This window comes from Euleptes europaea, chromosome 8 (assembly GCF_029931775.1).
Source record: "Euleptes europaea isolate rEulEur1 chromosome 8, rEulEur1.hap1, whole genome shotgun sequence".
In the NCBI taxonomy this organism is placed as follows: Eukaryota; Metazoa; Chordata; class Lepidosauria; order Squamata; family Sphaerodactylidae; genus Euleptes; species Euleptes europaea.
Window position 1 is genome coordinate 84,230,717 of NC_079319.1, and position 277,500 is coordinate 84,508,216.

The 277,500-nt window shown below is 45.0% G+C and overlaps 2 protein-coding genes across 3 annotated transcripts; both read right to left on the bottom strand.

Annotated features, from left to right (window-relative positions):
* Positions 1–7,740: 7,740 nt before the first annotated feature.
* On the bottom strand, positions 7,741–56,313 carry RETREG1 (reticulophagy regulator 1). Of its 2 annotated transcripts, XM_056854505.1 has the most exons (9): positions 56,289–56,313; positions 48,205–48,311; positions 47,862–47,892; positions 16,864–16,990; positions 13,559–13,643; positions 12,475–12,612; positions 11,190–11,254; positions 9,417–9,543; positions 7,741–8,287 (listed from the first exon to the last, which is right to left on the bottom strand). In XM_056854505.1, exons 2-9 carry the CDS (start codon positions 48,242–48,244, stop codon positions 7,791–7,793), a joined length of 1,110 nt encoding a protein of 369 aa, XP_056710483.1. In that variant the 5' UTR covers positions 48,245–48,311; positions 56,289–56,313; the 3' UTR covers positions 7,741–7,790. The 2 variants fall into 2 exon arrangements, with proteins under 2 accessions (XP_056710483.1, XP_056710484.1); XM_056854506.1 differs by lacking the exons at positions 47,862–47,892; positions 48,205–48,311; positions 56,289–56,313 and adding an exon at positions 38,136–38,167.
* Positions 56,314–59,869: 3,556 nt separating this feature from the next.
* Positions 59,870–185,033, bottom strand: MYO10 (myosin X). The gene is made up of 39 exons (XM_056854149.1): positions 184,908–185,033; positions 161,785–161,972; positions 155,440–155,574; positions 153,657–153,781; positions 149,483–149,496; positions 149,285–149,369; positions 147,844–147,947; positions 146,250–146,379; positions 144,786–144,904; positions 141,920–142,066; positions 141,695–141,795; positions 140,504–140,570; positions 137,460–137,552; positions 135,430–135,498; positions 135,136–135,218; positions 133,642–133,750; positions 133,156–133,236; positions 108,372–108,496; positions 108,141–108,255; positions 105,575–105,681; positions 103,359–103,577; positions 103,158–103,197; positions 100,377–101,279; positions 98,037–98,160; positions 94,921–95,164; positions 92,838–92,933; positions 87,866–87,959; positions 86,460–86,515; positions 84,433–84,575; positions 83,172–83,366; positions 81,385–81,542; positions 78,202–78,325; positions 76,818–77,115; positions 74,580–74,787; positions 72,793–72,929; positions 69,889–70,009; positions 66,175–66,630; positions 62,567–62,758; positions 59,870–60,007 (listed from the first exon to the last, which is right to left on the bottom strand). The coding sequence occupies exons 1-39, from the start codon at positions 185,016–185,018 to the stop codon at positions 59,897–59,899; spliced, it is 6,027 nt and encodes a 2,008-aa protein (XP_056710127.1). The 5' UTR covers positions 185,019–185,033; the 3' UTR covers positions 59,870–59,896.
* Positions 185,034–277,500: the final 92,467 nt, after the last annotated feature.

Genomic DNA, 277,500 nt, shown 5'->3' on the forward strand with positions numbered 1-277,500 from the left:
ACTTTCTCTACCTGTTAAGGCATCGGTTCCCAACCGGGGGTCCGTGGACCCCCAGGGGTCCGCGAGAACTAAATGAAGGTCCGCGAAACAAAGTTATAAACCCATCATAAATTAATATTTTCAATTAAAAGTTCTCTATTATAAAAATATATATATTCAAATATTATTCTAAGTTTAATGTTTGACTAACAGTTATGATTAAAGTTTATTTTCAAATTCTCGGAATTTTTATTTTGAACCTTGGGGTCCCGGCACCGAACCAAAAAGTCCTAGTGGTCCCTGGTCAAAAAAAGGTTGGGAACCACTGTGTTAAGGAGACTCAAAAGGGCTTACAATCACCGTCCCTTCCCCTCCCCACAACAGACACCATGTGGGGTAGGTGGGGCTGAGAAAGCTCTAAGAGAGCTGTGACTGGCCCAAGGTCACCCAGGTGGCTTCATGTGAAGGATTAATTTGATCAATTAATTCACTCAATTTGATTAATTCACTTTGATTAATTTCATGCTTACGCTACAGGGTTATAAAGCATAAACAAATAATTTTGCAATAGTTATATATATATATAAAATGTGCTGTCACTCTGGTGTACGGCCACTTCGCCCCCCCCCCCCCGCACTGTCCTAGTAGGAAACCGTGACAATGAAGAATCAGGACCGCTGGTTGTGACTCTACCCGGCGGGATAGACCCGTTTTCCAAAGAGACGTTCTTAATATTTAATAGATTACGACGAAGCTGCTCCAATCTGTCAGTGAGTTTCGTTTGCTCCTCGGGGGCGGGGGGTGGAAGTCGAAAAGGAGTTTATAAGGTCCTCTTCAATCGAACTTTCCAAATTCAGCTGTGGATAAACTGGCAAAAATGGATTTTACTACTTTAATTAGTGAGTTATAGAAACTAGTTTTAATATTTTTATATTTTACTGTTAATAGATATTTTTAAAACTTAAGACGCTTCTTCGGAAGTCGGGTGATAGGTCACTTTTTTAAGGTGGGTGGAGGGTCGAAGGGGTATCTTTTTGGATCTTATAATTTTGTAACCACAAATGTACCAACAAGTATATATAGATACTCTTTTGCGTTTTCTTTTTTAATTTTTTTATTACATTATTATTGTATTGTTAAAAAAAAAAAATTCAGCTGTGGAAGATTCTTGCCAGAGCTATCTGGAACCACACCCCAGTCCATCAGGTCTGCCAGATCTTGATGCAAAGTAGCGTTATACTTGATCTCGGAACTGGAGTCCATAGCTGCTGGCGGATGAGTTGAGGCAACCTTTTTGAACAAGGGCGCTATGGATGTGTTTTCAAACACTCGCACTGGATAGATGCCTTTGGTGTGTAAAAAGCCTTTCTGGCGTAGCAGGAATGCAGGGATTTTGGGGCTGCCCAGAGCGAGCATAATCCTTTGTCCCCTGGGAGAGCTGTTTAAGAGTTCAATCGATGTCAAATCGACTGGAGGTATCTGCTTGCCAAAAAGAGCTCTGAGATGATAGAACGCCAGCTGTTTTTTATTCCAGCAGGGGATCACACCTCTGTGCCTGCATATTATGAGGCATGCTTTGCAGGGCTGCAGTTTAAGTTGGTAGTTTACATTAGTTTGCCCACGCCGTAACTTTCCAGCTGCTGGTTTAGTCCCGGCCTCCACGGAATTCCAAAGATGCACCTGGGACTGGAATGCTCTGTCCCTTTGGAGCACTGGTTCCCAACCAGGGGTCCATGGACCCCCAGGGGTCCGTGAGAACTAAATTAAGGTCCGCGAAGCAAAGTTATAAACCCATAATAAATTAATATTTTCAATTAAAAGTTCTGTTATAAATATATATATATATTCAAATATTATTCTAAGTTTAATGTTTAACTAACAGTTATGATTAAAGTTTATTTTCAAATTCTCTGAATTTTTGTTTTGAACCTTGGGGTCCCTGCACCGAACAAAAAAGTCCTAGTGGTCCCTGGTCAAAAAAAGGTTGGGAACCACTGGGAGACAAAATTTGTAAGCTGAGCGAGTTTGGCTTCAATGTGTCTTAGACTTTCAAAGATAAGCTTGACTGTTTTTGCAAATCAAATGAAGATAGTCATTTAAGTTGTTTGTAAAATCAGCTGATTCCCCAGCTTTGCCCCCTTTCTTCGTACTGATTCCTTTATGTGCCTCCTGCTCTCAAGAGCTTTTCTCCCCTAGCTCGACATTGTCCAGAGAAAGGTTAGCTAATGGGGAGAATCGATTTGCAGTGGGGACGGCATACTCTACTTTGTTGCTTGGAGGGGAAAAAAATCATCAATTTTGCACTGTTTGCAAGCCGGAGTGGAGATATGCTCATCCAAATCGCGCGGCCGTTTGTTTGTTCCCATTGAGACCAGACAGAGTGGGCAGTAAGCTGCAATTACTACAGTTGCTACTGTTACTACAGATACTATCGGTTGCTAAAAATGCTGCTACAAATGTTACTGTCAACAGTTGCTGCTATCAGCAGCGTTACAAACGTAATTAGTAGCACAGGAGCCCAGTCTCAGCCATTTCCTCCTCCGCACTTTAGATTTATGACTCCTCTTCCACACTCCAATAGACCTGAGCCATCCTGTAGGTCAGTGGTTGGAGCACTCCCTAAACTAGCTTGAAAAAACAAAAACCTGGTTGCTCAAACGCTTAATGCTTCTGCCACATCGCCATCTTGAGCCTACTCTATAATGTGCTGTCAAGGAAAAAAGTTTAATATTTTTTTTAAAAGATGGGAGATTGGATGTGGGAAATTAGTGAAATAAGTAATGCTGTAGTTTATAAAACAGCATAAAGGGTCTGAAAAATCTTTTGTGTTGTATATTTTTATTACCTTAGTAGATACAGAAGATAGGTAATAGACGGCTCCTTTAGGAAGATTTGATATACTATATGTATGTTGTGTAAGTATGTTGTGTTTGATTTTGTAATTTCTTTTTTCTTTAATAAATTATTTTTAAAAAAGGAAGTCTGAATAACTACCCAAAGTGGGCAGTAGTAGTACATTTATTGCGGCATTGCGCCAATAAAGATTAAAAACATAACAGCAATGTTACCACGGGTACATTGATATTATTTAAGTTATGTCGTATTAAATTGAGAGTATATATAATTAAAATAATTTACAGTTAGGTAAAAAATAAACATTTTGACACATATTAAAAAAAGACTTTTTTCCCTCCTCTCTCTCTTCTTCGTTTTCCGTAATTTCTTTGGATTTTATCGTAAAAGACTTTGACGAAGTTTATAGATTGCTGCACAAAATTTGGCGACCTCACTAATTTGGTGGGGATTTTCCTCCGAGGAGCTTCCTAACCTGAAATTTATCAGAATATCCTGAAATTTTCTCAGACATGGATCGAGTCAGCTTAGAACGGGCAACCTCGTAGAATGGGCATCTAAGGAACATGTGATCCAGTGTTTCAACGTCTCCAGAATTGCATGGACAAAATCTCTCCGAGCTTGGGATCTTATTATACCTTCCCTGTAAGACCGCAAAAGGTAGGGCTGAACACCTGGCTAGAGTGAATGCCCTTCTATGGGTGTGGATTTCCAAAATGGAAAGGTAGGCAGCTGGGGCCGGAATGCATCTGGTCATAGGGGTGGACATAAATCTGGGTGCCCTCAGCAAGTCAGACTGCCTTTCAATATCAATAACTCTTTGGGTTATAATGTTCTTTTCTTGATCTCTACCCATCTTCAGCAAAGCCTGGGGGGAGAGACTCAGACTCTCCAACTTGCTTTTCATGGTCTTTTGCCATTTGGATTCAAAGTTGTCAATTAGAATCAGGGGAAGAAGACCATGGGGATTGAGTTTTATTTTTAACCATAGGAGGAAGGATGATATGCACACTCTTGCTTCTACTCTTAGCATCCCTGTTTCTAGGTGTGCCAAGGGGTTTGATACACATCTAGGGACCTGGAGAACCAGTCTAAGAAACCTAGACTGGACTCGTTCCAGTGGGGCAAAACAAGAAGAGGGGGGTCCGAGATGTGTTCTGTAGAGCAGTTGTGCCAGTGTTTTGGCCTGATATAGTTTGAGAGCTGCTGGGATGAAGTGCGCTCCCTTTGTGCGGAGGAATTTGGTTATACTGTAGACTGATCTATCCCCCAGGCTGGCCACATAGTTACTGTGGGACTTTTTTCTTTAATAAATTATTTTTTAAAAAGGAAGTGTGAATAACTACCCAAAGTGGGCATTTCTCACGAGTAGACGAATGTACTAGTAGTTCACACTACACTGCCTTACAAGCTATCGGGAATTCGCTCTGAGTATCACCTTTGGAAGTGGTAGATTTTCATCTACAGAACAGAACTGAAAGTCCAAGCAGTTTATTGCATGGTTACGGATACCCACAATTAATCTTTCTCTTCTTAAGGTAGAAGAAAGTAATTTCTGACATGGGAATACAGTTCTGAACCTACATTTGCAGAGAACTAGGGTGCTCACAGAATGAAGGCATCTTGGCCATCTTCTGGGCATGGAGCAGGGGTCACTGGGTGTGTGTGTGTGGGAGGTAGTTGTTAATTTACTGCATTACGCAGGGGGTTGGACTAGATGACCCTGGTGGTCCCTTCCAACTCTATGATTCTATGAACTTCCTGAAATTGAAACTGGTAAAGTAATCCATAATCGACCAATGCAAAGTGAAAGTCACTTTTCTATAGAACGTATGTAAAATTAAGGAAACAATTGCCATTTCTAATTGTTTGGAGTGAAAAAGCAGTCAATATGATTAACTACAACAGCAGGACTGGAAATCCCAATACATAACAATGAGAGACATCTGAAATGCAATTTTCAAAGACCTGACTGGGAATAAAACAGTCATAATTTTGTAGAAAACTGTCAAATAAGTGGGGAATCAATAACTATATTTATACTGCCCTGGAGGTTTTTAGGTAGAGGCTAGATGGCAATGCTGATTCTATGACTGTAGGCAGATGATGAGAGGGAGGGCACCTTGGCCATCTTCTGGGCATGGAGTAAGGGTCACTGGGGGTGTGGGGGGGAGGCAGTAGTGAATTTCCTGCATTGTGCAGGGGGTTGGACTAGATGACCATGCTGGTCCTTCCAACTCTATGATTCTATGACTTCTTGCCTATACTTTATGGCCAAGATCCAAAGAAACAAACAAACACCTGTGCATGTTTGAGAGGGATTTACACATTTGTGTTTCTCAAACAGCAATTCACCACTGAAGCTAAAGGGAAATTGAAAAGCAATTTGCAGTTTATTTCACAGGGAGGGTCACTGTTCAAAGGACGGAGGGTCAGAAATCCCTCCGATCTCATGCAGATCACAGTCCTTCGCTACGAGAGTGTGGGGAACAGAAAGCAGCGCAGCCACACAGACAAAATGTTTTCAGGATGGGGACTTTATTCTTCATCAGGATTGCACTTTTCTACCTTTACACCAGAAAGCAGATTGTCTACAAGAATCCTCAAGCAGCTGCTTTCAATGACAAACAGAACCCGAAATTCCTAGAAGAGTACCACAGTGTTTGCCCCCCCCATTTCTCCAGAACAAACAACACCCCCCCCAATAAATAAAGTGCACCTTTACAACACAACTGGAGAAACGCTCCACCAAGCACACCCTCTACCTGCTGTCTTCTGAAGTTGCCTCAGCTCCATACATTCATCACAAAAAGGATTATTTAGTAAGTGGCCCAGGTTCCCCCCCCCCCCCCAGCACACCACCTCAGCAGGGAATGAAAATTGCACTGATAAGGATTATAGGTTTTCCCCACATCCCCTTATTCGGTCATCAAGAACTTTAGAGAAAAAACAGTAACAAACCTATCAGGGAACTGCCCAATGTTATCAGAGCCAGAATCATAAAAAGTTGAGAGAACGAATTCTGTATTGTGGGGACATATCCAGTCAGCGATAACAGAAGCTTGAATAAGTACTGTTTTTCTGAATAAACATGCTTGGGATCAGGTTCTCTTCATCTGGGGAACTGAAACCCAATTCCAGCCATGTGATTCTAGGTTAAAGAACAGTGGCTTGATTGGCAGAAAAGAGTGGCAAAACTCCCAATTCCTTTTGTCCTCTGGGGCTTTTTATGCAAGGACGGTCACCCCCGCCGACTGCTTCGGGACTTCCTTTTGATTATGCATGCCTTTTCTGCCCGTCAGAGGTCACCCCGCGCGTTTTGCCTGTTTCCCAGGTGCTGTTTTAGCCAGAATCTGGAAAACGCATGCAAAATGGGTGGGGAGAGCAAGTTGACATCTGATGGGCGGAAAAGGCATAAATAATCAAAAGGAAGCCCCGAAGCAGTCAGTGGGGGGGTGACTGTGGGGAAATGTCCCTGCATAAAAGGCCTGGGTTGTTAACTCACAACGCATTTACTCCACTCCTGCATCTGATATATAGGAGCACTCTCTTTACTGTTTAAATAAGGAAGAGAAAGACCACTATACGACTGCAGCGAGAGAGCTGGTGTAATGAGGGAGAGAGACAAAATTGGTTTCCCTATGTAAGGTTTTGCTGAGGTTAGTGTGTGACAAAATGATATACTGTAGCTTTGGTGGAAGAGCAGATATCACTCTATAAACCGGGCTGTATTTTTGAGGGTCAAAAAACAACAAACGCACCATGTCTTCTTGTCAGAATGAAAGCAAAAACCTGCAAGAGTTAAGTCAAAAGAAATGATATGGTCCCTCCATTTGCTGGCTACAATACTACTAACTCTAGAAATTATTTCCCCCCCCCCCTCTAAACTTGGGTTTACCTTGATAAGGCACTGCCTCTTATGCTCAGTTTTCAAAGGTGAACCACAAAGCTTAGAAAAATTAAGTAAGTGACAGGGCTTACAAGGACCCAAATTCTGCCACAGACCACACAGGGTGTTCAAACTGTATGGCGCCATCTTTGATGTCAGGAATATTCTACATTTCTTCCACAGTAGCAGTCCTTGCATATCTAAATATAGCTGCAGTCTGTACGATCGTAATTTCTTGTATTCTAGGACAGAAAAATATGGAATCAATGGGGAAAAGCAGGCGAGGAGATTGCAAGGAGATGGCTAACCGTCCTCCACCCCACCCAAAGGTATATACACTTGCTATATACTGATATAGTTTTTACCTTGCGATCTAATACAAAATGATAGAAGGTACATGGCAGTCTGACGTCATGCTGCTTTGTCAGGCTACAGTGCATATAAGAATGGATGCAACGTGGAAATGTATCACCCTACCTAGGAGAACCTCTGGGAGTTCAAATGGGTAACACGAGCCAGGGGAACATCGTGGGGACGATGTGTGGATTCAGACACTGGAGGTGCTATTTGGTGCGTGAACCTAAGACACGTCTGTTGACTTTGGAGGGTTACTGCGGTCTGCTACGGCAGCCAGGCCTTGACGGCTTCTCCATTCCAGTTTGTAAAGTTTCTCTCACTGAAACACTGCTGTGTCAAGCTCGAAAAGTCAAGAGTAAACAGGCAGGAGGTGAAGAGGATTTGGTTAAAGCCTGAAGGGTGCTACATTTGGCAATTTTAATCTTTTTTTCTTTTTTTTACAAAAAAAAATCTTGTCTCTTAAATTCCTCTGAGACAAAATAACAGGATTCCCCCCCCCCTCATTTCTATGGCATCGCTATGAGAAACAAAACTATCAGCATCAACAGATCTGTAACAAGGTAGTGCACTCAGCAGCAAGGACGTTACAGCACATCAAAAATAATAATAGTTAAAGCTTACAGCTAGTCATTTTCCTTTTTTTTTTTGCATTTCACGTTGCCTATAGTATTTTGTTCTCACTATATATTGTTAAGCAGCTCCAGTTTCCGCATTAATGCCCCCCGAGCAAGTTAGACAAGAAGCCAGAGAACTTCTTCTCTTGCGGTTCTGCCTCCTGGCCTTTTGCAAGGCCCAGTTCGCTCTCGATCTGCTCCAGCTCTGACTGGTCCAGCAGTTCAAAGTCATCCCCTTCCTCCGAGTCCGTCTCTTCGCTGACGTTTGCATCTGCCCGCACGGACCGCAACTGGTCCCTGACAGCTGCTGACACTGCAGAGCTCACCACGTCGGTGGCCAAGGCCTGTACCAAGTTGAAGGCCTGGTTGTTGAGCAGAGGCAAGGAGAGGCCTACTGCAGAGAGCCCCTCCTCCTTCTCTTGACCAGGACGTTGGGAAGGCAGAGCGAGGAGACGGTCCTTCTTCCCGCCTCGATGCAGGGGCATGCCAATGCTGGAATCGTCCTCGTCGTTTGTCCCCATGCCATTTTCCACCGACGGGAATTCCGACAGCTCTTTTGCAAATGCTTCCTCGTGGTCGCTTGCCCTATCAAAATCTATTCAGGGAATCGACAGAAAAGGCTGTTACAGAGGAGGAAATCACCACCCCCCTTTTCGGTCCTACAGGATGACGTCGAACACTTAGGCAAATGGAGAAATACTGGACAGATGAATAGGGGAGGGGAGAAACTGCCCTCCCCCCCTCATTTTTAACACAGAAGGTAAGTGCATGTATGTAAGATGACATTTTATCTATTTATTTGTTTGTTTATTATTTCTTCTATTACTCTGCTTTCCCCCAGGCAGGGCCAGGCTCAGAGTGGCTTACAGAGGGGTATAACATCCCCTTAAATAGACAAAACCTTTAAAACCTTAAAAAACAACATTTAAAATAGCCCTATAAAACAATCATACCAAACAGAAATGTCTTAAGTTATCTGGCGCCTCTGAGGTGTAACATAGAGCTACAACCAGGCAAGCAGACGGATAAGATCCCAAGCTGGAATATAGGGGAAAAATATAATAGCAGTGGAGGTTAGAGGAGGCCAGCATTTATATATAAGGGAACCGTAGCTGGCCACAACCATAGGCCTGGCGGAATAGCTCCATTTTACAGGTACTGCAGAACTCTCCAAGATCCCGCAGGGCCTTGGTCTCACTGGAGAGGCTGTTCCACCAGGCAGGAGCCAGGGCTTTTGGTCGAGGCCAACCGGACACTCCTCGGGCCGGGGACCACCAAAAGGTTGGTATTGGATGAACAAAGAGTCCTCTGAGGACCCTTTTATAAAAGCATGAACACTGAAATGCAGATTATACAACACGCCCTCAAACGTATTTTAGGCAATGTGCTGTTACCATGCAGGAAGTTTGTATTAACAGAAGTGGGGGCGACTTTCGCCAGTTCCTTCCTCCCGCTGCAGACCTCTAACCCCCCCCCCCCATGCTGTTTTTGGGGTAGAGTCTCCTGCCCCCAGGAGCAGCATGGAATGGGATTCTGGGATTCAGCAAGAGAGGAGAGACAAGGAAATCCAGTTCCACTGATGGAAATCACTTCCGTCAGCAGAGATTTAATGGGGGAATCCAAGCCAAAGAGAATTGAGTTAGACTGCAGAAAACTTACGTGTGCAAATCCTCCCCCCCCCCCAATTTTTAAAAGGTGAAAGATTTGAAGGAAGCATTACGTACCGTCAGAGGTATCTGTCTGTGGAGTGTTTCCCTCAGACAGATTGAACGTTCCATTGTCGGTCCAAGATACCTCGGATATGTCCGTATCTGATACGGACATCTCTCTGGCCGCAACTGTAGCGCTAACCTGTATTTTGAAAAACCAAACTGTCAAATGTCGCCAGTGGCCTGCTAAGCTGAATGCCGACTCGCTGAATACCCAGGTTTCTACCTGAAATAAATGACTATGTGAAATTAAACATCCTGTAGTAATACCAAAACATGTTAAGGTTGGCATCACATAGCAGTACCGTTGCCATCTAAGAATATCAAGCATGCCACTGCTTACCAGTATTAATATTTACTTATTCACATTATATATAAAAATGAAGATATACCTAAATTCTATCCATTTTCCAGACAGGCCTGAAAAACACTGCGACCCCCACCCCCCCATTGAGACTGACTCTCAATAAATCTTCAATACAATTTCCTTTACACGTAACAGAGAGTGTGAATGTATGTGGAAATGTTCAAATGATTACATATTATCAGGATTTGAGACCTGTGTGGATATTCAAAGCTGTACATGTGAGGGGGGGATCAATCCGCTTCACCCCAATTGCATCCTGTTCCACACGCACAGGGCCTACCCCACACATGTGGAACCTAGAAGGCTATCAGCCCAAGCGGTACGCTACCACACTGAGATGCACAGATTGTGTGAACCAAAGTCAATGCACACTGGCTGCTAGCAAACATCAATGGGGAAGATGACTGCAGGAGGGAGCAACGTAAAATGGGGGTGGGCTGACCCCTTGCCATGAGCAGGGTTTGAACATCTGCACAGGATGCCCGACGCTAATATTTGAAGTGAATTCAGCACATGTACACCCTTATGGATGCAAGGGAAGCACATGAACACAGATGACATTCTGCTGGAAACTTTCCTGTTTCCAGGGAGCTGTCACCTCCAGCGGCACGGGACAGTGGGTGCTCCTGTGCAAAACACCTCTTGGGGAGGCTTTCATCTAAGCTCCCCCCCCACCGCATGCCTCATCTACAAGGGGACTTCTTCTGCCATGGCCTCTCCACCCTCCAGGCCTCTCTCTCCTCCTTGGCTCATTCCTCGCACCGGCTGGAAGGAAATGGCTGGCAGCCAATGAAAAGAAAAAGAAGAGTTGGTTTTTATACGACTTTCTCTCCCACTTAAGAAAGACTCAAACCAGCTTACAATCTCCTTCCCTTCCCCACAACAGACACCCTGTGAGGTAGGTGGAGTTGAGAGAGCTCTAAGAGAGCTGTGACTGGCCCAAGGTCACCCAGCTGGCTTCATGTGGGGGAGTGGGGAAACAAATCCAGTTCACCAGATTAGAGTCCACTGCTCATGAGAGCCAGCATGGTGTAGTGGTTAAGAGCAGTTGTTTGGGGCGGTGGACTCTAATCTGGAGAACTGGGTTTGATTCCCCACTCCTCCACATGAGCGGCGGAGGCATATAAAAACTAACTCGTCTTCTTCTTCTTGACATGCAAGGCGATTACAGAATTCACAGCCCTGACTCTAACTGTTGCTCAGTGAGCCAGAAACTCTGTCTTTAGTTTTCAGGGGCAGAAGCTAATTGTAGGAACAGCGGTAGCTTTCCCGAACCCAACTCCTCAGGCCAAGAGGCATGGAGCTCGAAAATCCAGCAACATTTCATGTTCTGACACACAATTAGAAAGGAAAAAAAAGGTCTCTTGTACGGCAAAGGAGTCAAGATGCTTATTTGTAACCTAATATGAAATGGAACCAACCTGAGGACACAAAGACGATATGTCTAGCTCATTGTCATCTTCGATCAGCTTTGCTTCTATCATTTCTGCAAAAGAAGATCACTATCAGCCTTTTCTGGCCACATTCACAGGCAGAACAGAAAATATTCCATAGTTCTTCCTTTCTCAATGTGACCCTAAATTTCCACTGGGAACACAGAAAAAGTGCTTTTTGGGGGGGGGGGTTGAAATTGACAAAAAGTACCACTGCTCCATCACCATCCTGATTTTTTTGCAATCCCCTTTGCAATCTGTAGCCCATTCTATCCACAGAAAGGAGAACAAATTAAAATTTAAAAAGGAGTACAAAATAAAATAGGAGCCCCGTGGCGCATCGTGGGAAGCTGCAGTACCGCAGTCAAAAGCTCTGCTCACAGGTCAATGTAGTTTTAACCAACCAATATTATGATGTGTAAGCATTTAATAGTTTTATATCAGTTCAGGTTAGAAGGATTAGAAACCCATTCCAGTTATTCACAAACAGTAAGTTGTCCTAGAGATGTATTGACAGGCAGAATTGTAATGTCATGTGGTTTGTATGTTTTTTGTTGTATGTTGTTGTATGTTTTATAATATGTTGGAAAAAAATTAATTAAAAAAAAAAAAAGCTCTGCTCACGACCTGAGTTTGATTACGACGGAAATTTGTTTCAGGTTGCCGCCTCAAGGTCGACTCAGCCTTCCAGTACCCAGCTCGCTGGGGGTCAAGTGTAGTACCCAGCTCGCTGGGGGTCAAGTGTAGATGACTGGGGAAGGCAATGGCAAACCACCCCGTAGACATAGTCTGCCTAGTAAACGTTGGGAAGTGACGTCACCCCAAGAGTCAGTAATGACCCAGTGCTTGCACAGGGGACTACCTTTACCTTTACAAATTAAAATACAAGTCTGAGATCAATTTTATGTATGAAGTTGTCCATGGGCCCATTTGTCAGGCACCCTGCACAGACAATATCAGCCTTTCCATATCTTGTTTGCCAAAAACAACAAACCTTTAATGACCCTGACACTCAACTGATGCCTTCCAAGTAGCATTTATGAAGTCAAGAAGCTTGTGTGTGGGCACGGAGGCTCCTTGTGTACATGCGTTGTAAAAACAAGCCCACCAAAATAGAATGCAATAAGGTTTGAAACCTCACTTCTATTCCTCGTGAAGTGTATTTTTCTGCTTGCACTGGGGGTAAGCAGACAGCTGCAGAAGGAGCACAGCTATTCTTTTATTTGAAACGCTCACCATGAATGGTGGGATAGGGACCCTGCAACTAACTTACCAGCTCTCTCTTTCAACTTCTGGTTGATATAGTCCCTGATACCAAAGTCCAGTCTCAGCAGAACTGACTTCATGTTGCTGTAGACTTTCTGTCCAAATTCATGGCATGTGAAGAGCGGACACAGAAAGGCACCTAATACTGTAACAGAAACGAGAAACACGCCATTGTATACCATGAGTGCGCAGAATAGTATCTCTCTGGGCCAGGCCCTTCTGGAACACACTAGAAGTGGGACCCAGACTAAACTGGCAATTTCCAGTCATTTCCTGGCCCTGCTGAAGACACCCCCCACGGCATTTCTTGAGGTCCCCTGTCCCCCGGAAGCACCATTTTGTGGAGATGAGTAGGGTGTGGGGAAGGGGGGATAGGAAAGTTCCATTCTGCTGAGGGAGAATTTAGTCTGGATCTAACCCAGGGAGGGGCTGTGGCTCAGCGGTAAAGCCTCTGCTTGGCATGCATGAGGCCCCAGGTTCAATCCCTGGCATCTCCCAACTACAAAGACCAGGTGGTAGGTGATGTGAAAGACCTCCGCCTGAGACCTTGGAGCGCAGCAGTCAGTTTGAGTAGCCAATGCCGACCTGGACAGACCAATGGTCTGATTCAGTATAAGACAACCTCACGCGTGTTCAAACCTCGATTTAGAAAGAATAACAATTTCTTCTGAAAATATCTAAAATGACTTCCGTATGAAAGAGTACCTTGTCAAAGCGTATGCAAGTTAGCCAACTCTGAGCACCTAAGGGCCTTTCTACGGGACCTAGTCGAGAGAAGCTACAGTAGCCTAGCAGTGAAGAGACTGAATCCCAAGTGGAAGTTATCTCCTGCATCACAAAACTTACTAGATAGCCTCAGGTAACCTATTTCTAGCTTTTGTTCCTTGTCATCAACACAGGGACGATCAGACCGATGTATTAGTGCTGCAAAATTCACAGGCAAAATGTGTGTAATCATCAGCTTTGCCAACCTCACATTTTTGTAGTGCTTTATCCATACGGGCTGAGGTTGTGCGGGTTATCCTGGCCCCATATAAGACTTTTTTAAAAAAGAAGACATCATGTTCAGGGGAAAAAAGGGAGAAACTTACATAGAAGGTAGGAGAGTACAACTCCAGGAATGTAACTTCCCAAGATTGTGAAGAATGTGCACACACTACAGACCAGAAGGCAGAACTGTTAAAAAACAAAACCAAAAAAAACAAATCAAGAGGTAATTTGATCACTGCTTGCTTTCAGTGCGGAGCAGGCAGAAGTGATGAGAGTTTTCTTTTTAAACTTGTATTTCTTATTATTTAAAAATAGAGAACAAACAAAACACAGAAAATACAGAACGGAAGACATAATGCAAACTGATTACATACACGTGCCACATATTGATAACCTAACTGGATTTACTACACAATACACTCTCAACCTGCATTATTGTAAATACTTTCGTGCATTCATTTACTCTGAACACCTGCATTTCTTAGCATCACTCCTTTTGCGTATTTCGTATATATTCTATCGTCTCGTGTTTTACTCTAATCCTACATGCCATTAATTCTAAATATTAAGCATTGTATAAGACATACAGATTTAATCATTCACACTATAACTAAAACAATTTAATCACCTCTTAACGTCTCTTAAATTCTACATGCCTAATTTTTAATTAAAATTCATTCAAGTTAGACCTGATATTTTGTCATAAAAGGAATCTTGTTCTCCCCATAACCATGCACCCCAGTGTGACAGGAGTTTTGGCCTCCCAGATACACGCTGGCTCTTTTCTGTTTGTGGCCGCAACACGCACAGAAGAGTGGCTTTAGCACATACCCATACACTCACACACACAGTTTGTGCATTTTTTAAACCTCTCCATGGGGCTGCTATTGGGTCCGTTGTAATGATTATGTTATGTGGCTACATGCAAGTTTCACATCAAAGCCAACAGTTGTCAAGAAACGTTCTCTACTCATTGCTTGGCTTTTCAAACTTTTGGGCCTAGTGAGTTACAGAAGGCCCCTCTCTGGGGTCTTTTATGCAACTGAGTTTTACCTAGCTCTCTTGACCCACACTTTTCTGTTCCGAATCCTAAAAATGCTATGCATGTTGCTGTTTGCCCTGGAGGAAGTCCTGGGGTTTCCAGAGTACTGCAGAATCACCAGCAGAAATCCGGAAGTGTCTGAGTCCCTGCCCCTTGAAAGCGCTGCTTTGTAATTGGCTGTGGTGCTTACTGTGAGAAAAACGTCAAACCTCCCCCCCGCAGCTCACCTCTCCCACGCTTTGGCTTATGCATGGAAACGGGGACGAATTGCGTTACAACAGGATTGGGAAGACAGGCATATTGCATGGCCTGGGCATGAGGTCATCTCTAAGGGACGAAAAACTCATGCATAAGACCCAATGTGTCGTGAGTCAGCCTGAACTCTTCTCGGAATAGGAGTAAGGGGTGGCAGAGCAGGGTGATGTACCGGTGGAAGTCTTAGCAGGGCGACTGGACCATAGGTCTGAACAAGCAAGGACAACAGATGCAGAAGAAGGTGGTGCATATTGGGAAAGAGCAGAGGAACAGAGAAGGTTATCACCTCCGGACCCGCCCAGCCAAGTTAGCCGGCAAAGATCAAAGGTTTGGCTCAGTTTGCAGGAGAGGCGTTGCAGCCCGAGATTGCAGGCAATTGGTCGTAGGTGTTTGCAGGAGCCAACACCAGCGAGTGATGCAGAACAGCTGGCCCAGGAAGGGAGTGAGGAGGAACAGCCATAAATCTTGGGCTGGCCAGTCAGTCAGTGTGGGAACAACTTTGCTAATTACTACAAGCACTGCTGCTCGTGCTGAGATCTCTGTGCACAGTATTGTCTTGCATAGGTGCCAGCTACCAGCTCCTGCCCTTCCGGCATCCCTGCAGAACCTGGGAGGACCGAGCCTAGACCTTGACGCAAAGGAACTCGTACTGGTGAGTGAACCTGTTCCTTGTTTAGAGTGCTGCCTTGGTTATGCACTCAGTCCACCCACACTACCAGGAAGGGTAAACCGCGACAGGCTCTGCTCCCCCCCCAGTACCCTCCATTGCTGGGAGTGGAGTCAGAGGCCAAGCACCTCAGCCTGGTCCCTGCCTGTATGCAACACAATGAAAAACCAAGTTGGACCGGCGGAGAAAGTAAGTCAAAGTGCCCGTGCATAAAAGACCTATGTGAGGTATTACAGGGCTAGACTGATTCAACACATATTTTTTCTCTCAAAAAACACATCTGGAAATAAACCTTATGAGATGGCCAATTGTAATGGCCGATTAGACTCATCACAGGTTGACGTACACAAATCTGGAAGCGCTGTTCATTCTGTATCAGATTGTGTGAGTGACTGTCCATGAGGGAAGACCCTCAATTTGGGTTAAAAGTTTACATCCAGCCACACAAAATATTAGATAAAAATACCTCATAAGGTTTATTTCCGGATGTGTTTTTTAACTTTCTGTATTTATGACCACTGAGGAAGGCCTATTCAGCCCGAAACACATCTGGTCTAGCACTGGTTATTTAGATTGATTGTATATCAACTGTGTATAAGAATTTTATAACTGACATTTTTATATGTAGCCTGTATTCTGGGTCCTGTGTTTTTAACAATTTTATAGGGTATGCCTTGCAATAAATGTAATTATTTTGTTGTAGCTCAACCTTTGAAGCTCTCCCTACATATTTGGTTGAGTCCCCCCCACCCACCCACTTTTTGTTGTTCTTTCGTTTTGCTTTTGGACCTATCCCTTCCGTTGACAACATTGACTCCACGGGCCAGTATGCAATCACAAAAACAAAACGGGGGGGGGGGGGGAGAGAGAGAGAAGGCTAAAGCTACTTCTCCCTGTATGTTGAAGTTGAAGTTGTAAACCGAAAAGAGTGTATGTGGACACAGGAGGCACAAAACATCTGTCACACGTGTGATACAAAGTCCTCCTGTAGTTCCCTAACAAACACAGAAGCTTTGGAATGGAGCCTCTGCCCTCTCCTGACTCCCAGATGAGCATCTGGGGGAAAGGAACTGGAGTCAGAGACCCCCTGCTGAGCGGTACACTGGTCTTCCATAACATTTAAGCACTTTCTTTTTTCCGTGGGATGTAGGGAGCTGGGCAGGCCAAAGGAGGGAGTTGCAGCCTAAAGAGTCCCGGGAACACAGGAAGTTTTACAAGTGCTCATTACAAAACAAACAGCTCCTCCGCTCCCTTGGGTTGCTGCATGCCCCCAGCACGGCAACACATCCTTTTTCCTGGTAATTCAGAGACAATATAGTGACTGTCACTGCCACTGCAGGACAGTTTCTGTTATTTCCTTGACACCAATTTTTACAGAGAGATGACAGGCGGTAGAAAGTTCATTCCCCAGAATGAGGTAGATTGCCGCCCTCTTCCTTTACCTTGCCAGGATTCTGTTCTTTGAAGTGGGCCATTTCATGGAGGAATAAGAAGAAACTCATCAGCCTCTCTTCCACACATTGGTTCAGCCTCAGCCTGTATTCAGATTTGGAATCCATGATTTCCCAGCTGGAAAAAGCAACACAAAAATTCGTTTTTTTAAAAAAGGCATTAGATATTCAACTACTCTTATCTACTCTGTCAATCACTAGTTTTCCGGCCTCAACTAATTAGGTAATAAAGAATTGTAAAATGCTACCTGTTCACCTCTTGTCCTAAATCTGGTTGCCCTGACCTGGATGGCCCAGGCTAGCCTGATCTTGATCTAAGAAGCTAAGGAGGGTCAGCCCTGGTTGGTATTTGGACGGGAGACCTCCAAGGAAACCCAGGGTCACTACACAATGGCAAACCACCTCTGAACATCTCTTGCATCGAAAACCCTATGGGGTTGCCATAAGTCGGGTATGACTTGACGGCGCTTTCCACCAAATCTGGTAATTTTTGAGAATAATTCTACGTTTTGCTAATCATAGAGAATACCGGTCCTGTTTTCCATCATTGGTCACTGCTATGTCAATGGTTAATCACAAGAAAATGAAAAGCAGGGATGAAACAGTTACCCGTCAGTCCTGAATTTCTTCCATGTCAAACTACAGAATCATCTATAGGTTGTAACTGGATGAGTTGTGCTGGCTATTGCTGTAAATTCATTCATTCATTCAACCACAGAATGACCAACTGCAGGAATACTGTGAGAAAAGCCTTTATGGACATCAGCTATTGACCACACTTTTGGCCTGTCTTTCTTCCAAGATGCCCAAGGCTGCATTCAGAGTTCTCTCCCCTCCATTTTATCTTTACAATGTTGTTGTGAGATAGTGCAGGACGAGAGAAAGTGACTGACGTCCAGTTATGCTGTGAGCTTCATGACTGAGTGCACATTTGAATCCAGATCTCCTTAACCCTACCTAGTCTGACACCCTAACTGCTACACCACGCTCTCTTAATTATGTCTCAGACTACTCAGTACTCACTACACGTAGCGCACTCTATGCCAGTTGCCTACTTGACAATCTAACAAATTTTCCTCTCGTCTCATCTGATTTTTCCATTGAAAAAAGGAACAGAATCCAGCTATATTCCAGAAGAGTTGGTTTTTATATGCTTATTTTTCTACCTTTTAAGGAGAATCAAACTGGCTTACAATCACCTTCCCTTCCTCTCCCCACAACAGACACCCTGTGAGGTAGGCGGGACTGAAAGAGCTCTAAGAGAACTGTGACTAGCCCAAGGTCACCCAGCTGGCTTCATATGGAGCAGCAGGGAAACAAACCCGGTTCACCAGATTAGAGTCCGCTGCTCATGTGGAAGAGTGGGGAATCAAACCTGGTTCTCCAAATTAGAGTCCTAAGTACTAACTTTACTTCTTATTTGTTATTCCTTCTTTTTTTAGAATCAGTTATGTCTCAAAGATTGGGAAGAAGAAGAAGAGTTGTTTTTTATATGCTGATTTTCCTACCTTTTAAGGAGATTCAAACCGGTTTACAATCTCCTTCCCTTCCTCTCCCCACAACAGACACCATGTGGGGTAGGTAGGGCTTAGAGGGATCAGAGAGATCTCTCTGGCCCAAGGTTACCCAGCCGGCTTCAAGTGGAGGAGTGGAGAAACCAACCCGGTTCTCCAGATTAGAGTTCTTCGCTCACGTGGACAAGTGAGGAATCAAACCCAGTTCTCCAGATTAGAGTCCACTGCTCTTAACCACTACAACATGTTGGCTCTCACACATTATTCTGTCCTTCCACCACAGCCCCATAATCTTCCCCTTCTTGTCTTTCAGTGCCTTTTATATGCCCTTAATTATTACTTTTTAAAAAATAAATAATTCCTTTGGTCCTACGACCTTGACGGTTGAATCTTTCAAATAAATCCTCTTTCCTTTTAATGGGATTCCCTTGGACATTTTCTCACTGTTCTTCAAGACCGACACACCTCAACGATAGTGTTGATTCTTCCATGATTCACGTCCATGGGCTTAGTTAGGTCCTCTAATTAAGAATGTGGCATAGCGGTTAAAGTTTGGGACTATTCTCCCCCTACCTCTGTCACGAAGCATGCGGCATGACCTTGGTTCAGTCTCTTTCCCTCTGCTTCCCCCACCTCACTGGATAAAACGAGGAAGATAGAAACATGTATACTTCTCCGAGCTTTCGGGAGGAAGGGCAGGATAAAACTGGAGTAGACAGACGGGCAGGAGAGCCATCCAAACTCTTTCCAGGACTGGCTCCAGGAAGTTTGTAGGTCAGACTGACACCGTGCACATTCTTGGCCTTGCACAGGAGTCAGCCTAAGCCAAGTCCCTCCCTTATAGCTGCAGCAACACATGTGCAATTAAAAAAAAAATGAAGTAGAAAAGTAAAGGTGTAAGTGGTTCCCTGTGGTGGTGGGACCTGGCCTGGCAAACCCCACCTCTCCCAGCCTCCAACGGTTCAATGAGTTCATCTATGGCTAACGTAGACAGAGAGTTAAAGAATGTAACAGATGCACACCAAAAACGTGCATTTTCAGCCACATGCCAGCTACCTGGCAAGGGCCAGAGTTCACCACCTAATGGACACCGAGTGGCAAAAGCTGGGTACCCAAGGTTGGGTGGAAAAGATACAATAATATAAGAGAAAAATATGCTTTTTATTTTAAGGTGCTATATCAGGCTTAAAAACATTAAAAACGATAAAACGTGGCACAACAGCATCTCTTAAGGTTGATAGACTTAAACCGCACATTGATAGACACAAGTCTATCAACCTTAAGAGATGCCGTTGTGCCACGTTTTATCATTTTTAATCCTGATATAGTGCCTTAAAATAAAAAAATATATTTCTCTATTACATTATTTTATCTTTTCCGCCCAAACTTGGGTACCCAGCTTTTGGTTTTTTAAGGTTGGGTTTCTTTCTCCTTCCCGCCCCCACCCCCGTTTTCACCGAGTGGCAAGCCCATATCTGTTGCCCCCCACCCCCCCGCCAGTAGGTGACGGAGCCCTCGATCGCCAATGCCATTTCTAGACACCAAACGCAACTGCGACTTCTTAAATTGTTCCTGACATTTCTGCACGAGAGCTTTCCGGGCTCCCAGAGCCAACTCAATATTTAGAAGAGCAGCTCCACCCGTCACACTTCTGTCAGCACGGAGCAGGGACCAAGCACGTTGCCACCTCAGATTTAAAGCCTCTATTTTTGTACAGGTCGCAGAAAAGCTCGCAAGCTCAGTGAGAACGAAAGACAACCGGTACTCAAAACGTGCGTCCAGGGAGCAGAAGAATTCCCTGCTGTCTCACACGGGATTATCAACAGATCTCTTCCACCCCCGTCTCCTCCAAAGAAGACCAGGAGTTTTGCACTGCAAAAGAAAACTGTCAGCCCAACCTAAATAAATGTTCTAAACAAATAAATAAAATTTAAGAAACTTGAAAGCACAAGGCATTTGGGAACATTTATTCCTGTTTTCTCTGATGATGACCAACACAATATCCTTCTCTTCCACCTTCGCATAAACATGCGTGCTAACCTTTCACTCCCCTTCTACGCATGTAGGATAAAAGTTTAATATTATGAAACCATTTTCTCCCTTTCAAAGAAAGAAACACATGGATACAGGAAGCTGACTTATACTGAATCAGATCCTCGGTCCATCAAGTTCAGTATTGTCTACTGAGACCAGAAGCAGCTCTCCGTGGTCTCAGGCTGAGGTCTTTCACATCACCTACTTGCCTAGTCCCTTTAACTGGAGATGCTGGGGGTTGAACCTGGGACCTTCTGCATGCCAAGCAGCTGCTCTACCACTGAGCTACGGCCCCTCCCCACATTTGTAATTTAAAATTTACTCAACCAGAGCTGGGCAGCCAAGCCAAATCTGCCACCAATTCCTCCTGGGTTTACCTCACATCCATTCCAGGTAATGGGTACCAAGAAGCCCAATAATGCATGACTGTTATCCCTCCACAATGGAGGGAGGCAAAGAAAGGGTATGAACGGTCCTACACGCATTCCCCATTGGAAGACCGATCCAAACAGCCTTTTGCAGATACACTTCAGCTGCCCCCTCCCCGCTTGCATGGATGGAAAACCATGCTGCAATTAGTGAGAACTATATGAGAAGGCAGCACGTGGCTGAAAATTAAAAAATTACAACATAAACTACCAATGGAGAATTGTAAGCATATATTATAAAGTCAAACACTAACAAAACAACAACAAAACCAAACGTTTTAGAGGCCTCGCAGGGCTTAAGGCTAATTAGCTTACAAATTCAACTCAAATGTAGCCAGCCAGCTCAGAGGTAACATATAATCACAACTCCAAAGTAGCCAACCGGCTTGAAATGTTTCTTTGGCTTACAAATTCAACTCAAATGTAGCCAGCCAGCTTAAAGGTAACATATAATCACAACTCAAAAGTAGCCAACCGGCTTGAAATGTTTCTGAGCCTCGCAGGGCTTAAGGCTGAGCGAAGTAGCTTCTATTCAACTCAAATTATAGCCAACAGGCTTAATAATGATCACAAAGAGTAGCGAAATAGTAATAATGAGAGCGGTCCATAATAGGGTCTGTCGCAAAGATAGGGTCTGTTGAAAGGACGCGTTTCGACCAAAGGTCTTCTTCAGCTTAACGACCCTGTGGAATTTAAGAGGACTATGATAACAACTGTAATGTACATGCAGTTCAGCCCATGGCAAATTGTATTTGTTTTAACAATATAAGCAAGTAAACTTATATTAATTAGCCTTAAGCCCTGCGAGGCCTCTAAAACGTTTGGTTTTGTTGTTGTTTTGTTAGTGTTTGACTTTATAATATATGCTTACAATTCTCCATTGGTGGTTTATGTTGTAATTTTTTAATTTTGAGCCACGTGCTGCCTTCTCATATAGTTACCACCTGGAGGTTGGCAACTCTAGTCCCGAGCTAGAAGTCGGTCGCAAAGCCTGTGAAACTGGGCTGCAGGCCTTTGCAAGCTGCGTTTTTTTAAAGTGAGTCACCATACCAAGCAAATTTGGACATGTGGGTCACCATACCAAAAAGGTTGAGAGCCACTGTTTTAGAGGACATGAAGGACTGAGATGAGAAAGGAGGAACGTGGAAAAGCAGAAAGTGTGACACATCATGCGCCATCCTTGGATCACAGCTGAAATACAGAGGCGTCAGTTACACCCCGATGCGCCGATGAAAGGGGAGAAGCGGGTACAATCCGGTTGCCCCGCAACATGCTGCCCATACCCACTTGGCTCTTCTTGTAAAGCACTGCCACATACTTTATATTTAAAGTTCCAGAGTAATCCAGCTGTAGTTTGGGGATGCATTAACAGAGGCTATTCTTGCTGACACCGATAGAAAATGTTTCACAAACTGAGCCAAAGGAGAATGCTTTGCTTGAAGAGTTTGGCTCTGCTCCCTGGCGAGAGAGATGCCTTTCTAAGACAGAGAGAGGAACAGGCGCGCGGCCCGAGCCGTCCCCTAGCAGCTATGACAAGCAGATGCTGCAACCCGTCACCGGCCGCACCGGCAGGCCAGGGGATTCGGTTCCATCAGGTTCTCTGAAAAGGACGGACAGTCTCCCACTGCCCAGTTTGTAACCAGACATCTGCTGCGGGCAAAACGAGCCCACCAGAGTTTTTCTTACAAAGGTCAGGTACAGCTCAAGTTACCCATTTTAAAAATAAATAAATAAATAAGAAAAAAAAAGGCACCTCCCTAAACCAGGCTGAAACATTCTAGTCATGTGAACAAGACAGTGTACACATGGACACTTTGCTCCCTTTGCTCCGAGTTAGGATGAAGTCATGGTAATGATGGGGTAAATGAGAGACCACAAAAGCACAAAATGCTAGCAATTACGCGGCATCCGGTACTCCCAGCGCCTCGAAACAACAGCCTTAGGACGGGAAGATGAATGATCAGCACCAAACGCAGCTCTTGAACTCATGAAGCTGCCTTACACTGAACCAGACCGCCCCCCCCCCCTTGGCCCAGCAAAGTCAGTATTGTCTACTCAGACTGGCAGCGGCTCTCCAGGGTCTCGGGCAGAGAGGTCTTTCACATCACCTACTTGCCTAATCCCGTCAATGGGAGATGATGCTGGGGATTGAACCTGGGACCTTCTGCATGCCAAGCAGAGGCTCTATCACTGAGCCACAGCCCCTCTTAATTGTTTTTTTAACACCAATAAACTAATTTTTTCCTCCCCTCTGTTTCTATCTCATTTTGTTCTGTGTAACCAAGGAGACCCAACACAATGTAAATGGAATTGTGTGTTTTAGGGTAACTTCAAGAAGGAACTCACAACTTGACAACTCACAATCGGATTCTAGACATTTGGCCCCATGCAGCGGCCTGAAAACTACCCAAATGTCTGTGTAATGCCATAATTCAGAGCATCGAGCTAGCACAGTGGGTACCAGTCATCTCCAAAGCCCTTATTTACCGGTGAAGTACAGGGCACTGGGAAATCAAGGATGTTCCCTCCTATGGACTGGGTGTCTATTCTAAAACCAAATCTGAGAGCACAAACCCAGCCTTGGGGAGAGCTTCTTTACTACACTTGGATACATGAAGCTGCTGCCTTCTACTGAATCAGACCCCCCCCCCTTGGTTCATCAGACCCCCCCCCCTTGGTTCATCAAAGTCAGCATTGCCTACTCAGACCGCCGGCAGCTCTCCAGGGTCCCAGGCAGGGGTCTTCCACATCACCTACTTGCCTGGTCCCTTTAACTGGAGATGCCTGGGATTGGACCTGTCTATTTCAGAATTATATGAGACACAGACACCCCTAGGATTATAAATGTCCCAGGGCTGGAGGATAAAAACCTACTTAAGCGGAGCACATTTGCAATTCAAACAGCCTGAGTAATATTTGGGTTATCTCCTTGCATAGAATCATAGAGCTGGAAGGGACCACCAGGGTCATCTAGTCCAACCCCCTGCACAATGCAGGAAATTCACAACTACCCCCCACACACCCCAGTGACCCCTACTCCATGCCCAGAAGATGGCCAAAAAAAAAAAAATCTTCCACGATCCCTGTCCAGTCTGCCCTGCAGGAAAATTGCTTCCTGACTCCAAAGAGGTAATTGGCATTTCTCTGAGCATGTAAGAAAGGGCCACAAGAGCCAAACACTGATGCAAACCTTCTTGCCCTCCCTCTCCTGATCTGCCTAAGTTCACAGAATCAGCCTTGCCGCCAGATGGCCATTGAGCCTCTGCTGAAAAACCTCCAAAGGAGAGCCCACCACCTCCCGAGGAAGCCTGTCCCACTGAGGAACTGATCCAACTGTCAGGAAGTTCTTCCTAACGTTTAGCCGGAAACTCCTTTGATTTAATTTCAACCCATTGGTTCTGGTCCTACCTTCTGGGGCAACAGAAAACAATTCCACACCATCCTCTGTATGAAAGCCCTTCAAGTACTTGAAGATGGTTATATCACCTCTCAGTCTTCTCCCTCTCCAAGCTAAACATACCCAGCTCCTTCAGCCTTTCCTCATAGGGTCTTGGTCTCCAGACCCCTCACCACCTTCGTTGCCTTCCTCCAGACATGTCAAAGGTCCCCGAATTATTTTCCAATTTGACTTTTCCAAATCACTCTATCCCCTCCACCCCAAATCTCTCACCACTCTTATTTATGTACCTCATAACCCCGATCTCTCCATAGCAGCGCACTAAGGCTTCCTCTAAGAGGTGGAACAAGGAAAAAGCCGTGTGGCTGAGTTCCAAGTGTACGGTCCTCACGTACGACCATCAAGCCCAGGAAAAGCACATGTGCATGCAAGCAAGCAGGAATGGTTTTATCCCAACTCTCCGGTTAGCCCAAGGGGGGGCTGTTACAAGACTCAAAAGCAACACAGGACACAAAACAATACAATAAAAACCAATATGCTTTAAATGGAGTAGCAGAATAGAGGCAACGTTACCCACAAAGTGGCCCGAAAAGAGCACCTCCTTGAAAGAGGACGGCTTTGTGTACCTTGAGGGACGCCTGACAATGACCGTGCCGTATGTGTGTGCTACCCCAGGAAGGACTTTCCTTCATTATAGAAAATATTTTTTTTATTCTATGGAGATATTTATACCCAGTTCCACTACTCGATGGGGACTCAGATGACCTTACCTTATTCTCCTCTCTTCCATTTTCTCCTCACAATAACCCTGTGAGGTATGTTGGGTTCAGAGAGTGTGATTGGTCCCCGCTGTCACCCAGCCAGCTTCCATAACAGACTGGGGATTCGAACCTGCCTCTCTCATACCCTATCTGTGACACACTAACCACTAGAAGGAGTTAATTTTTATATGCCGACTTTCTCTACCTTTTAAGGAGAATCCAACCAACTTACAATCTCCTTCCCTTCCTCTCCCCACAACAGGCACCTTGTGAGGTAGGTGGGGCTGAGAGAGTTGAAAGAGAGCTGTGACTGGCACAAGGTCACGCAGCTGGCTTCACGGGTAGGAGTGGGGAAACAAACCCAGTTCACCAGATTAGCATCTGCTGTTCATCTGGAGGAGTGGGGAATCAAACCCGGTTCTCCAGATCAGAGTCCACCACTCAGGTGAAGGAATGGAGAATCAAACCCGGTTCTCCAGATCAGAGTCCACCGCTCTTAACCACTACACCATGCTGATGAAACACTCCACAATTGCATGGGGAGGAGGGCTGGAGAAAGCAAACTGTTGGGAGGAACACAGTAGGACAACGAGTTTGTACAAGCAGAAACAGTTCATCAGGTTTGTGACTCCCAGGTCATGAAGGGCTTTTAAGAGGGGAGCCAGGCATAAGCCATCTCTGCCATCAGAATAACCCCAGTTATCAAACTCTTGAAAAAAACAGAGATAAAAACCTACACAAGCTGACAAAATCCTATTGATTTTTTTCAAGTTAAGTTTGTGATAACAGGTAAGCCCTGCGCTACCAACATTTCCAAATATTAACATTATTAGTGCCATCATTCAATAGCTTATTATGGACCAGCAGAATAAAACATATGATGGCGCTACCCAGCACTGTGCCTTTCCCTGCAGTCTCTGAAAGACTCCAAACGTCCCAAGAGTTTTATCTTTTTCCTGTGTACCCAAATGGGGGTGTAGTAATAGGAATCCTCTGGTGTGTGTGAGGTGTGGGATCTGTCCCCGTCACTTTGCCTGTTTTGCTGCTGGGCATCCTGTTGCTGGCCAAAAGCGGTTCTCTCCCTTTTTTCCATACCCCCCCCCCCCCGTGACATTTAAACCCCTCCTTCCTATTTTGCACATGAATGCTTACTCCTAGTGAGCTACTGGGGAGATAATATGAACGCCTTGTGTGAATGTGCTGTTCTGTGTTCTCATTCTTCCCCCATGGGACCAACCCAAGCACTCCCCTGGGCAAAGTCCTATGCTTTCTACAGGGGTTCCTTACATGCAAACATACATGATACGCCAGCGTGGACTCTAACCTGGAGAACCGGGTTTGATTCCCCACTCCTCCACATGAGCAGCGGACTCTAAACCGGTGAACTGGGTTCAGTTTCCCACTCCTCCACATGAAGCTGGGTGACCTTGGGCTAATCACATTCTCTTAGAGCTCTCTCAGCCCCACCTACCTCACAAGGTGTCTGTTGTGGGGAGGGGAAGGGAAGGTGATTGTAAGCCAGTTTGATTCTCCCTTAAGTGGTAGAGAAAGTCAACATATAAAAACCAACTCTTCTTCTTCTAAATATTGTCGATGGCTTTTACGGTCAGAGTTCATTGGTTCTTGTAGGTTATCCGGGCTGTGTGACCGTGGTCTTGGTATTTTCTTTCCTGACGTTTCGCCAGCTGCTGGCGAAAAGTCAGGAAAGAAAATACCAAGACCATGGTCACACAGCCCGGATAATCTTCTTCTTCTTCTTCTTACCCCAAGTCCAACCAGTGGTCTATCAGGTTCAGTCTTGTCTAGTGTGGCTGGCAGCAGCTCTCTGGGGTCCCATGTAGAGGTCTTTCACATCACCTTCCCCCTGATCCTCTTAACCGGAGACTGAACCTGGGACCTTCTTAGGGTTGCCAGCTCCAGGTTGGGAAATGCCTAAAGATTTTGGGGGTGGCGCCTGAGGAGGGTAGAGAGGAACTTCAATGGGGTGTAATGCCATAGAGTCTACCTTCCAAAGCAGCCATTTTCTCCAGGGGAACTGAACTCTGTTGCCTGGAGATCGGACATAATAGTGGAGGACAGGGTTGCTAGTTCCGGGTTGGGAAATTCCTGGAGATTTTGGAGGTGGCACCTGAGAAGGCAGCCACCACTAGGAGCTTGGCAACCCTGGGCCTTCTGTGTGCAAAGCAGATGCAAAAACAGACGGCTGTGCAACCTCTTCCCTCATGAATGCCAGTGTCTGGGTGATACACTGGAGTGGCCATTCTTCTTTCCCTCTGCCTCAACCTCTCAGATGGGGTTTGCAAGAGGGGAACCGCAATTACCACCTGCGTTTTCCTAGGGGTGTGGTGGTCACGGGGGAACTGATTTCTGTAGCCTGGAGATCAGCTGTAATAGCAGGAGATCTCCAGCCACCACCTGGAGGTTGGCAACCCTAATTCCACTGCATGACTGGTGGGGTTGGAGTACGTCACTATGGTCTCCAGTGAATTTTTTGCACTCTCAACTCCTTGGAGTTACGTCTTTATTGTCTTTTCTCCTTGGAAAGAACGTAGAGTAGCCACAGTGGCAACAAACCAGCATTCAGTGCTTGGCTCTGAGCTGACCATCTCCTCCAGAAGATCCGGTATCTTCAGGATAAGATACTGGGGGGACTTACTAGGGTGCCAAAGAACACCACTAATGATGCTTCCAATGTTGGGATTTGGGCCAAGCTCATCCAAACTGGGGAGGATGGAACTCGGCATCCAATACTGTATCTGAGTCGTAAGCTTTCGGATCGAGAACAGCACCTTTCTGTTAAAGAAAAGGAATACCTAGTGATAGTGTGGACATTGGGAAAATTAAAACCGTACATCTGGGAAAGGAAATCCACCTTATGTACTGACCGTTCCCCTTTGTGCTGGTTAAACCGGGTGAAAAACACAAACAGCAAATCAATACGGTGGAGTATTATGCTGCAAGATTTTAACTTTGACATCACCCATGTGAAAGGTAAAGACAATGTAGTGGCTGATGTACTATCCACACACACCTGAATGTGTTGATTACCATGCCAGTGAACCAAGTATATAAGTTGTATATAGTGGTACTCGATGTATAGTATGTGTAAGATGATTTACAATTGCATACTAAAATTTAAGGTTACAAATAAATAATGGAACTTTATTGCAAAGGAATTATTTTTGGTTTGCCTGTTTGCCTGGAGGTATAGACTGTTAGGCAGGGAGATCATAAGAAGCCAAGTTGAGAATTACTGACGGATTTATTTCAGCAGAATTACTACGCCATCATACCATTCCAATATAATAGCTGCTAACAATTTAAAATGGATTTGTGTAAGAATGAACATGCTTAATTTGTACTGTTGGTCCCTAAATACCACATCGGTATTGCAACAGAAAAATCAGCATAGCCATCTGTTCAGTGCACTACTATTTTTGCCTACCAACAGTTCAAATATTAGTATTTTAAAATAATTAGTTTATTCCAATCATAATTTTAATGGGACTGGGTTAGCAATTTTTGCTATCCAGATGGAAGCTGGATACCTAGAACTGAAACTCAAACAACTCCCCCCCCCATTTTATCTTCATGTACCATATAAAAGCAAAAACGAAGAGGCGGCACCCAAGTAACCAGAATACAAAGAGCAGATGAACAGGGACCAAAGGCAAATTTGATCACAAAGCCCAGCTTGTTTTGATGTAATCTTCATCATGGGCAACAACTGCAAGTACTTCTGTAGCAAAAAGGGCCTGCTAAAGTATCAGGATAGACTAGATGTAAAATTAGGTCTTATCAAACCTAAACTAACTTTCCTGCTTTAACGTAAAATGCATCATTTACAACTTACTTAGCATATAAAAGTGAAATATTTGAATTGACATCATCATATTGCCGATGACGAGGGAGACCTATGGGATTTGGGCAACAACTCTATAGGAGAAACTGTTTTTCCTATAGAGTTTTGCCCAAATACCGGAGCGCCTCCCCCATCGTCTGCAACATGATGATGTCACTTCCGGAAGTGACGTCATTGCATGGGCACCGTCAAGGCCTAGGCCTTATTTTAAGCCTGGTAAGGCCCCTGCTGTCCAGTTGGACATTGCTGGGGCAAGGGGCCCCAATGTGGGGGATCCCCCACCCCCTGGTGGGTGTCTGGCAACCCTACATTTAGTACCTGCAGGTTGTGCAACCCTACTCCTGGTATATAGCGTAGGGATCTCAAACCTTTTTGACCTTGCAGGGGAAACCGATCTCTATTGGCTGCCGCAGGAGGAGGAGCCAGCTACAAAATGATTGCCACAACTTAATTTTAGTCGCACAGTATAGATCCTTGTGCTGTGGTGGCAGCTGTTGCCAAAGCAGCATTTTTAAAAATCTGCAAAGCCAATCAAATCTCCAATAGTCAATGAGAAGCCCTGCTGGGCAAAGGTCTTACCTGGCCCCGCCCACTTCCTAAAAAACACTCGGAGGGCACCACAAAAGGTGGTGGGTGGCATGGCGTCAATGGGCACCATGTTGGGAACCCCTGATATAGCAAGTAGACTAGAGCCTATAAAATACGAGACTTCTAATGTTTGCATGTCCTTACTCTGCTTCTCCATCATCCCTTGGAAAGCATACCTGCAGCACTCTGAACAAACAATATGAGATGTATTTTGTTTTCATTTCTTGGCATGCATCGTTTCAAAAACTTTTTTAAAAAAACATCCTGACTGTAATGCAAAGCAACTTGAACTGTTTCAAAAAGTGTAATTAACTATTTCCAGAATGTTCTCCCCCATCATCTTGGTTTTGTTTACTGAAAGTCAAACATGCGAGATCAGATTACCTGATTTAGGCCACCGCGGTTTTTTTTTTTTTTAATCCCACGTTTTGTGGGAAATACGTGCCTTACTGAAAAATCTCCCCAGTCAGTCTGCTCATGCAAACAGATGTTTCCAGAAAACCCACACCAGCACATTGACACATCTCTTCAACGGAAACCTCACTGTGAGCATATTTTGAACCGCGCTGAAATTTTCTATATTTTTTAAGAATGGACTACATGCCTCCATATGCAAATCAGTAAAGTTCAATTTCCACTCCGCTGCAATCTAAAAACTATTCACGGATGGCTGAGGACAGAGACCTACTGGCCAGACTACTCATCTCTGATCCAGAATGCAAACGATGCTCATGGTTTAATACTAACAATTATGCAGCAACATTCCGACTCACAATCACTTCTACAACGGCTAGCAATTTGTCTTCAATATTTTTTTTAAGTAACACCTTTCCTGTTAGGCTTGTTCTCTGCAAACATTTGTTTTCCCCACAGTTAAAACGAGTTATCCTTGGTTTATTGCAAAACCAGGAGGAAGCTCGCAACGCCTATCACGCTTGACTGGCTTAAAACCAATCTGAAATTGCATTTGATGCAAATACTGACAATTCAAATGGCTTAGGAAGGCTGGCGTCCCGTAGTCCCTCACTCTGGTACTGGGAAACTTTTAAGATCTTCATTTCGTGGTAACTGAAGAAATCCTGCAGGCACTGAACAGGACAGGAAGGGAGCAGAAGTTCAGAGATCAGCCCTTCACCCATAAATTAAGAGCCTCCACATATTATCCTGTGTCTGGATACAGATTAATCCAAACATTCAAGGTTATAGTGAACCCCAAGTGGAATTACCTCAAGTTCCTACCAGTCACAATTTCCACCCAGCTAACAGTAGGGTTGCCAGCTCCAGGTTGGAAAATACCTGGAGATTTGGGGGATGGAGTCTGAGAAGGGCAGGATTTGGAGAGGGGAGGGACTTCGAAGCCATAGAGTCCAATTGCCAAAGCAGCCATTTTCTCCAGGTGAACTACCTGATCTCTATTGCCTGGATAACCGTTGTAATAGTGGGAGATCTCCAGCCACGACCTGGAGGTTGGTAACCCTAGCTACCAGAGATGAGGCAGAAAGGAAAAGGAAATACATCCATACGTGTGGCCAGCTGACCCAAAGAGTTGCCAAACACCAGCCAAAGTGTTTTTTTTTTTTAATGTACCTCTTTTATTTCATCATGCCATTCAAATATTAATTTCCACGCTGGCAAATCCACATGCCATGGAGCACATTCATCAAATTATAGCCAAGTAACCAGAACAAACATTCCATTTTTACCTTGCAATTCTCTCACGTGTGCACATGACTAAGGAGACTAATGCTTCCTAGCACATGAAATTACCAAAAGTCCAGCTAGTTGGTTCATTTTAAACTGTTCTCTGAATTGCACCACTGGTGCAACGCTGAATTATGCTGGGTTGCCTAAAGGGACAACACTCAAATCTCCTTAAGGCCGTTTCATTATGTTAGTTGCAATTTTGTGTTGTCTTTTTTTAAAAAAAGTATAAATTGAAGACACGCGCCTGCAAAAAATTGTTTCAGTGCTTATATCGTTTAAATTCAACAAGAACTTAAATTCGGACAGAAAAGAGTATGCTTCTCATGTTTTTTCTTTCTTTAATGGTACTGCTCATATAGCCAATTCGGCTCTGAACACCGTCACACTAAGATTAAAACTAAAAGAAAGGGGAAAAAATATTTATTTACCCATATATTTATATGGATAAACAATAGAGAATTAAGAATTTTTAATCTTAATCGACTGGAGAAAAAAAACGTGGCAACTGCCAATATACCGTATTTTTCCACGTTTAAGACTACGTTTTTTTCTTTAAAGTTTTGCCCCAAAATTGGGGGTTGTCTTATACATGAAGGACGACCCCTTTTTTTTCTTAATTTTGGGTTAAAAAAAAGGGGTCGTCTTATACATGGGGGTGTCTTATAGATGGAAAAATACGGTAACTATGCGTCTCATGTATTATTGCACACTGTCAGACAAACATTAAAGAAAACACCAGTTTGGTAAAATAGTAATTTAAATAAGGTTTATAACATATAGGATCAGGACACCCAACTTTAATACATTGGGGGAGGGGCAATTAAACTGATTGCTTCATGGGTATTAGTGCTACCTAGAATCCATGAGTATTAGTGTGACCTAGACTTAAGTAAATAAAATAAAAAGGGTATGATGGCTATGGGTTTGACAGCTATGGAGCACATGTGCTTTGGCCCTGACATACAAAATAAGGGAGGGGCCGTGGCTCAGTGGTAGAGCATCTGCTTGGCATGCAGAAGGTCCAGGTTCAATCCCCCAGCATCTTCAGTACAAGGGACCAGGCAAGTAGGTGATGTGAAAGACCTCTGTCTGAGACCCTGGAGAGCTGCTGCCGGTCTGAGTAGACAATACTGACTTCGCTGGACCAAGGGTCTGATTCAGTATAAGGCAGCTTCATGTGTGCAAAATCCAAATAAGCATCTCTCTCACATGACTTCTGTTAATTTTCTTTTCTCAATGAACGAAACAGCAGGAAAAAATAAAACCAAACTAATTAAAATAGGTTTACCAGACAGGGCCCAGAATACAGTGGACTTGCAGGCCGCATTCAGCCAAATAAATGTGTATAAGAAGAATGCAGACCAAGACGGCTGAAATATTAAATAATAAAAAGTTTAACACAGTTTAATTGTCTGGGGCTGTTAAAAATACAAATGCAATTCCCCCCCCCAATGCAATTGTTAAAAAGGGGTTAGCAGACACAACTTCTTATAAAATTAAGCTTATTAGACTCAGTTACAAGGTCGCCATAAGTCGGCTGCGACTTGACGGCACTTTACACACACACACAAGACTCCTGCTGTACTACTCATGTGTCTAGTCAACATGGAACTGTTATTCAGATACGCGTGGGTCACATTTAGCTGAAATCTACAAATATATTATATATATATATATATTCTAGTTCACAAATATATCACAATCCAGGACTGGGAAATATGTGTCTTAAATATTCTGATTCTGCTGGAAAGTTTTGGTATTCAAATAGTATTCATTCTGTATTATATTTTTAAAGTTATTGTTACGCAGTGGTCCAATTTATTACGTGTTTGTAAATGCTTACAATAGGCTTCAATAGATATGGGCCGTAGAAGAAGAAAACGAAACAGGAACTATCAGCAGGCATTCCTGTCTTGATGTTGTAATTTTGCTGTGTGACTTTGTTAAGAATTAAGACTTTAAGAATTATTACTTATTATGAACGCAGTTTTTGATATGTGACTTTGTAAATACACATCAGATACTATTGATGAATTGTCTGTCATATTGTGACACAAATTTAATTATTTTTTTATTTCACTTTTCTTAAGTTTTACACACAATTTTTGCAAAATTCTTTCTTTTTTGAATTCTTGTTGTTGACCTCTGGTACTGTGTACCTTTGCCTCTCTTAAATTCAACCTTGCCTTGTGGAATAACATTGGGAAAATACCAGTGCTGTCATCGATTAATGTCCATCATCCCCTTTTTTGCAGAGACTCCGAAGAGCTTTCAGTCAAAGCTGTTCCTTTTTTAGGTCTGTTCTAGGATTTCCCGTTCCCGCATGGAGGGGCTTTGAGCTGAAGAAACACATTGCAGGTATCAGCGACCTTGAGGTGTTATCCCGAATCCCGGGCCTGGCGGGCAGCTGGATGTTTTGCTGGAGCGCCCTAGATTATTTCTTCAAGAGCTTTGAAAAACAGTTAAAAGCACTTTTGAACTTCTGCGAGAAGAAGTCTGTGGGCAGATGGCCCTCTGCCCTGAGCTGGCACAAAGAGGAGCCCAGTTCTACTCTGCAAACTCGCTTCCTTCTTCCAGAGCTATTCCGTTCCTTTCTCCTGCCATCTGTGAAAGTATCTCACAGGTGGTACAGGTGATTTTCAGTCAAATTTTAAAGGTAAGGATAACACCAAAGCAGATAAGACAGTCTCAGAGTCAGCCCATACAACTGGTGGAAAGTATGGTCGAGTTGCAGCCAACTTATGGTGAATGACCCCCGTGGGATTTTCAAGGCAAGAGGCATTCAGAGGTGGTTGGCTGGCTGTTGCCTGCCTCTGCCTAATGACCCTGGACTTCCTTGGTGGTCTCACATCCAAGTACTAACCAGGGCCGACCTTGCTAATCTCCTGAGATCATCTGATGAGATTGGGCCATCCAGGTCAGGACAGGGCCCACTTGACTGATGGCTATTTAAAAATTTACTTCGCATGGTACCCAAACGACAACAGGGAGCCAGTGAAGAGTTCTAAAATAACCGGAAGCTTTATATGTTTCTTTTAAAAAATGTATAAACAAATTAAGTACGGTTGGAGATGATTTCATTTCAGAGAAGAAACCATGAGATGTTAATTTAAAAATAAGTTAGTGTTATTGTTAAAATGTAAATATAGAGAATGAGCTAGCAAGAAAAAAACTAAGAGGACCTATTATTAAGATGGTAGAAACTTGGCATAACAGTTTATACGTAGAACAGAAAAATTATGGCAACCTTATCGAATCTTTGAATGTCTTCCCAGAACCTTTTTCTTTTTTGTATTGTTTTCTATTTTTTTGAATTTTTTAAATTTTCTATTTCTCTTTCTATTTTTATTGAAATGAAATATAATTCTTTTTTAAAAAAAGAGAAAGGGAACCAGTGTTACGTGGCACATGTAGCAGCCTCCACAACCCACTTAGAATCATAGAGTTGGAAGGGACCACCAGGGTCATCTAGTCCAACCACCTGCACAAGGCAGGAAATTCACAACTACCTCCCCCACACCGCCCCAGTGACCCCTACTCCATGCCCAGAAGATGGCCAAGATGCCCTCTCTCTCATGAACTGCCTAAGGTCATAGAATCAGAATTGCTGACAGATGGCCATCTAGCCTCTGCTTAAAAACCTCCAGGGAAGGAGAGCTTACCACCTCCCGAGGAAGCCTGTTCCACTGAAGAACCGCTCTAACTGATAGAAAGTTCTTCCTAATGTCTAGACCAGGGGTGCCAAACATAAGGCCCAGGGGCTGAATCCGGCCCCTTGAGAGCTCTTATTCGACCCACGAGCCAGCCATGGCAGCCACCTCAACCCTTTGATTTGGGCAGGCAAGATTACTGTGGACTTGCCAGCTGAGGCAGCTACCCCCCCATCGCAATCTGGGCTGGCTTGTCAGCTGAGGCAACCACCCTCCTGCTCCCGACCTGGGCTGGCAAGGCATGACCCGGCCCGACCAAGTGGCATTTACATCATATCCAGCCCTCATAACCATTGAGTTCAACACCCCTGGTCTAGATGGAAATTCTTGATTTAATTTCAACCCATTGGTTCTGGTACGACCTTCTGGGGCAATAGAAAATAACTCGGCACCACCCTCCATATGACAGCCCTTCAAGTACTTGAAGATGGTTATCATATCCCCTCTCAGTCTTCTCCTCTTCAGCCTAAACATCCCCAGCTTCTTCAACCTTTCCTCATAGGACTTGGTCTCCAGACCCCTCACCATCTTTGTTGCCCTCCTTGGGTTGTCTACATCTTTCTGAAATTGTGGTGCCCCAAACTGAACACAATACTCTAGGTGAGGTCTAACCAGAGCAGAGTAAAGCGATACCATCACTTCATGTGATCTGGACACTATAACTTTGTTGATAACAGCCCAAGATCATATTTGCCTTTTTAGCTACGGCATCACACTGCTGACTCATGTTCAGTGTTTGGTCTATTAAGACCCCAAGACCCTTTTCGCACACACTACTGCTAAGACAAGTCTCCCCCATCCTAATTATGCATTTGATTTTTCCTACCTAAATACAGAACTTTACATTTTACCCCTGTCGAAATGCATTTTATTGGTTTTAGCCCAATTCTCCAGCCTGTCAAGATCACCCTATATCCTGGCTCTGTCTTCTACTGTATTTGCTACCCCTCCCAATTTAGTATTATCTGCAAATTTAATAAGCATCCCCTCTATTTCTTCATCCAAATCATTTATAAAGATATTGAACAACATAGAGCCCAGGACAGATCCCTGAGGCACTCCACTAGTCACTCAGCGGATGAGGAACCATTAACAAGCACTCTTAGGGTGCGATCTGTCAACCAATTACAGATCCACCTAACAGTAACAGGATCTAAATCACATTTTCCCAATTTGTCAACAAGAATATTATGGGGGACCTTATCAAAAGCCTTACTGAAATCTAGATAAACTATGTCTACAGCACTCCCCTGATCCAGCAAGGTAGTAACTTTCTCAAAAAAGGAGATAAGATTAGTCTGACATGACTTGTTCTTGAGAAACCCGTGCTGGCTCTTAGTAGTCAGATCCATCTTTTGTAAATGCTCAAGGACTGACTGTTTGATGATTTGTTCAAAACCTTTTCCCGGTATAGAAGTCAAGCTGATGGGTCGGTAGTTACCCGGATCCTCCTTTTTCCCCTTCTTGAAGATGGGGACAACATTTGCCCACCTCCAGTCTTCTGGCACCTCACCTGTTCTCCAAGAATTCTCCAAAATAATGGACAGAGGCTTAGAAATTACACCTGCAAGTTCTTTGAGTATCCTTGGATGCAATTCATGTGGCCCTGAGGACTTTGTTTGATTTAAAGAAACAAGGTGTTTGTGCACTACCCCAATGCCAATCCTTGGCTGCAAATCCCTTCCCTCATCATGTGTTCTGTTTATGCCATGTTGATCACCGCTTCCCTCACAAGAAAAGATTGAGGAAAAGTAGGAATTGATCAGTTCTGCCCTCTTTTCATCTCTTGTTACAATTTCACTTTCTGGTCCCTGCAGTGGGCTTACCTTGTCCTTGTCCTTATTCTTACTCCGTATATAGGAAAAGAACCCTTTTTAGTTGTGTTTAGCATCTCTCACTAGCCTAAGCTCATACTGAGCTTTAGCTTTCTTAACACTCTCCCTACAAGCACTAGTTATTTGTTTATATTCCTCTTTGGTTATAAAGCCCTCCTTCCACTTCCTAAAGGAGACTTTTTTATTTCTCAACTCACAGGAATCGGTTGTGATTGTGCCTTCATTTCATTTTTTTCATTTTTAAAAAACTCCCACCCTTCTTCAACTCCCTTCTCCTTAAGTATTTCTGACCATGGGATTCTACCCAGCATCAGTTTACGCTTGTTAAAATTTGCTTTTCTAAAAAGAAGCACCTCTTTGTTAAACCGTAATGGCAGGAAAACAAATAACATAGGCTGACCACAGTATATGGTCAACTATCGATGTGTAATAACGCCAACTATTTGTGCACATGGAGCATCTCAAATGCTCAGGTAAGTGTTCTCAAATCAGAACTCACAGGTAAGTACACAAATGTCAAGATGCAACAACCGCAGAGAGCTGTGAATAATGTAATAACATAAATGATATCCAATCTTCTTACAATAAACATGTCTTGTGAAGAGCCAGCAAAGGCGTGAAGTCACAGTTTCCTATGTCTCATAACATATATGCGCTAAATAGCATCTTGTAGCTCACAGCTTACATGCATCATATGTTCTATTACAGGTCCGTGACAATCTTCCAGAGCCGGGTACTCCTCATTGAAGACAGTCTATTCTCAACTTGTATTCCTTGAATTTCTGATTCTATTCTGACTCAAAAGAAAATTGGGGGGTGGGGGAGAGAAACAACAGTGTTCCCCGTACCTCTCAGCAGAATTACTGATTTAAAGAAAAAAGTTACTTCTAATAATATAATACATTTTAGATAAAGATAAAGCCTGGTGCTGCAGCCTCGTATTGATTCAAGATCCGATGGGGGGGGGGGGGAGAATTCCACGGGTATTTGTCCTATGAACATTGTGCCCTTTCTAGCAGCAATACATTATGTATCTGCCAATAACAAGGCCACACTCGAGTTATTTGTGTCTCTGACATTTCAAATCTCTTAGGTCGGCAGCTTCAAAGGAGGGGCCAGGGTGAGCGGAGGTTTTTCAGAAGTCCCAGAACTTAGCCCAGTTGTCTTCAATGGGGGCCACATTTCGATTTTCCTCTTTTCCAAACTCATTACTATTTACGCGGCTATTATCACAGCAAAAAACGCGTCAGATTCATTTTCACAGCCGAACAAAGCATCCATTTCGTCTACACGAAAGCCACAGCTAGACTCCAGCTTGAGTTCCTGTGCTAAAAAAACCCCCAAACAAACCAAAAATTCAAACCAAAGGAGGAAGACCGGGGGGGGGGGGGGGAGAGAGGACAAGACACCCCAAATTAAAATTATAGTACCTTTCTTTTTGCCCAAGGTCCTCCCCTTCTGACATGCTGAACTTTTAAAACAGGGTTAATCCAAGGGAAGTTTGCCAGTCTTCCTCTGTCTGAAGAAAAACCAGCCTCTGTGTCTCCTTTACAGGCTACTGTTAAGTCTCTCTGATGCAGGGTGTGTTTACACACACACACAACATTAAGTGTCTGCTTGTCTTGAATGAAGTTCACAGAGTACAATTTTTGATTGGCTCAGCCGACGGGCAAACAGGTCACACCTTATTCCAGAAGCCAACACTTTTAGGGTCACGTGAACTGGAGCCAACCCGTCATTAACCTTCTTGTGCCAGACCAGTTTGGATTCTTTCCTCCTCTTCCTCGGCTGGCTGTGGCTGGCGTATTGCTAGCCTGAGCACTGGTTTATATTCCATTAAAAAAATATACGAACCCTCCTCAAATTAGCTTGCAGTAACTGAGATTTTGCTGGCCGGCCCTCAAATCTTGCTGCTGGCACACCCTTGTTTTTCCCCCCTCTACCAGCTGCCGATGAGGCGACCAGATTAATAGGGAAAAATGAATGGAAGAGTTTACATATTTTCCAGGTAAAAGTGGTTTCCTTCTTGTAACAGCAGTGTGCGGTGGGTATTATTTCACTCTGCATGTTCTCACTGGCGCCTGCTAAGTGAGGAAACCCGTTTCCTAACTTGGTCACTTGTTCCCATGTGACAGGTGGGCCAGCTTTCAAGATTTGTGTTCAACAGCAGATGGTCAACACATGGTCTTACCACTGCAAAAGCAGGATAGTTAAAAAAAAAAAAAACAAGCATAGCATGCCTATGAAATTTATGTAAATAACTGCTGCTTAGTAAATCTAAAAAAAAAATCAACTCAGCAGCTTAAATTATTCCACTAGGGAAAATCAAATGGGAGTCCAGCAGCACTTTAAAGACTGATAACATTTATTCCAGCATACGGCTTTGTAAAGCAGAGCTCATAAGAACATAAGAAAGGCCATGCTGGATCAGATTCAGATTCTGAATCTGAACCTGGATCAGATCTAGGTCCATCAAGTCCAGCAGTCTGTTCACACAGTGGCCAACCAGATGCTTTTAGGAAGCCCACAAACAAGACGACTGCAGCAGCATTTATCCTGCCTGTGTTCCACAGCTCCCCAATATCAAAGGCATGTTCATAAGAACATAAGAAAAGACATGCAGGATCAGACCAAGGTGCACCTCATATAATAGGCATGGTCCTCTGATTCTGGAGAGAACAAGTATGCATCATGAAATAAAGGCCATGCTAGATCAGACCAAAGTCCATCAAGGTCCATCAGACACATACAGTGTCTGTTCACACAGTGGCCAACCAGTTGCCTCTAGGAAGCCCACAAGCAAGACGACTGCAGCAGCAATATACTGCCTGTGCTCCACAGCACCTCATACAATACGCGTGCTCCTCTGATTCTGGAGAGAACAGGTATGCATCAGAAAAGTCGAGCCGTCTGTTCACATAGTGGCCAACCAGGTGCCTCTAGGAAGCCCACAAGCAACACGACTGCAGCAGCATTATACTGCCTGTGCTCCACAGCACCTCATACAATAGGCCTGCTCCTCTGATCCTGGAGAGAATAGGTGTGCATCATGACTAGTAGCCATTCTGATTAGTAGCCATGGATAGCCTTCTCCTCCATGAACATGTCCACTCCTCTCTTAAAGTCTTCCAAGTTGACAGCCATCACCACACCCTGGGGCAGGGAGTTCCACAATTTAAGTATGCCACAATTTAGCTCCCTTCATCAGATGCCAGAAGCGTACATCCATAAAGGCTAGTACATTCATATTAAAGTCTGCAAGTGACCGAAAGGGGGCAGCGAGGGAGTAGGTATTACAAAGACAGGCTGGTTTAAAAAACAAGACCCAGTGCAAACAGTACTCAATCCTACTTTCCCAAACAATATCTGACCCAAGAAAGTACAGGATGAAAACACGAAAAGCAGTTCCGGTTAGAAAGTTAAGAGAGGTGTGGCTGAATTAATTAACACCTGGTAAGAGGGGGATACGCAAGAAACCAGCACAAACCGTGTCAGAGATTAAGCAAGAGTTCAGTTTGCAATGCTTCCGGCCTGTGGAATGCCATTCAGCTATCTGTGGTTTAAATAATCTAGGGTACAGTCAACCGTATCATTTTGAGATAATACAGTGTCAGGCAAATGAAATTTCAGTGGCCTTTCCTCCTCCAAATTACTCAACAAAAGGGACCCCCATCTTAGAAGGAACAGAGGTAGAGAAGGCATTTGGCCTTCCAACACTTTTAGGATTTAATACTATACGTGAAAAGAACCACCTCAGGGGTCAGAAGGCAAGACCTTTGGGAAAAACTTTCTGAAAAATGGCTCCCTTATTCTTCAAGATCTCCAAAAACCCTTTACAGGCAAACTGGGGAAAGCAGAATCCCAGGGGGAAATCAAGGTGAGGCAGGGATGTGTCTGAAGGTCAGGTGGAGCCAAAAAGCAGGATGGAACTGTTGATCAGTTGACCAACTTCCTCTTCCCGAGATACTAATTTTGAGGCCACATCAATCAACCGGCCAACACCCTTAGCCCATATAGCATTAAGCATGAGGATGCTATTGCCTCTCCCAATGCTACTAGCGTGGTGTAGTGGTTAAGAACGGTGCCAAAGCAATGACAGCCAGCGTGGTGTGGTGGTTTAAGAGTGGTGGTTTGGAGCGGTGGACTCTAATCTGGAGAACTGGGTTTGATTCCCCACTCCTCCACATGAATGGCGGAGGCTAATCTGGTGAACTGGACTTTTTCCATCGGTGCAAGACCAGGTTTTGAGCAACTGCTACAGGAAAAAAGTCACCTATCATTTCATGGCTTCCCTGCAGTCACATGTATCGTTACATCTAATGATTATTGGCAAGACTACTTGGCTCCCTGTTTAGTCTGAATCGTGTAAATCGGGAAGCCACATAAATTTAAGAGCGGGGAGAAAAACTGTGGCTCTTCTAGCAGCCCGGTGAATTAGTGCAACAGACAATCTTGGCTGTTTACGACCACTAAATCTTCCATAGAAACGGCACTCATGGTCTCGCTTTAAGGTGTCATTAGCCCCAGCAAGGTATAAAGCAGGGGTCCCTGACCATTTTGAGTCTAGAATGAGGAGTTTCTCAGACAATATATTATTCTGGACAAAAAAGACAAATGTCAAGTTCTGAAGAAGATCTTTACAAAAGGGCATTAGGAGCCAGTGACTCCACGTGTTTTTCTAATAGTACTGAGGAAGATGACTTATTGCTATTTTTCTACCAATACTGAAGAGATGATTTACAGCTTTATTTAATTACTGATCTACTGGTGTTGCATCGTTGAAGAAATGTCCACGACATATGGAAGAACAAACTTAAAGGATTGCAACAGGACTCTTGATTCTATGCCAGTAGAATTATTGTGGATTGTAACCTTGGATGTGTTTTAGTCATGGCATGCAGAACGTCCCAGGTTCAATCCCCAGTGGCATCTCCAGTTGAAGGGATTAGGCAAGTAGGTGATGTGAAAGACCTCTGCCTGAGACCCTGGAAAGCCGCTGCCAGTCGGAGTAGACAATACTGAGTTGGCCATCTTCTGGGCACTGTGGGTGTGTGAGGGAGGTTGTTGTAAATTTCCTGCGTTGTGCAGGGGGTTGGATTAGATGACCCTGGTGGTCCCTTCCAACTCTATGATTTTAAGCTGGAACGTGCCCAGAGGAGGGCAACAAAAATGGCAAGGGGTCTGGAGACCAAGTCTTATGAGGAAGGGTTGAAGGGTATGTTTAGCTTGGAGAGAAGAAGACTGAGAGGTGATATGATAACCATCTTCAAATACTTGAAGGGCTGTCTTATAGAGGATGATGCCGAGTTGTTTTCTGTTGCCCCAGAAGGTCGGACCAAAAAAATTAAATCAAAAGAGTTTCCATACAGACATTAGGAAGAACTTTCTAACAGTTAGAGCAGTTCCTCAGTGGAACAGGCTTCCTCAGGAGGTGGTAAGCTCTCCCCTGGAGGTTTTTAAGCTAGGCTAGATGGCCACCTGTCAGCAGTGCTGATTCTATGACCTCAGGCAGAGGGAGGGAAGGGCATCTTGGCCATGGAGTATTGAGTCACTGGGTGTGTGTGGGGGAGGTAGTTGTGAATTGCCTGCATTGTGCAGGGGATTGGACTAGATGACCCTGGTGGTCCCTTCCAACTCTATGATTCACTTACATGGTATTTACCTGCATTAATAACATATAGTTGGCACGTCAGATTGGGATCTGGGAGAGTCAAGTTTGAATCCCCACTGTGCCAGGGAAGCTCGCAGGGTGACCTTGGGCAAGTCAAGCACACTCACCTGAACTACCTTATGTGGATAAAATGGAGGCTAGGAGAACAATGTAAGCCACTCTGGGCTCATGCAGAGCCCATATACAAGGTACAATGGTATAGTGGTTAAGAGCGGCAGACTCTAATATGGTGAACCGGGTTCGATTCCCCACTCCTACACATGAAGCCAGCTGGGTGACCTTGGGCTAGTCACTCTCTCTCAGCCCCACCTACCTCACAGGGTGCCTGTTGTGGGGAGGGGAGGAGAAGGTGATTGTAAACTGGTTTGATTCTTCCTTAAGTGGTAGAGAAAGTCGGCATATAAAAACTAACTCTTCTTCTTCTTTATTATTAAGTGTATATTATTAACCATATAATAATACAGGACAGTCTTCCTCCCTCAGGATTATTTTATGTAAACTATTCTACACGTTCTCTAAACCAAAGCTGCTTCTTTGGAGAGATCCAGCGTGGTGTAGTGGTTAAGAGCAGTGGTTTGGAGAAGTGGACTCTGATCTGGAGAACTGGGTTTGATTCCCCATTCCTCCACATGAGCAGCGGATCCTAATCTGGTGAACTGGATTTGTTTTCCCACTTCTCCACATGAAGCCTGTTGGGTGACCTTGGGCTAGTCACAGTTCTTTCTGAACTCTCTCAGCCTCACCTACCACACAGGGTGTCTTTTATGGGTAGGGGAAGGGAAGGTGATTGTAAGCCGGTTTGATTCTTCCTTAAGCGGTAGAGAAAGTCGGCATATAAAATCCAACTCTTCTTAATTATTAAGTGCACATTATTGGTCACTTAATGAAGGGGGACAGTCTTCCTCCTTCAGGATTACTTTATGTAAACTATTCTATACATTCTCTAAATCAAAGCCATTTCTCATCGGTAGAGGGAGACAGGCCTTAAGTGTCCCAAGCATGCTTTCAAAAACAAGTACATGCGGGATCTTCTCACACAGCCATTTACATGGTGGCTATATGTTAAGTTGGACAGAGGATTCCTCAGGATGTGCCCATTTGTCCCATCTGTCTGTCTCTAAAAGTAATGAACAGGTCCTCTACATCTGGTGTTAAGAAGTGCTGGAAAACCATCCCAGGGGAGCTCCCATAAGGACTTAAGGAGGAACAGGAGCTGCGGTTTGTAGAGGATTACGGTACCTGACATGCGAGAAAGAGAAGCCCCACCCCGCCCTTTAGGGTGGCAGGGGATGTTCAGCCCGCAGAGGTCCCTCCTGTTTACTAGGCAGACCGACTCACGGAGAAATCTGTCGCAAGATTGTTTCCTAGGAGAGCCGAATAAAGCACAAAGCCGCATTTGGCCAAGGGTGTGTGTCGAAATGCCTGAAAACAAACAAACATGTTATTCCGATGAGGCACTCACATGCTATGAGGAAGCCGTGCCAGGACATTCTTGCCGGAGCTGGTGACTAATCGGAAGGGGCGAGGGGGAAAGCACACCCTCCCCGCTGGCGTCACAACCCGGATGTTGTGCACACGGCAGGCAGCTGCCGTCGCCGCTCCAAGCTCTCCTGGCTTCTGGAAATAATGCCCACAGAGAGGGTTCTGAATTGCAGCGCCGGCTCGCGTCCAGCCGACCAAGGCGCAAGCAAAGGTCCCTCTCGCCAGTAAAAACCGGGCCGGGTTGCACCTCCCCGGACTGCTCAACCTTCAGCTGCGCTCCGGCCCTAATACTTATCCCTGCTATTACTTACTGCCCGCCAAATGCTGAATGTCAGTTCAGTCGACCAAACGAAAAAGAAACCGCCCCTTTAAAGAGTACTGTGGATTCACAAGTTATAAACGGGAAGCAGCTGCAATGTTTGCAAACACCACCAGGTCATGAGAACGTAAGAAGAGCCCTGCTGGATCAGACCAAAGGTCCATCAAGTCCAGCAGTTTGTTCACACAGTGGCCAACCAGGGGCCTCCAGGAAGCCACAAACAAGACGACTGCAGCAGCATTTCATAGAATCAGAGTTGGAAGGGACCACAAGGGTCATCTAGTCCAACCCCCTGAACAATTTGGAAATTTCACAACTACCTCCCCCACACACCTCCAGTGACCCCTACTCCATGCCCAGAAGATGGCCAAGATGCCCTCCCTCTCTTGAACTGCCTAAGGTCATAGAATCAGCATTGCTGACAGATGGCCATCAAGCCTGTTTAAAAACCTCCAGGGAAGGAGCACTTACCACCTCCCGAGGAAGCCTGTTCCACTGAGGAACCGCTCTAACTGTTAGGAAATTCTTCCTAATGTCTAGATGGAAACTCTTTTGATTTAATTTTAACCCGTTGGTTCTGGTCCGACCATCTGGGGCAACAGAAAACAACTCGGCACCAGCCTCTCTATGACAGCCCTTCAAGTACTTGAAGATGGTTATCATATCCCCTCTCAGTCTTCCCCTCTTCAGGCTAAACATACCCAGCTCCTTCAACCTTTCCTCATAGGATTTGGTCTCCAGACCTCTCACCATCTTTGTTGCCCTCCTCTGGACACGTTCCAGCTTGTCTACATCTTTCTTAAATTGTGGTGCCCAAAACTGAACACAATACTCTATTTATCCTGCCTGTGTTCCACAGCACCTAGTATAATGGGCATGCTCCTCTGATCCTGGAGAGAATAGGTATGCATCATGACTAGTATCCATTTTGACTAGTAGCAATGGGTAGCCCTCTCCTCTATGAACATGTCCACGCCCCTCTTAAAGTCTTTCAAGTTGGCAGCTGTCACCACATCCTGGGGCAGGGAGTTCCACAATTTAACCAGGTCCTACAGGTAGACATGGTGGATTTCTTTTGTTACAGGGGCCAAAAAGGTTGCCCTCCATTGACTCATGAAGCGTGTAGTCAAATTTCAGATGGGCCCAACAAGGCGATCGAGTCAAATTTCCAGGGGTTACAGGGCAGTTCTTTGGATTACTAAAAGTGAACCCAAAAAAACCCGAAACAAAAACATGTAATGCTGTTTAACCTGCATCATGTATGCACACATCACAGAATTCCTGACTCGGAATTTGGAATACTAAATCAAAAAGTCAGGTTTTGTTGCTGAATACAATGTACAAGCTGCCTTACTCTCAGACCCCCACAATTCTGCATATTTTTGCTTCTCTTCCCTGTGAAGTACAAAACAAGATGTATAAACCGCTTCATTCCTTAAACATCAAATAGCCTACATATGGCAAAACAATTTGGAAGTTTTAATAGCCGCATCAGAACTTAATGCTGGGCTATGGAGGTTTTCCCTATAGCGTCAGCACAGGATTCACTATGTATTATGCAAACACTCTCTGCTGCCCTCTAGAGGACCACAGCGCCAATTGTCAAGAATCAGAGGAGAAGGGAACACGGGAGGAAGATGAAGATAGCTGAGCCACCAGTAAAAAGGTAAAGGTCCCCTGTGCAAGCACCAGGTCATTCCTGACCCATGGGGTGACGTCACATCCCAACGTTTACTAGGCAGACTTTGTTTACGGGGTGGTTCGCCAGCGCCTTCCCCAGTCATCTACCTTGGGTACTCATTTTACCGACCTCGGAAGGATGGAAGGCTGAGTCAACCTTGAGCTGGCTACCTGAAACAGACTTCCGTCGGGATCGAACTCAAGTCGTGAGTAGAGCTTGGACTGCAGTACTGCAGCTTACCACCCTGCACCACGGGGCTCAGTAGCCACCAGTACACTTTAACAAACCCTCAAAAGGCAAATAAAGGACCAGAGAAAGCAAATGACAAGGGGCGCAGAAGAGGCATGAAACCACCTCTGCGCCCAAAAGGTCTCGCAACGGTTCTAGCAAACTATCCACCAATTCAAAAAGAACAGAACAAAACTATCCCACCAATTCAAAAGAACAGAATGAGACGCGCCTGTTTCTCTCTTCCAGTTTCAAAATGACTGCTGTGTCTTCATGCAGCCTTGATGCTAATAACTGGTGGTACAATATTTAAAAATTGATCTGTAGATATGTTTGAGGGAGTTCTGGAAAGGCAAGGAGGAGGACTACTCTTCCTCCAATTACTCGGCTTGTTTCTTCAAATCGCAGCTAAATACGAGAAAGCTAACTGGATTTCTATGACATGTTGAAGTAGTCAACAGGCACATATGAAAGTTTATTCCTTCTACATTCGGCTAAAGTAACTAGAAGATCCTGATGCCACACATCTAGCATTTCTACCTCAATACTATAACTTAGCTTTGCGAGAAAGCCACACAATTATGGAATATAAAATTTTCCAAAATTCACCAGTGAACAGTACTTTACTGTGGAACAGACAACTGCAGCCCTTTGCAACTTGCTTATTAAAGTCAATACTAAAGTTATTACAGCTACTGGTATTAGAAAGCAAAAACTGAACAAGCATCGAAACAAAACCATTCAGAGAGCATAAGAGTCCAACAGAGATTCAATAAGGGACCGGGCACATAGTTTTCTATGCTATGGAAATGATAACAGCAGACATCTGAATAATAAAAGCAGCTAACCTTAAAAATTAAACTAAAAACGAACACAGGCTATCAAACAGAGAACTTTTTTAAAAACTAGAAAATAATACCACAAATATGGATTAATAATTTCAATATACGCGTTACTTTCCCCCCTCAATTTAATATGTACATGTGTAGGTTTTATGCTACGTCTGTTTTATATTTTGATAATAATTTAAAACATAACCTTGGACAAAGCAGGTTGTATGGAATTTCCTCCAGCCAAAGGGGCCTCCCTCCAACTTAAGTGGCTCTTCCGTCGTAGGGAGATCCACTTAAGCTGACGGAAGACTGCATACTTCACTCAGCGGAATGGTAGGACACAAGCCAGTATTTCACATCACTTAGCAAATAAAGATCAAAAAAGAGCATTCATCTACAGCAGCTTTTTGGCCTCAAACAATAAACTTTTATCGTATCAAAATACCATCTTACACATCACCAGAAATTCTCCTATTTTAAAATTAATGTTTTACATTTTCTATACTTCCGTTTCATTCCTGCTAGAGCCCGAGGTGGTGTATAATCACATAACGATTAACAACCATAACTATTGTAAATGTCTAAAGTATTTCTATAATCATGCAAAGTCTAATTTACCATAATATAACAACAGCATGTTAAAAAAACAGTAACTCTGTGTTATAACTTATAGCTTAAAAGCTCACAAATAAAATGTGGGGGGGGGGACTTGTGCTCCTGAGAAAATGATCAGGGAGCGCCTGAAAATGGGGTGATCAGTAATTGTGTGGCTGCTTCCCCACCACTAACTATCTTCTCCAACCCAAAATTGTGATGGAATGCTGGGCATGTTTTAGGCTGTACTCTCAATCCGAAAGAAGGCCCAAGTAGGCTGGCTACAGCAACACTCAGAAGTCACCGGCAGCATAAAGAGTTGCGCATGGGTGAGTCAACACCACTTACCTGTCAGTGAAGTTTCGCCATAACTGTGTGCCTGAAATCAAGATATGAATAATGAACATAGAGGATTTCCCCCCTACATGGTACTGTGTTTACAATAAACAGGTACTTTCTGCTTCTGCGATACCGAGGCTGCAGAAATGTGGCATAGGGTTATGTCATGCACACCCTAGCGGCACATGCAAGCCCTCAGGCATCCCTATAGCGGATTGTCTAGATATGGAGAGAGATGTCTGTATGCAACTTTAATCCCAAAAAGTCCCCCTCTCGCCTGCTTATGATTACCCACCCACTTAACAGAATGCCCAAGATTGTTCACCTCAGAATCTCTGCAGCAGCACCTTACCTCTCACTCTGGACAACACCAGATCCTTCATTATCTGCATGATGACGATCCCAAGGAGTATGAGCGAAACCAGGTGATACAGTCTCCAAGGAGTCAGTGCAAGGAACCTAGGAGGGAAGAAGGGGAAGGGCTGTGGCTCAGCTTGTAGAGCAACTCCTTGGCATGCAGAAGGTCCCAAGTTCAATCCTCAGCAACTCCAGCTAAAGGGACTAGGCAAGTAGGTAATGTAGGTGGCCTTTCTAAGTATGCATGGTATGTGAAAGACCCCTGCCTGAGACCCTGGAGAGCCGCTGCAGGTCTGAGTAGACAGTACCGACTTTGTTGGACCTAGGGTCTGATTCAGTATAAGGCAGCTTCATGTGTTCAAGTAGAAAAACCACTTAAATGTGCAGATGAAAGGAAGTTCCCCCTTGCCACACGAAATCCCCAGGTGCAGAACTGGGCAATTTAAAGGCCCCCGTTATGGTGATGAGGCTGCTACTGAAGAAACAAAGACTAATCTGGGGGCGAACGGGACTTTCGGAAATAACTGATACCAGCTTGTGGCAGGTAAGTAGCGACAGAGCTCCTGTAGCACAACGGTTAAGAGCCTGAGTAGGTAATTACTAGCTTGGCACATCAGTCATGAACTCGCTCAAGGCAAGTCACCTTCTCCCAGCTTCAAACCTCTTCCCAACCTGTAGTATGAAGATGATAACAATGACCTGCTTTAAATGGCTAATGCCAAGATACCGAGATAATGTGAAGCGCTCTGAGCAATTAACTCTGAGTATTATGGAAGTGTCTTGTTGGAGTCCTCGGTCTTATTTGCCCCCATGTGAAGTTGGACTATAATGTTTGTCTAATCTAATATGGCAAGAGGCTTAAATGTCCTATGAAAGAATTGAATACTTTGCACAGACTCTTCTGAGATCGAATGACTGATGAAGCCTGTGGCAGAAATGGACTTCTAATTTGTATCCGGAATGACCGTCTCCTTCCTTGATCTCTTCTGGACCCAGGCAGTCCAGATAAGGGATACTTAACCTGTAGTTGAAAAAGCCATCTCAGGCTACAAGGGCCTCTAAGGAATTCAGTAGCTCAAAAAAAGTCATTAAAGTTTCCACTCACATTACACACAAATGCTTTATATAAGATTGTGGGATTCTCACATGCTTCATTTAGATTTATATCTAGCATATTCACCTGAAAGGAAAACATTTTACATTGAGTAAAGTTTTGCTTTCAGGCGAATATGATACATATAAATCTAAATGAAGTATGAATCGAAGAGGGGGAGAAGCTTGAGCATTATGTAAGACTGCCCCACCAAAGTTATACATAAAAAAATTATATGCAAATTTAAACCCTCTATTTTTCCTGACAGCACTCCTAAAGAAAAACCTAGTCTTCCTTTAAGGAAAGTAAAGGCAAAGGGGGTCCCCTGATCAAGCACTGGATCATTGCTGACCCATGGGGTGACATCATATCACAATGTTTACTAGGCAGACTATGTTTATGGGGTGGTTTGCCATTGCCTTCCCCAATCGTCTACACTTTACCCCTTGCAAGCTGGGTACTCATTTTACCGACCTTGGTAGGATGGAAGGCTGAGACAACTTTGAGCCGGCTACTGGAAACTGACTTTCTTCAGGATTGAACTCAGGTTGTGTGCAGAGCTTTTGACTGCAGTATTGCAGCTTCTCACTCCGCGCCACGGGGCAGTGGGGTACACATTATGGCCGACCATAATATATAAATGACGGAAATCAGCTTACTAATGCTAGAGTGCCACAATATGGACTTCTAAATAATATTGCATAATTTCATAAATGAATGAATGAATGAAGCAAGTGCGTGCCAGATGACAGAACTGCCTGGCTGTTTAAATCCCTTGGGATTTCAAGGGGATGTATGAAGCCTGAATGCAAGGTGGCAGTCTTGTATTTTTTTTTTCTTGGTTATAAACTTGCTGGGCACATGTTTCGAAGAACTTGTCATTCAAAGTATAAAGACATTTGCTCACGAAGAGCTCAAAACCTGTACAGCTTGTTATTACCTTTACAAGAAAGACGATCTAAAAAGTTCACTGAATTAATGGCAAATGCAAATCCTTTTTGGCTGCTATTCTAAATTTAGCATATTAAGCTACAATAGCTTTGTGCCTAGTCCAATATACTTACTGCATTAGACAAGAATGCTACAAATGGTATCTCACAGGAACCCGTCCCTTTCTCTAAAACGAACAAAGGACTTACCCTACACTTGGGTTGGGGAAAAATATGAAGACAATTAAGAAGGAAAACCTGGTTATTTTAGCCCTCCACAAAGTGGCTTAACATCCATGCAGAACTGGTGCATTATCATAGACGTACGTTAGAGTTAACAACTAGCACACACACCCCATCTATGAGGGAATCAGATGAGAAGAGAGAGCCCTTAATCTTTACTTTGGCCTAGCAAACACACTGTTTTGAACAATGAGAGCAGGGCATTTGTGACAGAGAAACAGTGGCTGAGGGAAGGCTTAACTCCCAACATAGTGGGAGCCAGCGTGGCGTAGTGGGTAGTGCCAACTAGGATATGGGAGACCCAGCTTTGAATCCCCACTCTGTCAGGGAGGTTTGGGGTATAATTTTGGGCCAGTTACACACTCTTGACCTAATCCATTTCATAGGGTGGTTGTGAAGATAACATGGAGAACGATGTAAGATGCTTTGAAGAAGATAAAGAAGAGTTGGTTTTTAATATGCCGATCTTCTCTACCTTTCTAAAGGAGAATCAATCTGGCTTACGATCTCCTTCCCTTCCTCTCCCCGTAACAGACACCCTGTGAGGTAGATGGGGCCGAAAGAGCTAGCATGGCGTAGTGATTAAGAGGGGTGGTTTGGAGCGGTGGCCTCTAATCTGGTGAACCGGGCTTGAGTCCCCATTCCTCCCCATGATGGAAACAAGGGGAGGAGAATTCTCTGGAAGGAAGGTAAAATAAAAATCAAATAAGCAAATGCCCTTCCCAAACTGATTATTTAGTCTTTACGTTTTAGGCAGTAGGAAAAATGTTGCCCCACCAAGCATTGGTAAATAGGTATGTTTCTCCTTTCTCCTCCTGTGAGTAGACATTCTGCTCTGGTTCATCTGGTTGTTTTGCCCCTTACCAATTCTGCTGCATTTGTTGTAGATGTCCGGTTATCAGTGTTTATTTTTGATTGTTTCTGCTTTGCTATGAGTTGAGCTGCAAACGCAATTTATAATAGGTTTTTTTTTTTGTGGCGGATTTTACGGGCACGCATTTTTATATTGATATTGTTTTATGTTCTGTGGAAACCACCTTGAGAGGACATGCTGGATGGGGCAGAAAGATTTTCGCCAAGTACACCCAAGTATAGAGGCAGTCTGCCATTCATGACTTCTACAGCACAACATCCCATAAAAATCAAGACTTTCTGCAGAGCAGAAGTGCCAGGATTTCTTAGGCCTAAGCGCTCTGTTCATCCACTGCTTAAGGGCAAAACCTAGCATTTGACCTCCTCTCTCTAGTGTCTGATGTCCTTCCTTCATCCATACATTCTGGTTGTAAAACCATAGGACAGGGACTTTAAAAACCCACTTGCCTTGGGAAGTAAAAACAGCTTCCTTCCTGACAACCAGAGAAGGGCAAGCCTGAAGTTCAGCAAGTGTGGTAGTGGTCAGAAAGATGGTGAACAGCTTACAGAAAAGAAGAGTTGGTTTTTATATGCCGACTTTCTCTACCACTTAAGGAGGAATCAAACTGGCTTACGATCACCTTCCCCTCCCCACAACAGACACCCTGTGAGGAGGGTGAAGCTGAGAGAGTTCTGAGAGAGCTGTGACTAGCCCAAGATCACCCAGCTGGCTTCATGTGGAGGAGTGGGGAATCAAACCCGGTTTACCAGATTAGCATCCGTCGCTCACGTGGAGGAGTGGGGAATCAAACCCAGCTCTCCAGATTAGAGTCCATCACTCCAAACCACTACACCACGCTGCAAAGAGGACCAAAAATTAGTTGCCACTTAGGACTGGAGTTCAGTCTTGTAAACAGCCATGTGCTCGCGTCATTTGTGGCAAAATAAGGATCGCCTCCAGGGAACCAGGCACAGAAGCATTACAAATTGGAAGACAGCTGGGCTCTCTAATATGCATGCAAATAGATTAGAAAAGCTTTTGGGGGGCTTGTCCGCTAAGCTGGATGTAACACAGACAAAGTTATTAGGTTACCCGATCAAGAACCTAAACTACTGTTTTTTAGAAAAATTCTGAAGTCGACTTCTGTTACAAAAGAGATTGAGTTCAGCCTAAGTTACACTGACACAGAACTCCACTTACATGCCAAGGAGCGTCAAACTACGGACAAAGTTTAAATTGACATTTTACATAACAGCAGAGGCCTTGCCAAAAACTGAGGGCCTCAAGAAAGACACCATCAGCGTTTGAAAGAAACGTTCCCATCCGTCCTCCCTTTGTGTATGTAAAAATATGGAAAGTTTCCATCCTGCCTGGTATAAAGAACACACTTTAAAGAACACAGATCTGCAAATCACTCGGGAGAACAGACTGCTTGGTTCCAGACGAACCAGCTTGGTTATAAAGATCTTTCCTAGAGCCCCTGGGCATCTCCACCTTCAGAGGTAAGAAGATAGTTATCAGGAATTGAGCCTTTCCCTCTCTCACCTGCTGAATCTGTTTAACCAGATTCTCATATCTATTAGACTGGGGCTTACATTGGTGGCTTTTAGGTACTAAGTTACAGCTTGTTGTGTCATTTAAACGCCACCCTGCAACAGATGGCATACACAAATAAACCAAAAAAACAACAACTCCCACACAATAATTGTTCTTACGCTTGTAGAGAGCGGTGGGTAACACATTTTTAAGCCCCCCCAAAAGGCAGTCTCTTACTAAGCATACCACCAGCAGTTACAAATTGGAGGCTGAAATTAAGAAGAACTGAACTCAGTCCAAAGTAGGAATGCACTTACAGCTAGTTGGACGGGAAAGTTTGGAATCTGTTTCAAATATGCACCACACATGACTGGAGATCATAAAATCAGCCTGCAACCACTTGTAACCTCATAAACCCGCAGAACCGACCATTCATTTAGTAGAGGCCTGCTCGGTGCTTATGAGCTCTTTCCACAGTCCTGGGCAGGAAGGAAGAAAGGAAAAGTGGTAACCTGCCATACCTGGCTAGCAACCGCATTTGGCTCGGTGAGTTACAAGTTGCAGGAGCGTGAAGGAAATAAAGACACTATTAGCATATTCTACATCAGTAAAGGTCACCAGATAAAGAATATTTCCTTTCATTCATGACCCCTTCACCCCACCCCCATTTCTACTGAGAGCCTGCGTAGTGTAGTGGTGAAGAGCGGTGGACTCTGATCTGGAGACCCGGGTTTGCTTCCCCACTCCTCCACACGAGCGGCAGACGCTAATCTGGAGAACTAGATTTGTTTCCCCACTCCTACACATGAAGCCAGCTGGGTGACCTTGGGCTAGTCACAGCTCTCTCAGTCCCACCTAACTCACAGGGTGTCTGTTGTGGGGAAGGGAAGGTGATTGTAAGCCAGTTTGATTCTTCCTTAAGTGGTAGCGAAAGTTAGCATATAAAAGCCAACTCTTCTTCTTGATCGTATTCCTTCATTCGCATTCAGTGTGGACTTATTAGGAAGAAGGCAAGGGAGGGTACTCTCATTAAATAGTAGAAGTGGGCAAATTGTTTTTTTCTGAACTGCCCACAAGTCAGACATGCAGCCAAAAAACGCTGGAGAGTTAACGCAGAAACTAAAGATAAGGCTGGATAACCTAGCTCCTGCATAGGATATGACTTGGACAGAACTCTGCTGGGTTTGTCATCTACTCTGTAGCTGTATTTCAGTCTAGACTAGCCAGGAAGACTCACTTCCTGGCTGAAAATGAGATGAAATAAACAATTGGGAGATTTGGGCACAACAACATTATCCAGGTATTTCTGTGTTTACACCTTACCCCCTTTCCTATTTTTTTATGTAATGTGATCAATGCGGTTTGTCAATTCCTGTCTATTCTACAACATCAGGAGAATAGTTACACCAGGTTTAAATTGGCACAGCAGTCGAGCTGACGTCCCAAGGTGGGTAAGATGAAGAAAGACGGTAGCTATAAAGCGGGATCCAAGGAAATGAAAACATTAGCGAAACGATCCTTCGGGCAGCGAGAGCGCAGAAGAGAGGCCCGGCTAGTCCACTACAGAAGGGAGGCAGCGATCGAGTGTTGTGGGAAATTGGCGCTTCTACCACCTGCCAATTCTGCACAATCACCCTGATGTAATATGTGCCATATTACATGCAGCAATTGCAGCTACCTTTCTGCTACTGTCACACCTCTCCATGCAGGTTCTGCCTTGCCTTTTCTACTAAACATCCTCTAGGCCTCTTTTATGTTCTCTGCTGTCACTCGGTCACAAGCAATTAGTCTTGCCCTCCCGTAAACTCATAACACTTCCGGTTAGGATGCATCCTTGGGAAACATCGGGCAGAAGGGAAAGGAACGAAAGAGGAGATCTGGCGCAGATGGAAACACAGCCGCTGTGCAAAAGAGACCTGGGCACCTGTTAAACCACTGGTTCCCAACCAGGGGTCCACGAGAACTAAATTAAGGTCCGCAAAATAAAGTTATAAACCTATAATATATAATAATACAATATTTAATAAAAATAATATAATATAATAAAATAATATAAATTATAATATAAAAATATAATAAATATTTTCAATTAAAAGTTCTCTATTATAATATATATATTCAAATATTATTCTAAGTTTAATGTTTAACTAACAGTTATGATTAAAGTTTATTTTCAAATTCTCTGAATTTTTATTTTGAACCTTGGGGTCCCTGCACCGAACAAAAAAGTCCTAGTGGTCCTTGGTCAAAAAAAGGTTGGGAACCGCTGTGTTAAACAGAAGCACCAAGGAACTTAGTTTTGAAAGTGGGGGAAGGGTACCCAAAACCAGCTCTACCTGGGGGGGCTCCCTACCTTGGAAGACTACCATTGCAAGTCTGAAGAAGCAAGTTGTTGCTACCCAACACAGAGAGAGGGAGAGCACATCTTCCTATGAGCTCCACAGCTCTAAAATTCAAAAATAAGCCCCCCTTGCAGAGTTTTGAGAATTGGGATGGAGAAAAACGCGCATCTAGAGAGCGGAAGGACCCCCCAAGAGTAAATGGCAAATGTGGGGGTGGGGTGGGGGGCTCGCCAGGGCTTCCCCAGCCATCTACCCTTGATAGCTTAGAAAGGGCTTTGAAAACCGGATTGGGCACACGCGGGGGGGGGGGAGAGCCGGCACCTCCCGGGCCAAGGGGATTGCTGTTGCAGCCACAACAGCCTTGTGCAACCCGGGCCTGGGTTGAACATTAACACTGAATTGAAGCCCCAGGCCCAAGAGGCCACAGGAGCTTCCGCCGGACGGCAATTTCGCTGCCCCGGGAGGGTGCATGGAGCTCCTCTTGATTTGCACGCAGCAGCAGCCCTGCCCCGGTGCATGGAGCTCCTCTTTATTTGCACGCAGCTGCTGCAGCCCTGCCCCGGCGCGTGCATGCAGCCGCGGCCTCTGTCGAGTAGCTGCTGCTGCAGCTGCGTGCAAATAAAGAGGAGCTCCATGCACCGGGGCAGGGCTGTGGCTGCACGCATGCATGCATGCATGCCCCGCCCGACCCCGCCCACCCTCTGCACATGCTCGGAGGCGCCCCTGAACTGAACACTGAATTGAAGCCGCAGGCCCAAGAGGCCACAGGAGCTTCTGCCGGACGGGAATTTCAGTGCTCTGGGAGGTTGCATGGAGCTCCTCTTTATTGCACGCAGCAGCCCTGCCCCGGCGCGTGCATGCAGCCGCAGCCTCTGCCGGGTAGCAGCTGCTACCCGACAGAGGCTGCGGCTGCATGCACGCGCCGGGGCAGGGCTGCTGCTGCATGCAAATAAAGAGGAGCCCCATGCACCGGGGCAGGGCTGTGGCTGCACGCATGCATGCCCCGCCCGGCCCCGCCTACCCTCTGCACATGCTCAGAGGCGCCCCTCGCCCTCTGCTTCCTGGCCGGGACGGGCCGCTCACCAGAACAGCAGGTTGGCGCCGAGGAAGCCGCCCAGGGCGCGGAAGAGACCCTCGCGGGCCGCCGTCGCCATCGCGCCTCTCCCGGGGCCGCCGACATCCCCGGCGGCGGGGCGCGCGCGCACATCCGGGCACCCGCGCCACTGCCCCCCCCCTCCTGGCCCGCCGCGGCCAATAGGGGCCTCCGGAGGGACCGGGCGCGGCCGACGATTGGCTGACGCGGCAGCGCCGCGCCACGCCCCCTCCCAGGATTCGGAAAGGGTTACTGGGAGGAAGGGGGATTTGGATGGGCGGGGCTCCTCCTCCTGTTTTTGCATTGGGTGGGCGGGGCGTCCCGTGGACACGCCTCCAGCTGCCTGGTGCTGAACCAGTTCCCCCCCCCCACACACCTTTGGTCCATCCAGGAGCACCAAGGAAAGAGCATGTGCAAAGTGCAGAGTTGGAGAAGAGCAAGGCGCCCTCTCCTGCCCTGTAGGCCGCTTGGACACAAACCCATGAAGTTTTAATTTTTTTTAAAAAATAGCTGCCTTCTACTGAATCAGACCCCCCCCCCCCCTTGGTCCATCAAAGCCACACAGACCAGCAGGGGCTCTCCAGGGACTCAGGCAGAGGTCTTTCACATCACCTACCTGCCTAGTCTCTTTAACTGGAGGTGCCGGGGATTGAACCTGGGACCCTCTGCATGCCAAGCAGGTGCTCTACCACTGAGCCACGGCCTGTGGGAGGGGTAAAGCAGTGAGGGAAGCAGCATGAGGACATACATGCATAACTGGGCTTTAAAAAATTGTAATTTTTTTGCACAATCAAAAAATGTGCAAACTTTCCCCATACCGTCGAAGGCTCTCACGGTCAGAGTTCATTGGTTCTCGTAGGTTATCCGGGCTGTGTGACCGTGGTCTTGGTATTTTCTTTCCTGACGTTTCGCCAGCAGCTGTGGCAGGCATCTTCAGAGGAGTAACACTGAAGGACAGTGTCTCTCAGTGTCAAGTGTGTAGGAAGAGTAATATGTAGTCAGAAAGGGGGGGGGGTTGAGCTGAAGCCAAGATCAAAGGATGTTGCTCTGTTGGAGGACAGCAGATAAACGCATGGCCATTGTGCATGGCCTTTTATGTGTATTTGGTCGCTATGTCGGTCTCCAGGACAATGGAGCCCATTTTGCTGAGACTACAAAGGCACACAGCACCCCTCCCACCACCTTTCCACTGCTTCAGCCTGCTCTGGTTGGCCAGGTCTATTTTGGAGAGCAGGTTCTGTGCAGGAAGTTCTCCATCGGCTAATGAGCATGTGCTGAAGAACTGGTTCTCAGGTCAATGAGATTTTAAAATGGGGACTTGGAAACTTCTGAAGGCACTGTGGATTTTCACCTATGAAGGGCAAGGCACACAGAGATGTAATCAGCTGTGACCCGTTGGGGGGGGGATGAAATCTCATTGCCCGCAGGTAGAGTTGCCAACCTCCAGGTAGTAGCTGGAGATCTGCTATTACAACTGGTCTCCAGCCGATAGACATCAGTTCACCTGGAGAAAATGGCTGCTTTGGCAATTGGACTCTATGGCATTGAAGTCCCTCTCCCCCCCCCAAATCCTGCCCCCCTCAGGCTCTGCCCCCAAAATCTCCAGGTATTTCCCAACCCGGAGCTGGCAACCCTACCCACAGGTAAACAGAGGAAAATGCGTAGAGTTCGGTGGAATATGTTTCATTTACACTCTGCCAATGCTCACTGTGTGTGCTGCCAAGTCACAGCTGACTTATGGCGACCCCACAGGGTTTTAAAGGCAAGAGAGGTTCAGAGGTGGTTAGCCATTGCCTGCCTCCACGTGGGCTGAGAGGGTTCGGAGAGAATGGTGACTGGCCTAAGGTGACCCAGCAGGCTTCATGTGGAGGAGTGAGGAATCGAAAACAGTTCTCAAGATTAGAGTCCACCATCCTTAACCCCTACACCACGCTGGCTCTCGCTGATGCCCAGAGGTTGGCCTAAATTTGCCTGGCCAGGAAGAACAAAAACTGTAATCTCCCCCCAGCATGTTGTAGTTGTTAAGAACGGTGGCCTCTAATCTGGAGAACCGGGTTTGATTCCCCACTCCTCCACATGAGCGGCGGAGACTAATCTGGTGGACTGGGTTGGGTTCCCTGCTCTGCCACATGGAGCCAGCTGGGTGACCTTGGGCTAGTCACAGTTCTCTGAAAGGGACACTAGAGACTGCAAATTTTAAATTACTGAACAAGTTCAGGGCAACGGACCCCCGCCCCAGGTCTGAATGGGGACATGGAATTCTTATCTCATTACAGATGCTAACATTTCCCACCTCATGCATATCTTCTATCTCTAATCAAACTGATTATGTTTTGCATTTTATCTCTGTATCCTGACTTCTTTGTAATACCCCTCTGTATAAAGGCTGATGGATCTTCATGGTCATTTGTGTCGGATAAAGCAAGCTTCGATTCAGGAAAGCTTACCCCCCTGGAAAAAAGAATGTAGGTCTTTAAAGTGCTACTGGACTCAAATTGCCCCCACCCCCATGATTAGTTCATCTTTTGCGGCCTGTATTATAACAGGAGCAGAAATCTGTCGCCAATTTATGTGAGAGGAGTATTTGCTACTAAAACCCGACTGTTTTCTCTCCTAGTTTATTTCTTTTATAGTATGTTTAGCCTGTGGCGCATTCCAACCATAATAAAAGTTATTTGTTTTAAAAAGAAACGTTTAATACCTTTAAAAAATTATAAATGCAAGACAAATGATAGAATATTGTGCTGATAATAGCATTTCCATATTAAGGGCATTCTATAAATACAGTTTCTTTCAACTATATGTGTTATCTATAATACAGGAGGTAAAGAAATGCAGATGCGTTACATATGTAACGAAGGATGGAACATTTCTTTTTAGAAGATAATACCATTTAAAAAAATTGAAAATCCTGAAATTTCTTAATAAACTTGACTATTAAGGAAAGTCTACAACTGGTCTATCAACATGTACAGAAAGACTGTTTACACCATTGCACATAAATCTTCCATTTACTTTTCTCCTCGCTTCGCAACCTTTTCAAAGTTAGGCGCTGACCTGGGTCATATGCATGCACACATATGAAAGGAAGGGGGGGAACATAATGTTGTTAATAAAGTCTGTAAGGAAAGCTGCCTGCAGCATTCCAACTGAGACACTTCTTTTCTTCGTCACACATGAACCAGCCAGTCGGTTAATGCAAGACGGCTGAATTAGCTCTTCCTTAATATGCTAAGTGGTTAATTTTTTTAAAAAATCCCCTCTGATAATACAGCAACGGTCAATGCAAGTTGGTTTTAATCTATTTAAGGCACTTCTTCCTGCTTGTAGGGCAGTGTTAAGTTAAGGCATAACAGTATGTTGTCCAGAAGTAACAAAGCTTTGGAAAGCTTGACGTATGCTCATCAGTGAGTTTAGTAGAGGGCTATGCGAGCAGATATTAGATGAACTTGTGGAGCAATAAGTGTTGATTGATGGTACTGCTGGAAACTTGGTTGGGTGTGTTGCTTGAGCGATGCTTTCAGTCTCCACATCTGGAGAAGCTGGCAGGCTGGCAGTGATATGTCCCGATACGAAGGGGGGGGAATATTCTTGGGTTTCACCTGGAACTGCCTTGACTTCCATGGCTACTCACTGATCGAGAGATGCTGTAACGTTTCTTCACAATCATGCTGATATAGGCTTTCATAAGTTTGGCAATGTCGACCACCTGCCAAGACCAAATGCAAAATCAGTTTAATGCACATTTCAACTGACTGTATTTTCTGTGCGGGCACAGCTCCTCATCTGCGGCCTGGTAAGCTAACAACAGCCAAATTAAAGACAATCTATAAAGACTATTTGGGGTTTTTTTTGGTACTGAAGATCAATTAAGATCATGATGGATACCTATTCTCTCCACGATTAGAGAAGCATGCCTATTATATGAGGTGCTGTGGAACACAGGCAGGATAATGCTGCTAAATTTGTCTTGTTTGTGGGCTTCCCAGAGGCACCTGGTTGGCCACTGTGTGAACAGACTGTTGGACTTGATAGGCCTTGGTCTGATCCAGCAGGGCTTTACTTATGTTCTTAATTATGCACTTGCAGCCCTTTCACATGCATTTTTACTTGAGACTAAGGCTCACTAAGCTCCATGGAACTACTGACAACTAGGTAGGAAGTGTAAAGTTAGGCACAGAAACCTTACTTCACATATATGAACTTGCGGTGGACTAACTAGGAAATGGATCTGGCGCTGTGGTAGCCAGCTCAAGGAATATATTGACGGTACCTCAACAAAGACTCCTGAATAAGCGTAGAAGTCATGGGATAAGAGGACAGGTCCTCATATGGATTAAAAAGCTGTTCAACAACAGGAAGCAGAGAGTAGGAAATAAAAGGACAATCCTTATAATGGAAGGAAGTCAGTATTGGGAGTCCCACAAAGGTCAGTTTTGGGACAAGTACTATTCCATTTGTTCATAATGATTTGGAACTGGGGGTGGTGGTGAACAGCATACTGGCCAAGTTTGCAGATGACATCGAATTATTTAGGATTGTGAAAACCAAGGGGGGTTGTGAAGAGCTACTAGAGGATCTCTCAAAATCGGGTGAATGGGCAACAACAGGGCCAATGGTCAGTTTTGGAAAGTGTAAGGTAGTACTCACTGGCACAAAAAAAATCTGACTTTAGCTATATGCTGATGGGATCTGAACTGGCCGAGACTGAGATTGGAAGAGATCTGGGTATTGCAGTGGACAGCTCGATAAAAAATGTTGACTCAGTGTGCAGCAATGTTGAAAAGGCAAACTCCACTCCAAACTAAGAATTATATGGAAACGGACTGGAAACAGAACAGCCAATAACGTACTGCTTTGTATACAGCTATGGCACAGCTTCATCTAGAATACTGTATACAGTTCTGGTCACTGTTATCTCAAAATGGATATTGTGGAGCTGGAAAAAGTGCAGAAAAGGACAACTAAGATGACCAAGGCCTTGGGTCACCTTTCCGATGAAGCAAGGCTGGATAGTTGGGACTTTTCAGTTTAAAAGCCAGAGTGGTGTAGTGGTTAAGAATGGTGGTTTGGAGCAGTGGACTCTGATCTGGAGAACCAGGCTTGATTCCCCTCTCCTACACGAGTGGTGGATGCTAATCTGGTAAACCAGGTTGGTTTCCCCACTCCTACACATGAAGCCAGCTGGGTGACTTTGCGCTAGTCACAGCTCTCTCAGAGCTCTCTCAGCCCCACCTACCTCACAGGGTGTCTGTTGTGGGGAGGGAAAGGGAAGGTGATTGTAAGCTGGTTTGATTCTCCCTTAAGTGGTAGAGAAAGTCGGAATATAAAAACCAACTCTTCTTCTAAAAAATATGGCTAACAAGAGACATGATAGAAGGTTATAATCTTATGCATGAGGTAGAGAAAGTAGACAGAGGGAGATATTCTCCCTCTACCATAATACTAGAATGTGGGGACGCCCAATGAAGTTGTTGGAAAACAGGTTCAGGACAAACAAAAGGAAATACTTCTTTACTCAATGAGCAATTAAACTGTGGAATTCGCTGCCAGTGGAGGTAGTGATGGCCACAAGCATAGATGGCTTTAAAAGAGGTTAGACAGATTCACGGAGGAGAGGTCCCTCAGTAGCTACTAGCCGTGGTGAGCAGCAAACCTCTGAATACCAATGCTAGGACGCAGTGTCAGGAGAAGGCCTCTTCCTCTGTGTCCTATTTGTTTGGTCCTCCTGGGAAACTGGTTAGCTGCTGTGTACTCTGGACTAGATGGACCCACTGGTCTGATCCAACAGGCTCGACTTGTGTTGTTATAATTGCATAAGAGCCAGCGTGGAGTAGTGGTTAAGAGTGGTGGTTTGGAGCGGTGGACTCTGATCTGGAGAACCGGGTTTGATTCACCACTCCTCCAGATGAGCAGCAGACGCTAATCTGGTGAACCAGGTTGGTTTCCCCACTCCTACACACAAAGCCAGCTAGGTGACCTTGGACTAGCCACAGCTGTCTCAGCCCCACCTGCCTCACAGGGTGTCTGTTGTGGGGAGGGGAAGGGAAGGAGATTGTAGGCCGGTTTGATTCTCTTTAAAATGTAGAGGAAATTGGCAAATAAAAACAAACTCTTCTTCTTCTTATGCATTAAGTCAGTTCAAGTTGGCACGAATACTAAACCGCTACAAAATGTGAAGGCAACAGAATGGTGGAAGATCTTCTTCTGAAAAGGGGTCCTTCTAAAACAAACAGGACGGCAGCCAAAACCTGGCCCCCTTCCTTACCTCGCTGGTCCCAAACAGCAGCTCTCTCTCATCGACCACAATCTTGTAGGCATTGGCAAAGGGAGCCCCAAAGGAGAGGATATGCTCATACTGGAAGACTTCAAGCGGCCGGCCTTCGCCACGCTTGTAGACAGAAACCGCATCGGCGCTAACGCCCAACCAAAGCTCCTGTGGGAATCCCCCTTCTTTGCACTGGGGAAGGAAAAAACATAAAATCAAGGTGAAACAAATAAAAACAACTGACTGAATGCTCCTAGAGATGTGAAAGCCCGGAGGGTGTGGAAGCAGAAAATAAGCTGGGGAAAAGTCATCTTCCTTCTCTCCTGGACATTCCCCCCCCCCCCCCGCCCCCAATGTTTCTGATAGAAATTGAAGATTTTAGAAGGCACTGGGGGGGAAACACTTCAATGAAATATTTTCACTTTTGGAAGCAAGGGAGTGCTGTTTAGAACAGAGTTGTATTTGCTTAGAATATATGTTATGAAGATTTTTATGTAAGACAATCTCCAGCATTAGAGATATTTGTTTAAATGTGACTGATTTTGACCACAATTTGTATCCCATAATGTGTATAATAATACATTATTGAATAACTCAGTATTTTCAATGTTATAAAGTTTATTTTAATATCCACATATGCTTCAGGTCCTATTGTGACTGTATGAGAATATTTATGTCCTCAATTACTACAAAATTGGTATTTTCTATTTTGAACTGTCATTATTTCCTACCTCTTAGATGGCAAAAACGAATAGACTTGTGTGGGGCACAGCAATTTATCACTCTTTGCTTCTTGACTATTGGGCATGTTGTTGTTGTTATTTCTATCCAAAGATATCACAACCAAAGAGTGCAATATTAAACCATATAATAAAATGTAGAGGAAATTGGCAAATAAAAACCAACTCTTCTTCTTATGCATTAAGTCAGTTCAAGTTGGCACGAATACTAAACCGCTACAAAAAATCCATTTAAAATTCTAGAAATTTAGCTATTTTGCTTGTAGAAAACTGACATTAACTTCTAAGTGCCATAAACATGTCAAATGGTACAGTGTTATGTGCTAACTCAGTTATTAATTATGCATTTTAAGTTGTAGAGTTGTATAATAAGTTTAGGCTTGCTAAGGAAAGTAAGTCTTGCACCAATTTCCGTTTCCCCCCGATAAAAACTGGAAGAAGGAATAGATTTTTTTCCTCCCATGGCATCAAAATTTCCAGAAATTTTACATCTCTAAACCTGCCACAGTTCGCTACATACAACTACAATGACGATCATTTCTATAGCATTTTCCAGCACACAACATGTGTGACGGTACCCCTTCATATCTGGACTATTGGCACACCTGGCCAAGCTATCTGACCTAATGGGATGCAAAGAGACACACCGCACCGCACTCCATAGCATCGGAGCACCTCAGACACCTCACTGGACCTCGCTGTACGGAGCCAGCACGACCCTGCAGATGGCAAGCAGCACTTGGACCCAGAAGAAGGAAGTGGCCTGAACTCCATCTTGGTTGTGGTTGCACAGAACGACGACCTTTGGACTCTCCTCCTGCATCCTCCTGCACGTAACTCGCCCCTGGAAAGGTTGCCTTCCTGGACACTTTTGCATAACCAAGAAGGTGGCCAGCATATCAAGATCTGTCTAACGAGTTCAGACTTACAACAATGGCATTTCCCCTTCCACATCTTACATTCTTTCTCTGGGGTAGTCTGAGTGCAGGCTAATCCCATCTTCCCATACATTCTCCTTCCCCTTTCTCCTCCCAGTTCCTGCCAGCTGTCAATATCACAATTAATCGGTACTTGGCAGTCATCAATAATCCTCTCATATTCTGATCACCCTAGCTCCCACCTTTTCACACACACCCAATTTCCCCCCACTCTTGAAGCAATCTTACCTTTGTGCCCCACTGCGCACATGCCCAGTTAGTCAGCCTGCCCCAGGGCAGAATTCAGCTATAAAACTCAGCACCCTGGCACATGCCAGTTGCTTCTCATTTTGGATCCAGAAAGAATGCCCCATGACTTTTCACGGCTTCCTGGCTGTAACACGTTGGTTCGCGGAGCAGTCCTCCTTCTCCTCATAAGCAGCCTCTCTCGCTGAAGACTGCATCGGGTAGGTAGCTATTTTCTTTGTGCTATCCCTATAGGATTCTCGTGTGTGTGTGTGTGTTGCGTTTCATTGCATTTTGTGTGTGTTGTACCCCTTTTATATCCCCCAAATAAATTCCATTTATTTTACTTTAATTGGCTTCTCATAGCGTTTGTTCCTTGTTGGTTTGCTCATTCTTGTGTATACACAGGAAAAAGACCCCACCAAAGCTTCTCGTTAGTGCTCTAAATTTATCTCCAATTGACTAATTCCCCCATTAAATATTGGAGACCCCATTATTCCCTATACACATGCCTTATGATTATTTTCTCATTTAGATTCAAAACGCACAAATTGTGAGTTATGCTGGAAGCAATCTGACTGCGAAGCCCAATGAGTTTCTCCTGCAGAAGAGAGATGTGGAGTGTCTCAAAGGTCTACGACATTCAACCCTCTCACCCTTGTACTACACTAGGCCAAAGGAACATTTGGGATTACTTGGTACAGACACTCCGTTCTTCCTTCTACTTCTTTCTTCTTCATCCAGTCTGTACTTCCAAGGTGAGAAATGCTGACGTATAGCATTTAATGAGCGATTAATTCTTGATTATGAACTATTTATAAAATCCTAGCAATAAGTACTTCAGCTGGGCCAATTCCTTGCACCAGCAGGTGTCTTAAGTCTAGATCACTCTTGAAAGTCAGAGACCAACAATAATGTACAATCATTCCTGTATAGACAGCAAAATGTATGCCAAATGGTTAAATCCAGCCCAAGGAGTGTCCGGCTGGCCTCGACCAGGGTCAGGGCTTTCTCTGCTTTTTTTCTAGCTTTCTCTGCCCTGGCCCCTGCCTGGTGGAATAGCCTCCCAAGAGAGATCAGGGCCCTGCGTGATCTTCAAAATTTCCGCAGAGTTGTAAGACAGAGATATTCCGCCGGGCTTATGGTTGAGGCCAGCTACGGTTCTCCCTATAAATACTAGCCTTCTTAATCTTTCTCCCTTTCCCCCACTGCTGAGCTCTTTCCTCGTTTTTTTTTTTTTTTGGTGGGGGAGATTAGATCCAACCATCAAGCTGCAGACAGCTATTTCTGTGATTTTAGTGCCATGGGGGGGAGTATTATTTCCCCAATTTAGTGAATGGATTGGGTCATTTTTAAATGTATTTAAATGATATTTTAATGTTTTATTGGTTTTATTATTCTGGATTTTGTAAGCCTTGCACCAGCAGGTGTCCCAAGTCTAGATCACTCTTGAAAGTCAGATACCAACGATAACGTACAATCGTTCCTGTGTAGACAGCAAAATGTACGCCAAAAGGTTAAATCTGGCCTTTGGGCCTGGCCTTTGGGCTGGGGAGGGCGGAGAAAAAAATTCAATAAATGAATGAATGAATGAATGAACTGGGTCTAGAAATGTGGCTGTTGAGTGAAGTGCTGATTCTTGCTCATCTCTGTATGCATACAAGTATTTTTTTGGCAATTCATAGCAAGCGATGGACATGCTCACCTCTACATCAAAGAGGGTTGACCCGTAGCCCGGCCACTCCTTAATCAAGCTCATGTATTTGGCCATCGCTTGCGCTTGGCTCATTCCCTGAATTTTCTTCCACTTATCGATCACGCTAGCCCTGACGGCACAGACCTCCTCTTTGACCCACATGTCCAGCATCTGATCTGCTTCCACCTTCTGCTTGCCAACAGAGCTGCTGCGGAAGCTCCTCCGCAGGGTCCCATCCAGAAAGTTGGCCCGCTTTCTCTCCAGCCTCTCGGCTGGGGTAAATGTTTGGGTGGACTGGATAATACGCGATCTCAGCCTCTGCAGTGGGTAGACTTCTTCCACTTCTGGTACCGTGACGCTGGATGAAGTGCAATCGCCTTGCAGGTACTGGAGCCGTAGGGCAGCAAGGATCTGGAGGGTTTCTTCAGGAGCTGGGTAATGTCCTCGAATCACTGCTTCGTGCGCCTAACAGAAATAAAGGCAATATGGGATACCACACCCTGAATCCTGCTACTTCTAAAACAACAACGCCCTCCCCCCACCAACTCAAGAAATATACAGGAACCAGCTTTTTTCTAGCTACTCTTGTTCAACTGATGAGAGCCACCAGAGGGCACAAGAAGCTGCTTTACACTGAATCAGATCCTTGGTCCATCAAAGTCAGTCTTGTCTACTCAGACCGGCAGCGGATCTCCAGGGTCTCAGGTGGAGGTCTTTCACATCACCTACCTGCCTAGTCCCTTTAACTGGAGATGCCAGGGATTGAACCTGCAACCTTCTGCATGCCAAGCAGATGCTCTACCACTGAGCCACAGCCCCTCCCCATGGGCAGCTAGGCAGCCTTCTTTCTGTTACCATAAACAGGTCCAGGCCCTGGTGCTGTTCAGCCAATAAACCACACCAAAGGGGGTGAAAGGAAAAAAAGCTTATTCCTGTTATCACACAAATAAGGTTCCCCCACCAGCTCCAGGGGCTGTAAACGAGAGAAGCACACCGTAACTCACAATCACAGACAATATAAAGCATCTTCTCTCCTCCTTCCGCTATACATATTTGGAAATCAAGTTATTCATTGGTACCTGTACTCATTATTATTCGAGCATGTACATAATTTGTTGTATAATTAAACTCCTACTGTGATTGCGTGTCCATCCCTAAGCGTCTCAACTGCTCCTCATAGCGTAGTTGCTCTAGCCCCCTGGTCATTTTGGTTGCTCTTTTCTGTACCTTCTCAAGTCTGCAATATCCTTTTTGAGGTGTGGTGACCATACACTTTTACTGCTTCATGGTCTCTGTGCATCGCAGAGGGGCGTCGCACAAGTGCAGAACTATGCCCCCACAAACTTCTAGCGCCTAAAAGCTCTAGACAATCTAGGTGCAAGAACCGACAGCTCCTAGAGCTTCTGGATTTGTACAAGGGCAGTATGATATCCACTACCACCCCAAGATCCCTTTCTTGGTCTGTTGCTGCCAGTACAGATCCCATCAGTGTATATGTGAAGCTGGGATTTTTTGCCCCAATATGCATCACTTTACACTTGCTCACATTTAACTGCATTTGCCATTTTAATGCCCATTCCTCAAGTTTGAAGAGATCCTTTTGGAGCTCTTCACAGTCCATTTTTGTTTTAACCACCCTAAATAATTTGGTGTCATCTGCTACTTGCAGCAGCTTAGGGAGAAATACTAATGTGATAAGTGCCTGAAGTGCTGAATCCACCATCTGAAAGACTGGAAGAGCAGCCAAAGGGCATGGGGTCCGTTTATCTTCCAGGCCTAAAGAAGTCACTATCTGCAGAAGCTGTTCAGAGTAAAGTTTAAGATCTTCAGAAAGAAGATCAGAAAGGCAGAAGGCAGAAACTTCCTGAGATGGCAACGAGTCAAAAGCCTTTTCTGAAAGTAAGCAATCACATGAAGTATCCCTCCTTCAATCCCTCCCTCACGATCTTGGCAAATGTCTTTCTTTGTAGACCAGTGTGATCAAGATCGGAATCAATGCAAAGAGGAATGATGGACATCCTGAGAGGGAACCTCCAAATGTCCCTCAGAGATGGAGCCGAGGACCTTTGCATTCTGGCCAATCCAACAGCTGCAGCGGCGGGGGGAGTGTTCTTCATACACCACCTGCAGTTCTTGAAACTTTTCATCACAGACTCAAGAGATCTTCAGGTGTGCAGAAGGAGAAGCTCTAGGAGCTGTCTGTTCTTGCACCTAGATCGTCTAGTGCTTTTAGGCGCTAGAAGTTTGTGGGGGCATAATTCTGCACATGTGCCACGCCCCTCTGTGCAATGCACAGAGACTATGAAGCAGTAAAAGACAGTCTGCCCCAGAATCTGCCCCAGGATCCTTTGCCATGCACATGGATTCCATGGCAGACAAGTCCATGTGAAAAGGTATTAAGACAAGTTGTAACTCAACTTGAAAACAGCCTTTTCTCTGGCGCTGCTGTCAGCAAGATTAATGGGAACACAAGGAAAACATTTTGGTGGGCCGTGCATTTTGGTTTCTCAACTCCTCTATGGAATACCAGTATGGATTCATGCCTTAAATCAGGATGTTGAAAGAATACAATCTAAATTCTTACGTAAAATTCTTGGAACACCAAAATGTATTCCTTATGCAGCCTTGTGTCTAGAAACAATCAATTATAGACACTAGAGCTTGGCTGGTAACAATCAAATTTTGGCTTCAGTGGCATTTCAAGGCTGATCTAAATAGTTTTATCTCTCATATGCTAACTGAATCTCAATAATCCATATGGATAAGACATATTGAGAAAAAAATAGATCAGTATGGATTTCTTTAGGCTCCCTGTATTGGCTCACAGAAAAGTCAGCATTTGATGTGATCAGACGTAGACCTTTAGACATAGAAATGCAGGAACTTAGAAGCCATGCAAGTAGTAGAAGTTCCCCCTTGAGTTTGGAGCCTTGGCCAAATAGACAACATATAGCACTATACTATACGTATCTAACTGCACCGCAACAGCATAGAGCATATATGCTTGCCAGGCTAAATGCACTACCCTCCACCTTGCTATATGGAAGATTTAATAAAATCCCGTTTGCGGACAGAGTTTGCCCCTGCGGGAATGGTGAAATTGAATCCCTTGTGCATGTCCTTTTCAATTGCTGCTTTTGTGCTTATAGCCAATCCCAGTTCATTGACCCACTGTTCGTAAACAGGGAATGGCTCTGGTGAAATAAGGACATCCTATCTTAGGACCACACAAAACCCAAAAATAATTGAATCAGTGGCAAGGTTCTTACATCTCGCAATCAGGTATCGTGAATGGTGTGTAGCTTTCCTTAATGGCTGATTTGGGATGGTTTTATCCAATTTTATTTATTTGTACTCGGTTTTATCCAAATGTATGTTCTTCCTTTTTATATGCCAATAAAAGCTTGTGTTGTGTTGTGTGTGGTTTCGAAGGGCTTGTTCTCTACCCTGCCACAATCAATGGCAGCATTACTTTTTCACCTGAGGCAACCATCTCACCTTACTTCTAGGCAGGGCTGAACTTAAATGCAGGTGAACTTAGCTTAAAGTGAGGTAAACAGGTAAGGTTAAAAAATTAGGTATAATAGGCACTATTCACACACAGCTTCTCAGCAATTACGTTTCACCATTTTATTTCAGCAGGGTACGTAATCCCTTTGGAAATTCCCTTGATCTCTTCCTTCCCCCCGCCCCCCACATTCAAATGCAATGATCAAGTGTTACCTGCTCAAACATGAACGCAAACTCCACGCTGTCTTTTGGCACATGCTCGGTATCGAGGAAGCAGTAGAGCTTGAAGTAAAACTTCCAGGCCCCTTCACCTCCTTCTGAAGCAGCAGCCAGCCTGCAAGAACGGACGAGCGGAGCAGATTTTGAGTGGAAAGAAAAATTCTCTTAAATGACATTTTAGACCGAAACCAAAAAATTTCTTCTGGTGCAAGGAACAAATCCACACGATTTGAGCAATTAAATTGTGGGAGCCACTGACAGAGGACACAGCGATGGCTTTTGAAGGGCATGAGACAGGTTCGTGGAGGAGGCCCTTTGCCGGCAACGAGTCACTGTGACTGAAGGGAAATTCTGTAGCCAAATGTGAGGGACTTAAGAGAGGAGACTGAGCTGCTGGGGTGGGGGGGTTGACTCTGTGTTCTGGTGTGATGGGTTGTGCCTAATAGGACTGGGAGGAAAACCTGAAGGGTTTTCAGAGATTGGTTCCTGTAGGTTTTCCAGGCTGTGTGACCGTGGTCTTGGTATTTTCTTTCCTGATGTTTTGCCAGTAGCTGTGGCAGGCATCTTCAGATGCCTGCCACATCTGCTGGCGAAATGTCAGGAAAGAAAAAACCAAGACCATGGTCACACAGCCCGGATAACCTACAAGAACCAATGAACTCTGGCCGTGACAGCCTTCAACAAGGTTTTCAGAGTTTGGGAGGGGAAAAAAGGTCCCTACTCTAGTCACAGGGTGGAGGAATAGTCTCTGAGGAAAGGGGTATTCCTGGCCCAAGTATGATGAGAAAATTGCTTTAAGAGCTTTGAAGTAATTCCACGGAGAGAAAAAGGAAGGAATAAAGGAGAATCTTCATACTTCCTAGTTTTAGGCACCAGAGTATACACAGGAACCTCTGTGTGCAGGTTCTGGGACTAAGCTACCTTAAAGGGTTGGAAACCTGGGTTAAGTAAAATAACATCTGTGCTGTACTTGTTGAGCAACCCATTATTTATTTAGAAATTGTGTACCTTTCCTTTTTCCTCCAATACCTTTCCCTGTGAAGTATAATAAAATTATGTTATGTTATTGTTGAACTGAATAAATCCTCTGTGTGTGTTAAGTGCCGTCAAGTCGCTTCCAACTCATGGAGACCCTATGAATCAATGTCCTCCAAAATGTCCTATCTTTGACAGCCTTGCTCAGATCTTGCAAATTGAGGGCCCTGTCTTCCTTTATCGAGTCAACCCATCTTTTGTTGGGTCTTCCTCTTTTCCTGCTGCCTTCAACTTTTCCTAGCATGATTGTCTTTTCCAGTGACTCTTGTCTTCTCATAATGTGACCAAAATACGACAGCCTCAGTTTAGTCATTTTAGCTTCTAGGTAGGGTCAGATCAGGCTTGATTTGATCTAGAGGCCACTTATTTGTCTTTTTTGGGCGGTCCAGGGTATCCGTGACACTCTTCTCCAACACTACATTTCAAAGGAATCTACTTTCTTCCTATCAGCTTTCTTCAATGTCCAGCTTTCACACCCACACATAGTAATAGGGAATACGATGGCATGAATTAACTTGATCTTGGTGGCCAGTGACACGTCCTTACATTTCAGAATCTTTTCTAGCTCTTTCATGGCGTCTTCTCTGGCATCTCAATTATCTGAGGTAAAATGAAGTAGGAGACGAGGGAGAGATTCCCCCCCCCCCATTACACCAAACCTCTCTTAGCTGGCCCTCCAGGGCAATCAGCTGGCTGCTTGTGGGAAGCAGGACGCTGCACAAGAGGGTCAGATCAGGCAGGGCTTTTATATTCTTACCCCTTGGAGCAGTACAGCCTAGGGAAACCTTGGTAACTTGGATGTTGCAGAGTGTTTAAGCCAGCCCTCTCTCACCGTGAGCAAGCATTTGTGTGCGGCATCACTACCAACTCTGTGTGCCTTTGCAGGTGTGGTTGCTCTTCCAGATTAACGGCACCAAAACCTAGACCAGGATTGCTGAGGGAACGGGGAGAAGAAACAATTCTAGAAATCCTTTCTGAAAGGTCGGTCGCATTTGCTGTGACTGGCTGGCCCCAATGTCAGCGGCAAGGTTGGGAGAGAAGCAGAAGAGCTTTAAAGCAGCTGGAAAACTACTCCAGACTTTAACACTACGTTGTGACTGTGAGATGTTGACGTTTTATTTATGGCTGTAATTTTCATTTGTAAGGAAACCTTAATCAGAGGAAGAAGTTTTGCAGTTTTAAATATTGATTGTGATCCTGCAAACACAACGCCCATATAGTCACTAAGATTTTTAGAAATTTGATGTATATTTTGCAGTCTGGAGTGGTGATTGTTAAGACCACTGAAGAAGGCAGTATGGCCGAAACGTGTATGGTCGGAGTCTAATTGTGTCATTTTATGTGTAATTGTGTTATATGAGTATATTTATTTGGCAGGCTTTTGCAGGGCCGTGTATGAGTTATATGTGTAATTAGATTTTAACCTATAATAAATTTATATAGATATTGTGTGCTGACATAACCTTTTAATTGCTCTTCTTTCAATTGTATAACTTTTGGCCTTGTATGTTTCTTTTCTTGACCTTTTAAGAGCTTTAAAGCAGCCCCACAAAACTCCTGAAGTTGTTCTGCCTGCACTAGTGAAGATGTTCCAGTTGTGGGAAGCCGTAAATCAAGAAAAGGCTTTGAGTCGAAGGCACAGCCCAAACGGGGAGGGTTACTGATGGACCACACGAGAGAGGAGATGTCAGGACAGCAGAATACAAGAACCACAGTGAAGGGTGATGTAATCATTGCCAGGCATACAAGTTCTTCTTTCATTTTTTTTGGGTGGAGGGGGATGCTATTGATTCAAGAAAAGGATATTCAGAACGCTGCTGTGAGGGGATTTAATTGCTCACTTATTAGCCGAGGCAAACTCACTTTTCAAACTTTGCCAAGACGTCGGCCACGACGGTTCTGCTTTCAATGGCTTTATCTGTAGCCCCATTGTACTCAAACAAGGCAAACATATTTCGGCTGTCTTCCATGGCCAGGCCTCGAATTAACTTCTCAACGACCTATCAGGGCAACAGTATGAAACCAAAAATGAGACACGAGAAAACGAGTGAGACTTTAGAAAGTAGTAACTTCAATCGATAGAAAATGACGGCACAGTAGGAATCTGAATCTGAAAAGGCAGCAAGACCTAATTCCTTTTCTTTTCGATTCTCAACCGTAGAAATTTCAAATTAGTTTCGTCACCCGCCCTTTCTTGACAAAGAATTCTCAGATTTAATATTTTACATTATGCGGTCAGTCAGGCACAAGGGCAAACTGTTCCCAGTTACATAAATCAGTGCGGATTTCCCTTTCCTTCTGCAGAATTTCCTACTCCAAAGTACCAATAAGGAGAGCAGAAATACAGGAGGAAGAAGAAGAGCTGGTTTTTATATGCCGCCTTTCTCTATCACTGAAGGGAGAATCAAACCGGCTTACAATCACCTTCCTTCTCCCTCCCCACAACAGATACCCTGTGAGGTAGGTGGGGCTGAGAGAGTGTGACTTTCCCAAGCTGGCTTCGTGTGTAGGAGTGGGGAAACAAATCCACCAGATTAGCATCCACTGCTCATGTGGAGGAGCGGGGAACCAAACCCGGTTCTCCAGATTAGAGACCACTGCTCCAAACCACTGCTCTTAACCACTAAACCACACTGGAAACCACAGCCACAAATCTAGACTGCCATTCTCTCATTTGATTGTTCTGCAGTCTCCGTCTGGTCCTGTGATGTCCTGCAAGTCTACACGAGGTGCTTCCAGAAGACTTCTACCCTGCAACCCAAAATGGGCGGTGTTCACAAAAGTGGTATGATCCTGATTCTACTATTATGTATCGGTTTTATAACCCCCTGGTGCAAATTGAGGAGAAGAGCTCACTTTCCAAGATGCCCAAAAATGCCATGGCAGGAATGTTTCCAGTTCATATGGGCACACAGCAAATTGGAGCGGCTTTTGCCCTATTTTGAGGGGAGGTCAGTTCTATCTATCGGGCTGCAGACAACTATTCTGTGACTTTAGCGCCATTGGGGGGAGTTACAACTCCCCCATTTATTGTAATGATTTGGGTTATTTTCAAGTGCAATTAAATTATATTCTACGGTTTTAATGATTTTATTATTCTGGATTTTGTAAGCCGCCCTGAGCCCGGCCTTTGGGCTGGGGAGGGCGGGGTAAAAATGTAATAAAAAATAAATCTCCTCTCTGATGAGTGCTGATGCCACAATAATGCTATCGTCTTCAAGGTGCCGTCAGATCCTTCACGTTACATGCAAATGTAACAGACTCATAGGACTGCCCCCCTGGAAGTCTTCTGGAACAATGTGTTTGTCACATGTTACAGGATCCTGACACAGGCGCAAAGTGTACATGAGGCTAGCACAAGCGACTTGGGACATGGCCCTCCATGCCTTGATGTCACATGAACACATATGAAGCTGCCTTATACTGAATCAGATCCCCCTTGATCCATCAAAGTCCGTATTGTCTACTCAGACTGGCAGCAGCTCTCCAGGATCTCAGGTGGAGGTCTTTCACATCACCTTACTTGCCTCATCTCTTTTAACTGGAGATGCTGGGGATTGAACCTGGGACCTTCTGCATGCCAAGCAGATGCTCTACCACTGAGCCACAGCCCCTCCCCTAAAGGACTGTGATCCGTTGCAGCTCCTTACCTCACCGGCCGTTGTGTGGGAGTTGATAGTGATCTTACAGGATCCTCCGCCGTGACAGTAGACTGTCGATGTCATCTCTCGTCTGTGGATCAGGGCTTCAATTTCATCCCTGGATGGCACAAATTCTCTGCTTTTGGTCTTTTTAAGGGATTCGTATATGAAAAGGGCATATTTTTCCATTTCGGTGCCTGGGAACTGGTCATGAACCCTGTGAGGATAAACACAGTGTTGCAATTTCCTTTTTTCCTAAATCTGATGATTTGAAGACATTTGAAAAGCAATATTTAGAATCCCAAATATTCATGGAATTATCAACAGGGCTCAGAGATTGTTTGCATTTCCTCCCATTCCTACAGCTCTTTCCTTAGACTTTTTTTTGGGGGGTAGGGATACAGGCCGGGCTCTTGAAGATAAAACGAGAGAGAGCTCAGCATGAACACTGCCAATGCATGCCTCTCTCCAGAGGAAAGTTCATGCCAGCTACATGGCACGGAGTCACTGGCCAATCACTGGTGCCCATGGAAAAGAGTTCCCTTTCCCCTTCCGACTTTTCTGCCATGCAGAACTTCACTTTCATAGCTTGATTCTTCACAGACTATATGAATGCCCATTAACAATATTCTATGCAGAATCATAGAGCTGGAAGGGACCTCCAGGGTCATAAAGTCCAACCCCCTACACAATGCAGGAAATTCACAACTACCCTCCCCACGCCCCCAGTGACCCCTACTCCATGCCCAGAAAATGGCAACAAAATCCCTCCAGGATCCCCGGCCAATCTGCATGGAGGAAAATTGCTTCCTGATCCCAAAGTGGCAATCTGCATTTCTTTGGGCATGTAAGAAAGGGACATGAGAGCCAAACACTGACACAACCCTTCCTGCCCTCCTTCTCATGTTCACAAAGAAGAAGTCGGCCAAGGCACCTTCCTAAAACAGGATGATGCCCTAAAACACTGACCCTGTGCTGCCCTATTTTAACACTTTGATTAGCCAAATATAAATCTGGTTTGATTTCACTTCCTTTTCCTAGATTTGACAGCCCCTGGCTGCCCATCAACCACTTCACACTTTAAAAAGGGGAAATGAAATTTAATTTTTCCTTGACACTATGAAGAGAAAAGTTGCCACATCTTTCATGCAATTGACCGATCTATTTGACAGCAGATAACACAGTATCCGCTTCTCAGAAAGCGTCATTAGCTGTTTTATCCAGGGAGTGATTTATTTCATGCCGTATTATTTTGTGGACATGCTAAAACAATGTGGGCTAGGGAGTCTATCTGATCCAGATAAGGTTTGATTTCAGTGTAGCTGTTGGAATATTAGATCTAGTCAACAGATGCAGCTTCTCTCTCTCTTGAAAGCGATTTATTTCAGATTGAGGTAAGGGAGGTGGGGTGAGTGGGGAGGCCTCTTGCAATCCATCCATAAACAGAGGACAGAAGCAACACAAACATACGGCCTCCCTACCCAGCCTCACAACAAAAGGGCCGTTACGAACTGGCTCTCCTGGATTGTAAAGTGTTGCAGAAGCTTCATTTTCCTCCCCAAAAGAAGAAAAAAATAGTAATTGAAGAGAGCCATACTTAAAAACACAAGAAAAGCCATGCTGGATCAGACCAAGGACAATCAAGTCCAGCACTCTGTTAGCACAGTGGCCAACCAGGGGCCTCCATGAAGCCCACAAACAAGATGACTGCAGCAGCAGCATCCTGCCCGTGTTCCACAGCATCGAATATAATAGGCACGCTCCTCTGAGACTGCCGAGAATAGGGATACATCATGACTGGTAGCCATTTTGACTAGTAGCCATGAATAATCCTCTCCGCCATGAACATGTCCACTCCCCTCTTCAAGCCTGGCAAGTTGGCAGCCATCACCACATCCTGGGGCAGGGAGTTCCACAATTTAACTATGCCTTGTATGAAGAAATACTTCCTTTTATCAGTTTTGAATCTCTCACCCTCCAGCTTCAGCAAATGACCCTGTGTTCTGGCATTATGAGAGAGGGAGCAAAGCTTCTCCCTGTCCACTCTCTCCATACCATGCATAATTTTATAGACTATCATGTCTCCCCTTAACTGCCTTCTTTCCAAGGTAAACAGCCCTAAGCGTTTCAACCACTCCTCACAGGGCAGTTGCTCTTGTCCCCTGATCATTTTGGTTGCTCTTTCCTGTACCGCTGCATACTTTCTGTCTGCTGTATTGTACATAAGCATTTTGAAATTTCACTTACCTTTTCAGGTGGAACTTCAGGTACTTGAGGATACCACGGCTCGGCAGAAACATACAGCTCATGCAGGTGAGGATCTGCCAACTGTACAGATTGCCTGCACTCCCCGGATTGGGCACTTTGCTCGTCTGCTTGATGAGTTGGCAATAAAGCTCATCTCGCAGAGGCCGCAAATCGTGCCCCGTCTGAAGAATGCCCTGGATAATGGGGATCGGGTCTGACATGGACTCCAGCTGTTGCAGGGAATTAAATATCTTGATGGCTTCATCCTGGAGAGTGGTGTAGCCTTTGTCTTTCAGCACTAGAGTAGGGAAACACAACAGAGAATCTTAAAATTACTCAACAGGCCAAAATTTTATTGTATTTCACACTTGGCTAAACATCTGGAGAGTGATGCCCCGGCCCCATGGACACCTGAGCCACAAAATTGACAAAAACAGAACATATTTTTGTATGAACAAGAACCGAAGAACATATTTTTGTTTAATAAAGTGTACAATTAAATGTGTTTTGAATAATTTCCTACGCACTAACTTTTCGTCTTATTTGTTATTCCTTCTTTTTTTTTAGAATCATTTATTGTCTCAAAGTTTGGGGGGAAGAAGAAAGAGTTGGTTTTTATATGTCAACTTTCTCTCCCTTTTAAGCAGAATCAAGCCAGTTTACAATCTCCTTCTTTCCTCTCCCCGCAATTGACACCTTGTGAGGTAGGTGGGGCTGAGAGAGTTCGGAGAGAGCTGTGAGTAGCCCAAGGTCACCCAGCTGGTTTCATGAAGGGGAGGGGAAACAAACCCGGTTCTCCAGATTAGAGTCTGCCGCTCATGAGGGGGAGTGGGGAGTCAAACCTGGTTCTTCAGATTACAGTCCGCCATTCATGTGGAGGAGTGGGGAATCAAACCTGGTTCTCCAGATTGGAGTCTGCCGCTCTTAACCACTACACCACGCTGGAAAGGGGATATGACAATTTACATAGGGCTGGTGCATGCAGTGCTCAAGATTATTTGTCTGACTTCTCCCTTTCCCCACTGAAGTTTTTTTTTTTTTAATGGTCCCTTTCCTCCTGGGTGTTACTATAACCTTCCACAATGAAGTATCCCCCCAGCAGCTGACTGTCAAGTATATTCCTACTTAAGAGAGATGGACATCCCAATCCTGGAAGGTGGGTGGAGTATACAGGAAGATATATGGAAAATGCGCTGGAGCTGTTCTAAGCTGAACAGTAACACCCCCTGGCTGCTGTTTGACTACAGCAATGTGCTGTATTGTACAAGGGACTGAAATGATCATTGAGTAAGTCAAATCGTCTTATCTTTGTGAAAAGGAGAAGTGCTTGCGCGTGTGGTTTTGAACGATGAGGACGATGGACTTCCACAGCTTAAGGACTTACCATTCAAATTTATGTCCCCATATGGAAGAGGCAACAGTGGGGAATGTAGCGGATGTTGAGTGTAACGAAGAATAGGGTTCCTCTTGTAGATCTGTTCCACAACTTCAGGGTTTAGGCAGTTCTCCTGTATAAATAGGAAGAAAGCAGAGTGAGAAATAACCCACCAAAGAATCCCCGGAAAAGGTCAGCAGCAAAGCAAGCTATTTCAAACACGGATCTAAAGGGAAAGAAGCTTGCCAGAAATAAAATACTTGTGTTCAAATTTTGCTCTACAATATTTCAAAAGAAATCCCCACACACTGCAAACTTAATTCATGAAAGAGTTGTGATATTTTTTCAAAGAGGGTCTTCTCAAGATTTAGGGCATACAAAGAGTCTTAAGAGCCAGTGTGGTTGTAGTGGTTAGAATGTCAGAATAGGATCTGGGAGACCAATTCAAACCCTCAACTCTGCCATAGAAACTTGCTGGGTGACCTGGGGCCAGTCAAACATTCTCAGCCTAGCCTACCTCACTGGGTTGTTGCGAGGATAAAACGGAGGGGAGGAGAATGAAGTGAGCTGCTTTGGGGAGAAAGACGGTGTATAAATGAAGAAAATAAATTTTAAAAACAGGTGGAAGAGGCAGAGACACCATTGATAGTGTTTTTGATATTTCTGTATTTAACATAATATTCACAGAACATAACTATAGGCTAACTCTTAACATAGATTAACATAGCTCAAGACAATGCATATGCTCCTGGGATTCCTGTCTCATAGAGAGCTGGGATTCCTGTCTCATTTCCAATGCTAATTTATCCTCGCCTACTACCCTCTGCATATCACACCTAATCCAAACACGCCTGCTAGTGTCATTTACTTGCTTTTTGCATTTACATTGCCACTGTGTGACTAATTCACTCTTCTCAAGGATAGATGGACTCACATTCTAATTGTATCTGAGGAAGTGAGCTGTGGCTCATGAAAGCTCCTGCCCTGTCAGAAATGTTGTTAGTCTTCAAGGTGCTACTGGACTCCTGCTCTTTTCTATAACTCTTAACATGTCTAGTACTACAACACCAAACTAATAACATAACAGAGCTGCTTCCCTTTTCCTTCTCTTCTGCTTCACTTTCTCCTCAGACTCTCTTTTCTTTCCCTTGTCTCTCCCCAACAGTCATTGCTCTCCTCTCCCCGGCTTCTGTCTCAGCCCTCTTAGAATAATTCTGTTAATCACTACGCTAGAAGTCAGCGTGGTGTAGTGGTTAAGAGCAACGGTTAGGAGCGGTGGACTCTCTCTGGAGAACCGGGTTGGAGTCCCCACTCCTCCACATGGAGCCAGCTGGGTGACCTTGGGCTAGTTACAGCACTCTTCGAGCTCTCTCGGCCCCACCTACCTCCCAAGGGAGGTTGTGGGGAGAGGAAGGGAAGGAGATTGTAATCCAGTTTGATTCTTCCTTAAGTGGTAGAGAAAGTTGGCATATAAAAACCTACTCTTCTTCTGCTTCTTCTTCTAAATGTTGTACGCTGACACCAGGGGTTATTACAATGGTGACACTATTCCTCCTCCTCTCCGCCTCCTCCTCACCACCAACCAGGACAGCAATTACCGGTAGACCTTCTCTTGTTTTAAAAGTAAACTGCTGCCTGATATCATGGGCCTGATCCACAAATAAGCAGAGTTGCATGGTGGTGTCTCTCTGATAGCAGCATCCCACAACCCCTCTTGTCCTATCAGGGGGACGGAACGCTGTGGAGACAGGGAGGGGGGGAATACCAGAGATGCCCCTCTGCCCTTACCCACCAGGGCTATTAATGCAGGCCTGAGCTAAGGGTTAATGAAAATAATGAGAGCAGCTTTCTGAAGTAGATGAAAGGAATGGCGGATTCACGGACTTCTGATGCGGTTGTAGGAGACAAGAGATAAGAAGTGTGTCCAGTCTCCAACATGCCCTGCTCTAAACACCAATTGTTCTATTAGCCTGTTCATGAGGTAATTGCTTCGGCCAAGGACAGAGTAAGAGGCGTTACTTCATTTGTATAGTAAATTGCCCACCCTAAGGCAGAACCGCCTCCATTTTCTGATCATGGGTCGTATGGAAAGATGTGATGTGGGCTTAACATGACTTTGAATGTCTGAGGTTGGGAGACTATGATGTAAAGAGGAGGAGAACATGATGTTTGTAACGACTGACATCTTGACAAGTATATAATCTTGTGCTGGACTAAAAGTGGTTGCTTTTACTTTGGACTGGAGCCTGTTATTCAGCTGGATAATAAATCTTTAAATCTCCTTTGCAGCTACCGAGTAGGCTCCTCTCTGCCTGATTGCCTGGGGAAGGGAGGGGATCCACTTTTGTGGCTAACAAGGGTATTATCTTTGTGGTCCTGGCAACGCTGCCTTTATTTATTTAGCATATTTAGATGCTGCTTTTCTCCTGAAAAACAGGTCTCAAAGTGGCTTACAAGTGTTAAAGGCATAGAGAATCTGAGATGCGTGCAATCACTTAATTCTAATACACTGAAACATATCTTGCTTACACCCCTAGTACTGAAAAATTCAAAACTGGAAAAAAAATTGGAATAAGAACGCTATATCAGCAAGAAACCACCTACAGGGGAAAAAAACACATTGACCAGGCGACAATCGGCAGGTCAAAATAATAAGGCAGCCTCTCCTTTCCCCAGTTCCAGGTCTTCATATCAAACAGCACCCCAATTTCCATGGAGGAAGGTTGGGACACAAATGTGAATAATCATAATTTATGTTTGTTTGTTATCCTAGAGGAGCGGTTCCCAAACTTTTTGAGTCATGGAGCACTTTTCAGGAGAACACTAATTTTCACCTTGCACCTATATACTAAACTGAATGACAGTACTATTAATCTTTCCAATCTCTACAAGGAGCACCAAGTGCTCCGTGGAGCACAGTTTAGGAATCGCTGTCCTAGAGCAATGCTAGAATTCTTCATTCTGGTATCCCATCCTTCCTCCAATGAGTCCAGGGCAGGGGTCTGAAGGATGAAATCATGTGGGGACACTTGGGGGAAACAATAACCTCACTGCACCAACAACAGGGACCGGGCCTCAGAGACAGTTGCCGTTCACCTCACTTTGTGAACATTTAACAGTTTCTTTATTGAAGAAGATGTATAAGGTGGGCCCCCTCCCTCAGTCGAAATCTTTCACGAATGAAGCCTTAACCTTAATGTCTTGAATAAGCTGCTGAGTTGGAGTGTCGATGGGGGCTTTCGTATCCGTCACATTCTGAATGGCACTCGACCAGCGGCTGGCTTCGTTGAGCAGCTTGGTATAAAGACGGTAACAGTGCTTGCGTCCGTAGACAGTGATGTTCCAGTAACCTAAGGCAGATCAAAGAACATCTTGTGAATTCAAACTTACACTGACAAGTGACTTATCGTCACACAACGCATGGTTAAATTGTGGAACTCCCTGCCCCAGGATGTGGTGATGGCTGCCAACTTGGAAGGCTTTAAGAGGGTAGTGGACATGTTCATGGAGGAGAGGGCTATCCATGGCTACTACTCAAAATGTATACTAGTCATGATGCATACATATTTTCTCCAGGATCAGAGGAGCATGCCTATTATATGAAGTGCTGTGGAGCACAGCCAGGAGAATGCTGCTGCAGTCGTCTTGTTTGTGGGCTTGCTAGAGGTGCCTGGTTGGCCACTGTGTGAACAGACTGCTGGACTTGATGGGCCTTGGCCTGATTCAGCAGGGCTTTTCCTATGTTTTTATGTCAGCCTCCCATGAAGTCACACTATAGAATGTATTGAACTTGTGATCTGCTACATGATGTGTGTAGAAATACTACAGCGAATTAACCTGGAACTCCCTGCCCCAGGATGTGGTGATGGCTACCAGCTTGGAAGGCTTGAAGAGGGGAGTGGACATGTTCCTTGAGGAGAGGGCTATCCATGGCTACTCATCAGAATGTATACTAGTCATTATGCATAGCTATTATCTCCAGGATCAGAGAAGCATGCCAGTTACATTAGTTCCTGTGGAACACAGGCAGGAGAATGCTGCTGCAGTCGTCTTGTTTGTGGGCTTGCTAGAGGTGCCTGGTTGGCCACTGTGTGAACAGACTGCTAGACTTGATGGGCCTGGGTCTGATCCAGCAGGGCCTTTCTTATGTTCTTATCAACATGCCTATTATATTAGGTGCTGTGGAACACAGGCAGGACAATGCTGCTGCAGTGGTCTTGTTTGTGGGCTTCCTAGAGGAACCTAGTTGGCCACTGTGTGAACAGACTGCTGGACTTGATGGGCCTGGGTCTGATCCAGCAGGGCTTTTCTTATGTTCTAGCAAATCTGAATTTGTTGACTATATCAAACCACTCTGGTTGACTCAAAGGAGGAACCTGGTATGCTGTCGACTGCAGACCCCTGCCCTCCCACAGAAGTGCTTTGTAGGTAGGCCTTGTGGGTACCCTCTGGCATTAATCAATTACCTCCTGTTTCATCTTCCTATTGTGCAGATCAAAACAGTGAGAAGACCAGTGTCCTATGCAAATTAAAAGTCATTTGCTCATGACCTGAGTTCGAACCCGACGGAAGTTGGTTTCAGGTCACCGGCTCAAGGTTGACTCAGCCTTCCGTCCTTCCGAGGTTGGTAAAATGAGTACCCATCTTACTGGGCGTAAAGTGTAGATGACTGGAGAAGGCAATGGCAAACTGAGTTTTCTGCCTAGTAAACGTCGGGATGTGACATCACCCCATGGGTTAGTAATGACCCGGTGCTTGCACCTTTACCTTTTTAAAGGAGGTGTAGTTAATTATATAACCATCAGGATGTTAAAAAGGCATAATTCATTTCTTGTGTTCTGATTCAATAAGAACCTGAAATGAGTTTCCATCAGATATGAAATTCCAGAAGTATTTTCAAGACTATGAATGCTATTGGTGACAACCATGTGAATTGAATCTATGACAGGGAGGCAAAAAGCACCTACTAAGTCAGTTACCTGTCTCTTTAAAGATTTTCTCATCTGGGGGCACAACAGAGCAAAGGCTGTTTAACACCAGAGTACCCAATTTTAGGGCGTTCTTCTCTGAGCTCTTGTAATAATCCAAAGAGTTGTGTGTCAGGACAAACCACCGCTTCTTTAGCTTCAGTGACGTCATCTTGGGACTGTTCTTAACCTCCTTGTGCAACCATCCTGGGGAGGAGGGAAAGAAAAGGTATTACCCTGAATCAAAGATCTTCTTAGAAAGTGATGAATTCATCTCAGCTGTTGATAATTATGACTTTCTTTAGGTTAAGCCAGCAATTGACAGTATCATGAACATTAAAGCAATATCTACTAGTTTTCTGACATTTGGAAAAAAACACTTATCAGCCAGTAAAGAGGAAGTCGATACAAGATACTGCAAGAGCCAAATAACTACACGCCTCCAGAATCCAGCCTAAACACACCATCGCCTACAGCCAGCCTCTACACTACCGCCACATCTCTTCAGACCCCTCTGACAGAGATTCTCATCTGCAGGATCTTCAACAGATGTTTCTGGAATTACAATACCACCTGATGTAGTAAGGAAACAGAGCAACAAAGCCAGAATGATACCAAGGGACAACCTGCTACAAGATAAGCCCAAATGAAACAACAACAGTACACCACTGGTGGTCGCAGACAGCTCTCCGCTCAAACTGGTTCAACGTATCATGAACGACCTGCAACCTATGCTGGCCAATGATACCCCTCTCTCACAGGCATTGGGAGGCAAATTTTTTCTTGCCCACCGACAGTCTCCTGACCTTGAACAACTTCTCACCCACAATAACGCACTTCCTCACATGGACACGGACTCTGGGACCAAGGCCTGCAATACACCAAGAAGCCAACTCTTTCCCAAATTCACTCTGACGACACAATCCCTTGACCTAACAACACCACCCATAATGTCCCAGGTTCATTCACTTGTTCATCTTCCAACGTTATAAATGTCACCAAGTGTCAACAACGCTCTTTTACTGTTTGCATCGGACAAACTGGTCAGTCCCTACGCAAAAGAATAAACGGGCATAAATCGGACATTAAAAATCACAATACTCCAAAATTTCAAGGGGAGATTATAAAGTACAGCTACAATGAGATTTAGAAGCTGGAAAAGGGAGTGAACATTGGTCCTCTGCCTTTAATTTGCCATTCATTTATTAAAAGCCAGAATTTATAAGGAATCACGCATTCTGCCAGAGGAATTTCTCTTGTGAGGTGTCCTTACCCCTCACTATGAACTCCTGTCCCTCGACTCGGGTGTCGCCCTTAGATCTCTGCAGCAGAGTGATCCAGTGGTGCATCTCCTCAGGAGTGTCGGCGTTGCAGTGAAGAACGCGGTTAGCGGTGATTATCACGAAAGAATTGGGTCTACATGGGGAGAAAAAGAAGAAGGAAAAGCCTGTTTTGTAAATATGGATGCTGTTTGGGGCCAAAACAAGGTGAACTACTTATTCCGCTTACCGTCATGATAACTGCTTCCCCCTTGTTTGCACTGTATACGCAGACTATTCCTGAGTCACTTCCTTCACCATTTTATCTGAACTTCCTTTTAAAAAACGTTCAGCCACTTGGCACAATCTTACAGCACAGTTGCTTAGAAGCAAGTGCCACAAACATCTGATGAGGGAAGCTGTTCCCAGTACTTTTTTTTTGTTTTGCAGCTGAGGTCTTGGGGCAGGGAATTTGGTTTGCTATGTTCATTAGGAGGGCTGGAGAAGAGGCCCTCTGAATGGAGTGTGACCCACAAATCTCACACCTTGCTCTGTGTTGGTGAAGATTCTCAACAAATCAGGCTAGCCCACCTGGCAAATCATGCCCAGCTTTTAAAACCCAGGGTGTTGGATCATAGTCTCAGTGGAGTACTTGCTTGAAAAGAAGAAGAGTTGGTGTTTATATGCCAATTTTCTCTACCCTTTATGCCAATTTTTCTCACCCTTCCTCTCCCCACAACACACACCGTGGAGGTAGGTGGGGCTGAGAAAGTTCCGAGAGAACTGTGACTAGCCCAAGGTCACCCAGCTGGCTTCATGTGTGGGAGTAAGAAAACCAGCCTGGTTTGCTAGATTAGAGTTTGCTGCTCATATGAAGGAGTGGGGACTCAAACCCAGTTCTCCAGATTAGAGTCCACCGCTCTTAACCACCACACCATGCTGGCTCTCTGAACCATCTGGAAGTATGGTTCAGACAGGCATCTATACAACTTGAGGACAATAAGATGAAGCCCATGTAGCATAGCAGTTAGACTATCGGACTAGGAACTGGGAGGCCCAGGTCTGAATCACCGCTCTGCCGTGGAAGATCACCGGTTGGCCTTGGGCCAGTCACACACTTTCAGCCTAATCTACCTCACAGGGTGGTTGTTGTGAGAATAAAGTGGAGGACAACTCTGTAAACCATGTAGGGTCCCCTCTGGGGAGAAAGGCTAGTTATAAATGAAGTGTATAAATAAATAAATGAAGCAATGGTTTGCATGGATGAATGGGCAGATACATCTCAACTGAAGGGCAATGGCTTTGAAGAATGATGTGCAAATTGGTTCACACATTCTGGTCATAAAGTGAGGAGACATCAAATTATGTACGTATGAACAAACCCATATTTATAGTAGTTTAGAGCCAGGTTTGTATAAAGGAAAACCTAAGCCCTCAGACTCCTTACTATGGAGCAACACTTCTGAAAAGTGAAACTAATGGTTTCAGAACCACAGCCGAAGAGGTTTCTGCTTCTTCCAACATCCTCAGTGAAAGTAACCTTATTATATGAACATAGCCTTATTAGAACACAAGTCAGAAAATTTGAGAAATGCCTCTAGCTTCCCTTTCTTCTTCAATTTCTCCAGTTGGAAGAAGAAGAAGAAGAAGAGTTGGTTTTTATATGCCGACTTTCTCTATCAAGGGAGAATCAAACCGGCTTACAATCACCTTCTCTTCCCCACAACAGACACCTTGTGAGGTCGGTGGGGCTGAGACAGCTCTAAGAAAACTGTGACTAGCCCAAGGTCACCCAGCTGGCTTCATGTGGAGGAGTGGGGAAACCAATCCAGTTTACCAGATTAGCCTTCACTGCTCATCTGCAGGAGTGGGGAAACCAACCCGGTTCACCAGATCAGAGTCTGCTGCTCCAAGTCACTGCTCTTAACCACTACACCATGCTAGAAGGCCTCAGTAAATAAGGAAAGTTGCCAAAACAGGTCCTAACGAAACAAGAATTGTAACAAAAATTAAGATATCCACTAACGGCATTTGAACCTACCGATCTGGGTTGTCAGAGGCACAGACAGAATCAATCATCCCCACATCCAGCGTGCCCTAAAAAAAAGAAAGCGACAGCCAACATATGGGCATATGGGATACATTCAGGAATACAAACACAAGAGAAAAAAAATACTCGCACAATTCCGCGTGCGGGCTGCCCAAGAAAATGAGCCACAGGGTCTCTGTTGCACTGCCACACAGCAGTTTCTGATCAGGAAGAGGAAGAAAGTCTCTCTTGGTAAGAGCCTGTTGGCATTTCCAAGGGGTTTGATGCTCTTCCTCAAGAGCAGCTCCCAGTTCATCTTTTAGGAGTTATCGGGGAGACAATCTGGGCATTCATATGAGTATTTATAAGCCAGCATTGGGTCCCAGTAATCTGGGAGAAAGGTAGGCTTATAACTGTACTAAGTAAATACATATCAAAATATTGCAACTGCGGTCACATTATAAAGTCCCATGTACACAGTGGTGTAATGCCCTTGAATCTTGCAAAGTGGGCTGTGCCAGAGGTGGAGAACTTATCACATGTAATGGGGGCATTTGGGAGAAAGGAAGTACAAATTTCTTATATATACAACACACACATAAATGACAAAATAGAAACCAGTTCAACAAGGGCTTCTGCCAGGAGGATTTGGGAAGTGGGGACAGGCACGGAAGCATTGCTCCAACGCATGACATCCTTTCTGGCAAAAACTGCATGACTGCAGGAGGTAACACTCTAGGATTCACCCAAAACTCTATGGCATGCCTCACTCATTTCCCCCCATTTGAAGCTTTTTAAGTGCCAGGGGGAAGAAGGGAATTGGGAAAGACCTGGCCCCACCTAGGCTCAACACACCCCAAAACGTGGCCTCCTCTGCCCTGGAAAAAAGGAGCATTGAGATTCCTTTCTCCCTCAGAAGCTCCCTGGTTCATAAATTTCGAGCAGCGTAATTCTAAATCTATTGTTTAGATTGGGCAGAGCGCCATTTATGATTCAATTAGTTTGAATGATGGTTGGCTATTGTATTTTATTGTTTTAAGTGTTTTATGGATGTGCTGATTTTATTGTTGTTACCCGCCCTGAGCCTGGCTTTGGCCAAGGAGGGTGGGCTAGAAATTAAATAATAAACAAACAAATAAATAAGGACTGAGATCAGATTTGCCACTGCCAATGTAACCTTAGGATCACTGTCACTTAATAAATAGGGTATTAATTCAGACACATAGATACTAGACTGGTCTTTTAGAAGGAGAATAATATAACTTGATCTCAGATCCTCATAAAAATGACATTCCAGGAGCACCTTGTGCCAGAGAATCAATAGAACCAGCATTGAGATTCACCAATGAATCCAATTCTTCTGCTTCCTAAAACACACACTTCAGAAGTTAACAACATGCTGTTACATACTCACTTACCACTGCATTTTGTGGATTTGCCTGCTCATCATGCATCTCTCGAATTTCCTGTTCTGTGGAGGTGTGAACTTGACTCAGAACGCTGAACCACTGGCTGCGAGGTCAGAAAGGGGAGAAAGGGGGAAGATCTGCATGAAAAAGGCTCACGGAAGCGGACTGCAAGGACATTATCTTTTTTTATCATGATGGGTAGCCGTGTTAGTCTGTCAATAGCAGCAGAAAAGAGCAAGAGTTTTTCTACTTCATTTGAAGAAGTGAGCTGTGGCTCATGAAAGCTCCTACCCTGCCAGAAATTTTGTTAGTCTTTAAGGTGCTACTTAACTCTTGCTCTTTTCTATCTTTGAGTTACTCTATCCCTTTGGAACCATCCCTAACAATATTTTTACCTTTTGTTGTATACCTCTTCAAGCCTACATTATCAGGGAATGAAGATTAAAGACCCCCTATATAGAGACAGAAATTATTTTTCCCTTGGTGTTGAACACTTAATACTGAATTTCATCTGCTCCCGGGTGGAGATTTCTGAGAACCCGCTATTATTTTTAATGACATTCTATACTCAAAAATATTTCAAATAATTTGTTGCTTGGAAGCTTTGCTACCTCACTCCTAACAACTTTCGAATGATATAGTGACCAACTCTAGTTTTTATTCAGTAGTCACATTTACATTCAATTAGTTTTTCAAGGAATGCAACGGCAGCATTACAGCCTATTTTATCTCACATCAACTCTGTGTGGAAGGCTAGGTCAGGGGTCTGCAAACTGCGGCTCCCGAGTTGCATGCGACTCTTTGGCCCATTGAGTGCGGCTCTCCGAACTTGGTCTCGCGCCAGCAGCCAGGCTGTGGAGCCGGCGCGCCTGAGAGAGAGAGAGAGAGAGAGAGAGAGAGAGAGCGCAGGCGAGCGGGTGCGCTGTCTCTCCCTCCCTCCCCGCCGTGGAGAATGGCAGGGTCCCCCTTTCCCTTGCCCTCAATGGTTGGGAGGCTAAAGCCTCCCCTCCCCTCTAGCTGCGCGATTGCTGGGCGGGCGGCTCGGCGGTTCCTCCCCCCCGCCCGCCTATCAGCTGTTGGGCGGGGCGGGCTTCCTTTGGTAGACCTGGCCTCCGGCTGAGTCCCATTGGGAGGCCATGTCTACCCACTGGCTTTCTTGGTGGTAGACCTGGACTCCGAGGAGGGGAAAAAGTCCCCCTTCAGAGGCCAGGTCTACCAATTGGCTTCTATGGGCCTTCGGAGGCCAGGTCTACTGCCAAGAAAGCCAATGGGTAGACCTGGCCTCCCAATGGGACTCAGCCGGAGGCCAGGTCTACCAATAGGCTTTTATGGCGGTAGACCAGGCCTCCAGACGAGGACTCTGGATGGGGAGGGGGAAATGGCAGGGACTTACAATTTAATTTTTATCAATAAATAAGATCACTTTAAGTATGATATCAAGTTTTATTCAGTGTACCTATAGTTTAATTAAGACAAAACTTTAATTAAAGCTTATTAAGTTAATAAACAGTGTACCTACCTATATAGTTTAAGTTTAAGAAATTTGGCTCTCAAAAGAACTCTCAATCGTTGTACTGTTGATATTTGGCTCTTTTGACTAATGAGTTTGCCAACCCCTGGGCTAGGTGAATTTGTGAGAGGCTATCCCAATTTTCTCTATACCAAAAAATACATCTACTGTATTTTCTGGCGTATAAGACTACTTTTTAACCCAGGAAAATCTTCTCAAAAGTCGGGGGTCGTCTTATACGCCGGGGGTCGTCTTATACGCCAGATGCTGAATTCCGAGCCGGACTGGAGAATCTCCCTGGGGAGCCGCCTCCGCTCTGTCCATGTCCCCGGGGGTTGAGCCGCCCCAGGAGGACCGGTGGCTGGCCCCAGGCCGCGGACTCGGGTTGGGCCACTCCAGGAGGTCTGGGGGCGGCCGCGGGGTTGGGGCGCAGTCCTGAGGGCTGACCCTAGGCCGCGGACTCGGGACAATCCCAAACTCTAAATTTTAACTGTAAAAATGGGGGGGTCGTCTTATACGCCCAGTCGTCTTGTACGCCGGAAAATACGGTAATTTTTAGGAGAAGCAGCTCATTTGAAGCAAGTTTGGCCTGACAGCAGCTTTTGATTCACAAAGCAATTATGATTCAAGTCAAGTCAGTTAAACATTAACCCCCGCCACCCCTGTTCCTCTTCAGAGCACTTCATGTAATCCTTGGGCAAAGACATAAACCGATAATGACTAACTACTTAGTCATCTTTCTCACCTTTAGAGGAGACAAACAAAGCTGTATTTTGGCTCTTTTCTGTCCGGTACTCATGTGCTATCAGGGTGGGGTTGCCATTCCCCCACCAGGGGTGGGGGATTCCCCGCTCCGAGCCCCCTCCCCCGGCGACATTCAGCTGGCAGGCCGGGGACTTAACTAGCTCCAACAGAAGCCAGAATGAGGCTGGCGTCGATGTGATGATGTCACTTCTGTTTATATCTTTGTCACTTCCAGAAGTGTCATCATCACATCACCTATGACTGTGGGGATGCTCTGGTATTTGGGCAAACTCTATGGTGAAAAATGGTAAAAATTGTAAAAACAAAAACAAAACTACCATAGAGTTTTTGCCCAAATACCAGATCGTCCTCATGATTCACGGCGATGTGATGATGTCACTTCTGGAAGTGACGTCATTACATTGACTCTGGTCTCCCTCCGGCCTCCGTTTGCCACTGGTAAATCCTCCCCACCCCTCCGCTGGTGGCCAGGGGAGACCTGGCACTCTATATCAGGGACATCTAAAAAACCCTGAATGACAATATTTTAGGATGAGTAAAAAGTGGCATTGCTTCACATAACTCACAATTAATTTATGCAGGTCATAGCTGCTCTGTCAACAGTTATTTTTCTATTTAGTCTTCTTATACCAAAAAACCAAAACCAAAAATGAGTGAGGCAAACCTTACGTAGTTTTGGGTACTGTGGGACAACTTGGCTCTTAAGGTTAGCACATACACATTAAACAAGCATAACATTGTTCCCAAAAGGAAATCATTAGTACCAGATTCAACATTAACCAGAACGTTGAACAATTCTAGAGTCTAATTTCTAGCATACAGACCTCTTGAATTTAGAATTCAATACTTTTCGAAAGTAGTTATCTACTATTATAAATCAAGGTCTGTTGGTAGGACACAGTGCCTCATGGAAAGACAAATAAGGAAAAAGACCACAGGTCAACCAGAAGTATAGCTGTTTTGTATACTAAACACATTTTGAAACGTATGCAGTTGCCTTTGTGTTTTTTTTTGGGGGGGAAAGCAGGTATAAGTAACAGATGACACAAAATACTGAAAACTCTAATGAATGTTACTGGCACTTGAAAGGTCTATTTTTGGAGCGGAAGATAAGAGGGGAAACCCCCATCTGAATTGTATAGATCTAAACATTACCAAGTGCAATTAAAGCAACCTGAAAAACTGGGAATTTACAAAACAGAATCAGAGCCATTTTTAGGATGAAGGGGAAGGCACAACTAATATTTTTATTGGTTCATAGTTGACTACAGTCCATGAAAAAAAGTTTTTAATAGTATGAATAAAGCTGGGGTAGGACAGACAAGACTCCAAATTATGATCGCTTCAAAAGACTTTATTTCCCACTGGCACTATAAGCGAAATATTGACATTTACTCCTGTAAAGACGGCTTTGAAGGACCTCTGGCGAATCTGAAGTTTTTAGCAAGTGTTTAGGAAGCATCGGTATTCTGCTCTAATTGACAAATTTTGGGAATTACTTTTTATCTGAATTACAAACATTACATACTATGTACCCACTACAATTTTATTTAGGGCTGCATTTGGCTGATGGGCAGAGCAATCCTAAAGGGGGGAGGCAGACCTGCTCAGGAGTCAGTGTGACTCCAGCGCCATTAAAGTGGCATGAATGCCAACACAGGGCCACTTACACAGGCCTTTGGGGAGTCACGCGGCAGCGCGAGGCTCGGGCATCATATTTCTAGTGCAAAGCCTCACGCTGGCACTGAGAGGGAGAAATGAACTAATGGCAAGCCACTGATATCTTTTATTTAAAATCAACCCTCCAAACATCTATATATCTAATTCTCACAAGTCGTTGTCCCCCGCCTGCAGATATATCTGCAGATAGGGGGCACACTTCTCAACAGGTTTTTCTGCAGACTTGGGGGAGGGAGAAGAGTCTTGGGGGACCTCCCGGGTCCTATGTTCCTATGAAGGCCTCGGCCTCTATGCCCTGTTGTTGGACCTCCAGAGGAACTGGTTGGCCACTGTGTGAGACAGGATGCTGGACCAGGGGGACCTTCACTGGTCTGATCCAGCAGGGTTCTTCCGATGTTCTCATGACTATTGAGCACCTTTTAGAGTGTTCCCTTTTTCTTTCTTGGATACAGTGGTGGTGCCATCTGATTTAAATGATAGCTAAATTAGCGACAAAGCTAAATGCAGTCTCCTGGTTCAGAGGCAGTATGTCACTGGGTTCCAGCTTTGATATTCAATAAAACGATCTCTGAGTATTCTGTGTTATTCCAGCACCTGTTTTATTCCAAGTATGCTCTGAAGCCCTGTCACTTTGTCATAGATGTCCAAAACAGAATGTGGTGCTCTAACTCCAGATTTGGACACATTTTGACCCACCCAGGTTTTAAAACTTAAATCACCAGCTCCTTATTATATAGGACAAGAGGGATAGCAGAGGTTCTCTTTCCTATTTTTGGCTATTTTGTGAGAATCGGGGCCCATTTGGGGAAGTAGGCTTATTTATACGTGCCTCACATCCAACATACAGATTTCACACAGTAACACTTAAAGGTGGTCAACATCAATGCATCTGAAAGCCATTCCAAAAATCAGAAGACTCAACGGAAGGAATGCTCAGTATGTTTAAGGCTGGTCAGGTATTATTACAGTTCACATTTCAACAAGGGTAAACTATAGTTAGAGTACGAAAGAGAAGGAAGCTCTCACCTTGCATCTTCAGGTGATTCAGCAATCAAGTGATAGGTTCGGTCTGCCATGACTATGTCAATCCCGTTTTCCTTGCTGGTGTTATCAACTATGTCTCTGCAAAGGACCAGGGAAGGGAGAAATGAACTAATGGCAAGCCACTGATGTCTTTTATTTAAAATCAACCCTCCAAACATCTATATATCTAATTCTCACATGTCGTCGTCCCCTGCCTGCAGATATATCTGCAGATAGGGGGCACACTTCTCAACAGGTTTTTCTGCACTTGGGGGACCTCCCGTGTCTGTAGAAAAATACAGACAGTTTTTTTTAAAGGGGGTGAGTTTAATTCCCCCCAAAGCGTTCTCTGCACATGGGCCTCAGTGCGCCTGCTACCAAGAGAGAGACAAGAGGGAAAGAAAGAGAAAGGGGGAAAGGTGGGCCCAGCACGGCTTCCGGGCTAGTGCCGCTGCCAACAGCCTGTGTGTGTGGGGTGGGGTGGCGGCTCCCGGCAGAGGCCTCGGTGCGCCTGCCTGCTGAGATGCGGGTGTGTGTGTGGCTCCACTGTGGCATCCAGGAGATACCGACAGGCCCGTCCGGCTGCAGCAGGGCTGGAAGGTGAATGACGGGGAAGGTTAGATGGGATTCCCACCCCCCACAGTGAGTTTCACAGGCCCCCACTTGTAGAGTCTAATATTGTGCCTAAAAGTTATCTTTTACTCTGTTTGTTCCCATGAAGTTATCCATCCACTCTTAAAAGCCATGTAGACGTTTTAACATTGATATGCTTCACATTACATTTTCATTTTCTATAGCTACTGATCTGTGTCTGTGGCTGGTCACTGACATATTGGAGTAGACAATTTGAACCGTGAGCGGAAGGAAAACAGTGCGCTATTCCACCAACTCTTGCAAGCGCTACTGGAAGAGTTCAGGCAGAAATGTGTGCAGAGTGGAAGAACGCGTGCGGTTCGTTTCTTGCCTCCTGCACAACGGCTCTAGCGTGAAGGTATATGAACAACCCTTCAGTGAGTGGAAGATGTTACCAGCACCCAGAAGGGGACCTTTGGCTCCAACTAGGATTCAATTTTATACGAGTCTGCTGAGCAGTTTTTGCTGACACAGGATTTTCTGCTCAAGTGTGGATAAAAACAGTAAATAACTCCTATGGCCCCATCATGATTAGATATATGTGTCTGGGCATTACATGCGCAAAGAACATTTTGACTATGTCTGAGGAGGTTTGGACACAGTAATTGTTACATGGAGTCCTTTGATCCCAGTTTGGTGCCTCAATTACCAAACAGAGGAGTGGTTTTCCTGGGAAGGGGAACTAGACAACAGTCATTTAGGTCTGGCAGAAGAGAGTGCAGAATTGGGCCCTGAGGCCCTGATCCTCTATATCTGTTTCTCTTCTCAAAATGGCAGCTTGGCTTTATGACTCTTGGACTCGTAAAAACCTTCTGAAAATCAATCCATGCAAACGACTGACTAAACGCTGCAGCATTAATTGAATGGCCCGATGGGGTGAGATTGTTTTGAAAAAGAAGAAAAAAAGCAAGAAAAAGAAGGAAAAAAGAAGAAGAGTTGGTTTTTATATGCCAATTTTCTCTACCTTTTTAAGGAGAATCAACTCGGCTTACAATCTCCTTCCCTTCCTCTCTCCACAACAGACACCTTGTGAGGTAGGTGGGGCTGAGACAGTTCAGAGAGAATGGTGACTGGCCCACTGTCACCCAGCTGGCTTCATGCGTAGGAGTGGGGAAACCAACCCGGTTCACCAGATTAGTGTCTGCTGCTCATGTGGAGGAATGGGGAATCAAACCCGGTTCTCCATATTAAAGTCCACCACTCCTAACCACTACACCACGCTGGCTCTGTTAAGCCAGCTGATGAGTGTCCAATGTATTCCCTTGCACTGCTAATTTACTTTCTATATTTCTACACTGCTTTTCCTCGCTGCTCAAAAAGTGGCTCACAATAAAAGGAGTAAATGAAAGCCGACCAGAAACCATCTGGTTCGCTGTGCTGACAGTTTAGGCCTGGGAAATATGGTTTGAGTCTGGAGAATGGTGCCTGGGTGCGTTCAGCAGGCTGCTCTTACTTGGCTGTTCGGATTTCAAGTGTTCCTTTGAGTTTTTCTTCACTATCGTTTTCAAAGTACATCAACCGCGACTGCCGAAGAACAAACCAGCGTTTCTTCCAGTTCCTCCTGGACAGCGTAGATGACCCACCACCTTTCTTGTGCAGCCAGCCTTGCTTGAGAGCTTCCTGTTTTGAGCGGAACCACAAGAAGGTCTCATCTTTCAGGACACACCAACGGCGCTTCCATGTATTGATTAATCCGCCTGCCAGAAATGTGGGATGAAACAGAGACATTTCAAAAACGCTGCATGCTAAAGATAAACGGAGCTTCTCTACTACTGCAATTAAACGGCGCCTTAGGGAAAATCACCTACAACTGTGAAACCGTCATCTGCTCAAACACGACCATTTGAAGAGATCTAAGAAGTAATTTAATCAAGAGCAGGAAACAGAAATATGTTGAACCCCCATCAGCCCCTTCTCACCTCTCTGGGAACCTTTCCCAAATTGATTGATCTTTATCTTCAACAATGTAGAGGGTATGTTCTACGGCAGCAGTTCCCAAACTTTTTGAGTTATGGAGCACTTTTCAGGAGATTCATTGATTGATCTTTATCTTCAACAATGTAGAGGGTATGTTCTACGGCAGCAGTTCCCAAACTTTTTGAGTTATGGAGCACTTTTCAGGAGATTCATCATGGAGCACTAATTTTCACCTAGCACCTATATACTAAACTGAATGGCAGTAGTATTTTTCTTTCCAATCTCTTCATGGAGCACTAGGAGATGTTCCGCAGAGCACTACGTGCTCCACCAAGCACAGTTTGGGAACCGCTATTCTAGGGTATACACTTAAATGGAGCATGCTACAGAACACATCCCACACACTTCTGCAACTGTGTATTGTGAGGGAATGTAAGGAATGCTGAAAAAGCGGTCTTTCAAATTCGCTTGTAAACAAACCGTCACTCATTTTCTCAATCAGTAAGCTTTCCAGGAACCCTAATGTGCAAACCAATAGTCTAGGCAATATGCATTGTTAAAAAGCAATAAAAGAAAACCAGAGCTGCATACAGCAAAAAATAATAATAATTAATCAATCAATTAATTTTTAAAATCCTGCCAGTATATATTTAAAAGATGATTATCTCAAGGTTGAGTCTCTGGTTTCCAGCTGTCCTCTCTCTTTGTTAGGCCCTGAGAGAACTGCCAGATTTCAGCTTCCTTCGCCACCTGCTCTCTTCCCTCAAGTGCCTTTGCTCCTCAGCAATCCAACCCTTTTGTGGATGGCATCGCCTCAGTAACTGGGTCTTGTGCGTTCTAGAAGCCGACTGCCTCAATCACAATGCGTTTGCTCTGGCAGATCAAGTGAGGGTTACTCGACATTCTAGAAAGAAGAAATGTCATCCACCTGTGGCTTTTATGCACACACAAACATCACAGAACCCATGAAAATCCAACAGCACAATCCCTGTATAGTTACTTGTCCCTTGGGGAATGTTTTGTAAAAATCATCTGAAGAACATCCTGCTTTTAAGGGTTGGTTCTTCTACCACTGTTATAGCAGTTTCAGGCACTGACGAACACATGAACACATGAAGCTGCCTTATACTGAATTAAACCCCCCTCGGTCCAACAAAGTCAGTATTGTCTACTCAGACTGGCAGCAGCTCTCTAGGTTATCTGGTAGAGGTCTTTCACATCACCTACTTGCCTAGTCCCTTTAACTGGAGATGCCGGGGATTGAACCTGGGACCTTCTGCATGCCAAGCAGATGCTCTACCACTGAGCCATAGCCCCCCCCCCCCAAATCTTATAGCAGTTTCACGCACTGACAAACACCCTTCAGAAGAATACTTTTGTTTTTTAATGCAGTCAACTTGGCAGCCCATTTCCATAAATCGTACCCTTCATATTATCAAAATGCTTATTTATGCACCTGTACCAGTGCGACAGCACTCAAATGTTCATGAAGCAGCGGAGGGGGAGAGCTGAGCATGTGAGCAGCTTGATGCTGAGCATGCACGCTGTAGTGGCATGTTCGCAACACATTGTTTACGGAGGGCTTCCCCACCATTGGCCAAAATAACAAAGCGAGGGAGTAGGGCTTTTCTCAAGGTTAAATAATGAAGAAAACTCACTCCGCCACTCATCATAACATTCAATTAATTTCACAACTTGACGTAGGTGCCTTTCCCCGCCATTATTCAATTTTTTCTGTGTATCCCTAAATGTCCTGATTTGTACCCCTGGCTGCTTTATTCATTAGGAAAGATGCCTTGAGAAATTTAGATGGATGAGATAAACACAGTAAAGCTGAAGTAGACTGAACAAGACCTGGGGAGTACTACATGGTGAAAGGACATCACGCAAGGTTTGCCAACCTCCAGGTGGGGCCTGGAGATCTCCTGAAATGACAACTGATCTCCAGACAGCAGAATGGCTGCTTTGGAGGCTGGAATCTATGATATTATATCAGGCTGAGGTCCACCCCCATATCTCCAGGAATTCCCAACCTGGCGTTGGAAACTCTACGTCATATCATATCATCTCCCAAGACATTATAAATCATTAAAGAGCTGGAAGGTTTGTCTAGTGCTCCTTATTTAACATCCATTACATTTTCTAGTTTTCGATGGGCCTTTTCAAGAGTCCGATTTAATGCCTTTCCGTTAGTTATGCTCAGTGGGAGATTTCAGCATAAACCTCTAGAGGCCAGACTATGCCCCTGTAATTTTAATTCAGTTGAGTCAATTAAACATATTTTATTACCCTGTGAATTTTATTGGGAGGTTAGAAATAACCTGATTTTACTGACATTGAGTAGACATTTTTAGAAATGTTAGCCATTTGGATGATTTTATTGTTAATTTTTTATTAGAAGATAAAGATGCTTTTATCTCTTATTCAGTGGCAAAGTTCTGTTATGAAGCCAGTAAGATACATAACCTCAGTTGGGGTTTTAAAATTGTAATTTTGTACTGATACTTGCTGGTCAAATGACTGTACATAAACTGAACAGATATCATATCATCAGCTTAGTGTCCATCAATTCACAAAACATTGGCAAAGCACCGACACCCGAAAAAAATAGCCCGCCTGCTTTTGACTCTCTTACCCCGGAGCGTTCCTTACCTTTCATGTACAAAAAGCTGTGGAAATAGGGCAGGCTGACGCAGCTATAGACAGAATCCCGCCGATAAGAAAGTTCGTCGTCTGTATCAAACCTGGAGTCAAAATCTTCCTCACTGTCTTCAAACTGGAAGATCAACCAACATAATGTGGAAAATTAACGGTTGGCATAAAGCATAATCCGAAGCACTGTGAGTATATCTGACCTCCTCCAGATCTTAATTTAATACTGCATCGTCCTCTTGGATTCTTCACTTCTCTATTCCACGAAAGGAGAGAGCATGTAAACCGGAGCTCAATCTCTTTCCAGGAGCATTCAGAAGAGTCAGGGATGATGTCTGAACAGGTTCCCTGTTAGTACCACACACAGATTCCCCCCCACCCCCGAACATTCCTACAGCAACATTTTGCATTTGGTAAATGGATTGACTTCCCTTCAAGGTAAAACAGGGGTCTAGGACACACACAAAAATGTAATGCACAGATGCACAAGGTATCTTGTGTAAAACCAACATTAATAGACAGGTATAAGATCTTCCAAGGTCAGTAAAATGAGGAGAAGGAGGAGAAGAAGAAGACTTGGTTTTTATATGGCGACTTTCTCTACCAGTTAAGGAAGAATCAAACCAGCTTACAATCGCCTTCCCTTTCCCTCCCTACAACAGACACCCTGTGAGGTAGGTGAGGCTGAGAGAGCTCTAAGAGCTGTGACTAGTCCAAGGTCATCCAGCTGACTTTGTGTGTAGGAGGGGGAAAACCAACCCGGCTCACCAGATTATCCTCTGCCACTCATGTGGAGGAGTGGGGAATCAAACCTGGTTCAACAGATCAGAGTCCACCATAACAAACCACCACTCTTAACCACCACATGTTGGCTCTCCCAACTTGCTGGGGGCAAAGTGTACATGACTGTGGAAGGCAATGGCAAACCACCCCATAAACATAGTCTGCCTAGTAAGAGCCAGCATGCGAGCCAGCGTGGTGTAGTGGTTAAGAGATGTGGACTCTGATCTGGAGAACCAGGTTTGATTCCCCACTCCTCCACATGAGCGGCATACGCTAATCTGGTGAACTGGATTTGTTTCCCCACTCGTACACAGGAAGCCAGCTGGGTGACCTTGGGCTAGTCACAGAACTCTCAGAGCTCTCTCAGCCCCACCTACCTCACAGGGTGTCTGTTGTGAGGAGGGGAAGGGAAGGTGATGGTAAGCCGGTTTGATTCTCCCTTAAGTGGCAGAGAAAGCTGGCATATAAAAACCACCACCTCCACCTCCACCTCCTCCTTCTTCTCCTTCTAGTAAACGTTGGGATGTAACATTACCCCATGGGTCAGTAATGACCTGGTGCTTGCACAGGGGCTACCTTTACCTTTTATACAAGGTTTCCAGTTACCGCCCGAAAGGACTACCTTCACATTTATACAACGGGAACCCTTGGGCTCAGCTGCTAAAGAACCAAATTAAGAGAAGGCGACAACCAAAAACACAAGATATGAAAGGCAAAGACAAAATGAACAGGTGCAAACATTGTTCTTTAAATTGTACCTACTTACTTGGATCTGTTTACCAAAAGGGTTACTATAGCCCCTCCTTTGTCAGCTGGTTTAAAGATAATTTCTCCTTTTTGGCAGAGCTGCTTCAATGCCTGGCTATCTAATTTATTCAATTTGTACCAAACTGGTATATCTTTTGCTCCAATAATTTCAATTCCTCTACTAGCTCCTGAAAGGCTAGTATCCTAGGATTTTTGGTAGACGGGTTGATTTGGGTTTCAAACTCTCTCCTTTCTTGCCCATGTCTCCCATTTCTTTTTTATTTTTGGGTCATATTATTGATTAAGGTAATTCTAATAGGATTTTTCACTCCTCTTTTTTCTCCTTCCAAAAAGCTTTTATATTTTTTTACCTTGTATTACGTCTGTGTAAATGTCAGGATGTGTTTGTAACATTATACATGTATGACCACTAAAGGGCTGAAACACATCTGGTCTTATTTTGCTCATTGTATGTATTAACATCAACTGTATATGTGTTGGTAATATTTGTAAACATTTCTGTGCTTTTTAGGAAGCCTTATTTTAGGCCCTGTGTGTTTAAATACAATTGTGCACAATATATAATAAAATAAATGTATTTTTTGCTACAGTAGTGTTTAGCTCAACCCCTTTGGTTTCCTCTAACTTTTGGGTTGAGTTTCTATTTTCCCATTTTTTCTTCATCTGTTTACCAAAGGCAATCTTACTTGGACAAGCGCAGTCCTCAGCTAGGAGACCAGCTGTACTAAGTGTGATTATTTTACTTCTCAACCGATAATAACTCTTATTCTTGCAGAAAAGAATACTCACAGAAGACTGGGCTCCTTCTGAGCTGAATCTGTACGCTCCGGAACTGTTGTATGTCCCCACGGAACAGCGGTAGTCAGGGGACCACTGGCTACTGTGAGAATTAGAAAAGGTTATGCTGCTTCCAGAAGTGATGGCCCCATCTTCATAGTCATCTTGATCGTAATCATAATCCCCATCGGGAGAAATCAGGTCTGTGGGATTCTGCGGTCTACAGGGGACGTTTTCCGGCATGCAGTAGGTGGATTCTCCACTTGAGGAGTTGTGAAGACTGAGGGAGTCATGACTAGAAGCAATAAGGGTGCTGTTGCCAGTGGCGGGGCTCGCCGGCACGACCGTGTCGTTCATGTATGGATCCTCTTCGGAAGAGTCATCGCTTGTCCTGATCCCGCTGGTCCTTTGATCAGAGCGGCCATGCTCGCTCGGGTTCGGGGAATCCTTGAAAGTGTCGTCATCCGCTTCAAAGCCCTCGTCGACCTCCTCCTCAGGGTATGGCTGGCTAAAGTTAAAACTGGGTTTGTCGATACCTGCATTCCCGGTCAAGTCGTGCAGCTCCGGGCAGAAACCACCACCAACAGAAAGGGTCCTCTCAATGTTTCGGACACATTCATCAATTTCGTCAAAGTTCAGGGACTCCAAAAACTCCTGTGCCGCTCGGCAGGCCTCATCCTCCAGGCGCTTCAGCTCCTCATCCCTGAGCTGCTGCAGCCTCTGCAACGAGGCTTCTGTCAAGGACAGCTCCTGCTGCTCCTTCATGCGCTGCAGGTCTTCGATCTCTTTTTCTAGGCGCAGGATCTCTTCTACTTGCTTGTTCTCTCTTTGCTTCTCCAGTTCTTGCTTCAGGGCTTCTTCCTTCCGGGCTTTCTCAAGCGCTGCCAGCTCCTGCCACCTCCTCTCTTCTTCAGCCTACATTTGAGAAGAAGAAGAGTTGGTTTTTACATGCTGATTTTCTGGACCTTGTAAGGAGAATGGAATTGGCTTACAACCACCTTCCTTTCCTCTCCCCACAACAGACAACTTGTGAGGTAGGTGGGGCTGAGAGAGGTCATAGAAAACTGTGACTGGCCCAAGGTCACCCAGCTGGCTTCATGTGTAGGAGTGAGGAAACCAACCCAGTTCACCAGATTAGCGTCCGCCACTTATGGGGAGGAGTGGGGAATTGAACCCGGTTCTCGAGATTAGAGTCCACCGCTCCTAACCACTACACCACGCTGGCTCTCTACAAGTTGCTTTATTCAAGCCACTGCTGAACTACAATGTTTCCATACTGTTCACTTCGAAGAGCACCCCTTCTTTATAGGGCACAGTCAAAATGCTATCACGCTGAACTGCCTATCAACAAAAAGCTCAAAAGAAACCAAGACCAAGGATGGAATTGCATTCTAAGAAACACAGGGCTGCCACTGAAAATGGGAGTCGCAGTATAACCCGCTCCATGTCCTGACATCTTTACACATTTCTCCCCACCCAGTCCATGATGTTGAATGCTGCTAATGGAGGCAGTGAATTGCACTGCACAGTGACATCAGGACACAGAGCACGTGATACTATTTTTGGTTGGAGGTGGGGGAAAACAAGGGCATGCCTGTTATATGAGGTGTGGAAGACAGGCAGGATAATGCTGCTGCAGTCGTTTTCTTTGTGGGCTTCCTAGAGGCACCTGGTTGGCCTCTGTGTGAACAGACTGCTGGACTTGATGGGCCTGGGTCTGAGCCAGTGGGGCTTTTCTTATGTTCTTAAGGGCAAGGAAAAATTAGCACATGGCTGCCATTTGCAGCAAAATCCTTATCATTACTTCTTCTACCCTTCATGTCTTGCCATAAACTGTCAAACATGATGGAATAAGTTCAGATACAAACTACTGTATTAAGTTATTTTGCCAGTTTTCACAATTAATGCTATGTTACCCCCTGCCTCGCCCCCACCAGTTTCCCACACCAACAATGCCATCCTGAGCCGAGTAACACTCTTCTAAGAAAACTCAATGACTTCAGTGGTCTTCAGGCCAAACTACACATTACACATAGCAAACGTTCGGCATGGGGACTGGCAACAGGACACCAGCTGTGCGTTCCACAATTCAGAAGCACTCCAGAGGCCCACTTCAGATTGGGGTCTTAGCATGGGGTGGAGAGGCTCCTGCCCCCCCCCCCAGGCATACCATTTTCCTAGCCCCGAATGGCCCAGGGGTGTTATTTGCCTGCAGCCCCTAATGGGGCAAATAGCGTACCTGAGCCATTTCAGGGTGGGAAAATGGCATGGGGGGCAGGAGCCCCTTCAACCCTGTGCCATAGTCCCAATCTGAATTGAGCTCCTGCTACAAATCCCCAGGGGGATTACGTACTATATGTCACGTGTCGTTTCACCCTTAGAACAGTGTTACGCTTCTTCGGATGGTACTCTAAATGTTGTACACAACAAGAGTGATTCAAAAAAGAAGAGTTGATTTCTATATGCCGACTTTCTCCACCACTTAAGGAAGAATCAACCCAGTTTACAGTCACCATCCCTTCTCCGCCCCACAACAGACAACCTGTGAGGTAGTTGGGGCTGAGAGAGTGTGACTAGCTAGCCCAAGGTCACCCACCTGGCTTTATGTGTAGGAGTGGGGAAACCAACCTGGTTCACCAGATTAGCATCTGCCATTCATATGGAGGAGGGGGGGAATCAAACCCGGTTCTCCAGATTAGAGTCCATCGCTCCAAACCCCCGCTCTTAACCACTACACCAGCCTGCCACCACAAGTACAAATGGCAGAAAACAAAAACTGATTCCTTCATTTACCTGCTGAGCAAGACGTTCCGCTTCCTGCTCTCGTCGCTTTCTAAAAAACGTAATAAGAAATATTAGCAAAGGAATGTGGACACAGACATTGTTAGGCATCTTTTGAATATCACCTTGTAAAAATCGCAAACATTGCTGCAGTTATTTTGCACGAGGCCTGACCGGTCCAGAAAGAACTTTGAACACCATGATGTTCTGTACCTTTCTTCCTCCTCTTTCCTCCTCCTTTCTTCCTCCTCCTCTTGCCGCCGTTTCTCCGCCAGCAGCCGTTTGTAAACACGCCGGGCAATCTGGCCCCGCAGCTGTTTCTGGAAGGTGACTGCCGCCTTCTTTAGCAGTAGGTATCTCCTCCTGCAGTGGGAAGCTCTGTAGTTCTTCTGTATGACGACGATGTGATAAAGGACCTTTCTGTAGTGCTTCCTGAAACAAGACGAAGATGCGTCCGTGCGGAGAAGGTGTGAGGCACCAGCTCATGGAAGCATCAATGCTACTGGCATAGAGCAAACATTCCCAGGCGATAAGGAGGAGCTGCTGAAAGCAATATCAAGTTGGCTCCCATAAAAATCCTTTCGTTGTGCTTCATGCGAGTGCTCCCCGAGGAAGAGGGACAGACTCTTTGCAAGAGGAATGGCTCCAACCTGACTAGGTAAACACATTTTCTATACCACTGCCTCAGCATCTATTTGCAATCCCCCAGGGTTGTTTGATGTACACCCGAACACCAAGGAAGAAAGCAGCACACAGAAGGATAGCTTTTGTCCGTAAGACTTTGTTTTTCTTCTGCTGTTGTAAAGTGACCTATCGTTCCAGATATATAGGGAGGACTAATATGCACATGAAAAGAAATGACCTCATTACACAAACAGCTATTGAGCAGCCCTCTATTGACTTCTTGGGGGATGGAAGGGAAGAATAAACAGATGGGAGCTACCCTGGTGCACAATGCACACTGTTAGGTAAGCAAACCAAACATCATAATTCAGTCAAATAATCCCATTGTTGTTGTTTTTGTACCTGGAGGGGGAAAAAATCAAATGAAATAGCTCAGCCTGTAGCACGGCCACAACTCACTAAAAGCAGTTTCTTGAAGAAGAAAAAGAGTTGGTTTTTATATGCCAACATTCTCTACCACTTAAGGAAGAATCAAACCGGCTTACAATCGCCTTCCCTTCCCCTCCCCACAACAGTTACCCTGTGTGGTAGGTGGGGCTGAGAGAGTATGACTGACCCAAGGTCACCCAGCTGGCTTCATGCAGAGGAGTGGGGAAACAAATCTAGTTCACCAGAGCAGACCCCACTGCTCATGTGGAGGAGTGGGGAATCAAACCCAGTTCTCCAGATTAGAGTCCACCGCTCCTAACCACCAACCTATGCTGGTACAAATAAAACAAACTGGGATTCCACCCAAGTAAGTGGCTCGCAGATCACAACCAAAGACGGACAGAGGGGGCAACTAAGGGCCCCACCACTCCCATTGCCACAGAGGGGATACTCAAAAATGCCCTCCCCAATTACCTTCCCTTTATATTTGAAGTTCCCCACAGTTCCTAGCCGCAGATGCGCTTTTACGCTCTCCAGATTAAATGTCCTGCCAACAGCAGAACCAAGAGATGGTTTTGATTTGATAAGATTTGATAAGATTCTAGTCTCAGATCGCTTCTGTGGTTGTGTATCAGGGGCAAATGAGACGACAGATCACCTGCTTCTATTCTGTGATCAATGGATGGCACCCACGGGTATCTGGACTGCTCCTATTTTATCTAGATATTGGCTTCCTGTTAAGCCATGGGTGGTATCACTATTGCTAGCAGACTCTGACCCAGAAAGAACTAGATGTGTTGCGAATAGTCATTTCTTTACTTGCTGATTATATACGAATTGGATGGGTCTATGTATTTATTGTCATGTGCCAACTGGAGGTATTATCTATTTAATTGTTTATATTTGTAATATTATTATGTTTTAAGTCTTTTAAAGATGTTATCTTGTTTTAATGTTGTTTTTATCTTTTATGTAATCTTCATGCTCAAGATCTTTGGTATTAGGAACTTAATAATAAAGGAAAGGAAAAATGGTTTCCCAGGACTGCTTTCCTCCACCACCACCTCCGTAACATGTACAGCCAGTCGATGTGCCTAAAACAGAACCCTTTTATCCCTGTACTGTGATGTTCCTGGTAGTGTGAGGGCTGTGGTGCTGAAGAATACCACCAGTCCCATGTCACAGCGGTAGGGGATATGCCGTCCTGTAGAGACCCAACTTGTGAGGTCTCCCCGCAGGCCATTCAAAGTCATCTGAGGTTCTCTGAGTTTCCAGTCTGAGGTGTGCCTCAGACACGTCATTAGTCACAGATGACGGTACAGAGGAAGACAGCGAGCCGCTCTGACTGAGTAGACAGTGGCTTGCAGTTAACGCACCGTGCCATATAGCCCAAGACGTGAGCTCGGATGACCATGGCTGCCTTGGCAACCTCAATCTCTCGCTGCTTTTCCAGCTTGTGTTCCAAAGACTCCTGAAGAAACACCTGCAAAACAAGGGGGTAAGTCATAAGCGACGGGGCTTCTTGTTAACCTTTTATCTGCTATATGACACATTGTTTATTGTGTCGCTTTGATTCTCTGGAAGAAAATTGGGTTAGGCAGTTCTAGACATACAAAACAAAAATAATTTAACACAACCATCAAGGTGGACTTGATCTCTTTTAGTATCAGGGTAATTTGCCCTGCTCACATAGAGTAAATTTAAATTCAGGACTTGTACTGCTCAACTTTGTCGAAGCATTCTCTCTAAGCCCTGGCATGGTACTTGGGCGGAGCAGGGAGTCAGTTGGGATGAGACAATGTCATTCCTGTCAACACCTACGTCTTTGCCCTTGTTTATTAGCAGCCTACACTGATAAGAAAGGTTGACCATAATGTCTGGGCCAACAGTCGTTTCGTCTTACGTTAAGCTGGAGCAAACCCATACACCTTGTCAGCCAGCGTGGTGTAGTGGTTAACAGCAGTAGTTTGGAGCAGTGGAGTCTGATCTGGAGAACCGGGTTTGATTCCCCTCTCCTCCACTTGAGCGGTGGAGGCTAATCTTGTGAGGCTAATCTGGTGAACTGGATTCGTTTCCCCACTCCTACACAAAAAGCCAGCTGGGTGACCTTGGACTAGTTACGCTCTCTCAGCCTCACCTACCTCACAGGGTGTCTGTTGTGGGGAGGAGAAGGGAAGGTGATTGTAAGCCGGTTTGGTTCTGCCTTAAGTGGTAGAGAAAGTCGGCATATAAAAACCAACTCTTCTTCTTAACAGCTTGAATAACATTCTTCATAAAATGGTTCCATCTGGAGCACAAACACCTTGTAAAAGTGGTGCACGTATGAGATTGATGGTGTATACTCAGGTATTCGTTAAAGACTTGGGGGCTGAGTCACAGAAGCAGAAGAAGAAGAGGAAGAAGAGGAGGAAGAAGAAGAGTTGGTTTTTATATGCTGACTTTCTCTACCACTTAAGGAAGAATCAAACTGGCTTACAATCACCTTCCCTTCTCCTCCCCACAACAGACACCCTGTGAGGTAAGTGGGGCTGAGAGAGCTCTAAGAGAACCCAGCAGGCTTCCACACTTCTTCTGAGTGGGGAAACCAACCCAGTTCACCAGATTAGCCTCCGCAGCTCATGTGGAGGAGTGGGGAATCAAACCTGGTTCTTCAGATCAAAGTCCACTAGAATTAGGTACTCATTAAACACTCAAGGCAGAATCACCTCTCTTATTCCAGTGGGTGGTCACAGGCATATTTGGGGCCCAGTTTACCAACTCAGGACATATAGGAACATCTGCCCAATAATACAGTGAAATTATTCACACTTCCTCAGCCCAGTATGTAACAGTTTGCAAGAGGACTAGGGCAGCAGGAAGGCTGAAGATGTAATCTGTGGATTTATTACAGAAAAAACAGTCTAAGAATGTAAAATAGATATTTTCGATTTGGGAATCCAAGGACAGGAGGCATTCACACAAACAACTCTATTCCAGAAAAGATCACATCCGCTTTATAAATTTCAAACGTTATGCCTCTACTCCCCGAGAATGTTGGCATTTTAGACTAGAAAGTAAGCAGATTGTGGTGATCTAGGAGACAGCTAGTTGACAGCTGAGATCACATGACAAAGTGATGATTAATGCCAGCTCATCATGACTCTGCAGGAAAACTGGACAGAACAGGTTTTACCTGGGAGCTGGGCAGCTATCAGTGGATTGGCTGATAGACTGGGTCAGTATTGTATATAACCGTGTGATACCTGTACAAAGGTGTGGGGTGTATGGAGAAAGATACTGGCGAAGCACTTTGATTCACTGTATAATAAACAGCACTATTTTAAACTGTGCTGGACTCTGCTGTAGTCACTTGGATTGGGTGGCTAACAAAACTAACAAACGCCATCAGAGAAGGGTCTTCCAGTCTCCGTCCTCTCCCCAAACTCAGAGGTTGTTTCCCTGCACGACCGGCCCAAAGAGAGTTCAGGGCATTGCCGTGGAATGGCCACGTGCTGCCACCACACAGTTTGCCCAGTATGAAGAAATAATTTGATCGGATCTCTATGAAGGTCAGACCAGAGGAATCAATTATTTTTTGCTACATCTCTGCTAACTGGAGGCTTCTGGAGAGGTGGCATGTACATTTTTCCCAAAGAGAAAACACAATGTGCCCCATTGGAATTACATTTTTTTTACTTTGTCTTCGTCCTCCCTCCCCGAAATATAGTCAATTTGTAACCAGAATACTTAGCGTGTCCTCACTGGGCTGACAGTACATAAATGAAGTACTTCTTTGTTGATATAAATTACGGCTGTCAAAGAACTGAAGTGTGAAAATTAGGAACAGAGATTAATGCCTGGCAAAGCCTAGCTCTCACTTGCGTTAACACGCAACAGGCTCTTGGACAGAAGTTGCTCTAACCGCTTCTCTAGTTTCCCATTATTGGTGCACATTTATCGTACCTTCGATTTTCCAAGCTGCCATTCAGTGCCTGTACTGTCATAGAGATGAAGGAGGGTGGCACACTTCTCTTTCAAATCTTCTGGGAGAGTCACATTTCTCATCAGGACTTTGTATCTGCGGAAGAAACCAAACCAAACCCCTAGATGAATAATTTCCTGTCTTCGAATCATTCCAACTGGATCATGGATGCACTACCTAAAATTACTTCTTCTCAGCAGATACAGGCTCACCTTTTATGAAAATCCAGGAATGGCCTTCGTACTGGGAAACCAGCCTTCCGGATCCGCACTGTCTCAAGCATGCCGGAGTAACGCAGCTGGTTCAGCACCACATTCTGCTCAAACTGGTCTGGCATCTGAAGGAAACAAAATAGAGAGCCTGCTTATGAAGCATTTCTTCTTAACTCGATAATTAGCCGACAAAGGCGGCTTTGGAAGCATGAGATGTGAGCCAGTCGAAGCAGGCACGGACAATTCCGAAGCACATTACTCCAGATGTGTTGATCTTTAACAAATATTTCAGGGGCTTTGGGTACAAATAGCTATACTCTTGTATAATAGCTAAGACTAGCCCTCTCTCCTCAGAGCTTGGCTCTGCTAAGCAGGGTCAACCATGGTCAACCATGGTCAACCATGGTCACCACCAAGAAAGACCTGGGTTGTTACACAGAGGAAGGCTTGCACAAGCCACTTCTGCCAAACTGTTGCCTTGAAAACCCCATGAGGTGGAACTTCATGGGGTCACCATGAGTAGGTTCCAACTCGACAGCACACTTTGTTTTTGCTATTGAGGGCTTAAACGTGGGACGTTTGATGTATGCCCCTTCAAAATGCTCAAGGGATGTGAGTGGGAAACATCTGGACTCTGCTTCCAAATATTTCAAAAGGAAATTTGCCAAATGTGACACATGGTACCCTTTGGGCATGACAGAGAACGTCATGTTGGGTTGCTCAGGCACACGAATATAAAACGCAAGGTGACAACTGGCCCTTAGAATGGGCAACCACTGTTTCTCCTCCAAACAGGGTTGCCCACCATGTTTACTAGCCTTTTAGAAGGTGAAGCTTTTGCTAGCTTGAAGACAGGAGGTAGAAAAAAATCCCGGCTGTATGTTAGGCTACTGCCAAAATGACAGGAAAAAAGAAAAGATGCTAATTCTTCTTCAGCACACAGTGCCCAAAGGGACAATTACAGAAGTAAGACCCACATTTAGAGCATTACCCAGTTCCTAATCCAATCAACCACCCCCTCCCCTTTCATTTCCATTTAGCAATCCATTACTATTTAAAGTAAGGACACAATATAGGAAGGGCCACAGAATCTCTGAATAGCTGTGAGCCTTGGGAAACATAAAGTGCCTTGATTTGTATTCCCAGAAGGTAATCGAATCCTACTGTCTAATCAAATGCCACTAACACAAAACATGGGCTTAATTCCCTTAAAGACTGCTAAGAGTTGCTGCATTGATAGGAAAACTCTCTTTATTCCAACTTCTTTTAAAATAATTTTGATGAAATACTCTCTGTGAGATTGTCTCCTGACTTTCTGGCAGATATTTGACACATGAAAGACAAAACCAGCAGACAAAATTATTTAAATATTCCAACTATTCTGAGCTGGGAGGAAGCATTTCATAATTTTTTCCTTACATTTACCCTTATTTGTATTATTCACTGTGGTTTTTGGGAGGAGGGGGGAACACAGACCAATAAATGTCAGAAAATTACAGCCTAAAAAGCAATAGTTAAATTGCTGTTCAAATAACACTTAAATCCAGCAAAGTAAGACTATTTTAAAATATTGGGCAATGAATGCATACGAAAGCAAGAAATTTGAAAGCATGTGTAACATTTTATTACTTCTGCAGGAAAAAAGATAACAATTCTATAACCATGGCATATTCACAAGTCCTGAAGTTCAGCATGAGAACTGCAGTCACCAAAGTCCACGACAGGCAGCCAATGATTTCCCCTGCATGCTTCTGAGAGTTTAATAACCAACCCATCCCAATGATGCTGTTATTCACTTTCAGGAAGTCTGTCTGCTGTTCCCAGGTCTCCCCACCACCCCTTTAAAGTGGGTAATGGGCTTTCATGAGTGTTCAGGTGAGAGAAGAGATGGACTTCTCGTCATAAAGGAGAGTGACCATGTGCATCAACTATTAAAATCTAACATTCATCCTCGTATAAAAACAAAACCACAGATTTATGTAAGTACTCTCAAACACCACAATGCGGGATAATGCTGAGATGACACTCTGGTGTGTCAAATCATACGCACTGAACTTTCTCCATGACAACTATTCTTCGTTACTCCTGGGTGCTCCCTGATGAAAAAGTCTACAAGCAGTAATAAAAACTTTTCAAGTGAATGATGGAAGAGTAAAGACTTTGCATAATCAGGACGAGGACACAAGTGTTTAGAACATCTTGGAGTTATTTGAATACACTCTATTCGAATAATCTTTTTTTCCTAACAGTACTGCATGGATTTTTCTGCTTCATTTTCTATAAAACCCTTTCCAAACTGCATTTCATACAATCACACACATCAATACAAACACAGGAAGCTGGGCTCTTCTGATCCCTGGAACGACTTCCCCCCCCACCCCCGGCCACCCATTGCCTGGAAAGGGATTCCGGATCGCAATGCTTGACGGTGAGGCTGCTGGAGCAAGGAAAGAGGATTCGGATCCCAACTTAATGAATGGCACGTCTTTATTTATCATACAGCAATTCGCCAAGTCACCCTCTGCAAAACCAGAAACCATAGTAGAGGACCCCAGAGCCTTTCGTCCGTTGCACAAGTTTCTTTCCCGCGTCAGTATTTAACTGCATCCATCCCCCAAGATGATAAAATAAAGTTGAGAATCAAGCAACTCTGCCCCAAAGAGATCATCGATCACTCACCATTTTACTGGCATTGCAGACGGATTTCAGACGGAAGCTAAGATTCAGATGGAAAAGCGACTGCCAGTATGACCTTTTCTCTGCACATCTAATGACCGCAAACAATAATGAACACTATTCCTGGTGCTTTAAAAAGTGTTCAGTTGCCATGGCAACGCCTCCCTTTCTGAGGGTAATTAGTGTGGTGTGGCTTTGGGATCGGATGGGGAGGGCTGCACAGGACGCATGCAAATGAGCGGCACAATGACCAAGCGCAACAGCTTCTCCAACAGCGCACTGCAGAGGCGGAACTCAGCACATTCCTCCAAGAAGGGTGCTGTGCGCTGGAGCTGTTCAACCACCGTCAAGACACTCTCATTACAAGAACCAATGGCCACAACACGGCCATTAATGCATTTAAGTTGGGAAAAAATCTATTAACAGTGCTGCGTTCTCCTTCTGTCTTCCGGGGGTGGGAGAGAGAGAAGACTTCCAACTCGAATCGAGGCAGAAATAAGTGTATGAAATTTTCTATTCAGGTGCCTAGATGATATTGCGCCCCTGAGTCTGCCAGAAGAAGAGAAGAAGAAGAGTTGGTTTTTATATGCCGACTTTCTCTACCACTTAACTTCTCAACCAAACATCATTACTCAGTCAAATAGTTCCATTGTTGTTGTTTTTGTACCTGGAAGGGGGGGGGAATCAAATGAAATAGCTCAGCCTGTAGCACAGCCACAACTCACTAAAAGCAGTTTCTTGAAGAAGAAAAAGAGTTGGTTTTTATATGCCAACATTCTCTACCACTTAAGGAAGAATCAAACTGGCTTACAATCGCCTTCCCTTCCCCTCCCCACAACAGACACCCTGTGAGGTAGGTGGGGCTGAGAGTGTGTGACTGACCCAAGGTTACCCAGCTGGCTTCATGTGTAGGAGTGGGGAAACAAATCCAGTTCACCAGATTAGCCTCCACTGCTCATGTGGAAGAACAGGGAATCAAGCCCAGTTCTCCAGATCACAGTCCACCGCTCCAAACCACCGCTCTTAACAACTACACTATGCTGGCCACAGGCATGCAGCGTCATTTTAAAGCCTAGATTTTTACTGTACACCATCCTCTGTACCATTATGACTCAGCTCATTTATTTACTTAAAATGGATTTTTAGTCTTTTTCCCCTTTTCTTCTTTTGCTTCTACAGCTTATGTCAAACTCTGCTCCTGACCTGGACGGTACAGGACTGAGTGGGGCGGCCTTTGCTTCGCAGCAGGACACAACTCCTTTCCAACTCCATCAAAACTGCCTGAAAAATTCTGAACAGAACTGCCTGAACAAAACTGAGCAAGATTTGGTCCGACAGCACTTTAAAAACCAACAAGATTTCCAGGGTACAGGTCTTGAAAGCGCTGGAATCCTGCTCTTCTACTGTCGACCAACACGGCTGCCCACCTGAAACTATGCTGAACAAAATGGCAGCAACCTGTGAGGCTCAAAGCCTGTGACAGTGGGCCCAGGCTTTTGAAGTTGTACTGATTTGCGCATGCTTGCTTTTTTTTTTTTTAAAGCGGGTCAACAAACCAAGTAAATGAGTCCTTGTGGATGGATCAACATGCCAAAATGGTTGGCAGACACTGTCCTGGCATTGGGGAGGAGCCGTGGCTCAGTAGAAGAGCCTCTGCTTGGCATGCAGAAGGTCCCAGGTTAAATCCCCGGCATCTCCAGTGAAAAGGACCAGGTAGTAGGTGATGAGAAAGACCTTGACCTGAAACTGTGGAGAGTCACTGTCTATCAGTGTTGACAATACTAATCTTGATGGAACAATGGTCTGATTCAGTATGAGGCAGTTTCATGTGTGTTCAGTTTTTAGGGGAAGGGCTGTGGCTCAGTGGTAGAGCCTCTGACTGGCATGCAGAAGGTCCCAGGTTCAATCCCCGGCATCTCCAGTTAAAGGGACTAGGCAGGTAGGTGATGTGAAAGACCCTTGCCTGAGATCCTGGAGAGCCGCTGCCAGCCTGAGTAGACGATACTGACTTTGATGGACCAAGGTCCGATTCAGTATAAGGCAGCTTCATATGTTCATGTGTATTCCACTCAGCAGCATTTGAAGCATTCCTCCAATGGAAGCATCTTTTCCATCAGAGGAAGAGCAACGGTTGACTGAGGACAAGCCCTGGTGCTGGAAGAAGGCTTCAGATATATTTCACCAATCTGCTGAGCAACAAGTCAAAGTTCTTATGAGGTTTCTACGTGATGTAACAACACATCACTCAATTTCTTGACCATGAATGTGTAATGTCAAAAGCAGGAAATCTTTTCTAGAAGAAATACCAACTAATTCCATAAAGCCAGATATCTTAATTGATAAAGGAAAACAAACAAGCCCTCATTCTGTAATGTAGAGATTTTTTTTTTAAATTTCTTTCCACTCAGTTTGAACTTTAAGGCATGGTGGATCTAATTTGAAATACCTGAAAACAGAGACAGATAATATTCAGGGGAAACCACGTTACAGAGAAGACATATTCTATAGACCCCCCCTCCTCTTACTGGTGAAGCGTAAGCCCTCCTCTGGCCCTGTTCAGAAGATAACAGCACACTAATAGGCTTATGGAATGATGATAATAATAATGGGGCCATGGCTCAGTGGTAGAGCATCTGCAGAAGGTCCCAGGTTCAATCCCCGGCATCTCTAGACTAGAGGCTTTTCCTCTAGACTAGAGGCTAGTACGAGCCATAGGGAGTGGAGGCTTAATTACACATATTTCTTGGGGCCAAGGGACACTCAGAATAACACTGAAATGCAGTCCTCACTTTTGATTTCCTTTGGAAAGCACCTATTTGCATGGCAGGAGCCTGAGCCATACAGGAGAAACGAGATACTCCTACATCTCTACAGGGGAAACCCAAATTGCCTAGTACTGGTCATCATCCAAATGGCCACACTTAAACAGAACCAGGAAGGGCCGAAATCTATGTTCCCCTCCCCTACCGGTGGCCATGGGGGAAAGCAATCAGGTGAAGGAATAAGGGTGGAGATATGGGAAGCTGGGACTTTGGTCAGTGATGTTAATTAACATTATTAGTAACATTACTAGATTCATTTGGTATATATTGGGTCTTTATTTTTGTAAGCTGTTGTGGGTGCCATCTGGTAGAAAGACAGAACAGAATATATAATCAAACTTGTTTGCAGCTTTTCTCCTTCCTTACTTCCAACATACCTGGGGGAAAAATTATTTTAGCCAATCCCATTACCACCTTAGATCCAATTAGCTTACTCCACCACTGTAAGAAGATCACTGTACAACCCCCCCCCCCACATGCAGATTAGTTTTAAAAAGTACTAGGTAATAAATGGGAGTTCTACACATTCTATTTTAAGGAAGAATTTGTAAAGAATGAACTAACTGAAATGGGCCCAAATTTTCTCATAGGGTTGAGCTGAGAACTAAAAATTCTTTAAAAATATATTTATATATTTATTGGGTGTACACAATATAATGGATAAAAACACTGGGACTGGACTCAGGCTACATATAAAATCACAAGTATAAACTGTTACAAAGCTAATAATCACCATTGATGATAATAAACCATTGATGGTTGATGATATAAACGGCCAATAAACCATATGCGTTTCAGCCTCTTCAGCCTTCCTCAGTGGTCAAATGATACAAAACATGATTATTTAAAAAAAAAAAAAAAAAGGAAATGCACTTTACAAGGTATTTTATCTGAAATTTGTATACCTTATATCATGTGCGGCTAGATGTAAATTAATAACACCAATCATAGGTCTTTCAGCATGGCAATTTGCTCACACAAGTATCTGGTGCAAAAAAATTTAAGTCTCCGAACATCAACAAGCAACAAAATCTATAGCTGATTTAAAGCCCACGATGGAAGCCATTCTTCCAACGGCTGCAAATAAAAATCAACAAAAGGACAAGAAAGTTTTGGTCTCTTAAGAGAATGAAACACAACTATGATTGACAACTGTGTAACACGCATACTATTATACATAACTGAAAACTAGCTAGCAGGCTTAAGCCCCAAGAACTTAAGAATTCAGGTGAGTAAAAACCATTATCTTGTAAGCTGATAAATATCAGTTGTGAGCTTCCTTGGCCAGCCTATCCATAGAGCTTGGAAGAAGGAGGAGGCGGAGGTGGAGGAGAGTTGGTTTTTATATGCCGACTTTCTCTACCACTGAAGGAAGAATCAAACCAGCTTACGATCTCCTTCCTTCTCCCTCCCTGTGAGGTAGGTGGTGCTGAGAGAGCTCTAAGAGAGCTGTGACTAGCCCAAGGTCACCCAGCTGGCTTCACGTGGAGGAGTGGGGAATCAAACCCGGTTCTCCAGATTAGCCTCCACCGCTCATGTGGAGGAGTGGGGAATCAAATCCGGTTCTCCAGTTCAGAGTCCACCGCTCCAAACCACCACTCTTAACCACTACACCATGCTGGCTCTATTGTGTCATAATAGTAATAGTGTGGGGGGGAGGGGGGAGGAGAGGACCCAAGGACCGATGTCTCAACACGTACAGAATTCCCCCTTCCCATTATCTTCGGGCCTTATCGGACACAATTATTACTTAATATGACAACAAGTCCTAGAAAAGCAATAAAGACAAGCACTAGCAGTTAAACAACCAACCCCCAACCACCCTGAAGAGGCAGGTCTTACAACCCCTTCCAAGAATCACCATTATTGTGCTTTGGGAAGCCCACTCTAGGGAGCTAGTCCAGGTGCCATAGGTCATGTGTGCCATAGGTCATCAAGTAGTGCATGAAAGAGCACTGGCAAGTTTTTAGCGTGCACTAAGCAACTGTGGTCAGCTTTATCCACCATATAGTTCTACCTTCATGGCTGGGGTGGGGGGGCACATGACCAGGCAATTGTGTAGAGTAGGGCCAGCATGCTCTCCCTCCATGCGCATTGACTCCATGCTTGGGGCTGTCATCTGTACCAGGTTTTAGTTGTGATAATATTAGACTACCAGTGCAATCCTACGCAGAGCTACACCCTTCTCGGCCATCTAGTCCAACGCCCAGTTCAATGCAGGATCAGCCTAGCATCCCTGCCAAGTGTTTGTCCAGCCTCTGCTTAAAGTGAGGGGGAGCTCACCACCTCCCTAGGAAGCCAATTCCACTGTCGAACAACCCGACCAAGTGACATTTATGTCATATCCGGCCCTCGCAACAAATGAGTTCGACACCCCTGATCTAGAGGGTCGCTGCGTTTCTCTCCATTGCCAACAGACGCTGTTCAATGTAACGGGGAGGGGAAGAGTCGGAGATTTAAGATGCTCCTTCCGTTCTGGGGCTGGCAGCCTCGCTCAACACGGCAGCCGGTCTCCCAGCACCGGCCCCAGATGGACACCTCAACGGGCCCTCCTCCCCACCTGTGAAACGTCTGCGGCCATTTCATCGGAGGTCATCCTAATTAAAGCCTACAGTCCCTGCTGGGTAAGGCTCAATCTGGCCGCTCCTCCTTTCGCCACGCTGTGAGCAATCAGTGCTCTTCCGCTGAACAAAAAAAAACCCCATCAAGGCTTTTGGACAGTCACAGACTGGCCCATTTGAAAAAGCACGCTGTGAAATGTTAATTAACAGGCAGCTGTCCTCTACCTCCACCTCCCAATGACCAACAAGAAGTAGCCAGCTTTGTTTATGGCAGAGGCCAGGAGGTCGGTGCCCCACGTTTGTAACAATCGCTTTTGCACCATCGCTAACCGAATGTCCTTCATTAAAAGTAGCAGATGCTTACTTTCTTGTTCTGCATACAAACTAATCTCAAAGAGTTTATGGGCTATTGCATCTCTCAGCAACGGGTGATATTTACAGCACAGTATGCTAGCGATCTTTTTTACTTGAGGAAGAAGATGAAGAAGAAGAGTTGGTTTTTACATGCCGACTTTCTCTCCCTTTTTAAGGAGAATCAAACCGGCTTACAATCTCTTTCCCTTCCCCTCCCCACAACGCACTCCCTGGGAGGTAGGTGGGGCTGAGAGCATTCAGAGATAACTGTGACTAGCCCAAGGTCACCCAGCAGGCTTAATGTGGAGGAGTGGGGAATCAAACCCAGTTCTCCAGATTAGAGTCCACCGCTCTTAACTACTACACCACCACTAGCTTTGTTTGAGAGTGAAAACTTTTGCTCCACTTTTTCAGATTTCCACTTACTTCAAATGTCCCATCTCTTCCCCCACCCAATTCTACTTACCTATATACAAGGTCAGGTGATATCGTGACCCTATTACTGTAAACCAATTAAACTGTAATCATTTTAAGCCAACTACATTTAAATAGGTTTGTATATTTCAAAATCCTTACTATTGATAGCTTTTGAAGGTGGTTGTTGCCCGGATGAAATAGAGGAGAGAAGAATGATGTAAGCTGCTTAGGTGGAAGGAAGATGGACTAATTAAAAAAAAAAAAAAAACTCCTGAAAGCCTGGGAATGCAGTGCAGCTCCCGAGCTAGAAAAGCGCTCTACCTACTGACGGCACTGCCACCAAAGATGGACTCCTCCCTGCAGCGCACAGGAAGCAAACGGAGGACGCAGTCAACATCTGCCTGGTCTGGTACAGCAGCCCTCCCTTCCGGCAGACGGCCTACTTACATCAAGCCAACTGATGGCGGTCAGCACCATGCCAAGGGGACACCCTCAGCGTGGCACTGGTGTGGCCTGGAGGTTACCTAAGTCTGTATTGATATCCGGTTGCTTGGGGGTTTCTGTTTAATGTATGGGCTCACCAGTATTTTCTAGAACAACAAAATAAAATGGGCTAACATGATTGGTCAGCTGGAAATTTTGATAAGAGTGAGCGGATCACCTTTGGTGGTAACTTTGAAGACCAGCCGATTTTATTATGGCACAAACTTTCTGTGAGCCAGTAGTTCAGATGCCCGGAGTGTGTTGTGCACTTATTTTATTTATTTGTTTATTTATATTTCACACTTCGGACATGCCCTCCCCAGCAAAACCAGGCTCAGGGTGAATTACATCGTTAAAATAATACATAATCGTAATAATCTAAAAATCTTTAAAACTATAAATCAGCAGAGTAAAACACACCTAACAAAAGATGGCGCTTATATGTTGTTAACTGCCCTGAGCCTGTCTTGACCAGGAAAGGGAGGGGTAAAAGTTCAATACATGAATGAATGAATGAATGAATGAATGAATGAATGAATGAACGAATTGGTTCTTGAGAATCGGTTCTTGTAGGTTATCCGGGCTGTGTGACCGTGGTCTTGGTATTTTCTTTCCTGACGTTTCGCCAGCAGCTGTGGCAGGCATCTTCAGAGGAGTAACACTGAAGGACAGTGTCTCTCAGTGTCAAGTGTGTAGGAAGAGTAATATATATAGACAGAAGGGGGTTGGGTTTGAGCTGAGTCATTGTCCTGCAAAAGTATCAAAGGTAATGTGCTAATCATTGTCCTGTAAGTATCAAGATAATGTGCTAATGAGGGTCTGGTATGTTAATGTGGAATCACTGTATCCTGAAGTGATCTGTTAACATGTGGAATCCAAAGCTAATCTGCATGGCTACTGTGGACTGTAGTCTTTGTTAGTCTGGAGGTTTTCAGGACAGGAAGCCAAGCCTTATTCATTCTTAAACTCTCTTCTTTTCTGTTAAAGTTGTGCTGATGTTTATTAATTTCTTTTTAAAAAAAATATTTTTTATTATTTATAAGTATATAGGATACAAAAAGGAAGAAAAAGGGGAGGGGGCAGGGTCAATCCATCTGCAATAGACGTATAATCTTATCGGTCTAATAAATAAAATAAAAACATTTTAAATAATCATATTACGGTAAATAAGCATTTACTACAATGGACATGTACTACAATAGACATGTATTATTATTCAGATTCACTTTCATATGGTTAGTTCTATAAATTGATTTTTTTATGTTAGTTTTCTTATATTGTGTTATATTTATCTATGGATTCATTGATATATAAATGTAAAATGGCTGCCATTTTTCATTGAACTGCTCCACAGAATCGTCGTCAGTTAAGTTCGTTATAAAGGTCATTTTAGCCATATTTGCATATTCCAGCATCTTATCTTTCCATTCTTCTATGTCGGGTAAGAACGTTTGTTTCCAGGTTCTGGCCAAGACAACTCTCACAGCCGTTGTAGCGTATCTGAACAAGTCTTTAAATTTCATAGATAGATCAGCAGGCGTTATACTTAATAGAAAGTATTTCGGATCCAGTTTTATTTTTTGCTTGAACATATTTTGCATTTCACATTGGATCTTCTTCGAGTACATTTGCAACTTCGGGCAAGTCCACCAAACATGAAAGTAAGAACCATCTGTCTCATGACATTTCCAACAAGCCCCTTTTTTCCCCTTCGAGTGAGCCATCTTGGAGATCATATTAGGCATCATGTACCATCTATGGAACGTCTTATACCAGTTTTCTTTTACTTCTTGGCTTACGGTATATTTCAGTTCGTGGGTGCAAAGCTTTTCCCATGTTTCCATTCTAACCATCTCACCAAAGTTTTGCATCCATTTGATCATATTTTTCTTGACTTGTTCTGCTTCCGAGTCGTATTTCAATAATAGTCTATAGATTTTTCCTAATAGATGGCCATCACTCTAAGTTACTATTAGTTACTACTGTTTCAAATTCTGTTGGTTGTCGGAATGTCCCGGACTCCAGACAGTCTCTTCTGATGTTGGCTTTCAGTTATGAATTTCAATGGCTTCTCTGTGCAATCTGACAAAATAGCTGGTAGAATGGTCCAGTCTTTCAGTGTCTTGGAATAAGACCCTGTGTCCTGTTTGTGTCAGTCCATGTTCAGCCACTGCTGATTTCTCAGGTTGGCCCAGTCTGCAGTATCTTTCATGTTCTTTTATCCTTGTTTGTATGCTGCGTTGTGTGGTCCCGATGTAAACTTGTCCACAACTGCAAGGTATACGATATACTCCTGCAGAGGTATGGGGGGCTCTTTTGTCTTTTGCTGATTGTAGCATCTGTTGTATTTTCTTGGTGGGTTTAAACACTGTTTGTAGGTTATGTTTTTTCAAAAGTTTCTCCATCCTATCAGTGACTCCTTTAATAAATGGCAAGAACACCTTTCTTATGGGAGATTGTTTTTCCTGAGTTTTCTGATTTTTGTTTGGTTTAATGGCCCTTCTGATTTCATTTCTGGAATAGCTGTTTGCTAGCAGTGCGTGATTTAGATGATTAATTTCTTCCTTGAGAAACTGTGGTTCACAGATCCATCTCGCACGGTCCATTAATGTTTTGATTATTCCTCTTTTCTGTTGGGAGTGGTGGTTGGAGTTTTTGTGTAAGTAGCGATCTGTGTGAGTTGGTTTCCGGTAGACCTTGTGACCTAATTGAAAGTTTGTTTTACGGATGACAAGGGTATCAAGAAATGGGAGTTTATCCTCAATTTCTTTTTCCATGGTAAATTGAATGTTTGGATGGATATTATTGAGATGGTTTAGACCTAATTGACCTAATTGAAAGTTTGTTTTACGGATGACAAGGGTATCAAGAAATGGGAGTTTATCCTCAATTTCTTTTTCCATGATAAATTGAATGTTTGGATGGATATTATTGAGATGGATTAGAAAGTCCATTAATTTTTCTTCACCATGGCTCCAAATAGTAAATGTATCATCCACAAACCTGAACCAGACTGTAGGTTTGTAAGGTGCTGATTCTAACACTGTCTTTTCAAAATATTCCATGTAAAAGTTTGCTATTACTGGACTGAGAGGACTTCCCATAGCTACTCCAGCAACCTGCTCATAAAATTCTTTATCCCATAGAAAATAACTTAACATACCACACCACAACATACCACACCCTCATTAGCACATTATCTTGATACTTACAGGACAATAATTAGCACATTACCTTTGATACTTTTGCAGGACAATGACTCAGCTCAAACCCAACCCCCTTCTGTCTATATATATTACTCTTGCAACACACTTGACACTGAGAGACACTGTCCTTCAGTGTTACTCCTCTGAAGATGCCTGCCACATACTACAGAAATTACTGTAGTATGAATACAAGGAATACAAATAAAAAGGAGTATATTAATGAACAAGAAACCATGGAAGAATTTACGAAAGTAATGTAAACAGCCCCCTCTTGGTGTTGCACCTTAAAGTGATTGGGGTGTGTGTGTATGAATGTGTCAGCGAAGCTGAGGGCAATACTATAGCAAAATGACTCCGAGCCAGCGTGGCATAGCGGTTAAGAGCGACGGACTCTAATCTGGAGAACCAGGTTTGATTCCCCACTCCTCCACATGAAGCCAGCTAGTCCATGGGCTAGTCACAGTTTTCTCTGAACTCTCTGAGTCCCACCTATCTCACAAGGTGCCTGTTGTGGGGAGTTCAAGGGAAGGAGATTGTAAGCCGCTTCTTAAAGGTAGAGAAAAGCGGGGTATGAAACCCAACTCTTCTTCTGGTGACCCTGTAGGGTTTTCAAGGCAAGAGACGCTGGGAGGTGGTTTGCCATTGCCTGCCTCCGTCTCACGTCCATGGTGTCCCTTGGAGGTCTCCCATCCACATACTAACCAGAGCTAACCCTGCTTAGCTTTTGAGATCTGACAAGAACCGGCTGGCCCGGGGCTATCCAGGTCAAGGCGCCTGTACTTATACTTTATTATAACTATTTATGTAATTAAATGTATTATGAATTTCTGATTTTTGTTATATGTGTTTTGCTTTATAGTCGTAATAAAATAAAACCACCCTATTTTATTACATAAAGAGCTATTTATGACTCAATCTATTCCTGACAAAATCTGTGATGGGCCGTACGTACCATGCCATCGTCGTGGTTTGGGGCTTTTGTTCCTAATTCCAATGATGTTTGGAAGGAAAGCGAGCATCTAAAAAAGAAGAGCTGTCCTTCTCGGGGCTTTTTCTGTTCCTTACTCATTAAATTGGTTGAAAAGTCATAATGGGAAATTAGTCAGTCTAAGAATTCACAGCCAATGTTTGATATGTGTACATTACGGACCCTGGAAAATATTCTCCTGAGTGTGTTGGGTTGCTGGGAAACCAGAGGTCAGGCAACATTCACAATGCCAAATTTATTCCCATCTTCTTGGAAAGCTTCACAGAGCTCCTTTAATTTCACTCTCTCTCTCTCTCTCTCTCTGAGTTAGGACCCAAAAACCCAATCACCTGCCAATCACACAATGAGATTGTGATTCAGACTTCTTTCGTGGCACTTCAGCCTGTCAGTACAGATGCCCTTCCTGCAGGCATGGGATGACAGGGCTCAAATCCTGGATGCCTCCTTGTCTATGGAGGCCCAGGTCGTAGCCGTGGTCAAGGTGGCTTTTTTCCATCTCCACCGGACCCGGCAGCTGATGCCTTACCTCTCCCGCCCCAACCTAGCCATGGTGATCCATGCGACGGTCATCCATGCGACGGTCACCTCTAGGCTGGATTACTGCAACTCGCTCTACGTCGGGCTGTCCTCGAGACTGATCTGGAGGCTCCAGCTGGTACTGAATGCAGGGGCGAGGCTCCTCACGGGGGCTTCGCCCCAAGACCACATACAGCCCATGCTCCGCCAGCTGCACTGACTCCAGCTGGAGTATCGGATCAGGTTCAAGGTGCTGGTTTTGACTTTTAAAGCCTTATATGGTCTGGGACCCTCGTACCTTTGGGAGCGCCTCTCCTGGTATACCCCCAAAGGACATTACATTCTGCAGATAATAACTTACTGGTGGTCCCCGGCCCTAAGAGTGTGCGGCTGTCCTCGACAACGGCCAAGGTCTTTTCGTCCCTGGCCCCGGCCTGGTGGAATGCTCTTCCTGGTAGCATCAGGGCCCTGTGGGACCTGAAAGACAGCTATTCCAAAAGGCCCATAACTGAGGACAGCCACAGGTATCAATCTTGCACAGCTCATAAGGACTACTGCAACAACTACCGATTCCCCTGAAGAAGCCCTTGGGCGAAACGCGTAGGAAATTTTTACTCTGGGTAATAAAAAAAAATCTTTTAACCTATTTTGCACCATTGGCCTTGGCCTTATTTTTATTTCTTGTATTTATGGCTGCAATTTCTGCTTGGAATAAATACCACGGAACAACGTGCAACTCGCTTCCAAGTCAACCTGCACAGAGCTGTTACATCTGCTTACTTTTATGTGGTCATGGGAAATGCAAATGCCTGCCTGTTTGCAAATAATTTTTTTTGTAACAAAGCCACTTCTTTACAAATGGTATTTTGGACTGGAGTCTATCACACTGTACTTTGGGGGGCAAAGAGGGATTTTTTAAAAAAGCTAAAATAAGCACAAGCAAGGTTGTTGGCAGACTCTTTGTGGGTATTTTGTCCTTTCAGTGGAATCTGGGCCAGTCATTCATCTGAGAAAACTGATACCACACAAGAGTTGGCGCTTAGCAGCTTTCTGAAAATGGAGAAATTCTTTCGACCATTTGCTTTATCTCTCTGTTAAAAATCTGCAGGCCGGGGAGTTCTGCTGATGACAACAAAATGTGTCTAAAAGATAATTACTTACCTACATTTAAAAAACAACTGTGAAACAAGTTCGGCCTGAACAGTGCGCATCGTGGAATGTTTTTGACAGGTTTCTTAAACTTATTATCCTAATTGCTCCATCAGTGTTTGTGGCAGTTGCCTGGAGGAATTGGGGGGGGGGGTTTCTTGGGCAAGACACCCTCAATGAGCCCCCTTAACCTGAAGGGCAGGGTGTAAAAAGGGGCGGGGCCTCTCATGCAGCCTCTGTCCTTCTTGCGCCGTTTGTACAAAACGAGAATGAAGGCACCGTAGAAAGGGAGACCTTCCCAGGGATCAAGGCTTCCGTTTCCAAGACTTTCTGGAGCCAATCCTAAAACTTCGTTAGAATCATTTCAGATCAGACTCAAGAGTTACAATTATTCATTTTTTCTCATGGAATTCAATTTTATAATTTTTTTGCAAAATGCATTCAAGGCATCCCCCTGAGCAAGCCCCCCCTCACAATTAATGAAAAACATTAAATTTATTCACAATTTGTGTGCACACTTCTCATAATTATTACATAGGTGCCTTCCTTATAGAGTTTTTAAGAAGAAAAGCCCTGCTGGATCAGTCCCAGGGCCATCAAGTCCAGCAGTCTGTTCACACAGCGGCCACCCAGGTGCCTCTAGGAAGCCCACAAGCAAGACGACTGCAGCAGCATTATCCCGCCTGTGTTCCACAGCACCTCATAGAATAGACATGCTCTTCTGATACCGGACAGAATAAGTATGCATCATGACTAGTATCCATTTTGACTAGTAGCCACAGATAGCCTCCTTAAGAACATAAGAAAAGCCCTACTGGATTAGACCAAGGTCCATCAAGTCCAGCACAGGTACCTCTACAAAGCCCACAAGCAAGATGACTGCAGCAGCAGTTATCCTGCCTGTGTTCCACAGCACCTAATATAATGGGCCTGCTCCTCTGATCCTGAAGAAAATAGGTGTGCATCATGACTAGTATTCATTTTGATTAGTAGCCATGGATACCCCTCTCCTCCATGAACATGTCCACTCCCCTCTTAAAGCCTTCCAAGTTGGCAGCCATCACCACATTCTGGGGCAGGGAGTTCCACAGTTTAGCTATGTGTTGTGTGAAGAAATACTTCCTTTTATTTGTTTTCAATCTCTGCGACACCTGTGATTTTTGTTTTTTGCTCCACATAATTTTTGTGCTCACGTGTGGCTCTCAGGACTTTCTCTTTTAAGCCAGAGTGAAAAAACATAGAAGATTTGGTTTTTATATGCCGACTTTCCCTACCATTTAAGGGAGACTCAAACAGACTTACCATCTCCTTCCCTTCCCCTCCCCACAACAGACACTCTGTGAGGTAGGTGCGGCTGAGAGAGCTCTAAGAGAGCTGTGACTAACCCAAGGTCACCCAGCTGGGTTCATGTGGAGGAGTGGGGAATCCACCCTGGTTCTCCAGATTAAAGTTCACTGCTCCAAACCACCGCTCTTAATCACTACACCATGCTGGCTCTCTTAGCAAAGTTGCTCTGGCTGAAAGGGGTAATCTAGAGGGGGAGGCAGAGATAAACTCTGGTTTTCTACCCCCTCTCTCCAGCCTTTCAAGGGCTTTTAAAAAATTAAAGCTAAGCTGCATCTCAACTGTGAGCCACGGATCAGCTGTTAGAGGGAGGGGGAGAGGGGAAATGTTGCAGAGGGGCAGGGAATATTCCCCCTGGGAAGGGGACCCTGCTGAAACATATCAACACAGCCAGATTTCTTAACACGATGCATCCTTGTCAACATCGCTGCGCAACCAACCGTGTTTGCCTTTCTCTCCTATTTGGTTGGCAAGGCGCATTTAAATCCCAACAGACTGATAATTTCTCGTTAGGGCGAGGTCATATCAGCACGACCTGGAGCAGCATGCTACCTTTTGAACAAGGTAACATGCTGGACAATGGCGGCAGGTTCTGGGCAACGCTGTCATGTAGCAGATTCCACAGTCAGACTGGTCAGCAGAAGATGGGAGCTGCCTCCTGGACCTCCTCAGCATACAGCCATGATCCTCCATCAGTAGGGTTGCCAACTGCCAGGTACTGGCTGGAGATCTCCCGCTATTACAACTGATCTCCAGGTGACCGAAATCAGTTCTCCTCGAAAGGCACAGAACTCCTGAACTCCAGACAGTTTCACAAGCTTCTGCCTATATGGCTGTCCCCAGCCCTTTCTTTCTCCTCTATAAACCTCTTTGTCATCTGGGCAACAAGGAACCTCCCGCAGGCCTAAGCAGGTTGGGACCTACAGAGACCAATGAAGCCACCTGCCAAGGACTGGTGACCTGGCCGTTAGCTGATTTGGCAGTTCAAGGCAGGTACTCAAAACATAAGATCAACCAAGCCCCTGGTGGGCTGCGTTCACTTGGTGGATCTCATAAGACCACAAGAGCCCTGCTGGATCAGACCGAGGCCCATCAAGTCCAGCAGTCTGTTCACACAGTGGCCAACCAGGTGCCTCCAGGAAGCCCCCAATCAGCATTGTCCTGCCTGTGTTCCACAGCACCTCATGTAATGTAATATTCTGCTGTGTTGTGTACCACCTCGGAAGCTTCTGCAAAACAGGGGAAAGTTTCTCATTTATGGTCATCCTGGACCTTGGTAAGAACAGTTCAGAGAGTATGTGGAAAGGCCGGGATGTTGCTTAGGGAATTCCTAAAATGTAAAAGTAACATGCTTCCCTTTTAAATATGGTCCATCCTCTCCATGATGTCAATGGAACACCTACTAAGAGTCACCTATATGAATTTAAGGTAGAAGAAGAAGTTGGTTTTTATATGCTGACTTTCTTTACCACTTAAGGGAGAATCAAACCGGCTTACAATCACCTTCTCTTCCCCTCCCCACAACAGACACTCTGTGAGGTAGGTGGAGCTGAGAGAACTGTTGACTAGCCCAAGGTCACCCAGCTGGCTTCATGTGGAGGAGTAGGGAAACCAACCCGGTTCACCAGATTAGCCTCCGCCGCTCATGTGTAGGAGTGGGGAATCGAACCGGGTTCTCCAGATTAGACTCCACTGCTCCAAACCACTCCTCTTAACCCCTACACCACTCTGGCTAGTATTTAGGCAGTATTTAGATTCTTCAATGGAGAAATAGACCTTCACTCCAAGGAAGCATGCTTAGGAGCACAACCTTGCACACGGTTTTGCAGAGTCCTGTGCCACTTCACCCCCACATCTGTGACGGTGAGAGATGCACAGACTGCTGCGGGACTGAACTGAAATGCTTTAGAAACAGAAAACTCCATTTTTGGAAGGCCAAGCTCAATCACCTTTCTTATTGCTTTTCTTTGTTCCTCTTCCCTCTCCCCCTTTAAAAGGTGGGCGCAGGATCCCCACCTTAACAAATGTGCAACCATCAGGTTTTGTCAGAGGGATTGCAAAATTCATTCCAACTTGCGGCAGCTTGCATAACAGAGGCTTACTAAGAAGATAACCCCTTTCAACTTCTGTACTTTTCACCCCCTCCTCCTTTTTTTTTAACGGAAACTGCTCTGCAAACAAAGCAGAATCTTTTTTTTTTTTAAGACTGCCTGGCAAACATTAGAAATGTTTTCCTTCCCAAAAATCCCTGTTCCCCAAACTAATGTTTCAGCACACAAGGTGTTTTTGTAAATACACCCTTTTCCATAGAAAAGAGAGCAAATGGTACATGACAATTCTGTACACCCTTTTAGCGCAACCTCAGAGTTGCCTGCTGGCTTTTTGCAGCAGTTGGCAATCCAGGGCACCAGCAGGAAGATTTGTGCCAAAACCAGCTTTCCGCAATGTCCACTTTTCTGCAGTATTCAAAAACAGCACTAACTTGGTAATTGTATGGCTCCCTCTGGAAAGGAACTCCACGGCTAGAAACCTGCCCCATTTCAAACTTTGCCATTGATTTCCCTTCCCACAAATCCACTGAGGCCTCAGTGCAAAAACTGAATATTTTCAAATTTCTAAATCTGTGTGTGTTTCGAGAGATTTCCCTTACCTTCAGGAAGCTCTTCTTTCTTTTAGTTTTTAGTCAAGCACAAAAAACCTGCATCTTCAGCTGCCCACATGAAGCACACACACACACACACACACAGAGGCATGGAGACTTGTGCACAAAATGGAGCTTTCTTCAACTTGCTAGTATGTCAAGCCATTCATGCGATGTCTTTGGCTGTGCTTGTTTTAATTCATTCCTCCTGCTACTCAAAAGGAAGCTGTGCCCAGCCAATGCTGGCTCTGCCGCAGCCACCGGGAAGATACTCTCCAAACCACATGAATGCCGGGGGCTAATCTTCCTTTACGAGCACAGAGCATGCCAACAAGGAGCGAAGGCCAAAGGATTCTTTAGGGACCTCCAAGAGATAAAAACGAGCAAGATGGCTTCAAACAAGTCTAGCCTGAGGGTCAGGGACTCTTAAACACTTTCCACAGAGAAGAATAAGCTGCCCCTCTGGTTGTGCATTCTGAGCGCCTATTCATCAAGGGCTCCACAGATCTCCTGGAGCGGTTACCATGTCGAGGCAGAGAATGGGATCAGAATTTAAGCCGCAGTTGTAGAACTCTGAGGCAAACTATCCTTCGGCTTGCTTGAGGGTATATCTAGGACAGTCGCTAAGATACCTGCTGGGGTGGAAAATGAAGAGGGCTTGTAAATGAGGAGTTGCAAATGGAAGAAAAAGGTGATGAGGAATGAGAACCCAGCTTGTATTGCAGCAGAGCCCCCCCCCCCTCACGAAACTCCAGAGATCTGGCTTGTTTGGAAAATAGAAAACTTTCTACCTGCACTCAGGTGACGTGATCAGGTGTATACATGTGCTGGGTTGACATGCCACATTGAAGTCAGGCACCATATTATAGCTGTTTATTTATGTATTAAGAAAAGTAAGGCTCTGTTCTGAGCCAGTGCGAGGTCCGACCCACCATCTTGGAACTGGGGCCGCTAAGGCTCCCCCCTACCCCAAGTTTTTACAATCTGAAGCAGGCAGTGGACAAAAAAAAAGGTTTATGGAGTCCTTGGTTGGCCTGGTGGCTCTCCAGTAGCACAGGTCTGCTCTATTCAGAACTACTTGTGGGGACAAGAGCCATAAACGTGCCTCAAGAGTGTTATCTTAAAGGTAAGGGTGCAAATACATGGGCCTGCTTTTCAAATATGCCGCTCACCATAGGGTGATTTCTAGAGATGTGCACTAGAAAAAAAAACCTGGTATTTTTGGATCTCGATTTCATAGAGGACATACTGATCTCTTCATTCGGTATGCAGAACATAAGAAAAACTGGAATAGATTTAGATGAGCACAGAGTGAATATTGGGGGGGGTTCAAAGAAAGGGATGAACAGAGGTGTTTTGGCATTGCCTTCCTCTGCATAGCGACCCTGGTATTCCTTGGTGGTCTCCCATCCAACTACTAACATGGAACAACTCTGCTTAGCTTCAGTGATCTGACAAGATCGGGCTAGCCTGGGGCCATCCAGGTCAGGGTACAGAAGAGTGTAGACGGCATTAAAAAAAAAGGGGGGGGATGAGAGCAGGCTGTGTTCCAGAAACAATGAGGCGTTTTCAAATAGGAACCTATGCTAATGCCAAAAAAGAAACCCAATTTCCTTTGAGCTATAAATAACATCGGTTCAAGCAAGGTCACATTACTTGCTGACTCGACAAAATGCACTTAGAAATTTGCCACAGAAGACACAGTTATCTGGCTACAAAAATGTAACCCAGTCTTTGCCATCTTAGTTCTGTCCCCTTTTGCTGCCCTACTTGAAATATAATAGTTTCCAAGAAATACCCAAGTTTTCTTTATCAGGTTTATGTATTATTTGGTGCTTGTCATGATTCCAATATGGTACCAGGTCAGCTCGGGTGACTAATGGCTCATTGGGGCAGTGACTCTACAACTAGATCTGAGGCCAGTAGCTCCTTAGAGACCAACGAGATTTTCAGGGAATAATCTTTTGAGAATCAAGGCTCCTTTCATCTGATACCTTTGTCAGAGGTTTGACTCGCGAAAGCTTATACTCCCCCCCCCCCCGCCAAATTTTGTTGGCCTCTAAGTGCTACTGGACTCGAATTAAGCTCTTCTACTGCACAACAGGAAAAGAGGAAGACCCAACAAGAGATGAATAAAGGAAGCCACGGCGTTCAATTTGCAAGATCTGAGCAAGGCTGTCAAAGATAGGACATTTTGGGGGACTTTCATTCATAGGGTCGCCATGAGTCAGAAGCGACTTGACGGCACTTAACACACACACCACAACAACACAGCAACCTTCCTGAAACTATCCACAATTACAGGGAATTGTTTTTCCTCCTCCTGTTTCCTCGGCACCAATGCAACAGCACCCAAGCAAATCACATAATCCTGGTGCCCAGAGGAAACATACCTGGGTTCGTACCACAAAACATACACAGAAGCTCAGAGTCCGCTGCTTTCTCCCACTCATCCAATACAGCACATTTTATTTTGCCAAGTTTCAGAATGGTTAAGACATTGCCTTAACAATGACCACTTCAGCGGGGAAGGATAGCTTTGCCTCCACTTTGATCGCAGTCGTAGACCGGGGATGAGGGGATGGTGCAAATTGTTCCTCTGCCCATTTCCTTGCAAACACTTACTAACACAGTGGCCATTCATGTTCAGGATGAAATGGAAGCTGAGCCATTCCTTAAAAACAGCACATGAACTTGAGCCTGTCCCAACAGGCGTCATCAGAATGGCCTCAAGCATGGGTGACCACCAGGCCCAGGCAACAGGAGGGACTCAAGGTCTATGGCCTTTTATACATGGCTGCTTCCCTCGCCATCACCCCTCCGACGACTCTGGGTCTTTGTTTGAATTACGCAAGCCATTTCTGACCGTCAGAGGTCGCCTCGCTCTCCCCCTGCCTTTCCCCACATTTTCAAATTTAGGATAAAACAGGTCCTGCAAAACACGGGCAAAATGTCATCCTCAGCACGTTCTTTCTCAAGCTGGTTTACTATCCTATTGTCCTGGAAGAACATGGTGCAAACAATTCGGCACATCTGGTGGACAGGGAAGGGCCTGCTTACCTCAGGGTTTCTGAAGGGCCTGCTTACCTCAGGGCCATTTTCATCCCTCCTGCCTCTCGCAGATGCTATTTTCTCTCCTGAGTCAGCGAAGGGCTTATTAAAAACCAATCACTGCTATGACACTAGATCATTAGAGTATTATAATAATTACAGATTTTTTTTAAAAAAAAGTCCTCAGGTGGTGCGGGGTGTGTGTGTGTGGGGGAATGAACAGGAAATGATGGTTGATGTAGGAAAGTGTGTGCACACAACTCCCGTGTGGACGCTCCATTGCCAACGCAAATGGCTCTGCATTCGAAGTAGCAATGGAGAATCTTCACTGTTAGGAACGCAATCGCTCGCATGCCTTACTGGAAACACATCAGTGCCAGGTCTGAATTGACCCTATGATTCTCATGGGCATAATCTAACCACAGCTCAGCCTTTCCTGAAACAACCCTTCTAGTAGCTGAAAACCTCTTTGCCCAAAGTGGCAGACGTCAAAATTAAATTGTTAAATTGTGGAACTTCCTACCCCAGGATGTGGCGATGGCTGCCAACTTGGAAGGCTTTAAGAGGAAAGTGGATATGTTCATGGAGGAGAGGAGTATTCATTGCTACTAGTCAAAATGGATACTAGACATGATGCATGCCTATTCTCTCCAGGATCCGAGGAGCATGTCTATTATATTAGGTGCTGTGGAGCACAGGCAGGCTAATGCTGCTGCAGTCGTCTTGTTTGTGGGCTTCCTAGAGGCACCTGGCTGGCCACTGTGGGAATGGATTGCTAGACTTGATGGGCCTGGGTCTGATCCAGCATGGCCTTTCTTATGTCAGTCTGTAACATAATACCATCGCAAAAATATCAAGGAAGTGATACCAAGACAAGCATGAACAACAGCAATGAATAATGTTATGCCCAAAGGTTTCATTAACTACTTTTCGACATAACTGACAGGAAACGTCTATCTCTTCTCTCCCTGCCGGGCCTAACTGCAGCCTGGAAGGCCAGGCAGTGTTGGTCAGGGGAGTTAAATCCCTCTCTCCTCCTACTGCCTTTCAGTCTCAAACACCCAGCGGGAGAGAGGAGGTCACAGATCTCCCACCTAACAGGTAGTTCAGCCCTTTGTTTCATTTATTCTGGCTGCGACAGTTTGGCAAGAGCCCAAATGCAGGCAGCAAGAAAGTTCCGGAAGGACGGAAACTGCACAGGCTAGAAGTTAGACTCCTAGAGAGGCACCGGACTTCCCCCACGCACCCCCCCCCTGCAAGTCCCTTTCAAGCCCCCTTTCCTCCGTAACAGTCAAACACGTCCTTAAACTAAGTTAAAACGCTGGTAAAAGCGGATTCCACATCAGGCAACTAACTGGTAAATACGATACCTCAAGAAACGTGTACAACCTTCACTGGGAAAAACAAATAATCTAGGACAAGAGTTCCAAATCTGTTTTCACTCATCCTGGGGGAAGAGGGAAGGGATTTACTCTCTCCCTCCCCCAAACAGGATCTGCTTCAATCTTTTTTGAATTAAGTCTTTGATGAACCGTTTATTTTAATCTTTAATAATAGTTTACTGCAAGCCAAGACAAAACAGCCCCTGCTGGTTGAATCTGAAAGCCGTTCATTTAAACAAATGCTGGGGCGGGGGCGGGGGGGAACAGTACACATTTCTATGTTTGGTTGTCATGTCTTTGAAATCCTAAAAGCTGGCGAGTTTTTGCCTTAAGTGAATGAAGGTATCCAAGGACTGGAAGCTATGTGTAAATATTAAACTTGAGTACTTCTTTTTTCTTTAATTCCCAAAAATACTACGGTTTTCAAATTGCGTGTCAGGGAGCCTTTGGGCTTATAGGGTGGGGGCCAGGAACAGCAGACAAGACTCTCAGGAACCGCAGACAAGATTCCCTGGAAGACAACTTTCTCACACTTCCAATCTTTCCCTGTACTGCACAGTCACAGAAGAGTTCTATCCCCACACAGTTCTTTGGGGTGACCCAAAGACCCACCAACTCTGGCCAGGGCTTCAAACCATGCCTCGGACGATTCTCTGGTACCTCCCCCCTGCCCTGACTCCCATTTATGGCACAGGAGTTCCTTAGGAGACAAATCAATCCGAGAAAGCTTCCTCAAGCATTGGAAGTCTGAAAATTACTGACTGAACATGCATATTGTTCGAAAACAGCGAGGAGTTACAATCAAAAAGCATGCAATTGCTTTTCCCCTTGAGAGGTTTGCTCCACCAAAACCAACCTTGCTAACAAAAGTCCTCCCACCCTTTCATTCAAGATACTTGATTAAAATTTTTGGCAATTTTGGGGGGGGCAATTTTTGATCAATCGTTCCAACAAGGCTTCACAGGAAGCAAATAATCATCCTGCCTGCACACAAATTGTGGAAAGGCAACTCAGGACGAAAGGGTGCCGGATGCCTGAAATGTGCCAACTTGTAAAGCCACTTAGAATTTGAGAAAGAGAGAAGGACGCTAACTGTTCCAAGGACAAAAGGCACGGCATAGACAGATAAAGCTACCGATCCCCGGACTTGTGACAAAAAGAAGAAGCAAAAGCAAACACAATATTAAGCTTTACCTTGTGCATATTTGGCTTGATACAGCGAACAAAGAAAGGGTTCGAAGAGCTTAGGGTTGCCATTAAGGAATGCAGCGAATCCTAAAACAAAAAGGGAAAAAAGTTTGTGCGGGGGGGGGGGGGGATTACGGCTGCGCCTGCTGCTTATTTTCCATCAGTGATCACAGCTGCCTCTGCACTGCCACCTAGTGGCGCTGACTGCGAATCAAACCCACATAGATTTTCCCCACAGGAGCTGTCTGATAACACGTTTAATCCAAGTGGTGTTTTTTTTTTTTTTAATGAACTGCATGATCAACCAACACAGAATCTACTAAATGTTCATCTCAGAGAGGAACAGAGTTGATCTGAACTCCTGCAAATCATTTCTCATACAGCAATTATACCCACGGCTGGAAACAGATGCCCGTTTCCTCCGGGTGTTGACCGGAGGTGGAACAAGTCAGCACAATGCCTGGAAAAGCCCCGAGATGATGGAACACTCACTCTGAACTGGAGGCTGACGGTGGGTCTCCTGTGCTTGCTGCCGCATTTCAGGGTGTCTTGACTGCTGCGGCTCAAAACGTGTTCAAAGAGGTCGTAGATAAAATCGAGGCTGAAAGAGCAGCCAGGGGGGCGGGGGGGGGGGAGAATCCATGTCAAAAATCAGCACAGAAGACACACGTTATATACCACGTTACAGCTCAGTGCTGTGTGTCCTATACTGCCACTGAGTCCTCGGGGCCTGTTTTCTTTGCTCTGACTGTCGGAGGGACTCTTCTGAAATTTGCCCAGCCAAACTCCCGACAGCTGCAATCATTATTTCACTTTGTAAAAATGGATTCAGACAATGTACACAAAATAGCCATATAAAGTATACCATAAAAATCGGTGTGACTACATAGTGTAGTGTGTTGTGGTGGTTAAGAGCGGTGGTTTGGAACCGGGTTTGATTCCCCACTCCTCCACATGAGTGGCAGATGCTAATCTGGTGAACTGGGTTGGTTTCCCCACTCCTCCACATGAAGCCAGCTGGGTGACCTTGGGCTAGTCACAGTTTTCTCTGAACTCTCTCGGCCCCACCTACCTCACAGGGTGTCTGTTGTGGGGAGGGGAAGGGAAGGTGATTGTAAGCTGGCTTGATTCTTCCTTAAGTGGGAGATAAAGTTGGCCTATAAAAACCAACTCTTCTTCTACTACTACATTATCATGTTATTTATTATCTTACCATCCCATTTTAGAAGCCAGTCAGCTCCTGAAGAAGCTCCTGGGGACAGCACACTCCTGACAAACATCCTCAAAATGCAATCCAAACGTTGCCTGGGAAAGGGACTCTCTGCTGAAGCGGATTTACACATGGCAGAGGGGGCCCCTGACTTGCCTCCCTACGAGGGCCCTCATCAGTGGGATCGGAAGGGCCAGGGCCTCTTTGCAAGAGCGGCATCTGGCCACAACGGAAGGGGTAGCAAGAATCACAGCAGCAGGGAGACCTGGGTCTAAACTGCCACTTAGTCACGAGTCTCACTAGGTTGGCTTACTTAAGAAAAAGAAGAGTTGGTTTTTATATGTCGACTTTCTCTACCACTTAAGGAAGACTCAAACCGGCTTACAATCCCTTCCCCTCCCCACAACAGACACCCTGTGATGTAGGTGAGGCTGAGAGAGCTCTAAAAGAGCTGTGACTAGCCCAAAGTCACCCAGCTGGCTTCAAGTGTAGGAGTGGGGAATAAAACCCGGTTCACCAGATTAGAGTCCACTGCTCATGTTGAGGAGTGGGGAAATCAACCCAGTTCTCCAGATTAGAGTCCACTGCTCCAAACCACCGCTCTTAACCACTACACCACACTGGCTCTCTCAATGCAAGTACACACACAGGCCCAGATTTCATTTGATGGCAGATGCCCTTAGCTCAGTGGTACCCATTGGTAAATACAAGACTAAATTCCTACATCCTGGCACCTTGTAAGATCAAAGCCTTTAGAAGGGCTTGTTTTGGCATACCTGCTTTCCTGTAACAGGTTCAGAAGATCATCGCGAAAAGTGTCCCTGTTTTTCTCCAAGATTCCTCTGACATCATACTGGACCTAGTTCAAAAGAATTAGGACAGGGCTCCATTTGAAGAAGGTGGGAAAAAATTAAACAGACTGTCTTAGGAACTGCTTCTGACAGAGACTCCATTGTAAGGAGGAAACTGAATGCTTCAGTTAATTTGCAAGCGGCTCCAGGGGCAAAACACAACTGCTGCTCAAACACTATTTGGAGGACTCTCAAGGCAAATAAGAAAATAAAAATTACCTCCCCGGCATAATGTTTCACTCCAAAGTTGTGGACAGCAACTCTCGGTTTCACATAGAAAGGATTGCTCTGTTCACAAAGGAGGGGAAAACAGACAGCTTTTTAAGCACAATGTTGGAATATAAAGAAAGGGCCGATCATCCTCTCAAACTAAGTCCATCAGGACTCCCTAAAAAGACCAGCTCTGGAGAAGCCATGCTATGCTGATACGGGCAACTACAGATTCTCAGTAGTGTTGCTTCAAAGCAAAAAGGATTGTCACTCAAGAAGAACTGTGCAAAAAAAGAAATCCCACGGGGCAAAGCTGCAGATTAAAAGGCCCGGCCCCTAAAACCAACACCCTTTTCACTTGCTTCATTCACATTGGGGAACAGGAATATCCACAGATTTGCACCACAGACATATGCCACCACACCTAAAAAAGGATATTGCAGAGCTTGAGAAGGTGCAGAAAGGAACAACCAAAATGATCAGGGGGCTGGAGCAACAGCCCTGTGAGGAGCGGTTGAAACACTTAGGGCTGTTTAGCTTGGAAAGAAGGCAGTTAAGGAGGGACATGATAGAGGAATATAAAGTTATGCCTGGTGTGGAGAGGGTGGACAGGGAGAGGATTTCCTCCCTCTCTCATAATACCAGAATGCGAGGTCATCTGGTGAAGCTGGAGGGTGAGAGATTCAAAAGCGATAAAAGGAAGCATATTCAAATTGTGGAACTCCCTGTCTCAGGATGTGGGGATGGCTGCCAACTTGGAAGGCTTTAAGAAAGGAGCGGACATGTTCATTGAGGACAGGGCTATTCATGGCTACTAGTCAAAATGTATACTAGTCATGATGCATACCTATTCTCTCCAGGATCAGAGGAGCATGCCTAATATATGAGGTGCTGTGGAACACAGGCAGGATAACGCTGCTGCAGTCGTCTTGTTAGTGGCTTCCTAGAGGCACCTGGTTGGCCACTGTGTGAACAGACTGCTGGACTGGATTAGGCCTTGGTCTGATCCAGCAGGGTTTTTCTTATGCTCTTTATACCGAGTTTTAAATATGTTGCCCTGCTCTACAACATAGACCATCCATGTCTTCTCCAGACTGCAACCCAAATTATGCAGCCATTCAACAGTTTGGCAGAAAAGAGGGCCCGTTTCCAGCAGCTCAGCTGGCCCACCCATCAGCTCTCCTTCTCCAGATGCTATCCATGGCTGGCCATTCTGTAGCTTAACAGAACACCGAGACAGAAAGACAGAGAGGCCTTCCCACCCCCACCCCCAATACAATGGCCGCCTGACCTTTCCTCAGCAGCTGGCCACCCACAATGAGATGCCCTGAGGCCCCTTAGATGGGCCCTGCTTTGCTAACCCCACTGCAATATTTCTTCGGCAGCTGATGTGAACAAGGAGGGTGAGACATAACAAGTGAACAAAATGGCTGTCAGAACGGTCCAGTTCAACTAGGGTGGCCAACCTCCAGGTAGTAGCTGGAGATCTCCTGCTATTTACAACTGATCTCCAGCCAACAACTGATCTCCAGCCAACAGAGCTCAGTTCATCTAGAGAAAATGGCCGCTTTGGCAATTCAATTTATTATGGTCATTGACCAGCAAAGCAAATATTCAAAGGAATTAACCTTGATTAAAAAGATAAAATATAACAATATATTCGTAAGACATTCAAAGGGATTGATTAAAAGGTTAAAAAATAACAATATATTTGTACGTAAAACATCAATTAGAATAAAATATTTACAATAAAATTAAATATCTACATTAATATTACCCATGGCCGCTTTGGCAATTGGACTCTATGGCATTGAAGTCCCTCCCCTCCCAAACTCCACCCTCCTCAGGCTCCACCTCAAAAACCTTCTCTTGGTGGCAAAGAGGGACCTGGCTACCCTACGTTCAACCCAGTGATGTTCGCTAAACCCTATGAGTGCTCTAAATAAATTAAGCTTGAAACATGCGTCTGGGGGGTTCGGTAAGAACTGCAAACCCTTAGGAGTGCCTGCTTCCCAGCAAACATTGTGGGTATTACTTACCCCATGCTGAGTGTGTAACTTTGTCAACAAGGTGCTGTCAGTAGCTTGAGGGAAATGACTTTCTTCATTAATAAGTGCTAACAAACCGAGTTTCTAGGGAAGGAAGACAAAATAGTGTCAAGCAGGCCACACTCTTTTTCATTATTCTTTGTAAAAAAAACAACTCATCTAAAATTCAATAATAAATGGAGAAAACAGTAGGACCTATAATGCTTTCAGTTGTAAACGGATTCCAGTCGTATATTCTTCTCATGTCTCAAATTGGAGCCAGATGGTTTGTTCTCCTTGTAACGTTGAGGGATACAAAGAAGAGATGTGACTTCATTCTGCAGCGAGACGGAAGGGGCAGACAGGCTGGATGCTCACATCATGTCACTGGCCGAGACTCTCAGGATCCCTGGCGTGTTTCCAGGGGAGGGCAGGAAGAGACGCAGGAACACTGCTCTCAATGACACCCTCAAATCTGCCCCGGTGCCTCGTTCCAGCCTCAGGAGCCCCTCACACAGGAATCACTCCCTGAGGAGAGACAGCCTGGCTCCAAAAGCTGCCGCAGAGGCTGCAGGGATAGCTCAGCCTAGAGGTTCCCAAACTGTGCTCCAAGGAGCACTTGGTGCTCCACGAAGCATCTCCTAGTGCTCCGTGAAGAGACTGGAAAGAAAAATGCTACAGTCATTCGGTTTAGCATATAGATGCTAGATGAAAATTAGTGCTCCGTGACGAATTTCTCTCCTGAAAAGTGCTCCATGACTCAGAAAGTTTGGGAACCGCTGGCTCAGCCCATCCAGAATGAAGTGCGGCAAAGAACTAAAGAGTCTGAGCAAATTTTGTTTAACGGTTCAGGGAAAAGGGGAGCAGGAGATTGGGAAGAGAGAATATGCATCTTGAAGTGAACTCAGAGGGCTAAGAATTAGAATCAGAATGTGAGAGCGGCAAGAGTGTTGATTGCCACAAAGTGGAAATTGGAAGTGTCCAGATATAGAAGAGAAGAAAGACAAGTTAGCAGAGTATGCAGTGATGGCCAAGTTGACTGACTATGTAAATAAAAGATCCAGTGAAGAATAAAAAAATATATAGGAGATTATGTAATGCGTATGCCTCACACGTGATGTACAACTGAAATGAAAATGTTTAGTTAAAATTCTATACAGGGAAAGTATATAATAGAATCTAATGACTATAACAAGTCTATATAAGATTATAAGGCACTTAGAATGATTTAACAATGGTTAAGTTTTATTATGTAAGTGTAAAGTACCTATACTATGAAAGTGAAAGACTGACTAAAAAAGTAGTAAATTCAATTTGATAAAGTTATAATAAGATATCTTAGGGAAGATAACAAGACATAATCAAAACTGTATATGTTCACAGAGTGAAAGTTTGTTTCTGAATATTTTAGACTTTGTACGTATTGTATTGTCTGTGTTTCTTTTTGTTATGTATTTTATGTTTGTATTACTATAGTTACAAAATAAAAATGTAATTAAAAACAAAAAGAATTAGAACGTGAGCAAGAAGCAGACTAGATCTAAGCACAATGGGTAGGATCCAGCACAAATGTTTGGTTTGCTCAAGTGCAAGCGGAAAGGCAAGAAAGACCTCTGTAGCTGCTGGTGCTTAATCAAACTTATTGTATCCACATAAAAACATATGAAAGGCAATGCTGGATTGAACCAAGGTCCATCAAGTCCAGAGGTCTGTTCATACAGTGGCCAACCAGGTGCCTCTAGGAAGCCTACAAGCAACACGACTGCAGCAGCATTATCCCGCCTGTGTTCTACAGCACCTACTATAATAGGCATGCTCTTCTGATTCTGGAGAGAATAGGTATGCAGCATGACTAGTGTATGCAGCATGACTAGTGTCCATTTTGACTAGTAGCCATGGATAGCCCCGTCCTCCATAAGAAAAGGCCATGCTGGATCAGACCAAGGCCCATCCAGGCCAGCAGTCCGTTCACACAGTGGCCAAGCAGGTGCCTCTAGGTAGCCCACAAGCAAGATGACTGCAGCAGCATTCTCCTGCCTGCCTCACTTGCATTTCTGCTGGTGCAACTAGTTTCTGGGCATTATAATCTATAGGGAGGAAAGCGCTAGGTGTTGCACTAGGTCTTGTGCACGAGGAACTGCACCAATTCTGTTTGTCTTTACGCTTGCCCATGGATCAAAGCCCGAGTCTTGAAGCGAGAGAGAAGGACTCAGAGAGCATGAGCAGGCATAACTCGGAAATCAGACTGCGGTTGCTCTCCGGCATGTAGAGATGCTAATCCAGCTGGCAAGACCATCGCCCCAGCAGCCGGAGAGGTGCTTATTTCTACTGAAATGTCTGTGATTGTATGAAGTAGGCGACAGTCTCAACATCTGAAAGGAACAGCTAGGTTAACATCTGCATCTGCCTTGAGCAAATGGTGGAAATTTCATCTTGTGTGTGTGTGTGTGTTTTAAGTGCCGTCAAGTCGCTTCTGGCTCATGGCGGAATCAGCGTCCTCCAAAACGTCCTATCCTTAACAGCCTTGTTCAGGTCTTGCAAATTGAGGGCTGTGGCTTCCTTCATTGAGCCAATACGTCTCTTGTTGGGTCTTCCTCTTTTCCTGATGCCCTCAGCTTTTCCTAGCATGACTGTCTTTTCCAGGACTCGTCGTCTCATAAGGTGACCAAAGTACAGCAGCCTCAGTTTGGTCTCTTTAGCTTCTAGGGCCAGTTCATGCTTGATTTGATCTATAACCCACTGATTTAGTTTTTTTGGCAAGGAATAGAAAGTCTTTCAATTTCAATTTCCTCACTGGCAACCTTAAAGTTGAGTAATTCTCCTGTAGTCATTACTTTTGTCTTCTTGATGGTCAGCTGTAATTTCAACTTATGCCACTTTATAAATCCTATGCCACACTGAAGGTTTGTAGAAATACATGCAGTGTTTTCCCCAACTTCATTATTATTTATTTGTCATATGTAACAGACTGCCTCGCAACCAATGGCTCCAAAGGAGTTAATAATATCAGTATCAATGAAATATATCATATGTCACAACACAGGAAACATACTTACTTTTTCAATAAGGTCCAAGCACTCCCCATTATCTGTCCAGTTGATGTCTTTCCATATCAGTCCCTCTCTAAAACAAGAAACACATCTTACTGGTGGTAGGGGTGGAAAGTGCCGTCAAGTCACAGCTGACTTATGGTGACCCCACAGGGTTTTCAAGGCAAGAGACATTCAGAGGTGGTTTGCTATTTGCCTGCCTCCTTGCAGCAACCTTGGACATCACTGATGGTCTCCTATCCATGTACCATCCATGACCGACCCTGCTTAGTTTCCAAGATCAGATGAAACCGGGCTAGCCCGGGCCATTCCGATCAAGGCAAGAGACGAACAGAGGTGATTTTCCATTGCCTGCCTCTGCGTAGTGACCCTGGACTTCCTTGGTGGTCTCCCATCCAAGTACTAACCAGAGCTGACCCCGCTGGGCTTCTGAGATTTAGCTAGCCTGGGCCATCCAGGCCATGGATTTCATTACCATTACCAAATACAAAGGCTTGAACCCGGCACACTGGGAGCGAAGCATTACTCAGGGGCCAGGGCTTTCTCACCTCCACCTCCCTCTGGCAGACCTCTTCCCCACCCCAAAGTGGCACTACCAGAGAACTCTTGGCAAAAGAGGGGGATGAGTCACAGGGGGTGCAGTGGGAATCAGTAGGATGCACACCAACACACACACGCACACTTAACACATGGGCATATTTTGATCCACTCCAACGGTTTTAAAGTTTACCCATCAGGACAGTTTCCGGATAATGTTGAAGTGAAGCTTATGGTGGTGGTGGTGGTGGAGGAGGAGATCAAGAGTTGGTTTTTATATGCAGACGTTCTCTTCCACTTAAGGAAGAATCAAACCGGCTTACAATCACCTTCCCTTCCCCACAACAGACACCCTGTGAGGTAGGTGAGGATGAGAGAGTGTGACTAGCCCAAAGTCACCCAATTGGCTTCAAGAGGAGGAGTGGGGAAACAAATCCAGTTCACCAGATTACAGTCCACCGCTCATGTGGAGGAGTGGGGAATCAAACCGGGAATCAAACCGGTTCTCTAGATCAGAGTACACTGCTCCAAACCACCGCTCTTAACCACTACACCACGCTGGCTCTCCAGATTAAAAGCAAAGCCTCCAAATTAAAAGCAAATGGAAAATTCCACTTATTTAATCGGGAGGGTGGGGGGTGGGTGACTTGCAGCTCTTACTTGCTATATTCCAATTGTTCTAATGAAAAAATGTGCTTGTTGAAGTACTCCTGCAGCTTTTCATTTGCATAGTTAATATTGAACTGCTCAAAGCGATTAACCTGCAAAAGACAAGAGATGTTCAAATAATAAAAAAATAAAGCCCTAAAAGACTGACAATCCTCATTTAGTTTCAACGCCAGAAGATAAAAAGCTTCATCTACAAACAAAATGTTTGGAACGTACCTCAAAATTCTCAAATCCAAAGATGTCCAAAATTCCAATGGACTTGAAGTCGTCTTTGCCTTTTATTCGGCTGTTGATTTTCTTAATAACCCAAGCAAAACACTGGGAATAAAGTGCCATAGCCATTGAATCTCTGCTATCTATTGCCTGGCGAGAGGTCATATGAGCAAGTTAGTTTTCATCAGGAAACAAAACTTTTTGACACAATGCCTTTTCTGCGATACAACCCTAAGTGCTGGGCATATGGAAACGGCAAGTTGAGTGGGCTGAATTCCACAGAGCCATTCCACTAGCATTGGTGATTTCCCTGGAGCAAGGAACCCTTCTCCACACAAAAGGCCCTTCCTCTGGTCTCAGGGGAGGTCTCCATGTGCCAGAGAAAAGCACCACCTGAGAGACTGGCACAATCCAACCCATCATGTGTTCTAGGTAGACATATAACAGGGCGCTTTCACACATGCTGAATAATGCACTTTCTTTTTTATTATAATTTTTTAATTTTATACAGAAACAGAAAAAAATAATAGGAAGGAAAACAGACACATGTCTGTGTCCAAGCTTTTACAAAATAATACATTCATTCCGCAACTTCAATCTCACCCATTAAAATCTAGAACTAGATCTTTATAGTGCCCTAGAATAGTTTACAATTCTCATATTAAATGAATTAATTTACATGGTATTTAAAAGCAGTTAGTAAATAATAGTTGATCAACTACCTTCGTGTGTGTGTGTGTTAAGTGCCATCAAGTCGCTTACGACTCATGACGACCCTATGAATCAATGTCCTCCAAAATGCCCCATCTTTGACAGCCTTGCTCATATCTTGCAAATTGATGGCTGTGGCTTCCTTTATTGAGTCAATCCATCTCTTGTTGGGTCTGCCAAGGTACCTTCTAGTACCTCGGTATAAATTGATTACCTTAATTCTAACAATTAGCTGGAATTATCAGTGAATGCACTTTCAATCTGCTTTCAATGCACTTTGCAGCTGGATTTTACTGTGTGAAATGGCAAAATCTGCTTGCAAACTATCTCTAAATCTCAAAAGAGTTTCCTTCTAGACATTAGGAAGAACTTTTTAACAATTACAGCAGTTCCTCAGTGGAACAGGCTTCCTCGAGAGGTGGTAAGCTCTCCATCCCTGGAGGTTTTTAAGCAGAGGCTAGATGGCCATCTGTCAGCAATGCTGATTCTACGACCTTGGGCAGATCGTGAGAGGGAGGGCATATTGGCCATCTTCTGGGCATGGAGTAGGGGTCACTGGGGGTGTGTGGGGGACGTAGTTGTGAATTTCCTGCACTGTGCAGGGGGTTGGATTAGATGACCCTGGTGGTCCCTTCCAACTATATGATTCTAAAGTGGATTGGAAAGTGCATTGAAAGTGCATTATTCGGCATGTGTGAAAGTGCCAAAGTTTTACTTTCTTCTTCAAAACATAGAACCACCTTCTCCCCCAGAACTCCAAATACATACGTTGGGGTCTGATTCAGGATAAGGCAGCTTCATGTGTTCATGTGTGTGATGCTGAAATTTTGTCTCTGTCTTTCTACTTTGGTCTGTTTTCTTAAAACACCAGCGAAGCACTTGTCAACATGATCATCTACTTCAGGAAAGGAGAAGAGCTGCCCCCCCGCCATCTCTGCCACTCCGCTCGCCCCCTCAGTGGCACCTCTGTCAAGATTTCAGGGTTTGCACACTCAATCTTTAAACAGGCAGAAGAGGCAGAGATGTGGTGGACGGTACTGTCGATATTCCCATTCTTAAGATAACATCAACAAGCTACCAAACTCTTCACACGTCTACTACACCAAGGTAACATCAAAACTGCTTCCTCTTTCCTACTCTATTCTTCTGTCACATTACCCTTTCTCTCCCTAACAGTCATTTGCCAATGGTCCTTTCTCTCCTCTCCTTCTTCTGGCCCCACCCTCTTAGAAACAGTCTGTCGCTCAGTACACTATAGCAAAGAGCCAGAGTCCAGTAGCAGACTAACAAAATTTCTGGCAGGGTAGGAGCTTTCGTGAGTCACAGCTCTCTTCTTCAGATACTGGCTCATACCCTGCCAGAAATCTGGTTGGTCTTTAAGGTGCTACTGGACTCTTGCTCTTTTCAACTGCTACAGACAGACTAACACGGCTACCCATCATGGTCTATCTCATCACACTATATCTGGGTCCCCACGGTTGCTACTGCCAACACCTTTCCTGGTGCCCGTCAAGTGTTTTTCAAAAGAAGGTGGGGCCAGATTTGAGCTTTTTCAGAGCAGGGCTTCTAATTGGCCACTGGAGATCTGATTGGCTGTGCAGATTTTTAAAAAGTGGCTTCGGTGGCAGCTGCCACCACAACACAAAAGTCTTCAGTGTGTGACTGAAGAGAAGATGTATGTATGCAAGATAGTGTTTTAAACCATACGTTCATTTTAAAAGGCATTCTGTTAAACAGAGCTTCTGGCTGAAATGTGGGAGAGCTACTGTTTGAGTTAGGCGCAACCTCACTCTCCGTCATTCTGTGGTTGGCTCCTCCTCCTGTGGCAGCCATTTTGTGGTTGCGCCCATCACCCTGGGCCTGAATTCCAAATGTGCCCGCAGGTTCAAAAAGGCCAGGGACCCCTACACTAAATGTTCCTGCTGAAACTAGGAGTTATTACTACATTCCCCCATCACAAATCATCAGATGGAACAGCCTTGTCTTGGACATGCTGGGCCTTCTAGTCTCTAGAGAAGACACCGCCACGCGTGGAAGCAGAGCACAATCAACCAACAAATAAATGCCAGGGAACTGACTTTTAGAGATTTAAAAAATAATAACAAAATATAACGTATATCATTATGCACACAAACAACCCAGATGAACTCAATTTTACCTGTTGAACACTGAGAGGTGTTAAAATTTCTTCTCCCCTGAGTATCATTGATCTCTGTGTCAGTGCTTCCGTTAGTAGCGTTGAGTCCAGTCCAAGTAACTCTGAGGATCTACTCAGAGCTAGCACCAAACAAAAGGGCAAGGAGAATAAAAGCAAGAAAGAAACAGAAAGAAATTCATTTGGGCTCACCGTCATTTTTTCGGGTTCTCTATTAGGGCAAACATAAAATGAGAGAGAACCACACAAGTGGCCTCATCAGAGGTTTATCTCCCTTCGGTTTAGTGCCACTAACATGCTCCTTCTTGAGAACATAGGACTACCCCTGCTGGATCAGACCAGTGGTTCATCCAGTATGCTATTTCACTCCATGGCCACACAGTTGCCCTGGAGGCCCAATGCATGCCATGGCAACTCCCCAAATGTTGCCTCCTAGCATTGACAGTTAGAGGTTGACTGCCAGCACCTTTATTGGCATATATACAATTAATACAGGGGCTAAAAATAAGGAGTACAGAAGCTAGGACCAGATAGGATCAGAATTTAGATTCTCGAAGCCTCATCGCTAGTTGTAGAAATGTTGCTACCCTATCCATTACATTGGAGTTTTGTCCAGAGAGAAAAACCTGAATTTTACAATTGTCCGAAACTCTGTTCCATTCATCTAAGAGTGACTATTACCTTGGGCTTCCCATAATTCAATAAAATATTATTGGCCTTGCAGAATGTCAGAAATCGATGGAGTAAACGTTTCGGGCCAATGAGTGAGTGGGACAAAATAACAGCATCATCTGCATGTAAAAGAAGTGGATCATAAGATGGGCCAAGTTTAGGGCAGCCTCTGAATATGGAAGTTCTCTTTTTGCTGGTCTTCGACTGCAAGTTTTCTTTAGTCCTCATAGAGCCAGCATAGCGTAGTGGTTAAAAGTGGCAGACTCTAATCTGGAGAACTGGGTTCAATTCCCCACTCCTCCACATGAGCCGCAGACTCTAATCTGGTGAACCAGGTTTGATTCCCCACTCCTCCACATGAGCAGCGGACTCTAATCTGGTGAACTGGGTTGGATTCCCCACCCCTACACATGCAGCCTGCTGGGTGACCTTGGGCTAGTCACAGTTCTCTCCGAACTCTCCCAGCCCCACCTTCCTCACAAGATGTCTGTTGTGGGGAGAGGAAGGGAAGCAGATTGTAAACCGGTTTGATTATCCTTAAAAGGTAGATGAAGTCAGCATATAAAAGCCAACTCTTCTTTTTCTAGTAGCCACTGACGGACCTCTCCTCCATGAATCTGCCTAGCCCCATTTTACAACCATCTATGCTTGTGGCTATCACCATACCAATTTTTGCCAGAATAGCTACTTGAACTCCCTTTCCAGTAAAGAAATAAATTTATTAAAATCTGGATTTGGGGGCCCCAAGTGGAAAGGATTGCAATACTGCGCACAACCCAAAAGCCATTTTGTCACCTGTTTTGAAGGACACCTGTGCTCCGCCAGCAGTAATAAATTCAATGTTGCCCAGGTGCAAAATCCCTGCAAGCAGCCTAAGAACGTCGTGCACCTCCTCCGTGGTGAATTGCATCACTTCCATGGCAGTCTGGAAGAAAACACACTGTGAGATTTTGAGCTGGCTCATGCAACGTTATTTCTTCTCCCTCTGGCCACGTGAGCAGTTCCAATTTCCCCTTCAGGGCAGCGGCACCTTTTGCAGCTCTGTACGATGAGGCTGGAGCAAGCAAGCAACATTCATTTATTTATTTATATTAATTTATTAATTCACCCCCCGGCCTCAATCCATCAGTTACGCCCGGGCTCAGGAGGTCCAACATCAGCAAATAGCATAGAATATAATAAACAGCTCTGATGACCAACTATTGCTGCCCTCAGTTATAGGCCTGGTGGAACAACTCCGTCTTACAGGCCCTGCAGAAATCCTTAAGGTCCCGCAGAGCCCTGGTTTCATTAGAGAGGGAGTTCCACCAGGCCGGGGCCCAGGCAGGAAAAGCCCTGGCCCTTGTTGAGGTCAGCCAGACACTCTTTGGGCCAGGGACCACCAGTGAGCTGTTGTTGGCAGAGCGTAAAGCTCTCTGGGTGGTGGATGTACCAGGAGAGATGGTCCCACAGATACAATGCCAGTCTCCCAATGTGGGTAGAGGGAAGCCTTCCTGAGCAGAGGGTTATGAGTACAGCTCCTTGCCTGGGCCACTGAAACACAGAGGCATTGGGAGGGAGGATCTAGGTAGCAATTCCACAAAGTGGTACAGTCCAGGAAAAGTGTCACCAAGCAATTCCGAGTATGCAATTTGATTCTCAATCTTGCTACGGCCGGGAGAGGGGGCGGGATACAAATCCAACGAACAAATAATTCCAGGTGGCTAGCCATGTTGGTCTATAGAAGCGAAATGAAACAGGAGTCCTGCGGCACCTGCAAGGCTAACAAGATTCATTCCAGCATAGCCCCTGCCTCTGACACAAAGTTGACTGGGTGCCCTTGGGCCAGTCATTCCCACTCAGCCTAACCTACCTCGCAGGGTTATCGTGAGGGCAAAATGGATGAAAGGAGAGCTCCTTGGAGAAATGGCAGGATAAAAGTGAAGACCCAGCGTGGTGCAGTCGTTACAGTGCTGGGCTAGGATCTGGGAGTCCCAGGTTCGAATCCCCACTGTGCCACATGGAAGCTGGCCAGGTGGCCGTGACTCACTCACACTCACGCAGCCTAGCCTACCTCTCAGGGCTGTTGGAAGGATAAAATGGAGGAGGGCTACTGTGGGTCCCCGCTGGGGAAAAGAATGGAGTATAAATGAAAAAATGAAGTAAATAAAAAAAATATTACAATAATAAACTTGTCAGTCAGAACTCATTTCATCTGATTGACGAACATGCAAACTGGTGAGATGAGCTCTGACTCGCAAGAGCCTGCACTGCAACTGTCTTGTAAGTCTTTAAGGTGCTACCACTATAAGACCCTGCCTTTATTAGCAGGTGGATACAGCAATAAAAGGACAGCCATGCCGAAAAGCACACGCCGTTACCCGATGAAGAATGGGCTCATCAGACTCACAATGACTTCTTGGAAAGATTCCTTGTCATTGATTGTCTTGTCCGCCACGCAGCCAGACTGGTTCAGGTAGTGATAGTTCTCTGGTACGGATAGGTAAAATGCATCTGTAAATAGGAAAAATATTGTTGCGGAGCAACGCCATGTTACCGTATTGAAAAAAGGAAAAGTTAAATTGCCTTACGCACATATGAGATGTAAACACAAACAGTTACAGTTATTACACGAGAGCAATCATTCACCTCTTGGGTTGTCGTGCCCATAGCGTAATAACCATGCAATTCCCAACAATGTATAGACGTAGCCTCTACCACCTCAATATCCTATATTCCATCATGGCGCTGTCTAAATTCTTAAAGAACACAAACAAATGACTTCAACTGACAAAAGTGGTTGCTAAAACACAAGAAATCATATTGCATCTAACCTCAACGTAAAAAAATCTTAGTGTTCTTTGGAAGATTCTCTGGTTTGGATTGAGCAAAATGCCAAAGGCAGGTGATGCTGTAATTTGAGCAGCAGTCACTCACACAGCCTTTCTGCGTTGACTTTCTTGGATGTCACTTCCAGGCGTTTTATCAGAAGGGGGTTCGAATGCAGGCCTGAATCAGTATCCCCCACCCCCACAGCCACTCTCAAAGTTTCCAGTCCACCTTCCTTTGACTCAGAGGAGCACATTACAACACCATACACTTGCTGCATGATTAATGGGTTCTGGGGTTGCAGGAGACTAAGAAGAACAAGCCAGATGTTCACCCATAGGTTCACATAGATACCTATATGTTCACATTGACATTGCCAGTGTGGTGTAGTGGTTAGGAACAGTGGACTCTAATCTGGAGAACCGGCTTTGATTCCCCCTCCCCCGGCTGACTCTAATCTGGTGAACCGGGTTGGTTTCCTCATTCCTACACATGAATCCAGCTGGGTGACCTTGGGCTAGTCACAGCTCTCTTAGAGCTCTCTCAGCCCCATCTACCACACAGTGTGTCTGTTGTGGGGAGAAGAAGGGAAGGAGATTGTAAGCCGGCTTGATTCTCCTTAGAAAGGTAGAGAAAGTCGGCATATAAAAACCAACTCCTTCTTCTTACTTTAGTGAGTAATCTTAATTTTTTTTCCCAGTGGGGGAGATGTGATCTCTGCAAGACTGAATAACAACATGGAATAGCAACTGAAGAACAGGCACGAAAAAAGAAATGAAAGTGAAATATGAAGGGGCAAAAGCATGATGGCAGGGATGGAGAGTGTATGTGAGAAGAATGTCTCTTGCAACTGCCATTTATAATAATAAGGGGATTACGGTAAACTTAGTTCCTGGCTTTGTGAGGTACTAACTTTATCATTACTACAAACAAAACAGAACCGAGTAAGATCACAGGATACCTGAAAGGGCTTTGGCAAAACCATAATTATCATTATTCAAGCACAAAGCTGCAGGCCTCACCTTTCTTTTCTCCCTCAACCCCTGCCAGCAGGGCATAGAATATGTGATAATTTCTCTCTCCTGGATTTTGCCTCACTACTCGATTCTGTGAGAGAAAAGAGATGAAGAGACCAGGTCAGTGTACATGGGAAATCCTCAGCATGAGGTTTTATGTGTGTTTTTTTAAAAAAACTTGAATAAGACAAAATATTGACGTACCTTTTCTAATAAATCTTTAGCAGGAAGCGAGTAGATAAGTCAAGGAACAGAATGAGTCCATGAAACACAGGGCACAAAAATACCCCACATAACTATTTCCTGACATGTTTACTTTAAGAACATTTTAGTTTATTCATTAAAAGCTTGGGGGGAGAGGACACCCCCCCCCCCCAGTACATTTAACAGGTGAGAAATTTTTGTGGCATCTGATTTATCATTTGCTGCTTCATTCAATGCTGGACTATAAACCACTTCTGCATGATCTCTGCAGGAAATAAAGGCAAAACCAGAAAAGCCTCCCCATTAAGAAGGTAGTCCCCTGTGCAAGCACCAGGTCATTACTGATTCATGGGTTGACGACGTTTCCTTTGCAGACTGTGTTTACAGGGTGGTTTGCCATTGCCTTCCCCAGTCATCTACACTTTACCCCAGGGGTGGGGAACCTTTTTCCTGCCAAGGGCCATTTGCATATTTATAACATCAATCGGGGGCCATACCGGACATTTATCTCCCCGCGGGGGGGGGGGGGGAGGCAAGGTTGCCAAGTTCCTCTTCGCCATGAGTGGGAGGTTTTTTGGGTGGCGCCTGAGGAGGACGGGGTTTAGGGAGGGACTTCAGTGCCATAGAGTCCAATTGCCAAAGTGGCCATTTTATCCAGGGGAACTGATCTCTATTGGCTGGAGATCACTTGTAATAGCAGATCTCCAGCTAGTACCTGGAGATTGGCAACCCTAGTTCCTTACTGTTTTCTCTCTACATATCAAGACAAATGGAAAGGTGTTTGGAGGGTGGCTTGTGGGCAGTTCAAAGGTGGAATAGGACTGCACGCCCCTCCACCCGAGGGTGCTGGAGAAGCCACCGGAAAGAGGGAAAGAAGGGAGAGAGGGAGAGAAAGAAATGGAGCAAGGGAGAAAAAGAAAGAAAAGTAGGGAAAGAAAAGGACGGAGGGAGACAGAAAGAGGCTGGGAGAGGGCAGCTGTCAGTGGGGCAGGACGCCGAGCCTCCATGGGAAGGGAAGGGTCTCCCGGTGCACCGTGCGCTGTGGGCTGTTTTGCACCCCCCCCCCACTTCTCTGCTGAGGGGAGAGGAGGTGGGGGGCTGTGTGTGTGTGTCTCAAAACTCTGCATGGGGTCTTATTGATGAGTTTTGAGAATTTGGAGGGGGGGAAATGTGCATCTGGAGAGCGTCAAATCCAAGGCAAAACCTCCTGTGCATGAATGGCCAGAGACAGAAAAAGCCTTCCCGCTTTTCCCAAACACACACACACACGGCCCCCCCGTCTCCTCCCCCCTCAACAGAGAAGTGGGGGGGCCCGCGCGCATAACAGCCCGCAGCGCACAGGGCGCCAGGAGACCCTTCTCTTCCCGCGGAGGCTCGGCGTCCTGCCCCGCTGACAGCTGCCCCCTCCCAGCCGGGCCCACCACCAGCAAGGGAGGGGGGAGAGAGGGGAGGGAGGTGCCCCAGAGCCTCCTGCCCCGCGGCTCGCCAGCCACCAGCCCGATCGCCGCGCCCTTTGCCTGTGGGCCGGGCCCCGCTGCCTCCCACGTGCCTGGAGCGAGCAGCAGGAGGAGGATCCCCCGCCCGGCTAGGCCTTGTTGCCACCTCCTCCACCCAACCGTTTCAGAGGAGGCCCGTCTGGTGCAGAGGGAAGGAGGGAGGGAGCCCAGCCCAGCGCCCCTCTCTGCCTGCCTGCCTTGCCCAGGCCCCTAAGCCCCCCGCCCAGGGGGGGATCTCCCACCGGCCGGCCTGACCTGAGGGGGGGGCTCCTTCCTACCCACTTGTGAGGGGGGATGTGGCGGTGGGGCACAGCTTCAGGCTTGTGAGAGGCGAGCGGGGTGGGGCAGAGCCTCCTTCGCGCCCACCCACCAGCCACGCCCCTCCACTAGCACAGGCCCTGAGGGCACCGAAGAAGCCGCCGGCCATGCTGAGTGCTGGCGCTTGGCTTCTGTTCCCCACTCGCCCGGCCATCTGTGACTGCTCCAGCAGCGGCAATGGCGGCGGCTTCTGCAGGAGAGTCTGCGGGCCGCCACCAATGATGTCACGGGCCGGATCCGGCTTGCGGGCCGGAGGTTCCCCACCCCTGCTTTACCCCCAGCAAGCTGGGTACTCATTTTACCAACCACGGAAGGATGGAAGGCTGAGTCAACCTTGAGCCGGCTACCTGAAACCGACTTCTGTGGGGATACTGTAGCTTACCACTCTGCCCCATAGGGCTCCTTTCCCCTTATAAACAGTTCACTATGTACAGGAGAATTATCTATTCTTACTCACACATTCACCCCATGATTCTTGGTAAGTGTGCTACAAATCCAGACCAAACTTCTACCCTAGCAGATAACACAGAACATAAGCATTGGTGCCCAAATGGGATTTTTAGACCCTCGCCTACCGAATCTGCAAGCAGACAGGTTAGCTCAGGAAAAGTAAGCAGGGACCTAGGCCTTTCTCTGTCACAGCCTTGCCTAATGAGGCTTCTTCCAGATGCACTACAAAAACCAACTGTCCGTGCCACTTTATCAGACTGTGCCTGCTCTTTAATCTTCATGCGAATTCAGAGGATTCATAATGAGGAATTCAGAGTTGATATCCCAGCACTGAGCCCTTCGCTTATCCAAGATTCAGCTAGGGACAGTAATATTATTTAACTGTGGAATCCCAGGTTAAGATCTCTGCCTTCCCTCTGATTGAAAGAGCAACAGGAGAGCAAAGGATTAACCTCACCTTGGGATGACAAAAGGCAGCTGCCTGATTTTTACACGAATTTTAAAATGCAGTAATTCGTTCATCATAGCTGTTCATGAAATTCCACAGAGATAGGTGTTTGATGCCCCCCCCCCACGTGGTTTCACGATCTCCAGCAAGACCTGGGGGGCATCGGAAGGGAACCCTCTGGTCTTTTTCTGCAGTGGAAACACTGGTTGGATCCAAGCCACAGATTTAAAAAGACCCTGAAGATTGATGGAGGAATTTCAGAAGAACTGGAAGATGTATTTTGATTATATAACAAAATAATATTTTGTAGAAGTGCAGACAGAAAAGTGTTACTAAATAAAATAATATTAGGTAATTATGTCTATTAACTCTCTCTCTCTCCCTCCCTCCCTCCGTCCTTCTGTCTGTCTATATCTATAAAGAGATATATAAAATTTTATATATAGATATATAAAATCTTTATATATCTATAAAGATTTTAACTACCATTAGTGATAATGCTGATTATATTGGTTGCTATGTATAGATACAGATATTAGACAGTAGGTTTGATATGAAGAAATATCAGGTTTTAGTGATAGCATAAACACTGATTGTTAGGCTCAGTAATAGGTATCAATATTTTAATACAATTTAAATATTTTTGTTTAACTAAGGAATTAGGTGTTTGTGTAGATATAGAGAAGACTACCAGATGACACAGAATGTATTAGTTTCGCCCTACTGGATATTTGAGGAGGATCTTGTTGTAGACATGGAGGATGAGGAGTGTGTGATGTGAGCTGTATGTGCTTTTTAAAAAACAATTAAAATAAGTTTTTTTTAAAAAAAGATTTAAAAAGACCCTGACTCCGCAACTTAAAGATCTACAGGTTGGATGCAGACTAAACAGAGTATAACTTTTCTCCCTCCCTCCTTTACTGATTTTTACAAATGTTGCTGCTAGGTGGGCTTGCCAGCAAGGCTTGGCAAACGGCAGGTGTCTGGGAGAGGGAGGACATGGGGGGCACTAATCAGCAATGTCACTTTTGGGGAACCCCTGGAAGTGATGACATGCTCCTCCAGGTATTGTTGGAAACTCTGTGGTAAAACCATAGCATTTTCAGTGCATTCCTAGAGAAGACCTACGCCACTTCCCGGTTTTCCCCAGAAGCGATGTCACACCGTCAGCCTGATGGTGATTTCTGGGCTTATTTTTCTCCTGCAGGCACTCAAAGCGGCAGTGGGAAAAGAGGGAAAGCTGGCCTGGTGACCCCACTGCTAGGGGACCCCGAAGAACAATGTGGGGGAGAATCTGCAGCTGGAAAGGGTAATCAACGAAAATTGCCAATATAGTCTGGAACCAGTCCTTTGAAAGGGAAAATATGGGGAAAGACAGGCAAAGTACTCTTTCTTCTCCATATAAACAAGTACAGAATCATCACAATGCCATACTGGGGCAACCACAGAAAACTCAGGATACAATCTACAATTTTTCCTCCCTCAATGTTGCCTTTCTGACAGAAGTTCAGCTGGACAAACTTTCCAAAGCGACTTGAGTTGTTATTGTAAACAGTCTTTGCATTGCCGAACGCTTCCATAATCGGGCTGTGAAAAAAATGAAGAGACAAAAGGATTAATTAGCAAGTGCAGCAACAACAAATTTTGTTTCACCTGAATTTTTAAAAGTACTGTGGTGTGTAAAGCGCCTGCCAGCACCCTCCCGATCCTTTATTCTTGGTCCTTGAACTGAACTGCTTCACATTGCACAAATATACTGTACCTTAATTTTCCTGCCTGGGAAGCATGGGGGAGGGGGAGATAACAGCTCTATCCCTACAAACAAGCAGGTCCAGGAAATGGCTAGGGTAGAACCTTTCCCCCTCCAATATTGAGCTGTTTATTTAATTTAAATGGTCAAGGAGATGGATGGATGGATGGATAGTTTATTTGCGGCCCTTGGCCACATGGACTAAAACGGTCTTACCGACAAAGGTTTACAGTCCGAGTCTTAAATCACTTAAAAAAAATAAAATAAATAACATCCAAGTTACATCTGCCACTTGGACCAAGAGACTACTCTGTGGCAACGAATTTTCATTGCAGCTGTACAAAATTTTGCTATTTGAGAGGTGATTGAGGGATTATCTCCTTGTAGGAGCTTTTCTATCTTTTCTCTTTCCCTGTCGGGTCCCATTCTCAGTATGAGGGGCTCAATAAACTTAGAACGGGGCATAGTGTAAAAGTTACAGTTCAGCAGAACATGTTCAATGGTTTCTAAATCCCCGGATTTACAGGGGCATAGTCTCTCTGCCCTGGGTATCTTCTTGAATTTCCCCTCTAACATAGCAGAGGGTAAGGCTGCGCACCTAGCCAAGGTAAAAGCCCTCCTATATTTGTTTATCTCTAAGTAACGGAGATAGGCTGCTGGTGCAAGGATAAATTTGGAGTGGAGGAGAGCCATTAATAGGGGCTCTCTTGCTAGATCTACTTGTCACTCGATATCTTTAACACTTTGGTTTATAGTTGCCTTAGCTTGATCCCACCCTAACTGAAGTAGTGCTATGGGGGTAAAATTCAGGTTATTTAGTTTGTCTTCAATGGCTATTATCCACTTTGACCTAAAGGTATCACAAAGAGTCAGTGGAAGAAGACCCTTGGGGTTGAAATTAATTTTCAGCCAGAGATAAAGCAAGGACAAGAAATGGCCAAGGAGATATTCATATGGGGGAACAGGTAATTCCCAATCTACAGTCTGACATAGTACATTCCTGTAAGTTTTACCACATGGTAAACTAGGTCAGACCTCAGTTTTAAATCAAACATAGTCTGCCTAGTAAACGGCGGGGTGTGACGTCACCATCCATGGATCAGTAATGACCTGGTGCTTGCACAGGGGACTACCTTTACCTAATTATCTTATACCAACGTATCATCCTTCTCCAAACAAAAAATTTAGCTTCTTCTCCCAGCTCTCTCCATATTTACACTCACTCATATGTTTATATACAGACACACAGGAAGAGAGGAATCAAAATGCTGACTAACGCTGGGCAACTGTCTGTCTTTTAGGGGACTCGCCTTCAGTACTGGCATCCATTCAGCAGCTGAACCAACATTTCCTTCATGACCCCCCTGAAGCCTCTTCTTCCAGCAGTGGTCATTGCCCTCCCTAGCACTCTCCATAGCAAGCAACCATTCTCCACTGCCCCGCTGTCTTTGAGGAAGCACTGTGGATTGTGGGCAACACTATGAACATACCATACCTGCTCTCCAAAATTGCTTGTTCAACAGTAGAAGTCTTCTGCTTACAAGAGAGTTCCAGTGAATGTTGGCTCACGGCAGACAAAAACTTGAGGATCAGTTTAGTGCTTTCCGTTTTACCAGCACCACTTTCACCACTGGAAAACAAAAGCAAAATAAGATTAGTGATCCGTACTAACAACCTTATAAGCTAGAAATTCAAATTTACAGCTGGTAAATATGTTTAGAGAGCCAGAGTGGTGTAGTGGTTAAGGTGTCGGACTAGGACCTGGGAAACCCAGGTTTGAATCCCCACTTGCACCGTGGAATCTTGCTGGGTGACCTTGGGCCAGTCAAACACTCTCAGCCTCGACCCTGGCAAATTATCTGGATGGGAGACCTCCAAGGGACACCATGGACGTGTCACAGAGGCAGGCAATGGCAAACCACCTCCGAACGTCTCTTTCCTTGAAAACCTTGCACAACAGGGTTGTCGAACTCATTTGTTACGAGGGCCAGATATGACATAAATGTCACTTGGTGGGGCCGGGCCATGTGTGCCATAAAATTTAATGCCAGGTACCAGAGATACAAACTTTATAGAAGGCACAGGCAAAGCCCATTAATGATATTATTTGTTTCTTAAAATACAAACATGCTTCAAACAATACCTTACAGTATTTTCTTTTATTTATCAGTCTTTGATTGATACCTCGGGACTGGGGGTGTGTGTGGCTGCCTCGGCTGGCGAGCCTGCAGCGACTCACCAGCCCAAATTGGGAGCAGGGGGGTAGGCTGCCTCGGCTGGCTCGCCGGCTGGATAAGAGCCTCAAGGGGGCGGATCCGGCCCCCAGGCCTTATGTTTGACACCCATGCCCTACGGGGTTGCAATAAGTCAGTTGTGACTTGACGGCACAAAAAAAAGGTAAATGTTTTTATTTAGGCTGAGTGGCTATTTTTGACTCAAGGTTTTCCTGCAGCTGATTAATTTGTTACCTGCTTTTACTTTTGCTAATCAGCAGGAGAGCTAGGCTCACCACTTGCCCAGTTCAGGCCACTGGAAGAATTGTGGAGGGCAGAAATGACCTTGCCCTTTGTGTCAACGTAATTTCTACCCCTTCCTTGCCGCCAAAGCCCTTGGGGGGGGGGGTTTGCCAGGTGATGGCCTAGCAACAATCAGGGTAGATTACTGGAAGAATAACCTTAAAGAACAGAAAAAGAACTAGTCACACTTCTAGAAATAAAATTAAATGAATCCGAAACAAGGATTTTTACAGAGGACTGAGCTACCCTGAAAATTTGGAAACTCCACCTCTTAAAATGTCCCTACAGGAGCTTTGGAAAAAAAACCTCCTGTAGACTAAAATGGACCCCTTTTTTTTTCTTTCAGGAAAACCTAAAAAAATCCAGAATACCCATTTACTGGTATGGGCATTTGGCTTATTCCAGATTTCCTGAAAAAAATGGGGTCCAATAAACCTGAATTTTTTCCCACAGCCCTAGCCCACATGCGTATAGCTGGTGATGCAACTGTGCTTACAGGAACCAGCATGGTGTGGAGTGTCAGGCCAGGGTCTGAGGGAAACAGGTTTGAATCCCTGTTCTTCCATGCAAGTCGATTGGGTAACCTTGGGCCAGTCACACTCTGAGCCTAATGTACATCAAAGGGTTGTTGTGAGAATAAAATGGAAGAGAAGAGAATGATGTAAACTGCTTTGGGTACCCGTTGGGGGGGAAAGGCAGGGTATACACAAAGTACGAAGAAGAGTTGGTTTTTATATGCCAATTTTCTCTACCTTTTAAGGAGAATCAAACCAGCTCACAATCACCTTCCCTTTCTCTCCTCACAACAAACACTTTGTGAGGTAGGTGAGGCTGAGAGAGCTCTAAGAGAACTATGACTAGCCCAAGGTCACCCAGCAGGCTTCGTGTGTAGGGGTGGGGGAAACCAACCTGGTTCACCATATTAGCGTTCGCCATTCATGTGGAGGAGTGGGGAATCGAACCCGGTTCTCCAGATTAGAGTCCACCATTCCAAACCACTTCTCTTAACCACTACACCATGCTGGCTCTCAATAAGTTGTGGGGAGGGAGGAATCCTCACAAATCGGTTCCCAAGACATACAGAGAAGCAATGCAGAAAATGTCAGAGTATGACGGGTCGATGGCAATGGCCAGACCCTCTGCAAAAAGAACATGCACAAAACACAGTGATTTCGGGTTAAACTGTAGTGCAGAGGCAACTCTTCAAAAATCTCAACAAGAAGGGAATCCACCAGAGGGAGCCTCCTGCCTTTAAAAACTCACAAACTCTGCCTCAGTTCATGAAGCCTTTCTTTGCGGAGGTGCAATCTAAAGGCTAGGGATGCCAGCCTCCAGGTGGAACTGGGGGATCCCCCAGAATTACAGCTCCTCTCCAGACTACAGAGAAGAAGGAGAAGGAGAAGAAAGGAGAAGGAGAAGAAAGAAGAAGAATGAGTAGGAGTAAGAGTTGGTTTTTATATATCAATTTTCTCTATCTTTCTAAGGAGATTCAAACTGGCTTACAATCACCTTCCATCCCTCTCCCCACAACAGACCCCCTGTGAGGTAGGTGCGGCTGAGAGAGCACTAAGAGAACTGTGACCAGCCCAAGGTCACCCAGTTGGCTTCATGTCGAGGAGTGGGGAATCAAACCCGGCTCTCCAGATTACAGTCCACCGCTCTTAACCACAACACCACACTGTGTCCTTTAAGAAACAGGTAATATTATTACTGATCACTAGGGTTATGCATATTGATATCCCGAACCGAAAATAAACCCAAAATGAGCCGTTTCGGCAATATTCGGGTTTCAGGTTTACAGAACGCCAAAACCTGGGGTTGATCTGGATCAAGCATAAGGGTTTTTTAAAAGATGGGGCTCACTAAGTCCCGTCCAGAGGGATATACCCTCCAACTAAAAAAGAACTGGTTTCAACAACTGCTCACAGCACCAGGCTTCCAAAGGAGACTCCCTCACCCATGTGGATGAGCAATCTCCTTCAGGCAGCCCCCGTGGTCGAGACTTCAGCTGGCTCCGATATTACCCCCCCCCCACGAAAACCTGCTGTAAAACTGAAGGTCGCCCCGAGCAGAGACTTTGTTTCCCCACACTGTGACCATCTCTTGAAATCAGATATTTGATGACTACAATAAAGGACTGTTCACAGGATGTCATTTGCCACCAAAAGAAATGTTTTCCATGCTTGGAGGATGGGGGCAACCCCGTTGCTGACCCATAAAATTAGACCCCCCCGTCCCAAAGTTCACCAAGCTTCAGTGACCATCTAAGGAGAGTCTCTTGCAGCCACGCTGCAAATTTGGCAACTCTACCTCCAAATATTCCCCCACATGAGCTTTGAAAAAAAAAATCCCCATAGACTATAATGGACCTGAATTTTTCGGTAAAACCAGAAATAAAGCCGAATACCAATATTTACCAGTATGGGTATTCGGTTTCTTTCAGGTTTACCAAAAAAATTGAGCCCAATAAACCTGAAATTTACCCAAAAAAATTTTTTTGCACAACCCTACTGACCACTAATCAGACACCCCTCCAAAAAATCCCTTCACCCGTAATTGTTCACCTATTTAATACACCATCAAGCCTTTTATTGTTTAAGCATTAAAACCTCATCTGAGGCATAGACAACAATAAAGGAGAATTGGCTTCCGAAAACATTTTGAATGCTTCTGTGCAAAAAAAAAAACACCCTTTTCTTAAAGGGAGCCAACCAACTATGCACTGAGAACTTTTTCCAGCATAGTGACAAACATGTCAACACTATGGAAACTGAGAAACGTTTGTTAAGAAATCCGACTGCCAATACTATTACCTATAATGAATCACGTTTGTCATGGGACACAGATGAAAGAATATCAATAGACAACATGGTTTCTCCAGTATTTGGAACACAATCCATCACTGACAAGATGACATTGCCGTTTTTGTCAGCCACAGCCAAAAACAAACAAAAAAAACCCCTGATTAACATTGAAAGGATTTCCTGCTGTCTCCAAGATGGAAAACCACTTGCGTTTGACAGTTCCAAGGACCTCATTACACACCCACGCCACCTTGGCAAGGTTCCATCCTACTCTCAAGCTTTGCCTATTCTTTGTAGCAGCTCGTTTTCATTGAGCACACTTGGTTCGTTTGTAATAAACATTCTTGGCGCTATCTTTCTAGAATGCTTGCCTCATATCTCAGCCCACAAGAGTTTGTAAAGAGACGGTAATGATGGATGGATGAGGGTGCATAAATTGAAGCACAGTCCGGACAAGACTGAGGTGCTGTTAGTTTTTATATGCCGACTTTCTGTACCACTTAAGGAAGACTCAAACCGGCTTACAATCACCTTCCCTTCCCCTCCCCACAACAGATTCCCTGTGAGGTAGGTGGGGCTAAGGGAGCTGTGACAAGCCCAAGGTCACCCAGCTGTGTAGGAGTGGGGAAACCAACCCAGTTCACCAGATTAGCCTCCACCGCTCATGTGGAGGAGTGGGGAATCAAACTCGGTTCTCTATATTAGAATTCACTGCTCTTAACCACCGCTCTTAACCACTACACCACGCTGGCTCTCACACCACACTGGCTCATTGGTATTCCTAGCATTATGGAGTCCACCTGTCCTGGAGTAGACCACATTCTCCCAGAAGAGCAGGCTCGTAGCTTGAGATTCCTACCTACAGTTGGAGGCACTGGTCTCCTCTGTGCCAAGTATTCGCTTTTTATCAGCTTTGGTTGATACGCTAGCTACAGTCATTCCTGGAAAAGGGAGATCTGTTCCCAGCAGGGATCCTAAACCACTGAGGGAGATTATGGACACTAGTAGAGTAGTACATAATATTTTGATGAATTGGATTGATAATAGATGGATCCAGACTGGCATTTCTACCCAAAGAATATGATTCCTCCCAAAGCCTGAGAATGATACATGAAAAGACGCATAAAAGTTTTAACGATATCAGGACCACTCCACCTTCCAAGCTCATGTACTTACAGGGAAATATATGCATGAGGGGTCATACAATCAGTACCCAGTTTTCGTATTAAGAGCCTGCCTTAGCATGAAATACAGTCATATAGCACAGCATTTCATGAGGCTGCATTCTTTCAGAGAATTCGCATGAGAAACTGCATGATGACTGACTGTTGATCCCCTAGACTGTCATCTTTACACACAGAAAATCAAGATGCCAAACAGAAAGGCTCCAGGCCAGCCTTCTTCTTGAACGGCTACTCTGTATGCAGGGAGTTCTTTTTCACGAGGGACTAATCACACACACAGATTATGTACTAGCAGTTTAAAATGATCCCAGCTTAGGGACAGCTTTCTTGTGGTCTTTCATTAAAAACACTGATTCCCCCTTCTGAATTCCTATTCAGAATTGAATTCCAAACAGGGATCATCACCATGGGCAAATTTGGCTTCTGAACTGCAGGTTTTCTCAGCAGAAACACTTTTTCTGGCACTTTGCTAATTATAATGCAGTGTTCACAAAAATGATTAAGGACAGCATTTAATTCCCCGTCAGGCTTGTCTGGGCTGGAACTATAAAGGCACCAATGTCATTTGCACGGGACAAAAAGGCACAGGGAAAGCGTGCAGAGCAACATTCACGCCAATCCCCATAAATAAAGTTACTGCAGTGGCACTGCTAGGAATACCAATGAACATCAAGGCCAAGGAAACTATTTGATCCTCATTAAACCAACGCACAGTTGGGCTAAACAATAGAGAAAACAAGAAAGTTCAATTAAGCAGATTAAACCAACTAACCCCCTTCAAGGAGTTGTCATTACTGTTGTCTGGCTATTTACAGGCTTCCTAAAACTCTTTTTCTTTTTTTTTAGGGGTGTGTTGTTGGATGTGCTTATTTAAGAATCAGTGGTGACAAATTAATCCTCTGCGCAGCAAGACACAGCCCAGTAGGGAAGTGAAGACAGCACGAGGATCTAAGAGAAGAGGCAAGAGCCGAAGTGTGTGAAGTACAAGATAGATAGATAGATAGATAGATAGATAGATAGATAGATAGATAGATAGATAGATAGATAGATAGATAGATAGATAGATAGATAGATAGATAGATAGATAGATAGATAGATAGATTTTTTAGTAAATGACCACAGGACATCCATCGGCAGAGGCAGCTGCGTCATTCGAGGAGCGTTCAGGATCATGCTGCGAGGCTACGTTTCCTCCAAGCTTGTGATTAATGGGGCTATGGGGGAAAGAATCCGAGAGCCTCCCTCCTCCCCGCTTTCAAACACTGGCAGGGTTTGCCTCCCTTTTCAAAAACACAAAGTTCAGGAACAGGAGTAATTAAAAACTCTAGTTGGGTACCTGATGAGAACACACTGGTTGTCATGACGCTTCCAAAGGCAGCGATAGCATTCATTTGCCACGGCAAAAATATGAGGCGGAATCTCTCCCAGGTGGTGCCGGCTGTATAGCTCCACGCTGGTGCGGTCATACAGGCCAGGAATGATTTTGTAGGGGTTGACTGAGGCAACGATGGAGCCAATATAAGTCTGGGGGAAAAAAAAGATAAACAGGGGGTTTAAGGACTTTATACACACAATGAAAAGGCATTGAGTTGGTAGGAATACACTTGAGGAGGCCCAGGGCAAAGTACGATCCAGCGCTGAGACATCCGAGGAAAACACAGAAGTGGGATGGTTCGCCTTGGCCTTCAAAGGAAATGGTCTGCGCAGTATTTCACCAGCTACGACTACAAATTGTACATCAAGATTTAAGGCACAATCCACCAGGAAATTCTGCTGCACGTGCAGTACTCCAGCAGATCATGGCCACATTCGATTCCTTCCGTTTGTTTCAATAAAGATTTTACTGAATAACATCTTGGTAGGCTGTGCCCAGGGACTATATAGAACTCAAGAAGGAACTGTTACTTCACTCATTCTTAGAGAAGGTTTCCAGGGGGTTAATCCCTCCTCTCCACCTGCGTCCTTTAAGATGCTTTTGATTTTGTGCTGTGCGTACCACTTGTGAAGTTGAATTGTGTACACAGAGCTCACATAGGGGTTATTTTTTATAAATGATGTTACTGTTTTTAAATACTTGGAAGCTGCTTGGAGCTCAGGACAATACTTTTTAACTCCTCCCCCTCCAAAAATAAACGTCCAAACGGAAGATGGAATCTTTCCAACTTAAGCATTTGTACTTAAGTCACCCAGTTAGTAGGACATGACACATGAACATTTTCTTGTCCTTTACTGACACAGGTAAAGCATAACCTCTGCCTTATTTTTGATTCAGAGTTTAATTCTTCAATAATACTGTGTGGAGTAACACTTCTGCACAAAAAGCATGGAAGTGTAGCAACCACACAGAAAAGCAACTCCTAAGATCCAGCCCCTCTCCCTCCCTTTCCCTCTCCCTCCCTCCCCCCCCCAAGGATTCATGACCTTATCTGGATAACATGGTGTCGTTCATAGGAACCATGCACTTCTTCATAGTAGCTACACACCCGACCACCCGGATTTGTACAACAGCAACCTTCTTCTGAGCCATTGCAATTCTATATATCTCAAGAGCTTCTGCACAGAGGCACCCATTCATACCACTGGAGCCTCCACTCAATCCCAGCAAGCCTGTGAGCCCATTGGCCATCCCAAAATCTGATGGAAATGGGACCTTGATTTCTCACCGAGAAGGTTCCTTCTCCTCTGAGGTACGAAGGGCATCTTGGAAAGAGACGGGTGATTCCGTTCCTGGAGGATAGATAGGCAGGAAGTACAGAGTTTTTCGCCTCACTTCCTGTCCTGTGACCGGAATCGCCCCTTTGTTTTCACATGAGACTTCCAGAGCTGGACAGTAATCTGTAAGGTAAATAGAAGAGACGACGCGGACCGAACCCTCAGTTGTGGTTAGTTTAATGAGGATTACCATGGGGTAACTTGGGTTACACTGAACTTGGGTCCACTAACAGGTATAACAATAAGGAATAAATGCGTTGTTATTTTTATTTTCATTTTATTTTGTTTTATCTTACTTTATTTATTATTATTATTATTATTATTATTATTATTTTACATATCCTACGTGTGACGTTATGCGAGGTTATGTGGGAGAACGGCTCTCTCCCCCTCACCTCGACCCTGAACAACGAATAACAAAAAGTAAGGTGCTCCAGACTCTGCCCCAGGGTGGGGCCAAGATGCCCTTCGTACCTCAGAGGAGAAGGAACCTTCTCGGTGAGTAATCAAGGTCCCGTTCTCCCTGAGGTGAAGGGCATCTTGGAAAGAGACGGGATGTCCAAGAGCTACTCCGTCAAGGGTGGGTGTCATCCACTGCAAGGACATGCTGAAGCACCCGTTGTCCAAAGGCGGCGTCTGCCGAGGAAAACTGGTTGAGGCGGTAGTGACGCACGAAGGTGGACACTGAGGACCAGGTGGCTGCCTTGCAGATCTCCTCGACGGATGCTCTGTTGTCAAAGGCCGCTGAGGTGGCTGTGCTGCGGATTGAGTGTGCAGTGATGCCAAGTGGAACAGGTCTGTCGCTGAGTCTGTAGGCTTCTTCGATGCACTTGCGCAGCGTCCTGCTGAGGGCAGGCTTGGAGAGTTGTCTTCCCTTGTTGGGAGCGGTTACCGAGATGAACAGAGCGTCAGACTGTCAGAAAGTTGCAGTACGAGAAATGTAAATGTGCAAGACTTTCCACAGGTCGAGGGTGTGCCATTCCTGTTCCCGGGGATGTCGCGGTTGAGGTGCAAAGGAGAGAAGATGAATCTCTTGTTCCCTGTGGAAAACCGTGTTGACTTTTGGGATGAAGGTGGGATCCGGTCTGAGGACCACCTTGTCTTTGTGGAACACGCAGAGTCCTGGACAGGAGGACAGGGCGGCGAGCTCGGAGACCCAGCGGGCCGAAGTCACAGTAGTGAGGAAAAGCGTCTTTCTGAGAAGGGCCTGTAAGGGCGCTTCTGTAAGAGGCTCGAAAGGCGGTTTGGTAAGTGTGGTGAGGACCACGTGCAGATGCCAGGTTGGGAATTTGTGGACAACCGGAGGCGAGAGAAGTGACAGGCCTTTCAGGAAGGTGCCGACATGCGGGTGCCTGGAGGTAGCGTAGGTTCCGAGGTGAGGAACTACGGTGGAGATGGCCGCTATCTGCTTACGCAAGGTGGATGGTCGCAGTCCCTGATGTGCTCCCTCCTGCAGGAAAGCCAGGAGCGTGGCTGTGCGTGGTTCCAGCAGATCAGCTCCCTTCCGCCTGCACCAGCGTACAAACGCCTTCCATGCGGAGTTGTAGATGCGCTGAGTGGAAGGACGTCTAGCCGCCAACATTGTGTTGACCACTTCCAGGGTATATCCTAGTCCGAGGAGCCTTTGCCTCTCAATACCCACACGGTCAAGCAGAACCACTCTGGATCCGGATGCTGAAGTGGCCCCTGCTGCCATAGATCCTTGGATACTGGTATCCTCCATGGCGTCTGGATGGACAGTTCCCGCAGGGAGGGGTACCAGGGCCTGCGGGGCCAGTCTGGAGCCACGAACAAGACGGTCGCCATCTCCTAGCGTAGCTTCATCAGGGCCTTCGGGATGACTGGAAGCGGAGGAAAGGCGTAGAGTAGACCCCGTGGCCAGGGGGCCAATAGGGTATCCGTCTGTTCCGCCTGAGGATGTGAGTACCGCAAGAAGAATCGGGATAGTTGGTTGTTTGCCGGAGATGCGAAAAGGTCTACTGTCGGTCGACCGAAGCGGGTGGAGAGTGCGTGGAATACCCGGGGATGCAGTGGCCACTCCCCCTCTTCTATCTTTGTCCTGCTGAGCCAGTCTGCTTGAGTGTTCAGCTCTCCCCTGATGTGTTCTGCCCTGATGGACCGAAGGTGCCTCTCTGCCCATCTTAGTATCCGGCTGGCTTCCAAGTGAAGGGCTGATGACCTGGACCCACCCTGTTTGTTTAGGTGAGCCTTTGCGGCCACGTTGTCCGTTCGGACGAGGATGTGGTGTGAGGTTAGTGTCTGACGGAAGGAGTGGAGGGCGTGGTAGATGGCTCGGAGCTCAAGCTGATTGGTGTGAAGGGATCGCTCCTTCTCTGTCCAGGTGCCCTGTGCCATCTGGTGTCCCACCATGGCGCCCCACCCCTCTAGGCAGGCGTCGGTGAAGATCTGTAGGGTCGTCTGGTGCCAGTACTGATGACCCTGTTGCAGGTTGGAGGGGTCTAGCCACCAGCGAAGACTGCGTTTTACCTCTGGGGGCAGTGTCAGGCGTATGTTCCTCTTCCTCAGGATGTGCTGTTGGTATGGCTTGAGGAACTTTGGAGAGGATGAGCGTGGAAGCGAGCCCAGGTGACAGCATCTATGCATGCTATCATGTGACCCTGTAGACGGGCCAGCGAGGAAAGTCCGGTGGTTTTTGAGGAAAATGCCCCCCGGGCCCGGGAGGCTATCCTGACAGCCTTGTCCTTCGGGAAGAAGAGGGTGTTGCAAGTGGTGTCTATAATTACCCCCAGGTGTTGTAGGCGTCGAGTCGGAGACATGTGGCTTTTGTCGAAGTTGATGAGGAAGCCGAGGTTTTCTAGGGCTTGCACAACTCTCTGGGTGTGCTGTTCGGCTAGGTGCTTTGAAGGCGCGGCGATGAGCAGGTCGTCCAGGTAGGGGTACAAGTGTATCCCCTCCTTCTGGAGCATGGCTACTTGGTGAAGATCCTGGGAGCAGAGGACAGGCCGAAAGGGAGCGCCTTGAATTGGAAATGGCGGTCCATGTAGGTGAAGCGCTGGAAGCGGCGGTGGGCATCGCCTATGGGGATGTGCAGATACGCTTCAGTCAGGTCTATGGAGGGCATGAATTCGTCTGGACGGAGAGCCTCCACGATGGATCGAAGCATCTCCATTCACAAGCGTTTGGCCCGGATGAACCTGTTCACGTGTTTCAGATACAGAATGGCTCGCCAGTCTCCGTTCCTTTTGGGAACAGTAAAAAAGATGGAATAGACCCCGGAGGATCTCTCTGACGCTGGTACGGTTTCAATAGCCACAATGCGTAGCAGGTGATTGATGGCCGTCCAGGTCCTCGTGTGCTTGTTGTGGTTGGACGACTTTGGTGACCAAAGGAACCGATCGGGAGGGAGGTAGCGGAAGTCGATAAGATAACCCCTGTGGATTATCTGCTCCATCCAGCGGTCGGGGGAGGTCTGAGCCCACTGGTGGCTGAATAGGCTGAGCCTTCCCCCCCACTGGGGCGTGCTTGCAGTCACTGTCTTTTGGGTTTGTTGAAGCGACCCGCCCTGTTGCCTCTGTAATTCTGGAACCCTCTGTTGGGCCTACCGCCCCCTTTGGGTGCGCCTCGGGAGCTTGACCTCGCTGGACGTCCGGCCTCGGGTCTTGGCCGGGACAGGGAGTGAAAGGACCGAAAGGATGGGTAAGAAGAAGATGGTAGACATCTGTTGTCCTTCCTGAAGTTGAGTGGGAGTGCTTTCTTTTTATCCTTCGTCTCGACGAGGATCTGGTCCAGTTTGTCACCGAAGAGAAGACCTCCTTGGCAGGGGTAGGCCAGAAGCATTGCCTTAGAGGAGAAGTCTGCACCCCAGGGGCGTATCCACAGTGCCCGCCTGGTGATGGTGTTGGCCGCCGCTGCTCTGGCACTGAGCATCAGGGAGTCCAGGGTGGCGTCTGCCAGGAAGGTAATTGCACTCTGCACTCTGTTCATGCCCTCTGTCGCCTGCTTGTCCTCGGCGGGGATGAACGTGGCCAGCTTCCTAGCCCAGACTATGGCTGCTCTGGCGATGAGGGATGCAGTGGCCGAAGTTTGTATGGCCATGATGAGGGTCTCATGGGCCTTCTTGGCGGTCTGGTCAACCTGCCTGTTTAGTGGATCTTTCAGGGAGCCCATGCCGTCTTCAGATAGGAGCCCTGAGGAGTGAAGGGCCCCCACCGGCGCATCCACTAGTGGGGGCTTGAGCATGTCCATGGCGTGGGGAGCCAGATTGTATAGCCCTCTTACGTTTCTTGGCAGCTGCTTGTGCGAGGTTGGTTTTTCCCATTCTCGCTTGAGCATGTCCTCAAAAAATTCGGGGAATGGGACGGACCTGGAGGACGGCTGTGACCGGGGGAAAAGGTCTTGGGGCCCCCTGGGGCGAGAGTGGGCCCTGTTCTCTGCAGGTGGCCCAGTGTCGGTAAGGTCCAGGGCCATGATCGCCTTAGAGAGGAGGTGTTGGAAGTCCTCTCCGGCAAAAAGCCTGGAATGGTGCTCAGTGGGGGTTCGGGTCTCTTCCTCGTGGGAGAGCTCACCCTCCTCCCTTTCCTCCGGGTCTGACTCTCCTGAGGGGTCAGGGGATTCCTCCCTGTGACTGGAGCTTCGGGGAGGCCAGGCCTTTCTTGTGGCCTTGGTGGGCCAGGGGGGTGGGGTTGCAGTGGGGCGGTGGGCAAGGTTCTCGTTCCCGGGACCCTCTGGCTCTGGGGAAGACTCGCGTTGGGAAGCCTTGGAATCCCGGCTGCGGGAGTTGCGGGAGGCTGCTTGGAGGAAGGGGAACTCTTCCCTGAGAACCTGCCTCATGAGAGCCATGAGGCCTTCTGCCCTCTGCCCCCCCTCCGATAGATGGGGCCCCTGTGGCTCACCCAGTTGTCGCAGGTCCTGACGAGGGCTCCTGCTGGAAGCGCAGCCTGAGGTGGTCTCCTCGCGAGGTGTCGACTCATAACACAGCTGGTCTGGTGAGGGCCATCCCCTTTCATGGTTCTCGCCGGCTGATCGAGCCGAGCGGACCTTGGGCGCCTGCGGGCTGTGCTGGCATGGCTTCTCCCCCTTATCTGTGCGCTTTTGCTTGCGCCTGCTGGTCTCCGTGGAGGAGTTGGTCCCCATCATTGGCACCTTGTGCGCCCGCTTTCCGTTCCTCTTGGAGGGTCCGGGAGCCTCTGCCTCCGCAGGGCGCCCTCTGGTCACCATGCTGCCACCGGACTCCTACGCAGCCGCGGGGAGCCGGTCGCTGCCGTCAGGGGGTTGTGCCGCCTCCGCGGTAGACTTGCTGGCCGTCTTGCTGCTGCCCGGCTCGACCGCCTCCGCAGGAGCCTGGGCTGCCGAGGTTCCCTGCCTGGTTTTCTGCAGGAGACCGTCCACGTGGTCCTCCGGCCGGAGGAAGCCGTCTGCACTGGGGCCGGGCTGCGTCGATATCCTCGGGCTTGGGGAGACCGGGATGTGCGGAGGCGACGAAAGAAAAAATAAAAAAGGACTGGAAAAAGAAAGCCTGGACTTGAAAAGTCCCCAAAATGGTGCTGGTTGCGCCGGAGCAACCAGAGACGCTGCCTACCTAAACGAGGCAGGAAGGAAAGTGAAAACAAAGGGGCGATTCCGGTCACAGGACAGGAAGTGAGGCGAAAAACTCTGTACTTCCTGCCTATCTATCCTCCAGGAACGGAATCACCCGTCTCTTTCCAAGATGCCCTTCACCTCAGGGAGAATAATCGACATGTATAAACCTTTAAATTGTGGAACTCTCTGCCCCAGGATGTGGTGATGGTCGCCAACTTTAAAGGCTTTAAGAGGGGAGTGTTCATGGAGGAGAGGACTATCCATGGCTACTAGTCCAAATGAATACTAATCATGGATACTACTAACACATTATTATTATCATTATTATTATTAATGCCAATCCAAGCCTAAAAATAGTGCATTATATACAAAATGTTGCAGAGGGAAATGAAAGGGCGGGGGACAAGAGAGGAGAAAACCACAGCCATAACAAGAGGAAGGGAGATTTTGATAAGTAGACAGAGGAAAGAAGGTTGACAGAACAATTTTACTGTTTGAAAACTGTTTAAGGTTTTCTTTCCATCAAAATTGTCTTTCCTTCCAATTTCCAAAAACCAAATTTTACATTTATAGCAAGCTTTCTAATATTTCCCTTTCTTCCGCACCCCAGAATCCAATCTCCAGCAAAAGCTGAAAAGGGAACCCAAAAAGCAAAAAAACCCACAGTCTACAAAAATAAACCAGAAAAATCACCAGACCGCAAACAAAAACATCCAGTCAACACTGTTCAACCATCCCAAATATACTCCCAACTGATGGCCAACATGAAACCAGGCATCCTGCACAGCAAGAAGTGACAGGGCCAAGGCAAGAAACACCACCACCACCATCAGAAAAAAAGCACTGTTTCAACTCCACACCGTACCCCCAAGCCCAGAATTGCCCCTGTGGAGACATACATGAACAGAATCTTCTTAAAGGTACGTATCTACAACTTTTTTTTACAAGATTTAACATTTCAGCCTTGTTGGCTAATGTTCTAATCATATACTTTCTTCACAGGTGTCTTCTTATGTCAATGGAATATAACAGCCTGGAATCTCATCCAATAAAATAGGACAGCATGGGAGCGTTTTCCGGACTAACAATCATGCTTTCACCACAACAATAGTGGCTTCTTCAGCCAATATTAAAAATGAGCCCTTTACTGTTAGTTTTGTCTACCACCTGGAGGTTGGCAACCCTACCTATCAACCCGGTCATCCTGCAAGCAAGTCAACTAGATAGATGGTCCCATTTTACAACCACTGGCAACATGATGCATGCTAAATCAGGAATGTATTTTGCCTTCATTGTTACACACACACACACACACACACACACACACACACACACACCACAAAATACGACAAACCAGAAAAAAGCAAGCTTGCAGACAACCTATAAAACCTACCAAGCCGTTTAATAAAACGGTTTGCTGAGCATGAAAAAAAAGAAGTTACTCCCTGTTCTCTGCCTGGAGCTATTTGGAAGATCCTCCTGCATATAACCTTCGAACTTTCCTCACTTTGCGAAGTCTTCAGGGCTTCTCTTTTGAACAAACAGACACGCTCAAAGGTGGCGCCTGCTGCATGTGCCAGAACAGCTGAAGACGCCCTTGTGTGAAATGTCTCAGATAACTGCCAAATTTTGGCATACAAATTCCAGGCCTCGAAATTATCCCAAACCAGCATTTGGGTCTGGATTCCAGGAAACCTGTAACTAGTTCTAAGCACCCACAAAGTCTTTGAACTAGTACTTCTGGAAGAGCAGCTCTACCTGTCCCCCCCCCCTGCCTGTAGCAAACTAATTTTGAAACTCAGTAGAGTTTCAAAAGTGTTGTAATTTGGGGTTCCCAGTTGCCCACCAATGGCGGGAATCTTCTGGCACTTCCTGCCACTCAGCTGTTCAGTGGGCAGAAGAAGGCCGGGTGAAGGGGGGGAGCGATCAGCGTCCCCATGAGATGCAGAAGCACTGGCATCACACGGGGAGGATGCTCTATCACTCTGCCCCAAACTCTGCGGAAACCATAGATTTTTGGGGCAAGTGCTAGAGCATCATCATCACACCCACACACACCCCGCAGTGCAATGCCAGCACTTCCGCACCATGCCGAAAGTGACGTCATCATGCGGGGAACGCAGATTGCCGCCCCTGTACTCACCTTCCAAAAGCTCTCATTAGTTGCCAGTTACCTGGCAACCCTATTTGTAATACTGGGTGGGGGGGTGTATTCACTGTTATTTTTATACACACACACACATACACACACACACGACTAAACTGAGGCTGTCGTACTTTGGCCACAACATGAGAAGACCAGAGTCACTGGAAAAGACAATCATTCTAGGAAAAGTTGAGGGCAGCAGGAAACAAGAAAGACCCAACATGAGATGGGTTGACTCTATAAAGGAAGCGACGCCCTCAGTTTGCAAGATCTGAGCAAGGCTGTTAAGGATCGGACGTTTTGGACGACATTGATTCATAGGGTCGCCGTGAGTCAGAAGCAACTTGATGGCACTTAACACACACACACACAATACAAAATAGGAAAGATGAGATGGATCTATAACGAGCTACTTAGTGCATACTATACATATGGTAGCATGTAAAAATATAAATATTTGAGACATAACCTTACAAAATGGTTAAAAGGCACATAAAATAGTGTTATGAGTTAATACATCCCTCTATTTAACTGATTTGCAGCGTTCCATAGCAATCTTTAAAAATTGGGCTACCATCTCCAAAACATGGGGTGAACAGTTGGACTTGGTGCATATTTATCCTATCCTTCCTTCAAGGAGCTTCCGAGGCATATACTGGTCAGCCCTCTTCCATTTTACCGTCACAGCAACCCTGTGAGGTAGATTAGGTTGAGAGTAAGCAAATGGCCCAAGGTGGAATAGTTTTTAGCCTCTGCCTCCACTAGCAGTCAACCAGATATTTCCGGGAGACTCAGAAACAAAACCAAAAGGGTATAACCATGCCCCATTTGCTTTCAGGCACCTAGTAACCAGGCATACTGCCTTTGAACATGCAGGCTCCATTTTTAGCTACCAGTTGGATAAAATACACAGTCTCGCAGCACTGGCTATTTGATGCAGGGCTTTGCCCTCTCTTCCTTTACATCCTGCCCATTTATTATGCCCCTCTCTGTTCTTCTGTGCTTTGTTTGCAGACCAAACCAAGGAAGCCACCAATTGAGCACGAGTCAGAACAAAAGACGCACACGAGGCAGCGCTCCCACTTGGCACGCTTCTGTTGCTGCTGCGTCTATCGCATGCTAAGGAGACACTCCTAATTAATGGCTGCAAGCATGCAAGCCAGCTTGATTTACCAACCCTGAGGTCAGCCCGGCCTGTCCTTTAACTTGTCTCACGCTAATTCGGATGGGACGGTGTCCAGTTCTCTCTCCTAATTACAAGTTGAAATGTTTGAGGCCAAACGTCTTTCGTGAAAGCAACAGTTTAACATGCCGGGGTGATTATACGTTTCGAGAAGCTGCTACCCAGTCCAACCTTTTTCTGTTATGGGAATATCCAACCCTATAATCATATTTTATGTTCACAGAAGAGCTTGCGGACCTTGTTGTATGACATAGGGCTCACAGGGCGTTTTAAAGTCTTCCTTAAAAGAGAGAAATTATTTCATTTTGCTCAAGAAGAAGAAAAAGGTGTTTCTTCCCTCTCATTTCACCCTGTCACTGGTCGGAGATACACACACACAAAATCTCCAGAAATGTGTGCATTAAGACGAGAACATTTTTTTTCGTATATACTAGTCACCCTTTAAAATTATTCCTGCTGGCAGAGGGAGAGGAAGGGAGATTTATGTATGTTTCTGATTACTGGGGGGGGGGGGTAAATCAGAGCACAGGAACTCGCCAATATTATAGGGCCAAATCCTGAGAAACTGGCATTGTCGTTCATTATTGTCTTTAAAATTAGAAAAGCCTCACAGAGATTGCCTTCAAAGGCGAAAACACTAATTAATTTAGCTAGGTAGTCATATCAGACATAAAAATGCACTAGAAATGCACTAGTTAATTTAGCTAGTCATATTAGTTTCGTCTCCTAATTAGGGAGAACAGGAGATGGAACTAATATGGAGCGTCCCACTCCATTCTGGGTCTGGTGCAAACACAGCTTGCAAATCAAAGGTCAGGCTCAAACTGAGGAGTTCCTCCCCTTCCCAGCCTTAAATCATTCAGAGATAACAAGTTGGGGATCCACAAGATGCGTGGGGGGGATCCCGGCTCCCAGTCCCTTGCTCTCCAGGCCACCCTTCCCTGGCCAGCCTGCCCCCCTCCTGCAGCTCTACCTTGCCTGGTTCCTACAGTGTCTACTCCTGCACCTTTCCCTACCCCCCCCCTGCAGCGCCATGCTCTCTCTTGAGTGGTTCATGTGGCACGGGAGCAGGTGGGGCTCCTAGTACCTCAATGTTGCAGCCCCCTACCTGGCTCAGGTAGCAGCTCACACCTCCCTTTCATTTCCCTCAAAATGGCAGCCAAGATTTTGTGATGTATCACAAGATCTTGGTTTTTCTGCCCACGGCTTAATTTCTTTTTTTACTTTGGGGGGGGGGTTTTGGGGGGCAACCACAGGTTCATACAGACCTCCCCCTATTCTGTACCTGACCCCAGTGTGCAGATTTAACAACTCTCACACCAAGGCCCCAGTTCAGAATCAGACATAGGATATATGTTAATGCTGACCAAACAACTCCTTTACCGGGGCTGCAATCAGCTGCAAGCCCTGATTGAAAGAGGAACCCTAGTTAGAAGAAGAAGAGGAGGAGGAAGAAGAGTTGGTTTTTATATGCCGACTTTCTCTACTACTTAAGGAAGAATCAAACCGGCTTACAATCACCTTCCCCTACCCACAACAGACACCCTGTGAGGCAGGTGACAACTCCTTGTCTTTCTAGAGCCTTCTGTTTAGCTAGACTGAATGCTATCCCCTCTATGGTTATGCAAGGCAGAATTTTGAATATACAATACCCAGAAAGGACCTGTCCTTGCTCTTCTGGCTCTATTGATTCATTAGCTCATGCCCTCTTGGAATGCCGCTTTTATGAGGAACTTAGATCACTGTTATATCTTTCCCCCTTTAATATATAAATCTAATGCCTCTGTGACTGATATAATGCCTTTTTTATTAAATGACAGGGATCCCAAGGCTACATTATCAGTGGCAAGATTTATTTCAGTCCTTATATCCCTCAAACGTTAGATTTAAAATTACGCTGCTCAAAGATCAATGGATCAAGGAGCTTTTAAGGGATAAAGAAAAGGAATTGTTCTGTCTCCCCACCCACCCCAAAAAAATGAGCAAATGTAAATTTCTTACCAGGGCCGCCTCTCTTGATGGGCTCAAAACAGCAGATAGAAGATAACATTTTGGCCACTGAGAACCAGTGACTGTGGTGTAGTAGTTTGAATGTTGGAACAGGATTGGGAAAAATCATGTTTGAATTCTCTCTCTGCCATGGAAGGTTGCTGTGTCATGGAAGGTTGTGTCAACCCCAAAATCTAGAACATGGCTGCTGGCTTGTATACAAAAATGTAGCAGATTAGGGGAGGAAAGACCTCCTGACCTGAACTTCTAGAGAATTTCAGGCATCTTCCAGCATCTGGCAAGAATCTAAAATAGTGAAAACAATTCATGGTTTCATTGATCATTAATGTGCTCCCCGAGGGATCTTTGGGCAATAAAGCTAGACAGACAATAAAGCTGTAATTATATGGATAAATCTGCTGATATATGATATATATCCATAAATTATATGGATATCTGCCTTAATTATATGGATCAAGTATTGGGGGGTTGTGGAATAAAAAATGAAGAAACAAAGCAAATGGATACCTAATTAAAACAAATTAAATCTGTTCAATGAATTATTCTAATGCCACAAGACTAACTGCCGTTCCATTGCAATTCCTGGGATATCCAGCAAGAAAATCAGAACAGAGCTCCTGCCTCGAATTTTCAAATAAAATCATGAAAAAAGCAGCATACCCATAAAACAGTAGGCACACATACAGAAGTGTGGCTGTTAAAGAGGCCTTTCGCTAACTTGACTATTGAATGGTACCCCATTGACTCATTCCTCTTTTTTGCTGGTGTCAGTGACGTCTTACATAGGTTGCCTCTTCCATCCACCTCCCCTTCTCTTCTCCCTTTGCACTTGGGCTGCGAGACCATGTCTGGCAACTGGCAGGACCCTGGGGGTAGGAACATGAGGTGAGTGATTGGTGTCATGCAAGCCGTGACATCACTTCCAGGGAAAAATGGAAGTGGCGTTAAGTTGCTCTAGGGCTCACTAGAAACTCAGTAAAACTATAGAGTTTCTGTTGAGTCCTAGAGCGGCATGATGTCACTTACAGGTTTCCCCACCCCCAGCAGGAGGCCTGGCAACCCTACTTTGGCACCCTTCTGCTACCTAATGGTCTCCCTCCCTAGCTTTCTCTATCTCCCCACCCCCGACACCACAGCTGTCCCATGCTTCAGCTTCCCTGAACTAGCCTTTCATTTCCTTTCCAACACTGCCTGCTGTCATATCAACTTCTGGTTTGCTTTCTAGGAACAACCCACGTTCTTTACAGTGTGGCTCGGCAAATGTTTCCCCTCACTGCTGCAGAACCTACCTTGGCTTATATGACACAAATAAACAAACGTTCACGACACTCCGATAATCTGTTCATTTAGGTGACTTCTTTTTGTTACGGTGCAAAAAGAGCACCTGTATGCAAATGAGCATTTAAGTGTAGCTTGATGATAACTTTCGGCGTATCTTCGAAGCGGCTGTTAAGTAGAAAAGTACTGATAGAGTAACAGTCTTATCATTACCAGACAGCAGATAGATTAAGCAGTAGTCACATGAACATACAGGAAAGTGTGTAATCAATGGAGTAATCAAAGAAGATTTAATAGAAGAATATAAATCACAACTGAATAAAAAATGGGTACATGTTTCTGTCTTTGCCTTTCCACACGAACAAGACTCTCTGTTTGCTTGGGGTTTTCAAAAATCTGCCAGTTAATTCATTGAGGAGTAAGGCATTATGTCTGGCCAAGAAGAAAAGTCTGCGAAAAATTGGAATGGTTAAGAATTCAAGATAAGCTGGGAGCACTGGAAAAGATGGCGTGCTCCATCCCCAGAAGGTAACTTCTAAACTACCATAATTATGAAAAGGGGGCAATAGGACCCATATCTATCTAGTGAATTTTTATCCCCCTTTCCTCCAAGGAGTCTAGAGCACAAAGGCTCAGAGGCCTGAATAGCCCACCTATCTTCCTAAGGCCACACTTAGGAAAAGAATACATCCTCGTCAAAAGCAGAAGAAATCTCTCATCACCTCAATGCTGCAACGACTAAACCCTCACTGACATGACCCCTTAATAAATGGCCCATGCAAAACATAAAGGAATCTAGCTGCTTTACAGAACTAAAAAACCTCCCACATACACATAGGTTTTGGTTGTGTTTAAAAGGCTACATGTGTTAAATGTGGGTACTTTTGGCACTGATTCATGGAGGATTCATGTGCAAGTTTAGATATTTATTTAATGGCTTCATTTTTAGCATTTTTTTAAGTAGCTCCCTTTCATTCCAATTTGACCTTCTTTCAACTCATATTTCACCAGAAACAGCGGACTGTCTGCGATATGTGGGAGGATGTTCCAGTCAGAGCCAACTACTACACCATAATTTGAATGCCCTTCCTTTTAGGTGCAGCAGAAGCGTACTTATGCGGTTTTAAGGGCTCTTCCTCCATTGCTGTCCACGTAAGCCAAAGCAGTTCTAGGGAAAGACAATCTCAACAGTGCTCAGGACATGGTGACCCACCACCACCCTCTGCCAGATGATAAACCTACACAGAGAACCACCACACCACTGGAACGTCTAATTTTGGATTTTGGATTCCGACTCAAGTACAAATTACAGTATCATTATACTACGGGCATTTATCTTGCTTTGCTCTCTAAATGAAGCATTTCAAATAACCATCAGTCCCGTTTTCAGACATGGATGGCTTCACATTATGTTCTAAGTTAGCATTCTCGGCACAGGCTAGGGCAGTCTGGTTTCAAAGACTCCACAGAATCATCCAGGTAAAATTCAAAAATTAAGTTTTCATCATTTAACTCAGACTAAATCAAAAGTTATACAGAAAGTTCCTTTTCTTTCCTTTCTTCCTTAGAAGCACCTTGATTCATACATCTTGAGCAGCATAATTCTAAATCCATTGTTTAAGGATTATAAGGACTGAGATAAATTTTACCATTGCCAATGTAAGCTTAGAATCGCTGCCACTTAATAAACAGGGTATTAGCTCAGACACAGAGTTACTAGTCCAATCTTTTAGAAGAGGAATAATATATCGTGGTCTCAGATCCTCATAAAAACTACATTCCAGGAGCACGTGTGCTGGAGAATCAACAGAACCAGAAGAACCCAGGCAGGCCCTTTCCGAGTATGGTAGGTTCATGTATCGACCTTGCATAACCATAGAAGGGTTAGCATTTCGTCTGGCAAGAAAAAAAGGTCTTAAGAACAAGGGGTTGTCAAGAAATAAGTATAAAAAAAACCTCGTGCTGATACTAGAGACTAGAAAACCAACAAATAGCACTGTGGCTAAAGAATCCACCAAGCAACAATGTAGCAATGAACGAGACAATTTCAGTACAAATATATTATTTTATTAGTTTATTTAAGAAGTATTCTCTACTGGAAGAACAGCCAGAGAGGCTAGAGGACTCACTGTCTGAAGCATCCTTGCGAAAGGATCTGCTGGGCCACTGTTAATTCTAGCTTGTTCCCTATCCTGGGTGTTAAACCATGGATAAACTAAACTTTTGGTATAATCTTCAATGTCACTCTCGAATTTTTTATTCTTATACGCTTGAATGTTGTCACTGTAGTTCTTAAGTTCAATATCCAATTTGTCTATCAAGCTCTTTAATTCCCGTTTCTACCTCCGACTCCAATTCTTGTTTGATTTGGTCCGTTTCTTTTTTTGTTGAAGTTACTTCTATGTTAGCATATTCTACCAGTAAAAGCATCAAATTCAAAGAACATTTATTTAATATTGCTGTCCACTTATTCTTGAAAGACTCATTAGTTCTAAACAAGGTTGGAATCTTATTCATCCTGAGGCCCCAGGGGATCATTCTAGCCTTAAAATAGCCTGCCAACGAGGAGGCGTGTATCTCATATCGTATGCCCCTCTTAGATAAGATTATTTCCTGGTCTTCTAATGAAAAACCCATAGTGGAGTGGAGAGCCTCGATCTGTGTCCTTTTTAAAGGACTGTTAAGTTGGTATCACAGAACCCTCACTCAGGGACTCTTCAATTGGTTCTCATACAGAAACTTGATGTACAGAACGGCTATTTAATTGCACTATAACTTTTGCCACATGTTGAAACAATAATATATTTGTACTGAAATTGTCTAGTTCATTGGTACATTGTTGCTTGGTGGATTCTTTAGCCACAGTGCTTTTTGTTGGTTTTCAAGAAATAAGTATAGGCAAGCAAGCAACGTGAGGGAGGAATTCCAAAAAACTGAGGCGGGCAAACACAACGAGCACGAAACGATCTCCTAACATAATCTCTTTAATAAGCTTTTTAAATTTCAGATAAGGCCTCTGATTTCCCAAGATCTCTTATCATAGCCCACAATATGCCGATCAATGACAATTTCTCATAAAAAATGGTTACCATGAGGATCTATATGATCCATGTTTTGTTTTTTTAAAAAAAAACCTAGATATCCCTCAGTGCTAAAAAAAACCAGCCTAAATTGTAGTTTAAAGGCGAACAACCATGTCCTTGCTTCCAGAGACATTTGGCCAAACTCGGAACAAAGGACAACACCAGAGACACACCGTGAGGCATTTAACAGCCTCTGTAAAAACTGAAGCAAAGGACAATCTATACTAGACTCGCACCCAAAAAGTTCCAAGACAGTTCAAAGCTTTGAATATACATGTTACGGATCAAACCTTAAATGCTAGCAGCCTGTAAAAATTTAAAGAACGAGAGAGGGACATTAAGTTAGGAGAGCAACATGAAGCGTTCGTCCACTCATGGTCTGGGATATTATTGCAGTTTGAGGAGAATATAAGGGACAGCATGGGAGCTGGAGAACAAGGGGAGCCTGAGGGAAGGAGACTAGCAAAGGAAGCCTGGGAAAGGAGGTGCTTAGAAAGGAAATAAAACCGGAAGAAAGAATGAGCAGAGAGGAAAGGAACACTTCACCAGGACCCGAAGATCACATACCAATCTGAAACAACAACTATATCTTGACTGCCAGTCTGTAATACAGATTTTCATTCGGTGTGTTACTACAAAATGAACTCATTTGTACATCCTTTTGTGTACAATCCTGCCTACTGTACAGGAATAAGAACTCCCAGAAGTATAAAACACAAATAAAAGAGGACCGGCAAAATGTTTTATGTGAAGCCAAATGTGCGTCAATTAAATTTAATTTTTAACCCCTCTCTCAGCTAAGTCATTTCCACAGGCAATTTAGAATCTTTGAATTTCCTTTCTCATCGTGATTCTTGATCGTATTATTCAGGAACTCAAAGCCCTAATACATGACAAGTAATATTTAAAATAATAAAACACTCTTAATCTTAATGCATAAAAAGCAGTGGGGAAGTTCTTAGAACTTGACTATTTCCCAACTCAGTTTTTCCTTCATTAGAATACTGCAAAAACGAATAACCCACAGCCACTTCTTTCAGGGGAGGGTATTCCCACAAACAGCTGAAAGGGACGCTTCAGAATCAGGAACAGGGATGGGTGAATATGAAAAGCCATTGAAGATTAGAGTGGTTTAAGAACATAACAAAAGCCACGCTGGACCAGACCAAGGCAGAGGAATCAGCAGAAGAACTGGAACAGCCGACCACGACTCCTGGAAATGTGGCAGAGAAGCTGTCGGCTGATTTACAAGGGCCAGTAGAGGCTTCAACAGCTAAACAGCTTGATGGATTCCAGCCTTCCTCGGAAGCCAGAGGGAGGGAGACAGATGATGAGTTACAGCAAGAAACTGGCCCCATGGAGCTTTGAAAAAGAAAGCAGGCACTCGGCCAGATTACTCAGGCATAAAGACATTACAACAGCTGAAGATGACAGTGAGTAATGGCAGGATCAAGCTCACTCCGATAACCGGCCAGATTTAAGGTGTGGCAAAACCCAGCTGCAAAGTGGCTGCAATGTGCTGAACTCCGGCATCAGCCACACACCACACCAGCTTGCAGCCTTGGACTGACTTCCTACACCGACCTGCTGACTTGCCAGTGACCCTGACCTCAGACTGCCTGTTTGACGCCTCTGCTGTTTAGCCTTTGATAAGTACCAGCCCCAGCCTGACTTTTGGATTGTTTATCGGACTTTGCTTTCCCGCTATCGCCACTGTTTAGTGCAGCCGTCCAGCTGGAGAAGTTTTGGCTTCTGTGCTTCCCTCACATCCTGCCACTCCCTCCCTCAGCTCCCTCTGCACTGTGCTGCAGTAGCAGCCTGGCCTGCCTGTCCGGCCAGTACAGCAGTCTGTTCACACAGTGGCCAACCAGGTGCCTCTAGGAAGCCCACAAACAAGATGACTGCAGCAGTATTACCCTGCCAGTGTTCCACAGCACCTCATAGAATAGGCATGCTCATAAGAACTTAAGAAAATCCATGCTGAATCAGACCAAGATCCATCATGTCCAGCAGCCTGTTCACACAGTGGCCAATGAGGTGCCTCTAGGAAGCCCACAAGCAAGACATCTGCAGCAGCATGATCCTGCCTGCGTTCCACCAGAACTAATAGAATAGGCATGCTCCTATGAATGACTAGTATTCATTTTGACTAGTAGTCATGCACAGCCCTATCCTCCATGAACATGTCCTCTCCCCTCTTCAAGCCTTCCATGTTGGCAGCTATCACCACATCCTGGGCAGGGAGTTCCACAATTTAACTATGCGTTGTGTGAAGAAATACTTCCTTTAATCTGTTTTGAATCTCTCACCCTCCAGCGTCAGCAGATGACCCCGCGTTCTAGTATTATGAGAGCAGGAGAAAAGCTTCTCCCTGTCCACTCTCTCCAAACCATGCATAATTTTATAGACCTCTATTTTATAGACCTCTATCACCTTCTTCTAACTTCAGTGCCCTATTGGAAACAGGGCTCCTGGCCTTTGCTGAATGAGATGATTATGATCTCAAATCTTGACACACCACGCATTGCTAACACAGAGTTGACCAGCATAAGAGAAGGGCAATATTATTTCTATTTGTAGGGCACTAGAGGCAAAATGTACAGCCCAGCGTTGTCATCTGTAACTCCACCTTTTAGCCATCAGCCACTCCAGCTGCCATGAATCGACACAGGACAAAGGATCTCTCTAACCCTTGTTTTTATAAAGTGTACCTGAAAGCTTGGGATACCCAGCACAACTTGAAAGCTTGGGATACCCAGCTGGGGATTGTTCCTGGGACCTTCTGCATGCAAAACAGAAGCTCTACCACTGACTATGGCCCCTCCCTGAGATTGTATTAGCCCCACCCATGGAATCAGATGCCACAGTAGCCACATTCAAGTATTATCTCTCTCGCTTCATGTTCTGTTGTTCAGGTATGCATCCAGGGAATGGTTTCACCACAACTACAGTTGCCAACCTCCAGGTAGTAGCTGGGGATCTCCTGCTATTACAATTGATCTCCAGCCGATAGAGATCAGTTCACCTGGAGAAAATAGCCACGTTGGCAATTAGACTCTATGTCCCTCCCCAACCCTGGCCTCCTCAGGCTCCGTCCCAAAAATCTCTAGGTATTTCCCAATCTGGAGCTGGCAACCCTAACCACAACCCTTTTTAAGTTGGTTCTGATAATACAAAATGGCTGTGGTAAAGCCACTGAGAGCCAGTTAAAGGGACTAGGCAAGTAGGGGATGTGAAAGACCTCTGCCTGAGACCCTGGAGAGCCGCTGCCGGTCTGAGTAGACAATACTGACTTTGATGGACCTTGATGGTCTGATTCAGTATAAGGCAGCAGCTTCATGTGTTCATGTGTTTAATGTGAGCATTCTCCTTCCTTGAACTGAAGAATCAGAACCTGTGATTTTTTTTCATACAAGTGTTGCCCTCAATCTAGTATAAGTTTGCAGCTCTCATGTCCCACTGCTCACATACCCAAACCGCTCCAACGAGCCGTACTTTCTCAAGCGAGCCACCAGGCATATCACCTCAACCAACATTTTGTTTCGATTAGTAGGATTTCGCATCAGCAAGCTTTCTGCAAGCCCGGTTATAAAAAGGAGCGCTATGAGAAAGTAGATGAAATTACATCAGTTGAATGCAGGCCTGCTTGTTTCCTTTCATTGTTTGAAAAAAAAAAGCACACATAAAACAAGTATCATGTTAAAAGCCTGCAAAAACCACTAACTGCCACCAAGAAACTAACTAAAAAAAAACAAAAAAAAGAGCAGAAAATCAATCTTGAGTTTACATCTAAGGTAAACGAACATGAAAGAAATCTGTTTCTGTGATATTATGATACAGTCACCGGTAGATGAACTGGCTTGTAAATACTATTTATTGTACATTTCTGATTCGACTTCAACAAAAGAAAAGAAAAACTTGGCCGAAAATAGAATTTTGCCAGCAGCTTTATAAATCTAGAGAGAAAACGGTTTAGGTCACATTTCTCCCCATCTCAAAAGGCGTACATGCTTGCCAACGCTGATCCCAATAAAGTTCCAAATACAATTCCACAGGCGCAGACAAGGATTAACGTTCAGGAGTGCGCACCATTTCAGTACGCATTTCTGCCACACTCGACAGGGCCATTAGACAGACAAGGCAACGAGGCAGAAACCCACTACTCCACTGCAGAAACTTTTAGAACACCCCCCCCAAAAAAAACCCTAATCATCCGGCACTTCAACTTCCCCACAGAGTCGTAACTGCTGTGAGCAAGCAACCCAGTAGACATGGACTGCCTTCTAGTTCTTGCTAAATAATCCAATGCTCACACACAGCCCGCTATTCTTCTTCCATCCTTCTACAGCTACTGTCTATACATGAACACATGAAGCTGCCTTCTACTAAATCGGACCCTTGGTCCATCTATTGTCTACTCAGACTGGCAGCGGCTCTCCAGGGTTTCAGGCAGAGAGGTCTTTCACGTCACCTACTTGCCTGGTCCCTTGGACTGGAGATGGTGGGGATTGAACCCGGGACCTTCTGCATGCTGAGCAGATGCTCTACCACTGAGACACAGCCCCTCTAACTGTGTCACCCAGTTAGCCAAGGAAAGCAAACACAGAGATCTGTGGGGCCATTTAATTGTTAAATCTACCAAACGCTGAATTTTGTTTTTATATCTTTTAAAAATGGTGATGGGCTGTTCCAATAGTTCGTTATCCAAATTCTCCAACGAGTAATCTTTCTCTCTTTCCCCCTGTTCTTAGACCGAGGTCTTGAACAATAAAACCACAAAGCTTAAATAAGACCCATCTCTAAAAACACCTCCCTTCCACTTTTTTCTGCAGCCCCCCAAAAATGAGCAACAAAATAAGTACGCTGAGAGTCAGAGTCCTCTAAGAGGAACTGAACCTTTTGCTCCAAGGTTGCTTGAGAAAACGCAGACCATTTGTTAAAACATGGTATAATCCATTTTAGTCTACGTTGGTACACATAAGGACAGTGCAAAAGGATATATCCTAAGGAGTCCACTGACTGAAGAGGGCAGGGACACAGCCAGTCTGAAAAAGGGATCTTGTGAGCTCCAGGCTGAGAGTGCAGCTGGAGTCAAGGTCGAGTAGCTCAGAGGTTTGTTATGACGGCCTGCGCCCCAGCGCGATAAGTGTAATCTATCATGGGAACCAGGCTCAGCCTGGTATCCAACGGTGCCTTTCTGATGTATATGTGTCAACCTGCCCGCTTTCCCCCCACTTGAGTCCTTGTACCTTTTCCTGTAACTTGCTGCTACACACCATATGCTTCCCAAATAAACTGCTTCTTAGACGACTCTGTCTGGATGGTCTGTTGTTAGGGATTTGACAGGTGGACTCAGACCTTACAGATCTTTAGCATACAGCACAGCAAAACCACTGAAAAGGGGCAATTAAATCTTGAATGCATAAAGATTCCACATAACTTTGGACTAACCAGAGAATCCAGATAGGAAGGAAGATTACCCTTAGATAACAGGCCCAGGGCACGTGGAGAACATATCCTCTTAGCACCAACGAGTAATTGCAGTTGGGTCAATAGGGACTTGGGTGCAGTTGACTCCAGTCTACTAACTGACCATCTTCCCAGCTCAGTTTAAGATCCTTCCAGACTTTAAACTTGGGACCTCTCTTGACTGTACCTGTTTACCCTGAGCTCTCCTGGCCCCAGGGTTTGGCTGGCAGATGGGGGATGCCAAACTCTCTCTCTTGAAGTGCCCAGGGTCCTGGCACATAAATTAAATACTATGTCACATTTCTTAGGCACGGGGATGGAGAAAAACCCTCTGCTTTTTGCAGCTTCAGGGCCAACGTTTGGGGCTGCAATCAGATGTCTGGGTATGGGCAGAACTTCCAAAACAAAAATCACTCATACAATATATTATTTCCCATTCTGAAATACTCTTCTTCTTCCTCCCCACCCATGTCTTCAGTGCCTATGATGAAGAAAAAGAAGAAGAAGAAGAAAGAAGAAGCAAGGAAAAGAAAGAAGAGTTGGTTTTTATATGCTGACTTCCTCTACCACTTAAGGAAGAATCAAACTGGCTTACAATCACCTTCCCTTCCCCTTCCCACAACAGACACCCTGTGAGGTAGGTGAGGCTGAGAGAGCTCTAAGAGAGCTGTGACTAGCCCAAGGTCACCCAGCTGGCTTCATGTGTAGGAGTGGGGAAACCAACCCAGTTCACCAGATTAGCATCCGCCACTCATGTGGAGGAGTGGGGAATCAAACCTAGTTCTCCAGATCAGAGTCCACCGCTCCAAACCACCACCCTTAACCACTACACCGAGCTAGCTCTCATTTATGATTGGTAGAACCATCTTGTTACTTATATTTATATGTGGATTATTATGTGACATTGTTTTAGAGTTTTATGAGAGATTTTATGGTTCTATTACATTTTATTGTTACCTGTTGTTGCCTGCCCTGAGCCCAGGAATGAGGGCAGGTGATCAATTTAAATAAATAAATAAACGATAAAACAAACTTACATAAATTTTGTTCTGCTGATATCTCTGGAATAGATTGTGCATGATGGCGCCCTCATGAAGATCTATCAGAGCTGACATGTCTTCCAAGCCATCGACGCATGTGGGGTGCATAGCTGTTACTTTTTGGTGTGTGATCGAACGCTGTTTGTAAGTATATACCTGGAAAAAGGAATCAGGTCATTAAAAACTGGTCATTCTTACAAATGTTACATTCTTGAGTTTTGAATGGAAAATATACTGTTTCCTCCCCCACAGATAATCTCACAGCTGGACACCCAGCAGATAAACATTAGGGACACAATCATGGTTGCCGACCGCTAACATACCTAGTTGCGGAAGAGTAACCTGTACCTACCGACTTCCTCTCTTCCAACACAATCTCATGACCTTGAAAACTACTTCTTAATATGCTTTGTAAAGATTAGATAATTAGAAAATGTTGAAAAATAATAAATAGTGCTGGCAGTTGTGGCTTATAGATGTTTTGCATGGTTAAAGACTATACTGTTAAGTTTTCTATAACCTATTGGAATGTAGATGATAGGAGTCATAAAAGGAGTAGACACAGGTTATAGAGGTAAAGTAAAAACTAAGTACAAATATTATGATGTGACTGATAGATTGGGGCAGATGGTAATAATTATATATATGGAATAACTAAGAAAATATACGTGTCTATTAGTAAAGTAGATTTTAGAATGCCATAATGTTAGAACTGTGTAGGTATTATGTCTCTGTGATATGTTATTTGTTTTTTGGTTGTTAAATTTGTTTTTTAAAAAGTAATGTGTATAATTCTGTAATGTCTGTTTTTGTTTGTTTTATATGGAACTGAAAATAAAAATTTATTGGGGAAAAAGAAAAGAAATCTAATCACTGTAGCAAGTTGTACTCAGGAAAACAGAAACAATCTTATGCTTCAGGCCCAGTTCAGCCACTGCTTGACCTCTACCCTGGGCAAAACTGGACAGAGGCCGTGGGTTTGTGCATTATGCTTCCCTATTTCCCTCCCCATGGGTAGAATTTCGGGACAAGATCAGTAGTCACATGGATCCATTAACACAATGCTGTTGCAGGTCTGGAGGTTTTTCACATGAAATGGACACTCATCCAAAATGTCTGCCTTCACTCCTCCGGCCTCATGGATCTCAGTCACCTGTCCTTTTGCCAGCTAGCCCAGCTTTTGGCCATGAAAGATCACAGCACAATAGGGTTGCCAGCTCTGGGATGGAAAATTCCTGAAGATTTTTTTTGGGGGGTGGAGCCTGGGGAGGGTTTGAGGAGGGCAGGGATCCCAGTGGGGGGGAGGAGGAGGAGGAGAAAGAGTTGGCTTTTATATGCCAACTTTCTCTACCACTTAAGGAAGAATCAAACCAGCTTACAATCTCTGTCCCTTCCCCTCCCTACAAAAGACAGCTTGTGAGGTAGTTGGGGCTGAGGCTGTGTGACTAGCCCAAGGTCACCCAGCTGGCTTCATGTGGAGAAGTGGGGGGAAAAATCCAGTTCACCATATCAGACCCCACCGCTCCAAACCACTGCTCTTAACCACTACACCACCTGGCTCTCAATAATTAACCCCAATGCACACAGAGTTTCCCGCACAGCATATCTAACTTTGCTCAATTGCTGCCACGGTTGACAGAAGCTGAGATCCTTTAACTATTCTAAATAGCAGCCATCGGCTAAGAAAACCTGGTGGTCAACAAAGGAGAAGATGGTGACTCTGAACCACTACTGGTTTACAGTAACTGTAGGGATCAGAAAAGAAACGGTGCCTGCAGAATGGGACCCAGGGATTCCTCATCAGCAGAGCTGGGTATTTTAATTCCATGCTGAGCAGTAGAAACCGAGGAAACAAGAGACAGTTCAGCACCTTTGCTTCAAACATCAGAAAGAAACAATACATACCATCCTGGCACTACAGCCATGGTTGCTATTAACTATGGGGAAAGAAGAGATGAGGAGAGATCCATTTGCCAACTCCATCTCCTATTTTCTTTGATTGTGGGTTGGCTGCCCCTCGGAGAGATCTGGGGATACAGCTGGCGAGAGACTCCAAGGTTTCCCTTGTTTCTACGTCTTCCCTGCTCATTGGTACTGATCCTGGTATCTCTTTGGCTGTGGCTTCTATGCAAGAATGGAAATAGAGTCTACTATTTGTAAGAGTGGTTTTGTCCAAGACCACTGGCTTGTTAAAATAAAGAATAAAAGGTATAACACTGTTGCAGTAGCAAAGATTTCATTCTTTTTTTAGCTGAGTTTGCAAGCTGAATAAGAGATTATGCACCTGCTGTTTAGGTCATCCTCTGTATTTGATGGTTGGAACCATTACAGAAAGAGGCCTGAGAAAATGTTTTTTAAGAGTTGTGACTGGCCTTATCTTGGTATCTCAGATGATCTCATAGGCACTTGGTGATTGGTTATTTGCATCTGTGTTGTTATCTCTTATTAGAGTAACCAAGCAGATATTCAGAACTTGTCACATGATTGTGAGAATCAACCTTAGAGAACGATAATATTGATGATTTTATCTATAAATAAGCACTCCTGTGAGAAGCAAATTTCCTGGATGGACTTTCAGAACACAGAGATTTAAGAAGTAAGGTCTCCTGGTGAGATATTTTGGTTCTTTGGGCTTATTTTATAATCCCTTAAAGCAGAGACAAAAGGCTAAAACCTGATTTGTTTTAAATATTATAATCAATGTTGATATGAATAGACATTGTTAGTAACTCTGATTTTATTAGTATGCATATATACCCTGTCTATTGGGTTAATTATCTTATGTCTTTATTTTTTAATGTCTCACTTAATAAAAAGAATCTTTTCTTTGTTTAATAAAAGATAAAAGATTCTGCAGGTGTCTTAGTCAGTTGCTTGTGGCTCAAAAGAGAAAAACAGGACTCATGGTCCAAAAAGATTATTTTGTATTATCAAGAGTCAGAGACTGGGGGAGCAAATCTTTCTCTGGCCTGGTAAAACATACAACAGATGTGCAGCTGTTCAGTGCTTCTTTAGCCCACGCTTCAGAAGGACTGTCCAGTGCAATCTATCGAGTGTTGCGAGGAATATTTTCTCACACTACAACATGGCTTCTGATCTTTGGATTTGACTCTAGACCAATTAAGTTTCCTATCTTAAAAAAAAAAAAACATGTAATTTTCTCCTTTTATGATACAGAATTCCATTTGAAACAAATCCATGTCAATTTCCCACACTGCCATTCTAGTTGGTCAAGATGCAAACACTGTATTTGCAGCAAAAATAACTCCCTGAAAGAGGAGTTGTGGCCTTGTGCAAGTTACACTGCTCACATAAGTAGAGAAGGTTGGTGAGCGCAGTTCCTGCAGCACATCATCTGAATGCCACTTTCCCCAGATTTCCTTCTCCTACTTCCAAGTTCCCGCACTGGTTTTTACTATTCCGCCTATTTAATGCTTTTTCACCTTTTTCTAATTAATCACAGAGTGGGTGAAAGGAAAAACAGTACACCAATGGAACAGTTGGGGGGGGGATTAAGTTGCAGAGCTAGAGAAGCAGAAGCCAAAAACTGGGCTCATATCCCTGCAAATTCGTGCCACAATAAACCAATTCGTGTCTAGGTTAACACAGAGCTGGCGAGTGTGTGTGTGTGTGTGTGGGGGGGTTATTTGTATAGCACCTATGTTGTGTCTTGGTGGCCCACCTTAACAGAAGTCCAGAAGTGCTGTGGAACACAGGCAGGATAAATGCTGCTGCAGTCGTCTTGCTTGTGGGCTTCCTAGAGGCACCTGGTTGACCACTGTGTGAACAGACAGCTGGACATGATGGGCCTTGGTCTGACCCATCATGTCTTTTCTTATGTTCTTATAAATACTAGTCATTATGCATACCTATTCTCTCTAGGATCAGGGGAGCACGCCCATTATATTATGTGCTGCTGTAGAACACAGGTGGGATAATGCTGCTGCAGTCGTCTTGTTTGGGGGCTTCCTAGAGGCACCTGGTTGGCCACTGTGTGAACAGACTGCTGGACTTGATGGACCTTGGCCTTTCTTATGTTCAGTGGCACCTTAAAGGCTAATATCTATTTCAATAGGAGCTTTCATGAGTCATAGCTGACTTCTTCCTGCCATTCAATTGTGGGGAATGTTTCCCAGGGGATCATTGATACTAGCCAATACACCATTCTTTTCCTCTCCCTTCCTGCCTTTCTTTATTCTTGCATCCAGGCCTCACACGAATCCTGATAGGAAAGGGCAGGAGGACTTTGGGTTCCCAATGAAAATTCAGAAGGCAAATCACTGAACAGAGTTGAGGGACGGCTACCATGCAGTTTCACACTTCTTGTTCTTTTCAAATGCAAGTAGTCTTGCTTGAATGTTGTTTTCTTTCTCCTGCAATTCTCATATTGCACAACAGCAGCACGACAGTTTTCATAGCTTGGTTAGTTGTTCTTTACAGCCTCCAGGGGCTCAGAAAAACCATCAGCCTGTTTTATTTTCTCATTTTACAAACCGTTCTTTTGCTTGCAGCGTTCTGCAGAGAGCCAGACCAAAAACCCAACCCTGTGCAGTTATGGATACTGCCAGAGACAAAAGATTCTCTGTAAGCACAGGGGTGTGTGTGCACGATTAAGCAATTAAATCAGTGCCTGCCGTGCCCCTAGAATGCTTTTTAATGATACGCGTACCAGGCCTACTGGCAGGAAGCTGCTAGCACTGGAGAAGTGAACCCGGTAATCGCCCTATAAAATGCAACAGAACCTAGGCTTTCTTGTCAGACATTTCCGCTAGCAATGAAGGCCTATTTCTCAGGGCCAAACGAGACTCGACAGGGGGAATCCCATGTAGTTATGCACACGTCTACCTGCTCATGTCTGAAGCAGAGAGGGGTGGGAAATGGAACCTTGGCTTACCTGTGAAGGCTCCTTCTACACTTACAGAAGAGGACATCTTATCAGCAGGTTTTCCATCTTATCCACTGGGAGGCAGGATCTAAAAATTCTTTGCTTCCTGTCTCCTGGCTAGGACCGCCCTCTGTTTGAGACCCCTGATCTTAATAGTCCTTGCTCAGAGTTTGTATTCTCCTTCTGCTCTCCTTGACCTTCCACCACACCCCAAGTGCAGCCCTGTTCACATGTGACAGTGAACACACATATACCCTGCATGCACGTGCATTCAATCTGTTTGTAAGGAAGAACCAATGTGTATTCACTGTTCAAACAAAACTAGGGACCAGTACCTGGATATATGTGCTCTTTCAAGCACACGCTCAGCTGTATATGCTTTGAATGGAACATCAGAACGAGTCAATGCACAGATAGAGAGAAATCGAAAATACACTGTACATGCATTCGTTGTAACTTGTGAACAGGGTTTGGGGCGGGCGGAGTGCGTGAGCTGGCTTGAGGGGCAAGTCAAATGCCTACTCTGCCCCCAGAAAGAGGGCTGAATTAAATAGATGACACAGCAGGTTAGAATCATAGAAGGGATCACCAGGGTCATCTAGTCCAACCCCCTGCACAATGCAGGAAACTCACAACTCCCACACACACAACCAGTGACCTCTACTCCACGCCTAGAAGATGGCCAAGATGCCCTTCCTCTCATGAACTGCCCAAGGTCATAGAATCAGCATTGCTGACAGATAGCCATCTAGCCTCTGCTTAAAAACCTCCAGGAAAGGAGTACTTACCACCTCTTGAGGAACTCTGTTCCACTGAGGAACCGCTCTGTTAGAAATTTCTTCCTAATGTCAAGACGGAAACACTTTTGGCTTAATTTCAACCCGTTGGTTTTGGTCCGACCTTCCGGAGCAACAGAAAACAACTTAGCACCCTCCTCTATATGACAGCCCTTCAAGTACTTGAAGACGGTTATCATATCCCCTCTCAGTCTTCTCCTCTTCAGGCTAAACATACCCAGCTCCTTCAATCTTTCCTCATAGGACTTGGTCTCCAGACCCCTCACCATCTTTGTTGCCCTCCTCTGGACACGTTCCAGCTTGTCTACATCTTTCTTAAATTCCGGTGCCCAAAACTGAACACAATACTCTAGGTGAGGTCTAACCAGAGTAGATTGAAGAGATACCAGGACTTTGCGTGGTCTGGACACTATACTTCTGTTGATACAGCCCAAGATTGTATTTGCCCTTTTAGCTACCGCATCACGCTGCTGACTCATGTTCAGTGTTTGGTCTCCCCCATCCTATAATTATGCATTTTATTTTTCTTACCTAAATGCAGAACTCTACATTTATCTCTGTTGAAATGCATTTTATTGGTTTTAGCCCAATTCTCCAGACTGTTATACTATACTTGTTTCTTTTGACCAGCATTCTGGATTGAAGCACACAGTATGGATTCCCACGCGCCCACTAGAGTTGTCAGGTCCCTCTTCGCCATCGGTGGGAGGTTTTGGGGGCAGAGCCTGAGGAGGGCAGGGTTTGGGGAAGGGAGGGACTTCAATGCTATAGAGTCCAATTGCCAAAGTGGCAATTTTCTCCAGAGGAACTGACCTCTATTGGCTGGAGAGCAATTGTAATAGCAGATCTCCAGCTAGTATCTGGAGGCTGACAACCGTCACACACACACACACACACACACACACACACACACACACACACACACACACTGACTTAGTTACAGGTAAAGAGATTTCAAGGACAAGAACATGAAGGACATTTGAAGGGTGCTTCAGTAAGAACTCACGTTCTTCCAGGGCTGCTAGACCTGTGGAAGTATCTCTCTTGATCCATATATCATAAGAGCACAACATTCCTCTCTAAGCTTTTATATGATTGCACGAACAAGCATCATATCACAGTTTCTCTGGAACTGTTTGTTTTTCCAAAAGCAACATGTAAAGATTAATTCCACAGCCAAATTGTTAGGCTCACGGCCTGCCTAGAACAATTAACCACCTTTCCTTAAAGTCATTCTTGGCTATTGTGCATTGTTAATGCAAACAATGACCTAAATCAATTTTTCCTGGACTTTAGATTTCTTAGGTACATTATTTTCTACATCAAATAAGAACGCTTTGTTCTTCTACTTTATGGTTTAAATTTAGTGAGAGCAGGAGTTTTTTGCTTTTAGATGAGCTGCCTTGCATTTCTGCGTGAGTTACCAATCTGGGCAAGCCTCTTGGTTAAAACGAGGCCAGTTCCAAGCTGCAACTCATGCAGAGATGCAGCAAAAATAGGCAGCCTCCTTCAAGGGTGGGCAGTTAACCATAACACACATATTACCCACCTCTGAAGAATGTTTAAAGTGGCTGCGGCAGTTGATCTTTAGGGGAACACGAGTGGGTGGGAGGGTGGGTGGGTGGGTGGGTGGGTGAGGGAAGGAAGGAAGGAAGGAAGGAAGGAAGGAAGGAAGGAAGGAAGGAAGGAAGGAAGGAAGAAAGGAAGAAAGAAAGAAAGAAAGAAAGAAAGAAAGAAAGAAAGAAAGAAAGAAAGAAAGAAAGAAAGAAAGAAAGAAAGAAAGAAAGAAAGAAAGAAAGAAAGAAAGAAAGAAAGAAAGAAAGAAAGCCTTCAATCAAAATGAGCTTTTGGATGTGTGCATCATAATACAGAATTAGCGGGAGGTCATTATATAACAATGCCCCAAGACTTAGCGAAGTCTACCGCTAGATGACCTCTGAAACACGGAGAAAGAGTTCTCATTCCTTATATCCCTTAAACAATAAATTTAAAATTATGCTGCTCAAGATTTATGAATCAAGGAGCTTGTAAGGGAGAAGGGAAAGGAAAGTTCTACGTGCCTTCTCCCAGAGATGAAAGCATCCCACGGAAAGGCAGTTCAAACAAGCTGCCCTCAGTCCTCCATGTGGATGCTGACGTGGTATAGTTCTACAGGAGGTGTGCCATGTTTTCTCTGCGACATTTGATTTTGTTCCTAAGACCAGAACCCAAGACTCTCCTAAAAAATACAGCTCCGGGTCAAAGCTCACAAACTGTACTGCACTTTAAAGAAGAAGGGGGGGGGGAACCCACTGTTCCTGTCTCCTAACAAGACGGCTGGCTCAAAGCCAAAGTTTAAATAATTATAGATGATGGGCTTCCTCTTGGAACGGCGGTTGAAACTTTTAGGAATGCAATATTTTCTTCCAAGCTTTGGCGTAGATTTTGAAAGCCGGCTATCCAGATTTGCGAGTGTCAACTTGAGCTGTGCAGAAAAGGATAGACGATCCAAGTCTGCAGGGCCTTCCTTTACTCCTAGCCTTGAAACGAGATCAGGAAATGTTTACGTCTGAAGTGGATCTCTTTACTTCCCCTTCCAGCTTCAAATAACCAGGGACTCCTTAAAGCTATAACAGGAGCACTCTGAAAAGCAGTGGGCATATGGATCACCTGAAGGCAAGTATTAAACTACAAAGGAACAGATGTATTCCGCTCCCCCCCTTTATTTATTTATCTTTCATTCCTATAACCTGCTCTACCCCAGCAAAGCAGGGCTCAGAGCGGCTCACATAAATAGCAAATATACAATAAATATAAAATAATCTAAAACAGTAGATTAAAACGACCCTAACAAGTTAAAATCACATTTACTGGATGGCGCATGAAGTTGTGAATGAATGAATGAATGAATGAATGAATGAATGAATGAATGAATGAATTTACAGCAATAGCCAGCACAACTCATCCAATTACAACCTATAAAAGAGTAAGATATCTCTTGTTTAAGAATACTGGAATTAAAAAAACAATTAAAACCAATAAATTACCAGTTAAAATTAACCAATCCCAATGTTAACCTTATTAGTCTTTCTAATACGAATCTTAATTGCCACAGAGCAGAATCTGGCAACTTAAGAGAGACAACAAACGTCCCCGTCCCACAGTAGAAATTTAATTTCATCTTCCTCCGAGCCAGACTCCATTTAATTAATAAGAGGGTGAATCAACTTGTGCCAAATACCCTCGTAATAGCTGCACCTTAGAATGACATGGTTTATATTTTATACTGTGAAATACTGCCACAGTTTCCCAGTTTGTACAAGCAACTTTGAAACACATGGACTCTGGCACTGTAATGAAATCGTGGGATTAGAACCATTATTCTATTTAATTATTTTATTTATACCCTGCCTTTCTCCCCAATTGTTACCCAAAGCAGCTTACATCATTCCCCTCTCTTCCACTTGATCCTCAAAACAACCCTTTGAAGTAGTTTAGGTGGAAAGTTTGTGATTGGCCCAAGGTCACCCGGCCAGCTTCCATGGCAGAGAGGTATCAGATCCTGGAATCTCCCAGATCCTACTCCAACACTGTTACCAATACACCACACTGGCTCTAGTCATCTACCGCTCAATACACCCTTGTTTTATAGACGTGCATGCTCACATACATGTACTGTTCAAAATCAACAATGATGCGTTGAGGTCAAAAAGGAGGCCCAACTCCACACATGAATATGCCTTACACCTGTACAGCCCAATCCAGATGGGTCGTCCAGAATAATAAATAAACTATATACGGTCGGGTTAGACCCGGAACATCTTCTGGAGATGGGGCTGAGGAAAGCAAAACCAACAGTGGCTCTTTGACACTGAAAGTCAAACTGAGCTGCCCTTACTGCCAAAGCTTTATAGTGCATTAAAACTATGATCCAGAAACGCTGCAGCCCCCTATTTATTGAATATTACTCACACCAAATATAGATGGGCTTTTTCTAGAGCCCGCTTTCATGCCCTACCTTCCTCTGTTTTAGATGGAAGGTTTCAACATCTGCCTATGGAGCAACCTTGTTGCCCCTGTTCGGCCAGTGCAGTTGCATCAATCACATATATAGTACTACACTGAGAATTTTATGATGAAATCAGAACAAATACTATTTCCCCTCTGCTATCTCATTTTAAGCATCTGAACTTTTTTGGGGGGCGTGTGTGTGTACGGAGTTAGCCTTGGTTAAACTATTGCTTGAGGATAAGGAAGCTGCTGTATCCCACGCAATGGGGAGAAAAACGGCACCTCTGTACTTGTACCAAAAGGTTTAGAAAAACAGTACAGGAAACTGTATATACACAAAGTGCAAATATTTATAAGCTACTGAGGTGAAACATAGACCATATACGTGACATATATACAACACAATTATATACAATATGTACAGTTCACACAAAAAATGTAGAAAAATTTCCAAAGGTCTCAGCTGAGTACCACAAATATATAGAGGAAGTTCCAAAGGTCTCAACTGAGTACCAAATGAATGCTAATATTGTAATCCTTGTGTAAAGTTCATATAGAGCCACAATCATCGATGGATACGGCCGTTTCAGATCCACAGCAGTGGAAATCTTTCTTCAGTCCTTAATACAAAAGTGCTGTTACATATTCATCATTCCTTCCCACACAGGGTAAGTATGAGCAATCAGAAGTCAGTAAAGTACATCACATAGTGCAGCTATGTGGATCTGAAACGGCCGTATCCATCGATGATTGTGGCTCTATATGAACTTTACACAAGGATTACAATATTAGCATTCATTTGGTACTCCGTTGAGACCTTTGGAACTTCCTCTATATATTTGTGGTACTCAGCTGAGACCTTTGGAAATTTTTCTACATTTTTTGTGTGAACTGTACATATTGTATATAATTGTGTTGTATATATGTCACGTATATGGTCTATGTTTCACCTCAGTAGCTTATAAGTATCCCACGCAATGGCAAAATTCTGCTTTCTAGCTATTAAGAAGAGAAACGCACTTACAAGTAAGGAGGTGGATTAATGGCCTTATATACACAGTACTAATTTATATTGTAGCTAAGGTGCACATAATTTACTGTATTTTTCGCTCCATTAGATGCACCAGACCATAAGACGACCCCCCACAGCTGGCCGTCGGGGCGGGGAAAGCCGGCTTGCGCTGGAACGACGCGAGCCGGCTCTGTGAGCCCCGCCCGCCTCCCAGCGAACCATCGGGGCGCACAGAGCCGACTCGTGTCGTTCCAGCGCGCCCAGCCGGCTCTGTGCGCCCCCCGCTGGGAGGCGGGTAGGGCGCACAGAGCCGGCTGGGCGCGCTGAAACAATACGAGCCGGCTCTGTGCGCCCCGATGGCCCACTGGGAGGCGGGCGGGGTGCACAAAGCCGGCTGGGCGTGCTGGAATGGCGCGAACTGGCTTTCCCCGCCCGCCTCCCAGTGCGCCCAGCCGGCTCTGTGCGCACATTCACTCCATAAGACGCACAGACATTTCCCCTCACTTTTGAGGAGGAAAAAAGTGTGTCTTATGGAGCGAAAAATACGGTACTTATGACAGCTATATAGCTATCATTAGCTTATACATTTAATCAGGGTTCTTAGTTTATAGTTTCCTTTTTTCTTGTTTCTCTTTTTATACCTACTGATTGTAATTTGTATGTATGCTGGTCTCTGACTGTAACAATAAAGACTGATTGATTGAAATGCAGATTGAAGGGGGGGGTTTGATCCGCAGCAGCCGGGAGCGGCGGAGCTCCTCAGAAGCTTTCTGGCCGCCGCAGAGGCTAAAAAAGCATTTAAAAATATATAAATAATAAAAACAGGGAAAATGTCCCATTGAAACCAGTGAGGCTGCACCACTGAAAAAGGTGGTGCAGCCCTGCCGCCACTCAAAGGGGTGTTTCCAGGGCAAAAGGGCTGTGGAAGCTGCCTAAAGGCAGCTCCACCCCTAGGAACACTTCAGGAACAGAGCCTTGACTACTTACTGTGAGGGCTCCTTCTCTTCTGAGGAGAAGGGCATCTTGACCTGTGGGTGTTTTCCTTGCCCCCTCAGGGAAAGCAGGAGCAAACTTTACTTCCTGTCAGGAAAACAGCCCGCTGGAACTCAGTTACAGGCTTGCCTAGCTACTTAAACAGGAGTGTAAACAAACCATAACTTACGGCATTTATAATAGAACGAAGAATTTAGAGTTCCTACAAGAAGGGGTACATTTAAATCTTTCAGCCTTCACTCTGAGACATCAGGTGGCAGCCTTATCCGTGATTCCTGTGTCAGATGGCATTCCTACTGCTAAACACCAAGACTTCGTGGCCTTCCTAAAGGGTGTGTATCAAACCAGGCCACCAACAGTTCATCGCTTCCCCACCTGGGAGCTCAATCTAGTGCTTAAAGCCCTTACCACAGCCCCACCCGAACCTCTGAAGATAGTACCTATGAAATTTCTTCGAATGAAGGTGTTATTTCTGACAGTGATAACCTCAACTCACCGTGTTTCTGAGCTACGAGCCCTGTCCATCCAAAAGGGTCTCTGCATTTTTCATAAAGACAAGCTAGTATTGAGAACAAACCCTACCTTCCATCCAAAGGTGAATTCATCCATTCATAGGTCTCAAGAGGTCATTCTGCCATCGTTCTGTCCGAAGCCATCTTGCGAAAAGGAACAAGTCTGTCGTTTCTTGGATCTCTGCAGAGCCATCCACATATTCATCAATAGAACTGCAGAATTTAGAAAATCGGATTCTACTTTTATAGGCATTTCCAAACCCAACAAAGGGCTAAAGATGTCGGTGGCGGCCATTAGCTACACTTTGAAGCCATGTATAGTCGAGGCATACAAGGCAAGTAAGGTCCCTATTCCAGACAGAATTACCGCCCACTCTCAATGCAGCGCAGCTACTATGGCAGCCTTCGACAGGCAAGCCCCGGTCGACAAGATTTGTCGAGCGGCCACTTAGACTTCAGTTTCCACCTTCATTAAGCACTACAGGATCAATACTTGGTCTTCTGCGCAAGCAGCAGTTGGACGCAGAGTCCTACAACATGTCGTCGAAGAAGATACTTAACCCACCCACATGGGGAGCTCTTGAAAGTCCCACAGATCAAGATGCCCTTGCCTCAGAGGAGAACGGAGCCTTGACTACTTACTGTGAAGGCTCCTTCTCTTCTGAGGCGAAGGGCATCTTGCCCACCTGGGCAAAGATCTGACAATCAGAAATCCTTGTAATGCTTAGCCAACACAGAACTTTGACTTCTGGGCCATGTAAGGCCTGTGATATCCATATTAATGAGTTGACCGTTCCAGTTGCCTTTCTGTTTACATACCTAGTAGTTAACTCTTGGATCTTGTTAACACCTGGTTGCAATGGATCCACCTTCTTCCTGAGGGCCCATCCAACGAAAGCCTTCCAGGATGCATTGTAAATGCAGCGGGTGGCTGGCCTGCGTGCCTCTAGAATGGTGGCCACGACCTCCTTTAAATATCCGTGCTCTAGGAATCTCCTCCTTCCAAGATCAAGGCGGTCAAACAGAACCACTGAGGGTCTGGATGAACTAGAGGCCCCTGCTGTAAGGTGTTCTAATTTGTGGGAATTCTCCACAGATCCTGTACTGACAGTTGCCGTAGCATGGTGAACCATGGTATGCGAGGCCAAACGGGGGCTGCTAAGAGAATCTTGGCCTTCTCCTGCTGAATCTTGCGTAGTACCTTGGGTAAAATGGGCAGAGGCGGGAAGGCGCAGAGGAATTCTCATAGCCAGGGACTTAGCACAGCATTGACTCCCTCTGCCTTCGGATGGTAGTACCTGGCGAAGAACCTCAAGACCTTGTGGTTGTCGATAAAGGCAAACATGTCCACCGCTGGGAGGCCGATCTGTTCATGATGGTCTGAAAGGTTTCCTGGTTAAGGGCCACTCTCCCTTGTCCACCATCTGGCGGCTTAACCAGTCTGCCTGCATGTTCTGCGCTCCCCTTATGTGCTCTGCCCGTAAGGACTTGATATTGAGTTGGGCCAATCTGAAAATCCATACCGACCCTGGTGACGGGCGGAGGAACTTGTGCCTCCCTGCTTGTTCAGATGTGCCTTGGTTGCCATGTTGTATGATCTCACCAGAATATGATGGTTCCAGACTGTTGTTGAGAACTTTAGGAGGGCTAGCCTTACTGCCCTCAACAGATTGATATGTATCTTCCTCTAATCTGGAGACCAGAGGCCCTGGGCTATTTGACCATTGAGGGTGGCACCCCATCCCTCTAGGCTGGCATCCGTAAACTGCTGAACTGGTTCCTCGTGGATATACTGTTGGCCCTTCCGAAGGTTTGAAGCGCAGGACCACCAATGGAGACTTTGTCTTACCTTGTGGGACAGTGGGATTAATCTGTCTCTCTTCTGAATGATGTCCTTCTGGAAAGGACGAAGGAGCCACTGCAACTGTCTGGAATGAAACCTCGCCCACAGCACTACCGCTATGCAAGAGACCATGAGTCCCAGGAGTCTTGCCAGGGACATGAGGCAAGACGATTTGGCCCTGATAGTGGGCTTTGCAAGGGAAACTAGCTTCTCCACCCGTTCCCGAGGCAAAGATAGGGAGTTCTCTATTGAATTTATCCAAACCCCTAGGTGTGTCATAACCTGGGAAGGACACAGGGAGCTCTTGTCGAAATTGACTAGATACCTGTGTTCTTGTAACACCTGGATTACCCTTGATGTGTGCATAGAAGATTGTTCCTTGGACTGGGCACAGATCAGGATGTCGTCCAGGCACGGATGTACCTGGAAAGACTCCTGCCTTAGGGCAGCTATGATGGTGACCAAGATCTTTGTAAAAACCCGAGGGGCTGAAGCCAACCCAAAGGGGAGGGCCCTTAATTGGAAATGGTTGCGGCTGTATGCAAAACGGAGAAACCTTCTGTGAAGGGGTTGGATAGGCACATGTAGACAAGCCTCCGTCAAATCTACTGCCGTCATGAAGGTGCCAGGCCGGAGGGACTCTACAACAGAGCGTAACGTTTCCATCCGGAAATGTTTGCTCTCCATCTGTTTATGTACTTTAAATCGAGGATGACCCTCCAGTCCCCATTTCTCTTGGGGACCATGAAGAAGATTGAGTAGACGCCTTGGAACCTTTCTGCCAAGGGTACGTGTTCTATAACATCTATTTGTAACAGATGCTGAACGGCCTTCAGGGTCCTGATGTGTTTCTCTCTTTTGAAGGTGACAGGAGACAGGAGAAAGCGGTCTTGAGGAAAGGAAACAAACTCCAAGAGGTATCCCTTGGAAATTATTTGGGACACCCAATTGTCTGGGTTGGAAGCCATCCATCTGATCTTGAAATCTTGTAACCTCCCCACCCCCACCTGAAGTGTCCTGGCATCACTGGGGAAACTTGTCCCCTTTCTCTGATCTTGGTTGTTGGCCTTGCCTATGGAACTTTCCCCCTTTGTGAAAGGATCTGTTATTACTCCAGGAACCCTTTCTGTACTCTACCCTGTATCTAGGGAGAGCCCTGGAGGACCGAAAGGAGGGATAGGAACATGGACGCTGTCTTTCCTGACCTGTCTTGTAAGGACCTGTTTTTTATCCCTAGTTTCTACCAGTATTCTATCCAGTTTGTCCCCGAACAACCTGCCTTCCTGAATAGGATAAGCCAAAAGAACAGTCTTGACCAAAAATCCACTGGCCAAGCCCTTAACTAGAGAGCTCTTCTTATGGAGGTAACAGAGGCTATGGACTTTGCGGCAAAAGACATAGTGTCCAGGGATGCATCGGCCATCAGAGCAACTGCCTTTACAACCCTATCAAGGCCTCCAGCCACTCTGCGATTGTCGGCAGGGATGAGCTGAATACAATTCTTTAGCTGTAACCCCCCCGCCCCCCAGACTACACTCCTCAGTTCTAAGTAACCCCAGCCAGAAATGTTCAGGGGTCTCTCTCCCCCCAGCTCAGTTCCGACACTACAGCCAAGACACAATTTGGCTGCCAGGAATCTGCTGTAGACTCCTTTTGTAATGCCAATTACTTCCTGTATTTCCTGGTTCATACTTACCATCCAAACTGTACAAGCTATAATTAACCCCAGGGATGCTGAGCTGGGACACAAATCAATCCACCCATCAAACTTACTGATGTCAAACTCTTCACTTACGTGCGAGTCAACCCCCTCAACACATTGCCTGGATGCTTTCTCTTGATCAAGCATAAATGACAGGTCCAGCAGCTTTGCATCAGTAGTAGCCACCTGTGGTACAAGGTCATGGCAGGGTCATACCTTAGCAAATAAGCTGTACAGACAACTTACGCACTGTAGCTTGATACTGTTTTTTGCACTGGCAAAGTCAGTAAACAAAATGCCATCAATTATCCAAGAATGCGGCATGTATCCCTCGGGGTCCTGGTCAGGTCCTTACAGTGACTTGCGTGTTGAGCATAGAATTTCTTGGAGTTTGCCTCCAGGCAGTCAGATGTAGGGGTGTGCGTTGGGCAAAAGCCAAACCAAAAGAAACCCCTAAAAATTGAGGGGGGGGGGTTAACTAAAAAAAAAATGGTGGCGATTAAAGGGAGCCAAAAAAACAGATCCCAAATAATGCTGAAGTTTTCCAGCATTATTCAAGCCACTTCTGCCTGCCACCATTAAAAAAAACTGGGGGGATCCCCTTCCCCCCCCCCTCTCCTCCTCACTTACCTGCTGGCTTTTCAGCTCTTCTTGCCGCCTGCCACCTCTGAACTCCACGTGGGCTTGGAGGCAGCAGGCGGCAGGAATTTTTCAGGTTTGGGTGTAATAGAACTGAAAATTTTCAGAAAAACTGAAAAAAGCCAATATGAGGATTAATTTCTGGGTCTATTAAACCAGAAAAATAACAGGAAAAAATGGCGCACACCCCTAGTCAGATGCATTGTTTAAACAAGCTACACAGGATACATTGCAGCAAGAATACACGTGTGAACTTATCTTGATTTCAAGGAATACTGTGACAAAATAAGCTTTGAGACACATATTTGTTCATTTCTCTAAAAGTTTTCAAAACAAGACAATCTCAAAATGAGGGCGCTTTCACACAGCCTGAATAATGCACTTTCAATCCACTTTCAATGCACTTTAACGATCGTTTGCAAGTGGATTTTGCCATTTCACACAGTAAAATCCAGCTGCAACGTGCACTGATAGCAGATTGAAAGTGTATTATTCGGCATGTGGGTGTTGTAAAGCTAAAAAGGTGTGTGTGTGTGGGGGTGGGAAACCAAAATGAACGGGGCATGGAACACCTTCCTTTTGTAGATGGGTTGGGAATTTCAGTTTAGGAAGAACTGGAGGAACATGACAGAGGTTTATAATATTATGCATGGTGTGGAGAAAAATAACAGAGAGAATTCCTCCCCCCCCCCAAAAAAAAAATACTGGACATTGGGGCATCCAGTGGAATTGGTGGGCAGCAGATTCAGGACAGACAAAAGATCTTCAACATAATCTGTTAAAAACATCACAGGAAACAGGGATGAGAAATATCATATTTTCCAGAGACCTTTCAGAGCCACTGTGAATCTGTGGTGACATTACTGGGTAGACGACGGTCAACTAGTCTGGCCCATTTCAGACAGCGGCATTGGTTTATAAAAAGCATTTAGCATGAAATAGCAGAATTACCACTCCATCTGTATATGCCCATGTATTCAAATATGTCCCTAGAATGTGTGAGGTCAACCAACATATGAAAACATAACCCAAAGGAAAGGCTGCCTTGGAGTAATTTTTGATGCTTGAAGACTATCAAAAAACATCTTGGGATTTTAAAAAAAAGTTTCTTAAAAGCCATTTGTGACTTCTTTATCCCCACAAATCTGTGGAATGTGATACCCTTAAAAGCCCCCATCTGCATTCCTTTAAATAATAAGGGTTAAACTTAAGTTCAACAGGAAATACGGTTAGATTATCCAAGCATGTTACTGAGAACACTTTAAAGCTAGAAGAATCTGATTAAAACCAGGCCATCTCTTCTCATTGACTAACACAAGAGCAAAGGTTGTGAGAGAGTCACCAAGCCACCTTTTTTAAAAAAAAGCAACATCACTCTTCACATCCGTTCCCCGTTCCTTTACTCGAAAGAAAATGTGTTTTTAAAACAGAACTGTGCTCAAATATTTAGCAGTAGTCCGGAGAGACTGAATGTTTATGGTCAAGGAATCCTGCTGCTGAAACCCGAGATACGGCACAGACAATCTGCCCAGCGATCTCTCACTATTGCCTACATGCTGTTGAAGGGTCATTTTCTTCCAGGCATTCTGGGAGAAAGCATGACTTTCATGTGACAGCTTTTATTGTATGGGCCAAGTGATAGAGTTGTGCTTATGCTGGAGACTCACTGCTGATCGGGTTTACTAAGTGGGAACAAGGAAAGGCAGGGGCTCTAATCAGGGTTGCAACTGGCAGGAGGTTTGGGGAAGAGCCATGGGCAGGCGAAGCATCCCAAGTGTCACTAAATCACTTCTGGGTTTCCCTGGAAATGATATCGCATTGCACAGGACCCGGACTTTTAAAAGAAATTATCCCGTCGCCACTTGGAGTATACAGCGGGAGACCTGTCAGCCCCCTCATTGATGCCAGGTGGGTACCTGAGTGGGGGTGACAGCTCGCAGGTAACAACCTGACAACCACAATTGGTGCATGGGAAATATGGGAATATCCTTTCGATAATTAGAATTTACATTGGCTCCTCTGCAAAAGACCTAAATTAGGGGTGTCAAACATATGGCCCGAATCCCTTGAGAGCTCTTATCCGGCCCGCAAGCCAGCGGAGGCAGCCACACACATACCCCAATCTCAGTCTGGGCTGGCAAGGCATGGCCCGGCCTGACCAAGTGACATTTATGTTGTATCCAGCCCTTGTAACAGTTGAGTTTGACACCCTGGCCTAGATGATTCCTTGCTTTTGTTGAAACGTATCACTATTTCTAGTTTTATTGAGAGAGAAAGCCAATCAACAGAGGAAAAGAAGTAAGTCATCTGGGGTCAAAACCCAGAATGTCTCTAGTTCTTCTCTTGCAACTGCATCCATACTTTCCAAATAATCAACATTTCCTCACTTACTGTTACTCCCTCACCTTCCAGCATTCAGTAGTGGCATGCTGGTAAGAAACTTGTTTAGAGATGGGGTTTTTTTTGTGTGTGTTTTTGAAAGCAGCCTACAAAAGAAACTATGCTGCAGACAAAACTTCAGGAAGTTGTTTTGAGAAGTTCTTTACATACCAGATTTCCAAGCTCTGGGTTAACCTTGAGAAATCCTCTTTAGACTACAGCTGGGAGAACAGGATCCGATAAGAGGAAAAGATTAATGTATTATTTACCTACTTTGGGATATTGAGTCAGAGTGTTTCTGAACGTTTTATGGTGTTTCAAACGTCAACGCCCTAATCTTTCTGCTTTGCCTAAGGTATCTTATTTAACGCAGCAAGCCCGTTTCGTGAGTATGCGTATCCGCTAGGTCCAGAAAGGCTCGATGAGATGAAATTACATTGGGAAACCTGGTTATGCGAAGCTAGTCGGACTCTAGAAGCTAAGCCATACTCAAGACAGTCTCTGTGTGCCAATAATTTCAAATCTCAATTTGCAGGGCTTGGCAACTCCAGCCCGTCATTCTATTCTCCTCCTGCAAAATCCAAGGTTCTACTTCATATTATTACATTCTGCTTCATTCACAACACTTGGTAGTTAAAAAACCAAATTTTAATTAAGCCTTCTCCAGTTAGTCAGCAATAAATCTTGGGAAACGTGCACCCATGTCCGTAATGTGCACAAGTGACTTAGCAGACAGGTTTATTTGGAATGTGGAACTAATGAACTGTAACAGATTTGTCCTGGCGGTACTGCTCTGAAGAAACCGCGGCATTTTTGTGCAGATGCATTTTCTTGTCAACGTGCCCGTTAATCTAGCCATGCTATTCAAAGAGCGCTGTCCATTATTGTCCCCCCACCCCGCCCCCCAAAAAGCCTTTAAAAAGAACACTTGATCCCTCAGGTTCTCCAAGGGCTGGCAAACTTTTTCTGGGCCAAGGGCCCCCGCCCCCAAAGACAATGTCTGCTAGTGAAGATGTTGGTGTTCCAGCAAACAAAATGGGGCGTGGGGGGGCAGGACAAGGGCTGTACTTGGCCAGATACTCTCAGAGTAAACCAAGCCCCAGTGGCATTTATTTGCATTATTTAAAGTCTCTTTGTTATTTATAGTCCTTTCTCACTTGGACTCAAGGCGGATTACACAAAGTAAAACAATACAATAAACGAATGGGATATTCAATTAACAACAAAACAGGAATTAGGGTTGTAGAACTAACCAGAGGTCTAAGAACAGAACTGAAGCAAAGCATAAGTGTTAACATGACACATTAAATGATGCAAAAATTACATACAGGTTGAGTATCTCTTATCCAGACTGCTTGGGACCAGAAGTGGTCCGTATTTCGGATCTTTACGTATACTGGAATATTGCATATACATAATGAGATATCTTGGGGATGGGACCCAAATTTATTTATGTTTTATATGCACTTTATATACACAGACTGAATGTAATTTTAAACAATATTTTTAATAAGTTTGTGCACATTGAACCATCAGAAAGCAAAGGTGTACCCATCTCACCAGAGTACCTCTATCAGCTGTTAAACATGAACAACTACAAATGAACAACTGCAGGCTTTCAGTCTCCACCTACGATGCAGAGTACACTGTATGCTATTTTTTGAGATGAAACACTGAAAGCAGGCAGCACGGATCTGCCTGCATGCCGGCTTAAAGGGTCCGGTTTTTGGATCAGTCCAGATATGGGATGTTCAGATAAGGGATACTCTATCTGTCGTAGGAACCTAGTTTCAGCAAGCTGAACACAGTAGTATAGACCTCAGCCCCTATTTATCCAAGTAGATACAGTCTAGTCCAATATGTATCTAAACAAGGGTGGCTTCATACAACCAGTTTCCTCCCATTGTTGACTGTTGAAGATCATCCTTGTAGCAAGAGCCGTGAAAAACACAGAGGGTTTGGTAGGCTTCAAACAGATATTGCATCCGTTCACAAGGCTGGGTTCCACATGGATTCCACCAACACATGCATCCAGGTATCCTCAAGTTCCAGAGAGGAAGGGGGGGGGAGAAGAGGAGGAGGAGGAGGAAGAGGAGGAGGAGAAGCTGGGTTTTATATTCCCATTTTCTCTACCTTTAAGGAGACTCAAAGCATCTTATGGAAGAGGAGGAGGAGAAGTTGGGTTTTATATTCCCATTTTATCTACCTTTAAGGAGACTCAAAGCATCCTACAATTGCCCCACACACATACACACACAACAGACACCTTGCGAGGTAGGTGGGGCTGAGAGAGTTCGGAGAGAACTGTAACTAGCCCAAGGTTCCCCAGCAGGCTTCATGTGTGAGAAGTGAGAAAGTCATTCATCCATGCTGTAAAAGCAACAGAGGAGTCAACATTTAGTATGAGAGTTGGCTCGACCTGTTGGTACTTTCCATACAAGAGACAATACAGCATCTCCTATACGGAGCAGTGGGAGTGACTGTTCTGGGGCAAACAGGGCTGGGCAAAATGGAGCCTGTCGCCATGGCCAAAGATTTATATGCAACCTGTGAAACACACACATATTTGCGCTTCACATTCTAACCTCAAAATACGTCCATGAATGATCTGCAGTGATTATACCTATGGATTCTCACATTTATCAGTTCCTAGCTGAAGAGGGCCCCCCTTCCGTTCTTGTGCTTACACCCTCAATCCTGGGGGAGCCACTGACAGTCTCTCCCCCTCCTAGCAGCACCCCACATACTTGAGCAGCCAGAGAGGGAGAAATCAGGTTGCCAAGCAGGTTTGCTTCCTATTCCTCTCCGGCTTAACTGCTTTTCCTCCAGATTATCCACCCTCAAGCACATTCATTCAAATGCAAAATTCAGTACTTTAAGTGGGAGTGAGTATGTAAATATTTACCCAGTTCTTGCTGCAGAACAAATTCCGTGCTGCTCCAGCTGCATAAGCACAAATCCCACTGATTTCAGTGTCTAGTCAACAGATAACCATTTTAACCTGTTCTCTCATCTTCAAGGTCCCAGAATGCCCTTCCAGAAACTTTTAAAAAAGAGACAATGTGTGTGTGTAAAGACTCCAGGGCTCCAAATCCTTCTTCTCAGAAGAAAGGCAGGCGGTGTATTTTAACATCAGATAAACAAATAAAAAGTGTACACAAATTTCAAGATATATGCTTTAGAGCATTAAGATAGTTATGCCCATAGGTCAGTTGCATAGCTCAACAGACACAGAAAGATCGGACTCGGCTAAAATTAGGAAAAATCACCAAAGAGTAGGAAGAGTACTTAGTGGGAATTTTATCTCCCACAACATTTAAAATAAGTGAACACCACCCCATGAAAGCCCAGGTTAGGCCTATCCACACCCACTTTAGGAATGTTCTTAGCTTAATCACACTGCTGAGACAGTCTCTGAACAACACCCAGTAATATGCAGGTGAAACTTCTGAGCCACACCTGTGCTCAGAAGATGCTTAAGACAGAACTACTAATCCTCTTTCTGGAGGGTCAGACTAGGCCAAAAAGGTCACTCGTGCCATCAAGTAACAGAACTCAGGAAGGGTACTGCAGCATTTCTCACCGAATTGTTCTGGTACCTTTCAGGGTATGGAAAAGATACTCCAGGGTATCCATGAGCCCTTTTCCACCGCCATGTAGGTAATATGAAATCAGCGCCATCTTAGTTTTCTAGTAGTAGAACAGAGTAAGAGTCCAGTAGCACCTCAAAGACTAGCAAAATTTCCGGCAGGGCATGAGTTTTCCAGGAATTAGTTCAGGAACTCTCCCTGCCTTCTTCCTGAAGATTGAGAAGGGGAAAGTTTCAGTTGCCGAAGTAGAAAATGTTCTAAAATAAATTAGAGATTACCTGCAAGAGAGAAAGAGGGCCCTTTTTTGGAGCCTTAAGGTAAAACAAGTTTTAAGGAACTAAATGAATCTGAGAGACACATAAATGACTTTCAGGCAGAAGCGAACCAACTTTATGAAAACTGTACTAATTTCTTGGAAACATGGACCGGCTGCTTTAATAACATAACAGAACATTTCTCTTGGATGTCTCTGACCACAGTTCCAAATTGGGAAGCTGTACAGGGAACCTGTGAATTTATATCTGAGAGAACTGATTTAGCAACTGATGACACAGTTTCGATTAACCAGGGTGATCTTTTGAGGAGCCATTTAGAAGCCAGTCGCAAGAATGAAAAACAGTTAAAGGCACATGAAAAATGGGTGAAGTTTTTCAGCTCGTATATTAGTGAAGAGGAATACTGGAATCCGTGAGACCTAATGTCAGACAAGAAGGGACATGCTTTCTGTTTAGTGGTGAAGAATGCACGCAGTACGCGTTTAGAGAATCAATTTCTGTTATTACTTTTTAACATATTCAAAATTTGATACTAGTTTTTCTAAGTAAGCCACTATCAATACGATTGATTTGCATAATATGCAAATATGCATAATATTTGCATAACGTGCAAATTAGGCCACTCAGGGCTGGGGAACTGGAAGATGGCAACCCTAGACAGAGGTCACACCAGAACTTCAATTCACTCAAAGTGGCTGTGTTATTAAGAGACCAGTATACTTCAAAGATTATGTATGATGTATTCAACTTTTTGTTCTTTTAAAGAAAAGAGATGAGGAATATGAAAAAATTTTATTACATTGCTGTTCCTGGGAGAAGCCAGGAACTAGGCACATCTCACACCCACTTTCTGTATCTCCTCATTTGGCCTGAGCAGGAGGAGGAGGAAGATGAATAAGAAGAAGAGGAGGAGGACGAAAAAGAGGAGGAGGAGGAGGAGGAGGAAGAATTGGTTTTTATATGTCGAGTTTCTCTACCACTTAAGAAAGAATCAAACCGGCTTACAATCTCCTTCCCTTCCTCTCCCCACAACAGACACCTTGTGAGGTCGGTGGGGCTGAGAGAGTTCGGAGAGAACTGTGACTAGCCCAAGGTCACCCAGCTGGCTTCATGTGGAGAAGTGGGGAAACCAACCCGGTTCACCAGATTAGCGTCCACCAAGGCCAAGACTGAGAGAGCTCTGTAAATAAGTTATTACTATAAAGTTTAAAGTTTGTTCAAAAACAGGGAGTGTTTTAATATAAAGACAGAAATAACACACCTTGAAAGTGTTGTAACTAGCTAGGAGGGTGGCACATAGAAGAAGGCTACCATTAAATTCATGCCTGAGTATTGCCACCCTGCTAAGAAATCTTCCCCCTGAAGGAAGAAGAGCTTTCCCAAGAACCTGTCCTTTGCCTGGCTGTACAAGCACTTTTACCCTAGGGGCCTTGATGGCATCTAAAATATTTCATCTATCAGACACTTGGTAAATATTTTTGCTGTTTATCTGAAGGCGACTTGGACATGGACACACAGCTAAGGAAAACACTTCCCCCATCAGAGATTGGAATTAGTACAGAGATAATTTAAAACAGAGTAAGAGCATCTAACTGTCATGAAGTAGACCACTGTAGAAGAAACGTGTGTTTCTGCGGTTTATCTTCAGAGTGTCAGATGTATAATGATTTGTTGTATTCAAAACGAACATATTAATTCTGCCAGGTATACTCTGTGCGGGTTGAGTACCCCTTATCCAGACATCCAATATCCAGACTGATCCGAAAACCGTAGCTTTTGAGCCGGCATGCAGGCTCACTCACAGGCCCTCAGCAGTGCCATTGATGGCTCAATGTGCACAAAATTATTTAAAATATTGTTTAAAATTACATTCAGGCTATGTATATAAAGTATATATAAAACATAAATGAATTTCATGTTTAGACTTGGGTCCCATGCCCAAGGTATCTCATTATATATATCCAAAAAATGCCAAAATATTCCAAAATATGGAAAGATCCAAAATACAGACCACTTATACTGAAGCCGACCCTCGCTCCACTAAAGTCAGTATTGTCTACTCTGACCTGCAACGGCTCTCCAGGGTCTCTGGCAGAGGTATTTCACATCACCTACTTGCCTAGTCCCTTTTAACTGGAGATGACGGGGATTGAACCTCTACTACTGAGCCACAGTATCCATTTTGACTAGCAGCCATGGATAACCCTATCCTCCATGAATCTTAACTGGAGCCCAAGCCCTTCTTCAACACTACATTTACTGGCACTTCCACCTTTGATTATTTATTTATTTGCATTCCACCCTGCAGAAGTCAAAGCGGCTTATGATGTAAATAAAACAATGACCAGAACTGCCAATCAATAAAAACTAAATTAATTAAATGGTCCTAAATAAAACTGCCTTCAACTGCCTCCTGCACATCAAAAATGAGGTGGCTGGGAACACCTTCCACACCAGAAAAGCACAGTGCACATAATTGTCATGTTGTGTGAAAAGGACAATGCATGCATTTTTCAGCCATGGATCCTGCTACCTGAGTCCTGGTTTTTCAAGGGTATGTTTTCCCACATATTGAAGCTCCCTAGTACCGTGTTGGCGAACCTATGGCACACGTACCACAGCTGGCATGCCGAGCCCTCTGTGGGCACGCGCGGAGCCATCGCGTCTGCCTAGGGCTGTGCCATGTTGCCGTGGTGAGGGCGCTGAGGGCGGTGCTCCTTCTCCCCAAGCCCATGCTCCCCAAGCCTGCGGTGGCGCCCTCCCTCTCCTTGCACCCGGGGCAGGCCCCTCCTCTCTCTCAGCTGAGCTGCAGCCACAGATCAGCTGTTTGTCGGGCGCCTCGCCTCTCTTCAGTTTGGACCGGGAGGCTGTGGCCAAGCACCTTGCCGCGCCCCTCTCAACTGAGCTACGGGGCAGCTCAGCTGTTTGTCGGGGCGCTCCGCCCGTCTTCAGAGGGTTCAGTCCTCTCTCTCTCTCTCTCTCTCTCTCACACACACACACACACACACACACACACTCACTCACTCACTTGCAAGGGTTTTTGGGAATTGTAGTTCACAGGAAAGAGGAGACAAGGCTGCAATGGAACAAAAAGCCCCTGTTCTTTTATGGATCCTTCCTGTTCCTCCTTTCTTATTTCCCTGCTCCCCAAAAAAAATTCCGTAAAAAAATTGACGATGTCCTCAAAGATGTCACAAAAAGGGTGAATTACATCATGGCTCGTGCTCTGAATTGTCGACAGTTTCAAGCACTACTTGAGGAGGTTCAGGCACAGTATAATTGTTTACTTATGTACAATAATGTCCGGTGGCTGAGCAGAGGACGAGTCCTGGAGAGATGCATGCCAAATGCAAACTTTTACCTTTCAATAAAAAGTTGTTTGTATCATTGAAAGCTCTGTTATTGTGTTTTTCTTTTAAGGCAAAATATGTGAACATGAGAGTTGTTTTTTCTAAACTAAAACCTCAGTATTCAGGTTAAATTGCCGTATTGGCACTTGGTGATAAATAAGTGGGTTTTGGGTTGCAGTTTGGGCACTCGGTCTCTAAAAGGTTCGCCATCACTGCCCTAGTATGTGCACTGGCCTTTCTACCAAAAAATGGGAATAGGGCAAAGTGTGTTCTATGGGCATGAGCAACAGAAACACCAGAAAAGTAGTGACTTTCTCTACCACTTAAGGAAGAATCAAACCAGCTTACAATCATCTTCCCTTCCCCTCCCCACAACAGAAACCCTGTGAGGTAGGTGGGGCTGAGAGAGTGTGACTAGCCCAAGGTCACCCAGCTGGCTTCATGTGGAGGAGTGGGGAAACAAATCCAGTTCACCAGATTAGCCTCCGCTGCTCATGTTAAGGGGTGGGGAATCAAACCTGGTTCTTCAGATCAGAGTCCACCACTCCAAACCACCACTCTTAACCACTACACTACTCTTACACAGGTCTTATTTCCTGAATTTTGGATAACTGATGTAACCAACCACAAGATCCCTGCATTTTTTTAAAAAAAAGAAACTTACTGTGCACATTTTCATCCTTACCATGGCTAATTGTTGAATTTCTCTAAACCACAGTTCAGTTCTGCTGAACAACACCAAAAATTCTTTTCTTTATGCATAAGCAGTAATGTATGCTTTGTTTCAAAAGCCAAGCCATATGTTTCTCCAACGCTCAAATCACTGAACAATTAACCAAATCCGACATCTAAAGGAATTTTGTAACTGTGCTTAATATTTAAACAAATTATACCGTCACACCACAGATTTCCCCCTTTCCACAGAACAACTGACGTCCTGCGAACAACTGAAACCTATCCTACATCTTACAAAAGGCATTTAAAACAGCAATCTGTGTACATTTGCTTTAATTTCAACACAAAAGCCCCTCTGCTCTCTCTCATTAGGGAGAGGATAAGGAAAGCCAAAGAAAGGGACAGATGGGCTCAGTTGCTATGTATATTAAATATACCAATTTTATACATTGGTATATTTAATATACATAGCAAAGTAATTATTCACGTTTGATTAATAATAAACTGAGGATTCCAATCTGTATAATTATTTTTTACAATATTACAACTAGAACCTATTATACCAGATGTTTCAGTAATTGGGAATAGATTTTGTAAGTATTTTTCAAACATCTCTTTCAAGACTTTCAAGGCTCTTAAATAGATGGAAACTAACCCATTATTGTTCTATCTTTTCAGACAACATATACACATGCCTGGTTGGGTGTGAACTGTTTGTATTTATTAATGTATTTCTGTAAATGTGTGGAGGCTTAACAAGGGTTTTAATTAACCACTGATGAAGACCCCTTAGGCAGAAATGCATTTGGTATGTGGTTACAGTTATCAACCTCAGGAAATGCCATTGTGTTATTTTAATGCTTTTAAATAATTTTAACTTTTACATAGCGCTTCCAATAAATTATACTTTCAGTATTTATACACAGACTTATATATATTTTCTTTTCACCCAACCTTGGGTACCCAGCTTCTGTTTTTAGGTTGGGTTTTATTCCCCTCCTTTTTTTCTTGCTCCGGTTGGATTTTGTCCACATTCACAAGGTAACTTTTCCACCCTACTTTTGACTGAATTTTGTTCAAAGCTTTCTGAAGGGGGAAAGGAAAGTCACAATGGATGCAAAACAGAAGGCCTGGCAAACTCCCCGTTCCTTCCTTCCACACAGCTTAGGAGGCAGTGAACAGGTCTTTCAATATCCCAAAAAAGCTATACAAAGACTGAAGGAAGGTACTTTCAACCACAGAAGGCTGGTCAGTCTCTGACTGCGGAGAACATGTGTGTTTCATCCATTGTTGCGTGAATAAGATTCTCTAAGCAATGCCCAGTTGACAGGTGCCATTAGCTCTTTTTCTGCCACGGTGCTTGGCGGATTCTTAGAGCACACTACAATGAACTTTGACATCCTGCCTGGAAGGTATTAAAAAGAGAGAAGGAAACACCCTTACAAACTGCCCAACGCATGTCAACAGAATACCTTCCTAGGGGGCCAGTAATTACATGGTTTCCTGCTTTAAAGCCTGCTTCCTCAAGAGTTCTGCTCCATGCCAGATTTGGCCTAGAGGCTGTCTGTTTCCACCTGAGGGTCCAATTTTGTAAAAAAAAATATATATATATATATAAGCAAAATGCATCCAATGCACCTAAACATATTTCTTCTAAAATTCCGCCCACTCCCTTCCTTACCATTACTTTCGAAATTCCTAGCTGGAATAGAGGGGGAAATGTAAGCATCTCCAGAACGTACATACGGGGAGAGAGAGGTTTTTTTTATCCTGAACATATGTCATTATGCAGAAAGATTTTAACTCAGAGTCTTTTTTGGGGAGGGAAATCCCTTTCAAAACGCTACATTCAGAAAAAAAACCTACAGGTGCCTCTCATTTGGAGCAGAGCATACTGGTCTAAATTCAGTTTGCTGGCGTAATGCCACATCATGAATAGCTCCTTTGTTAAGTAAACTCAAGGAAGGCTTTTTTGAATGACAAGGTCTTTACTAGTGATACTTACCATCTGTTGGGGGGGGGAGTATGCACACACACACACAGAGGTTTTGGCCATTACATCTCAGCCGCTTCCATTTACAGTGTTTGGATCTGAACGTTTTTCTTTTTCCCCTCCGTCCACTAGAAGACATCATTAAGCGTTCTGCATCCTCACATTACAGATGCTGTTCTCATCAGTTAGACACCTCCTCTCCCCCTCCCCAAGGTCAGCCATACCACAATTATTTTCTTGTGTCAGGTATTGTTATATTTAGGGAGAAGAGTGTTCCACCCCCTTAGAAAGAAGCCTGTTGTTGAAACCATACAATATTTATGTGCCAGTCTGTTAAAAATGACAAGCTGTTTTTTTTTCTTACAATCGTAAAAGCAAACATCAGCTGGTACCCATTGTTCTGTATGCTCTTTCACATATGCACACATTATGGTGTGTGGGACTATAATCTCCAAGCATTATAAATACTATTTCGAACAGTGCTAACAACGGTTACAAATCTTGTAATTTTCCTGCCATATTTCCGTTACTGTTCTACGAGTAAACAATAGCACCACGCATTCAGTAAACCTTCCCCCATACATTTTGTGGTTTATATGTCAAAGCTAACTTGTTAGCTTCCGGGGAGAAATTTCAGTTCAAATCCCCCCCCCTCCCAAATCAGAGACAGAAAGAAAGAACTCAAGTTATTTGACCAGGCAAACTCCTTCATTGCACAATGTCCCCCAACATTTAAAAGGGGGAAAAGGTCAGGGAGATCTTACATTAAAATCCCCACACAGTAAGAAAGCAGAGAGGTGAAAAGAAGCGCATGCGAAGTAATTAAAGCACTTCTGCGAAATGGGAATTGCAACAAAGATGTCAAGCTGGAAGAGACCACATTACTGTATTAATAATGTCCAATGCTTTAAAAACGATCTCTATCATGAGCAGGGGCAAAGGAAACAAATTCAGGGAAGACTCACAGGAAACTATCGCATGGGCTCCCACTGGTGCAGCAGGCAGAGCAGGGGTGTCAAACATACAGCCTGCGGGCTGGATCCAGCCCCTTGAGAGCTCTTATCCGACCCGAGAGCCAGCTAAGGTCCACCCCACCCGTCCAAGTCGTGATCTTGGCTGGAGAGGCATGGCCCAGCCCGACCAAGTGGCATTTATGTCATATCCAGCCCTCCTAACACAAGTTTGACACCCCTGAGTTAGAGTGTCAAACTAGGACCAGAGCGACCTGTGTTTAAAGACTTCACATCTAATTTAAACAAATAAGTTCCACTCAGCCATGATGCTCACTGGGTGACCTTAAGCTACGCACTCTCTAGAGAGCCAGCGTGGAGTAGTGGTTAAGAGCAGTGGCTTTGGAGTGGTGGACTCTGATCTGAAGAACTGGGTTTGATTCCCCAATCCTCCACATGAGTGGTGGATGCTAACCTGGTGAACGAACCAGGTTGGTTTCCCCACTCCTCCACATGAAGCCAGCTGGGCGACCTTGGGCTAGTCATGGCTCTCTTAGAGCTCTCTCAGCCCCACCTACCTCCCAGGGTGTTGTGGGGTGGGGAAGGGAAGGGGAGTGTAAGCCGGTTTGATTCTGCCTTAAGTGGTAGAGAAAGTCGGCATATAAAAACCAATTCTTCTTCTTCATCTTCTCTCTCAGCCTGACTCATCTGACGTGGTTGCCGTGAAGATAACACTCTGATATCCATCAGAAACATACTCCGTTCCAGTTCTGCTGTTCCAATGACATGACAACATGCAGAACAAGTTTTATCTATTTCTTAATTAAAATGTCTCTACCCCACCTTTCTCTTGGGGTATGCTTACCAAAGTTAAACACAAAAGACAGTGAAACAGCATGAAGACCACTCCCCAAGGAAACGCCTGCAGCTTTCTACCCCATTAAAATCCATCACAAATAAAATGGTCTTCCAGGGCCTCCTAAGAAATTCTAAAGATGATGCTCCCCATAATTCCTTAGGGAGGTTGTTCCACAAGGTGGGAGCTACTACAGTGAAGGAAGAGGGCTAGTAAATGCTACGCCGCCTTAAGCAGGCAATGCTACAAAACCGGAATATTCTGGCAAGAATTAAGGGTTCAGGACAGAAAAGAATTTGCTTCCCAAGTATTCGACTGAATGTTTGATATTGGCATTTGACACTCAGTGCTATTTGAATTCACTATCTGACAAATCTCAACTGTTAATTTAATAGCTGAAATGCAATGAGGTCTGCCAACATTTGATAACACTCAGCTTAATAAGAGATTCATATGATACTGGCCCAAATCAAAACAATAACCAACTAAATCTAAAACATGCAATTCTGTGCATGGAAGTATAGTTTCACATTCAAATTCAAAATTTCACTTCAACATCTGGATTGTAAATTTGAATTTCTGAGGTCTGGTTTCTCTCTAGAAGAGAACCATAGCACAGGCTAGAATCTGCCACATTATGAGACTGCTCTAGAACAGATCATGAATGAGATCAGCACCAGCAACAATTCCTACAATCCTGGACCACGCTGGGTAGCAATTGCCAAGCATTTGAAGCAGTAGCAGAATGACCGCTGAGCCAACATACTTTGCTCACTAACAAAGAATGCTGAACAGCTCTGTGGCATTTCAAGATAAACTATCCAATTTACTCGTAAGTATTCAACTGGGCCACCCAAAAGATTCAACTGACATGTACTCAAATACATACACATAGTAATATAACATACCAACCTACTTCATTATGAGAAGAGTTGGTTTTTTGTGCCGAGTTTCTCTACCACTTAAGGAAGAATCAAACCAGCTTACAATCTTCTTTCCTGCCCCTCCCCACAACAGACACCCTGTGAGGTAGGTGGGGCTGAGAGAGCTCCAAGAGAACTGTGACTAGCCCAAGGTCACCCAGCTGGCTTCATGAATAGGAGTGGGGAAACCAACCCGGTTCACCAGATTAGCGTATGCTGCTCATGTGGAGGAGCGAGGAATCAAACCCGGTTCTCCAGATCAGAATCCACCGCTCCAAACCACCGTTCTTAACCACTATACCATGCTGGCTCTCAGATGAGGTGGGACACCCATGTCTGGGCTGTAGCAGCTCAAACAGTTGTCTGGGTCTCACCTGACTAAAGGCTGAAATGGAATAGCCAAGCCAGATTTACCACTTCAGTGAGAACTTGGCCAGTTAAGACACATAAACACCGTCACCATAAGTCAGCTGTGACTTTACAGCAATAATAATAATAACAATCTGCACTTGCACATCACAAATCTCATTTCTGATCTGAGTTTTAGCAGCTGGCATCAGCACTACTAAAAGCCAAACAGGCCAAACACGTCGAGTCCTATGCCCACAGCAACCACGCCTGTAAAAATTCTGAGAAATTTATATATGAATGTTCAATTCAACCTCCTTGTTGAACCAACTGTGTTCCTGCGATAAACAGATGTAACCGTTGGCTGGAAAACGGCGGTAAGGGAATTCAAGCAACAATTTACATTCTAATGATAATTTATTAAATCTTGCAGTACTGTTTTTTACACACTTATTAAGACTGCATGCATTAAAATCCACATTGTTTGACAATGAGATTTTTAACTGGTCCTTCCTTCAAGGTGTTTGGCACTTTATGTATGTCCCCTGCTCCCCATTTTACCTTCACAACCACCCTGTGAGGTAGGTTAAGTGGAGAAAGAGTGACCGGCCCAAGGTCACCCAGAGAGTTTCATGGCAGAGTGGGCATTTGAATCTGGGTCTCCTTGGTCATAGTCATAAGATCATAAGACAAGACCCTGCTGGATCACACCCAGGCCCATCAAGTCCAGCAGTCTGTTCCCACTGTGGCTAACCAGGTGCCTCGAGGAAGCCCACAAGCAAGACAACTGCAGCAGCATTCTCCTCCCTGTCTTCCACAGCACCTCATATAATAGACAGGCTCATAAGAACATAAGAAAGGCCCTGCTGGATCAAGTCCAGCCGTCTGTTCACACAGTGGTCAACCAGGTGCCTCCAGGAAGCCCACAAACCAGACGATTGCCACAGCATTGTCCTGCCTGAGTTCCACAGCACCTAATATAACAGTCATGCTCCTCTGATATTAGAGAGAATAGGTATGCATCATGATGACTGGGGTCCATTTTGACTAGTAGCCATGGATAGCCCTCACCTCCATGAACACGTCCACTCCCCTCTTAAAGCCTTCCAGGTTGGCAGCCATCACTACATCCTGGGGCAGGGATTTCCACAGTTTAACTATGCCTTAAATCAGTGGTTCTCAACCTTTTTCGAGTCGCGACCCCCTTTTACAATTGCCAAGTAACCTGCGACCCTCGTCACATTGGAAATAAATTTGCATAAATTTGCATAAATGACATTTTCAATAGAAAACACTTTTTTTTTTGGCAGTCCAGGGTATCCATATATATATAATTACTTTAAATTTTAAAGTTTAAAACAAACAAGCAAACGGTACTACCACCTGTTGCGCAGCGGCTGTGACTGTGTGGCGAGGCAACCTTTCCTGGCACAGAGGAAAGAGTGCCTCTGAGCATGCACTGCGTTCCTTGTCCTCCCCTCTCTCCCCAAAAACTCTTCCAAGCAGGCTGGGGCTCTCGCGAGGAAACCCCCTCTTGTGACTGGGACACTGCTTGTGCACAGACTGCAGTTATCCCTCAAAGCGGAGCTCCGTTTAATCACCTCACGAGAGCGAAGGGCCAGGAAAGAGCCGAGGGCCACTTATCCTGCTCGGGCTTTTCGTGCCTTTTTCTCCCCTCCGCCAGTCACCACTCCTTCTGCGCCTCACCGAACCTGTGCACTCGAGGGGGAAATCCCGAACTGCGCATGCACCTCGACTCTCTCCCCCTTGGCCTTGCAAGAGCGGAACTGATGACTCGGGGCAGAAAAGCGAAGCCACACTACAGACATGCGCACTTGGATTCCAGGCTGAAGTTCCTGCCCCACCTGAGTGCGGCTAAAAGTAAAAACAACGTGGCTGTAGCGGCCTCAAGGGGGACCGCCCTCTTCTCCTCCGAGACCTGAACTGGCTGAGCCAGGGGAGCTTCCTCGGCCTCCCACACATCCTGCCACGTCATCCTCTTGGCGCAGGTGCGACCGCGCCCAGGGCTGGCCTGCCCGCCTCTCAGCTGGGCGGCGGGGCTACAGCTGCCATCTCTGCAGCCCGGCTCCTTCCGGCTGTCGGTCGGCCAGTTCCTCGCCTCTCTGCTTGGGGTTTTCCCTGCCCTCGCGGACGGATCAGGGTTACAGGGAGTCTGGGTTAGTCCTGGACAGCCTGGGATGGGGGCTGTCCCAGGACAATGGTGGCGACCCCCCCAGAAAACACTTCACGACCCCCTTGGGGGTCCCGACCCCCAGGTTGAGAACCACTGCCTTAAATACTCTAACTGCTATAACCAGACTGGTTCCCAAAATTATAACACAGCATGTTCCAAAGCCCTTAAGTTCTTTCAACCCAACGCTGAGCCAAGAGAAGTTTCCCCCCGCCCCCAGACAGCTAGTCTTGGTGACAGATAACAACGACTATGAAGTAAAGCTGGATGAAGTGTTGAAAGGGAGATAAGTTAGTGTCAAGACACTGTTACGTCTCTCTTTCCTCAGCAAAGGGAACATCTGTCCCAGGACCAATTTAATTGCCGTTCTCAACATTCCACCCTGCAATTTCCCTTCCCGGCCAACAACAAATGCCTGAAATATATTGTAAAAAAGAAAAAGGTTTGCAGTAGTATGATACTGCACCACAGACAGTCCATATACATTGAATTATGCTATAATGCAATTTATGGGGGGAATTTGCTAGAGAGGAAACTAGAAAACAGGCTTTTATAAAACAAAATATATTATTGTCTGAGCTCAACTAGAATTGGCCATGTATTTTTAACGGTTTTTCCTCAACACTGCTCCACTGTGTGCGTGCACGCACACGCACAGGCAGACTTGAAGTCACACACACCATACTGCACGACTTTGTTTTGCACAATGCATGGCATCTCATTCACTTCCATGACCCACGTGTTTGATTGCCTGAAGAACAGAGACATGTCATGTCATGGCATATTAGTCCTTAGTATCCAACTAGCTTTACAAACTCAGGTGATCTTAAATCAGACATGGTTTTGCCGGAGACAGAAGCAGAAGCAACAGACTCAGATGCAGATGCAGATTCAATACAAAAAGAGGTTTTTCCTTGGGCTCAAAGTTTAAGCTTTTTAATCATATCATCAGTGTTCACAGGTCTAAAAAACAGGGCCCTTTGGTTTCAACTGTCAGGTTTTTTGGGGGGAATGGATTATATATTATAAACAGAAGAGGCAATGATTTTGGCCAATTCCCCCCAGAGGGAGCAGGGACATGGGGAGGGGGGGTGACATCACACCGGGTACAACTCGGGAGTGACAATGCATAGCTCTAGGAATTGCCAGAAACTCTATGTAGAACCACACAGTTTGTGGCAATTCCTAGAGCTATCCATTGTCCCTTCTGGGTTGTACCCAGAACACCACAGCTCTTGCTACACTGCAAATAATAGCTCGAAGATTATAACACATCACAGATATTACACTGGTGTAGACTTGCCTCCTCCGTTATATAAATTTTACTTGGGCTGCATCCACACATTACTGGATATTGCACCTACACAATCATTCACTCACTGGATTACCTTGTACACATGGAAAAGTCCAGTTGTGAATAACTGCTAGAGTGCAATGAGATAAATGCAGCATCCAACAATATGTAGATGCAGCCTATTTAGCGACTATTTAAACTTTAACATAGTCCTTGAAATATACAGGTAGAGTATCCCTTATCCGGACATCCCATATTCGGACTGGTCCGAAAACGAAACCATTCAAGCTGGCACACAGGCAGTCCGTGCTACCTGCTTTCAATGTTTCCTCTCACCTAAAAAATAAAATACAGTGTGCACTGGATCATAGGTGGAGACTGAAAGCCTGCCGTTGTTAGTTTGTTGTTTGTTTGTTGTTGCTCTTGTTTAACAGCTGATACAGGTATTCTGGTGAGATAGTTCACCTTTGCTTTCTGATGGTTCACTGTACACAAATTAAAAAATATTGTTTAAAATTACATTCAGGCTGTGTGTATAAAGTATATATGAAACATAAATGAATTTGGGTCCCATTCCCAAGATATCTCATTATGTATATGCAAAAATTCCAAAATATTCCACTATTTGGAAAGATCTGAAATACGGACCACTTCTGGTCCTGAGCAGGGGCTAGAAAGGTAGACTCTCTGGTGTGATGGTTGGGTTGTTACAGATTTTTGGTTATATAAAAGGGGATCAAATTGGTGGGGTCTGGGGGGTGGGGCTTGTGGGTTTCATTAAGAGTTCCCCCAACCCTTTCCCTCCTAAATCAGAGTGCTGCTTTGGCATTTATTTCTAACAGAACAGCCAACAACCTGACATTATTTCAAGAATCCTGACACAGTTAAGGTTGGAACCCGACAAGACTTCCACCCTTGCCGAGCTAAACCTGCATTAATTTCTCCTCAGAATCCTTGTAAGGCTATATGGCGATCTGCACCTTCAACTCCCCTTCCCTTCCCCAGACAGGTTACAACAAATAAACAAAATCACGCAGGTTCTTCTGCATGAGGGAATTATTGCAGCTTGCCAATCTCTATTGGTGATCATCAGGCTTAAAACCAACAGAAAGCCTTCGACAATATTTCCAACAGAAAGCATTCAACACTTCATATGCCCATTGGTGACAATTTCCTCAAGCCCTTGGAGGCAGAGAAGAACATAAGAAAGGCCATGCTGGATCAGACCCAGGCCCATCAAGTCCAGCAGTCTGTTCACACAGCGGCCAACCAGGTGCCTCCAGGAAGCCCACAAGCAAGACCACTGCAGCAGCATTATCCTGCCTGCCTTCCACAGCACCTCATATAATGAGCATGCTCATAAGAGCATAAGAAGAGCCCTGCTGGATCAGACCAAGGCCCATCAAGTCCAGCAGTCTGTTCACACAGTGGCCACCCAGGTTCCTCCAGGAAGCCCACAAACAAGACGACTGCAGCAGCACTATCCTGCCTGTGTTCCACAGCACCCAATATAATAGGCCTGCTCCTCTGATACGGGAAAGAATAGGTATGCATCATGACTAGTATCCATTTTTACTAGAAGGCCTCATGCACCAAACATTCGGCAACAACTCAGGAGAGCCAGCTGTATTACATTATTTCAACTGTAATCTCCTTGGAGGCAGAGCCCTGCTTTTTTTCTTTGGCTCATGTTAACGGTGTAAAGCTCTCAGGGCACTGAAAGTAATAATGGAAGAGAGAGAGATGGAGTTTACACACATTTTCCAAGACATCTTCAGACATAGCTATGGCGGCATTCACACCTCATCAGATGCTGGGTGAAAGCAGTCATTCGCCTCCTAGATTGTCCTGTCCGCACAAGGAAAATACAGCTGCGAATGATTCCTATAGCACCATGACAGCAGGATATCCAACGATGTGCAAATGCAGTGTTCCTGTGACTTTCAAGGGCAACATGGAAGTCTGATGGTAACCACGGGGGGACTGATTACGGAAACCTTTGATGCAGATTGCTTGCTATGAAGTAGGGATTTTTCTACCTAATTCTAAAGTTTTCTAATACTTGTTTTCTAAAACAATGTGAAGGTACAAAGTGTGGTCCTTTAGTTAGACTGTTCAAGTAAGCCTGCTGGGACCCGGTTCAAATCCCTCTGTGAAACGCACTATGCGCCAGTCGCGCTCTCTCAGTCTCACTTATCTCACAGGGTTGTTCTGAAGATAGCCAGTGGGCACGGCAGAGCTTACAGGGAGAAAGGTGGGGTACAAATGCAATAAGAGACTAAAAAGAAGCCAGGCTGTTACTCTCTCAACTTCCTTTTCCTCACTGGGTTATTGAGGATGGAAGACCCACATGCAGCCATTCTGATGGCCCTGAAGGAAAGGCAGGATAAAGGTTTACTAGACAAACAGAAGCCCTTCACCGATTTCTCACAACAGTAGTTCTCACAGGACTCGTGTTCTGCAACTCCCGTCCCAATTCCTGGAGAGCATCTTACGAGAGTCTGTAACCAACACAATATAAAAACATGGAGCTGTAATGGTGACAAAGGGTTTAGAAGCAACATATTTACCTGACCATAATCTGTCCTGAACACGACGACTCCCTCCGCGCAGGAAAGTACAGTACTTGGATAATGTTGGCCATTTTCTCGCAACCAAACCCGTGCCCCCTAGAAGAAAGGGAAAACACACAAACAAAAGAATTAGGCCCCAGACATACACAGAAAGCCATCACGAACAGTGATCCCAATTCCATTTTTTAACATTTTCTCCCATGCAGCAGACACAGCCAAAGGCAGATCCCACCAGGTAACTGGAGATCACCTCCCAGTGAAGGAATGACTTTGGGTTGCCAGCTCTGGGTTGGGAAATTCCTGGAGATTTGGGTGTGGAGACCGAAGAGGTTGGGACCTCAGTAGGGTATAATGCCCTAAAGGCCTCCTTCCAAACCAGCCATTTTCTTCAGGGGAACTGATCTCTACATCGTCTGGAGATGTAAGCCCAGGAGATCTCCAGGTCCTTCCAGGAAGTTGGCGACCCAACTTCTGAAGAATCACCTGCCCAAACACGGCTGAATCCAACGCAGGAATCACATAATTGCTAAGATATAACTTTGCAAAATGATGAGTAACATTCAAACTTAGTGCACAAATCTAATTCTAAAATGGGTAAGCTTCAGCAAAAACTCTCTGTCGATAAGGTATATTTTTAAAATATATATATATTTTTCTCCACTCTGAAGGTTCTTACTCTCCCCACCCGCAAAGATAATGTAGCCAAAAGGCCCGACAGGAATATTTGCATTTGTACACGAAGAGAGATAGCTTTCAATAATCTCCACTTCTTCATATGGCTTGACTTAAAAGTATTTCCCCCCAAACAAGTACAAAATTAACCACGGGTATAGCTGTTGTATGCTACATATCAATGCATTCACCGTACTGTATAAAATATAGGCTCTGTCAGTAATGGACAATTCGCCTTCTCTAAAAAAATAAGTCCCTTTTTGTATGAAAGAAACAAGCTTCTAGTTCTCACGGTTTCAGCAGAAATCTTTAGAATGTACGCTGTGGCTCAGAAACACAATCAAATTTTGTTTAGGTTTCCCAGTTATTATCTGATGTGTTAATTTATTTAACCTGCTTGTATATGTGGTCTTTTGACCAAACGGACCCCAAGGTAGTTTACAAAATATTCAATAAAGCATATTAAAACAAAGTAGAAATGCTGTATGAAGTCCACTTCACACTAGTGCCCACATTCGGCTCCTCACAAAAACGGAGTTACACAGTACCAGAGGTCAACCACAACAATACCCCCAAAAAAAGTATTTTGCAAAAAAAGTGTATAAAATTTATGAAAAGTGAAATACAAAAATAAATATATTCGTGTCACGATATGACAGACAATTCCTCAGCACACCAGTACCTAATGTGTGAAAATACTTAACAGCTATTTACAAAGTCACACCCAAAGAAATGCACTCACAGTAAGTGATGCCTTTTAACAAATATAAGCAGAGTCACGCAGTCCAATTACAAAGAATTCTTCAATACAAACAAATAATTCTTCAATACAAAGACAGGAATGAAGCTGATAGTTCCTGTTCCGATTTCTTCATCGGGCCACACAGTCCATAGCTACTGAAGCCCAACTTTTCCAGCAGATTCAAAATATGAACAAGACATCAACGAGAAGCATCCTGGTTCATGTCCTTGGGCCGATCAACGTTATGTGTTATGTGTGTGCAGTCAAGGTCCTCCCCTTGACAGTGCATTGTGACTTCCAGAAAAGACGGGACTTAGATATATTTTAAGGCCTTCAGAGATCTGCTCCTTCTCAGCTCCTGGGGGAGGAAGTTCCATAATTTGGGGGGGGGGGAAGCTGAGAAAGCCCTCCCACAGGTCCCTGCATCCAAAATCCCTCTAATGATAGCCCTCCCTGGAGCAAAATTCCCTGTGTAGCTCTCAGCTCTTGGGTTGGATGGTACTGGCAGAGATAGCCCTTTATGTAGTTTGGGCGTAAACCATTCAGGGCTTTAAAGATCAAAACCATCATCCTGTACTAAGGCTGGAAAGAAACTGGAAGTCAGTGTGGATGAGCTTAACTCGGTTTTGATACGATCGTCCCATTTCTGTGAACTCACCAATCTAATTTTCTATTTTCATATTTTGTTTCCATCACGAAACAACCCACACGTTACTTCCCACCAGCACTCCATCCAAATACTTGTCCAAATATTTTAAACTGTGCAAAACCCAAAATATTGTTGAGACTTTCTTGGCACAGAACTAGACTTTTCACTTGGCCTTGAGGCTACATACGGCATTTCCTTGATTTAGTTTTTTGGGATGGAGGGGAGCAATGAACTAAGACAGTTGCTTTGTTCAGGTTCTACTGGGGAAGCCAACATACCCTCCAATAGTTCACAGAAAAGGAACACTCTTGTATATTTGAAGGACTCCTATTTTCACACCAAGGATCATGGCTGAAGGGACAGGAAATGGAGACTGCTGGAGCATATGAGTGAGCCACATACATTTTAAGAACGTAAGAACATAAGAAAAGCCCTGCTGGATCAGACCAAGGACAATCAAGTCCAGCACTCTGTTCACACAGTGGCCAACCAGGGGCCTCCATGAAGCTCACAAACAAGACGATTGTAACAGCATCCTGCCTGTGTTCCACAGCACCTCATATAACAGGCATGCTCCTCTGATCCTGGAGAGAATAGGTATGCATCATGACTAGTATTCATTTTGACTGGTAGCCATGGATAGCCCTTTCCTCCATGAACATGTCCACTCCCCTTTTCAAGCCTTCTAAGTTGGCAGCCATCGTCACACCCTGGAGCAGGGAGTTCCACAGTCTAACTATGTGCTATGTGAAGAAATACTTCCTTTTATCTGTTTTGGATCTCTCATCCTCCAGCTTCAGCAGATGACCCCGTATTCTGGTATTATGAGAGAGAGTGAAAAGCTTCTCCCTGTCCACTCTCTCCATCCCATGCATAACTTTATAGACCTCTATTATGTCTCACCTTAACCGCCTTCTTTCCAAGCTAAATAGCCCTAAATAGCCTGTTTTAATTGCTTCTCACAGGGCAGTTTGCTCTATCCTCCTGATCATTTTGGTTGCTCTTTTCTGCACCTTCTCAAGCTCTGCAATATCCTTTTTTAGGTGTGGAGACCAGAACTGTACACAGTATTCCAAGTGTGGTCTCACCATAGATCCACCAAGCCAAACGCAGCGCATCGGCCTTTATCATGGCCTGCCAGATGTGTCCACCATGGCGTTTTAAAGAATCCATGTAGACACGGGTCATATCGAGACCTGGTGGAATGAATTTATCTTGGCAGGGCACAAATCATGCAGGAATTTGCTAGGCCTCCTCATCAACCCAAACTCCTTTCACCTCTTCCTATAGCCCAAGCCCCCTTTCTATGATATTGCCAAGGCCTAGCACAAACAATATCATCTTACAGATGACAGCATATTCAGCCAATGCAGTGTCCTTTTGCCATTCAAGCTATTGTAACCTAGCATATTCCAGAGAAAGTTTGGTCATGGTGGGATAAACTGTTGGCTGCACAGTGAATCAGACCATTGGTCCCTCAAGGTCAGTACTGTCTACTCAAACTGGCAGCAGCTCTCCATGGTCTCAGGCGGACATTTTTCACATCACCTACCACCTACCAACTGGGGATGTCAGAGATTGAACCTGAGACCTTCTACCTGCTCTACCACTGAGCAAGGACCCCTCCATAGTAGGATAAACTGCCCAACAGAAAGTCTTAATCAGCAATCCTGACATCTTTGATATAGAAGTCCTCACATGCTTCAATAGAACCCCAAGGTTTCCAAGTCGTTTTGAGAGAAAAAAATACTGCTCTAATTTAACATGAAATGGAAGCCGATATTTTGATTCAGAATTCCAAGTTACAAGATGTTAGAATACGCAAATATGGCCAAAATGACCTTCACAATGAACCCAACAAATCACGACTCTGTGGACTATTTTCATGAGAAGTGGCAGCCATTCTACACTTATATATCTAACACATAGACTATGCTTTTTACTTTTTAGTAACAATTTTCTAGAAATTCTAATATAAGAAAGTAGACAATGCAATTAGTGTCATGAAACGCACTTGGAATGCATATTAACATACATTAATGACCAAAAAGAATGTTTGTCTATTGCAGACAGATTGTTCTACTCCTTCCTTTTTCCCCCCTTCCTGTATCCCATATATACAATAAAAAGCTTTTAAAAAACAAAAAAACCCCCAAAATTCCAAGTTACCAGTTGTTGTTGTTTTTTATAAACTAAAATAATCCAACAAATTAACATGTGCTTTGTCTTTTCCTCTTTTTACCAGGTACTTAGCAGGTAGTATTCCTTGTGCAATAACATTCCAGGATCTCGAGTATTAGATTTATAACCCGTTCTTTAAAAGTTTGCTCAGAGTAATGGAGATGTGAGCTTTTTCTATTCTTGTATTAAGATACGAGTGCCTCTGGCTGACCACACACTTGTTAAGACTTGCACACAATAAGGGCAATATTGACTACATACCACATTATCTCTCTACTAAGAGAACAGAGTCAACATGTTGATGGACAGTTTGGTCTTCGGTAAGTTCAAAGAGGCCCAAACACCTCTCACACCATCCTTCTTAAGGCAACCACAGCCACTTGACTTTGTTTTTGAAATTCCTCAATCTGTACTTCAGCTCTCTTCTGAAATCCTCAACTGGAGTCTTCCAGTTTCAGAAATACCTGGGATGCGTTCATGTGTATACAAGGGCGGTTTTAAGGGAGGCCATCTGACCCCAGCAGAATATCACAATTCCCTCTCGCCATTATGTAAGTAGCCCCGCTCTCTTTCAAGCCAAGGCATTTGGCAAAGAGGTCTTCAAGTCCTCCCTCGCTTGAACAGAAACAGAGATTCTCTTCATGCACCTCAGTGACTCACCGTCAAGCATGAGCAAAAGGGACTGAGGGGAGCCTCTGTTGTCCACTCTAAGGAAGAGACCTGGACAAATGGAGCCAAGGTGATTGGTTCTTCAACATTCCCTTCGATTTAACCCATGGACCCTGTTAAATATGTGGACGACCAGTAGTCTAACTTTAAGGTTGGCAACTGACCAGAAAATGCTCTGCCTAGATTTGAGCAGAAAAGAGAGAAGAGACCATTCTCTCCCTGCCCCCCCGGCCAAGCCATGTTGTGTCATAGTGTCTACCTTGGGTGAACAGAAAGCATGGTGCTCTACTCTGGACCTGGCAGAAACTTCCAGTCTTTCTCCAAGGCATCCGCCAAAAGCCACTTCTCTCTGTCAATAGACCTGCTGAGGGCTCTGGCCCCAAACCCCTAGCCCTGCCCACGGGACTAGATTTTTCTGTTTCCACAGTTGGCCACCCTATCTTCTCCAAAGCAAAGTACAGGAAGTGATGCAGAGGAAGCAGTAAAAAAGGAGGAGACATAAGGGGGGAGCATGGGGGGAAGGCAGGCAACAATTACAATACACAATGCAGGTGACATGGCATTCATGTGAAAAATGAAGACCCTTTTATCAGGTGCACAAAGCAAAAAATGAGACACACTAGACAGTACCAGAGTAAAACAGTGAGTTGTTGACAACTGGTGACATCTTCCTTTTTTTCTGGGAGAGATGGAGGTGGGACATCGACCCACCAGCCCTCCATCCTTTGGCCAAAGACTGAGGCCGTTAACGATGTTCCCTTCAACTCTGCAATCCCGGGGCAGCTGACAACGCAAACAGAGGTCTATCTAGCCAAGAGAGGAGAAGCAATCTTTTGCCACTGCTTGTTCAGATGCTGATGGCTGCAGCTAGAGTCACCTTCCCCTTAGAATGGTCCTATAGCTGGGGCAAAAAGCAGAAAGGTGTCCTTCCCTGTGCCAACTAGCTGATTGGCTAAATGGTTTTCAACATCATGACATTCGCTACAAACACACCTTTTACATAGGCCCATGTAAAGGTAAAGGTAGTCTCCTGTGCAAGCACTGGGTCATTATTGACCCATGGGGTGATGTCACCTCCCACATTCCCCTGTCGTCTACCCTTTACCCCCAGCGAGCCGGGTCTCATTTCACCGACCTCAGAAGGATGGAAGGCTGAGTCAACCTTGAGCCGGCTACCTGAAACCGACTTCCATCAGGATTGAACTCGTGAGCAGAGCTTTTGACTGCAGTACTGCAGCTTAACACTCTGCGCCATGAGGCTTGCTATTATTATTAATTAACGTAAATGTATACCCCACCCTCTCCAACTGAAGCCAAGCTCAGGGCGAGCAACAGCATTTAAAATCAGCTCACAGGCATAACAATAATTCATTCTGATTGGCTTTTATATGCCGACTTTTTCAATCTTTAAGGAAGAATCAAACCGGCTTACAATCTCCTTCCCCTCCCCTCCCCACAACAGACCCCCTGTGAGGTGGGTGAGGCTGAGAGAGCTCTAAGAGAGCTGTGACTAGCCCAAGGTCAACCATCTGGCTCCATGTGTAGGAGTGGGGAAACCAACCTGGTTCTCCAGATTAGAGTCCACCGCTCTTAACCCCGACAACACGCTGCCCCCATCAGGACCGGCACCCACCCACCCCGCCCCCATACCTCAACCAAGCTAGCTCACAGGTTGCTGTTTTCTTTTTTCTGTACATTGAGTGCTCTGCCTTGGAGTGCCGACAGCCTCGCCTGCTGACAGGAACAACAGTAGGGCAGCAGTAGCTGGAGAGATAAAGCTGACTGACACTCGCAGCTGTCCAGCGCAGCCTGACCGATTCCCTTATCGCCAGGCAGCTGCTGCCTGGGAGACCCAGCCGCTCCCCTTCCCCATCTGTGCCAAACGGCTCTCTTAAAACATCACACTTGTTGCTGGGAGCCGGCAGTGTAAACACGGGCACCTGGACCACAGCTGGGCTTCTGCAGAGAAAGCCCACCCAGGCTTGAAGAGTCACTGGGTGCTTTCGGGATCCTTTCGTTCCCCCATTTCTCTGTTGATGGAGCCCATGGGGCAAGGGGCAAGGTAACGACAGGCAGTCGCCTCCTTGCTGCGGGACTTACAATCTTCCTGAAAATTAGCCAGGAAGGAGGAGAGACGGCTCCTCGCAAGAAGGTCCAGCAGCCCTGAAGTTCTGCCAAGCCTGTGCCTCTTTGGGGAGAAGCCTCCGGCTCAATCCAAGCTTGCAATGAGAAAGAGAGAGACAAAGAGAGCTAATATATTCACATGTGAAACCAAATCGTTAATGTAAAAATTAAATAGCAGGGGCGCCAATACTCAGCCCTGTTTAACTTCCTTATATGTTCTAAGGGGATTCGTAAGATGCCCTTGTGGATGGCATCTTATCCAGATGTAAGTCAGTGTGGTGTAGTGGTTAAGATCGGTGGTTTGGAGCGGTGGACTCGGATCTGGAGAACCAGGTTTGATTCCCCACTCCTCCACATGAGCAGCGGAAGCTAATCTGGTGAACTGGGTTGGTTTCCTACACACGAAGCCAGCTGAGTGACCTTGGGCTAGTCACATTTCTCTTAGAGCTCTCTCAGCCCCACCTACCTCACAGGATGTCTGTTGCGGGGAGGGGAAGGTGATTGTAAGCCAGTTTGATTCTTCCTTAAGTGGTAGAGAAAGTCGGCATATAAAAACCAACTCTTCTTCTAAGAATTTTCATACAGGGCTCATATTAAAAATATCAAGCATCTATCTATGGCGGAAGCCGTACATTTTCCCCAAAGGATTGTTCTAGAAACTGAATCAAAGGCTGATTTAAGATCAGTAAAAGCTGTGCATAGGGACACAGTAGATCTAGAGGAGAATTTTGTGATCAAATAATCTAATCTTATACACTGATGCAGAGTTGAACCGCTCTTTCTAATTCTATGTATATAACAGCATTCTGCTTTAAGACCGTAATAAATAATTACTATATTCACACGTGGGCAGGCAGTGCGTAATTATAATTCTGAGCATTTGTACAGCACCTTTCCCAGTTCTCCAGCACACTTCTCTACATTGCAGAAGGGGGTGGGGTTGAGGACAGGCCAACATACATGCCTGAAGCCATGGGTTGCATGGACACCTTTCCTGATGCCTGACAAGTGTTTTTAGAAAGTGGGCGGGGCCAGGTGGGGCTTTTGCCCAGCAAGGCTGCCAGCTGGCCCTAGAAGATTTTATTGGCTATGCAGATTTTTAAAAATATCGCTTTGTCAGCAGCAGCTACCACAACACAAGGAACTTCTATGTGTGACTGGAATGCTCAAAGCTGAGATGGGATATGGACCAGGAATTTCCCAGACCCCCCAGCTAAGCGCTTAGTCAATATAACCCAAGCCAGTTCTCCTGCTAGGACACAAGACAACAGGAGTGTGGGCTGGAAATGTTTCCAGGTTTATTTGCAAAACTGGCTTAGTCTCTCCTTAAACTCTGCAAGCATCAGTGAGACTGCCATATGTTTTTTGTAATTATTCACAGGCACATGGAAATAAAAAAAAAACATTAGAAAGGGAATAATCGGCACAAGTTTCTCTGCATGGGGAATATGAGCATAACCTTATATAACCTATTCATTTGAAATGACTAAAGCTGTGCGATGAAAATAACATCTGCACAAGAGGATGCATACTCCCAAGGTGTTTTGGGGAGACACCTTATTACCAGCAGCTCCCCGAGCTGCGTAGCAACCAGCTGAGTCCAACATGAATCCCCAAGATACAGGCAGCATCACCGGGGCTTGGTGTGCCCCCCTAAGTGTGTCTTGCCCAGGTACCACCCTGTCTCCCACCCCACCCAATTGTTTGCTGGCACACCCACATCTTCCCGATAGACGTTGCATTGTTTTCAGCACTGGTGACCAAGAAGGTTGTCTACCCTTGCCTTGGGGCCCAGAAGGTTGAGGTACTCAGAGGAGGCATTCACTGCCTCATTGGACCACAAAGAAGAAGAAGAAGAAGAACAAGAGTTGGTTTTTATATGACGACTTTCTCTACCACTTAAGGAAGAATCAAACTGGCTTACAATCACCTTCCCTTCCCCTCCCCACAACTGACACCCTGTGAGGTAAGTGGGGCTGAGAGAGCTCTAAGAGAGCTGTGACTAGCCCAAGGTCACCCAGTTGGCCTCATGTGTAGGAGTGGAGAAACCAACCCGGTTCACCAGATTAGCGTCCGCCGCTCATGTGGAGGAGTGGGGAATCAAACCCAGTTCTACAGAATAGAGTCCACCGCTCCTAACCATCGGTCTCAACTACTACACCACGCTGGCTTTCAAAGAGACAGTCGGGGAGAAACTGTGCTTTAGTACAACAGACCTTTTTAGGCATGTGAGTGGGAATAAACGACACAATCTGAATTTGCTGGCAACAGGTTATCCTGGCCGGTCTGATGTTCATATTCATGCAACAGACTCAAATAAAGGAGAACATTAACAAAAAAAGAGCAGACTGCCGTGTTTTGTTCCAGCTTTCAGACTCGCTGCTCCAACCTGTATACCAAACCACTTCTTTGCATGCAGGCATTGCCAAATGTAAATGCGTAGTAGTCTCTTGCCTGGCACTTTAGACCAGGGGTGTTGAACTCAATTGTTACAAGGGCCGGATATGACATAAATGTCACTTAGTCAGGCCGGGCCATGCCTCGCCAGCCCAGATTGGGGGGGGGGGCTGCCTCGGTTGGCTCGCGGGCTAGATAACAGCTCTCAAGGGGCCCAATCCATCCTATGGGCCTTATGTTTGACACCCCTGCTCTACACACAGGGTTTGGCATAAGTTTTCCCTGTGAACCTGCAAAACTGTTTACAGATGACAGGGAAAAAATGGCTATCCATTATGCAGACACGAAATCTCAATGCATTTCCCAAATATTCAAAGAGGAGGAAAAACACAGCTGAACTTTTAGTTATCAGTTTCCCATTCTGGCATCTGTTGTTCCACCGCTTTCTTCAAAAACTTCTCATACCCTATAATTTTTATTTGTCAGCTTAGGAAGAGTAAGATACACCCTTACAACTGCAAAACCAAAGCCTAGTGGTTGAATTCAAATTGCATCAAGAACACGAGCAACAAAAGTGTAACCTAGAAAAAAATCCAGGCACCCATTTGCCCAAATGCCAAAAAATACGGCGTGGATGACTAATTTTATTTGTACATCGGTTAATCTGATGCGAGTCCCTAAGAATTTGAAATATTTCCCAGTACCTGTTAATTTAAGTAGTACTTTACAGACACGGCAGCTGGGTTGGATTAATGCAGAACAGCTTTCACTGAAATCCTCTCAGCACACTGACACTATCATTTGGCCTGCTTTAAAATGTAGGATCTTATTTTTAATCTGTTTACACTACATTAATTGGCAACGTAAGTGAAGTTTCAGGGGATGGAAGAGGCTTTGCTTTTACGAGCAAGTAAAAGAACTGTGTAAAAACACCACAACACAATCGAGGCGAGTGAACAAGGATTTCAGTGAGTTAAGTATAGTGTCCAGCCTGAATCACTGTCTGCATCTTAGGAACCGAATACATGCAGAAGAATACAGATGCACCATGCGTATTCATGTGGCAAAAGTAATGTCTGATCTTGGCTCAATATTATCTTTACACCACCTTTCGCTTGGACATTATTTTAGTAGAATAGCTTTTTTTTAAAAAAAAGCCATTAATAAATTCAGAGTGGGTATAGCACCAAGAGAATCATACAGTCATTTTTGAAACTGTTTATAATATACAAATGAAACTTCCCAAGGTGGAAGATGCTATCATCTTGGCAGCTTCTTTATTTTTAAGAAGGAATTAACTACTGCCAGTGAAAGAAAATATTGCATTTAAATGCTAGTTCTGCAAAACATTAACATATCAAATTTAGGCCACAAGGGAAAAAATAAATCAGAATATGCCTCCTTAGGAAGCAGCTTAACTTTCTTTCTACCAACTCTTCTCTTCTCATAGACTTTGTGATGGGCCTGGTTCATTTGTAAAGTTTTCTTTCAGCCCTGGGTTCTTGGAGCTGTTTTTTGTTTTTCAAGTTTTTTGGAGGGATGGGGGGATATTTTTTATAGTAAATACGAATCCATCAGCACCTGATATCAATAAAAGTTTCTAAGGTATAAGCTTCCATGAATCAATGCTCACTTCATCAGATACCTCTTATAATCAATCTATCACGATGCTTTGTAGTTTGATCAGAATACATTAACAGTTTTGGACACCTTCGAATTCCATGACAGAATCCATGGTTACATTTTATAGAGCCTTTTCCCTTTCTGCGTCCTCTTCAAAGATTCGGGTAACAGGAGATTATTTTTTTCCCCATTCCTCTTTAAAAAATATGTTTAAAAGTTTGTTGTAAACACACATTTTTTTTTCTTATTATTTACTGAAGATCTCTTTTGAAAACATGTCTCCTTACTGAAAACATTCAGCTATAGCTACCAAAAGCTCATTTTAGAAATCAGATTTCAGGAGATTCTCGGGTTCTGTAAACATTCAACCACATTTGATAAGTATTTCTTAGAAAGTGGCTTGTTGGAAGTTCCTGGGCTCAGTGGCCTCCATGAGCACTTCTATAATCCTTTAAGGAAAAATGGTTGTTTCAAAAGAAACAATTTGCACATGTTTTTGAGAAAAGTGTCTGTTGAAGCAAGTTAATACCAGGATTCTCTTCAACCACCATGGTAATGTCCAAGGGGAGAGGTGGCCCATGGCTCAGTGGCAGAGAATCTGCATGGAATGCCAAAAGTCAAGAGTTCAATCCCCAGCAGCAACCGGGTTGAGTAAGAGGGGATGTGACAGACCTCCACTTGAGACCCTGGAGAGCTGCTGCCAGTCAGAGTAGGCAGTACTGAACGTGACCGACGAGTGGCCTGACTCAACAGGAGACAGCTTCATGCGTTCATCTACATAACACTGCATATGATGCTTATTCCTTGAGATGTGTACAGCCTACTGCATGCCGTATTGTTACTGGACGTGTTTGATAATCTTCTGCCTTCGTTCCTGTTTTTTTGTACTTTCTGCTGGCTGTGTCTCAGTAGCTCCAAAACATTTTCATTCACATTTTGGGATCCTTTTATTTTTGGGAGAGAGGTATTTCGGGGACCTCCTTTTGGACTGAACATTTAACACAGCATTGTTAAAGGCTGGTCACCACCCAGACAAACAGGTCACTGATTTGTAAGCAGATAGAAGGGAAAAGGTGAGCGGGAACAGATTCAGTGTCAGCGTGTTTACTTCAAACATCACTGAAATTTTTACTAGTACTTCTACTATTAGTAGTTTTCAAAATTAAAAGGATATCAATGTGAATGTTAAATCTATTTCATCATAGGGGGGCACTGGGGTAAGAGTGGGTTGTGCAACTTATGAAAGTGACTGTTGTCAGCAGAACATTTAATCTCCTTATGGCCCTCTGCAAAATCCTGATTAACTCAGTGAAAAGCGTCTCTCTGTTAGTGAGGTTTTTTCTGAGCTTAACAAGCCTGCTGTAATGCTGATCAAAATGAGGAAAAGCACTCCCTCAAGAAAGAGATTTTTTTAACAGGGGTAAATGCAACAACAGTGCAGGATTTCCACCCCTTCCTTTACTACAACTGAAATTAAGAAGGTCAAATGGCATATGGAAAGTTTAGGGAGTTTAGTGATTGGTGCACACATTGCTGTCCCTATCAAGGTTGCCATGTCTGCACCTAAGTTGTGAGCCCTGTGGTGCAGAGTGGTAAGCTGCAGTACTGCAGTCCAAGCTCTGCTCACGACCTGAGTTCAATTCCCATGGAAGTCGGTTTCAGGTAGCCGGCTCAAGGTTGACTAAGCCTTCCATCCTTCCGAGGTCAGTAAAATGAGTACCCAGCTTGCTGGGTGTAAAGTGTAGATGACCGGGGAAGGCAATGGCAAACCACCCTGTAAACACAGTCTGCCTAGTAAACGGCGGGATGTGACGTCACCCCATATATCAATAATGACCTGGTGTTTGCACAGAGGACCACCTTTACCTTTTTACAAACATTGCTCTCCCTGTCAAGGTTGCCATGTCTGCACCTGAGGTAGGACTTATACCACCGGAGGAATTCTCCTGGGTGGTACTTCCCAGTGCTGTGATGAGAAAAGCTCCCGCCAGTTGAGTTCTCCTTTTGATGAGTGGGACCATGGCTCATGGTAGAACATCTGCTTGGCATGCAGAAGGTCCACAACGCTGTTCCCGGCTTCTCCGGAGATCCTTCACTCAACATTTCCGGGTGGGGGGGGGGGCTGCCTGCCAGATTCATAACAGAATGAAATTGGTTTAAACAAATATATGCTTGAAAAACATCATAATGAAATCCTTACTGATTTCTAGGCATTTTCCTTTTTTTGCAGAAATGCCAACAATTTTCTTTCTCAGCCTCAGACTTTGGACAAACAGGAATTGCGTGTTCTTCACTCAATGAAAACAAGAAGAATTGGCTTCTCCTATCTCCTTCTGCAGCACTTCTAACAATTTGGCAATTTATAATCCAGAATGTTTTCTGCTGATGTTTAAAATGTCAGCTTCCCGAGTAGACCAAATAATGATAACTGACACTGCACAGATGAAGGCAGGGGCAGAAATTTCCCTTGAAGCAATTCAACTGGTGGCCCACCCAACTCCAGTCTCCCAATCATCATCACAAACACTCATTAGAAGTAGCTATGTTGGTCTACAGAAGAAATATATATCCAGGAACAGCCGTAGTATAAAACCTTTTTATCGGGATAACCCAAAATATCTCAAAACAATGAGTGTGCTTTTAGAGTTTTCCCATAACTCATTATCAAGCTGGATGTTTAGCACAAAACACAAATCAGAGGGGGGCCAAGGAAAGGGGAAAGCTGCATTTGTTTCAACCCTAGTTTGTATAATGGAATGCGAGATATGTTAGAGAGTTAATTGTATTACATGGAGGTGGGTTGCAAAACAGATCTGAAATGCACCAAAGGCTACTAGGAGAGGGAAGCAAGAAAGCCAACACTCTCATCAAGAAGCAAAAACCCAACCACTAACCAGATATTTTGGATCTAATGATGAGTCAGCAGAATGGAGAGCCAGCGTGGTGTAGTGGTTAAGAGCAGTGGTTTGGAGTGTGGACTCTAATCTATAGAACCGGGTTTGATTCCCCACTCCTCCACACAAGTGGCAGAGGCTAATCTGCTGCTGGGTGACCTTGGGCTAGTCACAGCTCTTTTAGAGCTCTCTCAGCCTCACCTACTTCACAAGGTATCTGTTGTGGGGAGATGAGGGGAAGGAGATTGTAAGCCCATTTGATTCTTCCTTAAGTGGTAGAGACACCAACTCTTCTTCTTCAAAAGGTGCTGATGGTCATGGATCTTCCATGCCTTCCCTCCCCCACCCCTGAGGCCATTTCCAACCCTAGGAAAGTTGATTCCTGGGATTACATGACCCACGTGGAGTTACAGCCACATGGGTTGGTGGGCAAAAGTTACCTTTCCTGCCTCTTTCGCCAGCAGAGCAAAAGGTACCTTTTGGACGTCTTATAGTAACCTGATTTATACTTACCCTATGAGGGATATGAAAATGATTGTGTATGACTATACACTCTTTAGAAGCAATTCTCTGAAGGACTGAAGAAGGATTCTACACTATTGTGAATTTGAAACGGCCGTATCCTATTGAAGATTGTGGCTTCTTATTCATCTGAAAATTGAACTTGAACTTATACATACTTGGTACTCTGCTGAGACCTTTGAAAGATTTTTTGCTCCTTTATTGTATATTTTGTACATACTATGTGTTGGTTATAGTGTGGTTACTTGTATTTGTACACTATGTTTATAGGAATCTCAGTAGCTTATATAAAAATTGCACCTTTTTTTTTTATAAATGTTTTTATTAGTTTTCAGTGTTAAATAAGGATACAGGGAAAAAGAAAAGGTAGAGGGGAAACCGTCGGTTAAACAATATTTAACATTAAAAAAATGCATAATTCTACCCCCTTATAAGGTTCAATATTACAGTCATTTATTAACGAAATAGATTTGATCGTCAACTTAATTTTCTTATGACTCATTAAATTTTGTTGTTATTTTTTAGTTTTAATATATTCATAGAAGGAATTCCATTTGTCTTTATTTGCTCTTTGTGTGTCTTTTTGTAATATTTCTGTTAGGTGTGCCATTGTTATATATTCGTAAGCTTTATCAATCCAAGTTTCAATTTTTGGTATTTTATCTGTTTTCCACAGTGATGCTAACACCTTGTTTGTAAATGTTTTTCGCTCCTATACTGTTTTCCTAACCTCCAGGTGGTGGCTAAAGATCTCCTGCTATTACAACTGACCTCCAGCCGACAGAGATCACCTGGAGAAAATGGCCGCTTTGGCAATTGGACTCTATGGCACTGACGTCTCTCCCCTCTCCAACCCTGCCCTCCTCAGGCTCTGCCCCCAAAATCTCCAAGTATTTCCCAACCTGGAGCTGGCAACCCTACTTACAAGGAGTACATGCAGGTCCCTTGCAAGGCAGAGAACAGAAGAAAAACACGGTAGTCTTTATGTAACAAATCTGGAAATACATTTTAGGTGACCATAAGAGACCCTGCTTAGCTCCCTCGAGCAGACGAGCCCAGGCAAAGATGGGCTATCTGGGCTGCTAGTTTGGATCCAACCCATCCTTAGTTGAAATTTCTTTAAAATTCCTTTGACTATATTTTAATTACAGGTTCCGAGAGCCTTGCAAACCCACCCAGTTCATAGCAGGATTGTTTCATTTATTTGGAACTTTTTGTGTGCTTCACATTAGGCAGCAAAACAGAAAATTCCTGCTTAAAAAACAAAAAACAAATCCAGTGTGAGAATAAATGCATCATTCACAAAGCCCAAATGTGTAGAAAGTAATTAGGCAATGACTAAAATTCTTCAGTCCAGTTCACATAATTTCACTATAAGGAAAAGCACCTGGAATAACAAGTGTTCACAAAATAAAACAATTTGATTTCTTTTAAAGAGGAGCCAGAATCATTTTGCTTTTGGGCCTAGTTCAATAAGATGAACCTGATTCTCCAGAACTATGGTTTGAAAGTTTGGGACTCTATCACAACTCTGAGCATTCTCCTCACTATTCCCTTCCTTCTCATGTGCCCATTCCATTTCCCGCTTCTCTGCATCCATGGCTAGCTATGGCATCTGGATCAGAAAACCATCCTTAGTATGACCGCCTCAACCACAACTTTAAAATATGGTTTGAAATGGATCTGCAAACCGTAGTTTGTGGGCCTGCTACTAACCATAGCTTGCTGATGTCAACACCATGGCAAACTACGGCTTTGGAAATCAAAACAAGCAGTAGCAGAACAAATGCATGCACAAGGGGACAAGGAAGTAAATCTCTAGTGTCAACTGGGGTCATGGGGAGCAACTAGGCACATCCAACAGTAAGGCCAACAAGATAGGTACTGGTCAACAGTGGTACGGGCTTCAACTCCTACCAAACTGCCAAGCTGAAGCAAGAGTAACAAGCCCACAGGTCAATACCAAAGAGGTGGAAACTGAGACTGTTTCAAGGAACTATACTGGAACTAAGGTTTCAAAGAAAGCCAGAGGTCAACACTAAAACCAGAGAAGAAGTCAAAACTGTACCAAACCACTAGACGGGAGCAGAGGTCACAGGGAAATCAAGGGTCAGGAAGGAAGCTCAGCATGCTGGGGGAAAAAAGTAGAACTTATTGTTGATATACCAGGAATCCCAATTCTCCTTGGGGCATTTTCAGCCCTTCCTGTCCCCCGGAATTGAGTGAGGTAGATGACTGAGCACAGCCTCAGTCTGTAGACTCCATGTCTTACCACACAACGCAGAGGAGCTCCTAGTCTGAGGGTAACTGATTCAAGTCCTAGCAGTTCCTGACACCGAGCATCTCAGCAATGGTTTGGAAGATCAGGTCAGTCATGCTAAACAGGGCCTCAATTGAACTAATGGAGGAATTTAATACCCTGCTGTGATGGAAATGCAATGTTTGTTTTTCCAGTTCCAATCATTAAATGAATTTTGACTTGTACATATTGGAATACATTTTTAAAATCTGCTGCAATAGAAGGGCCATTAAACCAAACAAAAATCAGAAAACTCAGGAAAAACAGTCTCCCATAGGAAAGGTATTCTTGCCATTTATTAAAGGAGTCACTGATAGGATGGAGAAACGTTTGAAAAAACATAACCTACAAACAGTGTTTAAACCCACCAAGAAAATACAACAAATGCTACGATCAGCCAAAGACAAAAGAGACCTCCTCACCTCTGCAGGAGTATATCGTATACCTTGCAGCTGTGGAGAAGTTTACATCGCGACTACAAAACGCAGCATACAAACAAGGATAAAAGAACATGAAAGATACTGCAGACTGGGCCAACCTGAGAAATCAGCAGTGGCTGAACATGGACTGACCCAAACAGGACACAGGGTCTTATTCCAAGACACTGAAAGACTGGACAATTCTACCAACTATTTTGTCAGATTGCACAGAGAAGCCATTGAAATTCATAAACATCAGCACAACTTTAACAGAAAAGAAGAGAGTTTAAGAATGAATAAGGCTTGGCTTCCTGATCTGAAAACCTCCAGACTAACAAAGGCAACAGTCAACAATAGCCATGCAGATTAGCCTTGGATTACACACATTAACAGATCACTTCAGGATACAATGGTTCCATATTAACATACCATACCCTCATTAGCACATTATCTTGATACTTACAGGACAATGGTTAGCACATTACTTTTGCAGGACAATGACTCAGCTCAAACCCAACCCCTTTCTGACTATATATTACTCTTCCTACACACTTGACACTGAGAGACACTGTCCTTCAGTGTTACTCCTCTGAAGATGCCTGCCACAGCTGCTGGCGAAACGTCAGGAAAGAAAATACCAAGACCACGGTCACACAGCCCGGATAACCTATAAGAACCTGCTGCAATAAGTTTGTGTTGTGGAGAAGAAAGCTTTTACAAAGCGAGGGTGTTAATAAAAATGAAGTGAAAACCCCCAGGCAACAGCTACACTTCAATGGAGCTTTTCATATATACAGAGAAGGGCTGGAAGAGACAGGAAATGACATACCCTTTCTGGTGATTCCTAGAGTGACCCTGGGTTCTCCCCAGAAGTGACATAGCAATGCTGCCAATGTTCCCTTAAAACTATTTCTTCTTCTTCTGCTGTTGCTCAGAGTGGTTGCAAGGAACTAGGGCTTCAGGCAGATGATGTCCCACCATAACAGGCGATCTGGCAGCCCCACCCTTTCCACTTGTATCTCCTCACACAGTCGGCACCAAATCAAATGGGGCAGGGAACACATCATTTCTCAGAGACAACGTATTTCCTATGTTAACTGAAGAAGAAGAATGCTTGGTTTTTTATATGTTGGTTTTCTCTCCTTTTTAAGGAGAATCAAACCAGCTTACAATCTCCTTTGCTTCCTCTCCCCAAAACAGATACCTTGTGAGGTCGGTGGGGCTGAGAGAGTTCAGAGAGAACTGTGACTAGCCCAAGGTCACCAAGCTGGCTTAATGTGGAGGAGTGGGGAAACCCACCCGGTTCACCAGATTAGAGTCCACCGCTCCTAACCACAACACTATGCTGGCTCTTTATTGTGCAGATTCCCTAGCCCTTACAAACAGAGAACTGATATTATGAGAAACCCACACAATCACAAACCATGTTATAATTTCTTTTATCATCCACAGACACACATGTTTATACTCCTAATGCCTGAAAGGATTTTTGCTAGTGCATCACACACTGATACTTGGGTATAGCTGCTTCTGGCTTGCAAACAGATATCGCACTAACCCGTAAATCACTGGTTCCCAACCGGGGGTCCGTGGACCCCCAGGGGTCCGCGAGAACTAAATTAAGGTCCGCAAAACAAAGTTATAAACCCATAATAAATTAATATTTTCAATTAAAAGTTCTCTATTATAAAAATATGTATTCAAATATTTTTCTAAGTTTAATGTTTAACTAAGTTATGATTAAAGTTTATTTTCAAATTCTCAGAATTTTTATTTTGAACCTTGGGGTCCCTGCACCGAACAAAAAAGTCCTAGTGGTCCCTGGTCAAAAAAAGGCTGGGAACCACTGCCGTAAATGATGGCCAAGGGTGCACTCCCTTGACTAAAGAAAGAAGCTCCATCACGGAGGAAGTGGCCAAAAGGAGTCTCCTCACTAGTCAATGTATAGTCCAGCAGGTCTCAGCTCCAAGGCAGAAAAGCTGCTGGAAAGTCTGCAGTCGTTATTTCCTCTTAAAGTCGCAAATCTCCCGCATTAGACCTCCACTCTCCCAATTCCCTCTCCTCCCCCATGCCTTTATTTGAAAGGTGATGGGATTAATCCATCACTCGATTCGCATATGGCATTCTCTATGCCACTGCCAAATGAAATAGCCACAGGAAAGCTCCTGACCAGTTTGCACGGATGACCTTTTCCCCCACTGACACAGAAAAAAAGGCATTACGTAGCCAATCCCTTCGCCTAAGTAGACTCGGCAGACAGACATACCATATGGCCGCATCCCCATCGGCCTGCCGCGGACCAATTAGCTCCTCCCCTCCTAGATCCGTCTCCTACAGCGGCCAATCCATCTGGCCAGCCCAATTTTATAAATTATCCAAGAGATTACACTGGAGTTGTCCTGTTTTCCTTTCCCGTTCTTATCTCTTTTTGCAGTAAGTATGTACTATACTATACTCTATTATGGCTAGTCTGTTTTTCACAGTGCAAAGACAGTGTATAAATTTACCACATAGCTAAGTCACGGTTAACAAACCGAGAAGCAGAATTGTGTCCACGGGACCGAGCGCTCCCTTCCAAGAGCATAGTTAAATAAACAACACACCGTTAAATTGTGGAACTCCCTGCCCCAGGATGTGGTGACGGCTGCCAACTTAGAAGGCTTGAAAAGGGGAGTAGGCATGCTCATGGAGGAATAGGGCTATCCATGGATACTAATCATGCTGCATACCTATTCTCTCTAGTATTAGAGGAGCATGCCTATTATCTTAGGTGTTGTGAAACACAGGCAGGATGGTGCTGCTGCAGTCGTCTTGTTTGTGGGCTTCCTAGAGGCACCGGGTTGGCCACTGTGTGAACAGACTGCTGGACTTGATGAACCGTCGTTGCAAGCAACCTGGCAACCCTAGCCTTCCCTCTCCAGCTGCAAGCTAGGCTGACTGAGGGGGCCGGGGGGAGGGGGGTCCTTGCAATTGGTAACAGAGGAGCAAACTTACCAACTGCCCCTGCTCAGCCTCTGTTCCACAGTACCTAATATAATAGGCATGCTCCTCTGATCCTGGAGATAACTTCAACTATATTGAACATCTTTATGCTAGCTTCTGAACTATTCTTCAACTGTCTGAGTCCCGGAAACCTCTGCAGTATATTTCCCATCAGGAATGTCAGGTTAAATACAGATTTTGTCAGATATTAATGCTTTAACCCCTTTATTTGCTTTCTGGTTTAGGATCAGCCTAAAGATTATCTCAGTCTGCCATACCCTGACACACTGCCTCTTCATTTTATTATTAGTAATAATAAAACCCTATGTGAATTTTTGATTGTTAACCTACTCCAAGTAATGGATTCAAGTTAGATTTCCTCGGTTGATTATTGCAAGACTATGAAGTGCATGACCCCAGAAATGCAACATTCCTAGAGATTTTTCCCAGGGTTTAAAAACTGGAGTTTTGGGGTTTGGGGGGGGGGGGTTCATTTTTTTTTAATGAAATTGAAATAAATGCAATACTTCCTTATAAAATCTAAACTTATTTACTGCTCTAACATAAAATGAATCATTCATAACTTAGCATATATTTGTACTACTATTTATATGTAAAAGTATTAATGTCTTAATTTTTAGGGTTGCCAGCTCTAGGTTGGAAAATACCTGGAGATTTTGGGGAGGCTGGGGAGGGCCAGCTGCAGCAGCCACACACACCCCAACACACACACACAAACACACTCTCTCTCCATCTGGGCTGGCGAGGAACGGCCTGGCCAAAGCTAAACTAATTTTACAGCTTTTAACAACATAAAATGCATCATTTACAACTTAGCATATAAAATTGCAAAACTGACATCTTTACAGAATTTATTCGTTATAAATGCCTTAGTTTTGAACAAGCAAAATAGCAAATATACCCAATACTGGAGAGAAAACTGCAAGCTGTTGCACTCTATGCTATCTTGGCACATGTACCTTAATTTTTGCTAGAGATAGCTAAGTTGCACCAGAGAAGGAGAACTCAGCTGATTCACATGGAGTTCTCCTTCTCCAACTTACTCATAGAACGGCTGCAGGAAATTCCAGAAAATATCTGAACTGCCACATTCAATATTAACTCCACGTCTGTCACGGAGGGGTGTGAAGCACACTGCACAGGAGAGCCAATGGGGGAAAGAGCTCAGGCAGCAAATAAGCCGCTCTGCCTGCTGAGAAAGCAATATGCTTTCTTCCTGCTGCTTCTCCTCCAAGAAAAGGTCAAGGAAAAGGGAGAGAAAAAGAGAGAAAAGAAACCACAAGCCAGCAAGGACTAGCCGAAGCAATCATCACTTGCTCTGTACTACAACCCACTACAAGACAGTCCCCCAAACAGGTGTCCACGGGTGTCAGGATGCCCATTAGTGTTTCTGGTGTCCACCAAGCTTTTTAGAGAGTGTGCAGGGCCTTTGTCAGTAAGGGCTTGTTATTGGCTGTGTGTGTGTTAAGTGCCGTCAAGTCGCTTCCAACTCATGGCGACCCTATGAATCAATGTCCTCCAAAATGCCCTATCCTTAACAGCCTTGCTCAGGTCTTGCAAACTGAGGGCCGTGGCTTCCTTTTTTGAGTCAATCCATCTCTTGTTGGGTCTTCCTCTTTTCCTGCTGCCCTCAGCTTTTCCTAGCATGATTGTCTTTTCCAGTGACTCCTGTCTTCTCATGTCGTGACCGAAGTACGACAGCCTCAGTTTAGTCATTTGAGCTTCTAGGGTCAGTTCAGGCTTGATCTAGAACCCACTGATTTGTTTTTTTCTGGAAGTCCACGGTACCCGTAAGACTCTCCTCCAACACCACATTTCAAAGGAATCTACTTTCTTCCTATCAGCTTTCTCCAGTGTCCAGCTTTCACACCCATACATAGTAATAGGGAATACGATGGCATGAATTAACTTGATCTTGGTGGCCAGTGTGACACATCCTTACACTTAAGAATCTTTTCTAGCTCTTTCATGGCTGCCCTTCCCAGTCTCCATCTCCTTCTGATTTCTTGGCGGCAGTCTCCCTTTTGGTTGATGATGGAGCCAAGGAATAGAAAGTCTTGAACAATTTTAATTTTCTCATTGTCAACCTTCAAGTTGAGTAATTCTTCAAAGCTCCAAAGTTTTAAACACCAGTGACCCCCTGGGCCTTTTCTTATAAATATTTAAATAATTTGAAAATAATTTTCATTAATAATTTTTATTCCAATTAAGATAATACTGTTATCCCAATTTTTAAAAAAGGGGGGGAGGGATGACCCAGGAAATACAGGCCAGTCAGTCGGACCGCTGCCCCAGGAAAGATAATGGAGTAGATATTAAAGAGATTAATCTATGAGCATCTGAAGGATAACTTGGTGATCCAGGGAAGTCAGCATGGATTTGTCCCCAACAGGTCCTGCCAGACCAGTCTCAATTCCTTCTTTGATCGAGTGACAAGCTTACTGGATCAAGGGAACCTGGATTTACCTGGATTTCAGTAAAGCTTTTGACAGGGTTCCCCATGATATTCTGATGGGTAAACTGGAGGACTGTGGACTGGACCCTAGGATAGTTAAGTGGATAGGGAACTGGTTGGAGATCCACACCCAAAGAGTGATTAATGGCATTTCATCTGACTGGAAGGAGGTGTCAAGTGGGGTACCAAAGGGCTCGGTTCTGGGCCCGGTACTTTTCAATATTTTTATAAATGATCTGGATGAGGGCGTAGAGGGACTACTCATTACATTTGCAGATGACACCAAATTAGGAGGAGCAGTGAACACACCAGAAGGTAGAGACAGAATTCAACGATATCTGAAAACACTGGAGAAGTGGGCGGATGTGAATAAGATGCAATTCAACAATGATAAGTGCAGAATTCTACATCTGGGTAACAAAAAGGAGAAACACACATAGTGGATGGGGGTATACTTCTGGGTAGCAGTGTAAACAAGATCTAGGGGTACAGGTGGATTGTAAGCTAAATATGAGCAGCCAGTGTGATGGAGCGGCAAAAAAGGCTAATGTGGTTTTGGGGTGCATCAACAGAGGCATAACATCCAAATCGCAAGATGTCATAGTCCCGCTGTACACCACATTGTTCAGGCCACACCTGGAGTATTGTGTGCAGTTCTGGAGGCCTCACTTCAAAAAGGATGTAAACAGAATGAAAGCAAGTGCAGAGGAGAGCGACGAGGATGATCAGGGGCCTGGAGACCAAGCCCTACGAGGAAAGGCTGAGGGACCTGGGAATGTTCAGTCTAGAAAAGAGGAGGTTGGGGGGTGGGGATGATTGCTCTCTCTAAGTATCTATCACTTAGAGGAGGGTAGGGAGTTGTTCCTGTTTGCAGCAGAGGATAGGACTTGCAACAATGGCTTTAAATTACAGGTGGGAAGGTACCAGCTAGATATTAGGGGGAAAATATTTACAGGAGTAGTTCAGCAGATAATCAGCTACCTAGGGAGGTGGTGAGCTGGACAAACACTTGTCAAGGATGGTTTAGGCCAGGGGTTGGGAATGTCAGGCCTGGGGGCCGATTAAGACCCGCAAAATCATTTGGTCTGGCCCTTTGTGGGTCTTGGCAGATCTCTAGCTCAGAAGGATCTATGACTGGTGATCTGTCCCCTCCCGCAGACAGGAATAGCCTCTATTTAAGGCGGATGTGCGTTTGTTTTGCCGAGAAAAGGAACCTTTACCCCCCCTTGCAGAAGAGTCGTTAGCTATGGAGCTGCTAGGACTGCCCAAGAGACTGTGTTAACCCTTTCCCACCTGGGCCGTGGAGAAATGTATTTCCTCTGTACTACAAGAGGGCTGGGGGCGGAAGTGGCGACAATGGAGGGGTAAAAGGGGGCAGGGGCAGAATGCACCGGGGGGGGGGAGTTCTTAGCCAGTGTGTCCTCATTTCATCCCTGCAGGTGGAGGTAGCAGGAGCCGGCTGTAGAATCCGGCCCCGACCATACGGAGCAGGAGCATCCTCGGCATGTGGCTGGACGGCTACGCCCCGGCTGGTGCAACAGACCATCCTGTGCCACCAGGTGGGCGAGTCCGCCACCGGTTGGATGCCTGCCTGCTTGCACATGCAGGAGGGTCATCTAGGGCAGCTGCCTGCTTGGGGCTTGATCGGTTAATTTTTAAGTTGATAATTTTGTACGGCCCGCGAACGAAGTTATAAATATCAAAATGGCCCTTGGCAGAAAAAAAAGGTTCCCCACCCCTGGTTTAGGCTGATCCTGCATTGAACAGGGGGTTGATGGCCTGTATGGCCCAACTTTATGATTCTATGATTTGAATACACCAAATTAAAATGTATTTTCATATTACTTCAGTTTCTCAAAAGCACCTTTGGTATGCAATAAATTAACTTTAATAACAGGTCAATGTTAGAAAGACTAATGTTTTTTCCGTTCCTTATTATCTAGAACTAAGCAAAAGGTAGTTCTATTTACTTGGCCCTCACCAAGCAAACAGCTAAAGAGTTCACATATCAACCTAACTATTAAACAATGCAGTCCTATGTTTTTAGCCACACCAATCTTTATTAGCAACTGCACCTCAAGGGGGGGGGGCAAAACAGCCCGTCCTTGGGTCATCAGTTCTAAGGGGTAATTACAAAGGGTAAAGGACAAAAGAAGCTCTGCGATTTAACACTACTGACCAACACAACCACTCTCTGTTCAATCTCTTGACCTGTGCCCTAGAATAATCCCAGTACAGCAGCTTCAAAAGACACGCCTGGGAATTAAAATCAATTACCTTATTGAGGAGAAAGGACAATGGGTTGAATAGAGGCTTTTGGTCATTAAAATTGCTTGCAATCCTCCATGGTCAAGGCATCTGAAAGGGGAAAATTTGGGGCAGAAGGACTGGTCACCAACCACCTGCAATTGTTGCATGGATGGGGTCAAATCTCTACTCCACCATGGATGACCACATTCTGCCTGAACAGCCCTGAAAAACCTGAAAGCCATGGAGCTGATTCAACATGGCCTCTGGCTTGTAAATCACCTGGCTGTCCATGAGAATTGTTTCTTGGAAAACTCAAAAATGAAGGGTTAGCAAACTGGAAAAGGGTAATTCTTTGTTTATTTTTCCTTTTCCACCATGAGTTTGTCTGCCATAAATAGTCAGATCTGGGCTGACAGGCCAGTGTGGTGTAGTGGTTAGGAGTGGTGGACTCTGATCTGCAGAACCGGGTTTGATTCCCCACTCCTCCACATGAGCGGTGGAGACTAATCTGGTGAAGGGGGCTGGTTTCCCCACTCCTACTCATGAAGCCTGCTGGGTGACCTTGGGCTAGTCATGGCTATCTGAACTCTCTCATCCCCACCTACCTCACAAGGTGTCTGTTGTGGGGAGTGGAAGGGAAGGGGATTGTAAGCCGGTTTGATTCTCCTTAAAAGGTAGAGAAAAGTGGCATATTAAAAACAACTTCTTCAGAGACAAAAGGAAGGTGTGATAAACCATAACATTATCATTTATAAAACCTTCCAACTACACCAGAAGCATCTGGTGATCACCATCTTATTAAGCTACATCAAATTCTAGATAAATACACCTGGCTTTCTCCACGGAGAGCACCAGAAATTGAGTTGCTTTGAAAAATGAGAAAGCAAAAAACAACATAATGCAATGATACAATTCTACAGTCCTGGCCTACCATGAACAGTACTTGAAGTAAACTCCCACTTCATATGTTTCCACCCTCTGCTTACTAAGCTAACATTAGCTTCAAGAATTAACTTAACACACGCAAGTATAATTTTGGCTCTGGATAAGAGGTAAGAAGAGGGGGGGGGAATTAGGAGTGCCTTAGATCATCTTAACAAGATGCACTGTTACGTTATCAGCTGGACAGTCAAGAGTGTACTGACTCAGCACAGGCTGTCCTTGAGCTCAAAAACATCAGGAATTCAGACCAAACGGCCAATGGAGCATCTAGTAGTACAGAACATGAGCAGGATCTCACAGACCCATTCCACTAATGGTCACTCTTTCTTCTGGCACCAAGAGCCTTCTGCTGTTGCAAGAGGCTCTCCCATGGGCCAAATAGCTTCCTGAAGCCGCCTTGAGCCAGGGGAAACCGCTGTCAGTGGAATGGACCTGCAGGATCCAACCCTGGGATCCGAAACTGCATGTTCTGGAACTTGGGCGGGAATCCTAGCCAAACCGAACCTCCAAAATACGTAGAACAAACGTGGGCAACTTGCAATGCCTGAAGTCCAACCAATCTCACAAGCTACCAAGTGTGCCTTGGGAATTGGAGACAGAAGGTGCTGTGAGAGGCATGGAGGAGATCATAAGTAGTTTATTTTCTCAGGGAGGGGAGCAATAAAATGCGCCAGGAAATCGGAGAGGGGAGATCAGTTTCTGCTAGGAAACTCAAATGACGCCCAAGTTTACCGATGTGAAGACCCAGGGGGAAAAGTATAAAATTTTAGGGAAAACACACATTCCCCCGCCCTCCATTTTGTCTGATGGAAAAAAATTAGAACTGTTGGTCAACAGTTGCTGAAAAAGAAACCTCCTACGATTTCCCCCTCCCCTTTCTGGAACAAGTAAACTGGCTAGGATAACATAAGGTGCACCAGTTTTCAGTTATTCCTCCCTTTAATATTGGGTGAAATGGGAATTTTTCTTGGCATTTGTACCTCTATATGCAACAAACATGCCAATTAACACAATTCGAGTGCATTCAGGGGTGGGGGTGTCAAAGCTCTATAGGAGCCGTTGTGACCCCGCGCCAGCGTACGTGCCCATTTAACCCAGGATAACTGGCCCTTACGCTGTCCTGGGTGGCACAAATGCCAGTGCCTGGGCACCCCAGAGCAGCATGGGCGTCTGCCACAGCAGCCGCCGTGCCAGGACCTAAATCCCGTCGGGGACATTCCCAGGGTGTTCCAAGGGGCAGAGCTAACATTAGTCAGCTTCCTAACCCCTTTCGCCCCAGGAACGCCCCGTTTAGCTGTGGCATGCTGCGCCACTTTTCGGTAAGGCATTTTCCCCTTTCCCCCTCTTTTTTCTTTTGTAAAAAGCTTTTTTCCCCTCCGTGGCAGCTGGGAAGCCTCTGAGGAGGAGGCGTGGCTGCGCTGCTCCTGGCCGCTGCGGATCTACCCCCGCTCAGGAATGGGCTGCCCGATATGCTAACTACATGATAAATTATGCATTCTTTTCCTCATGGCTTCAAAATTTCTGGGATTTTTACATCTCTACCCAAGCTTGATAACTACACTGGGGTATACAAGAAGCTGCCTCTGAATTTTTTTCAGAAAACTCAAGCGGTCCCCTCCCAATTTAGTATCATCTGCAAATTTAATAAGCATCCCCTCTATTCCTTCATCCAAATCATTTATAAAGATATTGAACAACACAGGGCCCAGGACAGATCCCGGAGGCACTCCACTAGTCACTCCTCTCCAAGTGGAAGAGGAACCATTAACAAGCACTCTTTGGGTGTTTGACAGGGAGCCAGAAGAGTCTCAGAGACTAGGCACCTACAGCCAATTCAGAATGGACCAGGATGCTAGCAACGTGCCCACCAGGTAGGTTGCCACACCAATATTTACTGCCCCTCTCCACATTACTGTTAAGAGAAGCCAAAAAGGGAAAAGTTTCCCAACAGAGTAAGTCTCCCTTCAGCAAGTTCCTTCTTGAAGAATTATGAAGTATCAGTCTAGATCATGAGCCATGGAGATTTAAGATAAGCAAGCCTTCGCTTCTGGAGATGAATGTGTGGGCGCAGAGCACTTTGGCAGCAGTATTTTCTGAGCAGCCTCCGGCACCGATCTCTGGCTAATTCATTTGTTTCTCTGGACCGCAGGGTATTGGGTGTAACATGTGCGACAAGGTTTTCCTATCAGAGAAGAACACCACACAGTTGCCGCTTCATCATCTCTACTTAAGTCAGAGAGCAAAACTAAAATCCAGCTGTTGCTTTCATCCTTTTAACAAGAGCACCACACACATCTTTCATGCTAACAGGTTCAGGATTTTCTCCACACACTCAATTATATCCACGCAGCAGAAAGGTTGGTATATGAAGATCTACTAAATACAAACATTAAGGACCTAAAGGCTACCTAGTAAAGTGCTTGTGAAGAAGAAGATGAAGGAGAAGAACAACAACAGTTGGTTTTTATATGCCGAATTTTTCTACCACTTAAGGAAGAATTAAACTGGCTTACAATCCCCTCCCCAAAACAGGCACCCCATGAGGTAGGTGGGGCTCAGACAGCTCTAAGAGCTGTGACTAGCCCAAGGTCACCCAGCTGGCTTCTTGTGTAGGAGTGGGGAAACAAATCCAGTTCACCAGATTAGCCTCTGCCACCCATGTGGAGGAGTGGGGAATCAAACCCAGTTCTCCAGATCAGAGTCTACTGCACCAAACCACCGCTCTTAACCACTACACCATGCTGGCTCAGTAACATGCCCCAGAAACTCAGTGGTCCAGATGTGAGAGAAGATGGGAGGTCTAAAATTTGATTTATGAAGGTACATGAGATTGCCACAAAAGGGAGCCTCAAAGTCAACATGATGAAGGTCTGGAAAGAGCTAAGGAAGAATAAGCACAGAAACCAACTGTAATGTGGCCTCCTATCCTACTTCTGTAGGATAGGAGAGTAGGAAGGATAGAGATCATTTCTGACACTTCTGTTTGGAACACACGTGCCTTAAGACCTGCATCGTAAGAGTTGTTAAATCTTCCCCCCCCAAAATGATTATCCACATGCGATGATCTCTCAAGAAGGACCAACCAAAGCTTAGAGGCCCAAAGTACACATGGCAAAGAAACAGACAACTAATCTCAGGGCGTTTGTTTGTTTCTTGCCATGAGGCTTGAAACAACCACATCTGAAGCACGCCTGGTCATGTTCAAAGAAATGACGATGCTTTGAGAAGGTCTGCAGATGAAGGAACAGAGGGCAAAGTGCTGCTTTCACCAGTGACTCCCCAGAGACTTTCTCCTTCGGCCAACAACCACAACCAAGAGGCAAGATTGCCATCCCAGCTACATGGCACTCATCTCCAGATCTCGTCAACTGAAGTCCATCCCATCAAAGCCTCACTTGACCTTGCTCTTTCCAATTAATCTCTAGATACCATGGAACCACGATCCACCAAAACAAACTGGGCCAGAGAAGACAAGCTATGTTAGTTAACATGGTACCCATCACCATGTTCAAATGCAATTCCCCACGTGCTTCACCTTCTTTGGCTACAATGCCTGCTAAGATATTTGACTTTTGTTCATGTTCTCCATACGTCATTGTGGCTCAGTGGTAGAGCCTCTGTGCTGCATGTAGAAGGTCCCAGGTTCAATCTCTAACATCTTCAGCTAAAAGGATCACATAGTAAGTGATCGTCTGTGTTTATTTACAACATTTGTATGCTGTTGACTTTCTGCCCTTACAAAGGCCACCAGTGATGGGGTAACCACTAGTTTGTGAGCCAGTGTGATACAGTGGTTAGAGGGTCAGACTAGGATCTGGAAGACTCAGGGTCAAATCCCTACCCTGCCATAGAAGCTCAATGGGTGACCTTGGGCCAGTCACTCAATTTCTCAGCCTAACCTACCTTACAGGGTTGTTGTAAGGATAAAACAGAGAAGGGGAGAGTGTTGTAAGCCATTTGAGTCCCCACTGGGGAAAAGGAAGTGAGATATAAAAGAATGAAGTAAGTTCTTGAGATTCTGGAGATCAACTATCAGTTAGAGCAGACAGTAAGGACCACGAAAGACCAAGAGTCTGACTCCGTAGAAGGCAGCTTTATGTAGGTACATACCTCCAGGTGGTTTTTTTCACCTATGCACTCAGAATAACAATAGCTGTGAGCTACAACTATGAGCAGGAAAACACTTCAATATTGCCCTCCCAACTTAATCCTGACTGAGTTGGCAGTGAGGACAGTACAAAAATTCGAGTGAAATACAGCTGTTTGAGACTGTTTTACAGCTACATGCAGAGTAATAACCATCCCCCCCACTTCAGCTCAAATGACAGGCCTAGTAAGTGCAGGAACAACCCCATGATCCCAAGCCAAGGAACAGTGCTCAGTCATCGCATTGGAGTTCCTGTCGGCATCTTTAAATGAACTCCTCCTGCATCTGCCTACTCAGTTAGACGGCCACAAAAGCAACACACCCGTCAGACAAGAACATGCTCATATTTTAATTATTAACATGCCATTAAATTCATGCCTATGTCTAAGCCTGTTGGCAGTCGGTTGAAGCGGCCCGTTTCCTCGGCTGGCCTAGCCCAGTGAAATAATTGGGAACAGCTGGACATAAAAGCCTGCAAACACGAGGCTGAAAAAGAGCTTAGCACGGAGGAGGAGGAGGAGGAAGAAGAGTTGATTTTTACATGCCAACTTTCTCTACCACTTAAGACAGAATCAAACTGGCTTACAATCACCTTCCCTTCCCCTCCCCACAACAGACACCCTGTGAGGTAGGTGGGGATGAGAGAGCTCTAAGAGAGCTATGACTAGCTCAAGGTCACCCAGCTGGCTTCATGTGTAGGTGTGGGGAAACCAACCTGGTTCACCAGATTAGAGTCTGCTGCTCATGGGGACAAGTGGGGAAACCAACCCAGTTAACCAGATTAGAGTCCACTGCTGCTAGTATAACAAGTTCTTCAAGCTGTTCTATCATTCTGCCAAAAGGCAATTGAACAAGACCATCTTCCAAATGGAATTAAGACCTTTCTAAGCACTGAGCTGTACTTCCCTTTTGGACTCATGGTAAAGGGAAAATCCAAACAACGCTTCCTCCTCAGTCCCACCCAACCACCCCAATGAGTTGTTCATCTATCTTTAGTCTCCATATTACTATTTCCAGATGGGACTTTCTTCAAGGAGGCACCTGTAATTTCAATCCTGGGGAATGTCACACTTTTTTCTGTTAATTCATCAGTTTACTTTGAAGGTTATTGCCAAGTGAACAGAAAGCACTTGGAAAAGACCTCTGATAACTGCTGGGTTTTATATTTCTCAAAGGAGAGATTCTCCATTTGTTTCTCTGCTCTACAATGTCTCTGCACAACCTGAGACCTTTTGTACAATGCCAAGTTCTAAGCTAATTAGCCTACAAGAACTTCTTGCATCATCATATGAAGAATAAAGTAGAAGAGGGGGAATTCAGACTTAACAACCCAGAAATATATTTTTCTACCTTTTCAATAGCATGTATCCTACTACTTGTGAGACATGGAATTTAGAAACGAACTTGGGGAGAAAATCCAAACTGGGCCATAGTACATCTCTGTCCCCATGAAACTTGGTGAATGAGGGGTCGTACCTAAAGCTGAGTAGGCCCACAATCAAGATTTCTCGTAATTGATCATGAAACCTCAGTTGATGTGACAAGTTCTGGTGGGAATCACCCACAAAGAGCCAATCGTCCAAGTATGCGAAGATGGAACAACCCTGCAATGTCAAATGAGCAATAATCTCTGGGACGTATTTTGTAAACACCCTGGGGATGGCTGCCAACCCAAACAGCAACACTGTATACTCAAAATGATGCCCATTACAGATAAACCTCAAAAACCTCCTACAGAATTAATGGATAGCTATGTGAAAATAAGCATCCTTGAAATCCAGGACTGCAAACCACATGTCCTTTGCCAGGGGTGACAGTACCTCTGGCCAGGACAACATCCTGAATCTTTTTTACCCATAGGTGTTTGTTAAGGTTTTCCCTCCACCTTTCTTGTCGATCAAGGAGTATCTTGAGTAGAACCCTTTGGAGGCCTCTGAGGGGTGAACTGTCTAAACAGCTCCTTTCTCCAGTTCAGTCACCTCCCGGGCTATTGGGGGGGGGGGGGAGCCGCGTCATGAGATGTTAAAGACAAAGCATAACCAGGAATAGATTTAAACTCAACAAAGTAACCAACATTTATTTTTGACACAGCCCAGTTTAATGCATAGCCATTTAGAAGAGAAAAACTGCAACCTGTCACTAAACTTAAGGGAACTTAACTTAAGGTCGGACCCTAGTCATGCTGAAGATTTCTTTGCCAAGGAACTGTTAGGAGGGGACCGTGCCTCTTTCCTTCCCTTGTGTCGGGGCTGATACTTCCTCCTTTGTTGAGGAGGGAAAGGCGGTTTAGATTGGCTCTGTTGGTGATCATAAGGTGGTTGATATCTATATGGTCTGCTAGACAGGTATTGCTGCCCTTGCTTGGGGTAATAACTCTACCTATAGAGGTAGTAGTAGTAGTAGTAGTAGTAGTAGTAGAAGTAGTAGGAGAGTTGGTTTTTATATGTCGATTTTCTCTACCTTTTTTAAGGAGAATCAAACTGGCTTACAATCTCCTTCCCTTCCTCTCCCCACAACACTCACCTTGTGAGGTAGGTGCGGCTGAGACAGTTCGGAGAGAACTGTGACTAGCTCAAGGTCACCCAGTTGGCTTCATGTGTAGGAGTGAGAAATCAAACCTGGTTCTCCAGATTAGAGTCCACCACTCTTAAACACTACACCATGCTGTAGTGGTGTAGACGAACAAGACGACTGTTGGGTAATCCCCACGGACCTTGCTGTGAACTTGTTCTTTCTTACCTTGTCTAGAAACTCATTAGTCTGATCATTAAACAGAGCCTCCTCATCAAAAGGACGGTTCTCCACCTTAGCTTTTGCGTCAGCAGGGAGTTTGGAAGAACGGCGCCATGAATGTCTCCCCAGAACTATACTAGAGGCCGTAATCCTGCTACTGCTATCCACCATGTGGTGAGAAGCACTCAGCTGGTGTTTTCCTAAACAAAAATCTTCCACCTAGAGGACTTTGGCCACCACTACGCTCCCAAAGAAACATCTGATATCTGCCCATGAGGGCAGCAAAACTGGCAATACAGCATCCTAAGGCTCCTGAAGAGTAGAACTTTCTGCCCAAAGTACCTGATTTCCTCCCCTCCTTCTCTAGGGGTGAGGAATGGGATCTCTATCTGTGTCTTGAAGGCAAAGTCAGTGTCTGCTTGTGGCCACGGGGCTCAGGAAAAGTGTTCTGCCTGAAGAGTACGGAATAATGGGAAATTGTTACCACAGTATTCTTCTAACAAATGTTACTGAAATGGGTAGTTGAGCGTTACCAGCAGCTCAGCTCCAGTTAGCTGCAACCACAAAACACTGCGCTGCTCGTACGCAAACAAGAGCGGAATCAACTGCCAGCAATTAAAGCACAAGCCACAGCAAGTCAACACATACAGGCATACAAATGCGTAGCAATGACAGGTTATCCGCAAGAAAGTCATAATGTAGATTTTATGTAACGATCCTGGAATGCAAAACTGGAAATCATGGAACAGCTTCGGGGGGGAAAGGCACTCCTCTACTAATCAATGATTGTTATTCTTGAATCAAAAGGGAACATTCCCCAACATGGTGGATGTGTTTGGTTTTTAATCGGAAACCTGGACAGAAAAATTATCACGCAATGAAAAATAAAAAGGCGTTACGTTTATGAAAGTGTTCTGTGAACCAACAATACGTTCTATCAACACACTTAAAAATAATGCGCCCAGAAGCATCCACTGCAGTGGTGTCCGAACATCCCATTGACGATGAGTTTATTTTTGCAGTGTGGCAGCTCAAATGTAATTCAAGGTAGCTGGAGGCATCAGGTACCAACAGCTATGGCACCAGGCTGGAGCAGAAGGAACACAAAGGCAGGAACCACCAGGTGCAAAAACAAATTTCATGCCAAGTCGATTTCGGAGGTATTCTTCTTCAGGGGTGAAAAATTAAGATTTGAAACTAACCTTTTAGTTCACAGCGTTCTCCTACTGGCCTCTTCACAGTGTAGCCCATTCAATGAGACGCAGGCCATTCTGTTCAGTTTTGTTGGCCACAGAGCTGTGCTCCTTCCAAATTTTCATTCCCCCCCCCCCCATTTTCCTCAGACCCATTCTTTCCCCACTAATTTGGCTGCCAATTTTTCAGCCCAAACATATAGAGAGAATCAAACATGAAAGAGTGGTCACGTGGGTGGTCCCATCCATTCAGGGATCACACAGTGAACAGGATGACATCACAAGTCAACTCAGCTTCAGCTATATGATGCCACCAAGGGAAGTCGGGGCGGGGGGAGAGTAACAAAGTGTGAGAGCAACTGAGGGAAAAATAAACAGAGTGTTTGGGCAAAGGATGCCAAAAAGTGGCTGTATCAAGCTAATGTGATCTTGGGGTGTATCAACAGAGGCATCACATTCAAATTGCAAGAAGTCATAGTTCTACTGTACACTGCATTGGTCAGGCCGCACCTGACCAATTGTGTATTTTTGTGCAGTTTTGGAGGCCTAACTTCAAAAAGGATGTGGACAGAATGGAGCGGGTGCAGAGGAGAGCGACGAGGATGATCAGGGGCCTGGAGACCAAGCCCTACGAGGAAAGGCTGAGGGAGTTGGGAATGTTCAGTCTGGAGAAGAGGAGGCTGAGGGGGGACAGGATTGCTCTCTTGAAGTATTTGAAGGGCTGTCACTTAGAGGAAGGCAGGGAGCTGTTCCTGTTGGCAGCATAGGACTCGTAATAATGGGTTTAAATTGCGGGCGGAAAAGTACCAGCTGGATATTGGGGGGGGGGATTACAGTAAGAGTTGTTCGACAGTGGAATCATCTGCTTAGGGAGGTGGTGAGCTCCCCCTCACTGGCAGTCTTTAAGCAGAAGCTGGACAAGCACTTGTCAGGGATGCTCTAGACCAGTGGTCGGTAAAATGCGGCTCGCGGGCCGCATGCGGCTCTTTGGCCCCTTGAGTGCGGCTCTGCCATGGGTTGGCCGATGCCGGGCCCACCCCTCCTGCCGGGCCGCCCTCTGCGCTTGGCATGCTGGCCCTTGTAGTCCTCCCAGCCTCCTTTCCCAAAGTGGCCGGCGCTCCTGCGAACTACAGCCAACGGGAGGGCCGGCAGCTGACAAAGGGGCGGGGACAAGCCGCAGCCCGGGCGACGCAGGCTCAGTGGCGTCCGCCCACCTCCTTTCACCTTCTCCAGGGTTGCTCCTGGAGTCCCTTTTTACGCACACGCACGGTTGGCAGGTGAGGAGCTGCACGTGCAATGGAGGCTTTTTTCTTTGCCCAGGATGGTGTATTTTTTTTTTTGCATGAGTCATTGGCCGGGGATCTTTTCTTGGTGGAGGGGTCGACCCTGCGGGGTGTGTGTTGATGGTTGCATTTTGCAAAAGCCCCCTTGCATGTCAGAGCACTGGAAAATGCATTTTCTTCCTCGCCTCCTCTCTTGCATTCTCTTTTGCGGTGGGGTGGCATGGCTGGGGAGGGGCGGGCTGGGTCGAAGGCAGGCTCTTTGCAGGAAGGGGTTTTCCATATATATCTATTCTGTTAGTATCCAGGCTTTTCCTGCAGAGGAGAGCTCGTGTGGATCGGTATACACGGGGTAATAAGTGTACTAGCAGTGGGGTGCTGGGGAACGTTTACACTCAGTAGGAGGCTGACTCACGTATTGACATCTAGCTTGGGCCATGGTGTGCAATTGGTTGTCTCAATGTTTGACATTTGGGTGGGGTTGTCTCTGAGCATGGGCAGAGGGCCTCGCTGGACTGAACAGAAATGGGAAAAAGGGCTTCAGAGGCCTCTGGACTACACACAGCATACCTTTTTATTTGCAGAGGGGGAACGTTTTACCTGCAGTTTGGTGACTTTCGAAGCTTGCGTGAGTAGAATCTCAGTTATCAATAAAAAAGATCATTAAGTATGATATCAAGTTTTATTCAGTGTACCTATAGTTTAATTAAGACTTAAAACTTTATTTAAAGTTTATTAAGTTAATAAACAGTGTACCTACCTATATAGTTTAAGTTTAAGAAATTTGGCTCTCAAAAGAAATCTCAATCGTTGTACTGTTGATATTTGGCTCTGTTGACTAATGAGTTTGCTGACCACTGCTCTAGGCTGACCCTGCATTGGGCAGGGGGTTGGACTAGATGGCCTGTGTGGCCCCTTCCGGCTCTATGATTCTCTGATCTTTGGCAGGCAGAAAATGTTTGTGAAAAACAGTCTCGACTCCTGTCTAATTGCAATGTTCATATGTGACTAAGTCCTGGATCTCCCCACGTTTTTCCTATACAAGCAAAAAATAAAAACTGTGCTCGCCTTTTGCAGTAATCGTGTTTTTGCTTTTTCAAACTGCAACTGGCAATCAACTTTCTAAAAAAACTAAAAGCAGGCCCTTTTTTTCTTAAGCTCTCTTGCCAGGAGAACTGACTGTCAGCTGTCCTAACTTTTTATTATTTGAAGCATAAAATATTAGAAACAGAAAACTGGAGGAGGAAAAAAACACAGCTGCAAGAGTATACTCTATAGCACACACAAAAGCAACCCTTGAGTTGTTTATTCTAGATGGGGGGCGGTGGGGTATAGACTCACATGGCACAATGTGATTCTAATATTTTTTTTAAAACAAAGAGTTCCCTTAAATCACATTATTTCTGGTGCAGAGTTGGGGGAAAACAAGAGGAAATGCCAACTCCTTTAGATTTAGCCATTAAAGGCACAAAGATAAATTTTCTCAGGCACTGAACAGATGCCCTGTTTTTCTCTTTTAAGCTGCGCAATGAACCAACCCAGTTCTCTTCGCCTGCCGAAATCAGAGGATACACGTGAGTAAAGACAGCAGGAAGGTCAAACTGAGCAGTAGCAGACGTGGACCCGAAGGGAAGGGATGCCCCGACGTCAAGATCTGCTATAGCTCAGCTTGGCGTGGCAGGACGACTCAGAGAGCGAGGAGTCATCCCCCGTCCAAGTCTCCACCCCACACCCAAGGCCCCCAGCATCTCAGGATCTCCAGAAAGAGACCCAACGCCCACTCCTACAACAGCAGGCTTCTGATAAGAGATCTGGTGGAGACAGAGTATCAGAAACCCACTGAGTGGGCCTGTCTGCGGCCCACAGGCTCCCCCCAGGAGCAAAAGAGGTGGGGGTCCAAAGAAGAAGGGAACACAAACTTAGCATTGGTTCTTGTAGGTTATTCGGGCTGTGTAACCGTGGTCTTAGCAGTTCAAGAAGAGCTGCAGCTAGGGTAGCCAGTCTGGGTTGAGAAATACCTGGAGATTTTAGAGTGGAGCCTGAGGAGCCTTTACTGTTAACTAAAGTATCTCTTAGAGGAGATACTTTAACTTAAATTAAGAATAAATTAAGAACTTATTTGTAAAAAATATTTTCTGTTTAGGTCATAGAGAAATATAACTGAATAAGTATTAACACGAAACAAGCTTACACTCGGGAACTTCTCTCAACACTACCTGTTGGAACACTATCTGTTGAATACTACCTGTTGAACCAACAATTTGCTCCAATAGGACTACATCATTTGTTAATTCAAAATTTACACTAATAGACCTGTTAATATGACTTGATGGAACAGTAACTGGTGAACACTACCTGTTGAATCAACAATTTGAATTGACATTCAATTGAATCACCTGTTGAATATATATACCTGTAAGATTACTTTATATCCTGTTATATAAGCGGATATGGTATGTTACATCCACAATTTATATTTCTGTATATTAGTTGTGTTGAAACATTTTTGATGTACACTTCATGGTGAGTCATAACCTACTTATGTTGAATTTAAAGAGATTATATCTGTAATATTTTATTTTAGGAGGTACTATTTGACTATAGTGTGAGGTTGGCAACCCTAGCTGCAGGGCACTCTGCCTTGGCAGGACCAGAACTCCTACTCTGGCAATGGGAAGGGCGGAAGAATATCAATTGCCTATGCAACAATTCAGTTGGGATCTAACCTTTACTAATACTAGGGCTGACAGCTCCGGGTTGGGAAACACCTGGAGATCTTTGGGGCAGAGCCTCAGGAGGGTGGGGTTTGGGGAGGGGAGGGACTTCAATGCCATAGAGTCCAACTGCCAAAGCGGCCATTTTCTCCAGGGGAATTGATCTCTACCAGCTGGACACATAATAGCAGGAGATCTCCAGCTAGTACCTAGAGGTTAGGAAACCTAACTAATACAGGGCGCACTAGCACATGCACCAGCCTGGATAGCTCCCTGCTGAAGGGGTGTTTAAGATATCCCGGTCCTCGTGTGTTCTCCATGAGGGATGCTGACCTCCTATACAGAGGCACTGTGGTGCACGTTTTCACATTCCTGCAAGCATCAGCCAATATGTTGAGCTAAGGATGCAAAAAAAAATAATTAAAAAAACCCCTTTGTATGGAAAGGGATCAAAAAGCCGCCCTGGGCCCAGCTTCAGCCAGGGATTGAGGGCGGGGAAGAAATCTAATAAAATAAACAAATAAGGTAACATGGGCCGGTTTATACTATCAGCCAAACAGAAGAGGTGCAAGTTTTCCCAGGCTATATTACTTCAGGCTGAGGAACAGGAGGAGAAGCAACATGTCCAAACGTTCCACAAAGTAAAAAAAATAAAAATAAACCCTTAATATATCCACACAAAAAAATATTTATTTGTAAGCAGGAAAAATTTCTGCATGGCAGAGAATTTAAACATGTATCCCATCAGGTAGCGGTATAAGTGGCAGAGTCCAGCAAAAATGTTATCACTTGACTCTGCTGACTATATGAAAAGTCTCACATCCAGAAGCAGAGGAAGGGGGAAAAAGTTCCTTCCTGCCTCACTTCAGCTTTTATTTTATTCCATTTATACCCTGCCCTCTCCCGGCCAGGCTGGGCTCAGGGTGGCTTCCAACAATAATTTACAATACAATTTCTAGATAGACGGATAGACAGACAGACAGATCAAATTAAAGCATTAAATTTAAAACCAGTTTTACCTAATAAGTTGGCATCCTATCTACAAATAATAAAATAAAGAGAAGAACCCTTGGTGTGGAGGGTGGTCTAAGCTTACTTCCAAAAAGACAAAACCAAACCAGGGACTGTAGCTTGTCGACAGGACACCTGCCTGTTCCTTTCCACAAACGCGTTCTTGAACATGAACTGAAAACGAGCAAATTGAATGACTCGTGACCAAAGCCTATTAAAAGAGGACGTTGGCCTGGAACTCATCGCAAAACCACAATCCAGCACAACAAACCAGGCAAAACTGCTGCACCCCTTGTCCTGACCTGAACTCCTCAATCTTGCAACATCGGCAGTTTCCTACACTGTTTAAATATTATTCCATGAGTGCCCAAACTGAAAAGAAAAACAATGACAAGCTGATTTAAATTTGTGCTGGTACCACCGACCAGAAATACATAAAGCAATCACAGGATGCATTCCACAGAAGAAATATGTTTTTAATTGCATATTAATAAAATAATGCGATTTGCTTGCTTAATCTAGCAGTGCACAGAGGGCAATAAGGTTTCAACTAGACAAGTCCATATGAGCCAATAATCCGGGGGGCGGGGGGAGGAAGTTATTTTCTAGCTCTGTATGTTTCCGCCAAAGCCTCTGGAAATGCGTTAACTCCATGAAACAAAGATTAATGCATGCTAAGTATCAGAAGCTAGAAAACAGTTTTATTTAAGAGAGTTAGATAACAAAAATACGTGAATGGTGCCTGGAGACATTTATAATTTCAATGGTGAGCCTGCTATGGAAATACACATACTACATTTTGAGTAGATGTACAGTCTCCTTCCTTAGATAAAACTTGTGGAATTTTGGAGAAGAAGGGGTGTGCACAGAACTTACTGGCTGGCCCGTCTGTCAATCACAAAACCACTTCCACCCTTCCTGGAGGAACTTTTTTTTTTAAGTCTTTTCCAAAAAAAGTACATAACAAAGAGGTGATCAAACAAACCTATTGAAAACAAAAGCGGAAGTCAACACTCCTGAAGAAATGGTGAAAGGGAAATTATGTGTGTCGCTTGAGGAATGAAATCGGAATGAAGCCAACCAACCTTCACAGAAAGGTGTCACAGTAACAAGAGGAAAATAAATTGGTTCCACAACTATACCTTCTCAAAACCAAATATTACCAGTAAAGGAATTGTTATCTTTTCCATATATTTTGCAAGCAAATTTTACAGTCTCTACACTGGGTGTTTGTGCTTCGCTATTAAAGGTAAAGGTAGTCCCCTGTGCAAGCACCGGGTTATTACTGACCCATCGGGTGATGTCACATCCTGACATTTACCAGGGGGACTATGTTTACGGGGTGGTTTGCCATTGCCTTCCCCAGTCGCCTACACTTGACCCCCAGCAAACTGGGTACTCATTTTACCGACCTCGGAAGGATGGAAGGCTGAGTCGACCTTCAGCCGGCTACCTGAAACCGACTTCCGTTGGGATCGAACTCAGGTCATGAGCAGAGCTTTTGACTGCAGTACTGCAGCTTAACACTCTGCACCACGGGGCTCTCTTTGGTATTACCCAGCACATATTACAGGGTCCCATTTCCCTCCATTTGAAATACGTCTGAATTTTTGTCTGATGCCTGAACAGATAATCAAGACAGGTTTGGATATAATTTCTCCATACCTCAGACACGTATTAGACACATGTAAATGTGGTGACCAGTTCACTCACAAGGGTCTTGTGATACCTCCCCACCTTCAAGGGATTTCTTCACTCAATAAGAGAAAATGGCCTGATCCAAAAGAGATTTAGCTAAAGGAAATCTCTGCCAGGTCAAACATTTTCCTGTATTCTCAAGGTCCACTTCACATAATTATATTCTTTTTTGTGTTAATACAATTTCTGTGTAGGAAAAATAATCTATGTACAATATATACTGTGTGAAGAGACACTTTTGAACAAATGGAGAAACCATAGCCGATTGCAGATTTCCACTATTTCTGAATGCAACAAAATGGGAATATATTAATTCATAATGGTTATACACATGCATTTTGCATGCACTGTCAATAAATGCAGATTATGAACAGAAAATATTGAGCATGAAACAATAAATTTGAAAAAATAGGCTCTAGCCCACAAAATTTTAAATTGGAATAAAACCTAGTCTTTGAATCACCACAAAACTCCTGCTTCCCGTTGCTGAAACAGACTAATATGGGTACCTCTCTGCAATTTTATCACAAATTCTTTGTACCTCTAGTTTACAGTTCCCTGACCTCATTTGCAAGTGAGAGGATAGCCCTTGGGACACCGTTTTACTCTAAACTCATCAGGAATAATAAGGGATTACCATTTCCCCTAAGCCAGGGGTCGGCAAACCGCGGCTCGTAAGCCGCATCCGGCTCTTTGGCCCATTGAGTGCGGCTCTTCGAACTTGGTTCGGAGCCCCTGCTCTCACGCTCGCTCGCGCCGGCAGCCGGGCCGCGGAGCTGGCGCGCCTGAGAGACAGAGCGAGCGAGCGAGAGCAGGCGAGCGGGGGCGCTGTCTCTCTGTCTCTCCCCCCCCCCCGCCGTGGGGTGGGGGAAATGTGCATCTAGAGAGTGGCCCAACCAAAGCAAAACCTCCCTGGCATAAAGAGCCCCAACGGCGAAGGGGAACTTTCAACAGGCGCCTGGGAGAGCGGGAGGGCGGCTGCCGCCCCTTTCCCTCCGCCAGGCCTTCCCCACGCCATGACCCTCCCTCTGGCCGCCGCCCCTTCCCGGCCGCTCGCCGCCCCTCCCTCCCCTCCCTCCCCCCGCCCCGAGCCCGCTCTCTCCCGGGCAGCCTCCCTTCCGACGGCAGCACCGCTCCCCTCCGCGCTCCTCCGACGGCACGCCCTGGACGGCGAGCGTCGAGAGGGCCGGCTGGCGCACAGTGCTCCAGAGCCACGCCCTGCCCTCTGCCCGGGGCCTGCCCTGGTCCCCAGAGCCACGGAGGGGGCCGCGATTGGCTCATGTGGGGCAGCCAGAGGGCGCCGCCGCCAGCGAGGCGAGGTTGCTTTCCCTCCCTGCAGCCGGGCTCGCGTCTCTCACAGAGAGGAAGCCGCCGCCGCCCCAACCGCACTTTCTCTCCGGCGAAGGAGTGGCTGGAGGGACAAGAAAGAGACCCGCACCGGGGCAGAAGCTGTGGGTGGGGCAGTGTTGGAAAAGTCCACCTGCGGGACATGGGGGCAAGTAAGTGCTTTTCTCTGGCTCTTGTGGGGGGGGGGGAGAATAGTTTGCAGTGAGACGCTTGCTTGTGCCTCTGGAGAAGACGCTTTACACTCAACCGCCTGCTCAGTGGTAGAGCATCTGCTTGGCAAGCAGAAGGTCCCAGGTTCAATCCCCGGTGTCTCCAGTTCAAGGGACTGGGCAAGGAGGTGATGGGAAAGTCCTGTCTGAGACCCTGGAGAGCCACTGCGGGTCTAAGCAGACAGGTGGCGGGAAAGCCCCGGGGCGTGGGGATACCTTACTTACTTTTTTCCCTCCTCAGAGGCCATGTCTACCCACTGGCTTTCTTGGTGGTAGACCTGGACTCCGAGGAGGGGAAAAAGTCCCCCTTCAGAGGCCAGGTCTACCAATTGACTTCTATGGGCCTCTGGAGGCCAGGTCTTCTGCCAAGAAAGCCAATGGGTAGACCTGGCCTCCCAATGGGACTCAGCCGGAGGCCAGGTCTACCAATAGGCTTTTATGGTGGTAGACCAGGCCTCCAGACAAGGACACCAGAAGGGGAGGGGGAAATGGCAGGGACTTACAATTTAATTTTTATCGATAAATAAGATCACTATTAAGTATGATATCAAGTTTTATTCAGTGTACCTATAGTTTAATTAAGACTTAAAACTTTAATTAAAGTTTATTAAGTTAATAAACAGTGTACCTACCTATATAGTTTAAGTTTAAGAAATTTGGCTCTCAAAAGAAATGTCAATCGTTGTACTGTTGATATTTTTTGCTCTTTTGACTAATGAGTTTGCCGACCCCTGCCCTAAGCAGTCACTGTTGCTGCCTTCCGTGCGTTTATAGGCACATGCGCATCACCAAGTGGGTGAACATACAGCTGTGCACAAAAGCATATTTCATCCAGGTGCTTCACAGTACGAGACTACATTGGCGAAAAATGCAAATACATGCTCTTATAATGAAAGCCAGCTTAGCTCAAGAGCACTGAGGAAAGCACTTTCTTCTGCTATTTCACCTTAATTCACATACCGTTTTAAATAAGCAGACCAGAGAAAGAGAGAGAGAACGAGAACACAAACATGTTCTTAAACCAAGACTCCTTCTAGGCTAGAATTCTGCCTGAAGCGATTTTTAACAGTGTTATAAAGGGGGGAAAGGATGTAACAGCTGGGAAAAACTCTCATGCACACTCACAGTTATAGCAATTACTGGACGAAATTAAGGAAGGTTGTTTGAGTTACAGAACAGTAACACAATTGTTAACTGAATGCCCTCAGATTTTCATTTCTCTACCAAGAAAGCATGATTCACCGAATGTTTGGGGTTAGCTACTGAAGCTCTACATTACGGACTTTGTGACAGTAGCAAATGACTCACCCTGCAAGCATGAATCAGCGGCCACATTGGGATCAGCTTCCAAAATCAAGGAACAGACTCCTAGACTTGCTTCACTTAAGGCAGACAAAAAACCCAGTAAGATTGTTCTTTCTGTACCTCCCCAATAAGCCTGAGCAGGGCTACCATGACTGAGACTGTAAAGGCAAGGGAAATTTGCGGCAGATTCCTGGACAGCAGGGTTTGCCCAAGAAGGCAGGCCACCAGGTGTCAGAAAGGTATTGATGTTTAGAAGACCTCAAGAGGTTGGGGATGCTGACAAGTGAGTTACACGGCCCTGGAGGCAGAAGTAGTGTCTTCACCTAGAAGTACCTGCAACTGATAGATCGTTCAGGGAGACCCTGGACCAGAGATTTACTTTAAATCTCCTTAGGCTTACAGGCCTGCTGTACTGCTTTGATGAGTAACATTCTGAGTAGTAAATAGAGTGTACAAGAGGGAGCCTGCAAGGACTTGCGGGAGGCATCTCATTTCCCTCTTCCCCACTCGGTCCTCTTTCCCTTTCCTGAAAGCCGTTTCTTGCTTCCTTCTCTCCTTCCCATCCAACACCAACATACATTTATCGTGTGTGTGTGTGTTAAGTGCCATCAAGTTGCTTCCGACTCCTGGAGACCCTATGAATCAATGTCCTCCAAAACGTCCTATCCTTCATAACCTTGCCCAGGTCTTGCAAACTGAGGGCTGTGGAGTCAATCCATCTCTTGTTGGGTCTTTCGCTTTTCCCACTTTTCCTAGCATGATTGTCTTTTCCAGTGACTCTTGTCTTCTCATAATGTGACCAAATATGACAGCCTCAGTTCAGTCCTTTTAGCTTCTAGGGTCAGTTCAGGCTTGATTTGATCTAGAACCCACTGATTTGTTTTTTGGCAGTCCACAGTATCCGTAACCCTCTCCTCCAACACCACATTTCAAAAGAATCTACTTTCTTCCTATCAGCTTTCTTCATTGTCCAGCTTTCACACCCATACATAGTAATAGGGAATACGGTGGCATGAATTATCTTTCTGTACATTTATCTCACTCTCTACATTTACCCTCTGTCTTAACTATTCCCTCTCCCCTCCCCAACTAGGAAAACTATGGCCCAGTTGTGTGGTGCCAGCCACTGGGTTGGGGGGGGGGGGGCAACTCACTTTCCCCTGTATCCCCTTCCCTGCACTATTTCCTCTTGCCCTCCTCCTGGCAACTCCCATATCCTCTCCCCTTTCTCTGCCTCATTCTCTCCTTCTCAGCCACTATCCAACCTACCTTTTATCTGCCCCCCATCTTCAGCTATATCAATTATTCATTTACTTCATTTATAACCCACCTTTCTCCACAGCGGGGATCAAAGCCTCTTACATTACTTCTCTTTCCTCCTTTTTATCCTCACTACAGCTCTGTGAGCTAGGTACAGATGAAGCTATGAAACTGACCCAAAATCACCCAGTGAGCTTCCACAGCAAGATGGGGATTTGAACCTGGGTCCCCCAGACATTAATTTGAAGTTCTAACTGCTACACCGCACTAGCTTTCACAGGACAGCTACTATTGAACAGTAGCAAGCAGACAGGCATAGCTGAGTCATGCAAATCAAGTGGTATCAAGACACCCAATGGTTGCTTCTAGGACTAGGATTGCCAACCTCCAGGTAGGACCTGGAGATCTCCCAGAATTACAATTGAACTTAAGACAACAGAGATCTGTCCCCCTGGAGAAAATGACGGCTTTGGAGGGTGGATTCTAAGGCATTAAATCCCCTCCCTCCCCAGCCCCTTCCTCCCAGCGTGGTATAGTGGTTAAGAGCGCTGGATTCTGATCTGGAAAACTGGGTTTGATTTCCCACTCCTCCACATGAGCGGTGGAGGCTAATCTGGTGAACTGGATTTGTTTCCCCACTCCTACACATGAAGCCAGCAGGGTGACCTTGGGCTAATCACAGCTCTCTTAGAGCTCTCTCAGTCCCACCTACCTCACAGGGTGTCTGTTGTGGGGAGGGGAAGGTGATTGTAAGCCATTTTGATTCTTCCTTAAGTGGTAGAGAAAGTTGACACATAAAAATCAACTCCTCTTCTTCTTCCCTAGATTCCACCCCAAAATCTCCAGGCATTTCCCAACCTGGAGTCGGTTGTGACTCAACAGCATGCTCTTCTTCATTTAGCAGTCCACATAGCTGAGTTTGGCCTGAGCTCATCTAGGCTTGGGAGATAAGCAGGGTTAGACATGGTCAGTACTTGGATGGGAGACCAGCAAGGAAGACTGGGGCTACTTTGTGTAGGAAGGCATTGGCAAAGCACCTCTGCTCATCCCTTGCCATGAACATCCCAGGGTTGGTGTCGCCATGCATCAGTTGCTACTTGACAGCACATTCTTCTTATTCCAAGTTTTAAAACAATTTGTTGGCCTCATGGAAAGTCAGCATGTGATCCTTCCGCTCAAAATGATTCAACTTTTAAACCATACAATCCACTGGAAAGTTCTCCCAGTGGATTGACCAGGAAGAGTTTTTGGGCCATATCTATTCACCTCAATGGAGCTTGTGTAGAACTTTCTAGTGTATTGTGCCCAAGGGCAACCGTATCACAATATCTATATGTTTCCGCTACACCTTTACCAAGTTCAGCACCTTGCCGACTACATATCACTTTGCAGAAACAAGTGGGAGGGAGCTATTCCCAGACCCCACAAGGCCGAGGGCCCCAACATATTGGTACATAATGCCTCAGGTTAGTGGACCAAAAGGTTCCACCTGTCCGGCCCTTGACTTTCAGAATAGTGACTCCCTTAATCTACCAGGAAGCTGATTTGCCAATCTAGTGAATCGGCATTCACATTTATTCATCAACTGACTGTCATTAAACCCCACATAAAAATTCTACAGTACATTCATTGTGTTGCTATTCCATATAAAATATGTATGTTATCTACTGACAGTTTTGCAGAGTCGGGGAGAGATGCAGGAAGAGGGACTTACATTTTGCCCCAGGTTACTTCTCTGCAGTTTTAGAAAGAAGCATTTATAGTCAGCAGTGGGAACTTTGGATACAGATGAAAGCCATGATGCTATATATGTACGCTGATCTTCTGAAGCAATATCAACATGTTGGAAGACCTAAAAGAACGTCTGACATCAAAGATTTACCTGGCAAATTAACATTTGTACTGAAAAACAACCACATAGTTCCAAAAATTCATTAATTTACCTGCCTCAGGTAAGTAATTTTTATTGTTGAATGACTAAATACCAGTATAGCCTTCCCTTCACATTGGTTTAAACGCAGGGAGAAGCCGCATTGGAATAAATTCTCCTTTCTATGAGATTCTGGAAGATATGGGAAACCCCTCAGCTTAAAACAAGCATCTACAATAGCCTAAGTCTGAACAATTCAAAAAGTTATGAGCTACTGATATTGGGCATTTTACCAAAGAATATCCCAAAAACTCTGGAAGAATTGCTGAGATATATGATAATGGTGGCCAGAGTTACATTAGCAATAAAATCGAAAGCAGAAGAGAACCTCGTTAGAGAAGACTGTGGGAATAAACTGGCTAAATGTGCAATAATGGCAAAATTGACAAAATTATGTTAACAAAAAACCATCAAAAGAATTTCAAGAAAAATTGAATATATATTGGGTGGATTATTCTTTTTAAAGAATCACCTTGATTATGTAGGTTTAGTGAAATGGGTAAGAAAAGAACCATAACTTTAAAATTGGTGAAAGGGGAAAAAAGAAGATAAAAGGAGTATAGAAATATATAACAGCAACATTGCAAGTGGATTTATCTATTATATGCCGTAGTCGACTTCATAATAATGTCTAATCTTAAAATCGTGTTTAATACGCCTCATAGAGAATGCTTAGGATTTGCTTTAAGATTAATGCAATTATAGCGGTTAAACTATTATTGTTGTTACTAATGCATTGAGTGGTGTTTATTGTGTATTGCACAAAATACTATTGTTACCCTTTTGCTTATAGTCCAGATGCAATGATTCGTAATGGCAACTGCAGTTTGAGATTCGACCTTTCTAAATCTATTGTTCTATTTCTGCGTACTAATTCTTCTATATCTATTCTATGTGATTGGGTGTGTGTTCAAACAATTAAAAATGCAAAAAAAGTTATGAACTATGTCTGATGCAGACTGCGTTAATCACTTTCAAGTCCTGGATTTCAATAAGGGAGTTGAGAACATGCTTGAACCGTGGGTGTTTAAAAGCCATGTACTATGCGACAGGGAAACACGATTTGTAGGAGGAAATCCCCAACTCATCTCTAATCTCTTCCTCAGATCTATTGTGGTCTTAGCAAAAGCACCGTTTCTTTCAAAAGAAGACCAACAAAATGCTTCTTTGGTCTTCTGAGTCCAGTGGATTTTGACGGGGGATATGTGGGTCCCTACAGAACAAATTGCACGTCGGGTGGGGGGGCATTCAAAACTTTTAGAGGCAAACGGGCTCATACGGGATTTTATGCAGACCCTTTTTGCCTCTTGCCCAACCCAGAATTCTCAGCCAGGCCCTTCATAAGGTAGCACACAGCTAGCAGGATACAAACAGGACTACCCCTTCCCCATAGGGCCAGACCCCGTACCTAAATACACCTCTATCCATGAGACTAAAGCGTGGGACAAAATTCCAGAAAGAGGTAGCATAACAAAAACAAAGCCAAGGGAGAAAAAGGTTCTCCAAAAAGTACCCATTAGGCAAAAAAAAAAAGTCTTTGAGGACCTGTTTCTCCCTATATATCCCTTTATTGTCATGCCTGTGGAGTATTATTTTTAGGTCCTAATATTTTATTTGTTGCTTGGAGGGCATTCAATCACGACTGTTTCGTTTGTTTGGGGTTTCTAACATCTGTCAGGTAAAAGCTCGGCTTGGTTCTGCAGAGGACGTTATTTCAGTTTTGTAATTACTGTGCTGGGGCACGCCGCAGCTGTTTTGCTTCGGGGAGCGGCCCGTGAAACGTGAAGGGCTTCCTTCAGGAGGGAAAAGGTCCGAGCTGTGACTAAACAGCCAGAGCGAGGCTGGGATCCAGCAACGCCCTTCCAACGTGGAAAGGAAGGAGGAGGCGTTGGTTTTGATACGCCGACTTTCTCTACCACTTAAGGAAGGATCAACCCGGCTTACAGCCCACAACAGACACCCTGTGAGGGAGGTGGGGCTGAGAGGGCGTGACAAGCCCAAGGTCACCCAGCTGGCTTCACGTGGAGGAGTGGGGAATCAAACCCAGATCTCCAGATCAGAGTCCACCATCTCCCAACCACTGCTCTTAACCACTACACGCACAGGGCGAGTTCCCCCTCCCAATACAACACGGCAAAGGGCTTTCGAACGTTCCTCAAGACGGCACAGAACAGCCCCGCAAAACTTAAGCACCAGGGGTCCCTCCCTCTCCCCAGATATATCCGTCTGTCCCCTCTGGATGCCATCTTCCCCCATGGGATAAAGACTTTATTTATTTCTTTATCATCATCACCACCATCATCATCATCCCCCACCCTCTCCCTGGTGTTCCCTCCTTGCCCGATAACGCCATTGTTGCTTTTATGTCTTTGCATGCACTTTAGCTCTCTTTCTGATTGTTTTAACAATGGGCATGTGTTTGGGGAGGGGGCTGGTTTTAATATGTCATTTTAGTACGTGTGTTTTAATTTGTTAGCGGCCACAGGGTTGCCGTGAGTCAGAAGGGACTTGACAGCACTTAACACACACACACACACACACACACACACACACACACAGTGGCCCTTGTGAGTGAAGAAAAGCTGGATAAAGGTTTTACAAAATAAAAAAACCAAATATTTGCACTCCCCAGAGAAATTTCAAACACCTTTCCCTCCCCCCCCCCAAATCCGCCATCTTTTTGAAGAAACTCTTGTGCAGTCAGGATGGGATAACGCCAACATAACTGCATCTGCATTTCTCCTCTTTTCCCTAAATTCGGTGGTAGATCCGATGGGCACCAACGTTGGGTCACCGGAGGTCCCACCTCACTTGACTCTGAGATTCCCTCAAGATATGAATTGCAGGGAGTGTGAAAGACCTTGTACCCTGTTGCAGCTAAGCTGGGCAAGGAAACCAAGAGATGGAGGCGAAAAGGGGAAGGAAGAACGAGAAGAAAGAAACCAGAGGGAGAACCAAAGACCCGAAGCACAGGGACGGGACAGTGCGTTGCGACGTGCCAATGAATGGGAGGAGGGGTTGAAAAGACAACTCTGGCTTGAAAAGACTGTGGCACGGTAGAGAAAATAGGACAACTCGTTCACCTGTCTGGGTCACATCCTTAGAGAATGAAACAACCTCGTATAAGTATTGAGCAAGACAACCTCTGTACCCTTAGGCCAGCCGCCACACTCCGCAGCTCACAAGGAGGCGCATTTGTAATTACCTTCAAACAAAGACACATCTACCTCCTTCCCTGGCGTTAAGCCTACACTTCAAGGAGGTTTGCAGCTCCCCTGGTCCTCCGAAGGTGGATGTTTCAAGGTGACAGGCACCTGTCAATCACAAGCCCCACCAGCCACACTGCTGAAACATGTTGGGTAACAGAGCTCAGAAGAGCCACGGGTGGCATGTGAAAGAGCCACATGTGTCACCACCTTACGCCGACTTAAGAGAGCATAGTGGCGTAGCTTCTCTATCTGCAAACATGTCCTGAAACACTGCTAAAGATCTGTAAAGGTCTTTAAAGCATTTTCCATTCGAACCTGTGGTCGTTTCTGCATGGGAGTTTTACCTGAGGTCCGTTGCTCGCTGGACCCACACTTTCCTGTTGAGATTCTATGCACCAGCAATCTCCAAGCACAAATCCAGTCCCGCCCCTTTAAATGCTGCTTTATAATTGGCTTACTTTGTAGAGCATACTGTGAGAAAAAAATTCCCTCCCCCAAAACCCAGTTGCTGCATAAAAAAGCATTTTAAGAACAAAAAAACAAAAACTGAACAATCTGAAGGGGTTGGGGGAGAAATCCTATCCTCGGTTTTAAAAGGCCTTCTGCTCAGAAAGAGCTCCAATGAAGCAGGAAGTATTTGAATCCCCGCCTCTAGATATGCTGCTTTGTAATTGGCTGTGAGTAAAACTAAGCTTCCATGTCCCACGCTTTGCCTTATGCAAGGGGATTTCTCCCGGGCTGGGCTCAGGGGAGAGGGAAGTATCGGGTTAACAGAGGAACGGGAAGGTCTGGGGTTTGTGAGAGCTGGCAGCAAAGTCATCTCTAATGGAGGGAAAACTCATGCATTACTCCAAGGAACAACTGAGACAGACCGGGGCAAACGTGAGTGAAAGTACCCATGCATAAATGGCCTGTATTTACCTAACTACTGTAACACCTAAGGAACACACACGCTCAGCCAACTATGTATTTTAAAATTCATAATTACACCAATAAGGAAGATGTCCTTCATTTCACCTCAGCATCTCCACCCGCTTTGCGGTCACCAAATGCCCTGTGTGGGGAAAGAATGGGATTCTCCCAGGTGGAAACAAGATGGAATAACTGGGTGATTCACCCCGGGAAACTCTCAGCAGAGCCAACAAAAAATCCAAGTGTGAAACCTAGTGTCCGATAGGCACAGTTTGGCTCTTATCTTTCACAACCACCTTATGATTCAAATAAAATTGCTTGCACTGGAAAGTCCCACCATTATTCAATGATGTTACTTGATCCAAAGTAATAAAAAGGTTGAAAGCGAAGTCCTCTGGAAGTAGCTGCTACCAAAAGAGCATCTCCATGTTCCCACACAAAGACCAAACTGCATGTTCAGAAGTTTCTTCACACAACACACAGTTAAACTGTGGAACACCCTGCTCCAGGATGTGGTGATGGCTGCCAACTTGGAAGGCTTTAAGATGGAAGTGGACATGCTCGTGGAGGAGAGGGCTATACACGGCTACTAGTCAAACTGGATACTAGTCATGATGCATACCTATTATCTTCAGGATCAGAGGAACATGCCTATTATCTTAGGTGCGGTGGAACACAGGCAGGATGGTGCTGCTGCAGGCGTCTTGTTTGTGGGCTTCCTAGAGGCACCTGGTTGGCCACTGTGTGAACAGACTGCTGGACTTGATGGACCTCTGTCTGATCCAGCAGGGCCGTTCTTATGTAAGGGCAAATGTATCACAGTCCTACTGGACATATAATGAAACTGCTGGTGGGACACTGAATAGTTCTCAAAAAATTTCAAGATCTACCCCACCATCTTGAATCCACTACTTCATCCATCCTCAGGTTTCGATGGCCTCTCTCTTTTTTAAAGTCAGATCTATTTTCTTCAATGCGCTCAGCTTACTCTCCATACACACCTGTATAAACACCTTAACCTCTGGTACACCCCCTGTTCGCAGGGCCACTGCTCCAGAGGGGGAAACCTTACTCTCTACATCTCTGCAAAACGAGAACTTTAATGCCAAGGAGTACACAAGGTCATCAGACCAATTGTGAACGTTCTCCAGGGCTCAATTTGTTTCACTGCTCACACGCTTACCCACCCCTGGGATCAAAAGCCCACCTGCGATGAGTGTGTAAGCATCCTCAGTCAACCATCCAAAGGCACAAAACTGGAAAATGAAGAAGAGTTGGTTTTTATATGCCGACTTTAACCCTTAAGGGAGACTCAAACCAGCTTACAATCACCTTCCCTTCTCCTCCCCACAACATACAACCTGTGAGGTAGGTGAGGCTGAGAGAATGTGACTTGCCCAAGGTCACCCAGCTGGCTTAATGTGTAGGAGAGGGGGAACAAATCCAGTTCACCAGATTAGCCTCCACCACTCATATGGAGGAGTGAGGAATCAAACCCGGTTCTCCAGATCAGAGTCCACCACTGCATACCACTGCTCTTAACCACTACACCATGCTGGCTCACCCGTTAATGGATCAGAGTCCACCTTAACGCACCCATCTCCATGCACAAACACAGATGAAGACCGTGCACCATCTATGTTCTCCAAATTGCAAAGACAACTATGCGTCACAGGCTATGGTTTCTGAACATTTAATTACCTGCAGAGGTATTGCTCAAGAATATCAATGTTTGCTAGGCTCAGTTGGGCAATAAAAAAGGTGTAATTTAGACCAACCTACCATTGCTTTATTCATGCAAACAGCCTTGCTACACAAGAGAAAGGGCTATGGCTCGGTAACTGAGCATCTGTTTTGCATGCAAAAGGTCCCCGATTAAATCCCCGGCATCTTCACCTAAAGGGATCAGTAGTAGGGTGACATGAAAGACCCCTACCTGAGACCATGAAGAGCAGGTGCTACTCAGAATAGAGAATACTGACCTTAATAGACCAATGTTCCAACTAAGTGTAAGGCAGCTGTATATGCTCGTACGTTCTTTCTCTACAGCATGCTACCTTACTTTGCAAGCAATTATGTGCTAGTGGAGTGGTTACCCATACAGCATGTCTATCCCACAGATAAAATGACCTTGTGAACAGGTGGGCTTTACCATAGGGGAGGGGCTGTGGCTCAGTGGTAGAGCATCTATTGGCATGCAGAAGTTCCCAAGTTCAATCCCCGGCATCTCCAGATAAAGGGACTAAGCAAGTAGGTGATGTGAAAGACCTCTGCCTGAGACCCTGGCGAGTCACTGCCAGTCAGAGTAGACAATACTGACTTTGATGGACCAAGGGTCGGATTCATATGTTCATATATTCATGTCAAAGTATCACAATCGTCACAAGATCACCAATCCGTGGAAGACAACGACTTCAAAACAGAGCTTTGTCTTATTAGGAGTTTTAAAAACCCCAACTTTGCAGGCTCATTGAAGGCGAATGTCACGCAAGTATCAGGCGAAGAATGACGGACACCTTCTGAAGCTCCACTAACTTTTTAAGTTTCACAAAACAGGCAATCATCTCCAAAGTGTTGATCATGTCCATTTTTATTTGCAACATGCAGAACTCTGTTTCTCGACAGAGGTCCCCCCTCCAAAATCCTGGGCAAAACACCCGTGCAATAACCAAGTGTTCTGCCCACACAGACAACAACGAAGATGCTTTTTAAAGGTTTTAACTTGCACAACAGAGGTCCCCCAAAGTCTTGGGTGAAACACCCGCGCAATAATGAAGTGTTCTACCCACACAGACAACAACGAAGATGCTTTTTAAAGGTTTGACTTGCACGATACTTAACACCAAGGAACCTTAATACAGGAGTTCGACCCAATTCTTCTAGCCTTGTTTGCAATACTTTTAGATTATAATAGGGGGGGGGCAACATCTGGACAGCACTGGCTGCACTGGCTACTTCCTCTCTGGTCTTGGGACATCCTTAGTGGAATAAACCCTCCATTCTCCCGCCAGTGAGTTTATTCCTTCTGCTGGCATGGAAGCCCTCAAACCCCTGTGGCGGCCGGTCGTCTCTCGGCACTAGCAGGAAGCGTGCACGTTTTTCAAAAGGAAATTCCAGGCTTCCCTGCAAGAAGCCAGGCATTTTGCCACGTCCTTGCTTTAAAATAAACTCTTTTTTTTTAAAGCGGACTTCTCTGCGCACGGGCAACCTTGCAAAACTGCCCGCTTTTCTTCTGGCCCTGAAGTGAACAGATGTGCTTGGTGAGCCAAGCCAAAAATTAAAAAGGCCCTGTTGGTTTACCAATCTCAATGCAGGCGACTGGGGGGGGGGGGGAGCCGGAGAGCCCAGCGCACGTGCCAGGCAGCCCATTGCACACAAAAGGAAGCTCACCTCCGCCTGCACCGCAACCTGGAGAAGGGGCACCCAGGCTGAACTCCAGATCCCATTGGACTGGTTGGCTCGTGGACGACACCCACGCAAGAAAGTCACAACGCCACTCTGGTGATGCTTCCTCAGAAGTAAGTCCGACTTGGCTGAACGGGTTTTACTGCCAGCCTTACGGAGGCTGGCGAATTGGCGAAGGCTCCCGAACAATGGCCCTGACCTGGATGGCCCAGGCGAGCCTGATCTGGTCAGAGATCTCAGAAGCCAAGCAGGGTCAGCCCTGGTTAGCCTTTGGATGGGAGACCACCAAGGAAGACCAGGGTTGCTGTGCAGAGGAAGGCACGGGCAAACCACCTCTGTCGGTCTCTTGCCATGAAAACCCCAAAAGGGGTCGCCGTAAGTCGGCGGCGACTTGACGGCACTTGACACACACACCCATTTCCCAGCCCAGAGGTGGCACCCCTAACTTGGTAGGATATAACAAGGGGCCCAAGACTTACCAGCAGTGAGCAGGGCACAACTGCATTTGAATTTAGTCTGTTCTGGAGCTTCCCTGCACATTTTCCTCTCTGTGTGCAGCAGGGTGCCCTGATCTTGCGCCACGGCCGAGCCAAGATGGACTGCCTACCAAGTTATAAGTGGGAACC

Coding starts and splice junctions, on each gene's coding strand:
- MYO10 (XM_056854149.1), bottom strand. CDS start 185,018: ATGCACCCCACATGCGTCGATGGCTTGGAAGACATGTCAGCTCTGATA. Junction 137,553..140,503: donor GCTTGGACCTTATTGAAAAA/GTAAGTATGTTT, acceptor TTCCTTCCCTAG/AAACTCGGTTTGTTAGCACT. Junction 133,237..133,641: donor CCGTCAGCCTCCAGTTCAGA/GTGAGTGTTCCA, acceptor TTTTTGTTTTAG/GATTCGCTGCATTCCTTAAT.
- RETREG1 (XM_056854505.1), bottom strand. CDS start 48,244: ATGCAGATAATGAAGGATCTGGTGTTGTCCAGAGTGAGAG. Junction 47,893..48,204: donor GGTGTTGTCCAGAGTGAGAG/GTAAGGTGCTGC, acceptor TCTTGATTTCAG/GCACACAGTTATGGCGAAAC. Junction 12,613..13,558: donor TGTACTCTCCTACCTTCTAT/GTAAGTTTCTCC, acceptor TTTCTGTTACAG/TATTAGGTGCCTTTCTGTGT.